This window comes from Crassostrea angulata, chromosome 6 (assembly GCF_025612915.1).
Source record: "Crassostrea angulata isolate pt1a10 chromosome 6, ASM2561291v2, whole genome shotgun sequence".
In the NCBI taxonomy this organism is placed as follows: Eukaryota; Metazoa; Mollusca; class Bivalvia; order Ostreida; family Ostreidae; genus Magallana; species Magallana angulata.
Window position 1 is genome coordinate 5,998,598 of NC_069116.1, and position 288,358 is coordinate 6,286,955.

Below are 288,358 nucleotides of genomic sequence, written 5' to 3' on the forward strand. Positions count from 1 at the left end.
ATCATTATTAATGATGTTTCATTCTCCCCATATTATTTTCAAAACCTTAGGTCTCGATCAATCAGTACATCTTATTAAATGGATGATATGTCGTATACTGTGGTGAATGTTAATAGGCGCCCAATGGTCTCACAACTCCTGTAGGTAATAAATATATGGGTTTTTTTCAAAATGTGTTGATGCTAATGGATAAAAAAGGCTGTAAAACAAGTAAACTAAAGTAAATAAACTACGCCTTCTGCATAAAGAAAGTGGGGGAATAAGCCGAGGTATAAAACCACTTCTGTCCATTTGAAAAACTGACCGATAATTCTTTTTCTTACAAATATCTCTTTTGTTACATTTATTAAACATATGTTATAATTATTTGTATTCAGTATTGCCAAAAACCTTCAGAAATTGACTTCAAATTTGTGTATCAAAATATGTATATGCTATATATATATATAATTGAGCAACAAAATGCTAATGAAATCGGATGTTCAGGATGTTTTTTTTAAGTGGGTTATTATACCTTTTTTTAAAGAACGTATACTTAAGATACAGGACTCACAGTTCTTTGTCGTTCAAACAAGGCGTGTGTCCTGTTTTTGTTTACAAAGGTTATATACCAGTTAAAAATCATTTTTTAAGATGATTTGTCTACCTTCTTATTCATTTTAACCATAAATAAACAGTTTTAAACGATTTAACTCATTCATTTTAGGTCGAAAACTGAAATTTTCACTTCAACATATAAACAAAAGCTTTGTTTACATAACAAAGAATTGTAACGGCTTTGCAACTCGTTATAACTAAACGAAAGTTCCTCAAATTTTGGTTCTTTTTTTAAAATGCCCTACTGAAGCATTGTAAAGATTAACATCGGAAAAATTAATTTTCGTGACCATGCCCCTTTGAGGGGATACAAGATATGGACTTTAAGACAAAATATTGGTATTCTTTATTCTATGTACATGCACTTATTAACTTCTCTCGAGATGTATAAGCACAGGAACAAAAATGTTTGAAGTTAAAAATACACATATTATACTACAATGTAAATGCGTGATTGTCATTTGAAACATAGCAATGATAGGGTTGTGGCCACTTAATTGTGGGCATATACCTTGGCTTACTCCCCCAGGTTCTTTTAACAATTCAGGCAGGAGATAAAGACAGTGTGAGTTTGTGTGTGTGAGTGTACCAGCACACACCGATTACGGCGATCCACCGATACCGCGCCGTTAATAATCAGCTGTTTACTTAATCTGGTTTTCGCTCTGCCATGTTGGTCCAGGTAATCGTATCGATAGTATCTGTGTATATCATATCTTGGCTGATTCAGTATGGACTACAGTACCGAAAATGGCTCCAACTGACCTCCAAGATCAACCCGATCGGAAAGATCCATCCAATATGGGGACACTTTGCACTGGTGAGTGTTGGCTGTCGCCTGTCAATTTATCGTGCAGGCCATTATTTTCCTGAATGTCAAAGCCAGCGCCGTACTTTTGTTTGTTGGTATTATGTATGTGTATACTAGTATGTAGTAGTATTAGGACTTTTAAAAATGTTGCGAAACCCGGGACCTCATGCTGTGTTCACACGTATATTCCAGAAATTAATGCATGCTGGTGAAAGAATTTGAATTAATGCAAAATGCAGAATATTTGCCAAAGGAGAGATAATCATTTACAAGTAAATGTAAAAGATAGCTACGAATACCCAAACGACAATTAAAATCCACTCGTTGGTTATTTCACGACGGATGCTATATTATTATAGTACGAATGTTTATATGTCCAGTCAGGCTGAAGGTTTCCGGCTTAAATCAGCAAGTACTGGGTCGCAACCTGGGACAAAAACTATATATATGCTCCGTCCTTGACCTTCCTTTAATATTGTCCTATCAATTTTGATATAGCGCATATAAACACTGCGTTTAACAATGGGTAAATATTGGATATGTAGGTGTCATTACAGTATTAAATTTTACTATATATTCTTACCAAAATTGCACAACTTTAGATACAGATTAAACAGTTCAAAACGAACTTCTGGGGAAAATCTTGACATATTTTTTACAATCTAGACTAAGTAGCAAACAAGAGGCCCATGGGCCACATCGCTCACCTGAGGAACAATAGGTATGATAAAATCAGCTTAATGGAGTCATAATACAAACTATCTGGACAATGTACAATAATACATGTTGATCCTGTATAAATAAAATCCATTTTCCCCTGGATATTCTTATGTTTATAATCATTAGTCCCTTTTCTAACAGGACGATTTTATAGTCATATCATATGTTGAGTATTTCAGTTCTCAAAAAGATCCTTAACAATTGTTTATATATGGGATATAAACGTACATAAACTCTGAACCTTCTTGTGAGGCAAAAGAATTGTCCTGGGGCCAAAGTCTTAACAATTATAAAGAATCATCTGGCTGATTAGTTTCTGAGAAGAAGATTTTTAAAGATTTACCATATATATTCCTTTGTTAAACTTTGACCCCCCATTGTGGCCCCACCCTACCCCTGGGGATCATGATTTTCACAACTATGAATTTATACTAACTGAGGATGCTTCCACACAAGTTTCAGCTTTCCTGGCTGATTAGTTTCTGAAAGGAAGATTTTTAAAGATTTACTTTATATATTCCTATGTTAAAATTCGACACCCCATTGTGGCCCCACCCTACCCCCGGGGGTCATGATTTTCACAACTTTGAATCTACACTACCTGAGGATGCTTCCACATAAGTTTCAGCTTTACTGGCTGATTAGTTTCTGAGAGGAAGATTTTTAAAGATTTACTCTATATATTCCTATGTAAAACTTCGACCCCCCATTGTGGCCCCACCCTGCCCCCGGGGGTCATGATTTTCACAACTTTGAATCTACACTACCTGAGGATGCTTCCACACAAGTTTCAGCTTTCCTGGCTGATTAGTTTCTGAGAAGAAGATTTTTAAAGATTTACTCTATATATTCCTATGTAAAACTTCGACCACCCATTGTGGCCCCACCCTACCCCCGGGGATCATGATTTTCAAAAATTAGAATCTACACTACCTGAGGATGCTTTCACACAAGTTTCAGCTTTCCTGGCTGATTAGTTTCTGAAAGGAAGATTTTTAAAGATTTACTCTATATATTCCTATGTAAAACTTCGATCCCCCATTGTGGCCCCACCCTACCCCCGGGGATCATGATTTTCACAACTTTGAATCTACACTTCCTGAGGATGTTTCCACACAAGTTTCAGCTTTCCTGGCTGATTAGTTTCTGAGAAGAAGATTTTTAAAGATTTACTCTATATATACCTATGTCAAACTTCAACCCCCCATTGTGGCCCCACCCTACCCCCGGGGGTCATGATTTTCACAACTTTGTATGTACACTACCTGAGGATGCTTTCACAAAAGTTTCAGCTTTCCTTGCTGATTAGTTTCTGAGAGGAAGATTTTTAAAGATTTACTCTATATATTCCTATGTTAAATTTCGACCCCCCATTGTGGCCCCACCCTACCCCTGGGGATCATGATTTTCACAACTTTGAATCTACACTTCCTGAGGATGTTTCCACACAAGTTTCAGCTTTCCTGGCTGATTAGTTTCTGAGAAGAAGATTTTTAAAGATTTACTCTATATATTCCTATGTTAAATTTCGACCCCCCATTGTGGCCCCACCCTACCCCTGGGGATCATGATTTTCACAACTATGAATTTATACTAACTGAGGATGCTTCCACACAAGTTTCAGCTTTCCTGGCTGATTAGTTTCTGAAAGGAAGATTTTTAAAGATTTACTTTATATATTCCTATGTTAAAATTCGACACCCCATTGTGGCCCCACCCTACCCCCGGGGGTCATGATTTTCACAAATTAGAATCTACACTACCTGATGATGCTTCCACACAAGTTTCAGCTTTCCTGGTCTTATGGTTCATGAGAAGAAGATTTTTAAAGATTTACTCTATATATTCCTATGTTAAATTTCGACCCCCCATTGTGGCCCCTCCCTACCCTCGGGGGTCATGATTTTCACAAATTAGAATCTACACTACCTGAGGATGCTTCCACACAAGGTTCAGCTTTCCTGGTCTTATGGTTCATGAGAAGAAGATTTTCAAAGATTTACTCTGTATATTCCTATATAAAACTTCGACCCCCCATTGTGGCCCCACCCTACCCCCGGGGGTCATGATTTTCACAAATTAGAATCTACACTACCTGATGATGCTTCCACACAAGTTTCAGCTTTCCTGGTCTTATGGTTCATGAGAAGAAGATTTTTGAAAATTTCTGGAAAATTTTCATAAATTCCTAATTATCTCCCTTTGCAAAAGGGCGTGATCCTTAATTTTCACAATTTAAATCCCCTTAGGCTAAGGATGCTTTGTGCCAAGTGTGGTTGAAATTGGCCCAGTGGTTCTTGAGAAGATGTTGAAAATGTGAAAAGTTTACAGACAGACGGACAGACGGACAGACAGACAGACTGACAGACGGACGACAGACAAAATGTGATCAGAATAGCTCACTTGAGCTTTCAGCTCGGTGAGCTAAAAACACACGTTCATTCAGCAAGGCATGACAATTTGTTAGGTCTAAGTTTCACATATGCCTGAAAATCAAGCTCGGCCTTTCCAACCCCCTCCGGAAACAACAGGCAAAAAAAAATTCAAATGACCTCGCATTGTTAAAAAATTGATAGTCAGACATCTCACACATTGGTTTTCATCTCATTAAAAATCAACTCCTGTCACGGGCGGAAACGTCCCAAATTCAGAGAGGAATTCGGGAATTATTTTGCCTCAGCCATCTTTTTAAAATGAACCTTCGGTGAAATACTGTCATGACAACTGCTAGAACGCAGTTCACTATTCAATTGCGAACTGCGTTCTAAAAACCGATTGCCTTTCACGGACTAACTTTAGACTTCAAAGGAGACTGTAGTTACCATTCCAACCTTCAAATATATGTAAAAATGACTGTTCCTTCTTTTTAACGTTTTAATCGACAAAAATGATAATTTACGTAAGTGTAGATTCCTTAATAAACAGGAGGAATCAATTTCCGCGTAAAATCGCGAGAAGCACCCTTTGCAGCTTTTAAAATCTCGCCATTTTTTTTTAGAGTTGAGAACTAAAAGAAATAATGAGAAAAGTTCCACGTTCGCGATTTTATATTCTAGCGATTTGATACTAACCAGCGGGATCGCGGAATTAAGTACTCGCTTAATATATGGAATTTACAGTACTCCATGTGACGTCGATAATGAACTTAGTGGATTTGACTAACACCACCTAGCGGCAAAAATTTGCAACATTCCTTAAGGATTCATAATTCAGTTTTATTATTCAAATAAATAACTTTTTCGCAATTACAAAATATACAAATAAATAGAGCTATACACGTGGCAATTAACAAACATAATTTCTCTCGATAATTTTGGTTCCCACGTCAAATTCACAAGTATGAATATGCACGAGTTTAATGAATATTGATAATGTCTGGGGTTAGCAACATTGGTTTGTAATATTTATACTTTTTATACAGCCTACTATCCGTGACGTCAAATAATTAGTCAAGAATCATCTAGTGGTGGACGAAATATTGTACAATTATGAGATTCAATGAATAGTCACGAATCTTGAATCTTGAATATTCCCACAAGGACTGTTAACCTTGATCGTAGTATGGAATGTTTTCGTTTAGATTTCCTTTACTTACTGTTACAATTACTTTTGTTTATGACTTCAATCAGTAAAGTTTTTTGGCATGCATACTAAACATATACTAATTAAGGATAAAGAAACAAATATATTGAAGTTACTTGAAAGGTGTATACATGTAGGTAGAGTACCCAGGCCGCATGCGGTAAGACGTGATGGAAAAAGAGTACCAATTAATTTCCCATAGAACTCAATGTTAACCTAAACACCCCTAGCTACTTTGCTATATTACTTACAGACATATCCTTGGTAAATTCTGAAAGTTCATTCCAAGCACTGACACAAAATCACAAGAAATATATATGGTCCCATGGCGTTTATAGGTCAAAATTGAACTTGTTTACAACTTACAGTGATCCGCAGCAAATTAACCCAAGTCTCTAAAATGACACCCACCTCCCACTTTAACCCCTCTAATTTCTTTACTCTCTGCAGTACTTCCTCATTTCATCATTTAATTTAAACACTGATAATTTTACCTTAAAATGATCATTATTTCAACAACTCATTCAGCCTATCACCTAAGCCCTACCTTTTTCTGCTCGGCTCAATCTTGTATTAACATTTCTCTGATGTCAACATCCGGTGCATTGGTACTCTCATTCCCATGTCTGGCAAGCGCTGTCAGTTTAAGTGATTTGGCAAGTCAGCGTATTTTTAAAAGCTGTTAGTTAGGAGTGTTGTGCGTGAAAAAGTGCAAAAACATGGTTTGACCTATTTTTTAAAAGTGATTTACGGGGGTATTAGAGGTGTTATAACACATATCATTCCACGATGATATTGATGAATAGTTATGTGCATTAAAAATCTATCCTTTGATATAATGCAAACAATAGCCACAATTTCATTAAAACTGATATTATATTAACTTAGAGTTTACTGCAAATTAAAAATAAATTGCAAAATTAAGTCCATTATTATTGTATAAGCAGTCCTAGTCGAGATTTTTTTTTCAAATAATAATTTTTTTTTAGGTAAAAATTTGCTCCTTGTTTTCTACCACGCAGTTCTAAAAATATATTTGTCTTCTGAGCTGTGGTCTTTTCACCCTCTTGTAGAATACTGAGCCAAGATAATAGTTTTCCCCTTGCTGAAAATTCATATAAATTATGAGAACATTGTCATTTCATGGTATTTGTTGAAAACTGAAGCGTCTCATTTATATCAGTATTTCATCTCCATAATTTTTGAAAATTATTAGAAAAACATATTTGATTACTCTTTTAAAATGCAAATAAAAAAACAAACGACAACCTTGCGAGATTGAGATCATATTACCTAACATAAGGGGTTTTAAAGCAGGGGCAAAGATGAAAATGGCGCGCTGTTCAAGCGTGTGTTTTGATTACTTTAGCATAAATTAGTATATACATGTATTGTGAATCATTACTTATCGTGATAACTATTGAAATATTTTTTTCTGTTTTTGTAATATATTTGTTTTGTGAATTCCATGGAGCATAAGAGCACGGGGATGTAAGCTTCTCAATGTACTATCAATTCTGCAGTATTTGGTATTGCATGCAGTCTTCATGTGAACTAAAAAAAAACTTTTATGCAAATGAAGTTTACAATACAAAGATTTGGTCGACATATAATGTTTATATAAAGGAATTGAACTTTTACCTTTTTCATAGTTCGACAACATGCAGGGGTTCTACAAAACTATTTTCGAGCTTCAGGAAAAAACTGGAGCTAGACTATACCATGGCTGGACGATGTTTTTCTACCCGAGCTTCGGCGTTTGTCACCCGGAAACGGCAAAGGTGCTCCTGAAATCCTCCGAACCGAAACCCAAACACACGATGGGAGGATCCTACAGATTCCTGTTACCTTGGTTAGGTGAGGAATCTCTCCAAGGAAATACACAGTTTGATACTGCAAATAGAACATGAGAAAGTAGATATATATTTATAGCAACACGCGTATTCAGTTCTCCATTATTTGTTCCAGGCGATGGTCTGCTAATATCAGGTGGCAAGAAGTGGGAGAGAAACCGTCGTCTGCTGACACCCGCCTTCCATTTTGACATTCTCAGACCCTACGTACAAATCTATAATGACGTCGCTGAAGTGTTTTTGGTATTGGTCAAATACAGTCAATACTGTTAAAATATTTAACCAAAAGGGATTTTAGAGACCAGCCTAGAACCAATTAAAAAGTGTCCTTATCTAAAGTCATCACACCTATTTATTCCTTGTTTCATTGATTTAAATGGTGAAAGCAACTAACAAATACATACTTGTGCTTCTCAGGGAAAACTACAGAAATTCTGCAAGTCACGACAAAGCGTGGAAATTGACAAACTGGTGTCCCTGGCAACGCTTGACACCATGTTGAGGTGTTCTCTGTCTTACCACGGTCAGGTGCAGGAGCTGGGGTAAGCCTTAGATCACGGCTAACGTACTCACTGCTTCTATAGTTTCTTTGTATAACTTTGACTTGTTTTCGATGTTTTGCGGTTTACAGAGACAGCAATCCTTACGTTGATGCCGTCCATAGGTTGGTGGATTTAGCCATCAAACGGATGATGTAAGAAAATAAAAAAAATCTTGAAATCAATTATCTTAACAGGGGTCTTCAAATTATACATGAACCATATTTTCATTATGGTAATATCATATGTAAATTCTATTTTCTCCACTGTATTATACTCGTAGTCTCATATCTTTAATGACAAAAAATGTATTTATTCTTATAAATATTTCCACTGTTTTATCATGCATCATATCCGTATCATTTCATCACTGTGATATGAAAAGTTGGTAAAACCAGACGTTAATGCTCTACAAACCCTTTGATTGTAGATCACCGTGGGTGCATCCTGACTTTATATATGGTTTAACGGCCAATGGCAGAGAGAATAAAAGACTGACAAAGTATGTTCACAATTTCGCTGATGAAATTATTCAGTCCAGGAGAACAGCACTTGTAAGAATTTGAGTTCAAACTTTTTATTACACAACTATTTATGACAAATTTCGTTAGACAAACGTTTGCTTTATATTTCGTTTGTTACATATAGAGAGATGATCCAGATATACTGAACAAACGCCGAAAAGATTTCTTGGACATTCTTATCACAGCTAGAGACGAAAACGGCAAAGGTCTGACAGCCGAGGAAATCCGGGCTGAGGTCGATACCTTTCTGTTTGAAGGTCGTTGTTTGATTTCAATTTTATTGAAAAAAAATAAAAATTATTTTATGACAAAATACTAGCATACTAACAACAATGCGATCATATTTTTATTGTACAAAAGCAAATATTCTAATAGCTCAAACTCTTTTAATTATTGTCAAAGGCATCAATTATCATTGGTTAAGAACTAATCTAATCGAATAGAAATTCGCATTGTTGTTTTAAGTGTTGCTTCATAGTTCCCGTTCACTCTCATATGTGCTGTGATGCAATAACTTGTTCTTAAAGTAGTCCGAGTATCGCACTACGTCATAATACGGATTTTACAATATTGGTTCGACTTTTACAAAGCGTTTTTGATACCCGGTATTGATTTTGCTCTACATCGCTGTTGTAAACAATGGCAATAATAAGCAATTAGAACGGTATTATATGTATTCTATGAGAGATAGAAATGATTAATGTTGAGAAACTCGATTCTGTTAAAGTAAAATGAAAAACGAAGTTTCTGATTAACCAGGATCTCAGGTATGCTTATATCTTCTTTGTTTTGACCCCCCCCCCCCCCCCCCGAATTTTTCTTTTTCTTTTACTAAAACCGGTTTAAATTTAGAGACAGAAGCTATTTCGAATTTAATCAATCGTCAATTAATTAATGTTTAAATGATATCTAACATTGTTGACAGATCTAGGCAGAAAACTGTAGCAAAATGTGATTTTTACGGATTTTTTCGTCAGGGTCTACTTGGTTTAGAGCTTATAGCGTGAAAAGTAATCCGTCAACATATAATTTATTTTACCAAATCTTTTTTCTAAGATGTCAATCTATAGAAAAAACACCACGAATTTAAGTTTGAGTCCATAAAATAGTAAAAAAAATTACCAAACGCGATACTAGCATTGCATTTTTTGTATTCTATTTTGATACATCAGGTCCATAAAGCGTACTTACTTACAAAAATGTGCGCAAAATTATTGATGAGATATGGCTTAAATAAATGATTATACTCTATTTTGTATGTTCAGTTCTAATTTTCCCAAAATTGGTAATTATTTTTAGGAAAAACGGACGTCTGGCAAATTTCATAATTGCCAATAATTTTCGCAAGGGGGTACACCCGTCTGAGAGGTGATAACAAACAAACTAGCATGTAAACATACATATTTTCTTTTGTATATGTATTGCTAGAATGTATATTTATCATTTAAAGCTAAGCTTTTAATGATTGAGCCCATTTAGTGCCGAGTATAGGACTACCTTAATAAGGATAAATATTAAATTTTTCATTCCGGAGCAACTCTAATTTAGCTTTAGGATGTGAATTTTAGGCCACGACACAACAGCTTCTGCCATTTGCTGGGCCATATACTCATTAGGGAAATATCAAGATCTGCAAGAAAAAGTTTATCAAGAGCTTATGCAAGTTCTGGGTGATCGTCAAAAGCTACAATGGTACGTAGATATAATAGAATGATATCGGATTCCTATTTACGTTTTTGAACAGTTTGGTTTATCAAGGTACCTGGTATCGTTGTTACAGGGAGGATATGAGTCGGCTGCGATACATGTCGATGTTTCTGCGAGAAGTGATGAGGATGCATGCCCCAGTACCCGCTATAGCTCGTCATCTCACAAAACCCCTCAACATCGAGGGCGTCGAGATTCCCGCCAACTTCACGGTGGACATCGTCGTCCATGCGGTCAATCATCACCCAGATGTCTGGCCTGACCACAAGGTTTGTATCTCATCATCCATATTCATATAATAGTCAAAGTATCTGAATGCTGAAAATATATTTAGGCATGTCAAAATCTTATCATTACGTTAATATTTTTTCAGACATTTTCTTTAAGTGTTAATAAAAATACGTGCGAGAGAAAACTGCACAATCGTTACAAAGGAAGGACTTAGTTTTCTAGAAGTTTAAAATGTTTTATTATTATTATTTTCTATTGAAGGAATTTAAGCCTGAGAGATTTGAAGATGAGGCTAAATTGTCACGTGATCCTTACAGTTATTTTCCTTTCTCTGCAGGATCTAGGTAATGTTTGTGATGAAGGCTATAATGAAAAATATATACAACTACATGTAGTAATAATGCAAGCCAATTCTTTGTGGGTAATTTATTTAATGTTATTTTTTAGAAACTGCATAGGTCAGAACTTTGCCCTTAATGAGCAGAAAGTCCTGATTGGTTCTTTGGTGAAAAGGTAAACGATTATATTTCAGTTACCTGTGTTACTGAAAGACATATTTTTTTAAATCCCACAAAATGGACAGCTGAAAACTTTTTAAGGTAGTTAAAAACGAAGTAGTCGAAAAATATAGTTTAACATCAACTCTGTCAATTTATTAACTACCCAAAATGATAAAAAAGTAATGCTTTGCCAATTACGTATTTTCAGATTTAAGGTGAGTTTAGTGGAAGGACACGTGTATGAGGAGTACCCGGATGTAGTTATGCGCTCACAGTTCGGCATCAAGATCAATTTAGAAGAGAGGGCGTAAGAACCATTGCCCTTATTCCAACTGAGCCTAGTGTTGCATGTTCTAGCGGGAAACTGTTTGTTATAAATGTATAAAACCCTTAATACAGAACTTCTATATTTTTCGCGTTTTACAGAAAAGAGTTCAACTTGCAAACAACAGATGTTCGGAAATGATTTAGTAAACACGATTCTATTCCACTAAACAACTGTGTATACTTCAATTTCATTGTTTAAAGAGACAGTGCGGCGCATCTTATTAAATTATTGAAAAAATTTTCGATCGGGTTTTTGTGCTTCTTTTAAATGTATAAATTTTCGGCAAATTACAATTACAAATGAAATCAATCTAATAAAATCATTAGAATTAATAATTATGAGTAACCCATTGATATATACATTGCAACATGTCACGGGGTTCCGCCTTCTATACCTATTAACGGTATTTTCTATAGACATATGCAGGGCTCGGCAAGATTCTCTTGGACAGGCTCGGCAAGATTCTCTTGGACAGGCTTGTTGATAGAAATGTGTCTTTTCTACTTCTTCTAGTTAATAATTGTTCAAGGTTTATAAAATAACCAGAATTACTATTTTGTAAGCATGTATTTGGCGTTTTTACCACAGGAGTTACTACAACCTAAATTCATTTTGTAAGTGAGGCCCCTTGAAGGTTATTTGACATATGTCAGTTTAATTTAAGAAATTAGTAAACATACGCAAATTATCGAGAAAGTGATGATGTGTTCCGTTTAGAGAGTCCCTTTTACCTCGTGTTCCATGATGACCGTAGCAGGCTCGGAAACACCTCGAATGTATTTTAACATCACCGGATGTTAGAATTTTATACAAAAAGGAGTCGCTACCAATTAAAATAAGTATCGGCTAGACAGCCTCGTGTGTCGCTTTTGTGGTATATTTTTAGGTTTATAATTGACTTAATGAAGTCTAGTTCACATCTCAACAGATCGTACAATGCGTTATATTTATATCAAATTTTAGAAAAAGGGGGAAGGGGGTGCCAAGGACGCCTAGGTAAAACATTCCAGGGTTGCGTTCAAGTTCGTACGGCTACCTTGCATAAAATTTCCGGAAGCTCATAATAACATTAATTAGGTATGTGAAAAGGACTTGTATGTACTTTAGCTGTCGCAATACGCATTTTGTCTTATTTCCTAACCATACAATGGATACATTTGAAGTTTTCAGCTGCACTGTCTCTTTGAATCAAAAGTTTGAGGAATTAGTCGCAAAAAAAAATAATCCACAATTCTAGGAGTTAGCTTGTTCATGGTTTGAGAATGATCAGGGATGGTAGTGGAATTCAAAGTCTTTTCCTACTAAAAATAAGTTTTTCATGTCCTTTCTCTCTGTTCCTCTGTGAATTGAGCATTGCAATGAATCCGTCAACAGATTACAGAGACAAACTTTGTTCTGATGAATGTCTGAACTAATTTCTGAATGAATACACATCACATAGGTTATATGTATCTGCAAAAATAAATAAAGTCAATTGCTGGAATGATGTGTCTATGATTGGTTCAAATCAATGATTTGCTAACATTAAAAAAAACTCGACATATCAATTTCTTAACTTTTTCGATAGAAGATGGTCTAGAGTTAAGACCTATTGATGTTTGGATGTTTACAAACTGAAAGTTTATCTTCTAATGTATGGGGTTAATCTGATGACAACCAATTGTTTCATTCTCCAACGTCCGTAAAGACAAACTTGTCACCCGTAGAAAAGCTAATGGAAAGGGATCTTGTTCTCTACAGGAACCATTGCATTGTTTAAAACGGGCTCAGTGCAACTTAAAGGTTTCTCTACAGAACTCCATAGACAGTTTGTGTATGCAGTTTGAAATTGATGCAAGATTTGTACGCAAATGACTATTAATTCCATTCACAGATTTGTAAATAAAATCTATCAATATTAGCTTCCGTTGAACACAATTTAGTTCTGAATGTTTACTTTGCGTTATAAACATAGCAGTGACCACGTGTTAATGTTAACTACGACCAGAAAGCAATATACAGGTTGTTCATAGCAGTATACGTGAAAGTTAATTCGTCCTGCCGGGTGTAAGATATAGTCCTCACTACTGTGGTTTCATCAATATACGTTGAATACCAATTTTCATGGATTTCGTTATTAGGTTGATCCATGAAATCAAATATTCATTGAAATGCAATTTCTATTAACATTTTGTATTGATAGGGTCATTGGCCACGAATTTACGTATCCTTGAAGCTGTGATTTTCACTTTATCCATGAAAATTGATACCCTTGAATATTAATGAAACCACAGTATTTAATATACAGTAAGATGTGAATGCACTGTTAGTATATGTGTATCAAACCCTACCTACTATATCCAGGCATAATGCAAGCAAAACACAGTGCTTTTCTTATTATTATGTTGACTGTGGTATGCCTTGATAAGTGGATATGACGTTTGAATACTGTCTAGACTAAACAACAAATTCAAGAGAAGCAAAATATTTACTATTTAACAACGTTCAGTTGATTGTCTACAATATTCTATCAAAAATTACAAAAACGTACAATATTGACATTTCCGAGGTAACTTGAGTTATTAAGAAGAAGTTATAAAAATCTTTCTTACGCGTTTTTATAACTCCGTGAAAACAGTTCCTTACAAAATGTGATTCAATGTGTTTAAAAGTTTATTATAAACGTTCTCTTTGAAATCCTCCTATATTTACTGACACTTTTTTAAGAGAAAAAAAAGTTCTAAAAATTGTTTTTTGCCAAGGTATATGGCAACATCTTATTATCATCCTTTTTTTTTCTAAATTGCCTTAAGGATGACGTTTACTAAAAATGAAAAAAAATTCCACTGATGATAATGAAAAGACATCTATTGTATGTTATAGATCTTTGATTGTAGTGTTCTTTTTCTCTTTCAAAAAAAGTAGATCAATGACCTACTTTTTGAGTAAATGGCCATTGACTGTATTTTGAAAAATCAAGAAAAATCCCATAAAATTGACACTACGATTAAGATTTTCTTAATTGTGTAAATATTACAAATATTTCATCACATTAAAAAATGAAATACAGTTTATAAATGGCATTGGCACAAAATAGATACAAAGCATTAAAATTTCAGCGACAATTTTTAAAAATATTCCAGTCCGAATTTCCTCTATCAGTTGTCAAATCCCTACCCATATTTGATCCAATTTTACACAAAATTGAATGATGATAATACAAAAAAATTAATTTATAGTATTAAACTACTTATATTGACCTTATTCTGTTGTCATAAAAATCTTATGAGGTCAATGATCAAAATTTTGAGATATGGTGTCGTTTTTAAGCATTTTTGAATATTTTTGTAATTCGTGCCATACGATTATTTTAATGAATAAGTGAAGTAAAACCAACAGAAAATATGCAAAATTATAAAGACTAAATATAAAATCTTAACTTATCATACTAGAGTACCGCCAAAAATGTTTTAGCAGTAAACAAAATCTGCAAAATTAGTCCGAATTTCCTCTGTGTGGCTAAAAGTCTATTTTTGTTTGAGCCTAATTCCAAAATATAGTAGAAATATCAAATGTTATGTCAATAATAATTCATTTCATTAATACTTTTTTGTGTTTGGAACAAACTTTACTCATGACATTGAACTTTATAAGAATCTGAATTTGAGAACTCAAACCCTGAGTAAACAACACCCTTAAATATTAAAATATGATTTAGCGCAAATAGGACTACCAACCTGCAGGGTCGTCATTACGAGTTCCACTTACAGCTATCGAACACAATGCTAGCACTATCTCGGCAAACTAGGCTTACCTTTTATACATCCTTTATATGCTGTGCAAAAATAGACAAGCATTAAAACATTCTGACAACTAACAGAAAGCATATTAGTACTAAATATTGGCTTATAATTTACATCATTTTATTTTTATTGCACGGACACCTGATGTTATCTATTTTTCTCATATTAAAAAAATATATACCTTATATTCCTAATAAGACACAAGGTACACATCGCCTCCATCTTGGATTTATTTAACTGTCACTTCAGCTGGACTCTTCGGTTGAATAACATTTGTATTTTGCGATCTTCTCAGTCTTTCGTGATCGGTCCTTCAACAACTAAGCTTCAATCAATTAGATAAAAACGGTGCTTTACTTTTGTCATTAAAAAAAACACCCCTCAATTTGCATCTACCACTTTTGATTTACGATAAATTGTCAATTGATTCACACCGAATTGTTACGATTTGAAAATATTTTTAAAACGTCCGGGAAGTACTAGAAGTGTTTTACGTGTCTTATCGAGGAATATTTTTCACATAGATCTCTAGCTTATACTTATGAATTAAGATATATTTTTTGGAGAGTTTGCATCAAAATATATGTTTGCAATGAAATAATATCAAACGATTACGCAAAGAGTGAATATATTTACTAGGGACTTATTTAAAGCACATGGCTCAGTGGTCATGGGCGTTAGGCTAGTAATCGAAAGGGCGCTGGTTCAAACCCCGCTGTGGTCACTTGATGTGTTGTGCACTTAGACAAGGCACTTTATTTACATTGTCTCAGTCCACCCAGCTGAAATTGGGTTCCGGCTTACGCTGAAGGTTAACCAGCGATGGACTGGTGCCCCATCCAGGGGGAGTCCAATGACTCTCATCCGCTTAGCACCACGGAAACCGGGGATAAACACCGGCCTAATGTGCCTTCATGGCACGGAGAAGGATTTAACTTAACTTATTTAGAGTACACATAGAAATTAAGATTTGACAAACGTTGACTAATAAAAATTAGGCAATTCGTTTCTTGAATTCGCTATTTTATTTTTGATGCATAGAACTGGCTGCGTTCAAGACCGTAGCTGCTACTTAGCACTGTGTAGTTGAACGGTAAGCTAACCTAGCCGCTACGTAGATACATGTATTCGTAGCCTTGATAGTTTATGCTAATCAACAAATTCAAGGTGGCCACTTTAGTTTCCACTTTGTAACAAACCTATATATTTATTTAGTGATAATTTATTCACCCTTTAAGTTATAACGAATTTTAAAATTTATATTTCCGCAAGAAATAACCAAATTATGTCGATATACTTAGTTTTTAGTTGAATATTTCCAACTTCAAATCTAAGACTAAGTGGCTAACCTAGCGGTCCGTTCAAAAGCCCCATATGTCCCCTACACTGCCCTGGTATTCGTTTGATGCACACGTCAAAGAAAAGGAAGTTTGGGTGAGTTAACTGGACCCTTGTAGGGGTCATAGGTGCCCTCTAACGCTTATTATGAATGCTTCTTGAGGTCTTCTACATCTCAAGTGAGATATAAACCTCTGAAATGAGCCCGAACCCCTGGGAGCCACTTGGTGGCGCCCTACAGCCCAAATCTGAGACCGGGAAATAATAGCCCTATATGTCCCCTACATTGCCTTGGTATTTCTTTGATGCACATTTCAAAGATAAAGAAGATAATTGACCACTTTTATCCCCTATATCATCGTGAAATGCTAAAATATGACAAAGTATTGCACTATTGTAATAATGTATTAAATCTTCAATCTTAGAAAATCTTCTTCCTACACTATTATTAAATGTTAATAATAAGCATTCATTTAACCGTTAAATATGTTATTCAGTTGATGGTTGGCAAAAGAAGATGTAACTTTTTTATTTTTAGTGGTTTATATTAAATACTGTTAACATCAAAATACCAGTATTTAAATGAAAACGTATAACATACAAAACGAGACCTTCCAGCCAAATAAACGGTAAAAATGTAAAAAAAAAAAAAAAAAAAAAAAAAAAAAAATGATTATCATATAAGCGTAAAGATTTGGAAACCCAAAGAACAATACTTTTCGAATAAACTCAAAGTAATGAAAGTACTGACGAGATTTTATTTAATTCAGGACGCAGTCATGTTTGGCTCGGGTTCAATTGACCTTTGAATTTCTTTTCACGCATGATTTGGTTCATATTTTATTTATGGCCGTTTATCTGACCACGTATCATTATCGAATACTCCTTTGAGAAGCTGATATATAACTCCTACTCGAGAAAATATTACTGATAAATCATTATCCAATAAGGCTGAAATTAGAGGCTACATAAAACATGTGTCAGACTAGGTATAGACTCGATTTTTTTTTTCAAAGAACTGCGCGATGTATATGGAAACAAGTGTATGTCATTAAGACAAGTTTACAGGTTGGTCAGCAAATTCAAAAGTGGCCAAACAGACCTTAAAGCTGACATGATTTCATAAAAGCATTTGGTCGCCATATTAGTTTGGAAGTAAGCATGGGAATTGTTGTCTTCCTATTCTAGTATACAATATACGCACATTGAATACAATTTAGGGAAAAAAATACATATTAAAATATAAAGTTTTAACAGAAAATAAGAGATATAAAATATATTGTAATCACATGTAATATGATCAACCCCTGCATTTGTGTCTATAGAAGGAAAAACAACAAAGCATGGTGTTTGAATGCACTCAGTTATGACCAGTAAGCAGGTAGGAAATCGGAAGTCCGTGCGGTCAGAAAAACGAAATTAAGTGATGATTGCGTTGAAAAAATATGCAAGTTGTACCGAGGAATTCGGAATAGTGAAAAGATGTAAACATTTACAATTATAAATTTTCGTGAGGAATTTGTTTTTTATCATGTTAATTAAAAAAATGAAGTATCAATGAAATATCAATGAAATAATCTAAAATTTTCTGTTATATTAATTTCAATTCTACTTCTTTGACAGGTATGTACATACTGTATTTCGTTAAATTTGTCAAAAGTGAAGGTAGCAGGAATCTGGGACAGACTATAACAATGGCGGTGCATTTACATATTTTGTCTCAAACCACAGCTTGAACACACACACGCACCTTGTCTTAAAATTTTGACATTTATGGTTTTTGTGGATTTGTGTATTGACTTTAACATTTTATTTTAGTTTGATAAGGCACGATATGAGTCGTCTTAAATACACCACCATGTTCCTGAAAGAATGCGTATGCACAGTCCTGTTCCATGATTAGTCGGTGGCTGACCAAACCTTTGTTTAACAGCCTCCGTATATTGTGATTGTCTTGCCCGTGACGTCAAATAATGAGGATTCTTATGCACCATCTAGCGGTGGACGAAATAATGAATAATTATGAGATTTGATGAATAAATATGGTGTGCTTCTTTGTCTCTGTCGTATATCGTTCGCATATTATCAATTAATTTCCCGCGGAGACGTATCTCTCTTTACAGCCCCCCCCCCCCCCCCATTAAAGTGGTTTGGGAAGTCAGTGTATTTTACAAGCTGGTCAGAGTGTCGAGCGTGAAAAAAAAAAATAGAATTGACAAAAAATCTTTTATATGATGCAAACAACAGCCATAATATATATCATTAAAACTGGTACCATATAACTGAACTTGAGTTCTCTGCAAATTCAAAATAAATAGCAAAATAAAGTACATGTGTTTATTGTGTCCATAGTCTTAACGAGAGAGAGAGAGAGAGAGAGAGAGAGAGAGAGAGAGAGAGAGAGAGAGAGAGAGAGAGAGAGAGTTCTGTTGAGAAAAAAGAAGTATACGAGCTAAACTTCACAAACACAGTATATCAATCTTTAAACCAAACATCACAAACAGTGTATAATACTTCATTGTTAAGTATGCTTCCTTTCTCTTTATTTGAAATCAAACATCACAAACAGTGCAGAATACATGTACTTCATTGTTATACATACTTTTTTTCTCTTTGCTAGAAATCAAAGATCACAAAAAGTGTAGAATACCTTTATACTTCATTGTTAGGCATGCCTCCTTTCTCTTTACTTGAAATCAAACATCCCAAACAGTGTAGAATACTTTATTGTTAGGAATACTTCTGTTCTCCTTACTTAAAATGAAAACTAAAAGGAGCATGTGGTTCACCTCGCGCGTTGATTTGATTAACAGTCGTAACACGTGGACTCGGACTGAAACTGCATGCTGGATTAAATCACATTGTACTATATTCTTTTGTGGATACTAATTTTATGAATATATAATATTAGTATATTTAAAATGAATGTACGTAAAATCTCTCTCTCTCTCTCTCTCTCTCTCTCTCTCTCTCTCTCTCTCTCTCTCTCTCTCTCTCTCATAACGATCATAATAAGAGAATATCTAGATCGACGACACTCATTATTCAAGAAATCCCTTCTGTGAGATAGAAAAGGAGAGGGGGGGGGGGGGGTGTTAAAGTAGTTTGCAATTTAGAGGTTATCTTTTGTCTTGAACAGGTGTGGAAACCTCTAGGATATGGCGTTTTCTACCTTGGGTTTGCAAATCACTATACACAGGAAATAATATCGACCTGGAAGTCAAAATATAACTTTTGAGTTAAATATACACAAGAAAAGAAATGTGTACATAAATAGTTTGCATTTTATTTTTCAAGTTCGAGTTGTATGCATTTAATAAATGTACAGTTTCCCATGTTGTTTTGTGATGCAAAATAATTTCCTCCTTCCTTTTTTGTAAAGAATAAACACTTTTAAGTAGTAATATAACAAGCTTATAAGGTTTAAATAAGAGAACAACACTAATTATTTTAATATTATCTACCTAACTCTGATGTCAACCTGAAAAATATCCTCGCGACCTTAAATTGCCATAATACTAAACCGCTTCGCGAATATTCCAACATGATAAGTGGTATGCGCGCTGTTTTTCCTTAAATAAAAAAAAATCATATAAATTTTCATGAGTTTAATTTCCTCCGAAATGATGCATCCGTCTATCAGTACTTTCAGTACTTTGATTTATATGTTTACATCCTTATCCACTGTATCAACCATCACCCAGATGTCTGGCCCGACCACATGGTAAGTAGGTTTTGCTATGAGTGTCTCGATTACGCGATATCTGACTCTATCACGTGATTTATTATATCATCACAAAGTCATTTTTCAGGCCTAAACGATGTAACTCGCAAAAAATCTTACCTCGTTCCACCTTTTACCTCTATAAATATTTAAAGAAACAGATTTTCTAGCTCTTTCTAGAACCTCAATTACTAGTAAAGAGTGAACAAATCGTGGCACCATGATTGTACAGAGCGTGATGTATGGAGCACTTGCATTTCTTCTGGTTGTCATTATTAGACACGTGTATCGACTCAAGCAATGGAGACGACTCACCGCGCAAATGAAAATGTTAGATTCATGGCATCCGATTTGGGGACATTTACACTTGGTTCGTATTTTGAGTCAATTTATCTGACAATCCAAACTATATCACACTGTAAGTACTCTTTGGAATTTTCTTAATGCAGTGTCCATTTTTTTTGCATTTTACCGCCCCAAAAACATATATATCGAATGGCAAGTTCTTCGCGCTTGTGTTGTAGGTTAATTGGATAATGTAATACCCGTAGTTTATTCTGATTGTAAATATTGACCGTCGTAATATATGTTTAATGTTGGAACAAATTGTTCCCCAAATGTTTGACATAAAAAATAATCCTCAAAACTCTCTAAACTCTACGATCTCGTCCCTTTTTAAATACCAATATCGACTCTTTAAAACAAATTTATTGTAAAATTATCAGTTAAGTAAAATTGTACACTTCAGTGCGAAATTCCGACTTTGCTGTTACGTATGGTGGCATATTTCTGCCACATACATACGGAAATGTATCGGGGCCTACACTTGTTGTGTTAAAACTTAAACCTTGTCATACTTTTTATCGTTTTATCAACATTTAAACTACCATGTCGTTTTATTTATGCAAATATTTTGCATTGTATTGAGGTGAAGAAACATAATTTTAATCACCCTATTGTAATTGATCAGTTTTCTTGCTATCTGCTTTATCGACTTAACAAAACACGGAGTTAAAAATAATAATCTAAAAATGGGTTTTAGTCATATCGAGAAAGAAATGTTAACATAGGACATTGAAAATGTATACATTATAGGTATATCGACATAGATATGTTTACATTTCTTGGGAACATATTGCAAAAATATTGTTATCGAATGAATTTCGCGGGGGTGGGCGTTCTGATAGTACGTCTCCTCACTCTGAATCTAGCTCTAGGGAACACATGTAGACTGACATTTGTGGAATCATTGGAATTCGCGTGTACTCAATTGTCATGGATTTTGTTGATCCTATCATCCATGAAATGAAATCTACAACGAATTACATGTTTGAGTAAAAATGTGCACTCCTACCCTAAAATTATGATAATAATTCAATAATCACGGTGTTACAACGGTCTCCCATCGACAAGGCTTGTTCAGCCTTATGTTTACAAATTGATAATACACGATTTAAGCAATATTAATAAATGACAACCCACGCTCCCAACTACCGTGTAATCTATCAAATTTTTATCAAATAATATAATACATAACTAATTGCATAAGGGTTGCATTTTCTCATAATCATGATTTAATTTGAGTCTTTTCTATTCGCGTGGTTAAAAGACTCGCGTCAAATTATGAAAATGAGAAAATGCGTAGCGCTCATACGGTCAGTTCATGCATGACATCATTTAAAAGCAAATACAATAATATTTTTTTAGACGCTTTGGTAAATAAAACATTTTTTGTGGGGGAGGAAGTCGGGGTAATATAATACGTTTAAGTAAAGGGGTTCACGTAGTTTAAATGTTATACCATCAGTCCAAAAAACTCACATCACATATTAAATGGAGAGTTAACCAAACACAGAAGGTCATAACGATCTGCTTTAATATAGATCATATAGCAGCCCTCTAACTACGATATCAAACACTGATATGAATTGCAATTAATAAAAATTAATTACTGTTCTTTATTTTTAATTTATATCAAACTATTAATTGCATTCTACATGTGCCATCTACAGCTAGAATCAGAGTGAGGTGGCGTAAACGTACCATCAGAATTCCCGCGCCCTCGAAGTTCTTTCGATAACAATATTTTCTCGCAGTATGTTCCTTAGAAATGAAAGCATACTGATACCTACCTGACTGTAATGCCTTTATTTTATTGTTCTTTGTCTAAATTTCTATCTCAGTATAATCAAATCACATTCTTAAATCAACATTTCAAACTTCATTTTTTGTTAAGTCGATAACGCAGATAGCAATAAAACTGGTAAAATTCATTATAGTGAATTTAATTATATGGTAATCAAAAGAGATAACTCAATACATTTGCATTAATAAGAGGTCACAATACTTTATATGTTGACAATTCAATAAAAAGTAAGGACAGTTTTTTAGTTGAAACACAACAAGTGTAGGCCCCGATACGCTTCCGTACATATATGCAAGATTAATAATGTCAACATGCAAGATAATTATGTCTACATGCAAGATGATTATGTTTACATGCAAGTAACGGATCTTTTAATAGAACCTGATTTTATATGGGTAAAATTACTTACTTTAGCCCGTATCTGACACATAGATGTAAGATGCATAATTATATTACAACATCGACTTATTTATATTGACATGCCACTTATTGATGTGAACAAGCAAGTTAAATATGTTAAGTAGTTTTACATAAACATCTTGCATGTTAACATAGTTAACTCGCATGTCGACATAGATAATTCGCATGTCGGCATAATTATATCACATGTTTTCATAGTTATGTTGCAGCTTGCATCTATGATGTCGGAGTCCGGCATTAGATAGTAATTTTACTCATATAAAAAATAAGATTCTCTAAAACGATTTGTAACTTGCAAGTCAACATAATTTTCTTGCATGTACACATATTAATTATCTTCCATGTTGACATGATTTTCTTGTATGTTAAAATAACTTATCTTGCATGTAGGGCATAGTTACGGCTATGTATAGGTATTTGTATTATTTGAAGAAGATGAAGGAGTGTCAATCAAGTGTGCGCTATTTAGGGGGTGTGACCTAAAACCTAGGAGAAATCGATGTAAACAACATGTTATTTTATCGTTTTAAGTAACGTTTAGATATTGGACGTTTAAAGGATTCACCCTTTTGCAAAATGCTCTAAATATTAAACGTATGTGCAATTTACCATGGAAGATAAAATAATTGCATTCATCTTGTACTAAGGATATGAAATGATTTCCAATAGATTGCACAAAAAGAATACAGACTTATTCTATTGGTTATTCTTTATCATGGACTTGGACAACATAAAAAAGCCAAAACAAAAAACAGATATTGTGCTATTTCAAAATGTTTTATATACTTAGAAGTATAAATCAATAGGGCTAAAAGTCATTTACCTTTATCAAAAATGAATACACATATACTTACCCCAATAAGTCTAAGATTTATAGAAAAAAGGTAAGAATAGACGCAGCTGGTTTGACGTCCAATTATGTTTGTTGCATGTATTTGTGCATTTATTTCTGATTAAGTCCTTTGAATCACAGAAAGCAGAAAGTTCAAATATAAACTAACTTATGTATGATAATAAAACAATTGTAATTTGGTTAAAATGGTTAATATTAGTAGATTGAATGAATAACAAAAGCATTGACACAAAAAAACATCGACTTCTGCTGAATTAGCAAATAGAACATCCCTAATACTTGATTAGTGCAAACCACAATATGTAGTACCAGATTGTTTCGGCAGAATTCTAGGGCCATACAGTCCTAAATGTCGTCATAGTAAGAGAGAATGCTAACACCATTCTAAGGCAGTTTCAAAGTTTTACTCACTTACGGAATTTGCATATATAGAGGAGTAATTTTGAATATGAGGGGACAATGAAACGCGAAAATGAACTTCTGCAAATCGCTTGTGGGTGGAGAAGGATACAACTACACCCACTACAACCAAAGGTTTGCTGTGTAATGACTGTTCCTAAACGTTTGTCGCTAACTCTGCATAATCGAGGGGCGGTATTTATTCTTGAAAATTCAAACAGGAATTATTTTTTTAGTTGCCTATCTGTCATACAGACACACAAGTTCGTTTTAGAAAGATGACAACATAATTTCTAAAAAATACAATACAGTTAAAAGATATACATTGTATAAGAAATATGCATAATTAAAACACGGGTTATATAGCTAACCTGAATTACCCCTGTTTTCCAGATGAATGATCTATCTGATTACAGTCGCCTGGTGATTGAAAAGGTTCAGACAACTAGAGCAAGGTTAACCAGCACCTGGATGATGTTTTTCTACCCAGTGTTCACTGCATGTCACCCAGACACGGCGAAAATCCTCTTGAAGTCCTCTGAACCAAAATCAAAATATTCGATGGGGGCACCATACAGAATGATTCTACCATGGTTAGGTAACAGAGGTTTTTAGTCCCCTACCGGTTTCACCGGAGGGGACTATAGCTTTCCTCTGCGTCCGTCAGTCCGTCCGTCCGTCCGTCCGTCTGTCTGTCCCACTTCAGTTTTCCACACTTTTTTTCTTTATGCATTTGAGGAATAATATGAAACTTGCTGAACAGCTTCAAAATGTCAAACTACAGATCAAGTTTACACTTTTGTAGCGTCTGATTGACATATTTTCGAGAAAATTAATTTTTTATATTCCAATTTTTTAATGTTCGGGTTCGTTATTGGGTTCGGTGTGTAACTGAATAAACGAGGTCAGTATGTAATGTAGTCAGTAATAATATCGTGCGTTACTTGTACCATTCCTTTTCCTGTACCATTTCTTTTATCATTTCTAACAAACAAATAAATTCTATAAAATAGTGTCAAGCATTGTGTTGTAAATTTAATCGGCAGGGTTTTTTTGTATTATTATTACAATCGGGTCCGTTGTCGGGTTGGGCTGTTTAACTGTTTGGTTTGATTCGGGGTACAGAAGACGGTAAGAAATGATATTGTGCATAACAGTGCATTGTTTTCACAAATTTTTACCAGCGAATTCAGAATAGACTTGGCGAAATTACAGGAGATGAAATAAAGAGTATTATTTTACCTTTTTCCTAATTAATTTCTATATCAACTATATAGTTTTAATTTCCTCTGTTCTTTTATCTCTGATTAAAGCATGACATCTCGTTTATAATAGCTCTGAAATAGTTGTGTGCTTGGAAGCTTTCATAGAATAATACAAACCGGTAGGGGACGTGTATTGCTTCTGCAATACTCTCAGAATGCTTGTTACAATCGGGTTCGTTGTCGGGTTGGGCTGTTTAACTGTTTGGTTTGATTCGGGGTACAGAAGACGGTAAGAAATGATATTGTGCATAACAGTGCATTGTTTTCACAAATTTTTACCATAGACTTGGCGAAATTACAGGAGATGAAATAAAGAGTATTGCTTCACCTATTTTGTATTAAATTTCTATATCAACTATATAGTTTTAATTTCCTCTGTTCTTTTTTCTCTGATTAAAGCATGATATCTCGTTTACAATAGGGCTGGGACGATAATGTACTTAGCCGATTCGGTACATATCACGATACATGAGATGCGATACGATACATATCACGATACATTGCTACTAAATGAAAACATGAATAAGGGTTAAAAATTTATTCAATCTGTCGATGTATTACCGCATGTCCAAAGTTATTTTGATATATTTAAACTGAGCGTTGCACAATTTACAAATGACTTTAGTCTCATATACACTACTTTTTCATAAAAAAGTAATCCAAAAGTTGTCCACACTCCAGATTTAGCTTCCTAACAGTTTTGACAGCTTTACGAAGTTTTCCGCCATCTTTGTACTTTCATATTAGGCGCGCAGACTAAAAAAAAGCCGATATATGAAGCTCGGATATTTTTGGAGAATAAAAAAAAGTTCGCATAGGTATTGGAAGCTTTCATAGAATAATACAAACCGGTAGGGGACGTGTATTGCTTATGCAATACTCTCAGAATGCTTGTTATACTTAATAAACCAGAATTTTTAGATACATAATTCCAATATTTATTAGAATGTTATTCATGGACATTTGTTTTTATAAGGTGATGGACTGCTTTTATCAGACGGCAAGAAGTGGGAGAGAAACCGTCGGCTGCTGACTCCCGCCTTCCATTTTGATATTCTCAAACCATATGTACAGATCTATAATGATGTCACAGAAATATTCCTTGTACGCAAATAACTTTTAACAACTGTTTCTAAAATGAAATGCATTGGTTTGGAAGAATCGCTTACAACCAACCATTTAATATGTTCTAATGTGTTGAATATAAGCATTGCAAAAGGAGACATGCAATTGGCTAAACTATTTGATAATATTTTTCTTGACAGGACAAGCTACAGAAAGCGTGCGATTCTAGAGAAAACATTGAAATATACAGCCATGTTTCCCTGGCAACACTAGACAACATGTTAAGATGTTCGTTGTCATACGAGGGCCATGTGCAAGAAATGGGGTAAATTCTAGTTATTAGTATTTGGTCTGAAGCACAACCTGTCGTATGACAATATACATGTATGATAGCTATTTATTTAATGAACAATTTGATACTCTTTTGATTTAATGCTTTTCAATTAAACGATTATACGGATTTGAAGGTAGCTAGCACTGCAGAAAAATACATAATGCAGATAGAGTTGTGCTATTTCCTTCAATTTTTTATCATTTTTTTCTTTTCTTGAGTTTTCATTTGTAAATATTTTTCTTGTGCTTTAGAGACAGTCATCCATACGTTCGTGCTGTGCGAAAACTTGGGTCTTTATCTCTGAGAAGAATTTTGTAAGTTATTTTTAAGTAACTTGTTGATTATATTAATGGTTCTAGTGGTTTGACTTAATTCGCTCATATCTATAGGAGTCCGTGGCTGTTCCCTGATTTTTTATTTTGGCTATCCCCCACTGGAAGGGAATACAAAAGAAATATGGATTATGTACACGATTTTGCTGATGGAATAATCGCCTCTCGTAGGGAAATTGTCGTAAGTTTGGAAGTTACAGTATAATTTTTTTGAATGTTGTATGATGAAAACAAGCTGGCATTTTTAACATTATATTGTAGGAAAAGAACCCCGGGCAGACGCAGAAGAACAAATTGGATTTTCTGGACATTTTGATCACAGCGAAAGACGAAAATGGTGAAGGTTTAAGTGACCTCGATATCAGAGCTGAGGTTGACACATTTCTGTTCGAAGGTAAGCTTCCGTGAGCATGAAGGTAAGCTTCCGTGAGCAGGAGGCAACGTTGGGCCAAGAACTGTTTAACCTACATTTTTGTCGTTTTCAATAAAAGTCCTCTTGTTTGAATATTACGCTTTGACCACTTATCCTCGAATTCTAAGATGATATGATTTTAGGCTTTTTTAGGACATGACACCACGGCATCCGCCATTAGCTGGGCAATCTTCTGCCTGGCCAAATATCCGGAAGAGCAAGAAAAGATCTACAAAGAAGTGACGTCAGTTCTTGATGGAAGATCACAACTTTCATGGTACAGATGTAGACTAAACCATCGGCAAAAAATAATTCTTATGATAGTGCTTTGGCAAATACTCCTGATTTATACAACATTTCCCTTTATATTCCATTGGCTTGTTTACAAATTGGTCTTTTTTCCTTGTTGTTAAGTTCATTGAGGTCATGTAATCAATTAAGAAAGTTGTTAACTATCTATTTTCTATATTGTAAGGTTAAAATATTATTGAATTGGACTATACATTAGCTAAATATTATTTTACATATTTTGATTTAGACTACAATTTGAAACTTTGGTGTTTTCTTCTTTTAAGCTCACTTGACATGAAGGTTGAAGTGAGCTTTACTGATCGAAATTTGTTCCTTGTCTGTCGTCGTTGTCGTTGCTGTCGTCATTGTAAACTTTTTATCTTCTCCATCACTAGGCCAATTTCAACCAAAATTATCACAAAGGTGAAGGGGATACAATTTTGTTCAAATGAAGGGCCGCGTCCTCTTTTAAGAGGAGACAATTTATAATTATTGAAAATTTGTTCGTGTTTTCAAAAAACTTCTTATCAGAAACCATTCGGTCAGAAACGCTGTTACTTTGATGGAAGCATTATCAGGTAGTGTAGATTCATATTTTTTCATACCATGATCCCTAAGGTTGGTATGGGGTACAATAGGGGTCGCATTTTTTAAAAAAAAATATATAGAGTAAAATCTTTTAAATCTCATTATCAAAACCATTTGGCCTGAAAACCTGAACAAGTGTTAATTTATGTTTGTTAAAATTATAATCCTTTTGGGTAGGGTTGGGTGTCGAAGAACTGTGAACGCTAACGCTTGTTTCCCGCCTACATTTTACATCCAAATATTTTGCGATCAAATCCTAATTGATTTATATCAAAATAAAATTTGTAGACAAATTATCAGTTTTTAAACACAAGTTTTGCTTACAAGGGGTCTAAAAAAAATTCATTGAAATCGGTCTCTATGAGTGGGGAAAATATTATTTAGCGGCCGATATGTGCATAAAAACTTAATAATCACACGTTTACGTTAGATATTAAGAAAATTTCATTTTAATTCATATCTGTTAATTATTTTTCGAAAATTTACAATGCAAAATTTGGGGAATGTATTTCGGTCTGTATACATATGTTTCCCTCCGTGAAACAACAAACTTTGGTATAAATAAGTTAAAAAACAATACATGTATACAATGTATACAATGTATACAAACCTCTCCAAAGGAGTTTTTGTTTCACGGGGGGGGGGGGATGTTTTAAAAACATTTCCGTTTTTCCGTTATTTTCTAACAGCAATTTTAACCCAAAATACAAAGTTATCTCTCTTTGTTTGACGAAATCATTTATATTTAATGAAAATATACATAAATGTTTACATTATTATAAAAAAAATAAATTAAACAATTTTTAAAAAATGACTTTTAGTTAGGCAGCTAGACAATGCTATCGTTCGCAGTCCTTTTTTACATAGGGGTAAATAATTCAAAATCAAGATGGAAGGAACTTTAGGTAGTGTAGATACAAGTTTGATCAAATCATGATCCCTGAGGGTAAAGTTGGACCCCAATGGGTGTGAATTTTTACAAGGAAAAGAGAAAATCTTTGACATTTTTTCAAAGTTATATTTCAAGAGAAGCTGCAGCATGTGTGGAGACATCCTCGGATAGTAGAGATTCAAGTTTATCCAAATTATGATCCCCTGGAGTAGGATAGGGTCTTAGTGGGAGGGAGGTTGGATTTTTACATTGGAATAAATAGAGGAAAACTTAAAAAATCTTATTCTCAAAAAACTGAAACAAGAGGCCCATGGGCCACATTGCTCACCTGAACAGCAGTTCCTTGTAACATTACATTTCTTGAGAAGAAAATTTTTAAACATTTTTCATATGTAGTTCTATGTTAAACTTTAAACCCCGCCTGGGGCCCCAGTTTTGGTCCGAGGGTCACTATTTTTACAATTTAGAATCTTCACTATATATAAAAGCTTTTGTGTAAATATTGGCATTTCTGGTGCAATGGTTCTTGAGAAAAAGATTTTTTAAACATTTTCCTATGTATTTCTATGTAAAACTTTGAACCCCGCCTGGGGCCCCAGTTTTGGTCCGAGGGTCACGATTTCTATAATTTAGAATCTTCATTATACATACAAGCTTTTGTGTTAATATTGGCATTTCTGATGCAGTGGTTCTTGAGAAGAAGATTTTTTAAACATTTTCCTAAGGTATTTCTATGTTAAACTTTGAACCCCGCATGGGGCCCCAGTTATGGTCCGAGGGTCACGATTTTTACAATTTAGAATCTTCACTATATATACAAGCTTTTGTGTAAATATTGGCATTTCCGGTGCAGTGGTTCTTGAGAAGAAGATTTTTTAAACATTTGCCTATGTATTTCTATGTTAAACTTTGAACCCCGCCTGGGGCCCCAGTTTTGGTCTGAGGGTCACGATTTTTACAATTTAGAATCTTCACTATATATAAAAGCTTTTGTGTAAATATTGGCATTTCTGGTGCAGTGGTTCTTGAGAAGAAGATTTTTTAAACATTTTCCTATGTATTTCTATGTTAAACTTTGAACCCCGCCTGGGGCCCCAGTTTTGGTCTGAGGGTCACGATTTTTACAATTTAGAATCTTCACTATATATAAAAGCTTTTGTGTAAATTTTGGCATTTCTGGTGCAGTGGTTCTTGAGAAGAAGATTTTTTAAACATTTTCCTATGTATTTCTATGTTAAACTTTGAACCCCGCCTGGGGCCCCAGTTTTGGTCTGAGAGTCACGATTTTTACAATTTAGAATCTTCACTATATATCAAAGCTTTTGTGTAAATATTGGCATTTCTGATGCAGTGGTTCTTGAGAAGAAGATTTTTAAAAACATGCACCCTATACTTACTGTTTCGCAATTATCTCCCTTTTGAAAAGGGCTGTGCCCTTTATTTTAACAATTTATAACTCCCTTTCCATAAGGATGCTTTGTACCAAATTTGGTTAAATTTGGCCCAGTGGTTTTTAAGAAGAAGTTGAAAATGTGAAAAGTTTACAGACGGACGGACAGACAGACAGACGGACAGACGGACGGACGGACGGACGGACGACGGACAACGGGTGATCAGAAAAGCTCACTTGAACCTTCGGTCCAGGTGAGCTAATAAAAAAGGGGTTCAATGTCTAATTTAAAAATTTGTTAAGAAAAAAATTGAACAAAATGATACTAGTATATATACTGTACTAAAATGTCTAGATATTTGGAATTTGATGCTCTAAAACGGTCTAAAGTTTATGTTGGTTATTGTTGCTCAAGTGAGCGATGTGTCCCGTTTCCTCTTGTTTTAACAATGCTTTGAATAAATCATTTGATATTAAATTGATTAGGGACGATATGAGTCGTCTTAAATACACCACCGTGTTTCTGAAAGAAGTGATGCGCATGCACAGTACTGTTCCTTTGATAAGTCGGTGGCTGACCAAACCTTTGGTCCTGGATGGCGTGGAAATCCCGAGGAATTTATATGTTGACATTCTTATCCAATGTATCAACCATCATCCAGACGTCTGGCCCGACCACATGGTATGTCAATCACGTGTACTCGGGTTCATCAAGTGATGTCTGTCTGAATAATGTGAAATTTAGCTTGGTCACATAGAACAGTAATGATACGTTACATTGACCAATCACAAAGTGGTTAATGTTTAATCACACGATTTATGAATTTAATTCTAATTCGTTCACCACACAATATATTACTACATTAATATCACATTGTGTTATTGTTTAATAAATGCTAATCGCTTTTGATATACTTTACAAATCTATAATATCTGTCCCAATTAGCAAATAATCACACTACACATACCCGATAACATCCGTTTGGTACGTCGGTGATATACGAGTAACATTTGTACATGTAACATGATACTTAGTCCGCGAATGAAAGCAACGACATGGTGGTCATTACACCCCTGTTTGTGACGAAATTCATCACATTTGTTAAGGTTGTTTGATGTTACATGTAAACACACCAGCAGTTGCAGTCACTCTTTCATATTTCAGGAATTCCGACCGTCAAGATTTGAGGACTACAAGAATCACGACAGGGACCCTTACACATATGTTCCTTTCTCAGCCGGTCCAAGGTCATTTTTAAAGATCTTCTGTTTCCAACGGAAGACCGTATTGTTTTGGCACTGTTTCTTCTTATATTTTCCACCAAATTTGCGCAAGCAATTTGTCGAAAACTATTCGACTGATGTTAACCATTTATTTCACAGATGATTGGAATTGATGTAAACTTAAAACGTATTTGAAATTTTTCCTGTCCTCACTTCTGGTTCCGATTTATCGGTTATAAATTTTATAAATTTTTACGACCTATTTTGTGCAGAGCTGATCTAAAAAAAAACTATCAGAGATATGATTGAAATTTTCACGATAGGTGAACTATAGTTTAAAGTTTGCACTGTAAAGTTGTTCTATGCCAGTGGAGCACTCTAAGGCACGAAATTCGCAAAAATTATTCATATTTTAATCGTATCGTTTAAAAAAAATTCGGACTGAAGACCTACTTGTTACTTGTAACGATATCATTTTTAGTTCTTCTTTTTATTCTTAAAATTTGTTTAAATCTACTGTTCAAACCTTTTCAAGTTTCTTATTCATAAGTTTAGTAATATGAATTTCAAAGAGTAGAATAACGCTATGCCATGAATATAGTTTTTCCACAGAGTTATTTTAAATTGTCTTAAATCTGTCTTTTATTTTTTTAGGAATTGTATCGGTCAAAATTTTGCTCTGAATGAAGAAAGGGTGATGATTGGTGCTTTAGTCAAACGGTGCGTTATGCAGTTAATGTCACATGATATGGGTGTTTCCGTCTGAGAAATGGCAAGGTCATCAAATTTTAATGGTTACTCGAAAAATTCTGAACAAAATGGACTGAACATGTTACTCTATGAATATCATAGATATTGTCTCATTACAACTCATGTAAATATCTCTTTTAAGCGTCATTTCATGAACATTTTGATGACCCCTCGTATATTAGAAAATATCTATATAAAGATATTTATTCTGTTTTATCATTTGTGGTATAACTATGCAACTATTCTTATACAATATAGATTCCTTTTTTCAAAATGCTTAAGAGTCCCCTTCCTCCTCTCTGAATATATCAAAAGAGTTTAATCCACGTTAAGGAAGGAGTCTTTTCTGGTTTTCGACTTGTCAAATGTAAATCTGATTAATTGTTCATTAAATAAAGATGAAAGGAAATTGAAATAGTATATTTTTCTTTCTTTTTATTTTCATACAACTTGGCATAGAAAAAGTAATCAATGTTTAGAATCTAACAAGGACTATATTTTTGGCGTAATATTGGCGTAGGACAATGTCACATTTCGCAATTCAGAATTGTTGCAGATTAATGAGTCTGTTTTAGCATTTTAAATACAATAACATTAATGTTTGATTATTTTTACTAATGTGAACTAATGATATGGTACTTGGGTTTCAGAATATGTTTTTGTCCCCCGCCGCAACGCGGAGCGGGGACACAGAAATACCGGGCGTCCGTCCGTGTGCCCGTGCGTCCGTGTGTCCGTCCGTCACACTTTTTTGTAAGCGCTCTCATGCCTACAAATTTTGACGGATTTTCATTAAATTCATACCAAATGTTTATACCACTAATACTTTGGTCAAGTTCGAAAATCAGCATTGGTCGATACTTTTTGTTGGAGTTATGGGACTTTGACCATAATAATGACTCCGTTTTATCCCAAAATTGACCTTGGAAGCGCTCTCATGCCTACAAATTTTGACGGATTTTCAATAAATGTATAACAAATGTTTATACCACTAATACTTTGGTCAAGTTTGACAATCAGCATGGTCGATACTTTTTGTTGGAGTTATGGGAATTTGACCGTTTTATCCCAAAATTCACCTTGTAAGCGCTCTCATGCCTACAAATTTTGACGGATTTACATGAAATTTATACCAAATGCACACAGGATGAATGACCATCTTTAAGTCCTCCTTAAAGATAGCTTAAAGGTGTTTAAAGGTAGCTTAAAGACGATCTTTAAGCCACCTTTAAGCTACCTTTAAGCTATATGTATTGCTTAAAGGTGGCTTAAAGAAAGCGTAAAGATGGCTTAAAGGCAGCTTAAAGACTATCTTTAAGCCACCTTTAAGCCACCTTTAAGGACAACTTATAGGTCCTTAATGTCCAAACTTCTTTAAGCCACCTTTAAGCCACCTTTAAGTTACCTTTAAGCCACCTTTAAGCCATTAAAAATTTTTTTATTCAATATTGTGCTTAATTTCCAACAAAATGTATTAACTTTATGAAAGAAAAGGTATTAAAACGGTTTTTGTTCTAGAAAGAAAAATAAAAAAAAAACACCAAAAAAAAACGGCCGCGTTGAGAATTGAACCCGGGACCCTTAGTTTACTAGCATAAGCACACATCCTCTGCGCCACGGCAACTTACATATTTATAAGCGTTTTTATATCCTATATATCAGTGGATATTGAATCCCTGTATTGAATGTGTTTACTTGAAAAGATTTTGACAAACCATTCAGTTTGTAACAATCAATTATATCTAATTTATAAATTACATGCATGCATGTATTTAGAATGAAATACGGAACTTGGTCTTCAGTGAACAAAAATATATTATACCTAAATGGAAACCGTTAGGTTCACTATAGTAGGCTTTCTTAGTTAATAAATTTAAACAGAGTAGATATACGTAATTCATCTAATTTATAGCTATAAAAATGTAAGAAAGAAAATGAAATCATTTCTTTTATTAAATGCATTGATACTATTAAGGTATTTGTTCAATTTCCCGCAATTTCCCGGTTTTCATGATCGCGGCGCCGTTCCAATATGTTTAAATATTTACATGTAATTGTATGTACATGATTTTTAAACTATCAATTTTATAACAAACAAAATTACCAATTACCGGTGACGTATTTACTGCATGTGGCAATTGCAAATGACTTGTACATACAATTGTATGATGTGCCAGGCCGGGTATATTTGACATATTTACCCTTATACATATATTTAAATAATCAACCCCTATTTATGATCACTGGTACATTAATTAATTAGCCTCAAGATTTTACTCTTACATACATGTATCGTTAATTTGTAGACGTAACATATTTGAAACCTAGAGCTAGGAAATAATACTTTGAAAATGAATTACAAATGTAAATTAACTTTTATTCACTAGACTTATCGTATACTCGTACATACTAAGATTTAACGCCTTTAGAAACCCTGAGGTGCACCTGGGCACACGACACACCTGTTGTGTATATCTTGTATATTCTGTGTAAGTTCCAGGGGTTTTCTTAAGTTGGACAAACAATAGACTTTAATTAGATATACACAAACATGCACCTGAGCACACGACACAACTGTTGTGTATATCTTGTATATTCTGTGTTAGTTCCAGGGGTTTTCTTAAGTTGGACAAACAATAGACTCTAATTAGATATACACAAACGAACAAAACTATGTCTAGACAAACAAAGCAGTAATATCCTGCCCGATATAACAAAGGCAGTTGAGAGTCTTTTCATCTTTAACATGTATCTAGCAGATCTAGAGTTAGAAATAATGAAAATTGAAAAAAAAAATACAAACCTTAAACCGATTAACAAATTAAATCATGCATTTTTGGTTCATTATCTTTATTTTGTTTAATAACCAGATGAACTGAGAGAGAGAGAGAGTGAGAGAGAGAGAGAGAGAGAGAGAGAGAGAGAGAGAGAGAGAGATTTTTTCACCGATTAATTTATAATAGGAAACAAACATACTTTAATTAGTTTTATGCACATATTAAGATACAGAGACTGCGCTCATCCCTACAATAATTTTGAAACCTCCCAAAAATTATAAAGAATTTTATAACGGCAATCTGTGTCCATCGGAGCGGTGCTGATGATAGTGATCTGTGTTTAATGGAGCGACGATTAAAACCGCCTGGAACCCCCCCCCCCCCTTCCTTGGAAATTATATTATCACTCGGATGACCCCCTCCCATCTCTATAAAAGAGCTTTTGCATTTAATATATGTTTTTATTGTTCAGCTTGATCAATATTGACTTAAAGGCCACTTAAAGACAGTGTAAAGGCAGTGTAAAGAGAGCGTAAATGCCACTTAAAGATGCTTAAAGGTGGCTTAAAGGTGGCTTAAAGGTAGCTAAAAGAAGTTTGGACATTAAGGACCTATAAGCACTTGCTTGAAGGTGACTTAAAGGCGGCTTAAAGGTTGTATAGCCTTTAAGCTCCTTTAAGTCACCTTTAAGCCACCTTTAAGGACTTGCTTAAAGATGGTTTTTCGCCCTGTGATGTTTATACCACTAATACCTTGGTCAAGTTCCTAAATCAGCCTTGGTCGATACTGGTATACTACAGGAATTCTATTCTTGTTAAAATAAAGCGCTTTTTAAAGCGCCCATTCCATACATTGATTTTTGTGAAAATATCACTAAAATCAGTTTTCCTCTCTTATTAAATGGTCAATATATAAGATTTTCTGTCAATTTATATCTTTATATAAAGTCTTCGTTATACATAAAAATTAGAACTATTTTATTATTGGAAGCATAAAAAAATAATCAAAATTTATTCAAAATTTAAGAAAATTAGAGGAAATGCGGGCTAAGCAATTATATCAATTTTAGTATTAATATTTATTCCAATATAGTAGTATAAGCTTTTGGACATTCTGATTTCTTTAAAGAATAAAATCTTCAAATCTTAAACAAATGTCTACAAAACTACAAAGAGCTACACTTATTTTTATCATTCTTTACGTTGAGGAAAAAGGTAGTGACTTTGACCTGACCTTTATGCGAAAACAAAGAAATCAAATTTGATTAAACTGATAGAATCATTTGGTAATATGATCCGTTTGACTGTGTCAAAATTCCATGAATTTCTTATTATAAGAAGTATGTTTGATAACGAGAAGACTCCTTCCTTAAAATAATTACTCAGATGAGCGATGTGGTATATCGGTCTCTTGTCAATTTCAGATTCAAAGTAGAACTGGTGGAAGGCCACGTATATGAGGAGTACCCGGAAGTTGTGATGAGGCCAAAATACGGAATTAAAATCAAGGTCAAGCAGCGGTGATCCTCAATCTGTCAAATGTATTTATACAAAGAAGATTTGCCCATATATGTGCTACAAGCTGCATTCTCTGAACCAAGAGTTTAAAGAGGAACTAATTAATTTGTACATTACTAGTAACTTTAAATGTGTAATAAACAATTTTTCTGTAAACAGTTTTTTTCTGGTATCATAACAGACGTATTTTTAAAACTAAAACAAATCCTGATCTGCATAGAAGCATTAAGATTTAATTTACAAGTAAATTACTTGAATTAAACCGAGAAGATGAAAATGTATCAGTTACTTTCTGATGGCCACTGACTTCATACAACTTCCCCAAAATTAACGTGTCGATACGTAATACCATTGAAAGAATATTGATATGAGGGGAGAAGATGTTGCATCATTTCAGTGTCGTCAGAATTCCAAAAATTGTTGAAAATGAACTGAAAACAGAAATATTTCCACCTTTACTGAGGGTAATAGAAAATATTATTAACTGCGTCTTAACCAATCAGATTTCAGTATTTAACATGAAAATATAACAATTTTTATTGTTATTCTTTCATGTCAAATACTGAAATCTGATTGGTTAAGACGCAGTTAATAATATTTGCTATTACCCTCAGCCATAGCAACGCACTTAGCAACGGGTAACATTAAAAAATGTTACATGCGCGAAAATTATGCGCGTACGGTTCGCTGTAGAATTCACGTTATTCCTATATAAAAGCAGTAAAATTTTCTTAAATTAAGACATTCAGTATAACAAAATAAATAGTGCCTGTTTGGGAGGGTAACAGTTGAAATTGACACCCCGAGAAAACCATTGTCAACCGACGCGAAGCGGAGGTTGACAATGGTTATCGAGGGGTGTCAATTTCAACTGTTATCCACCCAAACAGGCACTATTTATATAATGTTACCCGTTGCTAAGTGCGTTGCTAACGCTGAGGGTAATAGAAAGGATTATGAACTGCGTCTTAACCAATCAGATTTCAGTATTTAACATGAAAGTATAACAATATCTTATGCGACCATCTTTAGTTTTTATTAGTTCTCTGCATTGATTTTGAAATCTGTTAATAAAATTTCCAATGTTATCGGGGGTAATCAATGACCATTCCTCAACCAGAGCAAAACATAGCTGGCCAGAAATATTGATATTCAACAATCTAAAAAAGCTCTAAATTAAGTAACAAAAAAACCGATTGTAGTAATGCATACAGTAACATACATAGTAAAAGTTACTGCCCGGAATGTAACAAAATATGTTTTTTCATAATATACAATGTACCCCTGTATTGAGTTTATGAATCAAAACCAATGTATTATGACCCAAAACGAGTTCCATAAGACATGTTGATAACGGTCACTTGTATACATGTAAACGCATTTAAAAAGTTTTCCCCGATAAGCTAGATATGTAAACACTGGACGGTCGGCCGTGTAAAGTACAAGGTCACACGTTTCATCTAGGTGTTCTATCTGCGGAATTTACGGAGGCTTTGTGAATAAGGTCCCTGATGTACTTTTAAACCAGCCTCAGCAGCCGTTAGCGTTTCGTACCAGTCCTATGGTGTTGAAACTTATCACAATAAACTGAGGAGAAACATATCCCGGTGAAATGATTGTAACAACAGTGTTGTATGGAGCTCTACTATCTATTCTAGTTGTGTTTTTAAAACAAGTTTATCAATTTAAACAATGGAGACGACTCACGGCGCAAACGACAATGTTAGATTCATGGCATCCGATTTGGGGACATTTACACTTGGTGTGTACCTTTCTTTAAGCTGAATTATCTCTTTCTTATCTTTTGAGAGTTTAATTAAGAAAATTAATGTATTTTGTAATTTAAAAGTTCATCGGGATATGAACTTGGTTGGTCACGTGATAAAATCAAGCCCCAAGGGCTTCTTAGAAGAGTTGTACCAACCAAGTTCATATTCCGGTGAACATTTTATTATTGCTGTTTAGTACTTAATATATTAACGTTTGAGAATGGCAAATTAAATTGAACAGAATTGTTAAAATTATCGAGATTTTATGTTAAGGATTACGTTTACTCAGAATGAAAAAAAAAAATCCACTGATGATAATGAAAACCCATCTACATTGTATTGTGTGCTGTAGACCTATCATGGTAATTTTATTTTTCACCTTGGAAAAGGTAGGTCAATGATCTACTCTTTGAGTTAATGGCCATGGGATATTTTGGACAATTTCAGACATATCCCGAAAAACTTTTACACTATAATTAAGATTTTCTTAATTGTGAAATTATACAAATTGCTTAACTCTTTTTAAAAGACAGTTTATGAATGGCGGTGACACTAAATAGATACAAAGCATTAAGTTTTCATTCACATTTTTCATAAATATTCCAGTTTAAATTTTAAAATCCCTACCAATTTTTTATTCATTTTAACAAAAAACTTAATGATGATAATACCGAAACATATATTGTATTTAGCTAAGTATATATTGGCCTTACTCTGCTTGCATATAATTTATATGAGGTCAAAAATCAAAATTTTGAGAAATGGTGTCTTTTATCGTTTTTTTATTTTTTTGTTTTTTTAGCATTTTTCAGTACTTTTGTACTGTGACCCATACGATTATCAAAATTAAAAAGTGTAATAAAACCAACTGAAAATATGCAAAATTATGTTAACCAACAAATAAAGTCTTTACTTAAATACTACAGTACTACTATACAAAAATATTGCAGTGAAAAACAAAATCTGAAAATTTAGTCCGAATTTCCTCTATTTTGATAGAAGTCCAACTTTGTTTGAGCTTAATTCCATAATATAGTAAAAATATCAAATCAAATGTTATGTCAATAATAATTCATTTCATAAATACTTTTTGTGTTTAGAACTAATTTTACTCTTGACATTGAACTTTATAAATATCACGTGATCAAATCCTGTGACGCCCGAAGGGCTTCTCAGAAGATTTGATCACATACCAACCAACCATGTTGACAAGTATGGTATGTCGGTACTCTAACAGGCTTCCGGCGATTTTTGAATATTTGAATATTTCGAAGAAAATGAACGTTTCATAGACACATTTAAATGTATATCAATACCTAACCAGAATAACTGAAACGTGTGTTCCAGATCAATGACGTGTCTGATTATATTCGACTGGTGACAGACAAGATACAGACATCAGGGACAAAGATGACTAGTGCTTGGATGATGTTCTTCTTCCCTGTGTTTACTGTATGTCATCCAGACACGGCGAAGGTCCTCTTCAAGTCCTCTGAACCAAAACCCAAATACTCTCTAGGAGGATCATACAGAATGTTACTACCATGGTTAGGTAATGGATGCTCAGTAGTTTGTCATTTAATTTCATTTTTCATTAAATATCACATTTGTCTGAACCAAGTTCCATGTATAGTGTTTTAATGTTTAAAGGCGATGGTTTACTGATATCGGACGGCAAAAAGTGGGAGAGAAACCGTCGGCTGCTGACTCCCGCCTTCCATTTTGACATTCTCAAACCCTACGTGCAGATCTATAATGATGTCACAGAAATATTCCTTGTACGTAATTTTTTACAACTGCTTCTAATTGTCATTGGTTTGAGAGCAAGGGATCCAGTAAGAATTCCTGGAAACTTAATATGTTCTAATTTGTTGAATTCTTGAATTTGTTGAGTTCTTAGGCATCGAAGAAACAATCCACTTCAATCACTGTTTCTATCTAATGGGCTAAACAATCGATACCATTTTTTGACAGGAAAAGCTACAGAAAGCATGTAATTCTGGAAAAAGCATAGAAATATATAGCCAGGTTTCCCTGGCAACGTTAGACACCATGTTAAGATGTTCTTTGTCATATGAAGGCCATGTACAAGAAAAAGGGTAGGTTTTTGTAATACCCATATTATAATTACTAGTACTAGTTAATGCCAGTTTATTGGTCTCATTAATATGAAATAGTTAAATTATTATATATCGATCCATTTCGGTTAGCCAAAACTTGTAAACATAAACTACGCACTTCTGTTACAGAGACAGTCACCCGTATGTTCAGGCCGTGAGACGTCTAGGTTTTCTATCCATAAGGAGGCTAATGTTAGTATTTCCTCTGTGTTAAAAAATAGATAAAATCCATCTGTTAAACTGATAATTTGATTCCATTCAATGGAATTTCTAGGAATCCGTTGCTGCATCCAAATTTCTTGTTTTGGTTGTCACCCACTGGCAGAGAATACAAACAACATAACGACTATGTACATGAATTTGCTGATGAAATAATCACTTCTCGCAGGAAAAGTCTCGTAAGTTTCCTACAAATAAGTTCGAGTTAATTGTAATGAAGACAAACTGGTGCTTTAAACACGATATTGCAGGAGAAAGATCCAAACCAGTTGCAGAAGAGCAAATTGGATTTCCTTGACATTTTAATCACAGCCAAAGACGAAAATGGTGAAGGTTTGAGTGATTTAGACATCAGAGCCGAGGTAGACACATACCTGTTCGAAGGTATGACATAACAGTGAATTCTTCCGGAGACCATTTATCTAACAACTTTAGTATGTTTTGCGTTGGACCCTTTGTCTACAAAGTGTTCGTGTTAAAGCCGTTCGCTTTGACATTAAGTCAAATGCGAGGTTTTAGAGTTTTGAATTTCTACAGGGCACGACACAACGGCATCTGCCATTAGCTGGGCAATTTACTGTCTGGCCAAATATCCGGAAGAGCAAGAAAAGATCTACAAAGAAGTGACGTCAGTTCTTGACGGAAGATCACAACTTTCATGGTACAGATAAACCATTTTCAATTAAACATCGGCTAAAATCCATCGTATGTCGTCGGCGAATTATTTTGTCGCTATTGTGATCTATTGTCCTTATTTTGAAATGCACAGTAGCCATGCATGTTTTATCAAATGTTGTCGAACTTACAGCATTTATAAAAATGTATTTCTTTATATCCATGTTATATTACTATATTTAACCCGATGTTGTGCATTTGATAGACTCTGTAACTACAGTTTAACACCGGGGACAGTTTCCTTTTCTAATTTTTAAATCTATTTCTTATTGTGAATATTTGTACTTATTCGGACATTCGATTTTAATTTGATAAGGGAGGATATGAGTCGTCTTAAATACACCACCATGTTCCTGAAAGAAGTGATGCGCATGCACAGTCCTGTTCCTTTTATAAGTCGATGGCTGACCAAGCCTATGATCCTGGATGGCGTTGAAATCCCGGAGAATGTTACTGTGGACATTTTTATCCACTGTATCAACCATCATCCAGATGTCTGGCCCGACCACATGGTAAGTTGATCTTCATCCACACTGACCCATTTACATGGTATGTCAATCCTTGATCACGTGATATCTGACCCTATCACAGGTTATGTAAAACCATTAATCACGCGATATCTGATCTTATCATATAGTACGCCAATCTTCGATCACATGACATCTGACCCTATCATTTTCATTATCATAGTATGTCACTCTTTGGTTACATCATATCACATGGCACGTCAATTTGACAATACATGTATCACAATCATGGTACTTTAATCTTTAATTACTTGATATCTGACCTTATCACATGCTACGTCAATCTTTAATTACATGTATGATATCTAACCCTATCACATTGTAAGTCATTCTTCGATTACATGATATCTGACCTTATCACATGATGCTCACTCCTCCTAGACACATGATCCTACCTCTATCTTTTCAGCGGTCCGTGTTGTTCTGCTTTGATTTTGTATTTCGTTTTATGGATTTTTGAGATGGTAGACAGTTTGTTATTGTCATTTTTTATGGTACGTCAATCTTCGATCACATGATTTCTGGCCCTTATCACATGGTTTAAGATGACGTCTAATCATATCAAATGGCAAGTCAATCTTCGATCACATGATATCGCATGCTTAAATCACCTGTAGCCAGTTTCACCCGTCAACTATAACTTGATTAGACGAAAAACAGATTTTTTGAGTTGTATTCTCCTCATTAATTTTCTGCAATGAACAACAATGATTTTCCTTCAAATGTCAATATTTTCTGAGATTTAATTTTCAGTTAAAAAAATAGTCGGCAACAAATTCAAGTGGGTACTTTTGCTTTGTTTCAAGAGGGAAAAGTATCTAGAAAATCGCCCACAGTTTCTTTTAAGAACCTGGTGTTGGACTTCTCTTGAAATTGCCTCTTGACATTTTGCCCTATTAAATTTCAATTTAAGGAATTCCGTCCTTCCAGATTTGAAGACTACAAGAGCCAGGACAAGGACCCTTACACATACGTTCCTTTCTCTGCCGGGTCAAGGTCGTTAGCTTTTCGCTTTCTCTTTTCCATAATTGATTTGAACGATCGCTCTTTTTATAAATAAATTTCAAGTGTAAATTTGAGTCTTCAATATTGTTTAAGATTGCTTTGTATTCAAATTCGCAGGAATTGTATCGGGCAAAATTTTGCTTTGAATGAAGAAAGGGTGATGATTGGTGCTTTAGTCAAACGGTGAGTTTATCAGTTGTTATGACGAAGTTGTAGATAGACACTTTAGTTTATACAACAAAACGCTTCTTGTTTAATAGTCTGTCTCGAGATGTTTATGCAGCATATTTTTTTTTAACTTATTCGATATCGATAAATACCTCAGGGTTCAGATGATCTTCATTCAATAATATGAAAAAATCCCAAACTTTCTTCTTTGAAACGTCTCCTCTAGCTTGTCAGGTTTCAAAACACGGCTAAAAATAAAAAGTCTACGGGGGTTGCATTGCAATCGAGATGAAAGTACCTGGATGATAGCGCTGAAAACTGTCCGAGGTTTTCCGAGTGAAGAAAATATGTCAAATTTTCCCATTATAAACCTTCGTAGGAAATCTGTTTTCGTTCCTGTGAACTTTTACGAGTGAAAAATAATTATGTGCTCATTAAAATATCTTGGATATTTTCCCTTTTATCGATTTCAATTGCATTTCTTTCATATGTATGTGTATTTTTATTAATAATCATCCAAATCATCTGCATAGTTAACTTGGGACAGACTATTAATTAATTACCATCATCAAATATTTTCATTTTACCAGCTGATGAATTAAACCCATTTTTGATTAACATAGTAAACAAATGAAAAAAAGCATGGAGTATGTGGTTTGAACTTTTCGTTGTGCTTTCTACAGATTCAAGGTCGAACTGGTGGAAGGTCACGTGTATGAGGAATACCCGGAAGTAGTGATGAGGGCAAAATACGGAATTAAAATCAATGTCAAACAGCGTTAATACTCTTCATTAGACTAACTGACAGCTTTGATTGATTCAAACCTCATCTTAATTTTATATTGTTGTAAACTATGTTAGTGACACATGTTGATGGGCAGCTTTGTGTATGTGAGCCTTTACACTTCTATAAAGGAAGTTCTATTCTGATTAAAAAGTTATGAGACCCAATTTACATGTAATTATTTATTTTAAAAAGGAACAATTCATCTTATTTTCCAACATTATAGAAAGAAGATAGGGGAATAAGATGGTGCAACTGTCCATTTGGTTTAGTCGTAAAATACAATTTTAAATTGAACATTTTTTTTCAATTGAATATATTTGATATGTTATAATACAAGTTTACAAAAGGGTAATTTCTAATTACATTCAGTTTGAAATATTTCAAAAAACGGTAAGAAAAAAATAATAAATCCCAAAGTTTTGGTGGTATCGAACCCACAACCTAAAAACCTTTGTTCTATAAAGTTAATAGTACCTAACGTCTGGTGCCCTAACCACTGAGCCATTTCATTCGCAACTAAGTGCGTTAAATGCTTTATGAGACATTGGCCACAAATTTACGGACTTGTATTATTTTTCTAAAACGTTCAATTACTATGACAAAAGCATTGAAGTTATAAAAATTACACTATTTGGAGGTTTTGACACGCGCCTACGCCAGTTTGAATCAACCTATTACAAGTATTTAAAATATTTAAGGGTTACAAACCGTGTTACGTTAAATATACATTGTTTTTTATTATTTTTGAAAAATTTATCAGATTTAATGATATTTTAATTTTGCAGTATCTAATCATTCCTCATATGGGCATTTTACACTTATTCACATGATGGTTGGCGAGCAAAGTCTAGTTTTAAAAAAATACTTGCATGTAATCAGACTGATTACTGATGACCTGTTAAATCAACAGATTTATCGATACTGCTGATACATGTATCTTCGTTATGCATAAAATTTTAACGTAAAATATTATAATGAGATTGATATACATTATTTGCACGGCATAGCAAAAAACAGTGCTAAAGTGATAGAAAAAAATCGCTCTCGGTCTTTCTTCCCTATGAGCAAACCCCCAAAACCTTCCTTGCTTATTACTGAGGAGGTAGACAAAATAGTTCTAGCTTTCTAATTAACAAAGACTCAGTCTCAGCTATTAATGGAAATCCGTCGTGTCAATCTACATTAAAGGTTCGAAAACAAAATGGGGAACTACAGACCTTCAGTTGCCTGTAATAAAGCCCTAAACCATGGATCACCAAGATTTAAAAAAAAAAATAAAAATTATTATGACGCGCAACATAAATTCAGAAAGAACAGTCTTTCTTGGAGCCAGCTAATAGCAACGACTAACTAGCAAAATGGCAACATAGAATACCAGGGATAAACAACATTTTGCTAGAGTTTTCGAAGACCTTTGACCACAAATACCTAATGTGCATAAGTTGTTCATGTTCAAGCTGAGTGGTTAAGAGATCAGAGGCTGTTATCCGCTTTGGCCGCATGACCAAACAAGTCCTATTGGCGGGTACATTACATAAGGTACAGCTGCAGTACAATATTGGGTATCCCAAGAAGCGTTCTCAGACTACTCCTATTTCTTTTATTGATCAATGACCTTTAGGCATGGATAAATCAACTGTCTGCTTATATAGTAATCATATAAATGATAATGGATGAAATACATTAAAAACTCAAGAAAGACCTTGGGCTTCAAAGGTGGGAAAAGTGGAGAATTTTATCCTTGATAATAGCATTTATTTTAATAACAGTTACATGTAACTAACAAGAGGAGGTGTCATCCACGGACGTATCCTAGAAGTACTAGAAACAGTTATCAACGTTTCACATCTTATCCTGTTCCCAATCCCTACAACCAGGGGTAATGGAATAATACCCTTTATTTAAATGTCAATTTATACCAACAGCCTTTCTTTCCAGATGGTAAAGTGTGTGTAACCTTAAACCAGCAGCCCTGATCATTTTCTACATCATAGCAGCAGTAATATAATATATGCAAAAGAAGAGAAGGCGCTTGAAGTGTTTTGTACAGTACCAATTTTCAGCTTATGAATTCACTGTTGGAATTCTTCACAGTAAACAGTACATGTAAATAAAGTCATTTAAACAACTGAAAATACTTGTGCATACATATAATTGGGGAGAAAGAACAGATCCAATTTGATTTTTCTTCTTAATATGTTCTATATCTATTAAGTTCATGATTGATTGGATGTTTATTTTCAAATTATATTAATAACTGTTTCAAGGCTTTTGTTTTTCAAAAGTTAAATCTTAGACTGTTTATATGTGTGTCGATGATTTACCTTGGCAACAAGACATTTTTGAGCGGCGGTAGGTGATACACATGTACAGACTGCTAAATAACATATATTTTGTTAAAAGAACAAAAGGAAAGATCAAGCATTCAGTAAGATATTTTTCAAATTGGATAAAATAATTAAAGAAAAAAAAATTTCATCAAATTTGGTACCAATATTTGTTATAAAAAAACTAACTTTTAGAAAACGTGTAACAGTTGAATTGCTGGATTCAAAAATAATGAAGATTCAAATAAATCAATGAACATGATGGATACCAAATTATCCTTGACAAATTCAACAAAAAACTGTGATTCAAGTATTATTGAAATCCAAAGACTATGTTGAACTTCACGAAAGTTAAGTTTTTTGGCACTTTGTCTAACAAAGTCCTCTTTTTACCCTCTTATTTCAAGTATGTTCATTTTCTTTGGTGGAAATCAAACTCTACAAGTTTTTCAAATGCAAATTAATCCTACATTACAAGTGTTTTACTTTGTTTAATACATTATTGAATGTTTAAATTATCTTATTACAATATATGAAGTTCTATAATCTACTTTGCATCTTAATTTTCTTCATTGACAACATGTAAGTCAATGTTATGACATTGACAACACGTATTGTCTCCCCAGTCCCCACACAAATATCCCACCTAAATTGATGATTTGCCAAAAAACTTGCCAAAATACATTCGCTCAATCAGTCACTATCCATTATCTTATAGGAGTAAGCAAAAGTACTAACTACAATACGTGCTCAAACTTTGTTTTGGAAGTACTTCTTTAGGTAATATGTAAAAAACAATAATCTACTTTACAAAATAGCCATCACATTAAAGGTTTCACATACAATAGCATAAAACAGGAGACATTTTGATCATAATCATGCTCTTTAATTCATTTTTTCAATGGTCACTATGCATAAAATGATACAAACAGAGATACAACTCTCAACACAAGTTCACAATGTCAACAGTAAAATGATGTTTATGTTGCAGTCTATTCTAAATCTGAGTTCCAGATTGTACACACCCTCACTCAAGCTCAACAACACCTCCAACAGCTTCTATTGATGCTTTCAATTTTTCTGCCTCCTCTTTCATGATATCTGCTTTAACAATTTGCGGAACAGCTTCCACAAATTTTTTCGCCTGTACAAGATTAATGTCAGGAATGATGTTTTTGAGTTCCTTGATAAGAGTGATTTTCTTAGCGTCGTCGAATTTCACTAGTTTGACGGTGAATGCCGTCTTCTCTCTCTTTGGAGCAACCTCCTCATCGTCCTCTTCCTTGGGTGCTGCAACAGCGGGTCCCGCCATTGCCATAACGGGTCCATCTTTTATCTTTAGTCTCGTTTTCAGAAGTTCATTCAAGTCACACACTTCTAATAAAGTTAACTGACTAATTTCATCCACAATTTTTTCAATTTTCGGCGGGTATACCTTCTCTGAGCCCTGAACTTGAGGTTCCTGTAGCTGCTCGGCAGCAGAGCTGTATTCTCTTTTTAGCCGCATAAACGATACACATGATCTAACTGTATATCCTTCTCTGTTTAAATTGTTGATTTGACGTGAAATGTTGTAGAAAAGCCGTAATGACCTGTGTGTTCTCATCGTTTTGTAAGCGAGCATGGTGACCATTTGACCCGTTGGTATTCAGTGATTCTCGATCCCGATAATTAAAAAATCACTAATTGTTTTGTTCTATCGTGTCTAATAAAATGTTTCTTTAGATGACATATGTCATTTAGAAATCCCACGGAAAAACAAATTAATATTCAACTCTTCATCTAATGAGAAATAAAATTAAAATCGGGCTCGCTATACGATTTTCCCCATTATTATCTCCCTTTTGAGAAGAACATACACAAAAACACGTGTGACATAAAACATGGGGAGAGAAAGGAGAAAAAAGGTATGTTTTGAACATATTATATTGGTTAAATTATATGTCATATATATAATGGTAACCTTATTATATATTTACCATAGTGATTAGAATAATTCGGTTGAAACTCTGATTATAATATTTGTAATTTGAACTGCTTGTTGAATAGACTCAATACTAATTAGTATTTTCAATGCTTAGTTTTTCTTGACTCTTATTAATTCATTGGAAATAAAACGACTAACCGTATCATTTTTAATGTACGAAGATATTCCATTGCACCTCTTTGGGCTCTTTACATGCCATGCTTGATTTTTTTTTCTCCAAAAGAGATTTTGACATTGTTGAGTTGACTGTTTCAGTATGAGAAAGGTGAAGCTACAGCCTTTATGTCCAGAAATCAGGCCATCAACAAGCTTCAGCTGACTCTAGCAGACTTCAGGTAAAAGCTTTGAAGCCAAAAGATGCGAATATATGTTCTCATGTAGTAGTAAATTTAGCTTCATTTAGTCAATTAACAGGTAAAAGAGGTAATATTTGTTTTTTTAGACGTCTGTGTATTCTGAAAGGAATCTATCCACATGAGCCAAAGCACAAGAAAAGAGTTAACAAGGGAAGCACAGTTCACAAGACGTATTACCTAGTCAAAGACATCAACTTTTTGGCACATGAACCAATCATCAACAAGTTCAGAGAGTTCAAGGTTAGGAAATCCACTGTACAATATGAGCATATAAAATGTTCTACTGTAGAAATCTTAATTCCTTTGGTTGTTCTTGACACAGTAAACTAAGCTTCTTATAGCTTAGAAGTATCAATGGAATCAGTTTCATGGTCCTTTACTGATTTAATCGAGTCTAATTCATGAATTATCATTTAAAATAGCACTTTGTGAGACGCCTGAAAAAAGCTATCAATAAACGCAACAAAGATGCTGAGCAGAGAATCCGTAACAACAAACCCAAGTACAAGTTAGACCACATCGTCAGAGAGAGGTGGGTAGAGTTTCACCTGATGCCATTTATTGCTGTAAATCTTTTAGATCACTAAGCCTTACTGGTTTTGTCCTGTAGGTACCCCTCCTTCCAAGATGCCCTTGGGGATCTGGATGACTGTCTGTCCATGTGCTTCTTGTTTGGCACAATGCCACAGGGGGCTCGAGTTCATATGGAATACATCAATCATGCCAGGAAACTTACAGGTAGAGTTTAGTATCCTTAAATAACTGGTGAACATAACAGATCTTTATATATACATGTACCAGGTACATGATACAGGTCAATTTATATTTAAAAATATTATTTTTCTCTTTCAGTGGAGTTTATGCATTACATTATAGCGTCAAAGTCTTTAAGAAAGGTAAAAATGAAACCTTATTAACATAAAGCAAAATGTGCATAATTTGGATTTTGAAATAAAGATTGTCATTAATATTGATGTAATTCTTTCAATAGGTGTTCATTTCCATAAAAGGAATATACTTTCAAGCAGAAGTGATGGGGCAACAGTTGACATGGGTGGTTCCTCATGGTCTAGGTTACCAGGTAAGACAGCATTAAAATATTGACATAGACAATATCCTACATTATTTACTATAGTAATTTTATTACATACATATAGAAGGTTTCCTAAATCCATGCGAAAATTAAAATGTCTGCTTAAACTTGCCAGACCACTAGCCCAAGCATTGGATATAACCAAAAATGTCTCATTTTTCAATAAATCTGTTTTTATTCGATGGAGATGTATGCTTTTACTGCATTACATATCTGTATTGGCTTATATATTTTAGTATGAGCAAAAATTTGATAAATTGAAACCTAAAACTACAGGGGTACCATCCACATGGGGCTGCAATGCTACCTATATTTTTAACGTGTAACTTTTCCATTTGTAGCACCCAGACGATGTTGATTACAGGGTGATGCAAACGTTTGTGGAGTTTTACACAACATTGCTGGGCTTCATTAACTTTAAATTGTACCATAGTATCAATCTTCACTACCCACCCAAGGTAAGTAGCCAACCCCACCTCACAGGTAATTTCTAGATTTTCAGACCTGTTTTGACTGAAATCGATTAGAAGTTTTAGTCTGTAGAAGATAATTGCTGTTTTATATTAACAGCTAGAGCTCGATGCAGCCACTCCAGTAGATGAAAATGAAGAAAACATGACAGAAAAAGAAAGATATCAAGAGGTGAACATTTAGTTATATAAAGTGAACTTAGGAACTATGAGGAAGTACTTTCAGGAATATGAATAAAAAAAAAATGTATTTCTGATATATCATCTAGGGTGTTTTTTCAAAATCACATTATCATATATCTAACCTCCTGCTAAATTGTAAGGATATCATTGGTTAACAGCAGTCAAGTGGAGACCATGTATATTCCATACATAGTCAGTAGAAAATATTACATGTACCCCCTTTGAGCATTATGACGTCAGGTTACATACTCAATTTGAAACTTGTAATATTATTATAAAAGCTTGATTTTCATTGTTTTTTTTTTACTTTTTATAATTAAAAAAAGGCAGTTCACTGTTGGTAAGATATAAAAGTTACATGGTTTGTATTTGACCTAATATGGTTTATACATGGTCAGTAAATTCTATGTGGTGACTCGAGCATGGAATTTACTGACCATGTATAAACCATATTAGGTTAACTACAAACCATGTAACTTATAATATCAGCTGAATAACAACATGGTGGTAAACAAATTGACAATGTATAAATCTACTTGTTTCAGAGACTGTCGGCCCTGTCCCAAACCCTCAGGTCTCTTGACGAGGGCGGGGGAGAGGAGGAGGTGCAGTTAGATGAGTTTCCAGCTGTGGAGGTAAGTTATGGAGAAAAGAAGTATCAATCAGTGATTATTCTCACAAGTTCTTTTCCTTCACAGGATGGTTAACTATGAGATTACTGTACAAAGTAGTAATATTTTTACTTTGGAAGTCTCAAAAAACATTGACATCACAAAATGGTTCCATTAAATATTGAGTAGAGCGGTTTCTTGATAATTTTTAAATCAAACATATCATATTATAACTGCTTTTTCTTTGCAGACGGATGACCCAGACAGAGTAGAGAAGGCCAAGGTAGAAGCAGAGAAAATCAAAAAGTTACAAAACTTGTTCAAAGGCCTGAAATTTTTCCTGAACAGAGAGGTACCAAGGGAAACATTGGTATTCATCATCAGGTAAGGAGTGGGGAAAATAATTGAAACTCCAAACTTACGCTGTATAGAAAAACCAAACTTTTGAATGAATATGCATCTATTGTTGTTAGAAGAAGGGTCTCATTTCTCTGAAAGTAATAAAGATGCAGACAATAATTGAGGAATACAGTTAATATTTGTCTACATATGTATGGATCATTTGCAGGAGTTTTGGGGGAGAAGTTTCATGGCACAAATCCGTGGCTGTTGGTGCCACTTATCCCGAGTCAGACGAATCAATAACGCACCAGATAGTGGACAGGCCCCAGACCAAGAATCAGTATCTCTCCAGGTAGGTACTTTATATCAAAGTCAGCAGAAGATTATAACTACATGTAGTTGAATTCAGAAACCAGCATATCTCCAGGAATGTACAGTGAAACTAGGAGATAATAACTATAGAAGATTTCAGAATATGTATATATAGAGTTACTAAATATGATTGTTATATTCAGTAGTATATTCTCACTATATAACTCTATATAGACGAATAGTCAATAATTGTAATATTAGCTCGTCCGAAAAATATTGACCGGTCAATATTTTTTTGATATTGACCGGCTAGGAATAATATCTAGAGAACATTCCCTCTATTTCAAATAATCGCCTCTGATTAGTTGATTCGTAAACGATGACGTAAATAACTCTTCGCTGCTCTAAAACAAGGTGACGTCATAATAGACAGTCAAGTAAACAACGGGCGCGCAATGCGACAGTTTGCTATCATAACGGATATAAGGATTTGCGAATTACTGTGAAGTAAAATCAGGTAGAACATCTGTATATTCATTCTTTCGGTTGGTGGAATATCACCAGTGGCCGTTTGATGCTGAGGATATTTTGGAAATGAACTTTGCACAGAACTGAATTCGTGAATTCTTTGTTGAGCTGAGAAAATATGGCGATCTGTTTTCAATTAGGGCCTACTTTCTTAATTTTGGTTTGTTTCTTCATATAACAAAACAAATGTTGACTGTGTTTTCGGGCAACATTGATTATATTAGCCCCCTTGGGACGAAAATATTGCCCTCCGCTTCACGTCGGGCAATATTTCGTCCCTCGGGGGCTAATATAATCAATGTTGCCCTCAACCCCAGTCAATATTTGTATAATATCATGATGTGATTTTGGATTTTGAGTTGTATCTTTGATCCACACAGTATGAAATACTGTAGATATACATTTGTGAACACCATGTTCTATAATATATTAGTTGATATTGTTGTCTGGGTCTGTAGGTACTATGTGCAGCCTCAGTGGGTGTTTGACTGTGTGAACAATACTTCCCTCCTTCCCATGGAGAGCTACTTCCCGGGAGCCACCCTCCCCCCTCATCTGTCTCCATTTGTAGAAGAGGCGGAAGGAGATTATGTGCCTCCGGAGAGACAGGCATTGATCAACAGACAACTAGGACTGCAGGAGGACTCGGGTAGGTCACAGTCTTCTCAATCATAAACCATGCCATATTTCCTGGTCACAGTTTTCGCAGTCATAATTCATGTCATATTCTATTTACTCACTCACTTTTTGTGAAGGAAATCTCAGTGATTGTGTAATTGATTGTTCATGCATTTATAAACAACTGCATGTTTTTGGAGCCTGGTCTTTGATTCATATCTCAAATTTGTTTTTCTTTACTTCATGATTATTAGTTTGAGAATACAGGAAAACAAGTCATTATGTTTGCACATAATTAATGAATTACTAAAAATGTGCAATGTTGTCCATGAGTTTCTACCTGTATAGTTTGTATGTCCATATAACAGTAAAACAGTAAATCTACCAAAGGGCTCATGTATTGGTGCGTGTATATGGTTTATGACAGCAGTTTTTCAGTGCACGTTGTATTTTTTCCATACACTTACCGGTAAATGTTTATGTTTGCTACAAATAAAGAGATTTGTGGAAAGATGATTCAACCACATACAGATAGGTAAAACATGTTTGTAGTCCACACCAAACCTACTGTGAACCAATGGTTATTTTTCATGATTCACTGAATGAATTTTCCTAAATTGTAATGTAGGAGTAGAGGAAGATGAGGAAGGAAGTGAAGATGAGGAAGAGGAAGAGGATGAAGAAGAGGAGGAAGAAGAAAGTGAGGAAGAGGAAGAAGAACCAGGTTCGCACATCACTCACTTGTAATGTTAACATCCTAATGGTCAAGATAAAAAGATTGTACTATTCTGAAAATATTTGCTGCCTAATTAAATTTACCTTAGTTATAGAATATGATGTTACATTTGTTAATAGTATAATGCAATCATAAATACCTGTACATGTAAATATTCAAATGCAGAATTTTGTAATATAAATTAAGAGCTTTTTCTCCCTAATTAAAAACAAATCTGTTTCTTTGAGGAGAGAATTCATATTGAAAAGTTACAATTTAAAAAATAAAAAAAGAAGCAACAGCAGCTGAACTAAACAACTTTGTTTTATTTTTTCTAGAGAAAGGTCGAGGAAAAAGAAAAAGAAAACATGAGACTGAGGCAGCAACTGCAGATCAAGCTAAGGTTTGGTCTTTGATAAGTTGGAACTTAAATCACAGATATTGTGTTAAGCATAAACTCTTCAAGAGATAGATAATTTACAAGCTGTCATTGTTTTTATAGAAGTTGAACATGTCAGTAGAGGCTGGCGCTCCTGAGAATTTCAATGTGGAACAAAAACTCCAGCGACAGACGATGGAGGAAAGAAGACTGGCAGAAATGATGATTCCAAAGAAAAAGAAGCGCCTGTATGATAAGATCATGTTCGCCAAGAAGAAGAAAAACCAGGAGGTGAGAGCAGACAAGCTTGTTCTAATGAGTTTTTGTTGTGTTTGTTGTATTGCAGATCTGTATCATTATTTTCTTAATTTTACAGACAAGGAAACTAAAAGAAAAACGGGAGGCCATAGAGACGCAGAAGAAGTCTGAGAGTAAGAAAAAGAAGAAAAAGCAATAACAATCTATTTGTGATATGGGGAATGGGATGGTTGGTGTTTGTTGATAATAAAAAATGTCACACACAAATAGTTAATCCAGTCTTTTAGAGATACATACTAACAAGCCAGGTGATTGGTCAACTATACTTATGTATTGGGAGTAGATTCATCTAAACACCCTTGGATTGTGACTTTGGAAGTAAAAATACTTCAGCCTTTTAATCAGTGAATGACTGAAATTCAGACTTTCTAATTTGATCGTTTAAGATGTACACAATTAATACACTGATCACTTCATCCATCTCTTTATCAGAAAAAACAAACAAACATGGAAATGGAAATTTGATCAATTCCATTTAATTTGCAAATTAATGATAGTGAGAACAACATTTTTGGTGTCTGGTTTAGAGGTGTTATCATGATGTTGCATCTTATCCACTTTTTAATGCATAAAACATATTTGTAAGACAAAATACATCAACATTGACGTGCTCTACTTTGGCAGAATTACTCCACGGTGTGATCAAGGTGCTCATCGTTTTTTTTTTTGTCTTGTAAAATCGCAAATCTGTATTTTTTCAGTGGGATGATATCTGTCTTCAGTAAATTCTTTGAGTAAAGATGTTAAAAACTAATATTTGTGTGAAGAATCTATCCCCTGACCTCTGACGGTTGGCAAAATTTTACAAGAATTTAAATAAATGTAAATGTACAATTCATTCAACTGCGTTATATCGTATTGTTATTCATGTTTTGATTACTTTTCATCGGTGCAAATTATTTCGTCAATTTTAGCTGAGAATTTTTCCCTTGAATTTAAAAAAAAAAAAAATCCTGACGTCTCAAGTAAAAAAAAAATCTGCATAATTTTTGACGGTTGTTTCTCTGTTTGAAAGTGATTTCTTATTTAACCGCTTATTATTATTGAGGTCGTTTTTGTCTAGATGTTATGTTAAAGAAATGGCCAAGATAAGCTCTAGACTTTGTCGTGTCCGTACTCCAGTGTAATGTCCGAGTCCGCCATTTTCTGTTCATACACGGCTGTGAACATCTCGTTCTGTGCCACCGTGAACCAGTTTCTCCAATCCCCCACCTGTCCTACAACATAAAAAAGTTCAATCTGATAATTTGTGGCAGCAAATCGATAACAGGTTGGCAACGGAACGGGTCAGACTGATCGAGACGTGACAAGGTCAAGCCAAGGTCAAATGTAGCGGTTTTGATTTATCATGGAGCTATTTCTGTCTGCATCCAATAAAAAAACAGCAAGGCATGGCAAAGGTAGATATCAAGAGAAGAAATAGAAAACAACACAAAAAACCTACAGTGCCAGGATAAGAGTACCAACATACCACCAAGAGGTTTTTAATAGGTTATTAGCGTACACCGTGACATAGAAGATCTGTTTTACCAGACAACTAGTACCTGATGCCTCCAAAATTACTATTCACTATTCGTCAACGATTCTTTCATTAAATATATAAGAATCGTTGACGAAAAAACCCAAATTCCTGGCGATTTTTCTTACATGTACTCATTTGGAAAGGCCGTACCTATACATCGATCTACATGTACCTATTGTTACAAACTTATACACCTTTTCTCACCTTTTTATACACCCTGAAGAAGGTTCCTTCACTTTTTATATTCGCCCTGTCCCGGTTAACTATAAAAAAAATTACGTACTTCTTACCTTTCCTATTTATCGATCACTTTATCTCCTATCGCTATACCATGCATTACCTGTATATAAATAGTGCCTGTTTGGGAGGGTAACAGTTGAAATTGATACCCCGAGAAAACCATTGTCAACCGACGCGAAGCGGAGGTTGACAATGGTTTTCGAGGGGTGTCAATTTCAACTGTTATCCTACCAAACATGCACTATTTATTTTGTTATACTGAATGTCTTAATTTTAAAGAAAACTTAACTGCTTTTACATAGGAATAACGTGAATTCTACAGCAAACTGTATGCGCATAATTTTCGCGCATGTAACAATTTTTATTATTATACTTTCATGTTAAATACTGAAATCTGATTGGCTTAGACGCAGTTGATAAACCCTTCTATCACCCTCAGCGTTAGCAACGCACTTGGCAACGGGTAACACAAAAAAATGTTACATGCGTGTAAATTATGCGCGTACGGTTCGCCGGAGAATTCACGTCATTCCTAAAGGAGTCAGTTATGCGTTTGAAGTAATGCGAACAAATAAAGAGTTTATTAAAGCGTGCGCCCGAGTATGATTGATTTAAGAAAAACAAACGACGGAAAAACATGTTCGCAAATGTGGAAGAGTCCCAAATAGATAAATTGTTGGATGAGAAAGACTCTGTTAGTACTAAACGTACTACAGTAAAACTCGGTTATAGCGAAGTCTATGAGGCGCCGTTTTAATATTTTTGAGGTATTTTCTGATATCAAAAAATAAATATTTGATATCAATAATTCGAATTTTTGATATCAAAAATTAATTCTTGATATCAAAAATTAATTCTTGATATCAAAAAATCTATTTTGTGATATCAGAAAATCATTTTTTGATATCACAAATTCGAATTCTTGATATCAAAAAATGATTTTCTGATATCACAAAATAGATTTTTTGATATCAAGAATTAAAGTTGATTTTTTGATATCAAAAAATTGAATTCTTGATATCACAAAATCATTTTTTGATATCAAAAAATCGAATTCTTGATAACACAAAATTATTTTTTGATATCAAAAAATCATTTACATTTTCTGATATCAGAAAATCTATTTTTTGATATCAGAAAATAAGACTTGCATAAAATTACTATCAACTTAATGAATGCTCCCTGTAATGCAACTTTTGTAATTTGTAAGAAAATGTGTTTCAAGCCTGTAGATGTCTCTTAAGAATAATAATGAATGCCTTATTTTAAACCTGGTTTCATTCTGGCAAGTTTTGCCACATATACATTGATCAACACTGCTTTCTTTGCGATTTGCTGTGAATATTGAAAAAAGATGGTCTCGCATAATATGAAGAGTAATACAGGCGTACAGTTAGCGCTTTCAATACATAAGACCAGAATTATCAAGAACACTTATTAAATTTTACATTAAAATAAATAAAAGACAACAAATATTTAAATGCAAATCTGGCTCTGTAGTTCGGCAATTTAATTTTGGGTCAAGGGAGTATTCATTAAATAGGTGAAATTTATTCGCCATTTTCTTTGAATTTCTGATATCAGAAAATATAATTCTTGATATCAAAAAATCAATTTCAATTTCTGATATCAAAAAATCATTTTCTGATATAAAAAAAATCGAATTTCTGATATCAGAAAATGATTTTTTGATATCAGAAAATCGATTTTTTGATATCAGAAAATGGATCGTATTTTCTGATATCAAGAATTCGAATTTCTGATATCAAAAAATCATTTCCTGATATCAGAAATTCGAATTCTTGATATCAAAAAATCATTTTCTGATATCAGAAAATACCTCAAAAATATTAAAACGGCGCCCCATAGAAGTCATGGGGACCGATGGATTTACTTCGTTATATCCGTAATTCGTTATATCCGTATAACGAATTCTTAATAATAACTATAGCAAATTCACTATATACATGCATATACCAGACTATAATTTTTGCTATTTGAGGCTTAGAATAAAAATACATTACTTTGATACCTTTTATAATTGGATTGTCAGACGAAATTTTTTTATGAAAATAGATCTTTCAAACTATTATGTTAAAGGGTAGTGCAAACTTTTTTAAACTGTAAAGAAATTCGTTATAAAAGTTTCAAATTTCGTTATAATTCACCTCTACGGGACTCAAAATCAGTTCGCTATATCCGTAAATTCGTTATATCCGAATTCGTTATATCCGTAAACATTTGCAAAGATTTGTGAAGAATTTTACCGGGGACTCAAAAAGACTTCGCTATATCCGAGAATTCGCTATATCCGAGTTCGTACTAAACGAGTTTTACTGTATTAAGAAGTCTGTCAATCTATTCCGCACCTTTCTGATTGAAAAAAGAGGAAGCGAGGAATTCGAGGGTCTATCCAAGCAAGAACTCAACGAGAATATTATTAAATAAGACATTCAATATAATAAAATAAATAGTGCCTGTTTGGGAGGGTAACAGTTAAAATTGACACCCCTCGAAAACCATTGTCAACCTCCGCTTCGCGTCGGTTGACAATGGTTTTCTCGGGGTGTCAATTTCAACTGTTACCCTCCCAAACAGGCACTATTTATATAATGTTACCCGTTGCTAAGTGCGTTGCTAACGCTGAGGGTAATAGAACAGATTATGAACTGCGTCTAAACCAATCAGATTTCAGTATTTAACATGAAAGTATAACAATAACATTTATTACACCTCTTCCCCTCCTGTTAATTTACCTACGGACGCCTCCTTACCTTTCCTATATATCCCTGGTTCTCCATGTTTCCACTCCGAGGCGTCCTCTAGCGGATCTTTGTCTTGCTTCATGACCGAAAACGAACACATCTCACAAATTTCACGCGAAAGTTTGTTGTTACAACCGACCCCAAGAAACTCTGCCAAGCGTCTGATTTCTTCCTCAGTGGACTGCAAAGGAAAACATGATTCACAGAAGTTTTATGTAATATGTAGGGTATATAACAACGTAATGATTAATGCTAGATTGTAGTGATTTTTGTAGAGAACTAAAGAGGAAAGTCACAAAATGTATCTACCTCCAAAGAGGGAGGCAAACGGATGCCGACCTTAGTAATTATTAAAATCTTAATTCAAAGTTGAATCTGTTTTTCTTTTACCCCCACCACCCAATATAGCGCGATCGGTCTTTTCTTGTTCAGGTTACAACCAAATATAGTATTTTCGCGCAAATAAATAATCTATATAAACATGTGTATAACTAAATTTCGAAAAAATAGAGAATATTCCTTCTTTTTATATTAAAGGGATACAATAAAATATATATACTTCGAATAGTTAAACTCGGAATACGAGATGATGTTGGTGTTATAATATAAATGAAATGTTAATCAATATTTGAGGTGAATTCCACTAAAACAATTAAATTATTTATTGCTGCAACCCATCAAGAACATAATTCTGTACCGTGTGTAAGTTCTCGTGTGTCATGACGTGGATCGAGCCATTGGGAAGAGACTTTGTGGCTTCGTGCCAATGGAGTACGTTGTCAAACCAGGAGCCATAGTCAACTGTAAAAATATAGCCAATCAGGATCGATAGTAAACTTTAAAACATCCAATCAGGATCTACAGTCAACTGTAAAACATAGCCAATCAGGATATACAGTCAACTGTAAAACATAGCCAATCAGGATCAACAGTCAAATTTAAACGTAAAACATAGCCAGTCAGGATATACAGTCAACTGTAATACATGGCCAAACAGGATCAACAGTCGACTGTAACTGAAACATGAATAGTAGAGTAGTCAAAACGTAGTCAAACCCTGATCCATTGGACACGAAACATATGGGAAATACATGTAGAGCTGTTTAAGTAAAAGACTTGGTCAAATCGAGAGCTATTTTCAACAGATACCGTTAAGTATATTAGATCTAGTAAATTATCAAATAATACATTAAATATACATGTAGTAGAAATGAAATAAAAGTTGAGGCAATATTCATGAATATTTATTATAATAATTACTGTAAAGAAAAACAGGCAGATCCATACTGAGCTTGCAATTTGTACTCATATGAAGATCGTCCTCTAAAACACATTGCCTGTACGGGAAACAAAAACGATGTTATATTGTGATCATTAACAATGTGGATGGAAAGTAAAATGGTAGATAAACCAAGGGCAATGGTCGTGGAGTATTATAGGTTAATTCAAGGTCGAACCCAAAATGAAAAGTCAGATAGTAGCAGCACTACAGATCACTCCAAAACAAAATCATAGGTCAATTGAAGCAAAGCCAATATAAGCTTGTGTTCAAACCAAACTACAAGCTAACGAAGATAACCCCCTTATCATGTAAAATAAACGAAATATCTCAATATATTATCAGTTTTAACTATTTAAAAAAATTGCAAAAAATAACAGTAGGATTTATGAAGTGTACACGTAAAAGATATTCCTTGGTCTTGCATTCGCAAATGCCATCTGAAACTAGACAACATTGAGATGGTGACCATGTCAAAGGGCCCTGCTTAAGTAATGGACAAAAGGATGAAAAGAATTTTGCTCTGACCTTGACCGACAACTTAGAAACTTTCCAGCTGGCATAAAACCTCTGATTCAATATCATTACCCCTCACATACAGACATTTTTTTCAATTGGAGGAAGATTAAGGAAATGGGAAATAATCTTCGGTCTAAAACTGATTGTAAAGAAATCCGCTATGACCTTCACATTGACTTGATTCAAGGTAACTGCACGGCATTAACCAAAAACTCTGTTTATGTAAAATATTAGCAAAATAGGGCTAAGTGGAGAGTGTATATATGCTCTTTTGAAAAAAAGACTTTTGTGTGATACGATATGACCTTGTCACTTGACCTACAAACATCATTCAAGGTCACTGCGTACTCTGATCAAATCAAAGACACCATGTGGGTGAAGTATGAGCTAGATAGGAGCAAAGGGAGAGAAGATATGCTCCAGACAAGGACTTTTCATATAATTTTGCTATGACCTCCTTTTTTACCTTAAAATTGATTCAAGGTCACTACACACCCTTTACTCAAAAGCTCTTATTATGTGAAGTATGAGCCAAATAGTGCTAAGTTGAAAGTTATTAAGCTCTAAAAAAGGAATTTTGCGTGGTCCGATATACCCTGACCCTTGGCCTACAAACTTCATTCAAGGTCACTGCATACCTTTTGACTATTGACACTCTGTGAGTGAAGTACCGGTATGAGCCAGATTGGACAAAGGGGAGAGAAGATATGCCCCGGACAAGGATTTTTACCCCTATTTTTACTCTGCTATAACCCTAACCTTAGAACTAAAGACATGGTTTAAGGTCAATTGACACCCTTGCGGGTTAAGGAGAGAGAATATATGCTCCGGTCAAGCAATCTCGGACGGACAGACAGACGGACAGACTGATTACTATAGGGCGTCTCAGAGGGCCCTAATAATATCGACCACCTTTAGAATTCGCCCTAGACAGTGCGGCATGAACATAACAAGCTTCATGGGCTTAATTAAACCATTCACTCTGCAAGGGAGCAAGAGAAAAACCACGATAAATAGTTTGTATATTAGCACAAACATGTTGACATTCATGAAAAGATATTGCCACCAGCCATCAAGACAAAGGAGCTAATCAAATGGAGGAAAACACTGATATTCCAGGAATTCATACTTTCTTTTGACGTTATATGGTTTCACCTCAGGTTAACATCATGCTGTTTTAAATATTGATCAAGATATATTTATAAAGACCAAAACGAACGATGCAAGACTGTCCCAAATTAATGATGTGTTGAGAACTGGATATTTGTTTTTCAATTTCCCTTGCAATATGTCATAAATCCGAGTTACTCTTAGTATTACGGAAGCAAAACAAGTTCCCCGTGATGTAAGGAAAGAGGCGGTCAACCACTAACTGAGACCAAAATCAGGTGTGATCCTCACACATTCACTCACCTCTCCCCGACAGGAAGCGAGGCAGGTAAGACCGCCAAGTTCCGGAATACTCGTAGTCAAGAAGTCGTACGTGGTGATTGTAAAAGGAAACAGCGACATCTTTGGGATTGCGAAGAATGTATATAATCTTGCATTTTTTCTCTACAAAATCTCTGGGTATATCACAAAACAGCAGGTGCGTGTTCAGTATTCGGGGTGACGACATACTCTGCATGATATTTCTGGAACTGCCCTCTAACATGGCCGATTCTTTCATTGATGGTATTCGAGTAGCTTTCTGGTTTATTAACATGTTGACGATTTCCCAAACCCAGTGGGTTCCTATTAATGAAAATTTAGACTCTAATTTAGACAGTATAATAAGATGTTAATTTTGAGTGTTATATTAAACCCCTTAATTAAAATTTCCAGGTACAGTATTTTCTTAAGCACTTGATGATATACCGTATACAATCTGCATATCTCCGTTATATTTTCTTATATAATAGCACCATTGTGCAGAGAACCTAGGCGGCCAAAAAGTCAGGTCATAATAAATGTGGTTACTCAACTCGAGGGAATTGCGCGTTTTTATAGTTGTCTCTGTTTCCGTATTTCGCCATAATTTTTATGTGTGATACCGGACAGACGCATTTTTCATCTAGGTAAAAATACTCTCATAGTGACAGCACTCACAAAGCTGTAATAATACCATTTGTCTTTACGATAATCAGATAATGGAACTGAATTTCTATTGACGTATTGATTATGCAAACTCAAACGATTACCTAGACGAGATACCTTTTTGGTTCTTACTAAGTATGTACGACAAGTTATGTTAAGAATTTCCATACTTTCTATACTATAATTACGAAGTAATTAATAGTAAAGTATACATATCCCATAGAGTTGAGCCATAACTAAGCGGAATAAAGAATAGCCTGCTTATCGTCTCCTCCGATTTTAATGATTTATCTTACGTTTTAAAGTTGGTCGTACCTGATTTGGGGTAGGCACACACGAGGACATCGTTACACCTGGCCTCCCAGGACTCCATTCCCCGAATCTCTGTCTCCTGGTCGTATCCGGGGGTCCTCAGCACGGGGAAGAACCGCTCATTGATGTCCAGTAACGTCATAGTGTCCCCAGCATCATCACTTATCCTCACCACGGGCATTTTGTTAACCGGGCATCAACAATATATATACTTCCTACGACCGTACGAGTTCAAGACTAAAAACTTTTTACAGAGATTATTGTTTTCAGCCACAATAAGTGAAACAACCACGCGTTTTGACAAGCATTTTCCTTAACATATAGAGTAATCTGCAGCATTGCAGAGGTTCGACCAATTTATAATACTTAATTCACCATAGGGACTAACTGATGCTTGCTTTCGACAAAGGAGAAAAGCAGGCCGGTCTTTGATGAAGCTCTTGTAGCATTAGCGCCATCAATAATGCGGCCTCACGCTCTACAGGATAGCGACTGTTGGTCCCCTGGAAGCAATTGATTATTGGAAATACTTTACACCTTTATTTTACGTCACTGATTTCATCTGTCCGTCCCGCTCAATAAAGATTTGTTTGCTTTGATCAAACCCAGAGATCATATACTATCGCTGTTAATCTTTCTAGCTGTTGTTTAGCGGCTTACAAGGTTTTTTGTTGATTTTAATCAACTCTCCTGTGCAGTTACTCAGGCAAACCGGAACTGAAACAGTGTTTGGACCTATGCACAAATCATCACCGCTGACAACACTTAGTTATTGAAAATAACCGATAAATTCGATGTAATGTATGCTGAAGCATTGTTGTTTTTTTTTTTCAAGGAAACTTATTTAAGAAATGAACTCAATGTCTACCCAAGTTATACTCGTATAACCTGGGTTGGGGCAATTTACGCTTTATAATCCGCTTTGCAGATTATAAAAAAGCGTAAATTGCTCCAACCTAGGTTATACGAGTATAACTTGGGTAGACCCTATAATTTGATTTTCTGTAATTTGCTGTACAAATTTGGTCCTTTTTACTTTTAAAAATGATATTGATCTGGTCAAAATTCAAACGTAACGTCAAGCGGATTAGTACGTTTTTGAATAATTTTAAATAACTCGAACAGTTTCTTATTTTGTAGTCGAATGTATTCCTACGCCAGAGTTCAATGTAGTCACGTTCAACCAGACGTTCGGCTGTCTCCGTAAATCTTCGACAAACTCTCGCTTGCTTGTCGGAGATTAATAGAGACAGCCGAGCGTCTGGTTGAACGAGCCTGGAGTTCAATATTGCTTGGATCCTTACAATTTTTAAAGAAAATTTTTGGTTTTTGATACATAGTTTGTTTGATTAAATTCTATCTTTAAATATTACACAACATATGGTTCATATATGGTTCAAAATTCTTGTCGGGAAAATCCGAGAATTCATAAAATAAATATGTGCGTAATTCAAATACAGAATAAACACTACTTGTCGTGCAAATTAACATATTCGTTGATTTTGAAATATATAACATCGATAAAATCAACTCCCGCCAGTACTTCGGTACTTTGATTGTATGATAGAATCTCAAACTGATCTCTGTTTGAGAACAGGTGTCTCATTTTAATTCTAATAGACAATCAAAGGCAATGTTTCGCATAAAAGTAAAATCGATAATACCAAAATAATACTGTAAAAACCCATTATGTACTATTACATGTAGTTAACCTAATAATAAATAAGTACATCAGATACAGGTGAACTATGAAGGTCTTTCTATAACTAATTAACATAGTTAATTTGATATAAAACCGTTCATGCTTATAAAATATCATAGGTTTTCCTTTATCAAATTCTTTCTTGAAGGGTTTTTCGAATGTGAAATCAAATTCGGAATGCGAGGTTCGATTTATAATCACCCTAGTAAATACATGTACCCAAAATCATAATTTTGGAATCAAATCGTCTCTCTTTGTGTTTTTGATTTTTGTTGTGTGTTTTGGGGGGATTCTTTTGTTTTTATAATTTTTTTATGCATGGTACTTTTATGAGGTTTGGAGCACAGGTGCTTGAGGGCAGGATCGACCCCCCGCCTCAATATATTGACCCCCCGGGACTTTATTTTTCTTTTTTATTAATTTATCCTTTTATGACATATTTCTTATCTAATTTATTCATCCATTGCCCGAAATTACATAAAACAAACATTTTTGAAAAAAAAATCAGACATTCTGTACATATAATACTTGTATTATAAAATCGTCGATCCTGTCCTCAAGCACCTGTGGTTTGAAGTTCAATTTTAAATTCACGGAGAAATGAACCCTACTAAAAATACCGTGTTAAATTTTAATGACAATTGATTTGCCTATTGCAGGATGATATAAATGTTTTCCGAGCGTACGATAGCTACTTTAAATTTTCCGATTAATTTTTAATAAATAACAAAAACCGTTAAATTTTAACGTCAGAATTCCTCTTTTCATAAGCAACTTTAACCCAGTTTCCATCAAAGTTTTTATCATAGAAATAATTGTGATCCGTCGTATTTAAATCCAAAATAGTTTTAAAGAACTTTCCTTTATTTTTTTTTATTACATTTAATGTGTCGGAATTGGAAGACGGTTTGGTAGAAGACTGTGTGGCCTGGTTCAACTTTGTATATCGTGCTCCATTTGTTATGCTCTACACATCTCTGTATAGAATGAATTCTGTTTACTTCTGTTTTGTGTGTAAATACATTTTTTGTGGCGGCGAGTTTTTGTATGACATGTTGATTGGTCGTAAACTTCCTGACGCCCTCGTACAAAATATCAGCCGTCAGTTGGTGATTGAAATATGGCGCCCGGCAGATCGAAGAATGAGTTGTCACTGCACACTAGTGTAGATACTAGTGATTCTCTGACAGGTAATATCGTTTTATACATGCAGTCCTACACACATTCAAAGACAAACGTTTGAACATGCACATCACTTTGTACAGAATATAATCAAAAAGTATTAAAATCAGCAATATGGCTTCGAAATGTACAGTCGAGCCTAGTTATTTCGGAATCGATTGGTAGACCAAGAAAAAACGTTTCAAATATCGCAGAATTCGAAATATAGAGAATGAAATACTTTCAGAAATAATAGTTGGGACATCCATGTTGGCATACAGTCAAAATAAAATCAAATGACAGACAAAAGAAATTATAACATAAAGGCGACAGCATGCAAGGCAGTTTTATACAATACTTCATAGTCCCTGGAACTGTTTTCTCTGCATAAAACAATTATACAAGTAGATACGTAGACGTTTTGTAGTATTATAATCACATGGATTAACAATTTCATATTTTTATTTAATGCAGATAGATGGTTGTTGTTACCAAACTACTTTTTTTAAAATAATTGTTTGCATGTTTCCTCTATTGCATTTATTTCATGAACATATAAGGCGGTTACAATTTTTTAACTCAAGTTAAAATACAGGAGTGACGACTTGCCTGTTATACTACCGGTATATGTGCGTAATTTCTGTCCCCAAATACGGATTTTTCGACCACATTTCTTCCTTTAATTAATTGCCAGAACAATTGTTTGTTCAGTCAGGTTGCTTTTGCTGTATGTACTATTCTGTCGTAACCAAAATCAGACAATTAGTCTAATAAATTAATAAATATCCTTTCCTAATACATATATTTCTAGACGATTTACCAATAAACAGTTTAATAAATTAATTGTAATTTAATTTGTCGCGATTTATCATAAAGAAACACACAACAAGCGTTCGCTATTATGATGTGTACATTTTCCGTCGGACGGCGCACATAATTCTTCATTAGTATTGACACTGAGAATTGTTTTGGTGATGATGAGTTTACCTGTAAACGTCACAGGGGTCTGTAAACGACCGCTGCATGGAACGTGCCGGATTTAACGGCAGGTAAGACCCAGTCACAGGTATTGTATAAATCTACACGGAGTAGCACACCTCATATACACAGGTAAGTTTGTTTGTCTTGTTTACCCTATGTGTACGTGTTAGATTTTTATATTAAAAAAATCATTTAGATGAAATTGACTGAAATCTTATACAAATTGTAATTTTGTCTGGGTTTTTTTTCATAATCATATGCGCTTAAAATATAAATATAAGATATTTTATTTTTTTTAATAAATAAAAGAGCAAATCTAAAACTATTCAAAGAAGATTCAATTGTAGTGTCGCCTAAATTAGCTAATTCTAAAACAATTGTATTTACTTAAATTAGGGGGAAATAATTTTTTTTTAAATTGAAGGTTCTTATCATTGAAATTCAAAAGATGGCTGTGCATTTCTAGTTAAAGAATGGATTTTACATAATTGCATAATCTCCAGTACAATTATTGTGAATGTCAAGTACGTAGATGAACCTTTTACTGGTGAGATGCGCAATGATTAGCAAATTTTAAAAGCATTTATCCTTCAAAATGACCAATATAAAAACTTTTTTTTTTCAAAATGAGGAATCAATTTCCAGTGACAGCAGGGAACACAAACAACACAAACTTAACCGACCCTCAAAATTTAAGTTATGTGCATGAGCGCGTTTTATTTTAATTTGGATGCTTAATTAAAAAAAAAATCAAGAAACAGATTTTGCAATTTTGTTTCTCATAAAATTACATACATTTTAATTTCAGAAACTTCGTATCTGCCTTGTAGTTTTCTTTGAATTTCCAGCTGGCATACTGATCATCCCGGAAAGGACATAATTCACTTTCCCGGGGACCCAGTATGATCAGTATGGCCATGGTTCTGGTCATTATATTACCAATTAATAATCAGTATTCATATAAAACTGATCTTTCTTTAAGTATTGTGCAAATGGACGAAAGTCTTGTAAACTTTACATGCAGATTTTATGTACAAATTACGTATCTATCAGGCTATAGCTTCCTTTAATGGGGCGGTATATATATAATTGTGTATTGCTTTTCAAATCCAGTGTACCGACCGGACCAAAATGAAAATTAAAGGTACGTGATATGTTCACAGAAAAGAAACGTGGAATATAATTATGTATATTAATTTGTATTGCGACTGCCCAGCGTTCACGTATGATGACGGTATCATTTGACGTTCAGTTTATAAAATGGCGCTGCATTTTAAATTCTTATATCAAACTTTGACGCAAACTAGAAGTCGTGTTGAGTTCAAATAACTTTCAGAACCATCCACTTTCTAAATATACATATAATCCAGACTAATTTGCATCGTGATTCACGTCTGCAGTATTTAGGGTCCGATTCTTTTCTCACAGTATCGTCGGCGTTTCGTGATCGACTCCGGAATCAAATCACGACTTTGTCCTCCCACAACAGCTGGGCGACATCTTCGGAGTTTGGGAGACAGTTACCACAAAATCACTGCCATTTTATTACTCTAAAATAACGCTCAAATCGTCTTCGTACATTGTTTATTTACTGGAGAGAACCACGACACTTCACCGAGTATTGACTACATGTCTGGTGAGGGACATTGCAAGAACAAAAGTCCGTGAACTAAATCTTTTGGGGTTTTTTGCTTTTCAACTAATTTTCATTTTTTAAAATCTCGAGTGGTGTAAAAGTGTGGGAATATTACACGTATTTCGTCTGTTTTGGTATCCGAACTACAATCACTTGACAAGATCTAGTATATCGTTAAAACAATAATTTCGTTTAAGTTGCTCATAAAGCATGCAATATTATTTGCATGGTTATGCTTTTTGCTGTTGCATAAAGCATAATACAAATATAATCTGGGTCATTATATTGTCCTAGTTACATTTTTACTGTGCGTTTATGTGCAAATATGCTTGCAGATGCTTGATCATCGATAAATCAGCAGGCTACGCGCTGCATATATTCATATATATTTTCGGCGCAACAAGACGTGTGCTAGTTGCCGCCTCCTTGGCAGAGTGGACACCTTCATGACCTTTTTATGGCTTCACCAGGTCGTTGCCCAATGCTGTGTTCCTTCAGTCCCCTATATTTAGATTAATTACACATGTCCGCAATTATTTTAAATCATTCTTTTACAGAAGGTCAAATTGATTCATACAGCCAAAAGAAATGTCTTACATGCATTTGACATTTTTACTTTCAGGAGAGAGGATGGCGTTCTCCATTGTGCTGACTGTGGTTGTACTACCGATTCTGTATACACAAGGTTATTATATTACATGTATTTAAGGATATTCCTGTCGGCTCATTCTTTTTAAATTATAAATAGAAATCGATTTCTTAAGGTGTTTATATTTGTTATAATAATAAGTGAAAAATGTAACTTAATTATTTCAGTTCAAGGCGATTGCGCGGGAAAAGCTGACATTATTATTGCCGTTCCTGGTTCAGTGAATATACCCGGAGAGGAGTTTTTCCCCTTTGAGACCTTTCTTCACATGCTTGTGGACTATTTTGTGTTGGACGAGAATAACGTCAACGTGGGATTTGTGTTGTACGGGAACGAACCTACCATTCTGAGTCATCCACAGCCCTTCAAAGATCAGGCCGAGACCAACACAAGAGCGACTCTTCTTACTCAAAGAGAAAACTATATGAACATTCTAGGATCTCCGCCAAATGTTGCGAGAGCATTGAACCTCATGCGAGCTATGTTCCAGAATCCCAGTGGATACCCCATGGAGAGACCACGCCGAGGTGTTAAGAAAATAGGAGTTATCTTTACCTGGGGAGCACAGCCCATTGAGGCCTTTGATGACGTAGTCAGGGCCTCCGATGACCTCAGAATGGACGGTGTAACCATGTATGCAGTGGGAAGAAGCCCCATTGGTCCGGAGTTTGCCAGACTTGCCACAGATGAATGCAAACTGTTCAGTATGGGTAACTTCCAGGAGGGTTTGCCTAGCGTCCTCCCGTATCTCGGCAGCAGCATATGTACTCGTAAGTCTTTCCATGTATTGTGTTCTTCTCTAAGTAATGGCAGATTAGGTTTTTCAATGACTTCTTCTAAATCCTCGTGATTTTCATCTCTGTCGTCGTTTTTTGTGATTTAAATGATTTTCCCTTGTCTTTCTACAGATATGGATCCTGTGATTAATGCCTCTTCCATCAACTGTTTTCCAAGTAAGCTTCCATATGTTGTCTTTATAAAGTTTTCAATATCTTTAAAGAGTTTGGGGGTCATAGTCACTTTATAGTATTTTTCTATTTGAACAGAGGAGTATTTGTTGAATTTCACCTTTATAATGAAATGGATTTGTATTTATGATGTAACAATCTAATAGCATTTTACTGTGCCATGTTAATAGTGATTAGTTGAGTGGTTTAAGTAATGACGAATTATTGACCACCCAACATGTGTAAGGCCGAATTTTTTTTATTTATATAAGACTGCATAATGAGAAACCTGTATTATTCTATAAACCGTGTCTTTGTAGAGTTCTGGAGGCCAAGTCCCAACCCTCCCATCATCTGCCCCTCCATGAGCGAGATCTTCCAGGACCCCTACAACTGTGCCTACTACTACAAGTGCGACCTGAGCGTCGCCAGGAGAGAGAGGTGTCCCTCCAACATGTTGTTTGACAACTTCATTCGTACCTGTAACTATAAGGACGCTGTCACGTGCTACTCAAGGATGACGTGCCCGGAACCCAACGGACTTTTCCCACATCCGGAATCCTGCAACAGATTTATGAACTGCTTTAACGGAATTCCTTACGTTCAAGAATGCCCTCCTAATCTTTATTTCAATGAGAGAACCAAACTCTGCGACGACAGACAAAACGTGCAATGTCGTTTGCAGTAAACAAGAATGTCTCACATTTTCCACAATGACGTGGAAAGGTCTAATACAACTCAAACTCGTTCCCAGTGCCCATCTACTGCAGTGTCAAGATTTAGCTCTATGAACATACTTAATATGTAAATCACTGCCTTCAGAAGTTCCAAGTATATTTTCAACACATAACAGTTTATTTTCAAAAGATACTATTCAAGCATAATGGAATTTAAATTTTTTAATGTAAAGAAAAAGGACTAATCAGTGTCATTTCATGGAGTCTTCTCGATTCTTGTGTTTTATATATACATGTTTTATATTTCTACGTGATACGCCTATAGCTTGTTATTTTGTGCCGTTGTTATAAATTATATATGTTGTTGTCTTTTTGTAATAAAACTACATATAAACCCTCATTTTTAGTGTTCTTCAATGATTGAATGACTGCCGTGGTCAATCGATGACGTCACAGCTTCCTCTTCTTGAGACTTGGTCTTCCAGAGAGGACTGCTGTGTTTTCGGTAGAGCGCGATCTTAGTCTCTCCTCCAGTGTCTGAATAACCTGCTGTAGTTTCTTCATTTCGACATCGTACTCCTGTTTCAGATTTAAGAACTTCATTCGGAAGATTTCCTGGTTATTAGAACTACTCATTTTTGTCTGCTTTTGCTCTAGTTTTTGTTTGAGCTTAGATAATTTTTCCTCCCATTCCATTGACTGACTTGTCATTTCCGCTTTATGATCTATATCTTGTTTCTTCAACAAAGCGTCAAGTTCTTTCAGCTCTTGGTTTTTCTTTTGGATAATTTCCTCATAATATGCCGTTTTTTCTTCCATTTTCTCACAAAACTCCTTTTGTAACAACTCCGTTTGAATGTTTACGTCTTGACGAAGCATTTCTTCTTTCTGGACGTGACTTTCTTCCAGTCTCTTCATTTGTTCTTGAATTTGTAAATAATTCTTGTTTACTGTTTCAATCTGATCTCTTAGGTCCTCAACTTCTTTTTCACTGTCGCAGTAAATGTGCATCTTGCAGTAGAGGTTGTTCAATGCATCCTGAATTCGCTGGTTCTCTGTCGATAAACTGGTTAATTTATCATTCAAGTTTTTGTTAGCTGTTCTCTGAACGTCCAGTTCATCTGCAAGGTCTATGTTTGTTTTCATCAGCGACAAGGAAGAGTTGTACCACATTTCGAATCCTGAGGAAAACTTCTGTAAATCGGCGTGGTCTACAAAACCTTCGCATGCTGATAGTTCGAGGTTATCCGACGTGGTGGCAGTTTGTTCAATATTTGCTTCCATTTTCTAAAGAATTAAGAATCTTTCAAAGTAAAAAAAAATCGAAGTGCTTTGAAAAAGAAATAAAATCAACATCAACAGCCGTAATAGTAACAAAAAGGCGATTGAATATATGAGTACTTGAGTATCAATACCCGAAACATTGATATCGCAATACCAAAGAGACTTAAGCAAAAAAAATAGAAAGATCTTAACAATACCATACTGAAAAAACAATTAAGGATTTTTTCTCTGTCTCGTTATCCTATCTGATATTGAATCAAAATTGTATTGGAATTCTAATTCCAAATTCTATGCAGTAATATTCTAGTTTTAAATGTTTACGGCATTTTTATGGAACGCCAAATTAACATATATTCAAATATTTGTACCTATCTTCAAATAATTGTACTTATCTTCAATTCAATTGTACCTATCTTCAATTCAATTGTACCTATCTTCAATTCAATTGTACCTATCTTCAAATTGAATTAGAGATAGGTACAATTCAATTATACCTATCTTTAATTCATTTGAAGATAGGTACAATTGATTTGAAGATAGGTACAAATTCAATGAATTGAAGATAGGTACAATTGAATTAAAGATAGGTACAATTGAATTGAACCTATCTTCAATTACTAAAATATTGGCAATAATGAATACTCCCTGTATAGTACGTCATTTTCGTTACGTCACAATAAAATCGGGATCGGGATGATAAAATAGACAATATGATTTTATCAACTTTTCGAAAGATTGAGCCTTAAAACAAACAAAAACTCATAATAATTGTTACTGCGATAATAAATAGAGTGATTATCAACTGAATTATACATTCTTTGATAAAATTATGGAAAAAAATAAAGCCAGTTTTTTTATTTAGGTATATAACGTTAGTGACCCTAACTACGTCACTACCTTAACTCCGTCACTTTTGAGGTATTCGGGTATACATGTTTTTGGCTTACTTATTGATATACATGTATATTTTAATAAGTAAATGATGCCATTTGCAAATATAATGCACAAACACTCGTTTCCCTCCATGTTGAAATGTCTTCAAGGGAGCGTTCATTATTTTCAACAATACACAAAACGAATTGAACCTAGGTATAATTGAATTGTACCTATCTTCAAATCCTTTGCAGATATGTCTGAATTGAACCTATCTTCAAATCATTTGTACCTATCTTTAAATGAATTTTACCTATCTTCAAATGAATTAGAGATAGGTATAATTCAATTGAACCTATCTTTAATTGAATTGAAGATAGGTATAATTCATTTGTACCTAGGTATAATTCATTTGTACCTAGGTATAATTCATTTGTACCTAGGTATAATTCATTTGTACCTAGGTATAATTATTTAGAGATAGGTATAATTATTTACACCTATCTTCAATTCAATTGTACCTATCTTTAATTCAATTGTACCTATCTTCAAATGATTTGAAGATAGGTACAATTAATTGAAGATAGGTACAATTATTTGAAGATAGGTACAAATATTTGAATATATGTTAATTTGGCGTTGTACAGTTTAACAAGTAAATCAACAGATAACAAATTATATACATTGATTGCATGATGGTGAAGAAGATATGAAGATTTATCCTCCCCCCAGGAAAATCATTTTTCAGTAATTCGAATTATTAGTTTTCCGATATATAAGGATTAAAAAATGTAGAAATAATAGGATAAAAGTTTAGTTAATTTTTCGTTTGATTAAATCGTTTGCTCATCCTCGGGATTTTTCATACGAATGACATGAAAAGGCATGTGGCTTCCGAAGGGGTCGGATAAAACATGATAATGATATTACAATCATGATACCAGGGGACTAGTACGAAGTTGAATTGCCCTGAGTGACATATGATTGTCTAGAACCAATCAGATAATGCTTGTACAGAAATATTATAATAAGGTATAGGCCTAATAATCTTTAAATTTACCGGTCTTTTCTACCACACATGCTTTGATGTTTGTGTAAAAATTTACATTTCTTTATTGGTGGCTTGCGACTGATCGAAGCAAAATGCTTTTAATATCCGAACTCTTGGTGTGCCAAAATGGTCCTAGCCAATAACTGAACAAATACCAGTAGTCTGTCCCAAGTTACAAATTTTTATAAAGTTTTAAAAATAACTTTTTGTTCAGTTTTTTAATATTTTGTGTCCAATCTATTAAAACAAACAAAATCCCTTCTCTATTACGTTTGTTTGAAATTGAACACGGGCAAAATGTGAAAATGAAAATGAACTTTATTTATCTTACAAGGTTTGATAAACAAGTTCTACAAAAGAACTTATAATTTCTTTCTGGCACGGATGTTCGCGTTGGGGGGGGGGGGGGGGGGGGGTCATTGATGTAGGAGACCAAAAGTTTAAAATGTAAAAAGTCTACGGGGATTTTTGAGTTACAAACGACATGGAATTGCCAAGATGATAAATTTTGTTGAAAAATATATATGTTAAATAAAATGAGGGGAATTTTTGCAACATCATCACTCGGGTACAACTTGGGAAAACCATTTTTATTTAGACTATATAGAAAATCGTTAGAAAGTGACGGAAAGTAAGAACAGGCTTTTATCAAAGTTTAAATATACCGCATCTTTTACGGGTGGGTAATGGTGGTGAGGAAGGTAACGTTAGGGGGTAGGGAAGGGAGGAATGACCCCCCCCCCCCCCCGGAATCCCCACCTTAGGAAGATTGTCAATAACATTTTCGTGAGTTTAGTATCTATGAAAAAAAAACTATATAACATATATAATGTATGTAGGGCCTATATCATGACGTTTTCTATGAATGCTATCAAGAACAACATACAACCCTTACCTGAAGGAAAAAATGCAGACGAAAAAAAATCGAAGTTATTTAGACGCTTTGCAAAAAAAAAGAATTGCTCTATTTTTAAACATAGTTACATTATAAAATACCGTCAAAGTTAAAAAAAAGTTTTAAACGTTTTATTATTCCGGTTAGGTATGCACTATTCAATAGAATTTGTACACGTATATCTGTGAATCTCGAATATTTGCTGTACGACTTAACCTATTATAGTCTGTTTCAGTAAACAAACGTGGCAAAGAAACTGGAAGAGGGTAAACTTTTTAAAAAGCGAAGAATAAAGGTTATGTCAGCTTGTATGCAATGGTCTGCAAGGAAGTTTATGGTTCTACTAACGTCCTTAAGAAATATGTGAAGACAGAAAAAGACAAATTGAAGACAGTTGATCTTTCTCCGAAGTGGACCTCACTCTCTCAGTTCTTTACGGTAGTTTGAATTTCCTCGACTTATGAGTTGTAGTAAGATTGGGGGGGGGGGGGGGGGTTCTTGCGCATCAATGCAGTGAACAAATGCAAATGTCTTATTTGACTTAAACACAAGTTAATGAAGGTGAAAAATTACTGGAACTTGCATATAAATTCATTAGGCAGATTACAGATGTAAACAAGACAACAACATGAACTTAAAATGTACATTTTACACTATATCAATGTTTGAAAAATGAAATGATGTTTGAGGTTTTTTTTCACTATAGGTAGTCTTTTTACCACAAGGATACCCAGAGAGTGTTAGTTCTGATTATCTCCAGTATCAAATATGGGATACCATCCAGGTACACTGAATATTAAATAATAATGCCTACCAGCATTTTTATCGTAGCAATAGTCAGGAAAAATAATCAATGTGCTATTTTAAGATATTTCTTTACTAAGGCTTTTGCCAGCAGTATAACTGGCACACTGGCAGCCCAGGCCTTGCTGAAGGGAGTCGGTGTTGGAGATGAGAGTGCCACTGTCATGGCTGCAACATTGACATGGATCTTAAAAGGTTCTCTCTCTCTTTCTCTCTGTTAATGACTGTTAAATATCACTGGTTTTGTCATTGAATATATTATCCTGAAAGGTGGATTCATAATTCATTTTTGCAGATGGGACTGGGATGATAGGTAGAATATTGTTCGCTTGGATACAAGGGTAAGGGCTAACTCCTGTCTGATTTAACATCAGTTTATGCTTTTATCATATACCGGTATATAATATTTATATCTAAAGATTTAATAGTTTTTACTGACTAAACAATTAGTTTAGTACAATTTAAATGAAAGGTTTTCTCTTTCATAACTGAATGGATTTTAATCTTAAATAATGTGCCTGCTTAGTGTTTAATGGTTACACTGCTTTTCCTTAGAACCAATTTGGACTGTGATGCCAAAAGATGGAGGTATTATACATTTAATATTTTTTTTTTAAGCTTTTAAGATTGTAAAAATAAAATACTTGATACATAGTATTCATTACTCTATCTTTTAGAACAAATCTTAATATTGATTTATTTTTAGATTATTTGCAGATATTCTGAATGATATGGCCATTTTCATGGAGATTTTAGCACCATATTTCAAAGCCTATTTCACCCCTATTGTCTGCACGGCAGGAGTTTGTAAAGTACAGTATAATACAATTTTCATTTTAACTTTTTATGATCAAGTATTATAAGAGGTTCTGCACAAACCATTTCAAATTTTCTGGGATGATTTCTCTGCTTTGATTGATGTGTGGTTGACCATATTTACAGTCCATTGTGGGTGTTGCAGGGGGTGCAACAAGAGCAGCACTAACACAGCACCAGGCTCGCAGGAATAACATGGCCGACGTGTCAGCTAAAGATGGTAGCCAGGTACGTTATTTCATTGGTATAATCTGTAAATCACGATGCCTCTGTATTATAACTCACAGATTGTTATATGAACTAGTAAATGGTTCTTTAATCTAGGAAACCTTAGTGAATCTGGCTGCTCTGGTCTGTAGCTTAACATTGGTTCCTCTTGTAACAGGAAAAGATGTGTACGTGAGTCTTTGTTGCTTCAAATTGGGAACAAACAACATCTACTTTACATTGAACTTGATAGACAGTGACGTTTTCTGTAACTGTCAGATCTATATAGAGTTTATTCCCAAATTTGCAGGAATAATGAATGGATTTGATAAAAAGTGCCTAGTTTATTCAAGTATTGGTAAAATGATTGTTTCCTTTAGGCTGATCTGGAGTTTGTTTTTACTCTTCACACTGCTGCACCTGTTTGCCAACTACTCTGCCGTGACCAGTGTCGTCATGGAGACCCTTAATCAGGCCAGGCTCCACATCCTGGTCCACCATTACCTCCAGACAGGGGAAGTGCTCTCCCTTCAGGAAGTCAACTATAAGGAACCTGTTTTGTGGAGTAAGTGCAGTATGAATCGGGATGGGGTGGGGTTGTGGAGTAAGTGCAGTATGAATCGGGATGGGGTGGGGTTGTGGAGTAAGTGCAGTATGAATCGGGATGGGGTGGGGTTGTGGAGTAAGTGCAGTATGAATCGGGATGGGGTGGGGTTGTGGAGTAAGTGCAGTATGAATCGGGATGGGGTGGGGTTGTGGAGTAAGTGCGGTATGAATCGAGATGGGGTGGGGTTGTGGTGTAAGTGCAGTATGTATCGGGATGGGGTGGGGTTGTGGTGATGGGGTGGGGTTGTGGTGATGCTCAATGATGTATCTTTGACCTTTTTATAAATTTCTTTCAGAAACAAGGAGAAAACTTAATGTTCATTTAGGAACCTCTATAGGCAAAGTGTTCTCTAGGTAAGTTAATGTACATGTACATACATCAATTACTTGGAATCCCTGCACACTGCAACAGTTCTTTCAAGGAATTTTATATACAATTTAAACAAAATAAACAGGAATATATTGTTTATTTTGGGAACCTTGACAAAGAGGTACATGTACAGGTGTATTTTTCAGTTCATAAGTTCAGTCCTGTTCTTTTGGAATAGCTTTGAATATTATAGAGATATGTCACAGGAGTTAAAAGAACACCAAGAGCAGAATATGGTGTTTTATATGTATAAGTTATTTCCTGATCTCTTGAGACAACTAATTATGAAAGGGAAATACAACTCTAAGTCTATGCATCAATGATCATAGATGTCAGAAATTCATGGATAGAATGTTCAGTACCTGTATTTCTGTAAAAACTTAATTTTTAGTTGTTCTTTTACTTTTTGATCTTGGCAATATTTTCTGCATTTCAGAGCCAGTGTTTTAGAAGAATCAATTGCACTATATAAAGATAGTAACTATTTACTAGATATAAATCTACAAACAGGTTTGTTTCATTTTAAAATATTTCCAAAGTAGGTGAACGTAACTTCTATGATCTATATATATACAGCTGTTGTTTACCGGTATATATTGTCCAGTGCATGTCTTCTGCCAATTTAAATAATTTTACATTTAAAATAATCTTCTTCGTGTTCATTAGTATGTTCGTCTGTGTTGTCCACCAGTTTAACATGTATTTTACATTTTAGGCAGTGTCTCCATAATCCTATCCCCCCTCAGCACTACCATGGATCATTTAACGAGCTGTTTCCAAGCAGAGGTCATAGACTATGTCTATGATAATATGTACAAACCTACGGTATAACAACCAACAATTACTGTTGCTTCAAGACTTTCTTTTGTTTGATTTTACTTTTTTATCCCAATATAATCCATTGAAAAAAGAAGCAAATTAATCCAAATTGCAACAGATTTGAATCAGATTTGCAAGTACATGTATAAGATGCGCCACCTATGTAATTATTGAATATCGTTTATGGAACAGATTTTTTTTGTGGGTGCAGAATTGTTTACAATGAAACAAAATAGGTTTATTACACTTACATTGTCAAATTAACTTATTCGAATGCTTAAAAACCAGAAAAAAACAAACTGAGTAGGCTTATAAATTTCCAGCAGTCTGTACAATTTGGCAAAACATGTGCATGTATTAAAGCTGTCCGTTGCTATGTTCTATCACCCTGCAAGGTGTGATTTTATCTTTCCCACAAAATCTTTCCTTCAAATGGAGGAATGTGAAAAATATTTAGTTCACTGCTATTCTTTTCTAGACGAAATCAGAAGATCTTGGGAATATAAGGTCAGCTCTGAGTGAAGGTGATACCCTTAGTGCCACTGCTGCATCTTATAACTATGCAGCTGTACATTTGGAGAAATTCCAGCGGGGCCTAACTGAAAAGGGCTGGCTCTGTGAGCCCCTCCTTCTGGGCCCAGATGAGTGGAGGGCCGAGTGGGACAGTGCTGGGACACTCGACAAAAAAGACGTATGAGATGTCAGAAGTCATTATAGTGCTTAGTTGTGATCCATCAGTCTTAAACTCTGCAACATAAAAATCCTGTAAAATTGGAATACATGCATTACATTGTTGTGATTTAGTTAAGGCTGGCATGGTGCCTTTAGCTAAGGAGAAATGATCATGTCAATTCCTGTACATTTATGTACATGTAACAACAAATAAATGTCAAACAGATTTTTTTTTTTAATTTTCATCACTTTATATACACATGGCATATTGCACATAGAAATAAAGAGAATCAACAATGGTCAATATAGAAAAAAAAACACACCTTACAGTCATGTTCTCACAATAGCAAAATGTTTTGAGATAATATTTTCTATATGTCTGAGAATCCCCCCACTTTCATGGCTATATCTCTATGTTTCGAATAGATATTTCCCTGCATGGAGTCTTGTCTTTGTGTGAAGGATGCAATGTAATTATCATACAAAGAGAAGTACTGATACTAATGCAGATTAAATTAAGGATCTTTATAAATTCCAACACAATAGTGGCAATATACAGTTCTATCATATGTGTGTTAGGCCTAAATTTAGGTACCTGACTCGAGTTTTTCTTGTCGCAGTATTTTAAAAATGCTGAAGTCATATACAAGAACAGCATACATTGTATTTACTTTTCTAAAAGATTTTCATAATTTATCAACAAAGAATCACAAGTAATAAAAACATAATTTTTAAATATTTTTAAAATATTGATATTTGAGGGTGAATTTTAAACTAATGCTCTTCGTCTAAAACAAAATGAAATTTTAAACAATAACTGGGGTAAGTGGAACTCTTAGTTATTTTTAGAAATTATCTGAAATCTGTCCGGCAATTTAGTTTTTAATTGTTTATTAACAGAACCTTCAGTTTTAAGATGGAAAGAGTCTATGCATACCCAGATAAACATAATGCCAGGTCTGATAAAAATTGGCTCATAAGCATACTCATTAGAATTGTGGGATTATGCTGACCAACAGGGAATAAACATTCATTGAAATAACATAGTAGGATATTATATATTCTTGTTCTGTACTGTGGTAGGTATTATTCTGAAGCAATAAACTTGCAAAAAATCATTTTTTGTGAAAAATATTCTAGAGTCAGAGAGATACTTAGTCTAAAAGTTAAAAGATTTCTTTTGTTTTAAAGCTGTATATTTATTTTATCACCTCGGATTTCTCTCACAATATGACACACCACATAATCTCACACCAAACACGTAATTAATACTTGACACACTACATTTAGGGCTTAGAATCAAAGGTGTTCCAAACTACTACACTGACAAAATTTTTAGGATTTGGGTTAAAGTAATGCCCCGTGTTATCCAAAAACAATGACAAAAATCATCTAACTATGCCAAAGAATCAGTTTTAGAATCTGTAAATCCCATGAAATTTTTTGATTTAAATGGTTGCCATTTAAAGAGTTACCTTTTAAAATTTTTTGAAAAAGATGAGGTATGACTGACCATTTATTCCATATACAGTTATACTCATTCAGACTTCTAATATGATTTTATCACAGCTTTAGACTACACATCACTCTTATATTTTTTTTATCTGTCCAGAGAAAAAGCAGCTATAATTAAAATCTCTCTCTCACACACACACGCATACCACAACATGGAGGTAAATTTTCATTCATACTCTGACAAGTCTGGTATTGCATGATGGGAACAATGTTGATGAATCACGACACACATAAATAAGGTCTATCAGGAAAGAAGCATTGCATTGCTGTCTCACAAAAACCAGTCATTAAGTGACCCATGTATGTATTCTACAAACTATCTCATTTTCTGCATAATTTTAAACACACGGCACATAAGTAAAAATTTTGCGCCTAGGTCCACTTGTTCACAGGAATCAGTATTTAAGGTAAGTATGTGGCTTGCATTACACAAAAGCAAAGTTTAACTTGAATGTGTGTATTTTGTAAAGGACATATCAAATACACATGTAATTTCACCTGTGTATCAACAAAATTAAAAAAAAATACATTTCAGGAATAAATCAATGTAAAATTGAATAAAAGTTAATTACATTAGTGCTAACCTTAATAATAACGCAATGGCTGATGTTTACATAATTCAAGGAGGACAGATAAAATGAATTGCACTCATAGGTACATGAATAGTTTGGATGCTGGACATCTAAGCAGAATAAAACTTGAACTTTGATAGGCTATTGTATACATTGTAAAACATGCACCGTGTTTAACAAGCAAATTGATCTAAACTGCACCTGAATTCGCATTTTTTATGCACACTTTGCCTAATAAACTGGTTTGTTTGAAATTCTGTCATTAAACAAAAGTTTTCAAAATACTGGCTTATTGATTCTAGTTTGTACAATTGTACTTGTAAAAAAAATCACAAAAATAAAACAGAGGACAACATACATGATGAGATGATTAAAATGATATGTACAAATAATAAACTGTCTAAGAATAAATAGTAACACAGTCATTATGCTCTGTCCATCTGGACAATTGTGTTAATTTTTTATATTCATCTCTAAATACTACTGACCTCAGCGAAAATAAAAAGAATGCAATGTTAAATTACATTAAAATGACAAAAACACACCAGCTACTAAATAAAATGTACTCTACAGCTCCAAACATTCTAAAAAATGCTATTAAATGGTCATGGCGTGAAATATATATAAACATGTATATATATCACATTTTGCATAAGGTTTTGAATGTTTTGTAGACACTTTCTTTGGAAGGCCGTGTCATATGAAACTCAGGAATGTCTTATAAAGCACTTACATTCGCTCCTTTAAACATTTTCAACATACTGCCCTTGATGTAACTGAATGATTAAATCTAAGGGAAGGGGGGAGGAGGTTTGTCAGATATTTAACATACAGAATTCAATAAAATACTGACATTAAAACCAAAAAACCCTTTATAGTCATAAACAAAAGAAAAATTTTTTTTTCTATTTAATTATTACGAGAAGGGAAGTACTAAAATAGTTTCAAACACTTTGAGCATCAAACACCCAGCAATCCACATTTTCCACACACTCTTTTAAACACACAGATTTGGAATGGAGAAGGATGAGGGTGAAAAGCTTGATTTGAATATTAAATAAATAACAATCATTGAACGTACACAAAATAAAAGCACTTCGGAGTCTCACTCTGTGACAATAATTGTGCCTATTCCACATGTTCCTCGGCTTCCTCAGACGGAATACATGCATCTCAGGATAACAAACCTGTTCTGTGACAGTCTCGTGTGAACCTGTGTATGCAGATGGTTTCAAAATCTAGGAATTCCTTTTCAGTATGTGAATTTTTCTCCCTTTAATGTCCAAGTCACTATCTTGGTTCCACTTTTGTTCTTTCTGGACATGATTTTTATTTAACCACTACAACACTGTATTTAGTAATCAATTCTCACAGCCATTCTAACAAGAAAGACATGGTTCCACATGAGCAGTGACATGATTCCGGATGAGTGATCAGGCCGTGAACACGGAATCCACGCTGCGAGATAAGTGGACAGGATGGGAGGGGCTTCTGACCAATCGTTTCTTCGGTAGCTTCTCCACCAACTTTAGAAGTGCTCTGAATTGTGGTCGATCATCGGGCTGGTAGGACCAGCAGTCCATTAAAACATCCTGTTAAAAGAAGAAACACTGGCTGAAAACGTGGAAGATAACTCTTAAAATAAAGCTTTATAATCAGTAAATATACCAAATTAACTCATCAATCTATCAAAACGTGTCCACACAATTGACTTTTTTTAATATACAAGCAATTGCAATATTGCCAAAGAGTATAAAAAAAGACAAATTTTAAATCTCAAAGCTATACACCACTCACCTTTAACAAGTTATCAGTAATGATAAAAATAAGAAACACTTTTACATCAATGATGTCCGTGGGATACACGAGATAATATAGTCAAACGCAGAAGTAAGAGGGACAGAATTTTCTAGGTATAGTTTAATATTGATCTAATCATGTCAGAGAGATCGACTTTATAGCCTACATTTACGTCAGTTTTGCCCTTTGGTTTGTGTTACAATAAGAAAGAGTATAATACTGTACAGATGGGTACATTTTATGCAGACTCAAAAATTCACTTTTATTAGCCATGTCTTCTCTTTTTTTGTGTAGGGCCACCTTAAACTAAAAAATCAAAACAAATAAACATGGCTATATATTAGTCCTTCTGTTCTTTAACTTGGACCCACAACCCAAACTACTGCTAGTGATCAGTTAGGACTTGAGCAATAAAGTTTAAAGCATCACAAGTAGGTTTATTTTAGAACCATCTTTTTTTTTAGCACACTGTTAGATTAATGACAATTCTCTTGCTAATTCTCTTGCAGGTTTTTTGCCTAAATAAGATTTATCATTACAAAGTGATTCAACATGAAGTTTAATAAACATGATAAAGTAAATAGTTCAAACCATTCATGATGAATGATCTACATCTTACTCATGTATTTAACCTGTACTACTGGTACATTAAATTGTCATGAAATAAACCCCAACAATAGAAAATAGAAAAGTATGACAGAATTAAAAAATAAATCTAATGGACAACACAACAGTGCTAAACGTATGCAAAAAGTCATGCATAATTAAATCAGCATCAATCAATCAGTGAACACACCACAAACAACAACAGCAGCACAGAACTGAAGCTGTGGCCATGAGGATATAAGGCTGATGGTATGTGCAGCAAATCAAGTGATATATAATCTAGGAAACTCTCCTAGGTTCCCATATTGTCTACAGAATGTGTAATACAATTCACTCAGTTTTATTGGAGATTCTGAGAAGGGGCATGCAGCATGCGTTCGGAGGGATGGTTACAAGACAAGTTATTAGTCCCTACCCTAGTGATCTGGCCCCGAGAACCACTGGATCAGAAGAGCGCCTAAAATTAATTGACTTGGGCGGTATCCTAGTGGAAAGTTTGCGAATGTGTTCAATCAACTGATTAAACTCGGGTCTATCCGAGTGATTGAACGACCAGCAAATGCCGAATAAATCCTGTAAAGGAGAAAGCTGTCAGTTGGAGATGGCTTGGTCCCCATGCTATTTTTAATCAACCATGTCACCTGTCCCCCTGTAGTTCAACAAATCAGTGACTGCTTATCCTCATACACAAAATTACCTTGTTTACATTTCACAGCTAAACAAATAAAGAAATCCAGTTGCTGCTCCTAACTCCTATGTATTTATTGCATGGCAAATTAGATTGAATGATAAAAAAAATAAAAAGTTAAAACCATTTTAACAAGAGCTTGGACTTTGGATATTTGTGTCAAACGGAAATGTGAGTATGCCTGCATGTATATTTCATTGCTGGCCACTCAGCCATGACTCTTTGAAATCAACAAGATTTGTTTGGCTTTTGAGCTAAAACTATGCATGCATCGGTGTATATTTTGCTTGTCTAACTTGTTTTGACACAAGAAATAGACAGTTATGTTCTACTGAAAGTCCAAGGCCTTTTTAAAACGGTTCCATAGTGAATAAACATTGACCACTTATTTTGTTGAAACACACAGGTGACACAATTTTTTGTTTATGTCTTTGTTATATTAAATGGCTTTTAAATAGAATGTAAAAATACATCTTTAACGTGTAATGTACCAATCTTTGTTATATTACAACCCTTCCAATACACATGTATCTCCAATACACATGTATCGGAAATGAAGAAAAATGTTTATTAAGAATTTGCATATACATGAATAATGAAGATTGCACACTGTAAATTGCATGTACTGGTAATATTATTTCCTTCCTATGCCATGTACTTGTTTTCAGATTTAAAAAAAGTGTACCAGTATTAAATTGATTCTATACTGAAATACACGATTAAATTGATTCTATACTGAAATACATGTACATATGTAAGTGTGTGTGTATGGTATATACCTTAAGACAGATTTTTCACACTGCATATGTGAAATCACACAAGTAAAGTCAAGTCATGCACCAAAATGTTTATGGCCAGTTAGTCAAATAACTTCATTGACTAATATCAGGATTTTTAAATCTAAAGTGTCTTTAACTCAAATATTGGTAAGAATTTAGAGATTTTCTATTGTTGCCTATGAAGACTAATTGTTGACTCACTACAGCAATTGTAGCTATTTTTTAAAATGTGTATCCATTTTACAAACAGTTTAGTTTTCATCATCTTCACTAGCCAAGGGTTTATGATCCACACAGCTGCTCACAAAGCCTTTGCATATCGTGCTATCAAAAGTCCTGATTTTTTTTTGTCACGGGATCACTCAGCCTATTTATAAATCAGCCAAATGGTGAAAGATGCCGTACTTTAACATCACTGGTGCAACAATGGCAGCTTCCTTAGACATTGATGGTGACAAGTTGAGAGAACGTTAATGCCCAGTGTACTCAGTAAATAAGAATTATGTGAAACGTTACATATAGATAGATCAAATTCATTTGAAAGGTGTGAGACTGGGAGCAGTAAATCTTTAATATATGAGTGCAAGCCTCTGCTGATGCACAATCAGGTGTACTTGTTATTGCATCATTGCATGGTATCATGAAGATTTGATTGGTTGAACAGTTTAGTAAATCCCAATCAAAATTCAAGGAAAAAATCCTGACTTTTAATAGCACAATATGCCAAGGGATTGTGAGTAGCTGTGCAGATCAGAAACCCTTAGCTTCCAAAGATGGTTTTACTTGGGAATTCAAATTGAGCTAGAAAAGACAATATCAATAGCATATGGCTTGTTCAGAGGGCAATTACATTTTTGACACAATAAACATATTTCAAATGAGATGACACTTGAAATCCTGATATTAATCTTAAAAAATTCAATTTCTTGGAAGTTTGATTTTACATCCATGTATTTAACATCATTAATTATCTGCAAGAATGTTGATATTCATTAAGTTTTTAAGAATCTTATTTTTTGTGAATTTTTGAAAGGGTCACATTTAATGCCATCTTATGCAAAAATAATTGTACATGTACTAGCAAGCACTAAAACAAATATTGCGAACATTTGTGAAGTACATAATGATTTTTCAAAATTGCGTGATTACATAGCTTTTAAACTGTGTAGCAAAAATATAAAGTGTAATCAAATACAAGTAATGTTATACATGGATGAATGCATTATATATCAACATTTGACAAAGCTAAACAAGACAATTTGTACAAACTAAAGTACAAAATGAGCAGCAAATATACAGGACAAGCTGACCAACATATAAACTCACCTTGACCTCCTTTGAAGCCATGACGCTCCCCAGAGATTGCTTGATCCCCCTCCCAACCTGCCAAATGATGCACTCTGGTGGTTGGTTTCTGAAGGGCCAGTCACCAACTAGCAACTCATACCAAATTGTTCTGTACAAAATAAAACCAATTACAGTAGATTAGACTCTATCAGTCACATACAAATCACAAATTCATGTTGAAATTCTGCTGATGATTAAATTCAACACAAACATCTGAAAGACTTCAACATTTTGTACATAATTACCCAAATGCGTAAACATCAGACTTTTCAGAAAACGGCAGGTCTACTTTTGATCTCCCAGAGTGTAGACACCTAATGACCTCAGGGGACAGGTAACACAGCCAGCCCGGAGAGATGTGCAACCAGTCACCCTTCCTGTGAAAAATAAGGTAATAGAATAGAGAATTTCCTAAATGAACCAGGCCCAAGACAATGCAAGGCAAAGATAGTGTTTTAGTCTCTGAAAATATGTACATTTATTTGAATAATTTGCTATGTCATCACTCATGTGAATACCTATTTCCATGGCAGATTTTGGTCACACTAAATAGTCCGAAGTCTGTGATTACAACTTTGCCATTTTCTAGAAAAATGTTCTTTGTTTTCAAGTCTTTATGGATGATTCCTCTTGCATGTAAATAACCCATACCCTGTAAATGACGAAGACGGCAAGTCAACTAAGTGGTCGAATACAAAAATCAGTAAAGACATATGTATTAGAGCATTCAACAGAACAGGCCATTTGATAGAAACCATAGTCTATTATGTCATTCAAGTAGTTAAATAAATAATCATATATGCTTTTTTTAAACATGCAAAATACTTTTTCTTGTACCCATTAATTACTGAATCTGACAAGACACTTACCTGTGCAATCTGCTGAGCTATCATAATAGTTTTGTTCATATTGAATTTTTCGCGGGCATTGGTACGGACATATGTATATAATGTCTGTCCACTGCAGTAACTAGAAAAGAAGTAGAACAGCAAGGTCACACCAGTCTCTCTATACAACAAAACAGCAGTGTGATAAGTAGGGAGCAATGTTTACCTGGTGACTATGGCCAGGTGTGGAGGTTTCATACAAGCACCCATAAATAATAACAGGTTTTCATGCCGTGTGTTCTTCAACATGGCAACCTGGAATCAGAGAATCAAAACAGCCATTTTGACAATATAAAATGAATTGTAAACATATTCTTTTGGCATCTATTATAACAAGCTAAACAAACTTTTTAGAGTGATCTTTAACATCTATTGCGAGAAATTCATTTAATTCTTGAATGGAGACTGATGCAAGTAATGTAACTACATGTAACTTATTTTGGTAAAGGTTTACCCTGTGGACTGACCACTTACCTCAAGTTTGAATGCTGACAGTTGAGCTTGGTTGTTGTCGGAATCTGGATCCATGTGTAACATTTTAATGGCTACCTGTCCATGCCAAGTGCCCCTAAACAATAACTTGAGCCTTATAGTCACCTTATGAATCATGTTTTGAATATTTTGATTTCGATTCAACATTCACATAGATGACAATTTTTTAAAAAAAATCTACTCATGTTTTGGCTAAAAATACTGATACACATGTTGTAATAATACTTTGAAATTATTTAAATGTCTCCTTACTTATACACTGTTCCAAATCGACCGGTTCCAATTTTATCCATTAACTTTAACTGCTCAAATGGAATATCCCACTCTTTTAATGTCACAGATAGCTGCAAACAAAAGTTAAACCATAAAATTGCAGTAGAGTAAGAACAAATGTTTATGAAAAGTTTTATGAATTAAAACCATGAATGAACCTATGTGGAATTAAATCAAGAATAAGAAAGAGTACAAAATATTTTAATGTGCCAAGATATCACGATTAGTGAAGTACATCCAGTAAAGTTTGAACACGATTGCACAAATCAATATTGACCATCCAGCCTCCTTACAACTTTCAGCAGTAGAGGAGTAGACAGTATATATAGTATCTCAGTGATACTTACACTGTTGCCCCTGTCCCAGTGGTGAATAATTCCCAGTGATACTTACACTGTTGCCCCTGTCCCAGAAGAGTAGACAGTATATATAGTATCTCAGTGATACTTACACTGTTGCCCCTGTCCCAGTGGTGAATAATTCCCAGTGATACTTACACTGTTGCCCCTGTCCCAGTGGTGAGTAATTCCCAGTGATACTTACACTGTTGCCCCTGTCCCAGTAGACAGTATATATAGTATCTCAGTGATACTTACACTGTTGCCCCTGTCCCAGTGGTGAATAATTCCCAGTGATACTTACACTGTTGCCCCTGTCCCAGTGGTGAGTAATTCCCAGTGATACTTACACTGTTGCCCCTGTCCCAGTAGACAGTATATATAGTATCTCAGTGATACTTACTCTGTTGCCCCTGTCCCAGTGGTGAATAATTCCCAGTGATACTTACACTGTTGCCCCTGTCCCAGTGGTGAGTAATTCCCAGTGATACTTACACTGTTGCCCCTGTCCCAGTAGAGTAGACAGTACATATATAGTATCTCAGTGATACTTACTCTGTTGCCCCTGTCCCAGTAGAGTAGACAGTATATATATAGTATCTCAGTGATACTTATACTGTTGTCCCTGTCACGGTGGTGAATAATTCCCAGTGATACTTACACTGTTGCCCCTGTCCCAGTGGTGAATAATTCCCAGTGATACTTACACTGTTGCCCCTGTCCCAGTAGAGTAGACAGTATATATAGTATCTCAGTGATACTTACACTGTTGCCCCTGTCCCAGTAGAGTAGACAGTATATATATAGAATCTCAGTGATACTTATACTGTTGTCCCTGTCACGGTGGTGAATAATTCCCAGTGATACTTACACTGTTGCCCCTGTCCCAGTGGTGAATAATGCCATCCTGACTGTCTATGGAGTCTTCCCTCTCTAGTGTTTTCTCTGAAGCATTACTCTGCAAAATGTTAACAAAAACAGATACTAAAGACCTAACAAATGTAACTAATGAAACAACAAGGCCTTATGCACACTCTGAGATTTCTACAACTGGTTAAACATTGACTGGATTGAAGTAACAAGCTACACTTACATCTACTAGTGTTTTGTTGCTGTCATCTGAGGTGTTCGTACCCACCACATCTCTGTAAGAAATCAGGGAAAGATTAAATGTTATATAAATGAATCACCAAATAAAAGTTCATTGTAGATCCATAATTTACAAATTTAACTGCGCCACAAGACAACATTGTAGAGTTGTCTGTTGTATGAGCTTTTCGCAAATTGGCTTTATATAATCTTCCCCACAGACTAACCTACTACTGGACACTGAGGAGTCTTTTCCTAAAACATCACCATTGGCACTGGGCTCTACAATTTCTGAAAACAAAACAACTCAAATTCAATCTATAAAGTTCCCTAAAAAAGTACCTGTATTTACAATACATGAGCTACACAATTTTGATTCCCCAAGTTTATCCACCATATTTTTAACAGATACAAAACATATACGGTAAATGAAACCTTCTTTCCACCCCCGTATTGATCTGCTTACCTGGGAAGGTGAACGTGGTCAGGTTTTGTGTGTTGGCCGGGGAGGGTGTGTAGCGCATGGTGGTGGGGGAGGATGGAGTTGAAGAATTACATGAAGATGGATTGGAACCAGAGTCTGTGGTATGAAAAGCTGGAACCGAACTGTTTTTGCTTGGTTTCAGGTGAATGCCATTTCTTTCTGCACTTGGACTAGGGGAACCTTTATTTAAGGCATTTAATGTAATTGAAACATTATAAACCAATCCATCATTAAAAAAAGCTTGTGTACAATCTTTTTATTTACATTTAATCTTTTATAGAGAACAGAAAGTTTCTAAGTTTAATTCAGAAGTAAAATACATATCATCCGCCTAGATTTTCAAAATACATATGCTCCTGTTCTATATTTTTTCCTTTTTTACAGGATTGTCAGAATTCTTACCATCTCTGTGTTTTAGATCTATCAGGTAGAAATCTGGGAGACACTGTGTTGGAGCCCGACTTGTACAGTCTCTGTGACACTTAAACCTAAAAGTACCAGGTCAAATCACATTACTCCACTATCAGTCAGCAAAGTACTACAGATCAAAAGGTCAGAGATTTATAATTATTTTAAAGAACAATTAACATATAATTTTGTCTTATAAATAACTAAACAACAACGACCCATCACTTACATATACATGAAATCATGAATACTGGAAACGTAAATTAATACATAAATAGTTTCTGCATATTGAGTATGGTTTGGATCAAGGACAAAATATAAAGACTTACAGGATGATATACATATAGGATCTATGCATGTATGATTTTCATACACAACATATAACAACACTGATCAATTAAATTTAACAAAACTTTTCAACAAACTAGTATAAGCATTAAAACTGAATACATTAGGCAAAAAAAATAAAATAAATGTACTGGTTCTAAGGCACAGCTGCATGATGCCCCCGTGCTGATAAATTTTATTGCTATTAGTAACACTAGATTACTCAATTTTTAATTTTAAGTTGAAATAAAAAAATCAAATTATTCCCCGTTAGCAAACCATGAAATAAATACAAAATTAATCTGCCTGTTGCATTATGTTTTGAGAAATTTTTGGCCCAAGAACAAATACATCAATTTCTTTTGACCTTATAAAAATGTTTGAATGACTTATTGATTACATTTAGAGATTAAATTCTGGGACACAAAATATTAGGTTAATCTAGGGTGAGTATAATCAAGGTAGGATTCATATTGTCACTTTGCTTAAAGAGGACACAATATGTTAATATCAGTTAGGACTCATATTCATCCATTTGTAGCAATATGAAGAATGGCTAGTGGGACTTACTTGCAAATTTTGCATGTCTTCCCCCTGAAGTAAATCTGCTTGTTACAGACTTCACACGTCCCACTCATAATGTAGCCTTTCTTAAATCTAGAACACAACATGGAAGATCTAATGCACAACACAGAAAGTAGGTACACAGAACAGGAAACAAAAGACACAACACGGAGAGTTGTCCGGGGGTCTACAACCCCAGAGAGAGGCCAGGAAACACCCTAAATTAAAGGAAACAACACCACAACATCTGAGAGGGCCTTCAGGACACACCCTGCTGGTCAGACTTCACATAATGACACGTATCCATAGTATTTTATCAAAATGTAAATACTAAAATTCAATAGTTTCATGATTTTTTGTCCTCCTTTAATTAGCTAATCATTGAGAAACACTGAGATAAAAAATTATCTTTTACTTCTTTAAAAAAAACCCGAAATTCTGGCAAAACGTATGGAACTAAATTTTTAAGATAATTTTCTCCAAAACTGACTTCATAAAATATTTTGAATACATGAAACAAAACTGCAGAAATTTACAGTTCATGTACTTTGTTTGATTAAATTTATTTGTGTCATTATATCAGAGTGTTAAGACATTCTGACAAACAGTGGAATGCCTGAGGTCCCCGGGAATCAGTTCACTACAGACAACTTGTACTGGTCTCCTTACTTGCAGACTTTACACTTGTAGCCCAAAAACATTTGTTTGTGACAGAAGTCACAAGTTGTGATCTTAAATGTGTTTGATATCCTGGGGAAGGCCGAATAGAGAGAAAAAAAATTAATTCACATCAGTTTATAAATATCTCTTCTTTCAAACAATAATTATGAAAAAAATTATCATATGATTTATGCAAAAAAAAAAAAATTCAAAGTATTTTTGATAAAGTTTCAAACCTGTGGACACACTTTGGAGACCGCCCGGGAGGAATACTGAGATTACCTGAAACACATAAAAAGATGATCAGTAGAGGTCGTCATTGAATGGCTTGGTCAGACATACCTACTGTCAGGATGTGAGGGCAAATTATGTGATGGGTAGGAGACCTCATTAAATAACTTGGAATTCCCCACTTACTGTCCAGACAAGAGGGAGAAGTCTGTGAGGGTGAGGGGTAGGGGTCCTCATTGGATGGCCTTCGAACCACGTGTGTATTTTCCAGTGTCAAATCTGGTCGTTTTCTTCGCCTGTTCGGGAATGCATAAAATTTATCATATATTTGTTGTAGTAAATGATAAAACTATGTAAAAAAAATAATGATATTTTTGATTTATTTTACTATCAAGATATTCTACTAAAACTTTATTTTTTATGTGGATATTCTCTGAACTTGAAAATATAAACAACATGCAAATCCAATATGCATATTTGTCATATCGTACTGACAATTTGGTATAGCTTGTACTGACAATTTATTGTAGCTTGTACTGACAATTTGGTGATGATGACTTAATACATGTATCCTTAAACTACAGTAATTTTGTTCTGAGTATGTGTGACTATGAATGATACAAATGTACTGTAAAGCATGGGGTTTTTTTTGCTGGTCATAAATTTGGCAACTTTCAGGTTTACCAATCATTTCGATGTATATTAACTTGAAGATTTAAAATTTTTCCTATTACAAGCATATTTATGGTGTAATTTTCAAATTTGATTATTTGGCATTAACCATCCAAATAGATGAAATGTAGCTCCACAGAAAAACAAAATGCTATACAGTATATGTTGTTGTGCAATGTAAAAATGAGAAATAGAAGTAATACAAACACTTCTGTTTTCTACAATCAGTGTCAAAGAAACAGTTAAGTAAGGTTTCTACTCATAAAGCAATGTTAATACACATCATCATTATGTTAAAAACAAAAAGACTCATGAGCTTCAATTCTTTCTCATTAAGTTCTTAATGATTATGATGATATTTTATGGCCATTAAAAAATCAGAAACTTTGTTTGATCTTCTTATTAATATTAGTATACATAGAATACTGGTGCAATTTTTGAATAAAATTGAATCATTTCAAACCTCTGAACTTAAGACAATTAATATATTAATGATACAGGGTGAATGCCATGAACTTATAATGGCAATAATTGAGACAGACACTGGGCTCTCTCAGTGATGTGATACAGAATACAAGGTGCTGTGTTTACTGTGATCAGCCCTCCTCTATTGTATTACACTGCAAGATGCCTCACTAGTGAATACACAGGTCTACTTATGCTAATTCTGACTTCTTATAGAGATATTAGTACCAGAGACGTTTTCTGATAGCTCACGTCTTCAGCAATGATAGAAATAAAAACTCTCATTCAGTCATTCCACTTGCAACAGGCAGTAGACAGAACGACTAGAACTTGTTATCTCAAGCAAAACCAATATTATGGAGAGAAATTCTTAATTAAGTGAAACTTTTCAAGCAAAGTGTATTCAGGCAGCTTAAGTGCAGTTAACGTCCAAACAATAACCATTACAATCAATTTTGTAGAATCTAAAATCTGATCAAATTAAGCAGAAATGCTGACAATACATTTCTTCAGAGGTTAATTTGATTGAATCTAAATTTTAATTATCACAAAAAATGCAATAGTTCTATAGATCTAAAAAGCCAAACAGTTTAACAGAACAATCTGCGAGTTTTATGATTAATCAAGTAATATATATAAGAGAGTAGCAGAGGCAGCCATTCTTTGTTAGACACGCCTGTACTGGCAAAACACAGCACAGAAAACACTCACTCTTCCGAATAGGATTTAATCAGGGGTGGATGGGACGGTCTAGTAATTAAGTGTTTGTTAAATCTAAAAGACAAGAAAACACACCCAAATCAGCTCCGACGTGCAGCGCATTGTCGCAAAAATCATTTCTCCAGAAAACAAAAGTTTGATGTGCAATGATGAACAGTGGTCAAAATAAAATCATAAATAAACTATAGCGTCTTTGATAAAGAAACAAAAGCAAAAATATTTCTTTAATGTAGGCAACAATTTTGACACCCTTTCACCATTAATATGTAAAAAAGAAATAAAAAAGCATGCAGGGATATAACTTTTACCAATCCAGACATAAGTATTATCATTGAAATTTTTTTCCCATTGCTTTGCTTTGACTACTACCTAAACTCCCCCAAAAATCTGTCAGCCTTAATTACAGTCTGACAAAAAACAAAACCCTGAATGTTGAGCAGAATTAGTGAGCAGTAGGCAGAGTAGAGGGTCGTACTTGTTGATTCCGTCCACGTCGACCACTTTGATGTGGAGATTGGTGTGGAGGTTGGTGTAGGACTTGCTTGAGGTGATGGGGACCGCCGTAGAAGGGCTCTTGACCTTGATCCTACTGGGCGGGGGTGGGGTGCTTGGGATTCTGCTAGTCGTGTTGTGTTGTAAGGGTCGCGTTGTGGGAGGGGTGGCTGGAGGGGTGATTCTGAAAAAGAAAACAACAGTAGCTATTGAATTCATCACAACATGACTTCATTTTATGGTCTTGTACATGGCAAGCTGTATCATTCACATTTTGATATAGACTAGACGGTCTGAAGAAACTACCACTCCTTGTGCCATTCAGTATGCATAATTCTTCACTTTTTGATATAGTATAAGGTGTTCCACATTATAGCAATTAATCATGAAAAGAAAAACTTGTATCTGACATGACTTATTTCATTTTCAGTTAATTTCCTTTTTTCAATTTGAAAAAAAACAACATCTCATTCTTATATTTTTGTTTTGTTTAATGTGAATGCAAAATATATGGTTCTTTTGACATAATCCTAGATTGGATGTCATTAGAAATACTGGTACATGATTCAGAAGTGAATATAAACCATGTCAATTTATTTTGTTAATCTTCTCATGGGAATTATTCTAGTTACATCATGAATAATTATACAATTCAATTCAATTCAATTCTTTATTTCTTTAAGCTTTACAGCTTATCAGTATAACATATGTATAACATGAGGTGGTAGTGTATTTACAGGAGAACTTGTGCACATACAGATAATAACATTTATACATATATATTTTACATTTGCAAATATGCTTCCTAATATGAACCTATAGTATAGCAAGACGTTGAATTCTGAGTGAACTTTTTCATGACGTCACAATGATTACCCCACACCCTTATCGCTTGTCAGTTGCATTATTGTAAACATTCAAAATACCATTATTTAAATAATTCTGAATCGTTTTCCTTTTTCAAACGTAAATATAAGTAATAAACAGTAATGTTAAAAGCTCGCTGGGATATGAACTTAGTTGGTACATGATCAAATCTTCTGAGAAGCCCTTCAAGCTTCACAGGATTTGATCATGTGACCAACAGAGTTCACATCCCTGTGAACTTTTTAACTTGCTGTTTATTTCTTATCATAATAAATACTGTAGAAGCAGAAATATTCGTTGAGGATTTAATTTCGTTATTTTCGTTGGCAATATAAATCAACGAAATTAAATCCATGACGAATTTTTAACCCTGGTATTAATGAATACAAAAAGATTACGATATGACGAAATTAAATGCCAACGAAATCTTGTTTGGTTTAAAAACAACGAAATTTTGACCCAACGAAAATATATGTTTCTACAGTATATATTTTCTTAAATGAGGATTTTTTTTCATGATCTACAAGTGTGATGTCAAAAGATCATACCAGTGATCAATAGAGACAATTTCAAACATGCCTGTACAACTTTAATGCATGAGGTCAGAGGAAACCAAGGACTCACCTGTTTTGTCTTTCCTGGTGGACCGGTGATGGAGATGAGGGGGTGCTGTGTGGAGGGGTGGGGAGGAGCTGAGAGGTCTCCGATGACGTGGAGGGACGGCCTGATGAAGGGTTGTTGGGGGAGCTGTTGTAGGGACTACTGGAAGGTGACCGGTAGCGCGTCCAGTGAAGCTCAATGTCACTCTCCCCCAGACCACCATGCAGCTCTCTCCCTGAAGGTCAAAGCACAGAGAACCAAATCATTTCATCATATTACATGGATTCAGTACAGTAAAACACAGCTATAGTGAACGCTTATAATGAATTTACACTTACAATAAAGTCAGTTTCATTCCAAAAATTTTAAAAGGCATTTTAATATTTCGATATCATAAAGAATGAAGTAAAATTGATTGTTGCTGGCTTCTTGCTAAAAGCATTTTTCAAAGTTTGATTCAAACTCAAATCATAAAGCCATTAAAATTATTTTGGCATTGGTGATTCTTTTCCCTGCATGCTTAATTAATCTGTACCATTTGGTTGTGTACAGTGGATTCTTTCATCGTCCAATGAAAATTATATCCTTGAAAACTAATCATTCACCTGCTTTAAAAAGCATTTGTGTGCCTCTGATTCAAATCATACACTAATTTCAAACCCGAAAAGATTTTTTGACCACAATGGCCTCCAAATTGGCTATGTAACAAACCAAGAATTTTTTTTTAGAAAAAGAGGTTGGCGGGAGACAGAGTCAAAAAGCGGTAGACTTTCACGCAAATCAGTAGTGTTAACATGTATGAATTCTGCTTATAGTCATAAATCACTTACATTTTCCCCGAATTTTTCATAATACATGTACCATATTAAAATTTTTTGGACAGTCCATATTTTAGTTTTTAAAAGATCTTATTAGCGACTGGACAAAAGAAGTTACCGGTCCATATTTTGAGGTTCCGTAGGGCGGTGTTTAGTTTGGTGATGTCATCTTCTGCAGTGTTTAATCGCTGGAGAAGACTCTGCACCTCTTCCTCTGTCATCTCCAGCAGTGTCCCTAACTTGATATCTCGCTTCAGGATCTCCTAAACAGGTCAATGACACAGTTATTCTTATGCTTCCCAAATCACAGAAATAAAACATGTGGAAACAAGGAAATACAGGCCTACCTATCACAATGATATTAGATCCTATAGCATTTTATATTTAGTCTAAACATGTACGCTGAATACCCATCACCTATCATTAACATTACAAATCATATTATAACTGACAAGGATTTGGGGGATTTCAATAATCTTCATATCATGCATTGTCAGAAATATATGGCCATTCTCCAACCATCTTTGATTACATGTGCCCTATATTGGATCTTTTCTAATTTCTGCTATGACCACTAGTTGTATTACTGTAGTTACTTGAATTATAGAAATATAGAGGACATCCATCAAATTAACAACAGGCAGACATAGACTTAGGAAGGAGTCAAGATATGGAAGTTCCTTATAGAAAAAAATCAAACAACAAAAAACTGAGGGGAAATCCCTGGACCTCTACAATAAATGTCCTGATGATGTAATTTTTTGTTATTCCTTTGAAGTTTTGATAAAAAAAATCCCCAGCAACAGGAGACACTTGAGAGTAGCTCTACATACTCCCACTTTACTCAGCAATGTGAGGATACGGCAGTCTCAGAAACCTAATCTCACTCTCAGGTCCAAATTCTCTTCCTGATTTTGCTAAGAGGAAACTACTTTTATCAGTCTCTATATGTAGTAAAATGGGTATCGGGACTAATAGATTAGGTACACCCCCTCCCATGTACAAACATGTTCAGAGGGATAAACCTGTCCGCAGTGAATTACTAATCAATAAAAAAATAAAGACTTTTGTGATATTTTTGACATTTAGTGGAATATGGTACAAAAGTAAAATTGGGGCAAGAATCTAAAATATAAATTAGAAAATCACAAAGATATTCCCTGTTACTAATTTAATTGTATGTATTGCATAAAAATACAGAGGTTTTATTACATCCAGAGAGATCCAGACTTATTTTATAGTGCAAGGGATCCCTAACATGTGAAAATAGTGTTTATTTATAGTCCCATGTTGTGTTCATAAATTATGACATCAAAGTAAGAAATATTAATCACCCAATCATTAACTACAGACGTGTTGGTGAGTCATTGGGGGATTCCCCTGCCGTCAAGGTAAGCATGTCTTCTCCATAAATGATGCAATCTATTGCATAACCATTGTGTCAAAGACAATCAAGGATCACTCACACAGGTGGAGTCTATGTCACAAAACAAAAAAACGCAGGGGCCAGAAAAAGAATCATGTGTGTAAACACAAGAATCATTTCTTGGGTCTTTTTTGTGTAAATATTAATGTGTTTGATTGTAAGGGGGTGGAGGAGTGGGTGGAGAGGTTAATTGTGCTATGTCTACTAGCTTCTTTGATAATAAAGATACATTTACAGTGTTTTACAGTTTATCTACTTATATATAAATTATCATTATTAACAGCCTCCCACATACTGATTATTGTCATATCAGTTAAATCAGTAAACACTCCTAAGAAAAGTAAGCACCATTTCTTCAATGGTAGAAAAGTTTTTATTACGTGTTTATGATATCAAATGCTATGTCAACAATTTTATTTGAAATGATTTGATGCACAAAATGTTTTTAGTTTCTAAAAATCTCTGAAACAACTCATTTTTTCATATCATTTCATAAAGTTTTAACCCCCTCCCCCCCCCCCCCCCCCCCTTAAAGAGAGATGACTTAATCGGGTTTCACATAAAGATATCAGTGTATAGGAATATTCCACACATAGGTATCAGCTTCTCTTAAGCATCCTAACATAGATATCTGTTTACAGAATGATTCCTGACATAGATATAAGTTTATAGGAAGATTCCTAACATAGATATAAGTTTACAGGAAGATTCCTAAAATAGATATGTTTAGGCTAACATAGACATCAGTTTATAGGAAGATTCCTAACATAGATATAAGTTTATAGGAAGATTCCTAAAATAGATTTAAGTTTATAGTTTAAATAGTTTATAGTAAGATTCCTAACATATGGTACATAAATACCAGTAAGTTTATAGGAAGATTCCTAACATAGATATAAGTTTATACTAGAAAGCTTCCTAATATAAATGACAGTTTATAGGAAGATTCCTAACATAGATATAAGTTTATACTAGGAAGATTCCTAACATAGATATAAGTTTATACTAGAAAGCTTCCTAATATAAATATCAGTTTATAGGAAGATTCCTAACATAGATATAAGTTTATACTAGGAAGATTCCTAACATAGATATAAGTTTATACTAGGAAGATTCCTAACATAGATATAAGTTTATACTAGGAAGATTCCTAACATAGATATAAGTTTATACTAGGAAGATTCCTAACATAGATATAAGTTTATACTAGGAAGATTCCTAACATAGATATAAGTTTATACTAGAAAGCTTCCTAATATAAATATCAGTTTATAGGAAGATTCCTAACATAGATATAAGTTTATACTAGGAAGATTCCTTACATAGATATAAGTTTATACTAGGAAGATTCCTAACATAGATATAAGTTTATACTAGGAAGATTCCTAACATAGATATAAGTTTATACTAGGAAGATTCCTAACATATATATCACTTTGGACTAAATCTGTTAATGTGATGTGCTAGAGACCACAAACCTGTACAGCATTCTCTGGTAGCCCGACCACGGTCAGCCATTGGTCAGTCTTGGGATAACCAGATAGCTTCTCCTGAGTGTGCTGGGGGTCAGCTTTGGTGGTTTGAACCAACTGTTTACTGAACAATTTCAGCAGCTTACTCTGAAATTAAAGAACACAGACAATTTTTAATGTCAAATACAGGGGGTTTATCATTTAAAATACAACGTATAGGGTTGATGATTGTACATAGGACTGGTACTAAATGAGGTTTTCTTTAAATCTTGCCCACAAGCTTTTCTCTAAGTCAGCATACCAGAAATACATACAGAAATTCAAGCAGTATTATAGTAAACTCTCATGATTTTATTATTTGCATGAATTTTTGCAAAATTTTATATTAAAAAAAACCACTTAAATAGGTTGGAGTGATGAATAGGGCGAGGCCAGGAAAAAAAGTATCAACCTAATTTCCAAAAAATATGGTACTAATTAACACATCAACAAACACATATTGATAGTTAGTGATGCTTTTTTATTTCTGAACAAATTGCTCTGGTTTTTTTATAGATGGCCTAAGAAGGAATAAAGGGTGTGTTATGTTGAACGACTGCCCTGACTAAGTGTAAGAAATCCTGTTTTGTTTATTGTTCTTTCACAAAGAGAACTTTCTCCCTTTTGAAGTTCATCAGACCCCCGATCTTTTCCCCTCCTACGTTGTTCTAATTTTTTCTCTCCAACAAGTCGACTGATTTCTTCTATAATCACACTCAATAATCCCTCCTGTTGTACAATGTTATCACATATTCTGTGATGCTGTTATTTACACGAAAAACCAGAATACATGGAAACTCTCACACTGCAGAGTGTGAACAGCGTAAATTAATTGACCACAAACAAAGAATCTGTGTTCTGATTTCTAAAACACTTCACACATTCTTCTGCTGACAAACTTGGCTTATTTGTTGTATGTTATAGAAACCATTATAGGTTTTGTTGATTTTTACAAATCTGATTTTTTTTTCACCTAAGAAGTGTCATAGTGAATTATGCTGTTGTCACTATAAATAAAAAAAATATTGTTTTGCTTTTATTCCCCTGTATGAGTATGGTACATGTATAAATATTAAAATAATCATATCCAAAGTCTTATCACATGACAGGTAACAGAGAAATGTTAAATGGTTACTCATGTGTGCCATCTTTTGTTTATTTGGAATTCCTGTCTATGGAATGCGAAGAATGTGTCATTTAAATATCAGCTACAAAGTGAGCTGCCCTCAAAAGCCCACACAACTCAGGTGTTGTAATACCTGGGTCAAAATAACAATGCATGCAATTGGAGATCTCTTCTTCTTATATTTCTATAAGTTTAATTTGAAAAGATCTAAGAAAGCATGTGAAATATTTCTAATTTCAAAATTATTAGCAAGATCCCTATTGAATGGTCATTTGGTGCATCAAGGGAATTTTACATTCAAATTTAACATTAATGAATTAAGCATTGATCTAATGGAATGCAATAAACAGGCTTTCAGAAAATAGATACATGTATTCTGATTTGAAAAAGTGGACATTAGAAGGTGGTATATCCCTTGGAACAGTTCAGTCTGCACACAACCACCTGCAGCCTGCACCTGCTATTGTGTGCTGGAATAGGCAGCATCAGCCGTATCACAGATTTGTTTTGGCAACTCTAGTGTGTTACCACTGTGCTACTATTGTTCCAAAAACAAAACTATTCAAAACATTAAAAAATTCTGAAATAAATCATCTGTGTCATATATACTGCCATTTCTTTCTATTAACCATTCATTGATAATGTAAAAAATGCGCGTATCAAATGTTCTCATCGCTGTTAAAATATTTCATTTTTAATTAATAATTTGATTTATAGTTCTATTAATTTATATTTATCAATTAGCTGTGCTGCTCAAATTAAAGTTGTGAGACAAGCTAAACTTAATTAAACATATGGTTGCTAGTATCAATTTTCCAGGTAGATAACACTTCAATGCAATTAACACACATTAAAAACTTCTTAAATGATGAGAGACATTTAATACTATCATGTCAATTACACTGTTTTAATTTTTACAAAATAAAAATAAAAATTTTTGATTGTGTGAATCTTTTTAATACATGATTCAAACTTACCGAGATGGTTACAGGATTAAATGAAAACAACTTATGTGGAAATGTTGTGACTAGGTCTTGTACTCATGCAGTCGACATAATGACATCATTACAGAAGGACTACATATATATAAGACTTACAAGTCCCTTAACCTTATGTCAATTAAGATAAGATTCTGTCAATATATCTAGCCTTGCATTTAATTTTGTGTTTGATATGACATATGATAATAATTAATACAACGTACTAGCTATAAAAGAAATTTACTAAGCCCCAAAACTGCATCTGCTTCTACATGCATATGTAATATTAATATTACATGCATGTGTAGTAAGCTTTTACATAAGGCCCCTCAATTGGCCATCCTCTGTAGAAGTTTAATACTCAAAGTTAATTTTATATCATTCATCATTACATTATTAAGAGTTATCTTAATACTATGCAATGGAATAAATGAAAATCATGAGTGTAAATGAAATGATCAATAAATGAAAATGTTAACACAATTAATAATTGACTTTTGAGAAAACAATAGTATGTTACCTGAATGTTTACAAAGTGGGTGTGCCAAAATTTTATTTTCTTTTTCATAAGGTTAAAATTTGGCACATTTTCTTTATCAATTCTTAAAACATCAATAAGTCAATATGTAAATATGATTATTTAGGCAAATAGTAAGTAAGTAAATCATTTATGATAGTGACATGGGTTTCAATTGAGCATATACACATTGAAATATAACATATATTGTCACACCCGGCCCATCAAACCTATATGTCACTGTTTTTAATTTTAATACAAATATTAAAGTCAGCATGAAAGTTTGGTTTGTCTTATCCTGAAAGCTTTAAATATGAATTGAGCAAATAATAATAAGATCCTTTTCTTTAAACAATCCTCGTTCAGGCAACAATTTTATTGTTATGCAATATTTTAAACAAGAAAAAGTAAGAATATATATTAGTTATTCCATGAGAATTGAAAGAATTACATTTTCTTAAGTTTGTAAAATTGCAATATATATATATATATATATATATATATATATATATATATATATATATATATATATATATATATATATATAAATGAAAATGTTAACACAATTAATAATTGACTTTTGAGAAAACAACAGTATGTTACCTGAATGTTTACAAAGTGGGTGTGCCAAAATTTTATTTTCTTTTTCATAAGGTTAAAATTTGGCACATTTTCTTTATCAATTCTTAAAACATCAATAAGTCAATATGTAAATATGATTATTTAGGCAAATAGTAAGTAAGTAAATCATTTATGATAGTGACATGGGTTTCAATTGAGCATATACACATTGAAATATAACATATATTGTCACACCCGGCCCATCAAACCTATATGTCACTGTTTTTAATTTTAATACAAATATTAAAGTCAGCATGAAAGTTTGGTTTGTCTTATCCTGAAAGCTTTAAATATGAATTGAGCTTTTGCTTTTGTTATATATATATATTAGTTATTGCATCAAAATAAACCACCTGTCATGATACAGCAAAATACAGCAGTTTTAGAAATCTACATAAGAGATATTAATCTCGTTTGACTAGTTGTATCAACAATGTTATTAATGATAAAAGAATTAATAATTATGTCATACAACTACTTGTGCATTCACACTCCAAAACAGCACAATTTCTTATAATTTACACATAGTGCTACATCTATGCCTTGTTAGCTTACTGTAACTTTTATTGCTCACCTCCTGTTCTCTAATTTCATTCTGTGTCAAATCATTTGTTGCTGCACATTCATTTCGTAAACCTAGCAGTAGTTTCGCTGTGCTATCTATCATAGTTTGTATGAATTCCACATTTTTCAGAGTTTTCTCGATGACTTCGTTCTCTGCGTCTGAAGAGTCGGACATTTTGTCACCTGATTATCTATATATACTGTTTATGTACATGCTGTCCGACAGATTGATGCAATTACATTTCAAGTCATGTTTCAGGTAAACATCAAACACCGTAGTCGGATGACAAACGACGGAAAATATCCAATGACTTTCGCCATCTTGAATCTTGTTTAAGTCTCGCCAATCACGTGATTTAAACGAGACTTTAAAAATTGCCGGGAAAAAAATGTCAACAAAAGAGTATCCAACAACTGATAGAAATAACCCAAATTTGCCATGGTAAACACTTTGAGTTTCGTGTTTTTGAGTTTTTGTTGTTGTTCATGTCAATAAGTAGAATGCAAATCACCTATCAATATTCACGAGTAAGATTTCACACATGAATTTGAACATCAATATTATAGGGTTGAAAAGTACAGACCTAAGCAGTTGGATGAACTTATTTCTCACAAAGATATTATCTCAACAAGTAAGTATTTATTCTCCATTAAAATTTACTCAATGCATAAAGTTAACAGTTAGCTCTCTCCCTACTGGTTTCAGAACTAGCAGAGACGTAAATATATATTATTAAATAATAATGTTTTCGTCCCTGACACTATACTCTGTCCCGAGTTTTTGCTTCCACCACTTTTTGCCTGATATTTCAATAATAGTAAATACCTTAGTGCTCAAACTACGTTCATTCACTATAGTCTGTCCCAAGATATTTATGCAGCACATTTGGACGATTTTAAAAAAAAATACACATACCTGTGAAAGAAGTGCACTTGTAATAGTTGAAAGGGTTAATTTCCAAGATAATTTCATTGACACATTATCAACTGTCACTTAGAAAAAATCACAGGAACGAAAACAGATTCCTTACTGAGATTTATAACGGGGAATGTTTACATCTTTACTCCATTCGGAATACATCGCGCAATTTTTCAACGTTATCATCCGGGCTTGCTGCAATACAAAATCTCTGTAGACATCACATTTTTGGGAGTTGATTTTAATCAACTCTCCTATGCACTTACTCGGACAAAGCGAAAGTGAAACAGTGTTTGGACCTAAGCACAAATCAATACCGCTGACAGCACTTAGTTCTGGAAAATATTCGATAAATTTGATGCTCTGTATTCTGAAGCATTGTTTTTCAAGAAAACTTATTTATCAATACCATGAAAATAATAAGATTTTAAATTGTACAAACAGTTTAGTTATTTTGTAAAGTCGTATGTATTCCTACGCTAGAGTTCAATGTAGTCTCGTTCAACCAGACGCTAGGCTGTCTCTGTCGATATCCGACAAAATATATCTTGCTTGTCGGAGATAAACGGAGACAGCCGAGTGTTTGGTTGAACAAGACAAGAGTTCAATCTTGCCTGGATCCATACAATTTCTCAGAAATATTTCGATTACTGATACTACTTGCCATGCAAAATCACATATTTATCATTTTGAATAAATGATAATCGATAAAATCAACTCCCGTCAGTACTTCAGTACTTTGATTTAGCATTGTATTGAAACCTGATACGCTAACAGGGGCGTTTCGACTGAGAAATCTTGGAAATTTTTAATACTTTTGAATGAACATTGTTTGAACCCTGAGGTATTACAAATACCATTAAAAAAATTGTTTTTGTTCCTGTGAAATTTTATGAGTGAAAAGGGATAATTGTTCAATGAAGATATCTTGGATATATTCCCTTTCATCGATTTCAATTGTATTTTTTTCACAGGTATGTGTATTTTTATTAAAAATCATCAAAAATTGATGGAAGCAATAACTTGGGACAGACTGTAGGATTTATTAGGTACAGCACAATCTCTTGATTATATAATTGGATGGGAGAAATAGTGAACTGCGTTTTCCGAATCTCTAGTCAGGTGCTCTACCAGCTGAGCTTTCTGGTGCCATTATTCGAAATGGTTTGACCGGCACAATTATATTATATCCCAAATGGGCTATTACTGTATTTTCCCGACGACTCGTCGATGCGGACGACTCGTCGAATTGCCCATTTTTAGCCAAAATTTTAACAAAATCCTACGATGCATAGATCTCAGACCATACGTCGATCTTATCACTTCAAAATGGCCTATAAAACTGCAGTAACATTATCAGTGTATGATGCCACGATGTCACCGATATTGCTACCAATTGCAATTATTATTAATGATTAACATTTAAACAATTACGCTTTATACTTATGCATCAAATTTTCAAATACCGGCAACTTCTACAAAGTCGCTTGCATTTTAAACAATTCCCGATATCGCGTGTTATGCAAAACTAAACTTACTTTGTCAGAAATATTTTATTCCCAAGCATTAAAATAAGTATCCACTCTGACTATCGCCAGTGTATTCGCCATTACGTAACCAGCCACCTGTTGACTCGGCGCGTGGTCAATGTTTGTTTAACAATTTCCGGTGTCATAGGCATGCACCTGTCTCGTGTCGGACTTCAAAGGGGGATCTCAAGTGCAGAAAGCTTAGCAATTACTATGATTTGATGAAACTTGTTTACTTTGTATCAAGTAATGCAGTTACACGCTATTGTTTTACATAGACACTGTTAGAAATAGATCGATCATTTGTACGACTTGATAATGACGATATACGACATACATACGTTTCCTAAGAAAATTGTCTAACAATAATCAAAGAATTGGACAATAATTAATCAATGAACTATAATCACTCTTATAACGGTACTCTTTTTATACACAGGGAGTGAAATTGCCGTAAAGATCTCACCCTTAGGGCATGATTATTAACACAACCGGTGTCAGCCTATTGTATAAACAATAGTATTGATAATTGCCGATTACGTATTTTAAGATTGAATTTGACCATTAAATATTTCTGATTTATACTTTCCACTAACAACTCTTTACAAATAAAATAATTAAATTTAAAAAACATCCCCCAGACCTACTGCAATATTTTCTTCCATTCAAACTTGGTTTCAATTTTACTGCGCAATGTTATCTTCCTATAAGTGATACATAGAACCATGTGACGATGTCACGGATGTGTTTATAAAAACGGAACGGTAAAACTTTTAATTGATTAAAGACAATGTAACATTTTTTAATAACTGTTGTTATTATTATGTATTTAAGTGTTGACAGATGAGTGAAAATGATAATTATTAAAGATGAACAGTGAATTCAACAACGTAATTTTTAATCACACAGCCAACTCAAGATGATTAAAACCAAGATTTTTAATGCTATTTTTAATAAAAATTTTCTGACATCGAGCCTACGACAAGTCGATCAAGACGATAAGTCGGGTGCTCTGCTTCAGAGAAAAAAAATACCGACTAATCGTCGGAAAAATACGGTAGATTCCATTTGGGCAATTGGTCCCAACCTGATGAAAATCAAGTTTTGATCCATACATTTCTGAATGGCCCAGGCTGTATGTAATGCAAACCATTTGATGCATTAGTTATTGTGAACAATGAGTACATAGAACATTAGTTTTGCAATTTAAAGCATTAAAAAAGTAGTACTTTTGTTTTCTATATCTCTCTTTTTTTAGTTGATAAATTTGTTAAAGAAGACAGACTGCCCCATCTTTTGTTTTATGGACCTCCAGGAACAGGAAAAACCAGCACTATTCTTGCAGTAGCAAAGCAGATCTACTCTCCCAAGGAATTTAACTCTATGGTGTTGGAGGTGACTTGTTGCTTCATTTTACCTGGTCATACATAAAAGTTTTATATGCAAGCCTTTTTTTTGAATGTTTATCATGTTTTTAGTCCCAAAACCAACATTAACGAATAATCAGGCAACATAGTTGTAATTTTATGTCCCATACGAGAAATAGAGTCTGCACAAGCTTTTACACAATATGTATTATCAGTATTACTTGTTATAATGTCACAGAAAATCAACCAGAGGAATGACAATATTAACCATGTTAACAGAGAAATACTTAAATAATGTATGTTTGTTATAAGAAATAATGTTTTGATATTTTATCATTTTGTTCATAGACTTTGAATTTACATGTATATGCAAAGTGTGCTTCATAAGATGTATTTGACTAAATTCATGAAGCAAACAATTTTCTGAATTTGGCATTTTTGTATGACAAAAAACGGGTTAAAACTCAAACAACAGAATACATAGTTATCTAGGGTTGATAATAAAATAAAACTACAAATGCAACTGTTTGTATATTGATAAAACATTGCAAGAAAACGAACAGATTTCATACGACTTTCTTGTTTCTCTATCAGCAATGTTAACCTCATGACGTCACAGTTCATTTTGCACCAAATTTGGCTTCATTAAAAAACTGTTCAAGTGTGAAATCGGGTTTCCCGAAACATCTTGAAAAGTAATTGCGCAATCGCAGTAAAAATTTTAGGATGCTGGTTTTTATTTCACATAGATTTCCATTATATCAAAATTGACTGACATTGCAGGTACCCTTTAAATTTTATCAGTGTGTATCAGCATTTATTACTGATAATTTTTCTGGGTAATGCCTGCAGTAAAAATTTTTATCCTATCTGGAAGGAATTATAACATCATGATAAAAGAAAACAATGTCCTTATTAATATTGAACTCTACTTTTATTTACAGTTGAATGCATCAGATGATCGAGGAATAGGTATAGTGCGGGGACAGATTCTCAGCTTTGCAAGTACAAGAACTATATTTAAGTATGCATCTGAATTTTCATTTCATTTTATTTTTCATCAATAATTTGAAAAACTGACACCTCTAAAAAATTTAATTTGCTATACATGTTATTGAATAAAATTAAATGTTGTAAAGTAATACATGTATATTTAATATCCTCTTACTCTTTTTAATAATCATTTTACAAAATCCTAAATTCTAGAAATATCTAGGGATCTCTAATAGCAGAAAATTTATTTTTCAGCTTCAATGTTCATTACTGTTTTGTTACTTACTTAGATCTGGTTATAAGATTGTGATACTAGACGAGGCTGATGCTATGACAAGAGATGCACAAAATGCTTTACGTAGAGGTGAGCGTCCTCTGTAACAAATAAATACAACATCTGATTCATACTGTTCAACCGTTATGTATCTGACATAATTATTGTAAAGAATGAGATTCAAAATTTCATCACAGGAATCATAAAATTTGATGGAAAAGTGATAAATTGAATGATATTGCTTAAAAATGTAGTGGTCTATTGTATGTAGTTTTTGAATTTTTTAGTCATTGAGAAGTTTACAGAGAACACACGTTTTTGCATCATCTGCAATTACCTTTCAAAGATCATCCCCGCTCTCCAGTCTCGGTGTACTCGCTTCAGGTTCGGACCTCTGGGTACTGACCAAATGGTGCCACGCCTTCAGCATGTCATACAACAAGAACAGTAAATATTTACATTTTATATGATTTAAGGCTAATGATTTTTGACATGGCAGCTACTGAAGTACCTTCTGTGAATCCTCAGTGCTAAGAAAAATCATTTTGTACATGCATTATATACTGACAAAAAGCATTAGTTATTTAGCGCTTCCTGAATGATTTCTGCCAAAAAAAACTTGAATTTCAGATAATTGAGCATTTTGTTATTTTTTTCAGATGTAATGTCACAGAGGATGGCATGAAAGCCTTAGTTACTCTAGCCAATGGTGACATGAGGAAAGCTCTAAATATTCTCCAGGTAACATTCCTAGGAAAATAGAGTGAAAGATTAATTTACATTAAAGTATAAACAGCATACTGTTCACACTTGCATATGATGTGAAGCATATTTCGTATGTACAGAAATTTAATACAGTAAAACTCATTTAGTACGAACATGGATATAGCGAAATCTCGGATATATCTAAGTTTTTTTAGTCCTCAGTAAAATTATTAACAAATCTTTGCAAAATTTTACAGTATAACAAATTTGGATATAAAGAATTTACAGATATAGCGAACTGATTTTGAGTTCCGTAGAGGTGAATAATGATGAAATTTAACACTTTTATTACAAATTTCTTTACAGTTTAAAATGTTTGCACTACCATTTCACATAATAGTTCAAATGAATTTATTTTCACATAAATTTTTCAATTTACAATCCGATTATTAAAGGTATCAAAGAATGAATTTTAATTCTAAGCCTCAATTAGCAAAAAATGTAGTCTGGTAAAAGAAAACATGTATAAAGTGAATTCGCCATAGTTAATATAAGGAATTCGTTATACGGATATAATGAATTACGGATATAACGAAGTTAATCTATTGGCCCCTAGGACTTCGCTTTAACCGAGTTTTACTGTACAGCAAAATGAAATCTTTATGCACTCTTCATTTTGTAATTTATATGTTTGATGTACTCCGACCCATGGGTAGGTAGTAGCTCTTTTTTAAATTTTCTTGCACATCGATAAACTATTTTTTCTTGTACTGAGAATGCTAAACAAATTCAAAATTCATTGACACAGAAACATAGTTTAAATGTGTTTTTAATATGACATGGGCAATCAATTTTTTTAAAAATCAAATTTAAAATGGAGAATTTCAACGGGTTGGTTGAAGTACATCAAACAAATCATTTTTTTTAAATTTATTATAGAAAACATAATTTTTCAGAGAGAGCATGTTATTGATTTTGATTATAAATCTCTCTTAGTAAATGATAAAATGTAAGTGGGAAAGATTGGCACTGGCTTACAAAACACAGATAAATTTATGAATATTGAGTATGTTCAATGACTGGCAAATATTAACATGGTTTTCTAACTAAAATCTGCACTGGATGTGCATAACTTTTAATATAAATCAAATCACCGTTTGCAGAGCACACATATGGCTCATGATGTGGTGAATGAAGACAATGTTTATACATGTGTGGGCCATCCACTTAGAAGAGACATAGAAAACATCATCAACTGGGTCCTGAATGAGAATTTCACCTCTGCGTACAACAGTATCCTTTAATGCTTTTGTTTTTTATTTGTTTAGCCCAATCTAGAATTTCACATAAACTATCCAAGCCAGGGTTTTTGATGTTATATGAGAGCAACTTATAATATCTCTTTTGCATTTTATTGATTCTTAAAGGCTGCTAAGATATTTTAGAAATGAAGACAGAAAAAGGTCTGGCTCTTCAAGATATCCTGACAGAAGTTCATACATATGTACATAGACGTGAGTTGAGAATGCTATTATTTTAGATTTGGCTTGATATATAACTTTACATTTAACTGGGTTATATATATATATTTTATCTGCTGACAAATCATGAAAATTAATAATAGAAAATTTTGATATGATGTACATGTAGCTCTGTATTTGAAGTGTCCTAAACCATGATAAATGAAACTATATTTCGGTCATTAGTCAAGCTTAACTTTTGTTATTTTTTCAATTTCAGTTGACTTACCAATTAATGTAAAAATTCATCTTCTGGACAAAATGGCAGAAGTAGAGTAAGTAACTTACAATGTCTTTTACAATATATCTGTATACTAAATAAATGTGTATGCTTACTTAACATCATTAAATTGTTTTTTTAATGTACAATATAAAAATACTCATTATTCATGTAAATTAAAGTAAGTATAAAGCTAGTTTCCTAAGAAAATCTATATTATAAGTTGTATTAAAATGTATTGTTTGCTGTATAATTTTACATGTGTTTAAGATCTATATATTAATTGCACCTTTTAAGTTTAAACCTCCTAATAGTTGTAGAGAAAAAATTGTCATACCCAGACTCTTATTATAAACTCTTAAGCAAGTATTTGAACAGTAATATATGTAGCATTTGTCAGTAAAGAAAGATAAGTTTTGAAAATTCAAGGTCTCCAATCCCCAGATATTTTAAGTCAATTTGTAATAAAGTTTTTTTTTTAGCAAAATCCCTTTATATCTGGATATAAAGTAAAATATATTTATGCATGGTCATATGTATGATGAGCATAAAGGCTACTTTCAAAATTGATCCTTTGGTTTCAGAATGCTTAGATCTTGTAGCAAATGTGAATAACTAATTACAAATGCATACAAAGTTGACAATTCTAATCAATATAATCCTCTTTCAATCTTTCCTAAATGTGAATTAACACACTGTCTTACTAACGCACCAACATATATCGAGATACCCATATCCCCTCAAAAATAAAATGCATGAGGGGATAACAATATATACAAATCCCTCCTGGACAATCAAAAACACACATCACCCTAACACAAACCTCCCACTTATTTTTCACAAATTTTACAGTCTTCTGGTTACGTTTTAGAGAACATCAGCCTATCCATGTATTTTTCTATTCATCATTAAATGTTTTTACATGAAAAAAAATATACATAAGGGCCTAAAATGCCCCCCTAAATTAAACATCATATATGTATTTTACTGTACTAATATATGTTTTTGTTATGAATATGTCGTCTATCCTTTCCAGCCATTTTTCAATTTTTTTCAATGGCTTATATTAACGCAGTTTTTCTTTCAGAAAACATTGAGCACAGGCTTAAACAAAGAAAATATTTTCATCAAACTTTAATATTACAAGACTAATGAAAGACTAAGATTTTGCTTGTTCAAAACTTTATCCTATATTTCCCATCTGAAAAAGATAACGAAAATGCACATATTGGACTGATTTTTTTGAATTCTAAATATAGCTTCACTTATGACATCTGATACTGCCAGTTTATAAAATTTATTGAGATGTATATATGAAAAATTACATCATATAACAATTCTCCTACAAAACAATAAAACAATTCATATGCCTAAAAAGTATTGAAAAAGTTGAAGTATGGGGGCCAAATTTGACTCTTTTCATATATAGTTCTCAAATCTATTTTTGATGTTAATGACACATTCATGATTTATAGAAAAATATATGAAGAGAAACAAGAGGACCATGAGCCACAACAGTTTGTAACAATCCATTTCGTAGCATATGCTATTTTTATTTTAAATTTTTAACCTTTTCTGGGGCCCAAGTATTGGTCTGGGGTTTATGGTTGGCTTTAACAATTTAAATTATACACTATTTGAGGATCCTTGCATATTAATCTCACAAACTTTAGCATTGTAGTTCTTGAGAAGAAAGTTTTTAAACATTTTTATTTCTATGTTAAACTTTGAACCCCTCTTGAGGCCCCAGTAGTAGTTGGGTGGTCACAGCCTTATTAATTTAGAATCTACATTATTTAAGGATGCTTTCAACTTCACAAATTGAAGCATTGTAGTTCTTCAGATGAAGATTTTTAAACATATACCTCTATATTTTTATGTTAAACTTTTAAGCCCATCTGGGGCCCCAGTATTAGATGGAGGCTTTTACAATTTAGAATCTACGCTATTTTAGGATGCTTACAAGTAATTTGACAAATTGAAGCATTGTAGTTCTCAAGAATCTTATTGTCCAAGGTTGCATTCATAGCAATCTCACAAATTATAGCATTTTAATTCTCGAGAAGAAGATTATGAAAATTTTTAACTTTGAACCCATTTTAGGGCCCCAATATTAGTTCGGGGGGTCATGCTTTTACCAATTTAGAATCTACAATAGCCATGGATGTTTAGATAGTAATCCACAAACTGATGCACTGATGTTCTTGAGATGTTCCCTATACATGTATATTTCTTATTAACTTTGAACCCTTCCTGGGGCCGAAATATTAGTCTAAAGGTAACGTCTTTAAAAATTTAGAATCTTCACAATATGAGGAATCTTTCATAGTAATCTCACAAACTGTAGCATTGTAGTTCTAAAGAAGATTTTTAAAACACTTTTCCTCTATACTTCTATGCTAAACTTTGAACCCCTTCTGGGGCCCCAGTGTTGGTCTGGGGGTCACAGCTTTTACTATTTAGTCTAGGGGTAACCTCTACCAAAATTTAGAATCATCACAAGTTGAGGATGCTTGTATAGTAATCTCACAAACTTTAACATTATAGATCTCGCAAAGAAGATGTTTAAATATTTATTTCTGTGTTAAACTTTGAACACCCTTGGTGCCCCAGTATTACCGGTAGTCCGGAGGTCACGAATTTACTAATTTAGAATCTACAATAGCCAAGGATGTAGTAATATCCCAACTGTTGCCTTGTAGTTCTTGAGAAGAAGATTTTTAAACATTTTCTTAAATACCGGTATGTTAAACTTTGAAACCCGTCTGGGGCCCAGTTATTGTCCGAGGTCACGATTTTTTGGAGTTGATTTTAATCAACTCTCCTATGCAGTTACCCGGACAAACCGAAAGTGAAACAGTGTTTGGACCTCAGCACAAATCATCGCTGCTGACAAGACTTAGTTCTTGAAAATAATTGATAAATTCGATGTAATGTATGCTAAAGCATTGTTTTTCAAGGAAACTTATTTGAAAATAGTCAGATTTTAAAAGATACGAACAATTTAGATATTTTTTGTAGTCGTATGTATTCCTACGCCAGAGTTCAATATAGTCTCGTTCAACTCGACGCTCGGTTGTCTCCGTAAATCTCCGACAAACAGAGAGTCTCTCTTGCTTGTTGCAGTTTACGGTGTCAGCCGAGCGTTTGGTTGAACGAGACTAGAGTTCAATATTGCTTGGATCCATACAATTTTCGAAAATATTTTTATTACTGATACATAGTTTGATTGAATTAAATTTATCTTTAAATATTATTTAACATGATTCATATGGGGGTTTCTCGACATTCTTGTCGAAAAAGTCCAAAAATTCATATTATAAAAATGTGCGTAATTCAAATACAAATTAGAAACTGCATGTACTTGTCATGCAAAATAACATATCATTGACTTTAAAATAAAATCAACTCCCGTCAGTTCTTCAGTACTTTGATTACAATTAAGAATCTTCAGTTTATATACAAGCTTCTGTATAAATATTGGCATTTCTGGTGAAGTGTTTCCGCATCTTGAGGAGAAGTATTTTTAAACTTTTCCCCTATGTGATTCAATGTTAAAATTTGAACCCCACCTGGGGCCCCAGTTTTGGCCCAGGGGTCACAATTTTTACAATAATGTTTACTATATATAAGCTTTTGTGTAATCATTTGCATTTCTAGTGCAGTGGCTCTTGAGAAAAAGATTTTAAATTTTTTTCTTTCATATTTCTATGTTAAACTTTGACCCCCGCCTGGGGCCCTAGCTTTAACCCAGAGGTCACAATTTTACAATTTAGAATTTTTAATATTTTTTCAGGCTTTTTTGTAAATATTTGGGTGGAGGTCACGGTTTTTACAATTTAGAATCGTCACTATATACAAGCTTTTGTGTAAATTTTGGCATTTTTGGTAAAGTTGTTCTTGAGAAGAAGATTTTCCCACAGATTTCTATGTTAAAATTTGAACCCCTCCTTAGGCCTCAGTTATGGCTCGAGGGTCACGATTATTACAATTAAGAATCTTCACTATATAGTAGTATTCAAGCTTGTATGTAAATATGGGCATTTATGGTGCCGTGGTTCTTGAAAAGAAGATTTTAAGACTTTTTTCTAGGTATTTCTATGTCAATATTTGACCCCGCCTGGGGCCCCCGATTTAACCTAGGGTCACGAATCTTCACTGCATATACACATGTATATATTCAAGCTTTTGTGTAAATATTGGCATTTTTTGTGCAGTTGTTCTTGAGAAGAAGCAATTGCCTCCTTTAAAAAGGGATTAGCACTTTGTTTTAACATTTAGACTCCCCTTCCCCTAAGGATACTTTGTACCAAGTTTGGTTAAATTTGGCCCAGTGATTTTAGAAAAGTTAAAAATGTGAAAAGTTTTTGGACGGACAGACGGGCGACGGACAAAAGGTGATCATAAAAACTCACTTGAATCTTCGGTAAAAGTGAGCTAAAGAGGGCGTTATTTTCTACACTGGGGCTCAGATTCCTTGTCAAGCCTTGGCAAAGTCTTCTCCAAGATCATGAATCCTTTTCCCTTGATGGAATTTTACTCTCAGATGAATTGTAAATGGAAGTTTATGATCACTCCTGGAGAATAGAACAAAGTAAAATACTGTAATCTGATTATTTTTTGTTTTACTTTCAGACATAGGCTGGCCTCTGGCACCAATGAAAAGATCCAGCTTTCATCTCTGATAGCTGCATTCCAAGTAGCTCGAGATCTCATTGTTCAAGAAACATAATGATTTCTTATGAAACAAATCAAACTGTCTACCGCTATTATGAATAAATTTTCTTGAATAAGTGTTCCATCTTCTTTTTGGAGTTTTTTATGCTTTGTGCAAATCAAAAGGAACTGAAAAGTAGGCTTGTGGAATTGGACAAATCTGCCTTTAAGATTGCATCTATACAAACATCATTTGTTTCTAAAGATTTTTTCATGAATAACTTGATATCTTCAATACTTACTTTTATTGTTTTCACAAATACGAAGAAGGAAATACTCGAGTTAGTGCAGGACACTGTCATATTTTTCTTTTCTTGCTACTTTTCTCAACAATTTCTAAATAAGCTGCAGACTTTTTTAGCAGTTCAAAGTATTTAGATGTACAGGCCCCACTTTCGTTGAAATATCTAACACCGCTATTGATAATTGGTGGCTGTACTATAAATAGATTTTATACACTTATTCCAAGCGAGAAGAAAAGACCTTCAAATATACACGGCACTGCATTATAAACAAATAGAAAATGCACCAAAAAAAAAGAGAAAAGCGCAGAATCTAATGCAATAGTAATGCTACAAGTTGGTCATGATTCCAAGGTGTGCACTCAGATTAACAAATGCGAAGGGTTGATTTGCACGTGTTCTGGTGTCGGTGATGGAAAAACAAGAATGTCGTCTCTATTTAAATGAGCCACGCTTAACTTTATAAGCGTCTTTTCACAATTTAAAAATCATAAGAAAACTACGCAGGTTTAAGATTGTAGGCATTAGAACCATTTTACTAAAACCTTTGATTTTCAGTAGGGCGTAATTATCTATTCCTCGCGTCAAAACAAGTTAAAAATGACGCGGTTTCAAGCGAAAAATGCACCGATTGCGTAGACTTAGCGTAAAAGCCAGACAAATCTTGTTAATTTCAAAGAGCCGTGGCTGAGTGGCTTGCAATGAAATAGACAGGCCTACGTCACGTTGTTGTTTGACAAAAACTACCCAAAATCCAAGCTCCTCTTAAAATGGTTCTAGTTGGACTCGAACTCATAACTTATTGCAATCACAAAATAGAGGTGTCTCGATTTAAGGAAATGATATTGTAATGTTGCGAATCAAATGTGTCCAAAATAAATAAACAGAATAAGCAAGTGATAAGACCATTTGTGAATCACTTGGTGCAGAGAAGAGACAATTGGCCACTTAAGGCGTTTATGACTGGCATCATTATTGACACTCCCGAAAAATTCACCTCCGGTGTCAATTTCAACCGCTTATTTTATCATACTGAATGTCTTAATTTTAAAGAAAACTTTACTGCTGATGCTAACTCTAAGGCGAACCGTACGCGCATGTAACAATTCGTCGTGTTATCCGTTGCCTTGTGTGTTGATAACGCTGAGGGTAATAGAATGGATTATAAACTGTGTCTTAACTAATCAGACTTCACTATTTAATTTCAAAAATAATTATAAAAAAATACCCTAGTAAAGTTAAAATCTGATAGAAAAAAATCCAGAATATTACATTTTGCACATCCAACCTTCACGAAAACTGAACTGGGCACTGTTATCGGGTTTCTTTGTACGTATGTCGTGAAACTAGCCATCCAACTACGATGAATAGTACTTCCTAAGTGTCGAGGGTGTAAAAAAAATAAAAGTGACCTTATGTCTTGTCATCAAGCATAAACTTTTCTTCCTTTTAGGAAGCGGTGCACACGAACATCCGAAACATAATCCAAAACAGCATTCTTTACAGATCCTTATCTAATGTGGCAAAATCTGGAGGGTCGATCTTGCATGTTTTAAATCGACCAAGCATATGTTTGCAAAAGGTTTATTGTCTGACGTCCATCTCATTGTCGAATAGGTTGTTGGATGATTCACAAATTGCTTCAGCTATTTTTTATCGTTTCCCCGAGAAATGACGAATAACGTTGTGTGATTCATTGCATAAAGTATAACTTCTAAACTTGGGGACAAATATTATTTAAGATTTTTGGCTTGACATTCTTAACTTATAATATACATAAACTTATAATATACATGTATATCTGAATTTGTTCATAACAGTTTATAATTAGTCCAATTCTCAATTTACGATCTCGCAACTTTAATGTGAAGATGGTTGACCTCCGGTAAGACACTTATTGTTTAACAATTGACCACTGCAGTGAGAGCGCTTCCAAGTGTTACTTAACAATTGATGGTCTGCAGCCATAAATAACCTGGGGCTGATCTAAATATGTTTGCGTCGTGTGCACTAAAGCGACGCAAGATTTCCGGTTGCACGTGGTGATTGAATGAACACAGAGTGACCGAATAAACAAACGGGTGGGAAGAAGAAACACAATAACGAGAAAAAATTTACACTTTAGGGGTAATCAGAAATTGAGTTTTCGCAACATTTGGATATCATCTCGCCAATTTTAAAAAAAAATCGCCATTGCCAAGATTGGCGAAGCCCAGCTCGAGCACTGGTGTAGACCCTCTGGAACCGATTGATGGCGTTCATTTTGTCTGTGTAAGCTAACCCTACAAAGTCGATGACAAATCCTGACATCTTGGTTTTCACCCCAAACAGATATCGTGTTTCATGATTACTGTGTATTTGTCACAGATCTCACAAATTGAAAAAAAAAACCCACTAAAATGACAGCTATTATAACCAATCGAGTTTGCGTCACATTTTTAAAGAAATGTCAAAGCAGCTTGATCTGATTTTTTGGCAATGCAAGTCTGAAAATATTTCTCATCCAAAGAAATTTCTGGTAAAAAAAACCCACAAAACAAATCATACTCCGCAATCTGTCTTTTGAGAAATATACAGCATGTACTTAAAAAAAAAGTAGAATCAACTTTACTGCGTCGAGTGTCGTACAGTTACATGCATTGGTTAGAAAACGTCTTATCGCAAACATCATATATAAAATCAGTTGCATCGAAGCGTTAAAAAATATTTCATTATATTCCAGGGAAAACTACTTTTTTAAACGGACCCATGGAACTGAATTTGTATGAAACTCTTCTACATAGGTTTTGTTCAACTTAAAACATGTTTCACACCTCAAACAATGGATTTTTACTGATATCAAATGATTTGTTACAGACCAGGTCCAAGCTCCATGGCTTGTTGACGTGTCGTTACATGACTTTTGACCTTCGAAGTTGGTCGTCAGCACTTCGGGTTGTATTGAATTTCCGTACAAACCTTTGAATGGTTTGGTGGTCTCTTTAAAAATCTAGCAATCTGTATTAAATATTATGAATTAAGATTAGCACTTTTATTGTTTTGGACAGCATTTTTATAGATAAATATAAGAAACAAACGTATCGTGAACCACACCCTGCTTGGACCATGCCAACTGCTTTTCCACATTCCCGGCAAGACATGCATGCGCCGCATTTTACTCAATTTGTTTCTTGTTTTTTGTTATAAGCAACTAGAGGCAGAGAACTGTTTTTAAATCACACCCAAAAATATTTAGATCCACGCTTTTCAACAAATACGTTCAGGGTCGACTCACTCAATTACAATATTTTGACATGGACAGTTGAGCATTTTAAAAAACAGACAATAGTCGCAACGTCTTTTAAACTGATGTTATGGTTTCTTTAATTATAAAATATTAAAAGTGGGGCGTCAGAATTTTTGGCTCGTATATAGAAAGCAAACAGATACCAGATGAGCCTGGAAATGATGCTTCTAAATGAATAAGATGTGCAACGTATTCCTGTGTATAGATTAATGGGGAAAACTATGACCATAATCTGAATAAAAAAACCCAGAAATTGTTCTTAAAACGACACTGAATAGTTTTATATAAACATATAAAGAGAATGTCAATGATATTCACTTCAAAGACCAAATAACCCGGGTCTTTGAATCTTTACCAAAGACAAATGTACAATATTTAAAAAAACAAACTTGGATCGCCTCTGAATTCCTTATAATTATGAAGTGCATTAGCTGGTTCCCATCCCTTTCTCAAACATCATTGAAAAATATGAACGATTTTACTATTCAATGTCCCAAAAGACACGTCAACTTGAAAATTACCAAAATCTTCTTTAAACTTGAATACAACTCTCTTTTGTCAACTGCTTGATTCAGGCAAACATGCCAGAGGGAATAATTGTACAATTCCCATTACCAAAGTAAGCTGCGAAGAAAAGTGTCCCTCTTTTGACGAAAAAAGGTGTAACCTACCGAGGATCTAGAGCTTTAGGGATGCTGAAAGGTTCGTCAACAGGTGAACGATTGGGGTCGCTCAAAGAATAGGGTGAAAGTTTTTGCGAGTTTCTGACCAATTTTGTAAGTAACAATCACGACGTCTAAAGAAAGCAACTTAACTGCAAAACCAATTCATCCGAACACTTCGTTTTCCAGGAATCTAGACTGAATTAAGAAATACTACTAGAGTAACTGTCTCATATCAATCAATAATGAAATATTTGCACACCAGTAAGCAACATTCAGGTGTTCACCAGTAAGGGTACATCTAACCAAACGTCACAGACGTCTCCAAATGATGCAGTGTAAATATGGCCGCTCTGGATAACTTTTTCTGATTCTTCTATGAAGGATCATGGTCAAAACGACTATGATGTTTGCCGACATTTCTTACAACAGAAGGACTCAGCCTGGTGCTTCCGACAAAAATTAATTTTGACACATCAATGATGAAACTTGGAGGCAAGAGTTCTTCTGCTATTACCAAAGGCATGAAGTTAACGCCAAAATTACATATATCCCGGTATTTCAATATGAAATTGTCAGGAATTGGTATGAGGATTAGCAAAAAATGGTTCCTTAAATTCCAGATAATCTAGTCTAGATTCATTTTCTTAATATTAAGAATATTAATCACATGAGCGAAAAAGGAAGAGATTCTACTCCCCTGCAAAACTCAAACTCATTATATCCACACATAAATAATAGACCTTGGGACATTCAACCCGGGCAAACAAAATTATCTCTTTGGCCCCACCCTAAAAAAAGCTGGAGCCGTGCATGTTCGTGTGTTAACAAACAGAATGCGTCACACAAGTTCTATATTTTCCCAAATTAAAATAAGGCTTCAAGACGAAATATGTTGGTAATACCGTTCAGACCTGTAAGTAGTAATTGAGTCTGTGCAATGAAACACAAATTAAAACCGACGATATGGAAAAAAAATACGAGAAAACTTACATGTTATAAAATTTGTGTCATTCTGATTAATGTTTGAAACACAGCATTAATGAAGCATTCGTTAGTGTTCAGTTCACTACTCTTAAAAATGCATACGCCATATATTATTTTCTCCTTTTCCCACAAGGATCTGGTCAAAGCTTTGTTACGCATAGTTGATCTTTGACCTGTGATATTGAAATGTCAAAGCATACAAAATAAAATATGTGTCACAAAACTAGAAGACTGTAAACCATTCAAAACAAATGATCGCAAATAATATTTTCCTGTAACATTCATGAACAATCATATATCTCACAAAATTCTCGGAAACCTCGGGTACTGTTTCAAAATAATTTAAATAAAAAAAGGTGCTGTTTTTTATCCACGGCTCTCTTTTGACATTCAGAACCTTTAAGAAAAGTATGCATGTGTGAAGTGATTATCCCTTTTACATAAAGAAAATAGACATCCAAGTCGATTAAGTAAGCATAAACAACGTCCACCTTGTCAATGCCAGAAAACTTTTGACAGATCCATATTGCTGAATTTTAAGTGAATCGATTTGCGTTTCCATCATTTCTAATAAGGTTGTATTTGTAGAGCGAAGGAGCAGTGTTCCATGACCTCCAACGAAGAACGTAAAGAAAGGGATTTCCATGATCTGCTCCTGTGGAAGCTTACAGTGTTTATACCAAAGATGGTAATTTGGAAATACTATTAACCGAAGCTTCAACACAGTTTTATGTTCCCCAAAATGCAAAGGAATATCATTTCTTTACGGATAAAAAGAAACTTTTTTCTGTTTTACTTCCATAAATGGCACAAACAGTGTATACCGATACCAAATATTTTTTAGGATGGGTGGTCATGTTTGGCACATTTGAGAGGATTTAATATAGAAACAGGTTTTTCTCTTCTTGTAACAATCTTAGCTAAAGTTGCAATGATGAAATATCTAAAATTATACTTTTCAACTTTCGGAGTTGATTTTAATCAACTCTCCTATGCAGTTACTCTGGCAAACCGAAAGTGAAACAGTGTTTGGACCTAAGCACAAATCATCACCGCTGACAAGACTTAGTTCTCGGAAATTATCGACAAATTTGCTGTAATGAATTCTGAAGCATTGTTTTTCAAGGAAACTTGTTTATTGATACCTTGAAAATAGTCAGATTTTAAATGGTAGGAAACAATTTAGACATTTTTTGTAGTGGTACATGTATGTATTCTTACGCTAGAGTTTACTATAGTATCGTTCAACCAGACAATCAATGGTTTCCGTAAATCTTCGTCAGGCAGAGAATTTCAGAGAGTTTGTCGGAGATTAACGGAGACAGCAGAGCGTTTGGTTGAACGAAGCTAGAGTTCAATATTGCTTGGATCCATACAATTTTTCAGAAATATTTCGATTACTGATACGTACGTTGATGGAATTAATAGTATCTTTAAATATTACACGACATGATTCATATGGGGTTTTCTACAAATTCCGAGAATTCATATTATAAAAAACGTGCGTAAATCAAATACATAACGGAAACCACTTGCCAAGCAAAATAACATTATCGTTGATTCTAAAATAAATAATAATCGATAAAATCAACTCCTGTCAGTACTTCAGTACTTTGATTAATGCTAAGTTGCTTTATGATGCTTCTATTTTCCAGAGAGTCCCTTTATAAATAATGGGAAACACATAAAACGAGTTTGTAGGATTGATACATCGTAGGAAGCATGACGTTAAGCATGGTTTGTTTGCTGGATGAGTCCTTCATTTTCCAGACTATTCAAGTGTTTTAGTCTTTGAAGTAGTTTAACTCCTATGTAGCTTTAAGTTTGCCTTCGTTTCAAAATTGCAGAGAAGATACTACTACTTCTGATGTTACATTCACACTTCAGAAACTTTATCTTTATAGTTTTCGTAAAGAGCAAAGGCTATACAATTCCGAGCTGAATCAATAAGAAATGACTTCGTGTCCTACTTAGACCATTTAGTGTTGAATATCACCTACCAGTTTTACCAAAAAGTAACTACAGTAGTATGTTGCATATACTTATATCTTTTACAACTTTAAAACGATAATTTTTTGCCCTTTTGTGAAACGGGCTCTTAAAAGGTTTTCTTTTATAAAGAAATACAAACTTCATCGCCTCCAAAGTAACTTTGGGTTTTTGCCTCCTATCTGGAGACATTACCTTTTACCACTGTTTTCGCGATCCACTTTAACAAACCTTTTTCTGATGTCTTTAGACTATCTGAACGTGCAATTTTGCTGCAACAATCAAGTATTTTTATGATGGATGGCCACGGCGGGCGTGTAGAAGCAGGTTAAATTCATATGCACGTGTCTTTTTATTTATAAACCTTTTTCAAAGATGCACTATCCAATGTAAGTAATGCTTAGATACATGGACCTGTGGATGTATTAGACATTAACATTTAAATCATTTGTGTCCTACCTTGACAAACATTCTGAACGATGCATTTGATTGTGCAAGTCACCAACCATATTTTTTAATGAAGGGTGATCTTCCCTAAACTCTGTAACTTGATGGATTGAGCAATGTCTGCTTCTGTATGAAATTGAAATGTTGTGAGAACTGACATGAATTTGTAATATTAAAATGAAAGTATATTTTCTGAATCACACATAGGTATATAAATTTCACTCCGATAAATGTCGACCTTTACTGATTTTAAAAAACCCACCTTTATGACTACCTTTTCATTTTAAGGGTACGTTATCCTGCTCCAATGGATTCGGCGCCACAAGTTGTAGTTTTTTCAAGGGATATTTTTGAATAATCCTTAATTAGTTTGCGTTCTGTTCTCACAAAAGGTAAATAATGTTTGGATTTCTTCAGTAGATTGTCGTTAGGGACTGTTGTCATTTCCACCTTACAATTGTATTCCAAACATAATGATTAATCTATGGAGTAAAAGTCTTCGATACCATTCACAATTAGATGCTTTTGTTGCCTATATTTTCAGGAAAAATAAATGGGTTGGTGAAACAGGGTCACTTCTAAGTATTTATGGACAAACAATGCGCCAAACCTGTGGTCGATGCATTTTTGGATAATTTTTGGATGCTGAAGGAACCTCAAATTTACCAGATATTGAAGTCTTTGAGGTACGCTCATTTCTAAGTAGCTCTGCTTCCTACTTTTCAAAAAATTAAGAGCTGATATACATGATGTACCAATTGTGCCCCATTGTTGGAAGACCTATTTTTGTATTCTTATGAAGTAGAATTTATTCAAAAACTTGTGCGAGAAAAAAATAAATCACTCGCTGTGGCCTTCATCTCAACATTCAGGTATATCGACGACACATTATCAATTAACAATTGTTATTTCCATACTTACGTCGACTCGATATATCCCAGTGAAATTGAAATAAAAGATACCACAGAGTCTGCGTCATCTGTTTCATATTTGGATATTTTACTGGACATGGGCATTGATGGTAACCTAACAACAAAACTTTATGATAAACGCGATGACTTCAATTTTTCCATAGTCAACTTTCCTTACTTATGTAGCAATATACCTTCATCACCTGCATATGGTGTTTTTGTCTCTCAGTTGATTCAATACGCAGGGGCATGCTCTTCGTACGAACAATTTTTAAGACGAAGCAAGCTACTGACAAACAAGTTGATAAAACAGGACTATCAACAGTCTCGCTTGAAGTCATCATTTCGTTAGTTCTATGGTCGATACAAGGACCTTGTCAGCAAATACAATATTCCACTGGTTCGCATACCGAATGACTTTTTTCATACTAATTGTTAGACCATCATTAATCACCTAATTGTCTACAGACTTTTACGATTTTTTTCCCGATTTCGACAAAGAGCACACGGCGGTTGTGACCGGTCAGCAGAGGATGCTCACTCCTCCTATGCACCTGATCCTACCTATATTTATTTGGAGGTCCATGTTGCTCTGCTTTGAATTTGTATTTTGTTTTATGAATTTTTGAGATGGTTCACGGATTGTTTTTGTCATTTTTTCATACATGTAGTTTAAGATGAATACTTACATTCGCCTTTAGAGGCTATAAATATTTTTTTCAGAAATGTGTACTGGTAAAAGATCTCGAAGCAGATTCAATTCTGAAAGAACGTTCAACCAAACCAAACATGAAGGAATGAAACATCTTCGAATAAATAAAACCATTTGTGTTCTGGAATTTTTTGGAACTGTGACCCATTATGCTTTGGATCAAATCCACTCTTTCGCATATTTACCTTGCCCAAATTAGTACGGTTCATTCATAAATTACAAAAACCATACTTCAAAAGTTGAATGTGTACAAAAAGTGTTGGTGGGTAAAAATATTTTTATAACGAAATCTTACATAAAAATTTCGAAAAATTTGACAATTAAGAAGGAACAGCTATCTTCTTAACGATATTAAGTCTATCGCGGCCTAGTTTGGACGAAGCCCAAAATACAAAATACTAATCCTTTCTCTTTTCTCTCTCTCCTGGCATTTACCAAACCTGCCCCCTGCACATGGTGAAACATTTAACCATTATGCTGGTGCAATATTTCCAAAAAAAAGAAACAATTTGTTTTAAACACTAATGTCGATCATCTACGAATTGCCTTACCCATGTAAATTAACTAAGATGCGGAAGTGCTGAGCGTCCAAGATAGTTTCTTTTCTTTTAATCAAATTGTTAATTACTTTTATTTCTTTATCTTTGATTTACATTTTCATACCTTAATTGGATTGTGAAAAAATGTGTTTCATAACGTTCTTCCATAATGAAACGCTTTTGAAAAAGGGATCGAGAGTCTTGTTCCAAACTTTTTTCCTATCCCCGTATATAACTATTCATACTGTATTGAATACTTATTTTCTTATATAAATGAATCCTACTTTGGGTATGCCACACATCATGACAAGACAGTGTAATATCATAATATAACCAGTTTTTGATATGATTGATCGTGATTGCAATGACAATGCAAGATACACCTACTAGCACAGTTTCCATTAATTATGGAATAGTTATCTAGCGAACATGCAAATCATTGTAAAGTAGGTGATAAGAGGTAGAACGTCGGTGAAATCGAGTGATGTCCTTTAACAAATATATTTCCCCGAAAAGGCTTAGAAGAAACTGGTACAGCTCAAATCTTCTAGTATTCACATCGTTCTAATGTAACACCCATTTCATCAGTGCGTCTTTACATATTCTGTTCTAAGCATATTCTTATCTTTATTGATCAATATGCTCATTCATACGTGGCAATGTCTGTGTAACAGAAATGGAGGATGTCAACAACTAGGCTCGAATCCAGGACCCTAGCTTCAGTTTAAAAACCAACGCTCTACCGACTGAGCCAAATGGTCAATCCACTAGTTGGTGCTAAAAGCAGAATGGTAGTACTGAGCCTATTATACACATTAGCACACGCTTCGCCTATTCTTTTGAGATTTCCATCCCTTAGAAATCTCATTACGAGACTCTTCAATCAACTCCACGTGGGTTATATTGTTTGGGCACCGATGTACCAGAAAGTGGAGATGTCCACAGCTAGGCCAAAACCCAAGACCCTTCAGTTTAAAAACCAACGCTTTACCGACTGAGTTTAAGTGTTATTCCTCTAGCTCGTGCTAGAAGAAGTGTGACAATACCTATTATTCAAAAAATCATGTCTGTTTATCCGTTCACTTAGGTAATTACATGCAAACTTTGGAAGGCATTGATATGGGGTTAGATATTTATAATGAATATTGTTTTTTCTTTCATATTATAGATCGATTTTTCCCTGTTTTGTATGTTTGATTACATAAGAAGTCCACATCGTAAGAAATTGCTTGGTGAATATTAGAAACATCTAGAGGGGTTCATATCCAAGAGATTATATATAATACTTTGTTTAATTTATCAGAGTCTCGACTATTTTTCTACTTAGAAGCCAAACATAAATATATCTGGAATTTCGAGAAACATTTGGTTTCAATGTGGAAATTTCCGTTTAATTACCCATGACTATGACTTTAAGCAATGCTATAAAAGTTAATTTCGCCAAAATCGTTTCAAATGATTAGGTATATCCGGATTTATATCCCATTATTTGCAAACCAAAATTACAGAAACAGTGCTGTTATTTCGAAAAAATAATATTAACTTAACAACCACAGATTCTTTTTCTTTATACTCACTAATCTCTCTTCCAACACAACTGATTACTAGTATATTCCACTGGTACTGTACATACGTGACGAAACGAAATGAAACCAAAAAGGACGCCAAACAGCAATCAATAAATCATTTTTGTGTGTATGTAATTTTCGTTTTCATGTAAATAGTTCAAATGTAGTACCGAAAAAAAAAATGTTGTTAAAATTTACTCATTCTATAAAGTAATGAACATTTGATTTGAACCAAAAAAAACCCGAAACTTAATGTTAAAAGTATGTTTTAATTTTTAACTAAAATGAAAAAAAATCGTGACCATTTAGATAATTAGTCGAATCAAAGGAACTATATTAAAGACAACTCAAAATTTATGTAAAAATGTAACGACCAGCTCGATCGTAACAATTACATTCCGTTACGACTATTAAAGTAGATACAGGATTTGGAGTATGTCGATTCGCATTGTGAAGAACATCAAGATCCTCGAGGCGTTAGATGTGTGTACCAATTGAGATTAACTTTGGCCGTCCTACATTAACAAAATCGACGGAGCGTATGATCGCCAACTCTAAAAATAGGCTTCATCGGTAAACATTTGTTTACAACAGCTTCAAGGTGTAGAGTGTGGGTCAGCCGGAGATAGCATTGCCGACTCGAGAATTGTCGTCTGCATCGATCAATGAAAGGGCGGCCTTTTACTCCACACACAGTCACTCCATACACTATCGCTACAAGCGAGCCTTCTGATTGATCTACTCAGGGTTTTTTTTATATATTTCATTCCAATATTAACCCACGTACATGTAGAAGGCACTGAAATTTAGACTGCAAAATATTCCTACATATGTAAGTACAAATTATATATAATGCCACTATATACGCCGTTTATTACAATTCATGTAAATAAATGTTATTCATTTCACTTCCTTCTACCCCAGCGCACTGGATAAGAGATTGTGACGTAAGTATCACGTGACTAACTATTATCGGGAAATTAAAACGAGGCTGTGTTCATCTGATTCCGCAATGGCGTCGAAAAGTAGTTGGAGTTGTGGACAGGGTTTTATTGATTAGCTTTTAGAGGGTAAGTTGTTTTTATTTGAATATCGTCACATAATATTTTTCGAGATGGGAAGGGCTGATTCATAATTGATATATTTAAAGTGTATGAGGATGACTGACGAGTTATTCTTGTTTCGAAAACATCATTGTCAACACGAGGTAAAATGGCGGTCCGGATTCATCGAAGATAAATTAACCAGACATTGTACCATCGGGAGAATAGTTCATTTTGAGATTAAACTCGATTATGGCTTTAAGATTCCTTGAATGGTACATATACAGTAGTTGGCCATAAGTATGTTCCCAAAATGGTCGACGTTAACGTAGATCTCGTCATCGCCTGAAGTTTTTTGACTAACTACTTTTAACAACAAAGTAAAATGACTAAGCAAACATATACATTACTTTGTATTATATCCTAGGATATGAAATATTCTTGCAATTTTCCTCGTTTAACGATGTAAAGGCTCGCAATCAATATAAAGTGAGACTACTCGAAATGTCAACTACAACATTTTCTAGGTCACGGAAAATTCGGATTTCGTTTTTTGACCTTTGTAACCGTATTAGCATTTTTCACATAATTTCAATGATAATAATGTCTTAACAGAACGTAAGCCAAAGTATGTGTTGATGCTGTCAGTCTGCTCTGTTTAATTGGGCCTAGAAGTCTGGTTATCTTTTTTAAATAAACTTTTGGCGATTTGTGAAGTGACGAACAATTACATATGAGAAGAAGTCTACTTACAATTTTATTCATCCCATTATACTTTGGTCTTGCTGTAAATCAAGCAGTTTGATTTTTGAAAGCATGTTTTTGGTTGGTTCTGGGGACTTTGAAATGGAATTCAGTCATCTCGTGAGTACCTAATCTTACAACTTTCAGATCGAGTTACGATTTTACCATTATTCCGGTCTTCCGTATTTTTAAACTTTACATAACAGTTTCGGCTGTTTATTCCGTTGATCCTTCCAGTTTTATTTATGTATCAATCCCATATCTGACATCTGTATTACGACTTGTTTCTGTCTTCCCATACGTTTTTAGTCATTCGTCGCCATGTTGTTGTGCAGACGATAAATGTTTACCAAAGGGGAATAACTCCAAAATTAAACTCAGCAAAAGAAGAAAAAAAGTCGGAGAATCATAGGGCACATTTTTAAAATCTGGCCATCAAAGAAAAATATGCTTTATTTCCTTTTAAAATCTGCCCTACAGAAAAAAAAAATGTTATGGCTGCCATTTTGGGAACATACTTATGGCCAACTACTGTACTTCAGTTACTTATTCGTCGGCCTCGTTTTCGACGTGACTAATCACGTGACTAGATCTATTACTATATATGTATATATATAATGTGACATGCGCATTTGATAAAATCGGTTGTTTATAATTCTAACAATTAAGTCTACATCCTGATGAAGTGTTTGTTTACAGTGTGTCTAATTTTTAATGCAGAAATGTAAATTAAGGTGGAATAACACACTTCGAAATAGTTTGTAAACTATTTGATTATGAAAGATATAATGTTAAATAAACAGTTCATATGTCAAATAAGTGAAAAATATGCAATTTGGGAAGAAAAAAAAATGAATATCTAAAAATTTCAATTTTTATCAACTTCGCAAAAAAGTAAGTCACATGTTGCCGTTGGTAAAATCCTTTTAACAAAAATGAATTGTCGTTTCGATCAGAGGTCAGCCATTTTGTGATGATGTGTTATTCCACATTAAAGGCTGTCTTGCTCAGTATGTCAGGGCTCTACATTAACTTTTTTTCCTACCTGTCCATTCGGACAATTGACCAAGATATTTACTTGTCCGAACTTCAACTTCACTTGTCCAAAAAAATTTCAGTATTAAAGATCAAATATTGTCAACTTGAAAACTACAGTTCTGTATTACTAAAATAAAGTCATTTATTGATTATTCTTGCCATAATTAATAACCTGACTTCTTAAATGGAAACTAAAAGTGTCTTTCCTAAATGTATTGGTTCCATATAACATTAAACATGATTTGTCAGCTGTAGCTTTGTCATGGCAAATTACAAGACATTTTAAATTTAGCATCGGGTTTTAAAATACATGTAACTCTTAAAATTGATTTCTCATCTGTTTTTTAAACTAAACATGGAAAGTCATCATAGTCTATCAATGATGAATGAAACCTAATATAAATTACATTTCTTTCCATAATCCTTTAAGGTTATCTTTGCTACCTGTTCTTCCTTTCTTTTTGATAACGTGTGTTTGGTACTGTGTAAGAACTAAGATCCACACCTTTACAGTTCAATATTGAAAGTTGTTTGTAATTAGTGAACTTCAATCCCGATCAAGAGTAACTCAATTGCATTTCAATTTGAAGTCGGGATCGAAATTCAAAATAACTAATCGATAAACTTATAACGGGACTACGGATAAACTTATCACAAAACTTTCTTTACTTTTTAAAATGTTGGAGATTTCTTTACATAAAAATGCACTTGTCCAGTTGGACAAGTGGCAAGCAATATTCACTTGTCCGTACATTTTTAGTCCCCTACCGGTTTCACCGGAGGGGACTATAGCTTACCTCTGCGTCAGTCAATCCGTCCGTCCGTCCGTCTGTCTGTCTGTCCCACTTCAGTTTTCCACTGTTTTTTTCTTTATGCGTTGGACGAATGATATGAAACTTGCTGAGCAGCTTCAAAATATCAAACTACAGATCAAGTTTACACTTTTGTAGCGTCTGGTTGACATATTTTCAAGAAAATTAATTTTTTATTTTCCAATTTTTTAATGTTCGGGTTCGTTATCGGGCTCGGTGTGTATCAAATAAACAAGGAAAGTATGTTGTCAGTAATAATATCGTGCATTACTTGGACCATTCCTTTTATTGTTTCTAACAAACAAATAAGTTCTGTAAAATAGTATCAAGCATTGTGTTGTAAATTTAATCGACAGGTTTTTTGTATTATTACAATCGGGTTCGTTATCGGGTTGGTCTGTTGAGACGGTAAGAATAACAGTGCATTGTTTTCACAAATTTCTACAAACCGGTAGGGGACGTGTATTGCTTATGCAATACTCTTAGAATGCTTGTTTTAACTGGTACCGGACAAGCGTTAATGTCGAGCCCTATATGTTGTTCAATTTTATTTCAATACTTTGTCCCAAGTTTCTGATTCCATCATGTTTTGCTTAAAGACCAAGAAAATAAGCACCCCCTTTAAATTAACCTGGCCAGTGTAACCCTGTCAATCAACTGAATTTAGGCCCGAGATTGGATGTTAGAAAATGATTAACATTTGTTTACTCGCCCTTTGTCTAGCGCTTGCGACGATCGTGCAATTAACTTTTGTCTTCTGATGCATACCATGATGAAAATGCTATGTCTTTTAGCACTATGAAAAAAAGAAAAAGACAGAGATTAAATTTTCTGCTTTTGAAAATTGAAAGATAGGAATTAAAAATTGACTCGAACTTGGTTTATGCACCACACCAAATGCCCTGATTTATACCTGCAGTTTATCAAATTTATGTGGCGCCAATCATCCAAAAAAACTTCTTTTATTAATAAAGATGTTTGTGAAAAATTGAGTATTTAGAAATAAATTAAATCAAATATTGCGTCCACAATATATAACGTTAGTTATCATATTTCTTTGAGAAATTTCATCACGAGCTGAAACTGGAAAGGGAACAAGTACAAACAACTGTTGCACATCTGGTGCTCTTTAGCAGCTGATCTGAGAAGTAATACAAATGTAATATGTTGTATAAATGCATTAGTATTTGAGTACGGTACAATGGTCACATATTGTTGAGAGCATTTTATAACCTCGTGTATATAGACATATATACACAAGCGAGCGTGTTTCCCTCGGAGCTCCACACCTCTTTCAATAGAGGCTCCACCCCCACCTGAACTTACCTGAGGTAAACTGACCTGTTAAAAACCTCGGCCTTTAATATTTTGATACTCATAAATACCTTTGCGTCCTAACAACTTTCATCTACTAGAATGAAAAAAGTCTGCATTTCTGTGTTGAAATGCCTTCTCTACCACTTTTTATTTCAATACCCAACCAAAAATAGAAAGTGTTCAAGAATGCGTTGTAAATGACAATAATAGTACCTGGATAATAATGTTGAAAAATTGTGTTAGGTTCACGAGTATTTCATAATGGAGAGAAAATGTGAACCTTTCCAATTATATATCTTCATAAGAGATTTGTTAATTAATTGTTAAAGGTATAAATAGATAAAATGTCAATGAAAAAATCTTGGGCTTTTCCCTTTGTATCGATTTCAGAGTTTTTGAAGAAAAAAAAATTCACTGATCAAGTGGACTGATGATTAAAAAATATTTACTGGTCTAAACAAATATTCACAGGTTCATATTTGGCTTATATAATAGTAAAAAAACAAAAATACTTTAAAAAATGACAAATTTACAGCAGGGTTGGCAAAAAATCGGGAAATACTCATATTTCCCAGGACGGTTGGAAATACTGGTAATTCCCGGGAATTACTGGTATTTCCAGGGAAATACTGGGAAATAAAGTACAACTACATATTATAGTACTTCATACTTAAGACATAAGTCTTAATTAAATCTGTAGGGATGTAGACAATAGTACACCTTGTCAGCAATGACATTCTATAATGTTCTTTGATTTTAACAAGTTTTGACTGGTCAGTAATGCATTGGTTATATCTTATGAATACTCAAAACATGGTTCATTCATATACCATTGTAATTTGTTTTTAAGGCTTTAATCAGGTATAGATGCATCTACACAGTTATCATAAACATGATATCAAAGGTTCCATTTTCTGGTTATTTGGTGAATATTAAAATGGGGCAAGAAAATTGTGAAAAATAAAGTGTGACTGTGTCACTACCTCAGTATGCAACACACCTAAGAAGAAGCCAATTAGCCCCACTCATAGTATATATCTCCCCAAAACAGGAGCACAAAACTGTCAAGTGTAATTATTTATTAAACAACATGTGTGATTATTGAATTTTTACTTGCAACACCTACACTAATTATAACAGTTTATTTTGTGCTTTGAATTATAAATCTGTAAAACACAAAACTTGAAGTTAAAAAACTGGACTAAAATTTGTACATTAGCAGCTATAGAAATCTTTTGGAATATGTAATCTGGTGAATTTAAGATTTATAAACTGACAGTGAAATGGGGAAGTATAATAAATTGGTTTTTGATGCTTACTGTTAATATCTTTTATCATAAACATAAGTTTTACATTGAACAAACTAAAGAAATAAAGATTATAAATTTGTATTTCCCAGTATTTCCCAGTTAAGTGGAAAACAGTAGTATTAACCGGGACGGGAAATACCGGTATTTACCAACGGTAATTCCCAGCACTGGTATTTCCCGGCCAAACCTGATTTACAGTAAACCAACTTTAATTTGTAACAACATTATTCTGTGATTTACTGACACACACTGGTTTGCCACGACTAATTTTCCAAGTAAGCCTAATAAAGACTTGTGTTGTTATAACAGCCATACGACAAGGGCTGGTTTGGGGCAAGAAATATTCGCGACGACGATGCTCTCGCGAACCTCGCAAAAAATTCTCACTTGTGAATAAAAGTTGGTTTGCAATATATCGATATTTTATGCATACTAGAGAAAATTTTCCTGAATGTCTGCCCATTACTTTTAATTTCTTTAATTTGTAAATGTAAGGCTATAGCCAAGTTGTATTTTATTTAGTATTTTGTTCCGCAGAATGTTTGATCAAGTTAATTGCTGTATAAAAAGTTTTTATAAATCAAATTAAAAAAAAGTTCTTCATTGAAGAATAAATTGGAAATCATAGCTGTCGTTGAATATCTAGAGCCATTTTAACAAGACTTTAGACTTTCAGTAGGGCGTACCTATCTATTGGTTGCGCCAAAACAAGTAAAAAATGACATGGTTTCAAGCAAAATATACACAGATTGCGTAGTCTTAGCTCAAAAGCCAGAGAAATCTTGTTGATTTCAAAGAGCCTGACTGAGTGGCCAGCAATGAAATAGACAGGCCTACGTCACATTGCTGTTTGACACAACTACACAAAGTTTAAGCTCTTGTTAAAATGGTTCTATCTGAGACCTTACCGCAAGTATCTTTGATTTTTTTGTTTATTATCCTACCCTTACAATATGTTAACTAAGATCTTGTCGAGTGTGAATTGCTTTGTTAAATTAAATTAACGTAGCTCGAGGGTTTGCTGATGTCACAATAGGAATCGACGTATAGAGTTGACCGTCCTAGTTAACTCATACATATTTTTTAAAATGACAAATGAGATATTCAGAAGCATGAAAGAAAATTTTTCAAAAAGCTTAAATTACTGTTTATACAAACATTTATAATTATCAGGTGCTGAAAACTTAAAGATGTCACATACATTCAATGTCACATTTTGTTCTATAAAGTATGAGTGTGCGTTGGAACTCTTCCATTTAAAATCATGTTTTAAAATAGACAAGTAAATTAACTGAACCGTATATGCATTAACTTTTCTTTTTTTTACAATTATAACTTCCTTAATTTTAACTACCAATAAAATTTTTAAAATTCTTTTGGCTTGAGCTAATTTTTTTTTATGATTACAAACTTATTATGTCAGAAGTTGTCTGGCAATTATTTTTTTTTTGCATTGATTCAGAGAGTCATAAAAACAAATATAGCAATTTTCTATATCTTTGCAGCCTCACATTATTCATTTTGCATTTGTGCATTTGATAACATTCACAATATTGTCTAACTAGTATTTACATGCTCTAAAATGTGTTTGTCACCTAGTCATGTCAATAGATGCATTTCAAATTTTGGGTTCTCTGACGTGAAGAAAAGATGACGTCAGGCTAACGTCTAGTGAAAATATAAGGGTTTGAGTTTGAGAAATCTTTAAAGTTGTTTTGCCAAAAATTGGCCGATGACACATACTGATTACATTTTATGAATTGATTCATAATTATCTCCTCTGTTATTGTGTTAAGTATTATTAATTTCGTCTGAATCGTTTAAAAGTTTGGAGCAGGCAGAATTTATAATTTTTCTACTCCAGAATGAAACCTAATTAAATGCATATATGAGACTCCTCGACAAGTTTGTGTATGGGTTATATGCCACTCAGGTGACCGTTAAGGCCAATTGACCTCTTGTTTGGAGAAATTGACACAAATAAAAAAAGAAAAAATATCTTATGGCGATTTATCTAAAGCAGTAGATGCAGATTGGGGGAGGATTTTTATTAATGCACCTTTTTTGGTTGTAAGATTATGTATGTTGAATCTCTGTTGGGGGGACGAAGTAATTAAATGATATAAATAAAATAATTTTACAGATGAGTTTTAATTAAAGATTTCACCTGTGACAGATTGAAATAAATCCAAGATGCACACATTTTGGTCACTTTCACAAAACTCTCGGTACTTATTAAGTGATCAAAAGTTACAGGAGATGGGTTATTGATACTCCATAATAAAACTCAATTAAACACATTTATGCGACTCCTCGACAATTTTGTGTATGGGCTATGGTTTTCAGGTGACCCTTAAGGCCTATTGGCCTCTTGTTTGAGCATGAAAGCTGACACAAATCATTATTTTTAAAAGCCTAAACCAATATATCTGCTGCATTGTAAATAAACATGTATTGCAGTTTGATTACTTGAAGCACAGATGGGCTTGGACAAAAGTTCACAGTTTGCAGAGAATGATCCATAACATTCACACAAGTCCTGCACAATGATGCATTCCCAATGTCCATATTTTGACACTCTCAAGTCTAGTGCACGCTCTGATTTCACACATAAACATTTATACAGTTGCCTATTGGAAAATATATCACAACAATATCTGCATTGGCACGACCAGACTTGGCACTGCCAGTCTTGTTTTTTAATATTCCTGTCCATATTCTTATACAAATAATGTATTCATTCTTCTTTTTGATGTATCATTCATTATGTTAGTTAATTTACAGCTTTTTTAGTGGATTTCTTCTGATCTATGTAACCCAGGGCAGACTACCATATTTTTCGAAAATTAAGTCGATACGGTTTAATGGGTGAAGGAGGCCGTTTTTTGGCAAAAAAATATAAAAAAGTATAAATAGGTCGACTTCGAAGAATTGGACGAAAAATTACCGCTAGTTTAAATGAATAAATGGTTTAAACTAATAACATTATCATATAGTAGCCTTTAAATCTTATTTCAGTTTTAAACAAAAGGGAAATAAAATGCATTTCTTAAAAACATCATAAGAACATTTCTGAAATTGCATGAACATTTTCAAACCAATTAATTCAGTAAGGCCGGGATAATTTAAGATCGTTTTTATGACTTCCTTGCTGGTGTTAACCGGGAGATAGTAACCTAGCCTGGAGGCATGACTACGGTAGCACATGCAACCCTGTGTCTCGGTGTGACTTTTTACTGTGTATATACACACGAGTCAACCCCTGATCTAATCGAACCCTTTGGGCATGAATAGCACGTGCCGAGAGTTCAACTGTGTATAAACAAAGAAAGCGCTACCCAGACTGATTTCAGAGACACCTGGCTAAGATTTCATCTAGAGTTTTATTTTGAATATACAGAAAAAACTTGAACATGTATTCTATTATAAAAACAAATCATTTTTTTTTTATTTCTACCCGACGATATTTCCCCCCGTAATTAACCTTTGTACGGTTCTCATTTTACTTTTACCACACGAAATCAATTTCCCGTTTATCTTAAGCACACGATCAAAATGCATGACAGCATGGAATAATGTTTGAAAGATGATTCAGTCAGCGATCTAAGTAAGAAATGTAAGAAGAAATAAATTTTTTCACATTTAATTTGTTTAAATGACAAATTACTACATTATATTGATTAAAATCCAGACGATTTTACACAGAATTCAAGCAGTATTATAGTAAACACTCAAGATTTTATTGGAGGGTTGTATAAATCTTTGCAAAATTTCATATCAAATTTTCCAAAAAAAAACAACGAAGGTCCAAAAAGTATCGACCTAATTTCCGAAAAATACGGTAATTGGGAGGATAAATGGATTTTATATAAGCACAACTGTATCATATTTTAAGCGGTTTATAAAAAAAATAAGTTTTTTTATTTTTTGTCTGGTGTCCATCCATCTGTCTGTCTGTCTGTGTAAACTTTTTACATTTTCAACTTCTTCTCCAAAACCACTGGGCCAATTAATAAAGGCCCATGCTCTCTTTTAAAGGGAATTACTGAATACAGGGAATATTCGCCCCTGGTTTATTGTCGCCTCTTTCGCCCTCGTTGTCAGAGGGCGAATTGAAGACTGGGCAAATTCAATGTTGCAAAGAAAATCTCTGTTAACACAACTGCATCTGGGTAAATCAAGACGGGGTGAAAAAGCTTGCAAGTGTAAATGAATACAGTAAGGTGTAAAAATTCACTGAATGTTATTTAAGTTTATTGTTTACAGAAAATTTCAGCTTGACGCCTTTGTGGTTGTACAGGCCTTTGAATTTTTGAATCAAGAATTTTTGGATGAGGTTGGCCCTCCCCACTTGGAAAACAATGCTACATACCTGAGAGCTAATTTTTTGAACAAGAAACAATTTGATATTTTCTGTGTAAAGATAGTACCATTTTTGTCATTTGAAAATTGTTGTAGTGTGGGCGACAAGACAAATTTACGGTAATCATTAAACAACCAAGTATATTAATCTGTGTATTCACATTATCTGTGTAGGGTTGGCATAACAGATGTTATTAATGGATGTGTGCATGATCGGGGCCTTAGATCACACCTGCTTATCAAAATCAAAGTGTTTTTAATGTCAGTTAAAAATGAAAAGTATGAATATTATGTATGATTTAATACTATTCATTATATATTAGGATTTGTTTCATCTTTTAATATATACAATTGCAAATATGCTACCATATATGAACCTTTAGAATAGCAAAAACTTTCAATTCTGTATGAACATTTTCGTGATGTCACAATGATAACCGCATGCACTTATTGCTTGTCGCTTCAATTATTGTAAACATAAAATTTTTGAACGATTTGTCTTTTTCAAACGTAAATATAAGTAATAAACAATAATGTTAAAAAGTTTACCAGGATATCAAGTTGGATCAAATCTATTGAGAAGCTTTTTGGCTTCACAGGATTTGATCATGTGACCAACCAACTTCATATCCCGGTGACCTTTTAAATTGCTGTTTATTTCTTTAATACTAGTACCCCTCTGCGACCCTACCAAAGCTACTAAACATGTAAACACATGCATTAATTTTTAATCGGTGCATAAAGTGGTAAGAGTTTTAAAACTTAGTAAAAGGTACTAACACAGATACTATAGCAAGACACATAGAATTAAAGACATTTACAGTATTTACAACAGAAGGTTTTTAATGAAGATTATTCACATTATAACTATTAGAAGAAAAAATGCTAGTGAAAGTTTAATTTTGCGAGTAAAAAAAATCCGCTTGCTAAAATTTGCGAGCGAAAAAAAAGAAGTTAATTTCAATCCGTGTTACTGTTATAATAATATATATATTTATTGTTTGTCCTTACATTAATTAAGATGGTGTCATTTTTCAGATTGATGATGGAAGCCTCTCAAGATGAAGTGGATGGACAAAATTTTGTCCAAATTAATGAAACAAATGCTAACTCAAATTCAGTAGAGAATTCTACTCATAATTATATGGATGATGACAACAATGTTCCAAGCATGCATCCTCCCTCACCAAAAGAAAATAGCTTTGGAAAATTGGAGAGAATAAATTCAAGAAACATATTTGAAGACTTGCTAGTAGAAAGTTCAACCAGTGGTGAAGAGGTTCAACATCAGACTTGTCCAATCAATGAAGATTCCAAAAAAGTGAATGATAAATCAATTTCACAACAAAGTGTGTTAAGTCTGAAAAAAGTCTGTACTTTAGGGGCCAGACAGTGTTCAAAAGAAAGCAACCAGAAGTTTAAGAATACCAAAGACAACACCAATTTATCTGATGAAGACCTACCTTCTGATGTAGTCAACAAACATGATGATTTGATTCATGTTACAAATGAGACAGACAACCCAGTACTAGTAACAAATGAGGAAGGAACCACAGAAGCAATAGACAAAGAAGTTGAAAAGGAGGATAGAACAAATGAAGAGATTGGCAGCAAAGAAAAGGAAAAGGAAGGAGTAATTAAAGTAACTGATAGCCAAGAAAAAATGGAGGATGGGACTACAATGGAAACAGACAACCAAGAAAGAAAAGAGGGAGAAACTTTAGACAGTACAAATAACTTACAGGAGAGGGAGGAAGGAACATCAGAAAATTCAAATGATCTAGAAGAAGAGAAGGAAGGTAGTAAAGAAGAAACAGAGATCCAAGTTAGGATGTTGGATGAAGCTTCTTCAGAGACAATGAACCAAGTTGGGAAGGAAAATGGATCTACCAAAGAGAGAGACAAGCAAGAAGTGAAGGAAGAAGAAACTGTAGAGACTAGCAAGATACTTTCTGCTTCTGAGGAAACATCAAATGAGACACCTAAAAAGTCTTCCTCTAAACAAGTCAATAATGACAATACTGAAGTAGATTTAGAAAAACAGGATAAATTACCAGAAGATACTGACAATGAGGATAAAAGTAAGTAATTAAATCCATATGAAATTTATCATATAAAAAATATATTTGGAAATATCAGTTTTATGTCAAATAAAAGTTGGCAATCTCAACCACTGCTTCTATATGATTAAGCCTTTCTATATTAAATCCTTGCATCTCTCAATGTTATTTTATTCATTTGCATTTTAATAAAAATATTTGGTTGTAAGTGCCATTTATAAACATTCATGTTTTCATAAATGAATTACAATCAACTATAAATAAACCCTGACAGTTTAAGTAAGTGTGCAAGGTTAAAAATATTTGTTTATGGTAGATTTTCAACAGTATATGCAGACAAGTGTTATGTTTGACCTGAATGGTACCGTATAATTTCCTTATCTATTTTAATAGAAAATTAATCTGACACTGGAATTGATCTCTTTTGATGTTGATATATGTTGTTTGTGAAAAACTTAAATATTTCTTGTTAATGTTGATGGTTTTATACATCTATGTGGTCCCCCACACATGTAGCCTTCCATCAAGGACTCTCTTATCATGAAGATGTCACCAATATTTTTTGAATAGTAAATCTTCAGGAAATTGAATGTTATGTTTATCTTTAAGGGACGTTATAGTAACCTTATCTACTTAATAGGAAACCAATCTGACACCATTGAAAATGAAACAACACATTCAGTTGGGGACAAAATAAAATTACTTGAGCAGGTATGTCACTTTAAACTATTGTTTAGTATACAACTAAATCTTTTTTCATATCTTAAATGCATAGGTTTTTTTCAAAACCTATTTTCTTTACTAGAGTAAGTATGTCAGAATAAGCCAAAACCTGGAGTGAAATAGTGAGAATTTGAAATATTTAAAGAATCTTTCCTTGCAGGTAACTGTCCAATTTTTCGTAAACACATTGTGTCTATTTTAAACAATTGTTTCAAGGTTATCAATAGTTTGAAGAAGACTGAAATCTTATTAGAATGAATTTGATTGTTGAATATGCTGCATATTATAACAATCTCCAATCCTCAGAATGTTTAATAACTCCAAATTATCCAGAATTTTTTTATCCTTACCATAAATTGGCCTTTAATGTAGACAAATTTAATTAATCTTAAGTGATTATATTATGTTAAGCCCTGCAACAAAGTTGTTGGCTTAGTTGCTCCACGGAGACCTATTACCTAGAGGTAAATGGGTTCGAGCCAACATTGCAACAGTTCAACCTTTTTTTCTAATTCGATCTCATATTATTTATTCCATTATATTCAGCATGGCCAAAATTGCTATAATTTTGTAAAATGAATAGATACCCTCAAAAAATTTCTTTTTAATCTGGTTCATTCTTAAATTTGAAAGAATAAGTAACATTTTTAGAATAAAAAAATACTTTGAGGCTGATGATCGGATAGAACCTTAAGCAGATTTAAATAAGTTTGAGATTCTAGCTTGTTATGGCAGTGTACTTGACAAAACTTGTGAAATCTTTACACAAATTCTATTATGTCATGTGTGAATCTTTTGCATTTTAATCTTTAGATTATATATAAATTATCAAAGATAGATCTTATAGGAAAGATTTGTACAGTTTCATATTATAACTGATGTGTTGGATAACTTACCAAGTATAGTGAAGGTTTGTGTGATGAATATTACATGTTTTTTGTTTGTTTATGCTTTAGATTGAAGATAAAACTACAAAACCAGAAAGTCAAAATGATACTGTAGATCTAGATTGTGAGGAATCAGAAAACCTAGTGATTGATATCCAAGAGAATAGTTATGAATCAAATGTAGAAAATAGTGTAGGAAAAAAGAATGTCGATCTAAGTTCTGCAGAGGCAAAGGAAGAAAAATATAATCAATTAGGGAAATTGATAGAGGAATCTAAGGAACAAAAATTGCCTGAAGCTGTAGATATACAGGAGAATACTGATTCTATACATGGAGAAAATCTTGTTCGGAATTCTAATGATGTCAATACTGATGCTGTTAAGCAGAAAGAACCTGAGCGAAGGGATAACCAAAGTGTTTTTGAGGATGGTGTTGAAGAAATACAAACTCTATTACAAGAATTTGTGAATTCATCAAGTAAACCTGTAGTCATATCAGACAATAGCAAGGCATCATTGGCTGGAACTGAATCACAGATAGATTCATCACAAAAAGGATCAACAACGGAAGCAGCCTGGTCTACAGTTGGATTAGATAGATGTTCTTATTGTCTGTTCACAACTGATCAGAAGGAATTGCTTGAAACCCATATGTCATCTTGCTCAAGAAAAAATACCAAAAAAGAAGAAATTTTCCTGGTGTATTCAAGTAACAACAAATATGGATGCAAAAATTGTCTTTTCATGTCAGCTCAAAAAAAGAAATTCGAAGAGCATGTTGCCTTTCATATTCTTTCAGACCCTTACATTTGTCTCACTTGTATGGTCACATATGATTCAAAGAAGGAAATAGAAAAACATGTTAAACAAGTACATTCCAACAAAGTGGTGAAGTGTGGCTTAAGAGGATCAAAGAAAATTAACAAAATTATTGAAGAGCTGCATAGTAAAAAGGAAGTAACCTTTATTGGAAGAAAGGTTGAAAAGAAAGCATTGTTGCCCATGATTGATCAGAAGGAAAAACCTGCTCAAAACTTTTCCATTACAACAGTAGGATCTGAAGGGTCATTACCAGTTACTGTTGAAGCATATAATTCCAAAATTGCAAAGAACAGACAGTTTAAATTTGGACAGGATAATGGATCTCAGATAACCACTAAGCCCAACACAACTACCATTTTATCAGTTCCAAGTATTCCTAAATTTACACAGAGTGTAAGTTCAATTCAACCAAAAACATTTTCAGCACGTGCAAATGCTCCTATATTTTCACTTGCAGGATCAGTTTCCAGTTCAAGCATGCCAGTAATAGCGTCTTCAGTCCACCAAGCAGTTCTTGCTCAGCCACTAACATTTCCTGGACAAGCAGCTGTCCAAGGTCCAGTCCTATGTACTGTTAGTAGTCAGTCACAGCCAATGATTCTTGTTCCAGTTCAGCAAATTCAAACAAGGGGCGTCCTTGCTGGACCATTTCAGATAAAAGCAGGACAAGCAGGGTCCCAAATTTTGCCAGTCTCAAAGTCGCAGTTTGTTAATATCAGCCCAGCACCCCCAAAACCAATTTCTGCAACTGCAGGCACCCAAGCTCAAAGAGTAATTGTTGTTAATACTGGAAGTTCATTAACAACAAGTACTGCCCAAATCAATAGCAATAACCAATTAAGCCAAACCAGGAATACCATTCCAACAACCGTTAACATGATTGGCATGCAACCTGTCAGTTTAAAATTGAAGCAGCAAGTGGATTCTTCAGCTGGGGATGCTAATGGAAAATCTGCTATTATAAAACTTACAGTTAACCATGGTGAGAGTGCAACAAAACCTGAAAATCAGCTGATCTTCAAAAAAACTGGATCTGTATATTTTTGTCATACATGCAGTTACAAATCAGATTTTGAGGAAAACTTTGTAAAGCACATATGGGAGCATATGCACATAAAAAATATGTGTGCAGTTCAAGAACATCAAATATACAAGCAAAACGTGCAATGCAATATTGTTACAAAAATAATGGATAATTTAAAATGTGCAGCTGCTGAGGCCGAGAAAAAACAGAAAACACCATTAGAATCCAAAAATACCATACCAGAGCAGATTGTCCTCAGTTCTGATGAAGAGGAAGATGTTTCAAAGCAACAGCCAGCTTCAGCAAGTAATGAAGAATTGGATTTGAATGCCAGTGCAAATGATCTTCAAATTAGAATAACAAGTACATTCAGTTTGAGAGAATCTGATAATTTTTCAGACTTTACAGCTACAGAAACAAAGGATACAAATGAGAGTGCAAAATACATTGATGATATGAATCCTGTAATTGAAGGAAAAGAAAATGAAATGATTCCAGAGAAAGAAATGTTTAGGGAGCTATCGCCTGATAGAGAGAGCAATGTAGGAGAAGTAGAAGAAATTAATGATTTGGTAGCAGAAAATAAAAAAGGCACTGAATCTGAAATTGCAGGCAATATTGCATCTAGTGAGGATAGCAACAGTAGATTTGAAAAATATCCACAATCTGTTTCTGAAAATACTGAATTGGACCTTAATTTCTCTGAGGGATCCACTTCTTCAAATTTGAGAGAAAACAGTGATTCATCAAATAAAATAGATGAACAGAGTGATTCATCTAATGGAAAAGATAAAGAATCACCAAAGACTGAAGAAAACAAAGGAATTTCTTTGAAATTTTACCAGTGTGGATTTGAGAGCTGTGGATTTGCAGTGTCCACTTCAACTGAATTTAGGGAGCATATTTCTCATATACATTCAGGAGCAAAAGAATTCAAATGTGCACATTGTGGTCATAAAAGCTTCACGGAAGAATGCCATTTTCGACACATATCTTGCCATGCAAAAAACCAATCAGGATTGTTGTTTAAATGTGCAGACGGTTGCAAATTTGCGTCAAATATCTTGAAACATTTTAATGAACACTTGGAAACGGTACATCCAGCGTTGAATTCATATAAGTGTTCCTCATGTCAAGAGGTGTTTGAAAAAATAAATGGACTTATTAACCACTGTGAAACTAACAAATTGCAATTTGTATTGTGTCCTTATTGTACCATGCGTGATCCAAATAGAAGGGTTATTTTGAAACATATTTCAACATCTCATCCAGGGAAACCAAGACAGATAACTGTCACAGCACAACTTGTATGCCAAGAAAGAGAAATGAATTCATTCTTGGCCCCAAAAGCCAAAGCTGTCTCTCCTGGGCCATTATCAGAAGAGAGAAAGGGATTACTGAATAGAGTGGATGACTTACCAGTTGAATTGGACAATATTAAAGTTGAAAAGAACGACAGTATTGAAGAGGAAAATGTAACAAATCAACAAAACGAATCAGAATATCATTGCTCAGAAAGAGATAGTCCATATTTAGATGTCGTTTCCATTGCTGGAGACGGACAGACTAATGAAAAAACGGGTTACAAACTTGGAATTGGAGCATTAATACGATGTAACAGGTGTTCTTATCTTGCTGGAAGTAATTTACTTTTAAAGAAACATAGAGTCCAACATGCCAGGGGGAATGACAGAAGTAGGCCTTTCTGTTGTCCTGTCTGTCCTACTTCAAGTGATTCAATTATGAAATTTGAAAAACATATCAATCTTCATGAAGGTGACCATGAAATTAAAATGTTTATGTGTGAGCTGTGTAATTACCAAACTAATGTCTCTGACAAGATCAAATTTCATCTTCAAAAAAGTCACAAAGGATTTGACCCGAGACAAGGTTACAGAACTAGAATGTTGAGAGTTTCGGTAACAGTGTACGCCTGTGAAATTTGCCAGAACTTGTACAAGTCTAGAAAGGAATATGTAGCACACATGTCAAAGCATGGGGTGAAAGTGAAACCTCTTTCAATTGACAAACATCATTGTGATTGCTGTTCCTTTAGTTGTGACAATTTGGCTAGCTTGATTGAACACACAAGAATACATTTACTAGTTACAAATTCATCACCAGCTGATGAAGTGAAACAACAGAAAGTCAAACAATACTCTGGTCCAAAAAAACCATTTTACATTCCTCCAGGAAATGTTTTCAAAGACTTCATATCATGTAGCGAGTGTCCGTTTAAAACCAAAACAAGGCTTGACCTGTTGCGTCATATTAAAAGTCACCAACATTTGGAGCCAAAAATGAAAAAAATGCAGAAAAAAGATGCAAATCCTCAAGAAAGAACAACAAGAGAACTTGTAAAATTTCAGTTTGGAAAAAGAAAACATTCCTCTGACAACGAAAGTAGTAAACGCAAAAGGGAGATTAATTCTGAAAGTGAAGAAGAAACTTATGATGACCATGATTTCCCAGTTCCAAAAAGAAAACAGGTGGCCATGAAGTCTACAAGTGGAGCTAAAAGTATTAAACAGTCACATTCATACTTTCTGGGTGGTGACATTCTTCACAAAAAATTACAACCTTGCTTTACAAAGGAGGAAGATGAGCCGATGTTCCAATGTGTGATGTGTAAAGATGTGTTTGAGGACAAATATAGTCTTCACAAGCACATTTTGGACCACATGGATGTTTCTTTTTACAAGTGCAGCTATTGTGAAAATGGAGAACTTGAAATATCTTCAATGGTTTCACACATACAGAAAATGCATCGCAAACCAATAAAGCACACACGTGTTACAATGGAAATCATAGAAGATGATATCAATAGAGCGATTCATGCATTGAAAGCGAAGCAACATTGGGGAGAACCTGACTCTTCTCTTCCGGATATAAAACCTAATGTACTTGACCAGAAAGCTTTTTCTCCTTACGTTGAGCAGAACATCAACTCTCCTACTGTCTTGACAAATATACAAAGTTCAATCATTCTGAATCAACCAAAATTGACATCAACTCCAGAGAAAAACAAACTACCAGAGTGTGTCATTCCTTTTGGTTCTAGCTACAAGTGCATTGTTTGCAATCAACAAGCTATCCAGTCCTACATTTTGGTCAGGCATGCCATGACACATTGTTCCTTAAAAAGGTTTGTGTGTCCATACTGTGACAAGCGGTCTCACTACAAATCTGACGTATGCAAGCACATTCATATGAAACACAAAGGTAACAAAGTTTTTGTGGCATACGACAAAACCAATCTGGAAGTAGATGCTCAGTATATTGCCCCTCCTATTAAGGAACAAATTTTGAATGCCCCTGATAATGACTTGCAGAATAAGTCTACAATAAGAGATGACGTTGAAGAAAATGTTGATGATGTTATAGTGAAAAGGGAACCTGAGACAGACACTCAAGTAATTGAAGGTAGTGACAAAAAAGGGAAGAAGGTAGTTGTTGGATTTAGATCAGTATACAAATGTCTTCTTTGCAAAACAACGTTTAAAGGAAAAGGTAAAATTTATAAACACATACGGGAAACAAAATGTAAACGTCCTTTATGGCGTTGTTCTGCTTGCAAAACAAGGAAGTTTAGAAGCGACAAAGAAAAAGTAATCAAAGACCATGTTAAGGAAGTACATCAACTTGCCAAAGATGCCAAACCTGTGCTTTGTGCTATAAATGGAAAAGTTCGAAAACATACCTATCCAATAACAGTTCTTAAGAATGCAGGAACAAATGACACAAGGAACACTACTGAATTCGGTAGTGAAGAGACAATCAAAGAAAGAGAATTGAGTGGGGCCATTGCAACGGTTTTAAAAAAGGGTGATTTATGGAAATGTTCAAACTGTCCATACTTAACGAATTCCCGAGCAAACTGCGTTCGCCATACATTCACCCATTCTATTTTTAAAAAATTCGGTTGTCCAGTTTGTTCATTTAGGGCAAAATGTAGTCGAAGTATCAAAAACCACTTGAGAAACTGTCATCCACGGGAGAGAATAAGATTTAAGATATACACAGAAGTAAATAACTCTCCCAAGAAACCTCTTGAAAGTCAGAAAGTCAAGGAGGAAAAAGTTGCCATGACGCCTGAACAGTCTGTGTCTTTCCAGTGCTTTGATTGTGGATTGGTTTCTGAAAGGAAATCAAGCATGTCTAAGCATATAAATGCTAAGTGCTGTACACCTCTGAAAGGTTGTTCTGAATGTGAATATATGACCATTAAAAAGGATGAAATAGCAGATCATTTAAAACAATGTCACAAATCAGCAACATCAACTGATTTGCCTTTAAGTGAAAAAATAATAACAGTTAATCCAAATGATGAACCAAAGTCACCGGTGAAGGCTGAGAAAAAGTCAAAACTATTTTCGTTGAAAGTTAAGCCACTAATCAAATCCCCGATATCAAAACCCCTATCAAATGAAATGAAAATGTGGAGCGAGGAAAATGAAGAACAAAGTATAGACTGCCCTGAGTGCAATGAAACTTTCTTTGAGTTAAGAACATTTAGAGACCATTTTGTAAACAAACACCATGGCAAGAAGATGTTATGTGGGGAGTGCGAAGAATATGCTGCACATCTTCCTTCTCTGATATTTAGGCATGCAAGACTCTTTCACAACCAAACAAAATTGGAAGATATCAAGATCAAAGCTGTTTCACAGAAAACAATTGAAGAAAAAGGACTTGATCAGCGTTTAGTTATTTTGTATAGATGTCCAAAATGTGGGAAAATCTCAAGAAGATGTTCGCTTAAAAAACACATTTACACCCATTACAATTACAAGCCGTATCAGTGCAACCACTGTGTTTTCAAATGCAGGATACCAAAGAATATCAAAAGCCACATTTCAAAAATTCACCCAGGTAAACCTATGACTGATTTTACGTTTCGCAAGAACCTAAAACTGGAAAAAGAAATATCAGACATTTTGGAGTCGAGCAGATATCAAACACTGTCAAGGAAATCACAGCTGAATGCATCTTTGGGAAAGAATCAAACATCTACATCTGAGAGAATCGTACCAAGCAGGAAAATGAAAAAAGAAGGACATGAATCGGATGAAGATGAGGAAGAAGAAAAGGATGATGAAGAGGAAGAGCCAGAAGAAGAAGAAGAATCTGAGGAGGAAGATGGAGAACCTCGGGGTGATTTGAAGAATATGTTTAGTCCATGTCACAATTACAAGGTGGAATTCGACGACCGTCGACAGAAAACTATCTACAAATGCAGCATCTGTCCTTACCAAAGCACTGTGAACAAAACTATGGTTACTCACTTTTATCATCATGTACCACATGTTTTCAAGTGTCCTTATTGTGATTTCCAAGGCTATCCTAGGTAAGTTTACAATATATATTGTATATTTAGAGGAAATCAATTTCATATTTCCCGAAAACATGTAGATTTTCAAATATTTTTACTTGACAGATCAAAAATTGCAAACCATATAGTGAAGCTTCATCCAGGCAAAGCTGTTCATGTTGTTGATTTAAGGCAACGTATGGGAAATTTGAAGTTTCGAAATTATGAAATTAGGACACATTCATCTAAATCCAAGCAGAAACCTAAGAAAAATATGCCTAACATGGCAAGGGAAACACGTTGCTTAAATGAAAGTCGGGCAACAGTTTTTCGCAAAAGAAAAAGAGATCAAGAAGGAACAGGTATGTATAAAATGTAAATTCATAAAAACGAGATCTTGTGATATTTACCATCAAAAGTTCTATTTGATTATCATTGATACTCTTTTTTTCCAGAAGCATCAAAAGAATCAGGTAAACTTGTGTACAGCTGTAACTACTGTAATCACAAGGCTAATGGGCTGTATCACTATCGACAACATTTGGCAAGCCATAATGGCTTCAAACATCTTGTTCCAGGAACACAGATAGAGTCGAGATTGAAATGCGGCTATTGCTCTTATCTTGCTGTCGATGATGATGACTTCAAATCTCACATGGAATATCATTTTGCAACACGCCCATTTTCCTGTCCGTACTGCAACTTTTCACAGTATAGGGCAAGTGGGATAACAAATCACATCAAACGCTCTCATCCAGGAAAAGCAGTTGACGTGGTTAAAGAAAGTGACAGTAGTTGTCATATCGGTCATGAATTTGATGCTAAAGCAATGATTGTGGATTTCGAACCAAACGTGAAACTTATGGACATTTTTGCAATGGATCCGGAGGACTTTGAAAAATTGTTGAATAAATGCGAGGTGTGTGTAATTGATTTAAATTACATACCAGACGAAAAGTTCGATGCAGTATCAAAAACACTTGGGTTGGAAAACGAAGAAAGAAATGTTGATGATGAACTTGAACCAAGTGCTAAAAAAGTGAAGAGAGAAAATGTATGTGAAGATAAACAACAATTAGACGAGTCTGAAGATTTGGAAACCATGATAGCTAATGGCGAACTGAAAATAGAAGAAAACCAAAAATATGATGATGTGAGTGACGATGACCTTGATTGATCTAGAACTATAATGAACTTTCATAGTTGTAGTAAATTTGAGGTATCAGTTACATGGTGAGAACAGGTTGACGTAATAAACTGCTTAAGTAAAAGGTGCCTCTAAAGCTCCAATTCATATAAATTGTGCTACGAAAATGAGCTACAGTAGGTGATTCTTTTTTATACCAGTAGATGTGTTATTGTTGACCATGGTGTCCACAAACAACTGTTCATATTCAATATCAATTTGGTGCTGTAAACCTCAATGTAGTATTAGTAATGTTGTTTTGTTTTTTAAATAATTAGTTGTAATTGAATGTAACATTTAAATGTATGTCCATTTTTATCTTCTTCAATATATTTGATTAAACGAACTTATCTGCTGTTAAACATATTTCACAGAAAGCAATCGAAGTAATTTAGCCTAGAATGCATATAGGGTTGAAACTCATTTTAGTAAATAAAACTGCCGTTTCAATCTTCAAAAATCTCGGAATTCAAGTCAAAGTATCGATTATATGTACAATATTTTACAAACTTTATTACATGCATATGTATCGTGCAACTGATCTTTTAATTGACAGCGATGTTGAATGTCATAAAATTGCTTGGTTCTATATTGCGTTGTGGTTTTTCCTTCGTTTATTCTAGTCTAGGTTTGTGTGCTAAATATTTTTTTTCTCCTTGCTATCCATGGTATCCAAAGTATAATTGGGGGAAAAAGAAGTCTAACATGCAATCGAATTTTGAAAATTTCGAGGGTATTCAGGTGCGAAGTCCTAGATCAGTATTCGATATAATCGTGTCAGAAGCTAATATGTTTGAAATTTTACTGTTTTAAAAAATGTGAAGGAGTCCTCTGAATCTCCAATGAACGTCAATCCTTTCAAATCATTTCAACTCGATGTGCAATATTTTCGAGTTAAATAGAATTAAGAATACTATTGCACATCTATTTCCTTATTTAATCTTATTCCTAATAGAGGTATTTAAAAGAAGGTACGTAATGCCCAATGTTCGTCGGTGCTTGGAATTTCTAATAACCATTTGGACAATTTTTGTCGGGCACTGAATTTTCGGATTAAGGTCTATAAGGTAAACCAATGAGTCTCTGTGAAAACATATCCCTTCGTCAAAGTCAAGTGAACAGTTAATTTTAACAGCAGAAACGTTATCAGATACCAGAAGTCGCCATTACGAAGCGGTAAAATTTGATGTTTCATTTGACTACACAGTTCAGGTTTTTCATTATAAAAATGGAAATGTATATTTAAAATATTATATCCATTACCTTATTATCAAGCATTAGTTATACCCCCGCAAACGTTTTTGTTTGGTGGTTTTTTTTTTGGAGGGGGAGGGGGGCCTATATATGAATCACCTTGTTCGTTCGTCTTTTCGTCTGTCTGCTATTTCGTGTCAGGTCCATATCTTTTTTATCATATGTAGAAACATTAGAAGTTCTTCACACAAAGATAGCTTATGACCTGAGGATGTTCCATGATTTGCCCCAAGGTAAATTGGGCAGAGTGAAGGTCACTATTTGGAAAAGGAGGTTATTATTTCACACAGAGATTGCTTATGACCTGAGTGTGCCGTGACCTTGGCGTTTTAAAATCTTTTTTAATTAAACTTAAACATTTCGACCCAGAAAATGTGGAAATAGGGAACCGGATAATCTTGCACATGCTTAAAAATTTGGTTGACCCTTTTCTCTAAATAATACAAACTATTATGCTCTGCATTTTCTGATTTAGAATAAAAGGTCAAAATTGGGATTTTTAAGTTAATATTTCAATAGCAACTAAACAGATCTTCTTAATTTTTAAAAATATAATACATAAACAAAATTGAAGAATCATTGTTATTTACAAGCCAATGCCAACTGGAGGTACACGGAAATTTGCGTCCCCCCCCCCCCCCCCACCATCCCTTATAATGAAAATCTGCTTTTAATGTCTTTCATATTTTCATTTTCTCCAAAATTGCTTTTTTAAAGAACGGGTTTAATAAATGACGTCGTATTGATGACGTCAAATGCGGAAATTTTATGTACATAGGGGTTGTAGGGATAGCGGCGATGAAAGAAAAAAATGGCGAACAATGCCTTTAACGAATTGTGTTCAGCTTAAATCAACGTTTTGTATAAATGGACCATGGACTCAAAACTGTACAGGAGGATGAGATATGTTAAAAGTGTAAATCTCCAATATGATGAAGGTTTAAGTTAACATATTTATTCTATTCCTGAAACGGTTTGGGTATACTAAGTAAGTTAAAGTTTTAGAAGATATTCAAGTATCTGCTACAAGGATTATAACAGGTCTAAGAATTCACTCACCCAGTTCTGCGTTACTAGTATATGATAAATAGGGAATTGATCAGATAGAAGAAAGGTTTACAAACTCGCTCTATCTAAAAATGGTCTAATGGTATATCTTGCCCCAGATATCTACCGGATTTAATTATACCTCAAAACAATTACTAAGACAGTATGATTTTAAATTTGTTTTATCTCAGATAAAAAAAAACTGCCTACATGAACAGTTTTTACCTTCAACCATAAAATTATGGAAATAATTATCTCTTAAAATTGAATTTCAAAAACTGTGTTTTCATTTAAAAAAAACAAACCAAGCATATCTTTATAAAGCCAAACTTTTGAAACAGAAAAGATACTATACATTGTCAGTTTATAAATAATGCAAGCAATGCTGACCTATTCAACCATTATTTGCGTGAAAATTCCATTTGTTATATGTGTGGTTGTGTATCTAAAATGTTTATCATTATTTCTTTGTTTGTCTGCATTATGATTTTTATACAGCCAATAAGCAACTTACAATTGAATATCCCCATTCCTTTGACTTGACATATAGAGACTGAAGTTCCTCTTATAACAAAAATGTAGCTAAATTCAAGATTGTACATGATTGCATATGAGCTACTTTTTTTTAGTTTAAATATATTTTTCATAGTGCCATTCAAACAGCTGAACTGTTTAACTGCAACAGTTTATCGTTTTTGTACATAAATAATATCCGGTACCAAATTTTGATTCCATTTATTCCATTATTCCATTTATTTTTCGTTTGTTCTCACTTATATTTTGTTGTTTGCTGTTTGTCAAATTGACTGTTTAAAGCTGACATGAATTCATAAATACGCATCATTTCCCTTTTATCTCCGGCTACCGCCATATTAGTTGTCGATTTCTATTGTTCTGATCAATGTACTATTCATGCTTCACCGCATTCAGGTATTTCATACACCCGAACACGTCACCTTGGACCAAAAGACGTGTAGAAACGCGTTTTGAACAAAAAATATGACAACCACTGCACTGGCAAGGAATATCCAATAAATGACGAAACAAGACAGACTGAAATCCAGGCACAGATAATTAAAAAATTCTTCGATAATTGTAGACAGTTTTCCTGTGTATGTTATAACATCGCACATGCGCAAACCACACACTGTGACAGATCGAGCAATGTCAATGATCGCATGGATTTTAGAAACTGAGCGTTTTTGTTGAAACGGATGGAAACAATATTACGTTGTTACTTTCTTGGATTTATTATCATTTTGCTACTGTGTATGATGTAGTGCCGCCGGGGTTTTCAAAAAGATGGGGACGTTATGCACTCTGTATGAACGACACACGTGTTCGATGTGCATGCGAAGTAAGGCAGCTCTGTCTGTGCAAAATAATACGGATACCTTAGAAATTTTTTCAAAGAATAAATACTTTGTATTTCATTAATTGTTGTTTACTTTATTCTTTATTACAAACATTTTACCACAATGTGTTGTTCATGCATTTAGGAGTACGTGCAACCTGAATGCCTCGATCGGAAAGCAACCGACCGTAACTTTCTCAACCGGTATATACACCCCTGCGAATGTTATTGTCATTTAAATTTTAGACCACGTGTTTTTATTTGACCCTTTCAGTTTCGCAATAAAAATATTGCCTCGTGTTAATAGTCTATTTCAGAGAATCTAGGTACTTGTAGTGAAATATAAAATCTACAGGTTTATTGATTTTAAACTTTATCTTCATTATTAGTGGAGAAAATGCATTCTAGAAGTAAATGTGAAAATACAAAAAAAATATGTTTTTCCTGCTGTTGCAACAATTAACATGCTTAGTAGAGATCCCCCCCCTAGGAGTTTATTTTCGATCCGCGCCTGATCTAGTAATAGCATCAATAGTGAAATAGACTATACTATTTTATGCAGAATGTTGAAAATGGCTCGATAAACTAAGTTTTTATGCAAAACAGACACCCATTAATTTTTTTAAAAACATGCTAAAACACCACAACAAGTATCAAACATGGCTATGGTTTTATTTAGCAACCCAATGTTTATATTTTCAACCACTCTACACGTGGCTGAACACGAACGATAACTCTGTTCTGAATATCATCGTTTAATTTAAATAACTGCTAGATGGTGAAATAAATCATACATCTTAAAAGATTTCCATGTTTTAATATAAATCAAAGTAGGATATGATATGAAAAAGACCAGTGCTTACGTATTTTGAGAATATTATCCGAACACATATACTTCCGCTCAAAATTTCACAGGAACTAAACAAATCTCGGTGAAGTCTCGTGAACTTTCATTCGAGCACCTCTGGATTTATTATATACTTATCAACGAAAAAGAAAACATTCCGAACACATTCGCAGGGGTGATATATACCCAGTGGCAGTTAAGGAGCGACCCAAACTAATATAGCGACCAGATGCTTTTATGAGTTCATGTCAGCTTTAAGGAGAGGGCTCAAATAGACACACGGACGTATACTCGCTTACTTGGTACGTCGTCAACGGTAGCTAAGATGTTCATAGTATGATAAAGTTGAAAATCTCTGGTTGATAGGAGGGAGAAAGATACAATGTAGGTATTCCCACGGCAGTAGTTAGGATATTTAAGACCTTGTTGGCGGCTGTTTTGTGACTTTTCTATTTCAGTCATAACCTCTCACTCCATATATCTTGGAGGATACTCTGTAATATGTTAGGTGTTTACTTTTCTTCTGTTTTCAACATTTCAACCAGATTCTGTGATCATTCTTCCAACCTCCTCTTTTCTGTATTTATTTGTATAGAAATTTCTTGATTCAAAGAAAGAATACTTTATCCATTAAAAACTTAAGACCACGGTCATCTTCAATTTTCGCCATCTTTATTTATAAGATCATTTTGAGTTTATTAGTCACAATGTCAATGCTGGCATTTTATGATAAACACAAAAATTTGTTACCAGCATTTCAGCCTGGTTGGATGATGTTTCTTTAAGCTTGATCTGTTGATGTTTCTTTGTCCTTTATTAAAACCATCAATTACCATGGTCATCAAAGATACTAGTGTGGCTAAAGCGAGCCGAAAATCGGTCTCATTTTGTTCAATCGATCTCCCCTTCTATATTTATCTATAGAGAGAGACAAAAACTATGAAGTTTTTGTGGTTTCATTAAATGTAAAGATTCTAATAGAATTTTTCTAACAACCCTCGTTCATGTACATTGTATAAATTATGAAAATGCTTGACTCTGTTTTGCATTGTTTTCTTCCGTTTTATTTTATGAATTTGGGGGTAGGTGCTCTACACTCTATGTTTTTCTTTTCCATTCGTTGTATCCACCCTATAAAATAAGTAAAATATGAAGGTTTTTTTCTCTCAAAAAATGGCTTATCCTGATTATCCAAAAGTTGTCTAAAATCAAAGAAATATAGGTGTTACTTACACTATAGAGCCTTGCTTGGCCTCCACAGTAAATGATTGCCGTGACAACACTACACGAGGACATGCCACTGTTGCAGTAACAGACGGTAGGTTGGTTGAGATTTACACCTTTTTCAGTCAGAACTAAAATCAAGGATATTGTAATTGTCATAAATAGAGATTTCAGTGGGAAAGCGTAATTGGTTGTTTGAAGCAATTCGCTTACACTCTCTTAGTTCATCTTTCGGCATAATCAGGTGACCCTTAACTATGACGCTCATCGGAATATTTATTGCATTTCCAATGTATGTTGATGGATCTGCAAAGTAAAAAGTTGCTATGAAATAGACACTATGTTAAATAGTTGTATAGAAATAAAATAAGTTGAACCCGATCAGATCTTTTGATAAAAATATCAAAAATGTTCGTATTGCATATTGAACATTAGTATTGACATTTATATGTTTTATTTACGTATGAGAACGACGAATCCTTCCAATTTATTATCATAACCCCATTATGCGGCATGTGGTGGGAGCATGTACGACCACTTTTCCTGTTTACTGTAAAATTTACATTTTATCTCCTTCGTAGGTTTACAAAAATATTATATATTTACAATTGTTATCTTTAAAAAATAGCACAAAGTCGACAAGAGTAAACAATCTTGTTTTAGCAGCTATAGAAACAAAAATGTACAATTAGCAATCTTGTCCGATAATCATTTCATATATTTGCATCGATGCGACTCTGTTACCTTATTATTTCATATTACGAGATGTAAGAGCGACAGTATCAACGCCCATTCGGCCCTTATGAATAAAGATTACAATCGACGTGTATACTAGTGCACAGTAGCTGAAAGTGATTTGACTGGAGGGAGATATCACGACTAGACGACTACTTATAGTTTTTGTCAATTTTATCGATTACTTAGGTCTATGCCGAAGGGCATTTTCAAACTTCAAAGCAGACATTTTAATGTGAATTACATGTGCGTAGTTAGCCCTCATGCTAGTCTACAGAAACAAACCTTTCAAATTAAGTTTATCGCTAGCTCTGGAGTCGATTATCTGTCCGTGTGTCTTCACAATCTGGACCATTTCATCGAATTCAACTCTTAGATTTCCTCGAACGTTGGTGCTAAATTCCCCAATCTCAAAAGAAATCAACTGCATTATTATTACAAAATATTTTATTTGATAATTGAATTTAAAAATAAGCATAAATTACATACTTTGCAATTTGAACATCTTTCCTTGGAAACGTCCCCGTTTTCTTCTAACCATTGACTGAAGCCGCCATCAAGAACACTGATTGACTGATGTCCAAAGTACTGTAGATATGAAACAAGTACCTCAGGTATGAAACAAATCTCACAGGGATGAAACAATTACCACATGTATGAAACAAGTTCCACATGTATGAAACAAGTTCCACATGTATGAAACCAGTTTCACAGCTATGAAACAAGTACCACAGGTATGAACCAAGTGTCACAGGTATGAAATAAGTATACCACAGGTATGAAACAAGTGTCACGGGTTTGAAACAAATGTCACAGGTATGAAACAAGTACCACATGTATGAAACAACAACTGTGCATTGCATGAGTAGATATAATTAATAGGACATTTCAAAGAGACTTAAGGGTAAATTATTGTTTGAATTCATCACATTCAAAAATCTAATTAATCAACTAATTTTTTGTCAAGTGGAAAAAAATACTTCTACCAAAGACTTATCATAATAAAAAAACTTTATAAATAGATTTTTAATCATTTTACTGCTACATTCATAATTTACCAAAAATTACATATTCATAAATCTGGTCAAGTCTAATGCAACTTTTCTAAGAAAATCTTTCCGGGTGTTTTGAGCGACCTTATTTTGTTTAACTAAAAGACTATTTATAGCAATCAAAGTAAACAGCTGTTTGTTAAAGGCTGTGGTTTTAAAAAGTGTGTAATTTATATGCAAGATTCGAAAAATTGGACAGCAAGGTAGAGTTGACATATGATTACATAAAAATTCAAGGCCAAACTACATACGGAGAATGTCCACCAGGCTCTTCCACTGACAAACAGACCGCCATGCTGGGATTTGCTGTACAACACAAGGTGCGAGTCGTTGTTTATTCCTATCGCCCGAGCCCGACTTTGGAAGTTCTCCACTGATGGAAGATTCCGCGGGTACATGTCTGTGTGGTTGTCGTCCATTATGTTAAAAAACTGGGCTCCCGGAATATGCTCTCTACAAAGTATGAAAATTACTTAATTGATCTAAAACACTATGTCCCATGTTCTCAATACATTCTTGAAATATATGTTTATCTCAGTGTGTACTGCCTTCAAAAGATTCGATAAAAAATTGCCCCTCTACAATCCAGCTATAGAAATGTTACTTTATTTTATTTGATGTGCAGTTAAGTTAAAACTTTTCAATTTAAAATTTAATTTAGTTGTTTCCTTTTTTTTTGGGGGGGGGGGGGGGGTAAGGAAAGTGAACTTGAATGGAAAAACTGACTTATATAAAACAGAGGACTAGTCCATATAAATGAACATGAAAAAGAACCATTTTAACAAGAGCTTGGACTTTGGGAAGTTATGTTCAACAGTTATATGTGACGTAGGCCTTACTATTTCATTGTAGGTCATTCAGCCATGGCTCTTCAAAATCAACAATATTTGTCTGGCTTTTGTGCTAAGACTACTCAGTCTGTGTTTATTTCACGTTAAATTAGCGTCTTTTTTAAATTTGTTATGATGCAAGAAATAGACATTTAAAGCTTACCAAAAGTCCAAGGTCTTGTTAAAATGGTTCTAATATTGCATATTTTAAATGATAAGTCTTTACCTTAAGAACTCATCCTCCATGTTTTTGTCGCTTGCCCATGACACGTCCAAAATGACCAGATTTTGGAACAAATGTCTGTTGGCAATCCTGTGCTTAAGCCACTGACAACTGACAAACATATCGTTGGACATGCTTCCAGACATCGCACCTCAATATTTACCATCAATTTTTTTTTCAAAACTACAAGGTCTGAAGACTTGAGATTGTTTCCTGGTGCAAATCAAATCCCATGACCTGAACAGTACAAACTGCAATTAAAATATTAATCATTCAATGAATAATATGTTGAATAGTTTAGAGAAAACTTCTCAGTGATTTCTCTTGTAACTACTCCATACAATAGAGTTAATGTTATTTTAAGCATCTTCTTACTGGGCAATGAAAGTATTATTAGTATTAGCTATAACATTTCCGAATGCCCATTAGCTGCTACTTAAACCATTTATTTATCCAAATTGCATGGACCTCGGAACACATATACTATTCTTTAAACAAACGAAATAAAGAAAATAAATTTAATAAAAAGATGAAATGGGGTTTTGCCAAAAAAAAAAAAAAAAAACCCGCAAAATTTCGAAAATTTTCCACGGAAAGGGCTGCCTTGTGTACATTGAGCACAAAGGCTGTTCGTGCGTTCTAAACGATTGCACGTTGTACATCGAGTTTGACACTATATTCAATATCATACCAGAGGTAAATCAGCGATAATGAATTGAAATAATGTACCATAAGAGTTTTTGCATACCCCTACCCCCCCCCCCCCCCCCCAAAAAAAAAATGTTTTACCTTCCGATTGAAAATAAGTCTATCAACATAGTTATAGATTCCAACAATCATGCTTTTGACCATGATTGGATGAAAAGTTGAATGCAACCTCGAGTAAAGCAGAGTCGGAGATTGACAACTAAATATCCAATTAAATTTTTCATAACATATTGTGACCATGGCTTAAAATGGTGGTTTGGAAAACGAGGGCATTTCCCCCTTTTTGCAAGCGTCATTAATGCTGACTACTTTGATATACATTGTAGTATTTTTCCCATGCATCTTTTTACAAAATCGTATTTTCTTGAAGTGAACAAAGGTTTTATCTGTATTAATAGAGATACTAATGAGAGTGGTCAACACTGGATACAATTATGCATGTAAAGTCCGGAAATGTGCCAAAAGTTCGTCTATCAAAGTAACACAATAATTAGTGCATATGGCATATTTTACGTACTACTTTATAGGAATATTTCAAACAAGTAAACAAGCTATAACGCAGCTGCAGAACTGTAGCTCTACTGAAAATTTGGTTTCGCCAACCCGAAGGATCACTTTTTATAACAAAAGAACTGGCCTATAGTAGAGATCGATTTCGTGGGGGGGGGGGGGGGGGAATCACTTTTAAAAATCAAAGTTCATTTGATATGTTCTACTGTACACATTTCGATTTTTTCAAATTTTCATTTAGAACCTAGCATTTTGCGCTTGTAATTCTAAAATTAACCTTCAAAGTTGGCTAAAACATCATTTTTGCAGTAAAACGGTCTAGTTCTGCATGCATTTTGGCCTAGAAATCCATCAGGGCAGGCCTGTTCCTAAAACTCAAAGAAGTTTTGATCTAAAAAACTTTTTAATAAAACCCAGCTACGTTTGTTTCAAAACTGGGACTTAATACCGCACATCTAATGGTTTTTGTACCCTGGTTTGGTTCCACCTGTTGCTATGATTTTTCTTTCCTTTTTTAAATTATTGATTTACATAAAAATCTATTTATTTATTATTTACTTATTTTTTGATTGTGCATTTTGCACTTTACTCCGATTTTCTTCCTTTTATGCACGTTTGCTCTTCAAATTGAAGACATTTATGAAAACGTATGTACTGAAAGCAATCAACTGTAACTATATACCTTGATGTCCCACATGAAGGACCACATCGCGTAAAATATCCGTACCAACGAGTGACATAAATGCAAGAACTTCCTTGTCAATCGTTGTGAAATAAATAAATTCAAATAAAAATAAATAAACGCATATAAAGTACATGTATCGTATTATAGAAAGTAAGTAAACTGAAAATAGAATTTAAAGATAATAAAGTAAAGAATAAAAGGCGTCCATAACTAACTGCTCGGACAACGACTGTGAAACTTATTTTCAATCTCTATACATTTAGAGAACTAGAACCTATGAGTTTACTGTGTATGGCCTAAAATCATGAAGTGGAATCAAATAAGCATATCCCTATAGATCAATTCTTTTGCTGTCCACAAGGGATCCTTTCCCGTAAAATTACCTATAACATCGCGCAGCGTTGTTGTAGAGATGACGGTTTAATAAAGCAATCGTTGCGGAAAAATACACAAAAACACTCATCATGCACTGTAGTTTCACACATAAGCGGTTTCCCCAAGTCTTTGTTAATTAATAATCTAAGACTGTCTCGTTTGTGATAAAAGGTGTTATTTTTTGGCTTCCGTACTTAAGAAGTATTGTGCATCCTATACAGAAGATGTACTAGAAGTGTATTACATGTCCTGTTGATTAAGCAGGTCATATACATTGATATCTATACATATGAAATGTTTACTAACCTCAGAGAGTTAAACATGCAAATGATTATCGTAATATGCACAAGATTCCAATTTCCACAAAGAAAAGATTTTTACAATGCGATATATGACCTACCTGGAAATTGTATATGGTCATCTATCAGCCCGTCACTGTATAAATCTATGGTATACGGGTAGTGACATTTTACGACATTCAGCGATGTTATATGTAGTTTCTGTAACTTTCTGAATTCCGATGGTCGCCTTAGTGGAAGTTCGGGGTATGGTCTCTTTGTTTAAGTAGACTTCGATTTGTACTGTAGAAGTATTCAGCCCCGCTTATATCATCGATCTGTCTGACCCTTTGATTCGCTTGTAATAGATTGTTTACAAAAATATGATTTTGGATATTATATACCGCATTGTTTACACCATGCTTAGTTTTGATGTGACCGTGAAATCTCATTCCGGTATGAATTCCAGAAAGAATACATAACCCGCAATGCTATCTTACTTAGCCTGCAATGGGCGCATGAATCACCACAGAAAGTAACTTACTGTTTATATCGATCTTTCTCTTAACATATTGAGGAGTTAGTCGTAAAGAGTAATTAAAAGTAACTTAATTATTGTTAATTGTATACATGTACTTTAGTACGTTAATAAAAGAATTTGCCAAGGCGTCTTATATGGGAATTTGAGTCTAACATGATTAAGATTTTATTTCGTGAAGTCTGTGATTTTTCTAAGGTTGTTGTAGGTTTCAATTAATTGGTTAGGACTGAATGGCTCGTGAAGATTTCAGCCCTGTCAGTTTCCACAGAGCTATGAATTACAATCAATTTCCGTAAGAAAAAAAAGGGAATCATACTTGGTGGGTGTAAATATATAGCTATGAATCACAATCGGCTTTCATATGAAATAGATGAGAAATTACTTGGTAGATGTAAATATATTTTGTTTGTAATTTCTTTTTAAGGAGATCAAGACCTTCGTCGGAATCCACGGATTTCTAATCGTTACAATTGAAGGCAGTTTAAATGCAGTACTAGTATAACGGATAAAGTACCCTACGTGTGTATCGACATGAAGGCTTGGTTCAGAAATACATAATAGTACATCTACGACGTACATTTACACTTTTCAACTTCTTTAGACTTTTATGGGTAAAAAGCATCCATAATAACAATAATGTATTCGTCAGTATGTAATAACATATTAATATTGTGAAATGCTTCCTCAAAAGAAGTAAAATTCGGTAAACAAAACGATATTTTTTGCAGCAGAGGGAAGTTACGTTGAGCTAGGTTTAGGATTTTAAATCCCGCAATATATGTTCCTTACTTTGCTGACTGTAGAAGTCGGGTGAAATTTCGCCAAAAAAAACGTTCCTATGTCATGAATACATTATCTTATAAAGTGGTATAATTAAACACTTTACAACAATAAATCTGTAGATTTGTACATACTAGTAATAATCAAAGTACTGAAGTACGGGAGTTGATTTTATCGATTATTATTTATCTTAAAATCAACGATAGGTTATTTTGCTTAGCAAGTAGTATATAATCTGTATTTGAATTACGCACATTTTTATAATATGAATTCTCAGACTTTTCCGACAAATATTCAAAATATTTCAAATATTGTATGGATTCAACCAATAATGAACTCTAGTCTCGTTCAATCAGATGCTTGGCTGTCTCCGTTAATCTCCGACAAGTAAGAGATACCAGGTCACGTGATAGCTTGACGATGCGACCTCTAAATATAGACTGACTCTCTGCTTGTCGGAGATGTACGGAGACAGCCAATGGTTGAACGAGACTATATTGAACTCTGGCGTAGGAATACATACGACTGCAAAAAACTTCTAAATTGTTCGTTCTATTTAAAATCTGACTATTTCCAAGGTATTTATAAATAAGTTTCCTTTGAAAAAAATGCTTCAGCGTATATTACATCGAATTTATCGATTATGTTCAAGAACTAAGTCTTATCAGCGGTGATGATCTGTGCTTAGGTCAAAACTCTGTTTCAGTTTCGGTTTGCCAGAGTAACTGCATAGGAGAGTTGATTAAAATCAACTCCCAAAAATCAAGACTTATTTTTTAAACTCTTTTACACAATGGCATCGGGGGAAACAAGTCTGTTTAGAATTAAAACCAGAATAGTTATAAACATTATGCATTTAGTATTCAAATTTTCCATTCCTTTTAGAACCAAAAACTACTTTTACAATAGTTTTAATAACCAGTTAATATCTTGCTTACTGTATATATTAAAATAAAAATAGATAAAAGATAACTCTTTTTTAGAACAAACAATGCACTTTATGAATAATTTTGTTCATTTTATTATCGTTGGTAGAAAAAAGAACATGTACCAATAAATGGAAAAAAAGTGAAATGTTACACGAGATGAGAGAACAATAACACTATCTTTGTTGCAATGCAGTAACTTGTTCAAAATTCACTCTTTTATAGTCCCCAGACTTCCTTGCATTAGGACGATAGTGGTTCAAAGTCAATAAACTTTGCGTACATATTGAGTGCCTTACATTAGCACACGTGTGATTTGAGTACGATCCTCATCAGATTCGTCTGAAACTCAGTCACGTAAATCAGGTCACAGAAAAGTTTGATTATACAGATTTGTAGAAAATAATCCATAATTCATGGTCTGTCAGTTTCACAAACATCAAAAAAAAAAAAAATTAAAAGGCTCAACCCTCAATGCATGAATAGCACTATACTAGTATATCTATCATAAAGAAAAAAAAAGCCACGATTACAGCACAATACTTGGGAAGCAATACAAAACACGCCATGCAATAAAAAAGGAAAAAAAATCCACCTGTTATTACTTGAAATGATAATAAAAACCATGCAGTAAACTAAAATCTCTGTAATAAATATAATGCAAAGACCTTTATTGAGACTTTTTTCAAGGTGCATCACAACAACTACTGTAACCATAAAAAAGTATTGCAAAAATAAACATTTTGCCTATTTAAAAAATTGCCACCACATGTAGATAAAAAAAAAATAGCCCCAAAACCCTATCCTGGTATTTGAGCATGCCTATCTTAACCTACCAAATTTTACCAATTAACGTCCTTAAGAAGACATTCTTATAACCCAAAATTTGATGAAAGTAACTTTTGATATGAAAACAAAATGACAATTTAAAATTGTGTTGAACTAATGCAGTATGAAGGGTCTAAGGGTGCCACTACCTCCCTTTATACAGGATAAGAGGGAATAACCTTTCCATAATCAATCCCATCAAAATTGTACCAAACAAAGCAATAACAGCATGCTTAAATCAACCTTACAATGTGAAAGCTGTTTGGGGTATTCAGAGAGAGAGAGAGAGAGAGAGAGAGAGAGAGAGAGAGAGAGAGAGAGAGAGAGAGAGAGAGCTATCTGCAAAACGTTATATTAGATTTATATAAACAAAAAATGTTATATTACCTAGATTACATATAACTGGTCAGTATAACAATACTTCAAAATACAGAGGTGTAGAAAAGTAAACGCCTGTGAAAATTACGTAAACAGCTAACTACAAAAACACCCACAGCATGCACAGTATTGCACTGACTTCCTGTCATCCACTACAGCCAATGAACAGTTACCCAGTAGCATCTTTTCACATTTCTAGAAAAAATTGCTGGTAACTTGAGTAATCACTAGATGTAAGATCATTAGAATGAAAACCCCATGCAAAGACCCATTGTAAATATGGGGTAGAAATTTGCTCCATACAAAATACACTACAATACAAACAAAAAATATATAGCATGCATTATTCTGGTATTTACAACAGAAATTACGGAGAGAAGTAAAGTCACAAAAAAGATGTTTACATAACAAAAATAGACATGTTCAAAAGTAGCAAGTTGGACACATACTTCAATCATCTTTGTCACTTCCTTAGCACATCTGCATAACTGGTTCCATGTTATGATCATGAACATGAAAAAATATACAAACATGCATTGATGTACCGTACATGAATGACTGATTTTTATGACACATCACATTACACTGGCTGTAGGCAACTTCCGAACCTCTCAATGAAGTCAGAGAATTGTTGCTGAGTCAGCATATCCATGTTTAGGGTACGAACTCCGAATTTATTGAGAAAAGAGTCCACCTCATCTAAGCTACCATGGAACGTATCCTCCAGGTTAATCTGGCTGGAATTCAGTTTGTGAACCAGGGTTTTCAGTGGATTATTGAATCTGTTCTTCCTCTTCTGTCCTCTACGGAACCTTTTTCCACCACTGTCGATGATTTCTGAAGCGTGGAGTTCATCAGTATCTGTATCTCTGCTTGTTATACTTTCACTTCTTTTCATCTGAAGGTCTATCTTGTCATCCTCCTTCAAGGAATCTGAATCACAGCAGCTTGTTGTAGATTTCTTCCCTGTTTCACTGGGACTAACTTTTAATACAGCTTCATTCTGAATTTTCTTTGCTTCACCATCACTGTTATCTGAACTGTCAGATAAGACATCATCTGTACCATCATCACGATAAAAATTTTCTTCCCCGTTGACCTGGAACTCCATAACACAAGCCGGGTGGTTTGTGTGCTTGTCGTAACAGTGCAGGCGTACTTGATGCCGCAGGGGTGCAGCATAATTGCAGTACACGCAACTGAAGCCCTGATTTAATTGGTTCATGTCCTTGGGACGTACCACAAAAGATGAAGGTGTGTAGCCTGAAACAAACAAATAACGATAACCAGGAAGTAGACTCATGTAATGGAGAGCAGGAAATCAGTCGCTATAATCCTACTCATCATCTTTACATCCGCATTATGAGGAATGTTTTCACTAAACAGTTGTTCCAGAAAATATGGTTTGCTATAACTCTCATTTTACAGAGAAAAGAGAATCAAAGTTCAAATTCCCAATTTCGTTTTTGACTACAAGGAGGGTGGGGGGAGTATTTGACCTGAAGGTAACTTTTACACAATAATCTAAAGGTTTCTTTCTGATTGGCCCTTGTACTTGTACTAAATATCTCTATAACTGGTAGATACACCAGAATATTTTTTCTATAGAATGATGTGTAATATGGCCCCAAAGAAATATACCAAAAAAAAAAAAATAATTTCTCAACTTATTTTGCATGTACTTAATCTTTGTTATAATTACTCTTATACATCCCTTTATAAGCAAGAAAAAACAATCACATGGGGGATATAAACCATTATTTATGGTAGGGGGCATTGTTTACATTCTGACTTCACAATGTACACAAGGTTTCTGCCATCTTTAGCAAGTGAGATCTGGAGGAGAGATGGACTTTTATCTCCTCACCAAATTTGAAAGCCATTAAAATATACAAGCACATTTAAGTACATTCTATTCCTTCAGCTAGTCAATGTATTTTGTCAAAATCTATTTAAATGAGAAAGAAGGAAAATATATCTCACTGCGCTCTAAAAGTTTTATAAACAAAACTAGTGAATATTGTTTATTTTTACACTGCATTAATTTTGACCTACATTTGTCATAATCTATTACATCAGATTTTTTTATTGTGAAAATGTAGGTCAAGTACTGTGCAAGTACTTGACCTACATTTTCACAATAAAATTTTTTATAAAGGTTATTAAGTTTGATTAAAGTTATGGGAATAATTAGATTCAAATATCATGGAGAAACAATTAATTCTTACACTGCATGTATAGAGGCCCATAACTGGTCGGCCCACCTTTACTCATTTTTAGAGATTGAAATACTGCAGATTACCTGAATGTTCTCTTGATCAATGTTACCTAGGGTTGTCTAATTCCAATAGTCAGAGTACTGACATCAAATCAATGCACAGAACAGGTAAATGAAACACCTGTACACATAGGTGTAACAAGTGATCAGGACTCACTAATACAGCCTGGGGAAAACCCCTCTTATACAGACAAATGATTGAATCTATAGATAAGATCCTGTCCTCAATTTAGCTTGCTAGACATTTGAGTAGATAAAATTTAAGGTTAAGCATTATTCATCCCTGTTCAATGAAAAACAATATGAGTAGAATGGCATGAACATAAACTTTCACATTATGTTTATATTTTATAGCTTGCCATGGGTTAAACATTGTTTTGTTTTTTTTGTTTTTTTTAGACTGATGTTTTTTCACCTTGACTTGGCAAATAAATTTTTCAGTTTTAATGTAGTTAAATCAAGCACATACATAATATATTGTCTAACAATATGAAAATAAACTTTTAAACGAGAAGACTCACCAAGACTAGGTGATGATCTAGCTATCTGGGAGATCTTCTTGCTCCTCTTCTTTTTCACCACAAAGCCATCCTCTGTTGAGTCCGAGTCCACTGAATCTCCTCCAGGTGTTCGGGGAAACTCCCTCACACTCTTCTTTAGTGGAACCTTCTCAGACGCTGCTGACGCCACACTCCCAATATCTGAGCCTTTTGGACTACAGGATCTCCGTTTGAAAGCCTTCCTCAAACTGCTGGTCTCAGGGTCAACATTCAAATCATGTGACATTTCCTCTTGGTCCTTCTGATTGTACATGTCTTCAACAGTTTCATCCTCATCAAAATCTGGTTTATATGGATCTGTTTTGGCATCAAGTTGTTTTGTAGGTGCTGAACTGTAGTCAAGATCCATATTTTTCTCAGCAAGGTATTTATCCAAATTAACTAATGTTCTGGAGATCATTGGGTCTTCATCTTTATGTAGGTCTACAGAGTGTTGCAAAGTCACATACTTATCTGTGGACTGGAATCCACATCTTCCACATAACCAGTTACAAATTTTGTGCAAATGCATCATGTGCAGCTCTACCCCTCTTAGTGTTCGCTTCTCTGAAAAGCAAATTGGACAGGACACATTTCCAGTTTCTTTCTCTAGGGGTGTAGCAGCTTTAGGAACTTTTGCATCATTCTTTGCATCCAGATTTTTGTTTGCTTCCTCATCTTCAGTGTCAGAACTCTGGTCTTCTTTTTGTTTAAACATCACTACACCACATTTTTTCAAATCCTCCTTAGACATAGCTGCCACAGATTCAATGTCTGCAAAAGTGCGCAACACATAAGGAGTTTCTTCCTTGTGAACATTCCTTGAATGCCTCAAAGCATCGGATTTATTGTAGGTCACATGACCACAACGCCCGCACTGTAACTTTTTCAGTTTGTGTCTCATTGATAGATGTCGCTGCACACCAATATAATTGGAAGCAAATCCACACAGTGGACAGTTGGCTTTCATACTCAGAGGCCTCCGTTTTAACTTAAAATTCTTCTTAAAAGTCAGCATTCTTGAGTATTTGGATTTCTTTGTTTCTTTTAATTTCTTCTTCGGTAGAAATTCTATGAGATCATGTCCTCTCTGAAGGTCATATGCCACACGCACAGCTTTACATATTTTAAAGCCATGTTCTGATGTGCAATGATCTGTTACTTCCCCTAGGTTTCTGTGGACATATTTGCAGTATGAACATTTATACATAAAAACTTTGTGCATGCGTAACAGATGCATTTGCATCCCTTTATGCGTAAGCTTCATGTCACACTGGATACACCGGACATTTTGCTGTCCTTTGATTGGATTGACTTTCGGCCTACTTTCCTCTGAAGATTCCTTTTCCTCGTCACCAGATTCACTGTCCTCATGCTCATCGCTTTCTTTATCCATCTCTTTCTCCTCTTCACCATTCTTCTCTACATCATCTCTTTTGTCAGTTACCTCCTCCACTTCCATAGTTTTACAGAAGGATCTTTTGATGCATGGAGAGGTGCCTGGGTGATCTGCATAGCAATGTCTTAGACACTCCTGCTTTGACATAGACATGTACATACACAGGTTACATGTGTATTCACACATGTTGTGGACCCAGAAGGCATGACGCTTGATCCCAACGGCAGAGTCTCCAGACTGGCCACAATACGGACATTTGTAGTACAGCGGAGATTCTTTTGCTTCTGGTTTTGATGGGACAGGTGGTTTAGGTGGCTTCTGAAATTCTTCCTCCTCTAATACTTCTCTTCTCCTTCGTTTATATAGATCTGGACTAGGATCAAATGTAGTCTTGAACTTGCGAACACGGGGAAGATCCAGAATGTTACTTTCATCAACAATTTCATAATTCTGACCTTTGTTAACCTTTTTGCGACGTCTTTTAAGCTTTTTCTTATTCTGCAATATTTTCTTTGCTTTCTGGAAGTTCTTTTTCAGATAGTTGGATGTTTTCATTGTTCCATTCTGCTTTTTTCTACCTCTTCTTCCTGGTTTCCTGTACTCTGGACTCTTACTGCCACTTGTGTCTGGAATGATCTTCATGGAGGGTAGTGGATCTATAACATCACTCATATCATCGGAATCAGTTTTTTCTTCCTGACTTGTACCTTTCGCTGGTACTGCTCCCACTAATGAACCACTATTTTGCATTGAGACATGGTCATTACTTTTGGCCACTAGAACTCCTTCACCACTATTTGAGGCCTTTTCATTCTTGGATACAACTTTTGTTGAATCTTCTACATTATTCAGCTGAGATAAATGTTCAGTTTGCTTCCGTGAATTGCTCTCCATCTCTCCAAGAATGTCACGAATCTTTTTCTTTCCTGAATAAGTTTTCTTCACAATACCCAACTGCACGTCTGAAGGTGATTCATCAATGCTTTCACCGGAAGTTCTGGATTCCAATGCCGAGTTACCTATGTCCGACTTCTTAGATGTGAATCTGAATCTCCTTTGGTCACCGAAGAGTTCCTTTGAAGATTTATCATTTTCTTCATCAGAGACCCATCTATAATGTTTACATGCATTCACATTTCTTTCCAATTGTCTTTCAGCTTCAATATCTTTTTTGTAAACAAACTTTTGACCCACACAAGCTTGATGATTTTTTAAATGACTTGAAAATCCATATTTGTTGCAGGAAGAAAAGCCACAACTTGTACAAGCATATGGTTTGTAGCTTAAATGAAGCATGTAATGCCTTCGGAAATTTTGAGCAGATTTTGTAACAAATGTACACTTGTCACATTGGAAATAAAACATCTTCACTTTGTTCACTAGAGAAATGTCAATACTGTCATTATCAACGTATGTAGAGGCGTCTGCTTTCTGTTGGACAGGTGCAGCATCTGGTTTTGACTGCTGGAGTGGTGGAATGCTTGTCTTAGATGGTTGGTTTGATGTAACGGTAGGTGAACCAGCTTGTCTGACTTGTGCTTGAGTGGCAAGTATGACGTGTGGTGCTATAGTGGACGTTGATACTAGCCTTGGTGCGGCTATTGGGCTGTTAACTAGCTGTTGCATAGTGATGGTGCCAGTTTGCATCAATGATGACGTAGATATAACTGGAACTAGAGAGATGCTTGAAGTGTGGTTTGGTGAGACTTGGTGAGTGACAGCTGTTGAACAAGGTGATGATGGGAATGTTCTCTGCATAGTTTGTATAGTGGTGGGGGTCGGAGTAGATGAGGGAAGAACTGGTATGTTTGGTGCCACTACTCTTGGTGGTAGACCTCCTGACACCTGTGGATGGATCATCGTTCTGACGTTGGAACTTGGCACAAAAGGAACAATGCCCACTGGTAACCCTGTGATCAGATGATGACCACTCGATGGAACCTGACTTCTATGAATAACATTAATAGGGTGGTTTGGAGTAGGGAATCTGTTCTGAGCTACACCAGGAGGATACGCAGTGGCCACAGCAGGAGATATCAACACTTGAGTGAGAGGGGCACTGGAGCTTGACACAGTAGGCTGAAGGTTGAATTGCTGAAATTGCTGAATAGCCACAGTATTGAGGTCAACAGAACCTCTAGGAAACTGTCCCACTGCTGGAATACTAGCAGGATTAACTGCAACACCCAGCGCAGGAATCATCAGAGGAGGCGGAGGACTACACACAACAGTAGTGGTCTTGGTCAGGTTGAACTGAGAAAAGTCCTTTTCTTCCAGGGAATTGTCAGCTTCTTCTTCTGGTACAGTGTCGGTGCTTGCTTTCTCTGTCAGCTCCTTTCCACATTCCTTTGGCATGATCTCTGTAAAACATACATTATCTGAACTCTTTCCTTTTTCTTCATTTGAGTTTTGAACTTTGTTCGGCTTATCAATTTTTTCAGCACGATCATTTTTTACATTATCTTCCTCTTCAACTGCAGTCTTCTTTGCATTTGTACTTTGATTCAGGATATTTTTTTCTAAACACTCTTGTTCTGACGTGGTTCCTTTTTCTATTTCACTTTCCACTTCACTTGTTGTCTTCTCCTCTGAATCATGTGTTTTTTCTTTAGCAGTAATTCCCAACATTTCCTCTACAGCTGGTTTTCTGGAGTCTTTTACCATTAAATCACTCGGCTCTGCTCTCTTTCCTTCACCTGCATCACTATCTTTTTCTACAACTGGTTCTCCACATTTAACTGAAAACACTGAATTTTCTTCCTCACTTTTATCTTTTGATGTATGAATATTCTCTCCACCCACAGTCCTTTGTTTAATCACTGTAGTGGTCTTTAATCCCTCACCCTTTTCAACTGTGTTTATATTTTTGCTCACTTCTGTCGCTGCCATGTTATCTGCCTGTTCTTTTTCACAGTCCACTGCTTTGTTAACTGTTTCCCCTCCCTCATCTTTGAGCACTGTTTCTGGGGCAGCCTCCACTTTACAGTCCTCCCTGACAAGACCAACACTTTCTTCTTCCTTCTTCTCACCATCTGTTACCATAGAAACCTGTAGATTTTCACCCTCTTTGACTGCTGTGACACTTTCTCCTTTGTCCTTTGCAAGTTCTGTAACCATACCAGTCTGTATTTCTTTACTAGTTTGGACTGCATTGGCATTTTTGCCTACCTTTTTTCCTGGCTCACTGGGTCCTTCCCTTTCTGTATCACTGGAATCTGACAACCCTTCTTCACTACCGGACTCTGAGTTTTCAGACATTGTGTCTTGGAGCTTGTCTTTGTGCTCTTTTACAGGGCTGTTGGCTCTCTGAATGAGTTTGGATTTTAAATTTCTTCGAATTGCCTGCGAGAAGTCAATGCTGGGTTCGTCCATTTGTTCAATGATGTCATTGTTTTCATTTCTCACCACCACTGCAGGAATATTGAGTTTTGTTTGCTTATCAGACACAGAGTTTGATGTGGAATGAGGATCTGTTCCACCATTCTTCTGATTTTCAGCTTTATTTTCCCCTGTGGTTTCCATTCTTGTCTTCAGCTAGATGCCCTCTCAGCTGGTGTAGTTCACATGGTATTTATCTCCTCCTCTGTAAAATATATCAGATATTCAATTACAACAAATATCTAAAGGCAGTTGACTGTTATAAGTCCAAATTGTGGTTTTTTGGGTGTTTTTTTTGTTCAGAGAAGTGCAAGCAAGTATACTAATATTCCAAAATAAATTAAGCACTAAGCTTGAGATCTCTTTCTGAGTGGATGAAATTAAATATACATGTAAATGTTAATCAATTATAAAATGTATATCAATAAATTTGAGTTTTTGCTATACTATTAAATATATCAATTTACAGCAAGAAAAAGAGGGGTGTTGAAAAATGTCTTTTCATATGAGACCATTTTGACAATTAGACATGATTTTAGGAATTTTAAAGTTTATCACTTACAATACTTCATAGTTTCTGTGAACAAAATAAGTTTGCTCTGTTTCAATGAGTGAATATTCACCTAGATTTTATCTACCTCTAAATAGTTATGATAAAAAGTACCAGTACCTAAAAATTATTAGCCCTTTTTTTAGACGGTTATGGCTATAAATAGCCACGGTCTATTGCTACGGTCCTGACCGCAAGAGTATTTCTCACGGGGACCCTAGCGGATAAGGAACGATAACTCTTGTTAGGTATGCAGTGTTACACGCAATGTTAATTTTATCTAGTATGTGTCGATTTCAGTATGAGAACTAATTAAATCTTATCGGATATTTCAAGCATTATAGCTATTTATTTTGTTACTACATATATCTAAATAACTTATGAAATTGTGTTTTATTTTAAATGAGCCGTTACCCTGTCTACTTACACGGTATCGATAATTTATGCACCAACTGCCACTTGTGACGTTAAACTCTGTATCAGGACTGCATAAACTATATCACTGCGATAATTGGCTAAGAGATCTCACAATAATCGTTCTCTTTTTTATGATGTAAACAATTGTCAGAAACACACTATTTAAACAGGTTTGCCATTTCATATTTCAGCAATTATGCTTCGATTATCAATAAATTAAGTCATTTTCAATGAATTAATTTTAGTTGAGAAAGAATATTTATTTTGATGTAGCTTATTCCAAAGAATTCACAATAGATACTGACAATATCAATGAATATTACATAAATTACATTTTATTGAACTTTAACCGACCAATGGCACGCTTTCTTCTACAAGTGTGCATGTTTTTTATAACTTACAAAAAAAAATTGAAATTTACGATACAAATGTGTTTAATTTTGGACTGACCTGTGATTTACCTAATTTTGTAACCCACTCAGTCTGTAGGAACATTAATTTAATTACAGGCACCTCAATATTCATCAGACAATATTTACTACTGATGTTAACGCTTTACTTGCTGCTGACTTTCTCTCAAACACGCTAATCGATCGACCTCGGATTGTAAAATTCATGTGCAAATCGAATCGCCATTCTACAATTTTACATGTATACATGTATAAACAAACCACATTTTATGATGTTTCAAAGAAATAAGGGATTAAAGACATATGCTGTAAAACGTCTTATGGATTTCACGGCGTGTCAGCTCCTGTATCTCTAGTTTGCAGCAAACGCTAGCTTTTTTGTGAGAAAAAACAATCGGTTCAACTCGTGCAATATTCCATATACATTTATGGTACATTGTGAACGGTAATGTAAGATATAATAAATTTGTTCACTAAACAGTTTCTGACGAATTTTTTCACAATAAACTGAATAACGCAATTTGATGAGCGAAGTACAATCTGTGACTTTAATCCATATGCGCCCATCCTCAGGGGTTGAAATATTCCAGGAAAACGCACTAGCCCAGGGGCTACTAGTCAGTAAAAAATTATTAGCCCAAAGCTCATATCAGCTAGCCCAACCATTTTAAGATGCAAAATAAAAATACATGCATGTATAACACAATTACAGCTATTTAATTCATTTTGAAATAAATTCTCAAAGATAACACATTTTATGTTTAAACTTTATTCATATCATAATACAGTTCTGAATCCCCTGATTTGCTAGCTCGATGGACTATCAGTTGGTAAAAATGAGCATGCCCGAGTTTTAAACTGACTAGCCCTGGGCGTCGGGCTACCATATATTTCAACCCCTGATCCTGCTATTAGAGAACCTTTTCTTTGGTTTCAGGGGGGATTTTTTCACTATCAGATAACATTATTTACACATGTACGTAAATATCCCCCCTTTTTGTTCTCAAATAATTTTTAACTCGCGAGTACAACTCTATTATGAGCTTTCTTCGACATTTGTTTCCATTTACAAATAGGCGGGCCTATATAAATGCGTCAGTTTGTTGCGACTCGCAATCGAAATACACACCAGTTAGAAAGTGTCATCACTCAACGAAATGCTACATCGGCCGTAGCGTATACATCCATGCTATATTTGCGATAAATAATGAAACATGACGGCAAAAATGTGCTTCATAGATGACTGTAGTATTCTATTGAGCTACAGAACTATAGCTTTCCGGAAATATTACCGGGATTTTCGGACTCTAGCTTTAGATCTATCGTATAGTACATGCAAAGAATAAAATGAAATTTATATACACAGATGTACGGTCAAAAAAACATCTGCTCAACTTGGATTTTGTTTGTTTGGTGTTTTTAAAAACTAATTTTGAATCACTAGAAAAGTTTAATGTAGCAAGTAAATTATGCGTGTTAAAGTGTACTGAGAAGCGATAAAATATACATGTGACTTTACCAAATTCATTCAAATGATTTGAATAAATCTATAGCTAAATACAATAGGACAAATGTACTTTAAAACGTTGATTAATGAAACTGTCGCGACTGAATATTGTATGATTTTTTTTCAAATTTTTATTCACTTTCGTTGTAAGCAAATGGAAATAATCCACCACTAAAGTCGAAGATAAAATATTGATTGACTCTTCTGTTTCATGATGACGTGCATTCCAAAAGCAATACCAGTTTTATCAAACAGGTTCTTGTAAACCATTCCGTACCAAACCATACCTAAATGTATTAACTGAGTATGAGGACAAAAGCAAGTGTGATGGTCCACGAGACTGCAACTTTTTCCCCATGAAGAAATTGAGGGAAAATGCTGTCGAGGTGGAAAATAAACATACTACTGTCCATGATAATATTTTATCATACCAAAGCTTTATTTGTTCTCGTTACTTTGAGAAATCTACAATATCTTTAAAGCACAATAGTCCAATCCACACTTTTCAAAAGTTGTTCCCCTTTGCGGTGTCAACACAAAGGTCAAAAGGGAAAAAAACAAAATTCCCCTTCTTTATACAATTTGGCGGTACTGTGATGAAATTGCTTTGGATTTGATTTATTCATTCAATATGTAGTGTCAACCCACATATTTAATGAGATTCTGGGGTAATAAAAATACATAATATGTAGTACATGTATTACCGAAAACAGAGTTCTAATGTCAACTGATATAGATACAAACATAATTATAGAAACAAACATATAGATACAAACATATAGATACAAACTTCTATACTACAAAGGCTACTGTGATGAATCTATAGGTTTTCCCCAAAAGATGGCGATAAAGAGACACAACATTTGTAAAGTGTGAATTGTGATCACAACTACGATTTCCACAGAATTATCTATGTAGGAAACTCACGACCAGTTGTGCGAGTATGCGTTAAGTATTAGTACATGTATGAGATACTGGCTGTGGATATTTTCACAACAGTAATTACCGTACATGTAATATGCCACTTTCAAACGGCGCCACCATCTAACAGTACTTTCAATACTTTGATTAAAAATTAAAATCAACCTTGTATTTAACCTCATCATATAAACTATACATTTATATTAGATAAATTCAGATCAGCATATACGCCTATACCATTACCAGGTTAAAACTACATAACTATTACCAGAAAAATCTTGCTATTTTGCCAATTTTTAACCCCCCCCCCCCCCCCACCCCCAAAAAAAAAAATTAAAAAGACCCCCATGTTATAAATTCTGCTTCCATTTACTTTACTGCATCCGAGTGCATCAGTTTCACAAACCCAAGAAGTGGTAGATTCAAAACAATGCCATTGCCTGTAAAGGCCATGCTAATGTTTAGTGTTGTCTTATCTTTTAGTCTTTAAAATATATACATGTAACAATTACAGGAATAGCAGGTTAATTTGTGATAATTTTACATAGAAACAATTTGTAGAGGTATAATAAATATAATTATTATATAATTGATTAATTCCTGTTTCTCTAATTGGCTCAATTCCAACTATCTAGAAAAACCCCCCCAGAACATTATATTCACCTGCACGTGACCTTGGAGGTCAATATAACATTTGATTTTCTCTACATTGGACTAAAAATAGATCGTCCAATGAAATATCGCATTTCTCAGTTTGTTCGGCTATGGTTTTAAACTAAAATCTTCGCTTGATAACACTTAATTTGTTATATCTGTATCATTTCGTCGCAGAATCATATAATAAAATAATTATTGCTGTTTTTTCGCTCAATACGATGATGTAGCTACCCTCGAAGTACAATATTCACCTCGCCTCCGGCTCGGTGAGTATTGTACTTCTTGGATAGCTAAATCATCGTATTGACCTCAAAAACTGCAATAACCTTGTATAATATTGCATTCTGGCTCACACATCCCAGTAATTTTTCCTGATTTTTTAAAAAAGGGGCCTTTGGTTTTTTGAAAAGAGAAAATCTGGAAAATCTAGAAATTGCTGTATACAAATAAACTCCACAGTAACTTACACCAAAATTGATTTGTTGTATTTCCATATTTTGCATATTGTATTTTTTTGATTTTTTAGTTCTCTTCTATTTTACTTTATAAAATCATAAAAAAAATTCCATTTTGTTTTAGAAGGGGGTTGAACAAAAAATTTGCAAGCAAAATTTCCATCTAGATATTGGCTGTAGAAAAAACTCTCTATGTTATACAATGTACAATTATGGCTGATTTTGGGGTCAACAACCTGATATATACAATATTCACAGATCCCAGAGGACAATGTGAATATTGTACACAGAGGGTAACAGCAATAAGTGTTTCATAATAATTACGATTCAAGACAAATTGAGTTTTATCAAGCAATGATACCTCTTAACTTAGTCTGAAGTCATAGTCAAACACATTGAAAAATGCAAGATTTCAGAGGCATCAGGTTATCAAGCAAGGATATCCTCTTTATTTAGTCTGAAGTCATAGTCAAACAAATTGAAATGCAATACATGTATTTCATAGGCAACAAGAATGATAATAGCAAATCAAAGCATCTAAAAACTTCCAATCTATTTTAAGATCAATGTAGAAAATTCCAATGATAAATATTCACCATATAGGTCACATCGGTAAAAATCATGTTTCATTTTTTCTATAACATGTTGGACATGTTGGATATTAGTTACAACCATTTTAACAAGAGCTTGGACTTTGGGTAGTTGTGTAAACATCATTTTGACGATGCCTGTCTATTTCATTGCTGGCCACTCAGCCATGGCTGTTTGAAATCAACAAAAAATTTCTGGGTTTTAAGCTAAAACTACGCAATAGGTGCATGTTTCGCTTGAAACCGCATCATTTTTAACTTGTTTTGACACAAGGAATAGATAGCTATGCCCTACTGAAAGTCCAAGGTTTTGTTAAAATTGTTCTAATTAGGAAATTTTTGTTGACTGACAGTGGTGAAATGGTGGACATACATGGTTTCTAAAAGGGTGAAAATATACATTTATAGCACAAATCCTTTGGAAATATAAAGGTTTACCCCCCCCCCCCCCCCAAAAATTAAACTATTCTATAATTAGGTTCTCTAACTTTCTGAAGGTTCTGAATTTAGCTAGCATGTAATATTCATTATACATGTATTATAATACTGAAAGTTATGAATTGCATGTATCATTAAGGTAAGAGTAAGCCTATTTATTCTAGGTTATTTACATTTGCACTTTTTGTGGGCATATATTAAAGTCCAATTAATAATAATAAGCTAGATTAATTAGTAAGTATGTAAATACTTTATTACATAATAGTGATTTGAGTATAGACAGTCAAACTTTGTTATCTCGAACTATATGAGACTGTTTAAAAACTTTCAAAATATTTGAGAGAATGAGGGTAAAATACTTTAGTAAAAAATTAGTAGTTAGGACTATAAAAATCACTTCCACATATCCACTGTATTCGAGATATCAGTGTTCGAGATATAAAAGTTCAACAGTAATTAATTACAAAATTCATTTTACAGAATGAGATATAATGCGAATACAGCCGGCCCAACGGACATTAAAACTGTTAGAAAGTGAATAAAATTTGTATGTTTTAGGAGTAAGATGGTTTCATAGGCGTCGGAACCGGGGGAAGGCTTAGTCTCCCACTTTTTTTTGCAAAGTTATACATAACTATAGACCTTCTTTTATTTTGATTGTCAAGATTTTTGGATAAGTCTAGCCCCCCCCTTTCAATTTGCTTACGACGCCACTGAGTTCTGTCAAATGTTTAATACAATTGAAAGATTTTTGTACATAATTTAATTACTATGGCAGTAGGTATTTACTGGAGTCCACACTTGAGCAGTGAAAAGTTTAATGTATATATACCTGACATACATTTGCACAGAGCTCAAATTCATATAGAAAAATTGCTATACTTACTTCCTCACTAACTGAAAATGGGACTTCCCCAGGCCTCTCACACTCATTTTTGGTACTGGGGCCGGGGCCAATTGATTGGGAAAAATGCGACGTTTTGATAGAAATTTGGAATTTTTTTCCTTGCTTAATGTACAGTCCCCAGAACAAAAACTAGGGTATATTGATAGGATTTTTTAAAGGTTTATTTTTTAAAATTATTTTTAACACTGGGAACATGTGTGTATAATAATGAGAAAGAAAAAAAAAGTTAATTCACAGTGTGTGATACAAATTTGTGACGAAAATGTAAAATTTCCCAAAAGGTTTTTGTGTAATTACTAGCTATATGTTAAATGGCAAAGAAAATAATGAAACAGTTTTTTTTTTAGAATTTTTAAAAAAGTTATCTTATTTGTATTAATGTAAAATTTAATCTATATTTATATTTATACCTTTTATAGATAAATTTTTCTTGATTGTGTTAGCCTAATGACAATATTTATAAAATCAGTCTCTGTACTTCTGTGTGTTTTGGATATTAGTCCAACCCCTCGACCCACTTGCTACTGTTTTGTAGAGGATCTGTTCAGACAAACATTTTTATAATAATTTTAACATTTATTGCAGAATTATAAACTACTAACAGCTTATCAACAAACTGTAATATCAGGATTAAAAGTAATAAACATCGTTTTTAAAATTACACCGTCTCTGAGGAAATTCTGGCTAAGTTACTGATCACAAGAAACAGTTTACAATGCGGTAGTGTTGCACATCTTCACAGTGCTTTTATGACTTCTGAATATACAAGATATATATTTGGAATAAGTATGGTTTTCTTTTAAGTTACATTATTAATATTAGGCAATCTCAAATTGGGAAAAACACACTCAATTTTGGGAAAAAAGATGCCTTTTTCACGTTGGGAATGGGGCCAAATATCGGCCCCAATGATAGAGGATCGAGAGGCCTGTTCCCCCATCATAAATAATAAAATTTAGCAGCATGAACACAGGTGCTTGTTTCTGTCATAAAAGTTACCCTTTAGTATGATAATAACACAAGGTATCAACTCCAATTTAAGTGTAGCATTCCCTATGTGACTTGCAATCAATTTCGATTTTGGATGAAACGTAATAGAAGAGTGCTCATAATCATGCTCTTCTACGATAATTTATCTGGTGTAAAACATCCTTTCCTGGCATCAAGCAATGTTTTGAAGCTGTTCATGCAAACAGGTAAATAGAGGCATGTCTGCCATAAATGATTTTGCAGATAAATAATCCTAGAAAACAATCATTATAAACACTTGTCCACTGCTTTTTCGTTGAATATAGTTGCAATTCAAAAAGATTACACCAGGTAATGAGTCAGATACCTTGTTTATAATATAATATACAATAGGGAAAACTTTATCTAAAAAAAACAAGTGTCTGACAGTGTGTTTAAACCACACATTTGAATATTTTTCATCAGTTTAAAATTATTGTTATACTTTCACAGCATTAAATAATGATACAGTTTTTGTTGAAAAAAATGACCATAGTGACAATGATTAAAATTACCCAAAACGGACTGTTTAACAATTCCAAATTGCCTGTATGAGAAAATTCGGGTTAATTCCAGTAGCTGAATTTTTTGTTCCATTTCTAGGGCGTAGTAATAAATAAATCTCAAAATATCGTCGTTGATTATACAAAGCTTTTTGTTTGGTTAAATTATTGTTCATCTTTGATGACGTGAACTTCCTCAGGTAAACAAACCGATTTTGATAGTCTGTGCAGCCAAATGCTATGTTTTCTTATCTTTGTCATATTATAAACCCGTAATAATCTTGAAGTAAAACAAACTGTACCTTTCCTACATGTTGGATGGAATCTGTTTATTTTGGGCTGTTGCAGTAATTCGAGTTTTTTGTTCAGCCCGTCAAAGCATGTAAAAAAATCAATGCAAGCGTCTTATCAACGCAGACAGTTCAGCTTCCCGGATAGTAGTTTAAACGCTTAAATGGTTTATGTATAGTCTATTTCAATATGTTGGTGATTTATATCTTATCATTAAAGTAAAGAATTCCATATACGACAGCCAACTGTCAGCTGCCAACTGCTTGCTGCCTACTGCCAACTTTCTTACTCTTAACTAATTACTGCTCACTGCCAACTGCTAGCCTAAGTCCCATTTGCTTGCAGATGGTCTTGTCTCGCATAAGTGAAAGACGGTTTATTTAAAATATGTTTAGAAATAATGTAACTTTAAGTTAATCTTTAAAATAGTTATAAGGTTTCCAAAAGGTTCCATGGCATCGTGTAACGTGCTTGGGAGCAATAGATTTAGATGCAACATCGTTTCTAAGGCAATTTTAGAAAACTTGCTAGATGAGCCTATTACAAAATCATTTTTAGTTGCCTGGATATTTTCAAACATATCAAGAATGTTTATGTCTACATCCTTTTTTATATAGTAATAGCCAAATACTTCTGGGTTGCTATATAAAAAGGATTGACGACTCGATGAACAAAGTGTGTTTTCTAATTGTATGATTATTCAATGTGACCATCACTCTTTCAAGATCATTATGAAAGACAGGAATGAAACAAAGTCTCAGACATTCTACATGTATATGGATAGCTTTAGACAAATCAAGAACTCCACTATTTCTCATGTCTCTCAAAAGTAGTAAACACGAGTTAATGTACGTTTCTTTGATATATCCACCACCTTTCTATTCTGTTATTTTTGGGAGGACTCCCTGTAAAAACAGTTTTCCGCAAATTCATTGTTATTTTCTTAATTTTTAGTGTTTTTTGTATATGGTTCAAATACAATTACTACCTTGAAAATAATTATTTGTTGTTTTAAGATTATCAATTCCTTTTTTTACAGGTCAGTCTCTCCCCCCCCCCCCCCCAGTTAACTGAAGAAATTAAATAAAAAAAAACGAATAAAACGCGAAATATACTTGAAGTAGGCCATCTAGCTATTTGATATGCATGGCACACCAAATTCTCAAAAATGCACGAGTGAGCTAAACATTGTTTCACAGTGATTAGCTAGGTTTATTGGCTGTAAAGTATAGCTTCCGCACCTTGTCATCGGACATATTTCACATCTGTAAACCATAGTTCAAGGGACTTGGACACGATTTTAGATCAAAATTTTCCTTTTCTTTTTTTTAAGAAAAAATGGTTTATTTGCTCATTTTGAATGATTGACCCAAATTTAAATGTTGAAAGTCAAGTTTTAAGAAAGATACAGAGGTAAGCAATCATTGTTATGTAAACAAAGCTCGAGTAAAGTATGGAATTGCCATTTTTTTTGTTACCAAATGACTCATGAAAAACAAGGCAAACTGATTCAATGTGTTCATAGATAATATGATAAACAGAAAAGGGCAACATTCAGTTGAGACTTAATAAAACACAATAAAACACATATGTAAACCATAACAAAGTTCGAGCTTTGTTTACAAAACAAAGATTTTCAAACTTCGTATATATCTTGCTTATAACTCAATATTGGACTTTCAAATTTTGATTAAAGAATTAAAAGTACCCATATTAACCATTCTAAACATTAGAATTGAAAAAATAAAATTTTAAATTTTGAGCTCAAATCGTGTCAAGTCCTTTTAAGGCGATAATCAATGTCTCAGAAGTTTTACGGTGCTACCGTGTGAGAGAGAGTGAGAGAGAGAGAGAGAGAGAGAGAGAGAGTTCTTAACTTAATTTGGAGAGAATCGATCAGTTTGTAAAATGTAAGTTCTTTTCAATTTAATCAAATTTTTTCTTGTGTACCTTAAATTGTTATAATCTGATTTTTCCCCTGGTTCATAAATTATGGGGTTTTGTTATTTGTTCATGTTTGCATCAGTGCGAAATACATTGTCACACGTGGTGTCCATGTCCCCGGACCCACTTTGTAGGTCTGTAATTTACCATTTTCTAATCTAATGATTTGACAATATGCAATATCTACATAGATTATAACTGTTTTCCCCCTCTTTATTCTTTTTTTCTTATTTTGTTCACTAGAACGGGGCTGTATATTTGATAGCAATTTTGCCAATATATTCTTTAAAATCTTCGTTATTTATACTTACTGTGTGCACATTTAGCTTAAAACTGGATCGATATGCTAGTAAATTATTGATCTTGCTCGGCTTGTACATGTGTATATATATAATCTCAATCTGAGTATAAAAAATAAATATATATATATATATATATATATATATATATATATATATATATATATATATATATATATATATATATATATATATATATATATATATATATACTGTTATAAATCTCAATCGGAGTCAAAAAATTCAAAAAAATAATTATCTGAGGCAGGTATCACAGATGTTTATTTCTCAAATAGATTCCTACTAAACCCTCCGCCCCACTGCGCTACGCTGTTACATATGACAATTTCGTAAAAGAAACTTCTTCTGTAATCAGACTTCATTTTATTGTTTTTAAAATTGTTTAAACAATACGTCACAACATCGAGGTGGCCTATACCACCTTAAAATGTGTAGTTAATATGGTTTCAAGATCAAAGTTGGATATTCCATGATACCTTTTGAAAAAAGACAACAAATGTAATAATAATTGTTGGAGTAGGGGTTGTTGTTGACTATGTATACAAAGTACATGTATATTATAATATGCCCGTTCTGTATCAAATTGCACGGGAAAAGCGCGTAATCGTTCAGAAAAATATTTTCCAGCAAACCTTTTTAAAAGATTTATAATTAGGAAGAATAAGATAGTATTCTTCTGTTGTTGTTGTTGTTGTTGTTGTTGTTTTTTTTTTTTTTTTTTTTTCTGGTTTGTAAACTAGATTCTGGTTTCGAGTTCTAATAAGAAGGTTATTGGTGCCGAGTTTGCCAGGGGCTGAGTTAACCAGATACCGTGTTGACTTTGCCTGGACACGCCCCTTCGAGTTTCCTGGTTGTTGTGAAATACCCGTTTTTTCTGTACAGGTAAGCACGCTTTTGTTTTTTTCTGGCATTACAATTTACAACTAATTGTTTCTGACAATGAATATACTCTGCTTTTTAACTGAAATTGTCGAAAGAGTACATGTCATATTATAATATTATAATTGTTAGTTGTTTTTACATTGCTATGGGGATTTTCAAAATAATGTTCAGGTATAGATTTATAAATTTTGCAATCACTAAGATATTTCTCCTCAATGGTGAAATCGCGACAATTTGTTAATGTTTAAATATAGCTGTCTTTATTCATGGAGATTAACCATAAGTAAAATAAATTGGCCGAAGTCAGCAGTTTCATATGCTCTTATATATATCCCCTGCCTTTAGTTTGGTCTTTATAGCGGGCACTGCGCAGCTAGTGTAGGAATTTCCTGATTCTAATAACAGCTATGACAGCGTTAAGCTGATATTTCACAACATTTCAATTTTGAGACTGCAAGTGTTTGAAGTCATCACTGTAAGTATATATATGAATTGAAAATGTACATTGATAACTTTCTGGAAATGAAATGATCAAATAAAAATATTTAGCACTTATAGCTGTAAATGTGTAAATGTATATATATGGATTCTTCATGTGTTTGCAAAACCATGATGTAAAATTAAAAAGCTATTATTTGATCGTGTTGAATGTTTGATTACAGGGAGAAAGGATAAAATTTTTGTTGTGCGAACTTATAAACTTGTATATCAAAGAGGAAATCACAGACTAATTAATGTATAAGGATGAAACAATAGAAATTGTTTTTAGCCATTTGCTTGATGTGGGAATTTAATTTATATTAATTAGGCTCACATCCAAATTAAGCTTTCTTTACCTGTACATAGATATATTTACCGAGCATGGTCAGCTAACACAGTTTTCATTACAATTGATAAAAATAATTATGCACACACACAGTAATTACATGTATATAACTTTTAAGGACATTACACTAGCATGTATATAGTTGCATGAGGGTCAGACTGATTTACCTTTAGATCTTGGATACAGGCCAAGTTGTTGTTATTAATGTGAAGGAAATGTTATGCAACTTTAGACTTAATTGATTTGTGTTGACTGTTAACATACATGACGTAGATCATTTCCTTTCAATAATCTATATTTTTGTTGTTTCCTATGAACTTTTAATGAAAGTCTGACATAAAACATGCACGCACATGTACAAGTTGTCAAAAGATTATACCCAGTATTTAAGTGTAGTGTCAACATGTCTCGAGGTTTGGCTCTACACAAGACAGCTCTAGAATTAAATCAACCATTTTTAAATGTCTGCATGAAGGAAACTATGGAAAATATGGGTTTTTTTTTTCAAATTTAATGTATATAGTTATTAAAATAACTGAAAATTTTCTATATCTCCACAATTAGTGGTCTGCAAGATTGCATCTACAAAAAGAAGTTTTGTGTTTCAAATATATTTAAAGAATATACAAAATTGATATGTTAAGCCATTGCTAAATATCCTTATATATAGTAAATCTCCTATTGCTACAGATCGAGTGCTTAATAAAAAGGTCTCAATATGAATGGTGCTTAGACTAAAAAATTTCCATTCTTTGTAACCTTAGAAAAGCTGTTGTAGTGATCAATTAATTTACATATGCTCGAATTACATACATTTTTACATTTTAAATGATTTAAAGCTCTCAATGTGAAAATGACATTTACACCGGGCCCACTATAGTGGATATTTCATTCATCTTACATTGGTTTGAATGTCATATTTAAAAAACAAATCCATCAAACTATAAATTACACAGAAATGTTAATCTCTTGGATGAGAGCAATTTATTTTTAGAATTTTTACATGTAATTTGGTATTTCAGATGGATTACACACACACACACACACACACACACACACACACACACACACACTCTCTCTCTCTCTCTCTCGTTGATAGTGTAGTGTGCATCCTATTTATTCTAAGTGTTGATAATCATGCAATTGCCTGTTTCCTTACATTTCAGAGTGAAGAAGAATCAAAATGTCTAAGAATTCCAATGACAGTATTTATCGCATCCCCCCTTATTATTATCTCCATGTCCTTGACCAGAATCTCAATGTCACCCGACTGGAGATTGGGCCCCAGACCTTCATCAGACAGGACAATGAAAGGTATGCACATCAACCAATGTTTAAAAATTGCTTTCCTTACTTCTATAGAACTATTGCAAGAAGTTTTGGTACTAGAGTACAAAATTTATTCTCTTGTTTAATACTATCATCATCTGGACTGGACTGTTGTGAAATTATGTTTCAGGGTGGTATATGGCCCAGAAAAGATGATCACAGTGCCCCCAAGGCACTACTGCATCATTGAAAATCCAGTCGTGAAAGACAAAGAAGGAAAAGTGTTATTTGATGAAAGTGGTCAGTCCAAGCTTAGTCATGCTGACCTGGAGATCCGTCTTTCCCAGGAGCCATTCCCTCTATACCCTGGAGAAGTCCTAAAACAGGTTGTGACCCCACTGAAGGTCATTCCAGCCAACTCTGCTCTGAGGTTGAGGGCGGTGCTGGATTTTGAGGATGACTCTGGGGAGAAGCGGGTGGCTGGAGATGAATGGCTGTTTGAGGGACCAGGGACCTACATCCCACAAAAGGAAGTGGTTATTGAGGAGACGATTCGAGCTACAGTAATTCGCCCAAATCAGGCCATCCGTCTCCGTGCAAGGAAGGAGACCATTGACAGAGAGGGAAAGGCTCGAGTTACTGGGGAGGAGTGGATTCATAAGAAAACAGGAGCGTACCTTCCCGGTGCATATGAAGAAGTGGTGGACATTGTCAATGCCTACGTTCTTACAGAGAAGGTGACGTCTTTGTTTCTCAATCTATCACAAATCAGTGAACATTAAATTGTGAACATCTAATACATCTTGATATCATGCCGTTATTTGATTTCTAATATGGTTTTGAAATTTTACTTTTCAAAATTTTTAGAAAGCTTTACACATGAAATCCTTGAGGACATTCAAAGATGGGTTTGGAATTGTAAGGAAGAATGGAGAGGAATGGTTGATCACAATGAAGGACAATGAGACCCATATCCCTGGAGTTTACGAGGAGGTAAGATAAGTTACGAGTTACATATGTACATACATGTAATGGTACTGGTAAATAGACAATGTTACAGGGAAATTTAAAATATATACAGGAAATTGAAAGATGATTTTCCCACATGGTAATCGTTAGATATATAGCATCATGTAATCTCTCAAAATTCTATTTTGAAATTAAATTGCCAGTATCAAGTAATTAAATATCCGCTCTGTGAAATGGTCCAGGGCAAAAGCATGTACAAGTTGAAAATAAACTAAGGAAAACTGCATGGTGCTTTACAATGACTGTTATGAGTGGTAATTGAAACAAGTTGTATTAAAACACAACTTTATTTTAGGTTGTTGGAGTGGTAAACATCACAACCTTGACCTCCAGACAATACTGTGTCATCCTTGACCCCTGTGATGAGTCAGGTCATCCCCAGCTGGGTCGCAAAAAGCTTGTCAAGGTAGGAATCCAGAAATCATTTTTAAAAATACTTTAAAAATGTGTGTACCTCCAAAGGGTATGTTTAGAGAGTTATGAAATTGAGCAAAAACCCTCTAGCTTACAGTATTAATCTTTTTCTGTATGTTGTAGCTGTGAAACACAATAAAGAGAATGTCTATCTGGGTTTTTTTGTTGACAGGGAGAGCGATCTTTCTTTTTGCTGCCTGGAGAACGGCTGATGAAGGGAATACAGAATGTCTACGTTCTTGGAGAAGACGAGGGCCTTATCCTCAGAGCCACAGAGTCGTTCAAAGATGAAGACACGGTATGTGTATGCTAAATAAGGTTTAGATCTTGGATACATTGAAATTAACTTAATCCATTTCATGCACATATTTCAAAATTCATAAAGTTTACAACAGGAAGAGCAATGTTAGTATCACAGTTGACTGTTTATGACATTAGTAATTAATATATTTGTCTTTGATGATCAGAGCGAAGAACTTCGTCCAGGAGATAGGTGGATGATTCGTGGCCCCAAGGAGTATGTCCCTCCAGTAGAAGTGGAAGTTCTGATTAAGAGGGTAGCCATTCCTCTGGATGAAAATGAGGGTATCTATGTGCGAGACGTCAAGACAGGAAAGGTGTGTATTTAAATTTCCAGATGTTTGAGTGGTAGTTGGATACAGTGACACAAATAGGCTCTCTATTGTCAGGAAAAATCTGGTACAGTGTAATTGTAATGTATATCAAAGTACTGATGGGAGTTGATTTCATCGATTATTATTTATCTTAAAATCAACAATATGTTATTTTGCTTGGCAAGTAGTTCATAATCTCTATTTGAATTACGCACATTTTTAAAAAATGGATTACCGGACATTTCCGACAAGAATTTCGAGAAAACCTGTTATGAATCATGTTGTGTTATATTAAAAACTAGAATTGATTTCATCAAACTATGTATCTGTATTCGAAATATTTTAAAAAGTGTATGGATCCAACCAATAATGAACTCTAGTCTCATACAACCAGATGCTCGGCTGTCTCCGTTAATCTCCGACAAGTAAGAGATACCAGGTCACGTGATACGCTTGATGATGCGACCTCTTAATATAGACTGACTCCCTGCTTGTTGGAGATGTATGGAGACAGCCGATGGTTAAACAAGACTATATTGAACTCTGGCGTAGGAATACATACGACTGCAAAAAACTTCTAAAATGTTCGTAATATTTAAAATCTGACTATTTCTTAGGTATTTATAAATAAGTTTCCTTTTAAAAAATGCTTCAGCGTACATTACATCAAATTAATTGATTATTTTCAAGAACTAACTCTTGTCAGCAGTGATGATTTGTGCTTAGGTCCAAACACTGTTTCAGTTTCGGTTTGCTAGAGTAACTGCATAGGAGAGTTGATTAAAATCAACCCCCAATAATGACTGCAACAATCTCATTGTGATTGAAACGTCACTGATTTAATGTTTGTTGATTTGTTGATGTCAGGTGCGTGCTGTCAGAGGAGAAACCTACATGCTGAGTCATGATGAGGAACTCTGGGAAAAAGAGCTCCCTCCTGCGGTGGAGACTTTGCTTCTGGCTGGCAAAGACCCATTGGCTGACCGTTCGGACCGTTCCAAAGGTGCAGAGAAGTCCGAGAAACGGGACAAGACCAGGGTTGTCACTTTCAGAGTCCCACACAATGCAGCTGTCCAAATCTATGATTACAAAGAGAAAAAAGCCAGGTGCAGAAACTATCTGAGATTATGTAAATTTGACACAAAATTGGCATGTATATGTTTGGAAGTGTAAAAATAGCTCTAATGCTCTTTGACTGACTCACTGAATAAACCATGTTTGTTTACATTTGCAGAGTGATCTTTGGACCTGAGCTGGTTATGCTTGGTCCAGATGAACAGTTCACACAGCTCTCCCTGTCTGGTGGTAAACCAAAGAAACAAAATGTCATCAAATCTCTGTGTCTCCTTCTGGGCCCCGACTTCTGCACAGACATCATCACCGTGGAAACTGCTGATCACGCCAGGCTCTCACTCCAACTGTCCTACAACTGGCACTTCGATATCAAGGACAAAAAGGATGTGGTAGAGGCTGCCAAGATCTTCAGTGTCCCAGACTTTGTGGGAGATGCTTGCAAAGCCATTGCCTCCAGGGTCAGAGGGGCTGTTGCTCAAGTACAGTTTGACGATTTCCACAAGGTGAGATTTTGTTAAAAAGTGAAGTTGACGACTCTTTGAATTTCCTGTGACCATTTTATGTTGTTGGAAAGTAAATTGTCCCATGTGTCTACATTTTATTTTAGAACTCAGCAAGAATTATCAGATCCTCTGTTTTTGGATTTGATGACAAGGATAGGGTTCGGGAACAATTTAAATTCCCCCAGAATAATCTGTGTATCACCAGCATTGACATTCAGTCCGTGGAACCTGTGGACCAGAGGACCAGGGATTCATTGATGAAATCTGTCCAGTTGGCCATTGAAATCACAACCAACTCTCAGGAGGCTGCTGCCCGCCATGAGGCCGAACGTCTGGAACAAGAGGCCAAAGGTCGTCTGGAGCGTCAAAAGATCTCAGATGAAGCAGAGGCTGAGAAGGCAAGAAAAGAATTGTTGGAGCTGCAGGCTAACAGTGCTGCAGTGGAGAGCACTGGTCAGGCTAAAGCTGAGGCCCAGAGTCGAGCTGAAGCTGCCAAGATTGAGGGTGAAGCTGCTGTTGAACAAGCCAAACTCAAAGCCCAGGCCTCGAAAATTGAAGCCGTAAGTACCCAAACTATAGTCTGAATGATAGTTCAATATCCTTTAGGATGAATGATACGATGCATTTTAATATACATGTAACATACATATTGTGAATTGTTAAACAATTGTAATTTGCTTATAGTAGGACAAGTTGTGTATGTGAATATATGTCCAGGTCTTTACACAAATATAATGCTTTCAGGAATCTGAACTTGAGAGACTTACAAGTGCCAGGGAGGCTGAGCTCAAATTTCTCCGCGAACAGAACGAAATGGAGCTCAGCAAAAGCCGAGAAATTGCTGAAATTGAGACCTCCAAATTCAAGAGTCAAGTGGATGCCATTGGAGCTTCCACACTCCAAGCCATTGCTACTGCTGGGCCAGAGATGCAGGTACGTCTCCTGTCTGCTCTGGGCCTCAAGTCCACACTTATTACCGATGGGAACAGTCCAATCAATCTCTTCAATACCGCCAATGGTATCATAGGGGGAATGGTTCCTGCCAAAAGATCCCGAAGATCCGCTCCAGAGTCTGATGACGACGATTAGAAGTTGACATTGTGTTGACAGCTTAAGAGTGCAATTTTTTATTTGTGTGTATGACATGTGCTTATTGTGTTTAGACATGAAAATTTAACATATATAATTATCCCTGATGAGAATGAAAAGGTAACATATCAAGGCAGCAGGGTTGGAGATATGCCTGTGTTTGACAAAGTATATGCATGGTATCCATGAAAGCAATTTGTTTATGTTTCTATATCTATTTAAACCAGTACATGTATATCCCTTTGAACTGTGATATCAATTGTTCATGTAGATACCAGGACTTGGACAACAAATATTTTGTAAAATAAACACTGACCTTGTACATTTAGAAAGTGCAACGTGTTTGGTACTCTCTGCACATCTTGGAGTCATGGTTTAAACATAGTTTAATTAATGCACTTTTTGGACATGTTGTTACTAGTTTTGTATCCACTTTTTTCTGTTGAATATAGTTTACACTTGTTCTATTTTCCGTTGTAGTTTCTAATATTTAATTTTGTATTTGATTTAAGTTCATTTCTAATATAATAAAAGATAATGCAAAAATAATGTTCTTGTTTGTTCTTAGCTTTGGGTGCAGAGAATTAATCAAAACCTCTTTTTTACAATAGGTCAACATTTTTGTGCTGGTCAGGGCTACTGTTAGGACTTTGGCTTAGTTTGTTAATTTTGTGACTCTGTGGGTGAATGGAATCAAGATTTACATGTATTAACATTATTTTAAAAATATATTCGCTGTACCTTGCCTGAAGCATTTAACTTAATCGTAATTTCACATAACATGTAGATTCAAACCGCAATATGTCTCGTATAAAGTAACATTTTTTCATGAGTGATGTGGCTTATCCGTTTTTAACTGATGCCCATTTCTTACATATAACATGTATATTTCTTGTTATGACTTTCAAACCTGACTGAATCATATCATAATTTGCGGATATGGGACACATTTCTTTTGGCCCTTCTATTTTATTTGATTTGTCAGATGCCCCATTTACTGTAGTGTATGTAAGAACAATGTAAGAAAATCAACTATAATCAAAAAAAAAAATAGCGTTTGTGTATCATTTACAATAAGCTTATTCATATTTTGATATGTAAATAATTGGTATTAATCACTGAAATCCATTTGTGAAAATTACTGTAAACCAACTTTATTCGCGTGGTAGATATTTTCGCGAGGTTTTACGAGATACTCGCAATCACGGTATTTCTCGCCAGGAACCAGTTATATATGTCTCCGATATTTTATTGTTATTATCCATATTCGATTTAAACTTCATTGATGTTGCTTGTAGTTCCAGTAGGTAATGTTTTTATTGACCTAACGGTCATGGCGTTATTCCTTATTTACACTTGGTGATCTTGGCTCTTTTCTTCGGAGCTCAGTGGCTGTAATGGCCAAACTTACGTAAAATGTCTCCATGACATGTTCATTAGCAACCTTGTTAAGTTGTAAATTTCGTATTTACAGCCACCCAGTAAAAATTTACAACTTGACAACTTGTACGAGCTGTTGCAAAATCGCGAAATAAAGTCGTCGCGAACAAAAGTGTGTTTACGGTATTTACAAAATTTACAGTTGGTCTTGGATAATTACGAAAAGGAGTTTAAAATGTTGTATTGAGTTAAAACGTTTGTTTTACCTTCACTTTCCTAAAACTATGATGTAGAGCACATGGTGGTCGATCTCTGCATGTAAAGTGCGCGCTGTCTCCGAAATCGTCCAGTCTCCATCCTCAGTATTGTCTCACACTGTAACTGAGCCATTGCTGAAGAACATTATAAGGCATGGTTAGAACCCCTAGTGTAGATCCTTTCCATAGATACGTCATTCTGGGGTTTTTCCTTAATTCTATTTTTTTTTTGCAGATAATGAGATATCATAATTCAGTTCCGATGACTTATATCAATTTAGAGAAGATGGGTGAATAAGGCGTGTAATATGCCCATATGAGGAATGAATAGATACTGCAAAATTAAAATATCATTAAATCTGATACCAAAAAAAAAAATAATAATAATTAAAAACAATGTATATTAAACGTAACATCGGTTTGTAACCCTTAAGCTTATTTTAAATACTTGCAATAGGTTTATTTAAACTGGGCTATGCGTGTCAAAACCTCCAAATAGTGTCATTTTTATAACTTCAATCCCTTTTCTTTTATAGAGTGGGTCTGAGCTCCATATTTTTGTCATAGTCTAAATGCGGTTTGATGGAATTAAAACCGATTTCAATCAACAAAAATGTGGAGAGATGACCCACTATACTTTAAAAATATCATTTTTATCCCAACAATTGAACGTTTTAGAAAAATAACACAAGTCCGTAAATTCGTGGCAAACGTCTCATATAGCATTTAACCAACGCAATTTGTTGTGAATGAAATGGCTCAGTGATTAGAGCACCAGACACTATGTAACTTTATAGAACTTGGGTTTTTAGGTTGTGGGTTCGATACCACCAAACCTTCAGGATTTATTTTTTTCTTATCGTTTTTTTTAAATTTTCAAACTGAATAAAGTTATAAATAACCCTTTTGTAAACTTATATTATAACATATCAAATATATTTAATTGAAAAATGTTAAATTTGAAATTGTATTTTACGACTAAACTAAATGGGCAGTTGCGCCATCTTACTCCCCCATCTTCTTTTATACGTACTGATTGATTAAAATATTTTCTCATGAATCTAGATTTTTTATTTTTTTAATTATGTACGTGCTAACATTTTTTGTTCAAACCTTGAATTTGTATTATGTCTTAGAAAATCTTTTCTCTCCCTTTTATATTCGAGAAAAACTAAGTGGATGATTAGAATTCTCATGAAGCACTCTACCAAAATCATAAAATTCATGGCTTCTGGATCAATTGTGGTGTCAATATGACTATAATACAGTGACCGTTGACTAATGTGTTTTATAAATAACATGGTGGGTTAAGATGACTGGCTGCTGACAGGCAGTGTCCATGCGCGAACAGATTAAGGGGGCGGGGGTCTGGGCTCCTGGAAAATTCAAATTTAAATTTATATCGTAAAACTACCCCAAAAATGCCTCGGACACTCGGCAAACTTAATTAGATATCCCTCGTTCCCCCTCCCTTAAAATTTTTTTATGGATCTGCGCATGGTACCTATAATTTTTACGACTAAAAAAATTGTTGCGGGCAGCTCCTTGAAAATACAATTTCCTATGATCGAGCAAACTAATTGAGTAAATCCGTCTTTTAAAAAAATCGCCCCCCCCCCCCGCTCCTCATAGAATTTAGTCTGCAAATAACGATAGATTTTGCTGATAGATTCACATATGCAAACTATAATTTGCATTCGTTATCTATGGTTAAGAGTTGTTAATCATAGTTTCACGCTTTTCAGATAAACTATAATGTTTTGCAATCGCAAATGGTTCTTAATTTCAGTGTTGATTTTTATCCTATAGATATGTTCAATATTTGGAATATGTTGACTTAAACAGGCGTATACGTATCAAAACCTGTTATTTTTGGGAGTTGATTTTAATCAACTATCCTATGCAGTTACTCAGACAAACCGAAAGTGAAACAGTGTTTGGACCTCAGCACAAATCATCGCTGCTGACAAGACTTAGTTCTTGAAAATAATTGATAAATTCGAAGTATTGTATGCTAAAGCATTGTTTTTCAAGGAAACTTATTTATAAATACCTTGAAAATGGTCAGATTTCAAATGGTACGAACAATTTAGATATTTTTTGTAGTCGTATGTATTCCTACTCCAGAGTTCAATATAGTCTCGTTCAACTCGACGCTCGGCTGTCTCCTTTAATCTCCGACAAGCAGAGAGTCTCTCTTGCTTGTTGGAGATTTACAGTGTCAGCCGAGCGTTTGGTTGAACGAGACTAGAGTTCAATATTGCTTGGATCCATACAATTTTCGAGAAATATTTCTATTACTGATATATAGTTTGATTGAAATAATTTTATCTTTAAATATTATTTAACATGATTCATATGGGGGTTTCTCGACATTCTTGTCGAAAAAGTCCAAAAATTCATATTATAAAAATGTGCGTAATTCAAATACAAATTAGAAACTACATGTACTTGTCATGCAAAATAACATATAATTGATTTTAAAATTAATAAACATCGACAAAATCAACTCCCGTCAGTTCTTCAGTACTTTGATTTATAACTTGAAGGCATTTTCTTTGATAGAGTGGGTCTGTGCTCCATATTTTTCTCATAGTCTGAATAAGGTCTATTGGAAAACAACCGATTTCAATCAACAAAAACGTGGAGAGATGACCCACTATACATTAAAATATAATTTTGTATCCAAACAATTGAACGTTTTGAAAATAATACAAGTCCATATATTTGTGGTCAAAGTCACATGTAATATTTAACAGCCTACTTTGATGTGTCTGAAATGGCTCAGTGGTTAGAGTACCTGACAAATGCTAACATTATATATCTAGGGTTTTTTGGTGAAAAAATAAATTCAAAATTGTATTTCACTACTAAACCGAATGGGCATTTGCGCCATCTTATTCCCCCATCTTCTTTGAAAGCTATTCAGTAGGCCTATATGAGTGGGAGCAAGTTGACTGAGGGGTTGAATTGGCTGGGGACGAGTTGCCTTATACCCATCTGAATCAACATTTTGGTGGTCATAGTTTCGCAATATTTCAGTTAAATGTGCTAAAAGTTCCATTAATAATGTGCTTTAGATGAAAATTAATTTCGATTTAATGTAAGTATTTAAACACGAGGTTCTTCACAACAATATTTGAGAGGCTGTTCGAAACTATTTTCAACAATTAATATTACGTGAAGCGGAGAAATTCCTGATTTCTGTATGTGTTTTTATTTTTATATTTTTGATCGATTTCTAGATGTACAACTCCTCCATAACAAGTATTGCTTATATATGCTCTCTTTTTTATTACATTACCCCGAGTACATTTGCATGTTAATGCGTTTAGGCCTACAGTATACAACAGTCTTTTGCGCAAGTTACCAACTGGGCTTTAATCCGAGGTTCCTCTGACTCTAACCCCCGCTTTTATATTGTGACGTCCGGAGTCTTAGTCACAATATAAAAGCGGAGGTTAGAGTAAAAGGAATCTAGGATAACCTGGGCCTGAAAGTACCAAATCACGGCACCTGTCTGCTTATTTTGTTGCAAGTTGACATGTATCTGTCAAGTCGACTTAGGCCTAAATAGTCTGACAAGTCAAAACTTAATGTCGCGTGTTAACTCAAAAAAAAATTTATCATGCGTATATGAAAAGCAACTTAATCTTTTCTCTTTAAAATGGGTTCAACTACTTGTCATCGTAATATTTGACAAGTTGACATAAAAATATATCCATTATATACGACATTATACATTTATTGCATGATGGTGAGGGAACTATGAAGATTAATTCCCCCAAGAAAAATCATATTTTCGAGGGCTCTATGATTTTTCTGAGGGGAATAAATCTTCATATTTCCCAAATACTCATACAATAAAAGATTTATTATACCAAACAACAAATGATGATACAACATACGTCGATTTTTAATAATTTGTCGACTTGTTTTTGTTTTTGTTTTTGTTTTAAATTGTCTATCTTTGTTTTCATACATTCGAATCAAATATGACAATGACAATGAGTAAAATTGATTTTTGTAGCGTAAAGAGAATTTAGATGATTAAATATTTTTGATTTCATCATATTTGTCAACATCGTATGCTCATTTTGGCTTTTTCATACCTTTTGGATGAAAAAACCCAAGATTTCCGAAGAGGTGAGACATGATATTTATTCCCCGGGACACACAATGTTTTGTCACCCGGTCATGTGATTGTCTAGAACCAATCAGATGTCGCGTTATGTAGAATTATTATATTGAGTTATAATAATAATTTTTGTTATTTTTCGTTCTTTTACAATATCGACACGTAAACGCGGAAAATGATATCGTATATGACTAGGCGTATCAACAAAATAAATATAATTGTAATGACAATTTACCTTTGGGAATCATTTTAAAATACAGAATATTTAAAAGTAATAATGTGCGAAAATAATCCGTTTATCTATGCTGCAGTAATCTCTGATTTTCTTTGTCTAAAATCTGTCATTGAAAGCGTATTTAATACCCACATGTATTGTTTGACTCCAAAAAACACTTCACCTCCAGCGTAAATAACCACTTTTATGGTATTTGAATAGAAGGCGATATAGATTTGCAAAATCCTTTTGATGCTTGATGATAAGCCACAAGTTGACAAAGTTCCATGCGGTGATTTCTAAAGGTGTGGGTGGTTTCAGGAACCCCCTTACACCCCTTTATTTCAAAATTACTAAATCCATGATACAATTAGGTCTCTACTTAACTATATATGTCTATATTTTAAAATTTTGAAAAGAAATTAAATTGAAATGTAAGTTTCTTCATTTGTAGGAAGTGGAGTTTGTCAGAGATGAAGAAATTGAACAGGTATCTCATCACACTGGGTGTTCTGACCATTATCCTAATGGTGTCTCTCTTTACTTACAATACTAAGATCTTAAAACATTCTCAGAGAGAGGACTTTGTATTCCAGCCTGCAAAGTTTTCAGACCTGCTTAGAGATGGACGAAATGATACCAATCATGTACTTACTGCTGCTATGAGAATCTCCAAAGGGGGCCAGAAAGCACTGCTGGTAACCTTAGTCAATGATGCCTTTCTGCCATTCACCTTCAGCTGGCTATGTAACACCCAGGGTATGGGTATTCACAATCAGGTCTTGTTTATAACAGGTGACAGTGAAAGTGCCATGAAAATCAACCAGAAATGGCCAGAGGTAACAGCCATACAGATAGATGGAGTCCACTCAGGGAACCAGGAATATAGTCATGTTGGATATGTGGAATTGATGGTGAGGAGGTCAGAGATCCTTCTGGAGATATTAGAGAAGAACATACCAATTTTCCTGTTTGAAGTGGACTGTATTTGGATCACAAACCCACTTAATAACATTCAAAGCTACTCAAATGTTGATGTTGTAGTAAATGCCGTGTCAAGCCGAAGCAATGTAATTGCTGGAGGATTTCTTTACCTACACCCCACTGATGCCTCAAAGAAAATGTGGAGAGCTTTAACAAAGCAGCTGGTACAACTTGGTATGAAGATTAAAAATTCAGCTGACGAAAAGTTAGTCAGTGAGGGTGACAATGATCAGCAATACCTATCAAAACTTGTGTTTTCTAAGTATGGAGGACTGAGGTACAAAATCTTATCAACTGAAGACTATGCAGATGGAAAATGGTATTCATTCTCTAAAGAAGAAAGAAATAGATGGAAAATACCCTTAATTTTAAACAACAATTGGATAAGCGGAAATCTGGCAAAGATCAAGCGAGCAAAGGCATGGGGCCATTGGTTCCTGACAGAGAGTGGACACTGTGACCCCAAGAACATTGAAAGGATTGTAGATCAGCACCTTTTGTGAGGTTCTCTTAGAGTCAACATGACAATAAAGTGTTGTTTTTAGTTTTCAACATCAATTATACAGCTAAATACATGTATAACAAGAGGCACATGGGCCACATCACTCACCTGAACAGTTCCTTGTACCATTCTATTTTGTAGCATATGCTATTTTACGCTCACCTGAGCTGAAAGCTCAAGTGAGCTATTCTGATCACATTTTGTCTGTCGTCCGTCTGTCTGTAAACTTTTCACATTTTCAACATCTTCTCAAGAACCACTGGGCCAATTTCAACCAAACTTGGCACAAAGCATCCTTAGCCTAAGGGGATTTAAAGTTGTGAAAATTAAGGACCACGCCCTTTTGCAAAGGGAGATAATTAGGAATTTATGAAAATTTTTGAGAAATTTTCAAAAATCTTCTTCTCATGAACCATAAGACCAGGAAAGCTGAAACTTGTGTGGAAGCATCCTCATGTAGTGTAAATACAAAATTGTGAAAATCATGACCCCGGGGGTAGGTTGGGGCCACAATAGGGGGTCGAAGTTTAACATATGAATATATAGAGTAAATCTTTAAATATCTTCTCAGAAACTAATCGGCCAAGAAAGCTGACACTTGTGTAGAAGCATCCTCAGGTAGTGTAGATTCAAAGTTGTGCAAATCATGACCCCCGGGGGTAGGTTGGGGCCACAATAGGGGGTCGAAGTTTAAAATATGATTATATAGAGTAAATATTTAAAAATCTTCTTCTCAGAAACTAATCAGCCAGGAAAGCTGAAACTTGTGTGAATGCATCCTCAGATAGTGTAGATTCAAAGTTGTGAAAATCATGATCCCTGGGGGTAGGGTAGGGCCACAATGGGGGGTCGAAATTTTACATAGGAATATATAGAGTAAATCTTTAAAAATCTTCTTCTCAGTAGCTAATCAGCCTGGGAAGCTGAAATTTGTGTTGAAGCATCCTCATGTAGTGTAAATACAAAATTGTGAAAATAATGACCCCCGGGGTAGGGTAGGGCCACAATGGGGGGTCAAGTTTTACATAGGAATATACAGAGTAAATCTTTAAAAATCTTCTTCTCAGAAACTAATCAGGCAGGGAAGCTGAAACTTGTGTGGAAGCATCCTCAGTTAGTGTAGATTCAAAGTTGTGAAAATCATGACCCCCGGGTGTAGGGTGGGGCCACAATGGGGGATCGAAGTTTTACATAGGAATATTTAGAGTAAATCTTTAAAAATCTTCTCATGAACCATAAGACCAGGAAAACTGAAACTTGTGTGGAAGCATCCTCAGTTAGTGTAGATTCAAAGTTGTGAAAATCATGACACCTGGGGGTAGGGTGGGGCCACAATGGGGGGTCGAAGTTTAACATATGAATATAAAGAGTAAATCTTTAAAAATCTTCTTCTCAGAAACTAATCGGCCAGAAAAGCTGACATTTGTGTGGAAGCATCCTCAGGTAGTGTAGATTCATAGTTGTGAAAATCATGACCCCCGGGGGTAGAGTAGGGCCACAATGGGGGGTCAAAGTTTAACATATGAATATAAAGAGTAAATCTTTAAAAATCTTCTTCTCAGTAACTAATCAGCCAGGAAAGCTGAAACTTGAGTGAAATCATCCTCAGGTAGTGTAGATACAAAGTATGTATTATGTATTATTATACCCCCGCAAACGAAGTTTAGGGGGGTATATTGGTTTCACCCTGTCCGTCTGTCCGTCTGTCTGTCTGTCCGTCTGTCTGTAGACGCAACTTTGTCCCCCCTATAGAATTTTTTATTACTGCATGGAACAGTTTGAAAATTTGTACATATGTTGAACACCATCTGAAGATGTGCACCTGCAATTTTTTTTAAGATCAGACAAGATTTAATGATTTTATGACAGTTTTCATTTTCCTTATTCTATATATTGTACACTAATGTTGAAAAGTAAGGGAGGTAATCCTTACAGATTTTATTAATTAATTAATAGAAAACACTCTAAAATATAATTATATAAATACATCCAGATGGAGTTTTTTGTCTTTATGTCTTAATTAATAAAAAAAAAATTATTTTTTATAAGTATTCTATCAACTGACAATGCAAAGTTTTTGTTTGTCAATGATAAATTCTTAGGAGCTAATGAGAACATCAAAGACAAGTGTGGCTGAATTCATTTGTCCCAAGGGAGCCATTATCTGAGCCATGGTTCAGATGGAGCATGTGTTTAGGGGAAATTGATAATCTGTAAAATGGGTGATGGTTTTGGGGCTATTTTAAAACTGTTTCATAAATAATATAATTATTAATAAAGAAGTTAAACTATTTTTAGAGGTTGTTTAAATTTATTTGTCAAGTAATTTGATGAAGTGACCCTATTGGGCATTAATTTAAATGAAATTCAAAATTACTGATATGATTGAAGTGTTTTGGCAATTTTAAAATTGTTTGTAATATTAAATTTTTTTTTACATATTTTTACATAGTATGGTAATTATGGTAATGTTTTGGGAGTTTATTAAATTTAACAAGCCCATCAAAGAAAATCATAGTCCTATGGGATCAATTTTCTGATTTGGAGTTCAATTGTGCCATAGGAGAAAGTGAGGAAAATTTGAAACAACTAATTGCATCTCTCAAGACTCTTATTAGAAAGATATTGAAAGTTTTATCAACAGAAGAGCATTGCTTGGCTACCGGTATTTCTATTCACTGCAAAGGGAGGGGTTATTGTCATTTTGTTGGTTTTTCTTTAAATCAATTAAATTAAAAAAATATATCATCAAATACATACATTTGTAAATGTATTACTGTTATAGATATGTATTTACAGTGAAATTCTGACAATTTTGATTTTAATTTTTCTTTGTTAATTTTTTTTTTTTTTTTTTACATTTCTATAATTTTTTTTTTGTATGTGTTCCAAACCTTAATTATTATTCAATTCAATTATTTGTCCCATTTGAAATTAGCCTAGCGGGGGTATTAGTCCCATTAGGACAGTTCTAGTTGTCCATTGTCCAGATAGTTTGCATTATGACTCCATTAAGCTGATTTTATCATACCTATTGTTTCTCAGGTGAGCGATGTGGCCCATGGGCCTCTTGTTATTTTAAACTTTGAACCCTTTCTGGGGCCCCAGTATTGGTCCTAGGTTTATGGTTGACTTTAACAATTTAGAATTTACACTATTTGAGGATCCTTGCACAGTAATCTCACAAACTGTAGCATTATAGTTCTTGGGAAAAACTGGTTAAAAACATTTTCCATATATATTTCTATGTTAAAATTTGAACTCCTTTTGGGGCCCCAGTATTAGTCCAGTGGTCACAGCTTTATTAATTTAGAATCTACATTATCCAAGGTTGTATGCATAATAATCTCACGAATTGTAGCGTTGTATTGTCGAGAAAAGATTTTTAAAAATGTTACCTATATATTTCTAAATTAAACTTTGACCCCTCTTGGGACCCCAGTATTAGTCTGGGGATCACGATTAAACCAATTAAGGGGCCCCAGTTTGGGTCCGAGAGTCACAATTTTTACAATTTAGAGTCTTCACTATATATACAAGCTTTTGTTTAAATATTGGCATTTCTGGTGCAGTGGTTCTTAAGAAGAAGATTTTAAAACATTTTTCCTATGAACTTCAGTGTTAAACTTTGAACCACACCTGGGGCCCCCGTTTTGGTCTGAGGGTGACGATTTTTTTACAATTTAGAATCTTCCCTATACATATCAATGGCTGGAACGGCCACAAAGGTGTCGAGCTTACATTTTCTTTGATATAAATTTTTACAATTTAACATCACCATGTGATTGTATACTCAGTATATTTCCTACATAGTGATGCATTTGTAATACAATGAATCATAACACATCATGGTTACAAAAATTGAAGTCAAAGTTCAAAAATAAATTATCTTCTTTCTGCTTTAAACAGTCTTTGAAAAAAATTTCACGGTTCATCATTTGTATACAAGGGTAACACATTAATAGTGTTTCCCTAATTATAATAAAATATACATGTAAATTTTCAATTAAGAATCTACATAAGCCAGGTATGCATGCATAGTAATTCAGCAAACTGTAACACTGTAGTTCTCAAGAAGAACATTTTAAAAAATTTATATTTTTTTAAAATCTGAAATTTTGAACCCCTCTTGGTGCCCCAGTATTAATATAGTCCGGGAGTCACGATTTTTACCAATTAGAATCTACATTATTTAGGGATGTAATATCCCAAACTGTTGCATTAAAGTTATTGAGAAGACTTTCCTATATATGCTAAATTTCAATTCCCGTGTGAAACATGATTACACTTTGGTATGGCTGTTTACAAATAAAACGTGCGTTGATCTGCCGTATCTATAATGCTCAACCTACCAACTAGCTGCAATATTGCAACAAAATCACAAGATACATTTATCGCTTACATTCATTTTGGAGACCGTGCCTGACAACAAATAAATTTACATATTTATTTTTATCGGGCTACTGTCTCGATAAACTTTAATAATATTTAGTGAATTTTTAAAACCTTATCGTATTCATCCGTCATTTCATGATTAAACAAACTTATATACTTTAGCAATGAGTTGTCAATAATCAGGGAGACACAGTTGGGTTTCTTGGTGCACAATTTAGTTGAATAAATGGAACAAAAATCTTGTAAACAATTTTCTATGTATTTCTATGTTAAACTTTGAACCTCGTCTGGGGCCCCAGTTTTGGTCCGAGGGTGGCAATTTTTACATTTTAGAATCTTCACTTTATACACAAGCTTTTTTGTAAATATTGGCATTTCTGGTGCAGTGGTTCTTGAGAAGAAGATTTTTAAAGTCACAAACCCTATACTCACTGTTTTGCAATTATCTCCCTTTTAAAAAGGGCTGTGCCCTTTATTTTAACAATTTATAATCCCCTTTTCATAAGGATGCTTTGTACCAATTTTGGTTAGATTTGGCCCTGTGGTTTTAGAGAAGTCGAAAATGTGAAAAGTTTATAGACGGACGACGGATGATCAGAAAAGCCCACTTGAACCTTTGGTTCAGGTGACTTAAAAAGTCTGTAAAATATTTTTTTTCTTCTGTATGCTGTACAATGTAAAAAATTATCATCTGATATTAAAACTTATTTACATTATGAGACTGTTCACGAGTGTTTAATCAAGTACGAGTGTTTTAGTAAACAGTTTGATCTACTCAGAAGATGGAAACAAGCAAAGTTCAATATTTTCTGTTACCACGTCTTTAAAAGGGATAGTGTTTAGAGTATACTTGTAAACATTTACCCCAAATTTTAATATTTGTTTACATTGTCCCTATAGTAAATAACAGATTTTTCCAAAGATTCCACTTCAGGTATACCTCACTACATCAGTACTTATACTTTTCAAGCCACTACATCACAAGATGACGGTTTAAATGTTTTGTTAAATTGTATCAATTCATTTGGTTGAATATTTTCCTATCTCAGTGGTTATAGTATCAGGCTTGTGAACTGTCTTGGCTATTGATCATATTTACTAAATAAAATTTGATGCAGCATCCCTACAGATGGGAACCAAAAAACCAAGAAGGGAGTGATGAGTTTGCAGTGATTTATTTTGTACAAATAACAATAACAATGACATGTTACGTACAATTTGTGTCAAGCGAGGGGAGAGATGTTAGTTGAATGCTAATGAACACTAACATCTTGCAAACATCGTTTTAACAAGTTGAACAATAGGGAGGGTAACCCTTCTCTCACCCAGGAGTAATCTCCTATTCTGATGTTTCACAACAAAAGTTTTAACAGAAAAGTAAGGTCAACATGATAAAGCTATTAATAAGCAAACAAGTTTTGGTGGGAGGTAATACTAGTAAGGTAGAGAGGGATGATAACAAATATCTTGTGTGCCACAAATTCATTTACAGCTAGCATACCAAGAAAAGTTGAGGCATTGTTTCACAAAGGAGTTCCAGTAAAACTTAACAACTTTACAGATGAAACACTTGGTGTCTCTTTTCAAAATTCATTGCAAAATTTCTTGACTACTTTTTTACGTACACAATTCACAGACATTGTACACATTACAACATTTTATAAAAGAGAAGTTTTTACAAATTGTTTTTCTTATATTTGAATAAAAAGTGTTAATTCATAAAACAGATGAGGAAAATAAAATTTAAAAAATACAGGAATAAAACTTCCGAACAAGTTTTCTCTGTTACAAATACCATTAACCCTCTTGATATGGCACTATCATGATGTGATTATCTTGGACCTTCCTTTAAAATATTGACTGCCCGGAGGCAAACATGATGTACAGGCCTGTCAGATCTGAATATCAGATTTGTTTGAAACCATTACATAAATTTCTATTTCTACCATTGATTGATCTTTGATCAGGTGCTGATAAGAAATAAATAAAATAAGTTATTAGTATACATTTTGTCACACATGCACTTCTTGCATTCTATGTATTCTTATGGTATTCCTGTGTTTCATAAGGCTCGCTGGTCGGTGATTCAGGCCTGGCTAGGAACTACAGTACAAGGTTCTTCAACTGCTTCTGTTTCCGTTATTTTTTCTTTCTTTCCTCTGTACACCGTGGGCAAAACCATTTTCCTTTGGGTTTCATTGTCAAGCCCACACAAGCAAAATGGAACCATTCAATGGGGCACTAAAAAAAAATTAATTCAATGCAATCAACAGGAACCTTGCCCTAAGTATTCAACATTCTACACAAAAGTTGCATTTAAAAAGTACAGTCAAGCACGATTAGTAGGTATAATATAGCAGTAACATAACCAATAAAATGTATTTCGAAACATAGGTAATCACAGATTACAAAGCTCACCGAGATGAGGCATCACCTTCACGAGGCATCACCTGTACGAGACCACTTTAATCATTTCATATGAAAATCACACTTAATGATCTTAGATATTCATGGATACTTTTTTGACACAATATCGTATATCATCTGTTAAAAAATTGTATGATAATCATATGTTCATTTCATATGGTATTACAAGATACAATGTTTATCATTACAATTATATAAAATACAATATTGCATCCTATCGTACTTACAATATACATCATATAATACAATAAAATACTGTAATAAACAATAATATGATCTATATGATACTGTACCAAATTATGACATTGTATTGTGTTATAAATGATAGTATTTTATCACATAAAACAATATATCACATAATACATCATAATATTGTAACTTGATACATAACATTATATTGTATCATATGATTCAATATAAATTGATTCAATATTGAATGATACAATATTATGTGGTGTAGTAAAATACTATATAATACAATATTATATTATACATTGTATCATATGACATAATAATATATATTACAATATCATATAATACAATTTCATGTGATGTAATCATATATAATATCATATGTAACAGTATCGTGTGATCATATAATAAATAGATAATATGATATAACACAATATTGTATAATATACAATACTTTACATAACAATATCATGATACAATATCATATCATAAAATATCAAAAAAATTGATACAATATCACATCGTATAATATAACTTTTTACAGTATAACGTGATATTATATTGTATCATTTAAAACAATAGTGTATCATATTATACAATACTTTATCATAGGAATCATGTTACATCATTTAACAACAAACACATCAATCTACCAAGCAGGTTTGAGTGAGGTAGGAGATTTATTTAGCATCCTTGATAATGGAGATCAGGCTCTGCATCTGAAGATACCTCTGTGTTTCATTTATAATATAGTTAAATCAACTATGCAAGCTATTATCTATAAAACATGTGACCTGTTCCAAAAAACTAAACCTCATCCAGCATCTGAAATCTATGGCTCAGATTCAGCATTCAAGCCTGTCAGGTGCATCAGTATCATATAAAAGATGCATCATCCATGCAAGTTTGGTGAAGTTAGGACCAGTTATAACTAAGATATCATCAGAGGGTACCTTATCAAAAACTTTAACCAGCTATTAAAACCTTAACCTCCTCCAGCATCCAAAACCTATAGCTCAGATTCAGCATCCATCCCTGCCAGGTGCATCAGTACAATAAGACACACCATCCATTCAAGTTTGGTGAAGTTAGGACCAGTAATAACTAAGATATATTTTTTAACATCCCTGATAATGGAGATCAAGCTCTGCATCTGAAGTTACCTCTGCGATTCATTCATATTATAGTTTAATCAACTATGCAATTTTGAAATAGTACTTTTATCTATTAGGCCAAAAAAAAATTAATCATTAGTTTCTCGGGCCAAAATTTTGAAATTTAGATGAGCAGGCAGGCAGGTTTTTTTTTTTTTTTTTTTTTGCAAAATTTACAATGACGTTAAGCCATATTTTATGAATTATTTGGCAAAGTTTAAATATTTGTTTTAATTTGTTCTTTTTAGCTGTTTCTGTTTCCTTTTCAAAGGTTGAGATTTTGCAATTGAACAAACATGACAAATGGTTTGTGCCCCTGTTTCATTTTGCGGCCCATCTTTCCCCTCCACAGTAACACAATAAGTCTGAACTGAAATTGGGGAATTTCTATGACATTTCACTAGTTGAATTTGCCATATAAAAATTTATCAAATAAAGCATTCATTTGGGGGTGTTTTCTTATCAATCTCCAGTGCCTTGAGGACAGAAATCAAGAAAAAGTAAATTAGTCATCATAAAATTCTCAAACAATACAATTGTCCTTTATTCCTGCTACTAGGCAATAAAGAGGCTTCGATTTCTTAAGATAACAGAGAAATTTCAGTGGTAGTGTTAACAGGGACCAACCTAGAGCAAACTTAGTTTAGGAAGACTTCATTTCTGAAATTCTCCCTCACAGAAAAATAGGGAGAAATTTGAGAAATCAGGTAGACTTCCATTCTTTGAAAATGGCATAATGCTAATGATAATACATGTATAGAATATACAGATACAACCTTAATTTGAATTGGATTAAAAGCAAGTCAATTGAAAATAAAACAACTCCTAAAAATTCAAAATCTTATCCATTTTTTAAAATTTAATTTATTTGGTGTATTCATACATTTTGTAGATGAAATGTTTCATAATTGTGTTGGCTAAATGACAAATGAAACCAGTCTATGTGTATCAGTGTATTTTGGAGGTATTGGTCCAACCCTTTGACCCAATTACAACCGTCATATAGTTGGATCTGTTTTATTTTAAAGATAACTGTAGACAAACGGTTTTAAGATTATTTTGGCATGAACTTGGCAGAGTTATTAACTAATTACAAGTTACCAACTAATTGTAATATCAGCACCTAAAGTTATAAACATCGGTTGTAATTTACAGTACACAGTATGAGAATGCATCAACCGCATTTATAACCTCTAAAAATAAGACAGTCGCTAGTTATTAATCACAACAGGATTTAACTTAGGCTATGAAAATGTCTTTTGAATTAAATGATTATCATTTTATTGCGTTTGGGGTTAACTCACGATCGTAAACTCAGAATACAAGGCAACTTCAACCTCTCTTTCTGAGGAAATTCTGGCGCAGTTACCGACCACAAAGTGAGTACTTATATTTACATAAACTTGTAATTAGCCCAAGTAACCCCCTAGGTTGGTCACTGGGTAGATGTGTCAGATAAAATAGCATTTTTACTGACAGAGACAAGACTTTATTCTGTATATATTCTGAGCGTTTGTTTACATTGATTTTATAATAGAGAAAAACGATATTGACGAGATATGAAAAAATCCAGAAAAATAACGATAAAAAAGTTTGATGCGGCGATGATTTTACTGATGTGACGGTGCCTGAGAAACAAATCATTAATTTTTTTTGGCCTTAAACATGTAACCTGTTTCAAAAAACTTAACCTTATTCAACATCCAAAACCTATGGATCAGATTCAGATTCAAGCCTGTATGGTGCATCAGTATCATAAGACATACCATCCATGCAAGTTTGATGAAGTTAGGGCCTGGCCCTGGGGCCATAAAACTTATACAAGCTTACTTTTGATCTAAGTCTTACTTTTACAAAAGGAACATATAGTGAAAAAGTGAGACTTAGATCAAAAGTGAGCTGGTTTAAGTTTTATGGCCCCGGGGCCAGTAGTAACTAAGATATAATCATCAGAGGGCACCTCCTCCAAATCTTTAACCAGCTCTAAAAACCTTAACCTCCTCCAGCATCTGAAACCTATGGCTCAAATTCAGCATTCAAGCCTGTCTGGAGCATCAGTATCATAAGACGCACCATCCATGCAAGTTTGGTGAAGTTAAGACCAGTAGTAACTAAGATATAATCATCAGAGGGCACCTGCAACAAAAACTTTAACCAGCTCTAAAAACCTTAACCTCCTCCAGCATCTGAAATTTAGGACCCATATTCAGCATCCAAGTCTTTCAAGTCCATAAGTAGGTCCAGGTGCATCATCCATGCAAGTTTAGTGAAGATAGGACAAGTAATAACTTAGATACAGGACCTTCAACAAAAACTTTAACCAGGTCCGGAAGCCGACGCCGGGGGTATAGCATAAGCTCTCCTTGACTTTGTCTCGGTGAGCTAAAAATTCATAATAACCTACATACAGTTGAATATTGATGAGCTATATTGTAAATAGGATTAAGGAAAGCCTGTATAAAGCGGTCACCTAAAGAAACCAATACATATGTATTTTTTAACCTACACACTGTAAAAACAGTTAGACCTTCATGAGCTAGATTGTAATAAAAAAAATTAAGGTAAAGGTGTTCACTTACATCAGGGTTATCACAGCCAATCATTTCTCCATAGGATACTTGGTGACAGAGACAGTAAGTTGGTTCATTGGGATCCACCGGCATGTCCAGGACATCAGAAGCATGAGTGATGGACAGAGAGGACAGAATTGGTATAGAGGCCACTTCTTCTGGGGCACTGGAATAGTAAAGCCAAATTCAATTACTTAAGCAGTGTCATAGTTCCCTAAAATAACTAAAAACCACAGTCCAAGTTGTTAGATTCAACAATACGTTTTTATTTTCCTTGATTTTGAATCAAGTCCAGTTGCTCAAAAGTATTGATGTTAAAAAAAATTCAGAGGTAAGGATGTAAATAAAATGGTATCCATGTGTAAACTATGTCGGTCATTACTAAAATATTCAACTACTTTATCCATGATAAAAACAAATATTGCAAGCACAGAGGTTTATTGTTGAGATGACAAGAGCAGCAATAATGTGCCTTTTGTATCTACAATGATGTCATTTTTTGATCGAGGTCTAATCATAGTCATATGTAATGTGTTCAAGTTATTAATACATGTAGAAGATTACAATTAAACAAGTAAAGTTCAAGTTAATGAAGTTTAAACCTAAAATTAATGTAAAGCTCCTAGCTGAAAATTACGGAACCGAGTCAACCCTTAAATTTTTGGACCAGTATCAAAGCCATACAATTGAAGTTCAGCACTGATAACTGACTATAACTTTTAAAAAAGTGCATTTTCAATCCAATGTATTTAGTTATTTACAAGTGCTTTCAAAAATTTGACCATTTCTGAAAATCTATTTGTTGTTACAAACCTCTGTTGTCCTTTTTTCTTTTTTTTCTTTGGAACTTCATCATCAAATTCATCCTTTTTCCTTTTCTTTTTATCTTTATCTCTGTCTGAAGATCGAAAGAAATGCTCAAATAAATATTAACAGTTTCATATTTCTTCTTTTTTAAAATCATAATTTTTAATCCACAAGATGTAAACCAATTCTCTTCATGCAGAAATCTGTCTTGAGAGTTCCACTCACTCTTTTTGCCCGAGTCTGAATCTGATTTTAGCTTTGCCGCTGAACTCTTGTCTTTAAGATCTGCCTCAAATCTCGCCAGATCTGCATCTAACTTTCGTATATGCTTGTCAACCTGTATGTAAAACAACAATATTCTTACAAAGTAGAACAGAAATCAGCACAAGTAATTTTGTATCATGCTGATACACATTCAAATAAATTTAAACTTTATACAAGTGTAAAATCACTATTCACTTGTGCATAGAAAGCATACAACCATGAACATTTCATTGATTTTAAAAATATCACAGCAATCCAAAACAAATTTTTTTCAAAAATTTTAAAAAGATTTTTTATTTGAAAATGTGAGGTATAGATAGCAAACAAGAGGCCAAGGGGCCACATCGCTCACCTGAGCAACAATTGCCTTAATTCTGATCAAATTAGCATTACAGTACATGTATCAAAATATCTTGACAACTAAGTACAGTAGATCTTGCAAAAAAAAAAATTGAAAATCTGCCAATTTTTATCCACCTCTTTCTTTTGGTAAATACCAAGCCCCTTTTGTTGTTGTACCTGTAAGATGACTTTTCTCTTTTCCTATATACCCCCCCCCCCATTTTGTTGCCCCACTTTTCTCTAGGGTATCATGGTTTCATCAAACTTATATCTGCATAACCTGTGCTTTCACACTAAGTACTGAGTTTTGGACCGAAAAACTTTCCCAGAATATTTTTAAAGATTTTCTCTATATATGTAAAAATTCAAACCGCCATCACAGCCCCGCCCTACCACTAGGGACTGTGATTTTGAAATTACACTACCCGAGGATGCCTCTACACAAGTTAAAGCTTTTCTGGCCAAATGGTCTTTAAAAAGAAGATTTTTAAAGATTTTCTCTATATATTCCTATGTAAAAATTCATCCCCCTATTGTGGCCCCACCCTACCCCCGGGGACCATGATTTTAACGAACTTGAATCTACACTATCTGAGGATGCTTCCACTCAAATTTGAGCTTTCCTGGCCTAATAGTTTTTGAGAAGAAGATTTTTAAATATTTTCTCTATATATTCCTATGTAAAACTTGACCCCCCAATTGTGGCCCCACCCTACCCCTGGGGACCATGATTTGAACGAACTTGAATCTACACTACCTGTGGATGCTCCCATTTTAATTTGAGCTTTTGTGGCCCAATAGTTTTTGAGAAGAAGATTTTTTAAGATTTTCTCTATATATTCCTATGTAAAACTTGACCCCCAAATTGTGGCCCCACCCTACCCCTGGGGACCATGATTTGAACGAACTTGAATCTCCACTTCCTGAGGATGCTTCCACTCAAAGTTGAGCTTTTCTGGCCTAATAATTTTTGAGAAGAAGATTTGTTAAAAATTTTCTCTATATATTCCTATGTAAAACTTGATCCCCCAATTGTGGCCCCACCCTACCCCCCGGACCCATGATTTGAAAAAACTTGAATCTACACTACCTGTGGATGCTTCCATTTTAATTTGAGCTTTTGTGGCCCAATACTTTTTGAGAAGAAGATTTTTAAAGATTTTCTCTATATATTCCTATGTAAAACTTGATCCCCTTCTTGTGGCCCCTCCCTACCCCCGGGGACCATGATTTGAACAAACTTGAATCTACACTACCTGAGGATGCCTCCACACAAGTTTTAGCTTTTCAGGCCAAATAGTTTTTGAGAAGAAGATTTTTGAAAAATACCAACAAATTTTCAATAATTCTCAATTATCTCCCCTTTAAAGAGGGCGTGGCCCTTCATTTGAACAAACTTAAATCCCCTTCACCTAGTGGTGCTTTGTGCCAAATTTGGTTGAAATCTGCCCAGTGGTTTTTGAGAAGAAGATGAAAATGTGAAAGTTAACGACGACAACGACGACGACAACGACTACGACAGACAACGGACAAATTGTGATCAGAAAAGCTCACTTGAGCCTTTGGCTCAGGTGAGCTAAAAATGTCACAAAGTTTGAAACATTTAATGGTAAAATCAATTTTGTACAAGAATTTACCTTAGAGATTTTAATAATTTCTTATTTAGCTTTATAATGAGATGGAACAAATAATTATTGGCAAGACACAAATCTTTTCCCCCCCTGAATCTCTGATCAGATTCTCGTACATCTGAGTACCTGGCACAATAAGTGATAAAACTACTTTAAATGTTACATTCCTTCCATAAAGATGAACAGTTCTTTCCCCTAGCAGGAGTTAACCTGTCAGTTTCAAGGGTTGGTAATAGCACTAAATGTAGCAGAAAGGTATATTAATGATGCACACGATCTGGGTAAGATTCTAACCCATGCCCTCCTGAATCTCTAGATAGGTGCTTTACTAACTTAGCTTTCATATGCCAGTGATTCAAGTTCATTCAACCTGTTTATCCGTCAAAGATGTATAAAAAATAAAGATGTTTTACCATTTCATATGTCTGCATGGCTAACTGTACTTTGTCATCTCCATATTCTCTGCTTTTTGAGAATTTGTTTTCTATTGAAGAGAGTTTCTGCGTTCGTTTTTCTGGCGACATCCCTCTAACGTTTTTCAAATACTCCTCTGCTAGTCCATCAATGTCTTTTAATAGGTCTAAAACAAAGACAACCATTTCTTTTATCGTGCATCACCATTCTTTTTCAATATCTGTATCCCAAATCCTCACTAATCTAAACTTTGATTACAGCTAAACACTAATAAAACTGTTTATATCCAATATTTAGAGAGTTAAATCATCTTACCATTAAGATCATAATAATTATTGAATAATTTGAAATTATAACACAGTAAATATTATGATTGAAATGTACATAATGATTAAAGTAGTGATAACATATTTAATTGGCAGCATCCTACCTTGAGTTCGCTGATCTAAATCTCTCATAAGGTTAAAATTCCTTTGTAACTCTGTTGGCAGAGTCTCAAGACCTATGATATAAAAACAGATAAATAAAAATATTAACTTACGAATCATTTAAACATTTTCATACATTTCCTATAGAAGATGGACATTGATTTTGACAGCTGCTAAAAATTTAAAACCCCAAATTAGTAGTGTGATCTGTCAAAGAATTTCAGTATTAATAAAAATTTGTTAATGATAAAATACTCACATCTCTAAGCATTTGAAAATAAATTACAAATGGGTTAGCGTAAAAACTAGTTTTTAATAGGGAACGTTATTTCTGGCGCAATTTCATCTGGTCGGTGAATGAAGAAATTGAGTGATATGGTATGTGAACAACTATACATATTCAAATCTTACAAGTTTCTTAAAGCAAATGGATCATTAAAATTTGATGTTAAAGAACTTTTCATTGCAGAAACACAAAATCTTACTGTCCAGATAATGTTCTAAATACATTGCAGTCGCCATGTTTTCTCTTCTCTTCATTTGAAAGGTCATGTGACTTTTTTATTTGGGTTTCAAATGGCCTAAAAAACTATGACCGGATATTTACTGAACATAACATCTTTTATAATAATATTTATTATATTCATATTGATATACGTATCAAATCATAAAGGACACAATAAATTATGTACACAAAGTAATCATATTTTATATAATTATCTCATTATACCAACAAATCTCCGCGCTTTCAAATAACAATTTCAGATAAGTTCATGAAAAGATACAGGCAGCTGATATTGATACTTATTAACTTATTCCAATTAAAGTTTTATATAACATACCAACACAAAATTTTCCCCACAAAAACATTGAATTAGTATAGGTCTGATAAATTTCTTTCCACGACATAAATATAAAAAGGTTACAATATTAACTAATTAATATATCAAAATTGACGTGCACACGATTGATAATGTGCAAAAACAATATTGTGGGAACCTCAGTGTATTTTGATTATTGGAAACGGGCAATATAATAAAAAAATGTTTGGTACCGATGATTTAAAAAAAATAGGATTTGTAATTATTTTATTTTTCTTATACGATCAATAAAATTAAGTGGATTGTTTCAAATTCATAAAACATGATTTATGTACGGAAAATAAACTTTTCCATTGTATTTCCAGGTTTGAAATATCTATTCAATATTTAATTGTAAAATGATTGTAGTAAATAATTTTCGCGCCATATCATGCAATGAAAGATGATACATTAATTTATACTTGTAAATTTGTCTAATTATCCCGGCATATATAACCCCCCCCCCCCCCCACAAAAAAAAAAAACTGGCCAGTAAGATATATTTTATTTATTTATCATACTTCTACTCTACGGATTGCCACAGACTTTAAATAAAGTCGCAATCAGTCAATGGAAACAATTTGCAAATCATTTTCGTATTAAAAATATTTGATTAAAAAATCGGTCAAGGAAATCGTCATGTTAATGTGAGTTATATACAGTGGTTTATTTAGAAAAGGTTCAATTGCGTGGTGCCCGAATTGCCCGAATTGTCACTGGGTTGCCAATTTTTGTATCAAGGGCCAGGCGACACGTTTCTCGAGAATCTTTTTTGTATCTCCTCGTAATAAAGAGTTCCAATAAAAATATTAATTTTATAATTACTTTAAAAATGACCAAAATTTACTATGGTTATATGTGTACATGGTCGAGTGGTTAGAACCGTGGCCGCTCACTGCCAGAAGCGTACGTATAGGTTCTAGAGGTCGTGAGTTCAAAGCTAAAGATATAGTTCTAATTTAGTAATTTTGGCTATGCTGTAGATGTATTTATTTTTATATCAGCAATTCAAGTGTATTTTCAAGAAGATTATATTGGAAATTGCATACTCTAGTATTTTGCAGGAATGCCTGGTAAGGTACCCTAATTTTTTGCAAGTAAACTTGTCAAAGTAGTAGTAAACCATTAACAACTTCCTGAAAAAAAGTTATCTAAAATTGAGGAACGTGTCGTCTGACCTTAATTAACACATATATCGAGTAAATAACATTACATAACATTTTCTGTATTCCATTCCGTTCCGTTTTCCGTTCCGCGTTTTAGCTTTTTTTTTTTGCTTGTCAAAATTTCTGAAGAATAGTCCCCCCCCCCCCCCCCCCACACACACTTTGAATTTGCTTCCGACGCCACTTATTAATAATACTACCACCAGGTAAGATGTATATTTTACATGTTGCAAATATTTTCTATAGTTTAGCTTGTTGGTAAATCAACGTTATTTACTCTCTTTAATTATCGCGAAATTCCTCCTTACTGTGATGCCAACAAGCTAAACTATAGATGTAAAATGTACATTTTACCTGGTGATAATACTGTTATTTATGTCTCTGCTTTAAATTTAATACTGATTGACTGCCTCATTTCCTTTATTGAAAAGGGAGCCATGACATTCATCCATGAAAGAGGACTTAAAAAGTTCTGATTTCTTTCATAGCTATAAAAAATTCTTATTCGTGGACAATGTCCAAAATTCCAAGACCACGAAATAAATTTTCCCGTTTTTATCCGGACACCAATTTTGTTAGAATCGAAGGAAAACATCACCCCCATGGCCGATTGCGATGGCTCTGAAGTTCCACAACCGTGTTGGAACGCTTGTCACTCTTAGTAACAACAATTGCACGGCCCAGAGAAACCATCCCACGCAGGAATTCAACAATGGGGTAGTAATGAGTGCGGAACCACTCCAGGACAATGTTCCTTTCGAAGTTCGAATAGACCGAAAGGCAGGCATTATCATTTTAATTTTTAGCATAATTTGGCCCATAACGTCTTCAGTGTTTTAAATTTTACTCATTGTGTCATAAAGAAAATAAAAAGAACTCTAGTTAATGACATACAGGCTGGTAGATTAACATATTATCGAAGTTATCGAATATGTAATTAGGTAGTTCGAATTTCCTCTTTAGAAATACACTAAAATTTACTTGAAATCTAAAACTTGTATTGTAAGTCTGTGTTCTGATCTGCAGGTAAACTCCTGGAGTGGTTCTATTGAGATAGGTGTCACAACATGTGACCCTAGCACTATGAAATTCCCTATCAGTGCCACAGGATTCAGAGAGGGAACATGGGTGATGTCTGGTAGCTCCATATTGAGGGATGGACACTCTGTCATTGAGGAATATGGGGCAGATCTTGATCAACTTAATGAAGGTATTGTTTCATGCACAGTTGCCTGCATAATTTGATAGTAGATTGAGCTGTATGGACCTTGGATATCACAGCTGGGTTACTCAGCGGTATAGAATTGCAGGGATCCTGGGTTTGATTCTTTGTCCAGTTTGTATTTTCATTGCATACATTATTGTTCCAAAGCAAATGAGAAAGGGGTAATCATAAATGTAAGAGATTTAATGACAGGGGCATTTTATGTTGTAAATAGTCAGTTTTTTTTATAAGGTGAAAAGGTTGGTGTGATGCGTACAACAGATGGGACTCTCCATTTTCTGGTGAATGGGGTAGACCAAGGCCCAGCAGCTAATGGCATTGCAGCAAAAGTATACGCAGTCATAGATATGTACGGAAAATGTGCCCAAGTTACCATTGTTGACAATGCACCTGGAACCAACCAGGAAAATGGTATGTATATTGTTCACTCATTTTCAAATAACTTATTTTTTTTAATCTTAGTGAATCAGTAAATTTTTGTGTTTAAGACCATCCTAAAGCTTAGCAGAATTACATATTTTGATATGAAATATATTTCAGGATATATTTATTCTAAACTAATTTCTGACCTTGTCCATGGGTTCTCTCAGCAAAAATTTAATACACTTCGTTTTGTTCTTAAAGAATTGAGTTTTCTTTTCATAAAAACTACATTTGTAATTTTTGAATCTGTCTTCTGTGTTTTTATTGCAGATGGAATTTCCAATGATGTTGCTAGTCAGCTTGCAAATGAGTTCCTTACTCAACTGTCCAATCAAATAGTAAATGATTTGACAAGAAATGTAGAGGCCCTGGGAATAGACACTGTAGCTCCCAGTTCCAATGAGCGTCTGACATTCCATGAGCGCTGTGGAAGTCTCGTCAAACTCAGTAACAGCCGTCGAACGGCTGAGAGACGCCATCCACTGGATGAATTCAATAATGGAGTAGTAATGACCAATCGACCTTTGAAAAATGATGAGTTATTTGAGGTATCCATTGAGTTGGATATTAGTACTGAATCATATACCTGTAAAACCTTAAATCTAATAAAAATTAAATGCTGCAAATAATTGGGTGTATAATGTATCTGTGTTAATAACTATAGTCATGAAGTAAAATTATACATGTCCTTCATAATTTGCAACAAGGGAATAAAGGGACACTTTTTTGTTGATTTTTTTTCAGATTCGCTTGGATGTATTGGTTGACAAATGGTCAGGATCCATAGAGGTAGGAATTACTACCCACAATCCCTCTGTGTTAGACTTTCCTGCCACCATGACTAACATGAGATCAGGTAAATCTTTAAGAGGTTAATATGTTTAAAAATTATGAACATGGAAAAAAAAATCTCATATACTCATAATTAGAAAAAGAAGGAAAAACTAGTGATTAGATGCTATTCATGTTGTTCTTTTAAACCATTCTAGAGGTTTTTGTATGTAAATGTACAAACTATATGTATGCATTTGCTACAGACCTTATAAAGTGGACTCTTCACAAGATATTAGACATTTGATCTACTGTTGAATGCATCATTGTGATGAGCTGAGCTCATCATTACTTAGTCTGTAGACCTGGATGTTGTAGGTACCATAATGATGAGTGGGTGCGGAATTCTGACCAATGGCAAGGGAACCAGGCGGGAGTATGGTGTCTACAACCTGGACGAGCTAACAGTGCGACAAAATATCAGCAACCACCATAAGATTTCATACATCAGACAACATATCATCAACCTTCATAAGATTACATACATTGACAATATATCAGCATCCACCATAAGATTATATACATCAGACAATATATCAGCAACCACCATAAGATTACATACATTGACAATATATCAGCAACCACCATAAGATTACATACATCAGACAATATATCAGCAACCACCATAAGATTACATACATTGACAATATATCAGCATCCACCATAAGATTATATACATCAGACAATATATCAGCAACCACCATAAGATTACATACATTGACAATATATCAGCAACCACCATAAGATTACATACATCAGACAATATATCAGCAACCACCATAAGATTACATACATTGACAATATATCAGCAACCACCATAAGATTACATACATCAGTACTATGTTAATGTCTTAAAAGGCCAAAGATGAGAGTCTGTGTTCCTGTATTCCCATAAGATAAATTAAGTTGAAAAGTAATTCTCTTTATTGTCAAAGAACAAATGCCCAATGTTTTTAGGTGATTGACATTTTGCACAATGTGAGGTGATTGTTTTAATCCTCAATAAGAATTCAAAAAGTTTAGAGCTACAGGACCTTTTTTTTTTGCAACAGGAAGGTGATCGTATAGGACTGATCAGGAAATCCAATGGACATCTCCACTACTATATCAATGGGGAGGACCAGGGTGTGGCCTCCAATGAGACCCCTCCCACTATCTGGGGGGTGGTGGACCTGTACGGTATGGCAGTCAAAGTGAGCATACTGGACCGCAATGACCCCAACTACCCTAACAACATATCATCCCCAGCCCAGAGGGCGCGCAACATATTCAGACAGTACCCAGACATGTACGATGAGATCTCTTCTGAAGGTACATATCACTTACTTACATAAGATGTTTAAAACAACTGCTTTATGTAGTCTGAGTAATTACTTTGTTACTATTTGTAAGAGAACACTAAGTGCATGTGTTGATTCTGATAGAAGCTGAGCCAGTGGAGAGGCTGCTGTTTCATACTAGATGTGGGTCACACGCAGCGGTCATCAACAACCAAAGGACAGCGCACAGACCAAAGTCTGTAACTCCCTCCTCTCTGTTCACACCTTGCAATTATTACTGCCCACTGATCTCAATTAACATTAGGCAAAAAAAGATAATGAATAGATTCATTGACACTGCTGCATTAGGTCAAATTTTTCCACGTCGATAATGTTTATTGCCATATTGGAAAGAGAAATAATTTATGAAAATTTAGTAATTCCCCTTGGCATATCTTGAAATGAAAATAAAATACCTGCCTGCCATGTTATTTTTCTAAAGCTTTGGCCAGAGAAGAAAACATTGCTTATTTTGGCCTAAATCATCATGGTTTTACACCACATACATGTACACAATAATAATTCATGTAATGATTTTCTTACTGCAGATCTGATGTTCTGTCATATTTTCTTTCAATATGTAGTTTGATTTTGCAGTGCCCTTGATGATTTCAACTATGGGGTAGTCCTTACTAATCGCACACTCAGGCCGGAGGAATTGTTTGAAGTTCATATTGATAAGATGGTGGACAAGTGGGCAGGGTCCATTGAGATCGGGGTGACTCTCCATTCACCAAATGACCTTGACTTCCCTTCCACAATGACTAACATGAGGTCGGGGACGTGGATGATGACTGGGACGGGGGTTATGCATAACGGGACGACTGTGATTGACATGTATGGCCAAAATCTGGACAGGTTAAAGGTATGGGGGTATCCCATTGTTTGAATTGATGACTGTTTTTGATTGAGTAATGCAATTCTATGATCACCAGGTTTTATGAATTGTTTCAAAAGCAAAAAACTAAAGTTGATTGATGCTGATTGATTGATGCTTGTTCTTGTTGTCATTGATTGCATTCTTGTCATTTGATATTGAAAAAAAGTAACCAGATTTTTCACTAAACAAATAAGTAACATGTACATTGAAAAATTTGCCTTGTAATATGTATTGCTATTTATTCTGTATTTAACAGGCAGGAGACAGAGTTGGAGTGAAGAGACGAGGGGATGGCACGCTCCACTTTTATGTGAATGGGATTGATCAAGGGCAGGGGGCAACAGGTGTCCCTCCCAATGTGTATGGGGTCATTGACCTTTATGGTCAGGCAGCACAGACCACCATTGTTGACCATACAGGTAAATATATTGAGGACCCTTTGTTGAAATGTATACACCCTAATCTAATCAGCTTGTCAGTTTTGAAAATCTGATGATTTTGTTTTATTATAAAACAGGTGTTTTTATTTATACATGTACATGTATATACATGTAATTATAAATGTTAGCTTGTTATTAAGTTAAATTGTACCTCACTCTTGTGTAATGCCTTGAATGGAAAGAGTGCAGCATTTGAAATATTATGAATATTCAGACAATTTAAGCCTGTATTGCCCTGTAAGAAACAAGTGAAGTTAGAGGACTTCTTAATAAGAAGTGACATGAGCAGAATGAGGTTGTGTCCTGTTTTAGATCCCCTATCTCCGGATGCTGACTCCAGTAATATAAGCGACACAGAGGAACTCCGTTTCCATCACATTCATGGTCAGAATTCCACCATCGCTAACAATGGTCGCACCTGTCTAAGGCCCAATGCCACAGGCGAGTTTAACGATGCAATAATAATGAGCAGTCGTCCCCTGAAAGATAACGAGCTGTTTGAAGTTATCATTGAGAAGATGGTGGATCGCTGGTCTGGGTCACTGGAGGCAGGGGTGACCCTAATCAAACCAGAGGAGCTGGAGTTTCCCAACACGATGACAGACATAGCATACGATACTTGGATGCTTAGGTAGGCAGCTTGAACAGGACATATATAGGAAATAACAATCTTATCATCCATGGCTTATCCATTATGTTACTTTTGAAGATTTCTAGAGTCTATGATTCTTAAAAAGAAAACTATGAATCAGATGTATAAAATTTTAAACAATATGCATATAAAAATGTTTAAATATTTTGAAAGAAGAATGAAGCGTGAGATACTTTGGATGATTGATTTTGAAGACAATATTTTTGGGGTGTTGATTTTGCCAGTGGGGCAGCCATCATGCAGGATGGGTCTACTATCAGAAATGGGTACCCCCTCGACCTTGATGCTGTTACTGTGGGTTGTAGGATCGGGATCATGCGGTGCTCTGATGGCACTCTACATTATTTCTTGAACGGGGCTGACCAGGGAGCGGCCTGCTCAGATGTTCCACATGGTGTGTTATATCTCATAAACAGTATATGCCCATTCTAGATCATAATGCATTGTTTACATAGTTATTTTTTCTGTTAAAGTTTGTCAAATCAAGCTTGAAAAAGATTTTTCCTCTTTAAAATTTGCCCTAACAAGGAAATGTTTATACAATAAATGAACTTATAAATGATGTTCAGACTTCTGAAGCACATCTAACTCAGTGTCCTCAATTTTATGTACATTACAATGATGTTAAAGAGCATTAAGTAAAAGGAATTAGATGCTGATTCCTGTGCACGTGGAACATACACTGTACCATGGAAGAGTTAAATTTGTTTTACCTACTTTGATATCATTTTTAACATTTTTTTTAGCTCACCTGAGCTGAAAGCTCAAGTGAGCTTTTCTGATCACATTTTGTCGTCTTGTCTGTCCGTCCGTAAACTTTTCACATTTTCAACATCTTCTCAAGAACTACTGGGCCAATTTCAACCAAACTTGGCAGAAATCATCCTTAGGCAAAGGGGATTCAAAGTTGTGAAAATTAAAGCCACACCCTTTTTCAGGGGGAGATAATTAGAAATTATTGAAAAATTTTGAGAAATTTTCAAAATTCTTCTTCTCAAGAACCATAAAGCCAGGAAAGCTGAAACTTGTATGGAAGTATCCTCAGGTAGTGTAGATTCAAAGTTGTGAAAATCATGACCCCAGGGGGTAGGGTGGGGCACAATGGAGGGTCGAAGTTTTATCCTTGCTAGGATATCATGAATTTTGTACAAAATTTGAATTAAAAACACCATTTACATTATTTCTTGGAGTAATTGATTGTATTAGAAAAGTACATTTGAATTATGACTATGGTAATATTCAAAGAAGTCAACCTTATTTCCCAAAATTCTTACAATTGATTACAAAAAGCAAACAAGGTGGTAGAGATTTCTATGATGTTTTTATTAATCAGAAGTACAGAAAGCCAAAAAGTGAAATCAAATGGGAAAATATTTTAAACTTAAATGTTGACAATTCTTGGTGGAAAAAACAAAATATTTTGTTTTTTAAAATAACAAATGATATACAATTAAGGTGGTTCAATTATAGAATTATACATAGAATCTTAGCAACGAATACATTCTTATGTAAAATTGGCATTACCAGTACAAATTTATGTAGTTTTTGTAAGATACATCCAGAAACACTGTGTCATCTTTTCTGGGAATGTGAATTTGTTGAAAATATTTGGGAAAATGCATTGATTTGGTTCAAAGAACAGTTTGGAATAGATATATCTCTAAACAAAGTTGATGTTATGTTAGGAAAATACTACAAGTATTACAATATATTTAATTTAATAATATGCATAATTAAAAAACATATTTATAGAAGTAGGAGCAAGAGTTGTAAACCCTCATTTGAAAGGGTCAAAGAGGAAATTGTTTACTACTTTCACTGTGAGAAACATATTTATAAAAAAAAATGGTGACATGGAAAGTTTTAATAAGCGATGGAACCTGATAATGTTTTAAGAAAAAGGATAACTATTTTTTATGCAGTTACAGATGATGTAATACAATTATCTATTGCAAAAGCAAGATTAACATAAAATTATAGTTGTCTACATATTTTCATACGCATGTGTTTGGATGAATATGTATAAATGTTAAAGAGAAAAACCTCTCACAAAAGTGTACAAGTTTATATATTTATATGTAACTGTATGTAACTTAGTACTTGGTGATCCCAGGGCCCCAACCCTGGCACCAAATATATTGCTTTATATTAAGTGATGGGACAATATAAGGTTAAAAGAAAAAAAGAAAAAAAAAAAGTTTTACGTAGGAATCTATTGAGTAAATGTTTAAAAATCTTCTTCTCAGAAACTAATCAGCCAGGAAAGCTAAAACTTGTGTGGAAGTATCCTCAGGTAGTGTAGATTCAAAGTTGTGAAAATCATGACCCCTGGGGGTAGGGTGGGGCACAATTGAGGGTCGAAGTTTTACATAGGAATATATAGAGTAAATCTTTAAAAATCTTCTTCTCAGAAACTAATCAGCCAGGAAAGCTAAAACTTGTGTGGAAGTATCCTCAGGTAGTGTAGATTCTTAAGACTTTGGTTCCAGGACAATTCTTCGGCCTCACAAGAAGGTTCAGAGTTTGATGTAGCTTTATATTCCATATATAAACAATCGGTAAGGATCTTTTTGAGAACTGCAATACTCAACATGTGATATGACTATGAAATCATCCTGTTGGAAAAGGGACTTATGATTATAAACATAAGAATATCCAAGGGGAAAATGGATTTGATATATACAGGATCTACATGTATTATTGTACATTGTCCAGATAGTTTGTATTATGACTCCATTAAGCTGATTTTATCATACCTATTATTCTTCAGGTGAGCGATGTGGCCCATGAGCCTCTTGTTTAATTTCAGGTATATTTGCTGTGATTGACCTATATGGACAGTGTGCTCAGGTGTCTATTACCAGTGGATCAGGTGTTTACCAAGACAACAACCTCCCACAGTCTGATCAGGCCATTATGTCACCCTCCTCATCAGGTAAATAAACAAGTCATAATGTCACCTTACTCATCAGGTAAATAAACAAGCTATAATATCATCATTCCCATCAGGTAAATAAACAAGTCATTATGTAACCTTCCTCATCAGGTAAATAAACAAATCACAATGTAACCCCCCTCATCAGGTAAATAAACTAGTCATAATGTCACCCTCCTCATCAGGTAAATAAAAAAGTCATAATGTCAATGTCCTCATCAGGTAAATAAACAAGTCATAATGTCACCCTCCTCATCAGGTAAATAAACAAGTCATAATGTCACCCTCCTCATCAGGTAAATAAACAAGTCATAATGTCACCCTCCTCATCAGGTAAATAAACATCTTTAAAAAGAGTAATTATCCCTGCAAATGCAAGTAATTTACTCAAACATTCCTCTTGTTACAGATGTTTCTCACCGCTTTAGTTTGTGTTGTGGTAAATGTATAACAATAAAAAACAACAGCTGTACCACGGTACGTTCCACTGGGTACAACAACGCCATCGTGTTCAGCTCCGATCCACTCAAGAGGGACGAGATATTTGAGGTGAGGAATTGAATGTGAAAGCATCTTCATCCAATTTAATAAGATATGGAAACAGTGTTTTTTCCCCCCATTTTATACTTGTTAATGAATAAGTAATGCTATAAATTTTAAAATCACTTTTTGAAGTATTTTTAAGAATGAATGAGTTAAGAAGAGTAACTGGTGATTTTGCCCCTATAGAGACTAGCCCTCGTGTCTTTGTTGCATATACTCATTATAGAATGATGTTCTCTAATAGTATAAATGTTACATATCCTACACTCTAAATAAATAGGTTTACAGTACCTTACAGTGGTGTAAAACTGTAAACATGTCTTCTTCCTTTTTTAACAGATAAGAATTGATCAGGTGTGCCGAGTATGGTCTGGGTCACTACACATTGGTCTGACCACTCTAGCGATCTCTGATACAACCTCTTCCTCAATCATCCCAGCGTCTGCCCTTGAACTGACCTCCAAACTGACGTGGTTAATCACAGGGTCAGAGGTCAGGAAGAATGGTTTTGTCATCAAGGAGAACTATGCACCAGCTCTTGAGAGATTAGAGGTGAGGTCAAGAGATCATGCATTTCTATGCAATGATTGTTGGTAAATACATGAACATAAGAATGTACATGTACCAGTAAATATTTTTGAATTTCTTCATGCATTTACATGTACAAAGATGGTACCTGTAGTTTGAGAACTGAGAGAAAACTTCTAGAAAATAAAACAGTGATCGGATGATCAGAAAATGAATTTGATAGGTTTTGCAGAATAAAGTAATCTGGTTTGTAATTGCTATATTTTTGGTGGGATTCTTTAAACAGGTTGGTAATTTTGTGGGCATCCGCCGCGTCTCAGATGGAACTCTTCATCTGTACATTAATGGTGAGGACATGGGCGTGGCAGCCTCTAACATCCCTAAGAACGTGTTTGTGGTGATCGACCTTTATGGTCCAGTGGAGATGATCACCATCACCAGCAGTTGCTCTTGGGACGCCTCTTTAATGGCCAGCCAGCAGTCTCAGTCCATTACCTCAGAACTCGCCGAGGCAGCGGAGTTTGATGCGGATGAGGAATACCCCAATACTATTGGGTTCCACACGAACCATGGCAAGAATATAATGATCAGTAATGGAGGCCTGACAGCTGACAGAACAGAGAGTTACAACCAGGGAATTATTGTTACTAGCCAGCCACTGCGCAAGAAACACATGTTTCAGGTAGTCATCTTCAGTGCTCTCTCTTGATTGGTGCAATGTACTTTATCTTTCAAGACATAATTCTTGAATTTGTGAAATGTACTGGTACATAAAATTGAGAGTTCTGTTATAGTAATGTTAAGAAAATTTGGTTCGCAAAATGTCTCCTATGGAAGCTTTAGGGCAGTATTTGGTGTGAGAGAAAATTGTTATTATTTAATATGAACATGATACACTTGGTATATAACAGGTATCATACAATTTGAAAGTTTTTTACCTGTATCAGGTGCGGATTGAACACCTGAACACCCGCTGGAGTTTCTCACTGATGATCGGTGTATTGGGATTCCCCCCTGATAAATACACCTTTCCTGTGTCTTCCATGTCCATCAAAAAGTCCTGTATCATGATTCAGGGGAATGCAGTGTACAGCTCAGGGTGTAAGGTAGGGGCTCTCTAGATATACATTATTACGTGCAGTGCATATCTACACACAGACTCTTTGATTATCATTTGATGATTTGATGATTTTTTAGGCATATTCATGTAAAGTGATTTGCATGTGTACCAGGCTACATCTATTTTTTTCCCTTAACAAGGACAGATCCACAGCGAATACCACAAGTTTTTGTCTTATAGTCTCTATGTAATGTTTAATATTAAGATGAAAAAGAACTTTTTGAGTTTTGTAATATAAAACATGTTTAATGTGCTGATATAGTTGTGTAGATACATGCTACAAACATGTATTAACAGATGATTGAAGACTGACTTAAATCGCATTGAAATTCATTTTACACAGATTAAAGAAAATTATGGTCCAAATCTGGATGAGCTACAGATTGGTCATGTGATAGGGATAATGGTGGATGAGGAGAGTAACCTGCGACTGTTTTTTAACGGGGTGGATCAAGGCGTGGCGGCGCGGGATGTCCCAGGCTCCTGTTACGGTCTGGTGGATCTCTATGGGATTTGTGACAAGGTAGGCAGACAGGAGAATTGGGTGGGGGATCAGATGGGAATATTTATTGTTGCTTGTTGTGTGTATCATTTTATTTTTTTTTCAAAATTATCAAACTAAGATCTGCAAATTAAATAATTGTAAACAGCCTTCTGCATAATGAAAGAGCTAAAGTAAGTGTTGTGTTTAGAAGAATATTTCTACCTGCAAACCAGTCTAAAGGACTATTGTCATTTGTAACTAGATTTTCTGTTCGTTTGATTGTGTCTCTGTTGATCTGTCAGGTGACAGTGGTCCCTAACGAAGGAAGTGGGGAATCCCCTGAGCCTCATCACAAAGACAAAGAGAAGGCAGAGAAAGAAAATATGGAAGAAGGTGGGTAATTGCTCCCTGACATACAAGCAGACCACACAACCTGATACATGTAGTTGATATTGGCATTACAGTACATGTAAACTTTATTGAAGCAGCCCAATCTTCTTTTTAATTGTTGAAATAATTTCCTAGGATACTTTTTCTGTTAACAGTGCTTAAGGAAAAGCAGAGTCTGAGTGAGTCCATTTTAGGGAGTGTTGTGATTCGGCCATGCGAGTACGCCAAAACTTGCTCCAAAGTTCGCAGTCTGATGGGTATCCCGGGTAAGTCAACAGAGCATAAAAGTTACATTGTATAACCATAATTATCATATTAGAAATTTTTTTTGTAAACTGGAAATTTTCTCCTTGAATATAATACCGGTAATAATTAAAATAATTACAATTTATAAACTTTTTGATATTTTTGTTGAGTAAAATAACTACTTTTTAGGGTTTTATGGTGCAGAGAATTGAAATTATTGTTGACTACCTGACCTCTTCAAATTACATGCTTCATTCTTAACTGCAGATGGATTCTTCCTGGAACAACAAATGACATGTTATTGTGAATCTTGCCATAAACTTAGATCGGAGGATTTGTATCTCAGGAGAGGGGAACCCCCTAGGGAGTACTCGGTACCCCTGGGATGGTGCCGATACATTCTCAAGTAAGTTATTCCTTTCATACAACTTAGAAGGGCCCAGTTCCCACTAAACAAAATAAATTAATCCTTAGTTTCGAAAGCCAATATTAAAAATATAACGTGGGAAACAGGTATTTTATTTTTAATTACATATGTACATGTACATTGTGAGATTTGCAGAGGGGAATAACTCATTTTTAGGCGATGCCTGTTGAGAAACTAAAATATTTTTTTTGCCCAGCCTTAGTGACACCCTAATAATGAATTTTGATACCAAGTTTCAAGTGCAGGTCAAAATCATTATTTTTTTATTGGGCTTGTAAACATCTAGGAACCATTTACCAGTTCTTAAAACTGTCTGATATTTCACTTCTCCCCCTGGGATTTTTCTTTCCTTGCAGACAGCGTCAGAAAGCATCATCATTTGTAGCATCGGACAAATGGCATGTGGCATATTATGGAACGCAGCTGGAGGTCCTTAGAAAAATTCTAGACACTGGAGATATACATGCATGTAGTAAGTGTTTGGAAGAGGTGATTACATAAATAGGCAACAAATGTTACACCATCAGATCACATTTATATATTTTGACAAAATCATGAACATGCATAAAAAACATAACTTGTGCTTAAAACTCAGATATTTAAAGATACTGCCAAGTTTGACTAATTTCAGAAAATGTTTGGGAGTGCAAACTAGCTTAGAACAAAGACAAGTGGCGAACGTGTAAAACCATATATGCTTTTGTTGTCAAGGTGACCAGATGGGAGGAGGAAGCATTCTGCTGCCACAGTCCATAGCATTCACCGAGAAATCCCGCCCAGACAGCTCTAGTCTCAAACAAATCATCATGTCTCCCACTATACGATACATAGGATGTAACGAGTTCTCGCCCAAATTCAAGTAAGTCACAAAATTATTATTTCTCCAATGATACAAAACATTAGATGTAATACACCCTCACAGCAATCAAGTTTAAGTTAGATGTACATATGTATATATACTTTAATCCCCCCTAATAAGGCAATGTAAAGTCACAGGATCATTATGGTCTTCAGCAACATTCCACCTTTACAACATTCCTTTATATCGTATATGTCTGATAATTGCTTCTCTTTATTACAGACTTCTAGATCCAAGAACAAAAAAGACATTCCATGTTCGAGTGGCATTTCAGGTCTGGCTAAAACCAGGCTCGTATAAAACAGGTCCCCAGAGTCTGGGTCTCACCGATCAGATTGATCCACAGTTCCCCAACAGTGAACTGGAGTGGTCCACCAAGGAGCATGGGTCCGTTCTCTTACATGGACTGCTTATAAAGATAGAAAACTTGTAGCAGAAAACAGTTCTAAGACAGTTTATTTAATTAGGATTGCGGTCTAAGTGTTACAGGAAACAAAATTGGAGGGTGAAAGTTACAAGAACTTCTTAGCACTATTTAAAGAGCCTACAGTCCATCAGGAGGACACTGATTGAATAGATATATATTACTAGTCTTCTCAAAAAATGAGAAAAAGACAAAAATGTTATCTGAGGAGAATGTAGCAATGGACTACAAAAAAATCCAGTTGAATGATGTTTGTGTGTGATTGTAATTTTGAATTTGCTAAATCAAAGTATTTTGCCATTAAGCACACTATGTAGTTGGATCTATTGTTTGATCAAGAGTTTTACGTAATCATGCATCAAAGTAATTAACTTTCATCCATACGGACACATATCTGTACCTGAATCAACCTACAGCTCATATGACTTGCTCACCATATGTATTGATGTGTGTTCACTGACCACCTATTACAAAGGTTACAAAAAACAGCAACTGAAACCACGGCTACATTCAAGTGAATCAGGAATTCCTGAACTTTTTAAAATATTGTTAGTGGTTTTGTTTCTGTTTTATTTTTTAATGAAGATTTTGATACATGTAGAACAGATTTTACATTCAGAAAGATAGCTTTACTTGCATGAATTGTAAGTAGAAAACAGAATGATGAAAAAATTTACAAATCAGAATATTCAATAATCTTTGTTGTTTTATAAGATTTTGTATTGGTGTCAGTGTGTTAACATAAAAACCTTTTTGTTGTACTGAAGTTGTAAACAAAGTCCGAGTGACACGGTAGACTGTCAGAAGTATGTGATGGTGAGTCATTATTTATTACAGCATACTTGATGGTTTGTAACTTTACCAGTCATTCTTGGTGGTTGATTGCTTTATGGTAAGTAAGCAGCATTGCGATTTATCAGTTAGAGGTCATGTATGTATAAGACTGGCATTTTGAGAATGGCTAATAAGTTGATCTGTAAAGTATTATTGTCAGGTATTTAAAACCAATGAAATCAGTCTAAAACATATTTTAGATGTGTTTGTATGAATTTTAATATACTGTACATGTATATTTATGTGTCTTACTGTGTATGTATTTGTTTAATATATAAATAATAACTCCATAGGAGTGTTTTGACAATTTGAGGCTAACTGCCTTTGACACAATTTTAGCCATTACAATAATGTTTTTTGTTTTCAAAAAAGAATTTTCAATAGTAGATTTGTTTACAATATTAATATTAATAGAATGCAGATGTTTTTCAATTTTTTAATTTATTATGTTTGTTACTGATCTCACCTTCTCCATATCTGTTTTGTGTATAATACCGCAAAATAAAAGAGGGCGATAAATTTTAGGGAGTTATTTGCTCTTTTATTGAGAGAGAGAGAGAGAGAGAGACCCCCTCGGTCATTCTTCCTATTGAATTGACTAGTAACCCTAGGGTTATGTTGATGCGTACGCAGAGGCTAGACTCTATTATGAATGCAAATAATACGACAAATGTTGCTCTAGTGTTTTAAATGGCTAATAACTTTCTATTGTTTTTTTAAGCCAGCTGATCCAAGTCTTAATTATGTTTGGATGTAAAATTTACATAGTTGTATTTTTTTTTTTTTAGATAATATTACCATTCATAAAGTATATCTCTTTTGCAAGAAAAAAATTCTCCTGCAATTCCGTTGTAAAATTTCCCTGCCATTCATAACTAATAAGATTCCCTTCCTCTTGCTAAGGAATTCCATTTACCACAGCCAACTGTCAGCTGCCAACTGCTCATGCGTACTGCCAACTGCTTACTGCATACTTCCAACTGCTTACTAACAATTGCTTTCCTTTCCTCTTGATTGGGATAAGGGCATGTGCAGACATTTATTTGAGGATGAAGGGATTGATAGATAGCTATTTCAAAAAAAGTGTATACAAAGAACGGGAGACTATGGAATTCCTTATACGGCTGCCAACTGCTTACTCGCTGCCAACTGCTTACTGCCAAATTCCTTCTTTCCTCTATATTGGGTTAAGCGCATATGCAGACATTTATTTAAGGATGGCGGGATTGATAGATTGATAGCGTTAATTTTATTTTGCACATATTAACAACCATCTGTCAGCCCTAATCACTGCATTCCATATCATCTTATTTTATCTTAAATCAAAACTAGCGAGCGAGCTTAGAGTGCAACGCCACTGCATGATCCTACTATTTATATTACCTGATCACGTGACCCGAAACCTATTCGAGTACGTATGAAACCCCACCACGCACATGATTTTAAAGGGGCATTGTCACGATTTTGGTCGAATTTTATTTTTCTGTTTTTATTAGTTGCAATGCTTTAGGAATGCATTTCTAATGTCAATGATCAGATGAAATTTGGGTGCCAGTCCTTGAGTTTTAAGCAAGATACAGGGCTTACAGTTCTTTGTCATGTAAACAATTAAGACTCGTGTCCTGTTTTTGTTTACATAGGTTAAATATGAAGTAGCGTTACTACTGGGCGTTGTACCAAGAATAACAATACTGATGGTTCGGATTTTCATATATATATATTCTGTGTTAAAATGAACAACCCTGAAATATACAATGAGAGTGTGCCTTATAATATGCACAACATGGTAATGATATAAACAATTTATACGATGTACATAATCATATGAGTTATCGCTCTCACATAAACAATTACTTCATCCATGTAATTTCTACACGTACATATGCAATATTACTAAATCATATATTTATACATTTAGAGATATATCATATATATGCATCTCTATAATAACAACAATTAATAGATTTATTTAGGTAACAAAATATTGTAATACCTGATTGTGGATCAGGGTCCACTTCAAATAATTATGACAAATGCTGTTAATCAAGTCAGGATCCTGTTAAACAATAATGTGTGCGTATAGAACACTATTTTTGATAAATACCAACAAATAATAATTTCATTATCTGCTTTCACACTTAGCATTCTCACTGAATAGTGTTTATGTAAAAACTATAGACAATCAAAAATATTACGCTATATAATTAGAGTTTAACTGTGAATTAAAAAGTAAAAGAACTTACAGTATGAGGTCATGTCAGAAGTCGTATTTATTTGACGTATAGTCTCAGACATATGAAGTCCACCTCTCCTGAGCTCGACAAAAAACTAGCCCTCACTCGAAAACTACCTGCCGCGCACCGCGCGAAAATTCTCTCAGCCAATCAACAACCAGAATTAAATATAGAATTGACCATTTGCTATTTTTAACTTTAAGGGATAACACGTATAACACAACTTTTTAATATGAATGATTTTATTATTGTAATGATAAACGTTAATTTGTAAAGCTGAAATAAAAAATGCATAAAATAATATTTACGAAATTCAACACTATCACAAATACACCAGTAAACTAGAGCTGAGCTCGTGGCAAAGCCCCGAGTAGGTCTTCCGTTGTTGCTGCGAGTTGAAAATATATGTTACATGTATATGGTGTCAAACGATTATAATGACTATATTTTCTGTTCTGCTTTTGTTATAAAAACGTGTTGTGATTGAAAGCCTGTATATAAAACGTGTTTTGAAAAAAGAAAGGACGAAAATATTTTAGGAAAACTATTTGTCGAGCAGAGTTTATGTAATCGTTTCAAACATTCTTTAAAAAATGAGATGTTTAATGGCTAGTTAAATTTTCAAAGGGTAGCAAGCATTGTTATAAACAGTATGTACTCGTGATTCATGTCAGGAATTGTATTTCTTTTTTAAACTAAACGTGCCTACAAAACACGTAAACTTTTCACAAAGATAACTTCTATATTAAAATATTTCTAAATTTTTGAAGACTATGTGCAAGTTTAGAATTGCGTGCTGACAAAATTTACAGACCCTAAAACGTACTACTACACCAAAAAAGCGTGCGGCCTACGTGCGAGAAACGTTTCGTGTAAACCTTTCAGAGTTTCGTGTAAACCGTTTAGCGTTTCGGGCAAAGCGTGCGAAAACCGTGTGAAACGTTCATCAGATTTCATTCGGAACTCCCTAACAAGTTAATTGTTTCAAAATGGCGCCCGTGTTTAACATTACTTTAACAAAATTGAACGAATTTTTAACAAACAAAAGAAAGGTATATGTATTAAAAGACGACTAGTTACAGAGTACATGTATATTTAACGTTTTCATGCGATGTTTCAGTACTGAAACAATATTAAAATTCGCTATACATAAAAAATATTAAATACAGTTAGTGAAACATGATTTCTATTGGAACAAACCTAAATCAACTTTAACTTGCACGATCATGTTTTGATAGGCATGTATTTTTATTATTTATTTACATCGATAACTCTTACTGATAACTCTTACTGAGACCATTCGGCTGTGTACAAGCAGCACACATAACCTCGGACATCGGGTGAGACCTGCACCTGGCTGAACCTGTCAATCAAACTCTGTGTATTTGTTTTCATTGGATGGTCAGGCGTCTCTCTTTTGTCAAAAGCCAATGGAAAATTAATGACTTCAAGGTAATCGGAATCAGTATTTGATGAAGCAATGAGTTCGTTTCCACAATGAAACTACAGAAGTGATTAATATGTGACCGATAGAACCTAATCTAAAGTTGTTTAAACTCATGTGAATATTTTTTAAAATAATCATCGAATGCCTCAATTCAGGGCATTCCTTTATCGTGCTAGCACCTACCGCAAACATGGAACTTTGATTATAATTTGATTTCATTTTTAAACTATCTTGTACGCTATCGTATAAATCAATGCTTAATCAACTGTACAAGTAAAATAAATTTATCTTTTCATCTTAAACCAATATAATAGTTGAAAACATAATAAAATATAGTTGTGTCCGTGCAAAATATGAAACATAAACGCGTCATAAGGAACATGTACAAAAACACGAACCGACCGCGGATCACTTATCTACTCGCGCCGGATCTCCTCAGCCATGTGCGAGGGATGATCATCATTTAAAGGTTTAATATTTGAGGGGGGTTGTTGATTTAAAACATTAATTGTACAGTTTTTAAAGTACTTTACCTAAACAAACCAACCATTAGTTGTCTAACGATTTTTCCGATTTGGAGTAATATCGTTCGTTAATATTCATTTACACTCAAATATTTAATTAAATATATATACAAGTAGGACAAACTTTTATAACATAAAATTAAAACAGTTCTTGTATATACGGCTATATTAACTCAAACACGTTCATATGCATGTAAATGTAAGTCGCGGTGTGCGAATCTTGTGTATTAAATAACCGCTTACCGCTAAGTAATGCAGCCGTGGCTGATCTCCTCGGCCGTGGGCGAAGAATAGATTACGTAAAGGTACAACGCACAGAAACGCACAGCTCAGAACCAAGGAAGATTTGAAAAGTTTGCAGTATAATGACCTTACTCTATCAAATAGAAGTTATATATTTTAAACTTAAACCCCACAATTGATCTATGTCTATTATTGCTTTAGGGAATGACATTGCTTTTATTAATTAAATGAACTATTTCTTACTTGACATCCAATCGTTTAATCCACAAAAGATTTTGTGTAATCAAAACTAAAACAATTCTTGAGTTCGCGGCTAAATAAAGTCATATATGAGAGACGCAATTCTCGTGTATTAAATAACCGCTGACCGCTAGGTAGTCCAGCCGCGAGCATGGTAACCGATTTTCTCGGCCGAGGGCAAGGGAGAGCTTACATAATGGTACACACACATGCAGCTCTGATTCAAAGTAGATTTTAAATGCATGGAGTTAATAACTAAAATATAATGCATAGAGTTTTTTAATTCCATATTTTGTGGTTTACTAGAAAAGAAAAAGAATGTTTTGTTTTCCAATTGCCGTTTTTAATGATTGTGCACTATAAGAACTTAACAACAATGACTTTAACTCCTAAAGGAAAAGCTTATACTCAAACAACAAAAAAATTCTTATGAATTAATGCTTCTTGTATAAACCAGCATACTTTCTGCGGCAACTTTATGCCAGTTGTACGCACAAAGACTTTCGTTAACTTGTCAAATGACAACAGGTACATGTCAACATGTAAAGCTTTTTACACTCATACTACACAAATCACTTATAAAATAACATTGTTACGACCTTTATGAGATCCCAACAAACAACTTTTCCAGCGACAGCCATATCAAAATCCTAACCGTTTTTGAGTTATTAAGCAAAAACTTTTAGGGGCTATTGGCCCTTAATTTAAGGGGCCAACCCTTTTTTATTGGTGTTAAATGAAAGCCCTTGATATTCTGTACAACTTTTATTCAACATGTCTTAACAAAATATTTTTCGTTAAAAAGATATAAAGGAAAATATGTCTAAATTTTTGCACTTTTTGGAATCCTGTTTTTTGACCCCCTACCTTTTCCTAAATAAAAAACGTAATCTAAAAACAAAAACTAATGTGCACCACTACAATGTCTCTGCTATTCAAATTCGTTGGATTCCCATTCCCTGCTATCATAGTCTCGGAGCCTTTGTCTGGAAACCAAAGGCCCTAAAAAATTTTAAAAGGGGAATAACTCGTTACCGGAAAGGGAATTCTAACTTTTATGAATTGAGGAAGATAGTGTTTTGTAAAGTCCATTAGCCCTGAAAATTTGAGCAAAAACCGTTCACAAATGAGCACGATATGAAGCCTCAAAGTTCGCGTCTAGGAAGAAAAAAAAAAAAAAAAGAAAAATAAGAATAATCTTAACCAGCACAATAATAGAAAGGTCTTCCGTTGGAAACGGAAGACCTTAAAAATCTTTTTAAAGCGGGTTTGTCTACCTTATTAGACTTATCTATGACTCTAGACTTGTCTATCTTATCAGGTACCCTTTAAGCATAAATAAACAGTTCCTAACGAATAACACATTCATTTTAGGTCTTAAACTGGAATTTTCACTTCAACATTCAAAATGTAAACAAACGCTTTGTTTACATAGCGAAGAATTGTAAGCTCTGTAACTCGCTTATAACTCAACAAATGATACTCAAATTTTCGTTGCCTATTGAAAATGCCTTACTAAAGCATTGTAAACATCAAAATCGAAAAAATAATTTTTGACCAAAATCGTGACCTTGCCCCTTTTGAATACATTAACTCGTGTTTACCACTTTTAAAAGACACGAGATAGTGGAGTTCTTGATTTGTCTGATGCTATCCATATAGAATGTTTGAAATTTTGGTTCAATCCGGAATAATCAGAGAATCAGAAAACAAAACACACTTTGTCCATCTGGTCGTCCATCTTTTTTCGGCATAGCAACCCAGATGTATTTGGTTGTTGCGATATAAAAAATGATGCCATTTTGTATGGAGGGTAATCGCGTTCAAAAATCCAGACATGTAAACTTGTAAATCCGAATATGCAATCGTGTTGATGTGTGAGCATGAATATGTGTAATTCTGATCGTGTAACCTATAAAACTCGGGCATAAACACGTGTAAGATTTGACTCAGTTCCTTCGCATGATGCACATTTTGCAACTTTACTGGCGTGCCAGTATTGTTTACATTAGTTAATTAAACCTTCAACTTCAAACGCGCTCTGAAGCGTTCAATGGACATTGATCACGAAGTGAAACAGAAAGTAGAAATGGTTACGCATGTGTTGTGAAACATGCCTCAATATTATTTATTAATATTTATTATGTAAGTAGCAGTTGCTACAGTATATTTATATATATTGTATATTGAATATAGTTTTGTTAAAATGTCTTTGAAAGCCAACGATCTATTTGGGGGTGCGCTTAGTGTTCTACTTCCAAGCAACGCCAAGGATATTAGGTACTGTACAATAACGTATATCTACTTTAGTCGGTGAATAAGGTAGTATATTTAAACAAGTTAATGTTATTTCATGTCAATTAAACTAGATAATTACAGAATGATATTTGTCATATGAAGATTTTTAACCGCGACGAGCCCCTGTGATTTACTTTGCCTGAATATTGGGGCTTGAAGACCCTTCTTGTCATCACACTATGATCACAGGCACCTGAATTTTTATCAATCAGTCGCTTAGTCAAATAGAAAAAAATTTACTCCTACTTTATATCAATCAGTCGCTTAATAAGTCAAAAATAAAACTTCTACCCCTACTATATATAAATTTAGATATAGTAGGGGTAGAACATTTTATATTTGATTTATTAAGCGACTGATTGATAAAAATTCAAGTGCCTGTGTTGTTATCATGCGGTACATTGTGCTGTTTAACAGTGATCTACGACAGATTCCTGATAACCAAGAAGTGTTTGCACACCCAGTTACTGACCAAAGCATCATCATTGAAATCCTGGAATATGTGGATAAAGATGACGACGAGGCCATTAGGTTAGTACAAGGAGAGGAACTTGTAAGTTGTGTTACATATTTATATAAAGCTTATTTGATATAACTATTTTTGTATGTGAATCTAACTATACATTAACCACATTTATAATATTATGATTAATGATTTAAAACTTGCATACTAAAATTTGTATTGCATAGATAATATTTGTAATGATAATTTTAAAATGATGAACTGTAAAAGAAATTATTTAAAGGTAAAGCAATTCTACCAACGTTGGTAAAAATTTAGAGGTGAGAGGATTGACTCTGTTGTAGAACACACTTCAGTGACCTGGCTTCGGACAATGATGTCCAGAGTGGAGATGCCATCATTGCACAGACTGAAAAGATCCCAGACACTGATCTGAAAATGACCCAGTAGGTCTTTACAAAGTTTTTAGAAGAAAGTCCATTATATGACGTTTTTAAAGTTTTAAACAATGTCTATGGTCAGGTATAAAGAGTCCCTTTATATATCCAGGTGTGACAATGCATACTATATTCTTGGACAGCAAAATGTCTCCAAGTTTAACGAGGCAGCCAAGAACACAGTGGACATGCATATTGGTCTGTTTCGTATTTCCAAATTTACCACGGACATTTTGGTGACCTTCAATAATCCTTCAAACATCAAGTAAGTCATGTATTAGGTGATAACCATTTATCATTTTAAAGGTAGACACAATTGTACAGTGGGGCTTCAATTTCTGCTCGATTTTTTTTTTAATTTGGAAAAGAATTCTTGAATGGTGTTTCATTGATCTAAATAAACAAGATCATATTACACTTATTTTTTGACTGATACATTTCGAAGATTTAAAATGATGTTTAATATGTGACAATTTAATAAATACAGTACTTCATAAATTTAATAATTTATACACGTTAATACTGCTCCAATGATAACAAAGCAGGAAATAAAAAAGTGATATAATACGTGTGTATCTTCTTGTTCTACCGTTGAACAAAATGATAATTCATCATTATTTAAGAGTTTATGTAAACAGTCCTAAATAAGAGTTCCAAGTTGTCATGTGACTTGTCTATCCTTTAGCCCAGAGAGCAGTAGCCACAAGCCGGTCCCTGTCAGTGCCGACCCTTGGACCCTCCAGGATTTCAGACAGATTCTGACCTCTCTTGCTATCGTAGATGAGGGAATATTCGGCCAGTGAAAGTCTCCATACTTGAACTCCATGAGACATTTGATACTTACTGTTGTGTTGTCAGGTATATGAGGTGGATGATCAGTTGTGAGTGAGAGCTCACTTGTACAGAGAAACAACAAATTGATTGTGTAACACCTTGAATGACAAAACCCATTCAATCGATATGGGTCACTTGAAGGGTTTTTCTAATGTCTTAATCATTAATTATGCAAACAAGATACTTTTTTGAATTTTGGATGCATGGAAATTTACTTTCAAAGGGTCCAGTATTTCAGATGTTTTGTTCATCGTGTGTACATACAAAACATGATTCTGGGAGGTGTTATGAGAACTCAGTTTTGTCCACCCAAACATGTAGCATGTTAAGGAAAAGTATAGCAGGTTTATAAACATCTATAAGAATGGAAGGTGCTTTCTATTATTTGGTGTCATTTACACTAGGGGTACTGAGGGGTACTGGGACTATGCTTGACCTCTAGTGAACTCATCCAGCTTGATGTTGATTGGTCATTAATGAGGATATTGTACGTGAAGTATATATTGTAAAGTTAATTGTACTAAAGTCTTTGCCTTGTAATGACATTCGGTTATTGTTATAAAGACAATACATTAAATAAAAAAATATCAAACCATTACTGAAAGATATTTTATAGGCTATAGTTATGTATGAAATAGACAACTTTTTATCTGATTAATTTTACTGTTGGTTATGTGTTTCATGTTATAAGTTCTGTCCAGAATGTGAATGTGAATGGATATGTACACCTTAATAATAAATATTTGACATGAGATATATTGCTTTAAACAAGTGGAATTGACCATTAGCTCAAAGTAAACAGTTCGATTCCCATGGTTTTTTTAAAATATGGTTTTTGACGATGGTGTAAAATGAAACATCTTTGTCACTACCCCCCCCCCCCTAAAAAAAAATTCTAATTTTTTATGAATTATATTACTTAGAAAACGGAACTACCTAATGTTAAAAAATTGAAGAAAGTACAATGAACAAAATAATAACAATACTGCAAACATTTTTTAAACTAGTAGTCTGCAGTGGTTTGGCAGGCAAGTGGCTGAACAATTCAGCCATAATGGCAGTGTTTACTGTCAATTGTGAGCGATATACTGTACATGCAATTAATGTTCTGAAATGTGAGGTACTATTTAATATGATCGTGAGTGCTATTGCACTTGGATATTAATTAACATTTTTAATAAAATATGTTAAAAAACATTTCCTTTTGTGTAAATACTGTGCTTGTAAATTTAAAAAAAACATTGCTAGTATTATTATTGGATTATTCAGAAAAACACGTACAGAGTCAAATCATTATCCAAAACACATACAAAATTTGAAGAATTCTATAGTTCTTCACCAGAATTTCACCACACTAAACAAATTGTACTTGTCAAAAGTTATTCACATTGCAGTAGCCCCGGGTTTATTTTTGTGGTATTTTGAAAACATGATATCGAAAAAATCTAGGTTTGTAGGTTTTCAGGGATTAAAAAATAACTTCTTGGTAAATGAACTTGTATACTCCACTATCTCTGGCTCGCTGACCGCATTAAGGTGATTTATCTGTAAAACAGAAGAGTAGTATGTTTGTTTTTGTGCAGTGCTCTGGAAAAATCATGGTACTGTGTATTTTATTTTTTGGCATTCCCTAATATTTGATACTAATTGTACCTTTTTAACGATTTCTCCGAAATCTTCTTCGCATACCAAGTTTCTCATGAGATACACCAAAGATTGAATAAATCTTGAACCAAAAACTCCATTATAACTAACTTCGACTGAAAATAAACAGAGAATATTATGTAAGTGTATGGGGGAAAGAATGATAAAACACTGAAATTTACCTTTTGAAATATAATGAGTTACCGTCTTTTGTTGCCTTGACAACAAACATGTCTGCCCTCAAGTCGCCAGAATCCTCTAAAGTAAGCGAAGACGAAGATGTTGGTGTTTTGGATTTCTTTTGGAACTCGGCGGTGCCTGATTTAGGCGCTTTCAAAAAAAAAATATAAAGATCTAGCTATGGTTCGTAGAAATGAAGCAGAAACCTTGCATGCGATCTACTGAGCACCACAAGAGCAGCATGGAAAATGAAATTGCAAATCGTAAAACCTGACAACCTACCATCGCTGCATGTTTGAAAAATAAAAACCTTCGGTTTCCCTCGAAGATAGCTACAATGCTCACTATCAAACATGGAAATGATTGTGTCAGTGTCTATTTTATAACCATCAACGCCAAACAGACGTTCTCCGTCACCACGTGACATGATCACCATGACAAAGCATTCCAGAGAGGCATGGTCACGTGTTCTCTCTCCCTCAAGCACACTGGAGAGGTTCTAATAAGAAAAATAAGAAAACTACTGCACTCTCTTATTGCATTAAACTATTTACTGTTACAAAAAGTAACTCATGCAAATTTTCTAAACCGCTGAAGAATTGAAGCACTGATGATCATGCCAACGGATGTTTATGAACTGTTCAACGTTAATATCCAATTAAACAAGATGCACATGCAATTTAAAATGTAGCGTCTTGTGATCCAATTTTTATTAGCGAGAGAGAAATTTTCATCGTCGTCGCAAACATACTCGCCGCAAACCAGTCCATACATGTATCTGATAGTTAAAAAAACCCAATTCCATCTTAATCCCAAAAAGTAACGTCAGTCAGTTTTTCTTTGTTTAAATTGCGAAATAAAGTTGTCACAAATAAAAGTTGGTTTATTGTACCTTTAGCGTTAGGTTGCTGTGTTGTTTTGTCTGGAAGTGTAACTGTTTGAAGAGAACGTCCAAACTTGTGGCGTCTTGCTGGGACCGTGCCATTCTTTCTTTGTCCACCTCATCACCAAACAGGAAGTTATTGATAATAACTAGTCTACCTCGGGTTGCTTCTTTCATTCGGTAGACAGCAAGCTTTTTTTTTTGAAAAGGGGAATTTGAAAATTGACATATATGTAGCTATTAATATTACAAACTAGAAAATGAAATATACAGCGTATATATACAGTGTGCGCGTACCTCGTCCTCTTTAGAATCACCCTGTGGACGTTGAGAAAGGCGGATTTGGAAATCCATAGACTGTGCATGGTCCTGCTCAGACGGCCAATCTATCATAATGAACACCAGAATTAAAAGAAATACCATTTATATTGAAGAAAACTACTGGAAAACTGCGGCACACAAAAAAAGAAGCATGCGAACCATATGGAAAGACAAAATCCTCTTCCGTAGTTCTTAACTTCCGAAAATCTTTCTCTTTTAAGGATTTGTGGTGTTCCGGATGAAGTTCCATACTTGGCACCACGAGGTCATCATCAAAGGACTCTACAGGTTTCCTGTGCGCCTGGAATTCTCCGATAGACTCCATCGGTTCTCGCTTTGCCCCTGTCATCCAGTTGTGCAGAGGCGTCTTAGGTAACCCAACATACTGCCGAGGTTCTATTGCTGCTTTTGGAGGATATGGAGTTGTGTTTAGTCGACCCCCAGGGCTGAAAAATTATTTTTTTTCTTCAAAATATATAAAAATAACTGCAAAGACACCGACTTAATAAATAACCTTTTGACAATGAAAATTCAGAAACCTGTTTGAAGGGATATGCTTGCAAGCATCGATGCAAATAAACACAATTATATGCTCTTAGCAGTATTTCAGAATTGTTTAGAATGGTCAATATTATTATCCTGTACATGTATAATGGTTTGAGCGGAAAGTGACTAATTTTAGTTAGAGCAATTAGAAGTAGAATTGAAACAACTGTTAAGCATTTTTTAAAAGTATTTTTGTAATTGCAGATCTTATTTAGTATTCTCCTTATTTAGTAGTTACTAGAGAATACTGGCGAGGTTGTACTGGTAAGTTTCTTCCAAAACGTCATAAAACGCCCCATAAGCTTTCTGGCCTCGCTTTGGAATCATATCCATCAGTGTACGAATTTGATTTTCTCTTGTGGTCTCGGACTACAAATATACATTTTTGTAAAGCTTGTTAAGAAACGGTAATACATCTTTTAAGTTTGTAGATTTAATTGAATATTAGCCAAGGAACAAGATATGTATAAAGCAACAAGTATTTGAGAGCAGCTAGGTTGGGAAATAAGATCTGATATACATACATGTAGTACTAAAATGACTTTGAATTTGTAATGAACGTTGTAAACAACAAAGATAATAAGATATTTTCTTCCCGTAATGGTAAAAACAAATTAAATTTTTAATAATAGAGGAGCAATTTTTGCACGAAAAACCACAACCGAATCGGTAGTGTTTTGAGACAAAATATATAGATACTTCATTTGCTGATATCTAATAGAGTGTAGGTATAGGTGTATCAATTTAATCAAAGTCGAGATTAAAAAATGTCAGACATTATCTAATTCGAAGGCCACTCTTTTTCAGTTAACGTTTTGTTTTGCACACATGTTTAAAAATTTTATCTAACATATTATGAATTGGGGCAGGTGTTGAGCAATTCTTTGTCATCAAATAGTTCTACAAAATACTGTTAGTAAAAAAGAGCAAGTACTTCTGAGCCCTTTTAAATACTCGTACATTTCTCGTACATCAATAGATTTATTAAGTTTATTTCCTTTACAATTTTTATCACGTATTTTTATTATAATACACTTTTGTTTGCTATAAAATTTAAAAATCTAAGTGTCAATTTGCAGTTTTTTTTTCAAACAATAACTCCCTTAAGATGTAGTGAAACAATTCAATCAGACGACATTTAAAATCTTGCTCTAATTCTATATACATGTAATAATCCTCATATAAGATTGAATCATCCAGATAGATACCAATATTTCGTTCTTCATCCCCTCGCTGAGCACCTCCCTCTGGTACAAGCGATCACACACCGTGACAACATCCACGAGGTCCCGGATGAACAGACTTCTACTCCGCCTCAGTATGGAGCGCTCTCTGTCGTCCATCCTAACCACGCCACCTAGCGACCAAACCTGTCAGTCCTCTCCAGGGAGTCTCTGCAAATATGTTTTTTAACCAAATGAAATTTAACTTCTTCATTCATACTTTTCCAGCTTCGTATTATTTGGATGATTTTTGAATAATTTACTATGACTTGTATCTTTTTGGTTAATTTGTTTTGGAAATGTAATATTTAGTAAGAGTTACAATTGAATAAGATGCAAGAGTGCAAGAGAAAAGATGTTGAGGTTTCTAAAATTTCGTATATAATTCCATGCAAAAAGGAGTGTAACTAAGTGGATATTATGTACCATACTCAAAAGAAACAGTAGGACAGTTAAACTTATGATAAATCAAGGTTTACAAGAATACAAATTTTCATTACACAAATGTGTTATAGAATATATTTTGTGTTGAAATGTCCAGAATATTTATAATTAACAAATATTATATGTTATTTTTAATTAAAACCTTCTTCATTCTAAAAAAACCCCTAGTAGTCCAGGAAAGCAATTACTATGTGGACGTACACTGTATAATAAAATCAGACACCAACAAATCATATATGCAGCTGATATATGGAATATGCATTGCATTGATAAGGTGATGGGTATTTTATGTTTAGTAAACTATAGAAAAGTTTATGCAACAATATTTCTGTGATTAAATCTGAGCAACTGTACAAGAGGGGAAGATTTTGTAAGTTATTGAAATTTTAGTTGCAGACACCTATATTACTACATCAAATAATACTTACCAAACGTACATACTACCTTCGTGACGAATTAGTATACAAGATAGGGTTTCTGCATGAAAAGCACAATTTAAAATATCGCGCGGAAATATTCGGTAAATCCCCTGCATTTTCCATGTAAACACGGACTCGATTGTTTATATTTTTGTCATACATTAATGGCATTTCGATAGATTAAAACAACAGAAAACGTTTGTTTGTTCATTCTATAGATATGAAATATGAATTTAAGCAGAAAGAAGAATATAAGTTTGAATCTGTGCTTTTTTGTCAACGTGCTGGACGAGTGACGCAACTTGTCAGAAATTTTAGGGGAATCACCGAATATTTCCGCTATTTATATATGATTCTATACAGTGTGTTTCTGTGGAAATCGTTGCACCAACTCGATATCCATGCTTATTTTGATTTTTGTTTGGTAAATTTGTTGCTGCTTTTAACTTGGATTTTAATCAAGAAATTATACTGCATTTCTCAGAAAATGTCAAAAACCATTTTCAAATACTGAGTACTTCGAATAATTCTTTTTCATTATGTCTCAATCGCATATTGATAAATGAATCGTTTATTTTATTGTACGTATAAGATTAGCCATTTTTTCAGCGATAATCACCTGCAACGAAGTTAATTAGTAGAAAAAAAACCCATGAGGCGTCCGTAAGTCCAAAGATCGACTGTAGACGGCGGCTAGTATCTAGACAGCGCCGTCTTGATAAGTATATTAACCTTATTGTTTACTAGTGTTTCTACTGTATCACAATCAATGCCCTCCCTTTTGTTTTAATAACTGATATATGTTAGAAGTAGAATTTGTTGAAAAATTCAAGAAGACCTAGTTTTTTAGTAAATGGTGTATCCGTTCTTTTCAACGAATTGATTAAAATTGCATTTTTGGCATTTTGAATGGAAATATATTTATTTTGATTTTTAATTTTTTATCTTTTTTTTTAATAAGAATAAGATATGTATCAATTTACCTATAATTTGAATTATAAATCATTTCTAATACGTTATATAAGGTTTGTTGTATTTGTAAATCCCAGAGATAAAAGTTGTATTATATCATGATATATTACAACTTTTATACAACTTTAATACTTCTTGCGGTTTTTCATTTTTGTTTTCAATTCTACAATACATTTTGTACTTATATACTATTAAATGCAGTCAAAGAAATGACACTGTTGAGAAATAGTTTCCTCATTCTTTTCAAAGTAAAAGCCTATTGTAGCCGTTTTCCACGATACATCAAAATATAAACATTTTTGAAAAGTGTCCCATATTAGACTTATATATTTACATCGTATATTGAGATACTCATTGTCTTACTTTCATCTTCACTAAAAAGCCCCCAAAACACGCATATCATTTTTAAAAATTCTCCATCCTCTCTTCATTTTCTCTGTTATATGATAGAGTGCTTAACAGTTTATGATGAAAGTCAGATATTTTTAAAACACAGTTCATAATACCAGTTTTCAACCATTTTTTAAACATAATAATTTTATTACACTATAGCGGTTCCTTTGATAATGTGTTTAGACTCATGTCTGTTTTAATTTTCTTGCACTCGTAAAAAAAGACAAATGTTTATGTATTGATAATCATTTTTTGCAACATTAATTTTATAGAAATGCTCAAAATCTAAATGTTTTTCTTTACATAGACTGTCTACAAAGATAGCCAAGGAACTGCTTTTTTTCTGGAAATGTGATTTATCCAGGGCTCTTTCATTGATTTTAGTTTCATAATTATACCCACGTCTACATCTTGGATTCTGCCTATCTGAGTAGTTCTTTGAATTAATTCTATCTCTTTTATTCCCAATAAAATTATACAAAAGACTGTATTTTTTCAATATATCTTTACCAGGGACGTTTAAAATTGACCCGGTGTATAAGAATTTTGGTATTGCCAAGCTATTTATTATATAAACTTTACCAAATACTGTTAATTTTATTGTAACACATTCGTTTATTTTGACCTATACAGATTCCAAGAGTTTTTATACACGTCTTGTTTACTCTTACATTTTCTATTTCACGTATAACATTTTTCCAGGGACCTCTAAAGATACATTCTGTTTTAGACATGTTTTATTTCATACCTGATACTTCACTTAAACTTTGTACATGTGTTATCTTTAAGGAGGTTTTCAACGAAGCTTCGTCTTTTAAAGGGAGAATACAGTTATCTACATGTTGTATTATTTAAATACTCTGAGGCATTCTAGGTTTTTGAAAGCCTTTTATCTTTGGATTAGATCTTATGAGGAATGCTTGGATTTCGACAAATAATATTGCGAATAATGGACACCCCTTCTTATATCTCTTTATGCTTTAGATATCTACACATTTTTTTATATTCTGAATATAGGTTTGTTATATAAAATGTTAATCCGTTTTAAAAAAATTCTCCGAAATTGAATTTTTGAGAACTTTCAACATAAAAATCCACTCCACTGAATCAAAAGCTTTTTAAAAGTCAAGGATCAACAAAATTTATTCTAAATCATTTTCATCAAATATGTCAACAAATAATCTTGCGTTCAAAGCTATATTTCGTCCTTTAAAATAATGTGATTGATTGATATGTATTTCTTTATCAAGAATATTTTGTAGTCTGATAGCAAAACTAAAGCAAGAGTTTTGTAATCAGTGTTTGTAAGGCTAGTACATTGTAGGTCTATAATTGTTTAAATTTTTGGAGATCTCCTTTTAGATTAAAGAGTTATTAGAGAAAGTCTCTGCAAATATGCCATAATTTTCTTTTCATTAATTTCTTGAATAGTACAATAATAATTTTCTTTTAAGCTATTCCAAAACGTTTGTTAAAATTCTGACGGTAATCCATCAAGTCCCGGATATTTTTTTCCGTACTTAGTATTGCTTCTGTACATTCCGAAATCGTTGAAAATTTGTCTTATTCTTTATTGTCATATTGTTTTGTCAATGTCGTTGAGTTTACACTCTAAATTTAGATCATCGAGATATTTGTTTACTGTGCTGTTATATGTGTTGCATGATTTATATAATTTTTCACTAATCTCTCAAACAGATTGTAAAATTTGGTCTTCATAAGATATGTAATCCTCTGTTTTTTAAAAATGTAATCACGTTTGTTAATTGTCTTTTCTTTTCTAATCTTAGAAAGTATGCGGTATTTATCTCCATATTCTATCCAGTTTGCTCTCGAACTTATTTTGAATTTTTGTTTATTAACTCTGATAATCCAGTTTCTAATTCTCCTTTCCTGTTCATATTTTCATTAGGCAAGTTTTTTTTTGTTATATTCATTTCTATTTATGCAAACAGTTTTTATCCTTCCTTTCAAAATATGCCATGAATCAATAAATTTTTCTTTATTGAAAGCAAAGTGTTAAAGGAATATGTTCATTTCACTATTGATTTTTTTTCAAGCAATGCAGCATTAAATTTCAAATATCCGATTTTTAGAATTAACACCTCTCAAAATGACACAATACTTATATCATGCTTAGTTTACGTCAAAAATGTTTTCAAACTATTATCTGTTACATTAATAGTCCAAAGGCGGTCATTGTCTAATAAATATAATATTTGACAAGCTTAATAGTCTATACTTATAAATTAAGACATTTCGTCAATAAACTACGAAACGCCTGCACCAGAGCAACTGCTTATACCTTTGGTATTTTAACATTGCAATATGTTGTCCGTCTGCTATAATTAAATTTTACCTGATAAATAATTTTTGAGAAATAATTAAAGAAAACTACTTTCATTTTCGATAAACCAGCCTAAAATAGCAAAAATGAGGGTAAGGTGGTGGACACGCTTTGGCGGATCCAAGTCAGTAGGAGTTTGCATCAAAATATATGCTTGCAATGAAATGATATTGCACGATTACGTAAAAAGTGAATATATTTACTGAGAACTTATCTAGGACATACCCTGACTAAGAGCGCAAATAATGGCTTTATAGCAGCGATATATAATAGTTCCTACAAATAGACATTAGTATGAACATATAAATATTAGCATTGAATGCTTATTTTAGGATGTCGTCGGTCCTTTGATACACCAAGCGGTGCAAACGAATTATCATATATTATTAGCTAACGCGCGGTATTCAATTTTTCTTCACCGCTTGGTGTGTCATAGGACCGATGACATCCAAAATTAAGCATTCAATGCTTAAATAAAGTACTTATAAATATGGGAAGTTGAGTGGGGGAGGGGATTTTTTTTTTTCAAAACAGTATTTTATCTGAAATTCTTATTTAGAACAGTGACAAAAATTTTATTAAAATTTGACCTTAAGAGCAAAATTTAGATATACAACGCACTAAATACCGACTCACTGGTTTGATATTAAACAAAAAAGTTTAAGGCCACGTACATGTATGTAACCGAGCAGAAAGGAGGCAGATGGTGGTGTCAGTCAATTTATTAAATATATAAATAGAGGCATTGACCTATAAACAAAGAAATAATACATTAGACTTAAAATAGAGTATTACATGTACATTTCATATGTTTTGTTTCTGAAATCTTTGACAATAAGCAACCGTTACTCCAATATTCATTTATAATATAAAAACATGTTTTGTAACAATTTTACATTTGAACTTACAAACAAGTTTTAGAAATTACTATGACAAATTTAACTGCAAAAATACGATAAAGTATAATCTTTGCAATTAAAATAAAATGCCCTAATCACTAACATGGTAGTAAAGAAATATATAAGTAAATATAATATTAACATACCAAAAGATGCAGCAGATACACGCTGGATTGACCGACGATGTTAAAAATGAAAAACTGCCTAATTTAACTTAGTTTAAACGGTTACTTATATCAAATAGAAAAATGAAATTTAAATAAACGCCAGTAACACTGCGCAACTGCAGGATTGAGTTGGCTGTGTAAAGTCTTTCGTTTTTCATTATCCAATAAATTTCATTTTCATAGCAAATTAGACAAAAGCAGGTCGATATTTGACAGCTTGTTTTGATGAGCAAACTATAGATAGTAGTGACATCCCACCGAAAGTCCAAGATCTTGTTACAACGCCCATATCTACGCAGTTCATAACCCGCGTTAAATAGAAACAGCCAAATCGTCTCCTATGTCTGAGTCTGAGTATGTTGAGTCTGACATTATCATCATGATTATTTCGTGCAGTTCGTGATTTTTCTAAGGTCGCTGTTGGTTTTACGAAAGACGAATAGGGCCACATAAAAATATTTTTATCTCGTAAATACGAAAAAAGATCTCGTTATTACGAGTTAATTATCTCGTTATAACAAGAAAAGATCTCGTTATTATGAGTTAATTATCTCGTAATTACGAGAAAAGATCTCGTTATTACGAGATAATTATCTCGTTATTACGAGAAAAGATCTATTTAAAATGGTGCATTTCATTGTTCTATTCCCTTTATGTAAAGAGTATGAACTAATGCAATGTTTATTATTATACACATCCTTAGCATCGTTTTAAAGCGTGCACATAATTTGATATAAAATCGGACAAAGCAGTTTTAAAGAAACTACGAGAAAAGATCAAAATTAAATCAACGTTTCTAGAAAGAAAAAGATAGACTGAAAGGATAATCCCGTCGACAAGGAGGTCTTTTCAGAAACGCTTCATTTCATATAATTTTTTTCTCGTAATAACAAGATCTTTTCTCGTTATTACGAGATAATTAACTCGTAATAACGAGATCTTTCTCGCAATAACGAGATAAATAACTCGTTATAACGAAATCTTTTCTCGTTATTATGAGTTTTAAAGAAATAGGGCCACATAAAAAAATATTTGTGAAGTTCTTATAATATTAACATGTAGTAGTGATTTTTTTTTATAGAAGTGCAATTATCTGTTACACATATCACTATAAGAACTTGTTTTAGTTAGTGTATCAACAAAACTAAATTAATTTTGTTACTAAATAGACGTCTGTCAGGTGAGGGGAATTTAATCGTTTTTGGCTTTATGGCATAAGAAGATACCAACCTCTTTCTGATTATTTTACTGTACAACTTTATTGGTAGTAATTGTTGTTTTGCAATATTGGTTGGGGAACCAACCGATTCACTTAAATGTATTTTTGATATTCAGATAATTTTACAATCTTTTCGTACATGTATATGAGTTTATTCTTGACTTTACGTCATTAAAGCTAAAAAAATATATAATGGCTGTTGGGGTTAAACCGTTTCTTGAATTCATTTAGAAAAAATTGAGACCATAGGAATTTTTAATTTTTTAAATGTGTCAAAGTCACAGAACATACAAACACTAAACCTGTATCAAGTTACAGAATTTGTAAAGACTTGTGTTCAATAATAGTTTATCACCATCCTATGAACACATACCGGATGTGGGTGGGATGTATCGGATTCGAGAATACAACATGTGGTACAGCTGATCGAAGTCATTTATTCATATAATTGACTGTAGATGGTTTTTTTTTTTTACTGAATAACGAAATGTTATCGCCTAATATCAATATTATACACTTTATGTCATAATACATTTTAAAAGGCATCAATATTTAGGCATTGTTTAGTGAATTACAAACTAACTTGTCTTTCAAAGAGAAAGATAAAAACCTGAATTACGTGTATGAAATAAATGAACTTTGCAAGCCACCTGTTTTCGATTATATTAAGTAACAGAGGGAAACATTTTACACATTTAGTATGTAAGAAAGGCTTGTCTAGCTTCCTCAACATTTTAACCATAACTTTAAATCCTTAAAGTTTTTTAATAGTGATGAATAACTTCAAGAAAATTATAGCAGGTCATATTAAGAGTTTTATTCAACTAAAATAGCAATTAAAAATGATTAATAATTAAAAATAATATGTAAGATTAATAACTCTTTGAAAATAAATGCGAACTGTGCAATATTGAGGATTAATAAAACTTGTCGTTTGGTATTTTTTTTCGTTCTTAATTCTACAACATATTAAATTGTCTTTAAAAAAAGAGTACAATTGCAAGATTTACCCTTTTAAGATGGTAGCAATATCTGCGAAACATTTTGGCATGTAAGAGTGTATTTTATACATTATCTAAAATAAAGCGATCTCTTTAAGGTTATTTCCAACCTGTCAAAATGCAAATAATTTTTAACGGTCAAAATTATATTGAATTACCATTGTTTCTCTTAGGAGATTTTAATTTTGATATGCTAGCTGATGGCAATAATGCATTTAAACAAATGCTGCAAAACTTTTCTTTGTCAAATGTTGTGAAACAACCAACAAGTTTTTCAACATCAAGAGGTACATTTATTGATCTTTTTATGACAAATGTTGTTGAACATATTGAATCTGTAAATGTCTTAACACCATTTTGTAGTACACATTGTCCAGTGGGTGCAGATTTACATTTAAGCAACATTCATACAAAAGATACGTAAGAAATTATGCAAATGCAAACTACATACAATTGCGCAAAGACTTATTAGATGTTGATTGGGATATGGAGGTATTTAATACTCATAATATCAATGATATTTATGACAATTTTACTAAAGTATATGACCATTATGTTGACAAAAATATTCCCAAAAAAGTAGTTACTATTCATAGGATACACTATAAGGCAAAATTAAAAAACAATGATTACCAGTGGGATAAATATCGGCAGCTAAGAAATGAAGTCATAAGCATGGTGCGCAAATTAAAACAAGCTTACAAAGAAAAAATTACCTCTCAAGTGTTAGATAAAACAATCCCTCCTGGAAAATGGTGGCGAATAGTTATTTTGCATCACTGACCAGGATGTAGAAGATCAACTAAGAAATATAAATCCATCTAAACCTCCAGGACCCGATGATATTTCTCCACATATACTTAAAAAAAATTATCCCTTCCATTATTAGACCCCTTACAAAGTTGTTCAATTTATCATTAAGTAATAAACAACTCCCTCATGTGTGGAATGTTTCCAATATCACACCAGTTTACAAAAATAAAGGTAACACTGAAGAGCCAGGAAACTATAGACCAATCGCGTTAACTAGTATTTTATGTAAAATTATGGAAAAAATCATTTTTAAATATCTCTACAACTACATGTTAGAGCATAATCTTTTATCTAAAAACCAATCAGGTTTTCAACCTAGAGATTCTACTGTGAATCAACTTTTGGAAATATATAATACTATTATTAGCAATCTAGACCAAGGAAAAGATGTTAGGTTTATATTTTGTGATATTTCAAAAGCATTTGACAAGGTCTGGCACAAGGGACTATTATATAAGCTAAAACAAAATGGTATCTATGGGAACATATTAGATTGGATTGAAAATTATCTTACTGACCGCGAACAAAAAGTATTGTTAGACGGATATTTCTCTACTGAACAAAGTATAAATGCTTTTGTTCCCCAGGGCTCTGTACTTGGTCCATTTCTTTTTTTTTTTGTATATATTAATGATATCACTCTTACTCTTGAAAATCAAATTCGGTTATTTGCAGATGATACTTCTCTTTTTGCAATTGTAGACTCTGATACAATAGGACCTGCAATATCTTTAACAAATGATCTAGAAAAAATTAAAAAATGGTCTACACAATGGCTGGTGGAGTTTAATCCTAACAAAACTGTAAATGTTAACTTCACTCGGTCAGATAAATCACATCCGGATATCTCCTTTGGTCATACAATAAACTATATAGACTGTAAGCAAAATCACTGTCACCTCGGACTAATTCTCCAATCAAATGCATGTTGGTCTGAACAAATTACAAACATTTTTGATAAAGCAAGTCAACGTTTAAATGTTCTTCGTACTCTTAAATACAAATAAAACAGGGAGTCTTTAACTAAAATTTACATTTCCTTTATTCGTCCTATTTTAGAATATGGTGATGCAGTATGGGATAATTGTACGCAAGAACAGAGCAATCTTTTAGAAAGTGTACAAATAGAGGCTGGGCGCATTATACAGGACTGAGGCGCACTTCCTCAAGACAAAACTTATAGAATGAATTAGGGTGGGAAACGTTAAGCGATAGAAGGAAAAAACACAAAGTTACACTCATGTATAAAAAACTGAATAATTATACACCCAAATATTTGTTTGATATGGTTGAACAGTGTCTCCCAGTCTCACACAATTATTCATTACGTAATAATAACTTGTTTCACATTCTAAATACCAGAACTGTTGCATATTATAATAGTTTTTTACCCTCAACAGTTAAATTATGGAACACTTTGCCGAACAGTTTAAAATCTGCATGTAAATCTTCGGAAAGTACGATACGTATATACTATTAGTATTATAAATATTTATACCTTGATCTCAGATGGAGAGAACTAATATAGGCTATTATTGCCTGCTGTTCAATCCAGATTCATTTATATACTTATATGTATATTTTTGAATAAAATATTTCTTAAACTAACGGTCAAAATTAAAAACTTTAAAATAACACAGACAACCGTGAAAACTTTTAAACATAAAACTAATTTATGTTTTCAAAAAATCTATCCAACATAAGAATTGCATTTTATGGGCAAAAACAAAACAAAGACATCTATAGAATCTTCAGTTAGATAGTAAATCTTTCCCACAAACACTGCTTTCAAATGAATATAAAAATGGGCCCTAATAGTGCTAATCTTGTATTTCGATAATTATTTTGCATTACGTGTAAATCAAGATATTTAATGAACTCCATTCAACTAGGTGTACATGTATAACTTTTAAAAAAGTTACAAAATCAACTACACGTTATCACCTGATTGTTATTAACGGAGACATTATCTGGATATCATTTCAGATTCCTTTGGACTCAATGCAACATAACCTTTGCTCATTTAACCTGTTTTTCTAGTTTACTGTTGTGGTGCTACCAGCCATATTTTCTGCATTTTTTCTTTTCTCTGACATGAGCTTTTTTTTCCATAGAAAGCTGCTATGTGACTAACTAATGCAATAAGACAATATTTAGTACTGGACAAATCTGTTGTAGCACCAAAATTGAAAATTTTTAATTACGTGAAGTATTTAAAAAACAAACCCTGATCTTTTTAATGGTTTTTTTGAAGAGTTTGTTTAAACGTTATGTAAGAATGTAAGTCAGTCAACAGTTTTTTCATATTGTCATAAACAGTTTAGAGCTCTTATAATTGATACAATCAAGAGGGAAAATATAAATAAATAAACCATAAAAAAATGCTAGTAAAGGCGGGGTCAGAATGTGTCAGTTACACGTGTTATCTGAGTAGACACAAAATAAAAAAAAAATAGATTTCATTGACATACCCGGCTTATAAAAAGGTGTAAACTGAAACAGTTCTCATTAAACAAAGACACCAAGAACCATGCAGAGCGCTGTTCTTCTCCTACTCCTTCCGGTTTGTTGTGGGATGGTGATTCCACACGGTCCAACCCCTGGCCCTCCCCCCGGATGTTTTTACAACGGGAAGCATTACAGGCCCGGGGAAATCATGCACTCCAGTACGGAGGGGGACTGTGAGAGAACAATGTTATGTACAGAATACGGTCCAGTTGCCGGAGATTCCAGGGGCTGCTTTACGCGTATGTTTTTTTTATATTCCTACAAAATTATTTTAAATCTAATATCTCTATGAAGCAACCCTTGTCTATGCAAGTTTATGAAACTGAATCTGTATCAACAATGTGATTCAACATAAAATGCCATTTTTAACTAAGTCGAAATGAAAAGAACCTCTGCATCATTCCTAAACTGAGAAACAAAGATGAAAAATAAATTTGTGAATTTTTCAAAATTAATGCTTAATTAATGTTTAGTCAAAAACAACACAGTCAAAAATGGTGTTGTGTGGTACTTTTTGGCCTTGAGTGGCTAATTGTTTTTGTATGTATATATCTTAGCATTATTAATACAGTTGATAGATCTGTTGATAAAATTATTTTCAACAATTTTGAGACAAAGAAAAAAAAAAGGGAAAGAAGAAAACGGAGAGATTGAGAGAGAATAAGAGAATTATGAATACATGTATCATGTCAGAAATGTTTTACAAATAGGCATGATAAAAATATTTACGAATTATCGTCATCAGACAAGGTATATATAATTCGTGCAATTAAGTTGCTATGCCAATGGTCAGGACCTGATATATACACCAGACAAAATTGCTAACGCACCATTTAAAATAAAATTATATTTACATTCTAAAAAAATTTCAAGATGTATTTAATGTTTAAATAGGTGACCTTAATTATAAGTAAGACATTTAAATGCCCAAACGGATAAATGAATGCAATGTTAACCAAAGCGTAACTGTTCTTTAGAAATGCTCAAATCGTGCTCACACTTTTTTTGGAAAAATAAATCTTTATTTTCTTTTTTGTGTGCTCATTATTGATGCATGCATTACTAAAACCTCACAAAAAAAACCCGACGGGGTATGGCGCGTTTGACCACAGAAATGCGTGGCAGGACAGTTGGTATAGTGTCTGCAGGTGCTCCTATAGTGAGGTTAGAAAAAATGTTAATTTAACGATTACCGGTGATATTGGTCAAAACATGATGCAGCATGCTTATCTACTAAAACAATGTCATGTTTAGGTAGCCACATTGTTTAATAGGCACCACATGTCAATTGCAAGTTTGTACCGGAAATTTGTACAAACCGGAAGTGTGAGGGACCGAGCAAGAATTCCAAAGCGCCGCATAAATACTAGGCGACAAGACAGACACATCACATTTATCCAAGCAAATGGAGGCTACACCCAATATTGATATGTGAATCACATATTGGGGGGTACCAATGTTTCATAAACTGTACTCAAAGCAACTGGTCAATAATTTTGCAACAAATTCATTAATAAATCATTTTAATAGTTTATCATAATACAGATTATTTTTCATTATCTGTATTATGATAAACTATTAAAATGATTTATTAATCAATCTTTGTTGTGTTCAGATCTAAAACAAAGAAATAGTAGGTGGTGTGTTAGCATTTTTGCCTAATGTATTCTTATGCTTATACTTCTGAAGGCCATTTCTGGGGAAAATTTATGCGAGTTCTCCTCCAAAGATTCACTTGAAAATTTTAGAGTCAAAACTGTATGTGTTTATTAAGCACTTTATATATAAGTAGCATATAAATCATACATTGATATGTCATTATAACATTATTTATTTCATGAAATTTTTTAACCATTCTAAACTGGAATTCTTCGAATTAGAATAAACACAATAAATTCTAAGATTGAGGTTGAAATCTCAATTTCTATCCCTTTTCACAAAGCTCAAAAAAAGGAAACATAAAAAAAACGCATTAAAAAACATGCTCATATGTAGTCTAATTCAATGCAAATTTATTAATCAGATCATAAAAGAGCCGAGGTATCAGATGAGCCCGTTCCTTCTAGTCCTGATGAAGATGAAGAAAATCCTAAACCAGCAGTAAATTCAACAGGTCAAGGTCAAACGGGAGCCGATGAATTATATGAGCCCGTTACTTCTAATCCAGTTGAAATTGAAGAAAACCCTGAACCAGCAGCAAATTCAACAGGTCAAGTTGAAGAAAAAAGAGCCGAGGAATTAAATGATCCCGAGCTAGACACGGTGGACATAGATCAGGCAATCCCTAACAAACCAGAGGAACGGTCTATGCTAAACAATTATGACGAGACCGTCCGGGCGCTGAACTATGACGTAGAGGACCGTCCATAGACGTCATGGGGACTGCATTAATTCATTTGATTTTATTGATCGACGTAAAATAAATATTTATATAATGTATTGATTTGTTTTATAACTTGGTTTATCCTTTAAAAGGAAGATAAAAGCTTCCTAAAATTTGAAGGGCACGACCCTTAAAAATCACTGATATATAGTTTTTGAGCTTTGGTAAAACAAGTTTTTATATTTATATCCTTTAGTTCTGGTTTATGGGTAAAACAAGTTTGAATTATATCATATAATGAAAATTACACATATATAATATATTATGCTTATAATTATTATTACATGGCTTTGAGGGCGAGATACCAGAATTTTTGCACTGAGGTTGCAGTTGCATGAAAGCCCTGGAGTGTTTTGACATAAAACCCCAGGGCCTTTTGATTTACGTTTGCTTAGTTAAATTTCGAACCCGACGTATTTACTTCATATTCAGAATTATTGTAAGCAAGGATGATTTAACAATTTCGGGAGGGCAATATAATTATTTCCGGTGTGATTCAGCAATTTTCAGGGTATAAGAATAAGATTATTTTACTTGTGACATAATGAGAAAACTAATTAAAAATGTTAAATTACTAAATATAACAACACAAAATATGACATTGTATTTCAAAAAAAGGACAGCTGTACAACAATATATATATATATATATATATATATATATATATATATATATATATATATATATATATATATATATATATATATATATATTTATCAACATCTTTCGTGATATCAGACGTATTTTTGAGGTCGCAATTCATACCCAAATTATTATATGTCCCTCAGTAGTCTCTAGTATATCAGTGTATTATATTGCATTTATTTCAGCGGCTAGCTTACAGGCAACAGGTCTCATGTTGGCAAGGCAAGCTATCTGAGTAACGGGTATTTTAAAATATCTTAAATTTTGAGGTTCATTGGTTCTCCAAGACCTTACAATGAGTAAAAAGTAATATATTGCACTGCGATCATTTCCGTCATTAATGTTAAGTGCCGACGGGTGTTTTTTCCCCTTCATAACCCTTGTTCTGATGGAAAACGAAGGCCACTTAATATTAGTGTGGATTTCGTCTAGTCTCGAGTATCATATTCTTTTAATAAATGTATTAAAAGAACTGGGATCACTTCACCCATAGGTAAAAACTTTGCTTTATATATATTTTATGAATTACGAAAATTCTTGCCTTTGTAGCTTTACAAGATAGAGGTCAGGTAAGTTAGGTCCATTAACTATAAGGTTTAGTTGGTCAGTTACTTTCATTAGACCAGATCAATATGAAAAAGATTGTGAAAGTTATTTATCCAGTCCCTTTCAATTTGTTCTAAATTGTATTTTATAGAGAGTCAACAATTTTAGGCCGACCTGTTAAACGGACTAGGGATTTTGTAAACATGATTTTAATGAGCGCCAATTCATATGTCTTAAACCGTATTTGTTATTTAACAGGAGTGAAGATTAATGGGATTGTGGATGTTCTCCGGCTATTGATTATACGCTCTCCCAAAACATTGGACAAACTAGCATTACAAGAGGACATGTCAACCGAATTCCTTTTCAGGCTCAAATACTCCGATTAGATTCTTTGACTAAAGATGAAAATGGGGTATTATGGATGCTACCCTTGTATTCTCATATTTGTTTTCGTAATACAACTGAAGAAATAAGAACGGCAAACATTTGGTCAGACATATATTACGATTATGAATTGTAAAATGTGTTCATTATAACTTTGATTAATATTCTAGTGAGAACTGTTTTAATTCTCATATAAGGAACCTATTCTACCCGCTTCATATCAAAGTTTCGGTGGTCCGTCCCTTATTCCTATGGTTACCGTGCAAAAATGAACGGCGAAATATTAAATTATGGTGTTATAACGTCATTTGATGTTTCATTTATGCGCATTTTCTGTGTAGTTTTATAATGGCTACGCGGGTTACGGGTCTTGAGGCACAAAGTCCATTTTAGGGTCAACCGATCCCCCCAAAACTATTGCCTTTACAAAAAATAATGGTAATAGGGGATTGTGGGTGTTTTCCAATCAATTGTTATACCGCATGCTAACATAATAACTGTGTTATTTGCAAGTCTTCCATTTTCGCAATCGGTCTTTTCACCGTGATCTGTTTCAGTTGATTTGTCCCTTTGCCTGTTTTTAACAAACACTCTCGTCAAAATATAGGATTGTTGATGCTTTCCAGTCCTCAACACCGTTCTCCAGGTATAGCTACGCCAGTATTGTCTTTGCACTCATCCCATTTTCCAAAGGCTAGAAACATAAGTTGGATGTCTAGAAACCATAACATCTTTTGACGTTTTTTAAATAGTATTTGGTTGGGCCTATCTCCCACATTTGGAAATCCATGACCAGTCGTTGAAGATTTAAAGATCCATCAATGAGAGAGTCTCTCCTAAAGTTCACAGTCTATCATATATGCCAGGTGTATTACTGTATTGTATTGCACAATTGATGCCATCCAGTCAAAGCAAGCTGAAGGGTTTAAGTGCGGTGCGTCTCTTTTTTAGGTGCTGAGTAACTCGGGTGCCCTATTGCTATCTGTTTTTGTCCGTCGTCTTGCGTTGTGCATTAATGATGAATAAACATTTTTAACTTATTCTTAAAACTGCAAGACAAATGGTTAATATCTTTGATGTGAACATTTCAATGTAAGGTGGGACGTAATTTGTGAAGTTGATGGCTCTGTCACCCCCGGGGCGCCACAGACGGGGCCAAATATGAAAAAAAACAACTAAAATTAACATGTCCCTTTTACCCGAAAGATGCATCATACTAAATTCGAAAAGAATTGGTCATGTAGTTATTAAGAAACAGTTTTAAATTGTTCAATTATTAACACACGACACACTACGCACGGCAACAGACGAAAAATAATTGCAATAGGTCACCTGTGTGGCTCAGGTTTTAGTTTTTGAATCTTTTTTTTATCTTATCTTGCTATTTTGTATCAATGATAATATAAAATTCATATTCTGATCAATAAATTCGAACAAAAAATGGTATTTTTACAAAGAGGGAAAATATATAAAAAGGTAATGAGAAAAGAAGAAGAGAATATACATGTAACTGTAATTTGTTTTACGACCTGCAATTATTTATTGCATGAAACACTATGAAAAATTGTTTAAAGTAAGCGTAACAACAAGAAAAATTAATTTTATAAATAGACGTCCCTTAGGTGACGTAAATCGTTTTTTGGCTTTAACTGTTTAATAGCATAAAAAGAAACCACCTTTTAAATATCTTTCCTATACAACTTCTTTCAGTATTAGAATAAATGAAGTTGCTTTGCAATATTGGTTAGGGAATCAACAGGTTAGATTCACTTATAATGAATTTTAATAAACAGTTTATTTTTTAAGGTTTTTTTCTACATATGAGTTTATACTTGACCTTACGTCATTTAAGCTTCAATTAAGTTTAACTTAATTAGAGCTGTTTTTACAAGAGCTTGGACTTCGGGAAGTACGTGACGATCTCTTAAAACATTTTAGCGGTGTCACAATGAACAAAAAACACAAAACCAAACTTGTAACATGTTTCGCATTTTGTAAGGACTCGTGATCAATAACAGTTTATCATCTGTCTATAAAAGCAGACCGGTGGTACATATAAATGAAGTAATTGGCAACATAATGTGAATGCATGTGAATGTTACTGACTGTATAAAGAGATGTTATTGTGCAGTATCGGTGTTATATACTTTATATCGTATTACAATTTGAAAGACATCAACATTTGGGAATTGTTTGACGAAATACGAGCAAACTTGTCTTACAATGAGATATTGCAATATTTGGTGCCACCTGTTTTCGATCAAAAAGTAACAGAAGGAAAACTACAAATTGGTATGTTAGAATGACTAACATAACTTCCTACCTATTCTTTACCTTAGCCCCTAAATCATAAACGTTTCGTAGTAGCTTTGGCATAAACACTTTAAAGGAAATTATACCATGCCCAGTTGAGAGTTTTACAAAACTAAAATAGCAAATAAAGAAAGATAAAATTACTTTTTTATTCACCATCATAGTTTAAAATGAATATAAATTAATGAGAATATATTTTTTATTCCAGTACCACTGGCATATTGAAAAGAACAGTAAAAGAACTACAATTTTTTTTTAATCAAACAGTACTTTGTTGCGTTTTGATTTCACTCTTTATTTACACTAAAGAGAATTACAACACAGTAAATTTATTAAAGTACACTGTTTATAATAGAATTTCTGCAAATGTTTTCCACATAAACTAACACATTGACTGATTTAAAGGAGAGGGTGAATTAAGTTTTTATAACTTGTGCCCAATCTTATTGTAATATAAAATGCAAAAAAATATGTTCAAATCAGACTGATTCATACTTATAACAAGGTACCTGACAGCATACTTATTTTCATTTGTTGACTTAGTAGTACAAACGTCTGAAAGTTTTGAACAACTAAAATACATATGTCTCACCATGTATAAACCTATTTATTCCAAAATTAGACTGCAATTTTTTTTATCGTGTAAAGCTGATTGAATGAATCAATTATTCTGTTTGAAAGTAGTGTACATAATAATTCACCTTTTTTGGTTGAGAATATAGTTTCTGTTACACTTAATCTGTTTGAAGATTGAGTATTTTCAAGATAACAGCTGAGACGACATGCTGAATTAATTATAACATGTGACAGCAACCATTGATTCCTAGTTTTCCTTTATCAAGGCGGAGTTACAAGGATTTTTCTTATTCTTAACGATCTTTCACAAAGCAATATAAAAAGATGATTAATTCAACTACGGTGACACCAGGGATCCGTAAGACAATGGCAAAGATTCAACTGACCACTCTGTTTTCCACAGTTCTTATCATATGTTACTGCAATGCAGCAGTCCTTCCTCCAAAGATCGATGAAAGCTCAGTATCTCAACCTGTACCCATCCCGCCCCCATCAGGGAAGTGTGAATACAATGGGAAATATTATGACCCTGGAGTTATCGAAAAGGAGAAGAATGGTGACTGTGTGTCTGACGTCACCTGTATGGAAGGCGGTGTGATTTCGATCGGGGACTGTTTGGAAAGAATGGATAAAGGTAGGGCGATCATCATCGGCATATTTGCATAAATAATACAAAACGTTGCATTAAAAAGTTGATGTTCTGTTTTATGAGATAAACGTAAAATAAGTATCTTAAAAAAATATAATTATGATTGTCTCACAGTATTTTGCTCATTTCAGAAGTTTCTGAGTATTTAAAACGAATAGCTGAAATGTATAAACGTCACGAAACAACACCGAAAATTACCACACCACCTCCTCCCATGTACTGGTAATAAACACAGACACGGCAATAAACTGTCTGAACGATCTGTTTTCTTACTATTTTCGGCGATGTAAACCGTTGCACCAATACAAATAAGCGAAGTCATCTATTTAAGAACATTACAAATTTTTCAACATTTTATTGGTTAACATATTATTGAGTTCATACATATACATGTCGAATATTGTTTGAAACTGATCATATCTGCATGCAGATATACTTACACCTAGAATATTACCCTCTCAAATAAGCATGTCACCTAGATGTTGTTATCAACAGTAAATCTACTTAGATGCTTTTGACTAGTTCAAGAAGCAAGCTGTTTCATCCACATCGTGCTTAACTGTTGTCGTTGTCAGTAATTGACCCACATACAGTCTGGCTGCATGGTTGCAATTATTTTGAGTGGATTGTTGCACCAATGGTCACTCAGCAACAAGGTAAGGTTTGCGGCTTGCATTTTCTGATGAAATTCAAATAATTTTGCCAGTGCCGTTTTATAACTACAAAAGGTCAAAGTTCATGATTTCAATTTTCATGTTGATGAAATGTAAACAATTTCGTGAAAATATATACATTTTATATATGACTTTTATGGGGGTAACTAGTATTCATGCTTAAAAATTTTGAAAACGATGTCGCTTTTTATATCAAGATTCATTTTTATTAATTTCCGATGAACTATCTAGAGATAGCAAATAATGCAACAAAAGTCTTAATTTTACCTACTATTTTGTAAACGAAAACATCTTATTTAAAAAACTTACAAGCCCACAGACTTCAGGAAAAACGTATCTTAAAATATGTTTAATCTGAACTTTTTAAAACACAATTCAAAACAATATGATGCGGACTTCGTTTTTGTGGAAATTGATAAAATTCTTACCTCTTGAGATTCTTTCATTTAACCTACAAAACTCCACGAAATAAATAAAAAAACAAACTTAAATCAATTATGACCTCATATAAATTTAGACGTCAAAGATGAAAAAGGGTAGTTGGTGTTACGTCACAATGAAAATGTGAGATATCTCCCTGTAAGTGCAAACCTTACCTTAAGTCTGCTAAGAAGGTAACTTAAGTTTTTTTTTTCTCAAATTGAGCAAAAAACACGACTAAGATTTTTTTTGTGAAACGCAGAGATTTTAGTTTACTCAAATTTGAGAAAAAAAACCTCAAATATTTGAGAAAAAATTCAGGTTCAAGTCGAAGATTTGACCTTAGTTTTTTTTAGATCAACTAAACATGACATTTTTAACGTGAGCAAGAAACAAAGTAATCGGTACGTATTATTCTTTTCCTGTTAACTTTCTAAAGTAAAACTCAAGGTGTACATATTTTCCGGCAAGCAATTAAAGCAATATGAGCTGCAATTTTCATGCTGAAATTTTTTTTTTTTTTTTTTTACGAAAATGTTATTTTCAAGTAAAATGACAAAAATGTCATGGTTTTTAAATTTCTGTTAGCCTAATTTTTGTGGTAAAAGACATTAAGAAGCCTTAAAGCAAAAATGAATAACTGTCGTCAATACAAAAAATAATCTGCTATATACTCCTTAGAAGAGAAATCTTTCTACTGACAAAAATTAATGATTTTTTCAAATATTATTTAGCATAAAAGTTTAAGTTACATGCAGACCTAGCATACTAGCAGGTTTTTTGAAGCAAAATAAAATTCTAAAAGATACAGCTCATATTGCTTAAAATATTGTGTATTAAACAGGCAAAAATCACGTGCGTTTTATGAATCGTTAACACATTGTAGACCGTCATGCTTTGCGACTCATCCATGGATTGGAGAATCTTTTTGAAGTAAATACTGTCATATGTTGAATAATCCTATCCATATAAGGAAGTGTACCCGACCTGTTTAAGGAATAAGGAGCCATTCCTACAGAATGATGTGACATGTTCGTTGGAATGGTGATCAAGATCAATGAAGCCCGAAAGATATATGGTAGATTTGATCACTTCCAAGAGTATTTAATCATCTCATATTATTCACAGAATGATTTCTTATTACTTGAACTAAATAGTTTTTACCAAGTGCTCAAAAAGATATTAAATCATAAACATTTTTACATTATTTTTTTCATTTCGTATAGTGAAGCAAACCCGCCTTGCAATTTGGTCCTACAATTCGCGGAGAATTGCATTTTAGGACCAAAAACAGAACAAGGATAACTAAGAGACCTGCATTTTTGTAAATCATTCTCCCACAAAACATTTTGATTTTTGGCCGTTGAAAAGATAAATAAATGTGTAAATAAAATGGCACTTGTTGTGGTAATCTTGCAATAAAATTAATTATTTGCAATATATATAACAAATGGGTGTTTTTGTCATAGATTAGCGCTTAAGCAATCTTGTTATCGTTGCCCAGCTCGGCTTGTTGTTATAGACTGTCTGTTCTTTGCCCTCTCCTCTGTTTTTCAACATGGTGAAAAAAAAATATTCAATCGGAATACATCTAATAAGCCTTTAGTTTGGTTTTATCCTTTTAAACAACGGATTTATGTTTTCCTGTCTTTTATTTTTGACTTTTGGTTTGATAGAGGGAATGAAAGAATAACTTAATAACAATTTACAATTTCTAGACATTACCAAAGGTATAAATAAATAATATTATTAAGTAAACTATTAATATCATGCATGGAATCATAATCAAACAACACACAGAATGCTTCAATTTCGACTTGGTTAACATGGCCCTTTTATGTTGACTCAATACTTTATTGTCATAGAGAGTTGAGCTCTTGTAATTGACAAAGCCAAAGGGACAATTATGAACAAATGAACCAATTGAATACCAGTTAAGATGAAGTCGGAATTTTGAAGGGATACAAGACGTAATCTTGACACAAATCAAAAGGAACGAATATGTATTTTATTGACATACCTGACTTATAAATAACGAGAACTATAGCAATTATTAAAAAAAAAATAAGTAAATAAAAAACCAAGCCGTCCGGAACCATGCCAATTCCTGATATAATTTTCTCCTTCCAATTTGCGGTGGGGTAGTGACTCGACACCCTCTCCGATAGACTAAGTGTACATAGGACAGGAAACATTAGAACAAAGGGGATGTCATGCACAATAGCACGAATGGAGTGTCAATGTGAGAAACAAGTAAATCTGTGTAAATTATTACTATTTCACACCTTAAATACCAATTGTTACTCCTGAGGAACTTTAAAAATACAACTTATTGGCAGGAGAACCATTAATGCATCACTCAAAGGAAGTGGAGGCAATGCTAGCATCTTACGATCCAGACACGACGAGATTTAAACTGCCACATCCCACCAACCAGAAGGATGGGGTCGGTAATAGCGCCAACTGAGACCGGGTGTTGGACTTAAATGAGAGAAGAGTTCATTGATGTGATTAACTTTCACTATTCTAATGATGTGACAAAACATAGAATCAGAATTTATATCTGCTTTATACTAATAATGGTTTCAATTAAGAGCACACTGATGGTGGATAAAATTGTTTAATTTGTCATAAAAAAGAAACCAAAATACGAAAAAAAGGAACAATCACTTGAAATCAGAGAAAACTATGTTTGAAAGTATCAAATAGTAAAAAAACAACCGAAAAACAAAGAAAGACAACCAACATTATATAGCAGCAATATTTTAACGAAGTATCAATGAATGAATGAATGAATGAATGAATGAATGAATGAATGAATAATGGTATATTTACTATCAAATTGTATATCAACATTAATCACCATAGTTTAATTTTATCTAGGTAAACTGTTTTTACTAATATTTCGGCATAAAAGAACTCAGACCGATTCATTTTTATCACAAAGTACTTTACAGTATACTTATTTTCATTGGTTGAAAATATTCTCACCACGTATGAACCTATTTATTCCAACGTAATACTATTACTTTTTTCTAACCGTTTAAAGCTAATTATATGGAATAATTATTTCGTTTGAAGAAAGTATGTACACAGATGTTTATCTTTGTTCAGAATACAATTTTTTCTGTTACACATAATCTGCTTGATGATGGAGTACTTTTAAGATATCAGCTTAGTTGGCATGCTGAATTAATTATTACATGTGACACAAATCACTGATGCCTCATTTATCTTTTTTAAGGCGGGGTTACAAGTATTTTTCTTTTTTACAACGATTCTTCACAAAGCAATAAAAGGAGATGATTAATTCAACTACGATGATACCAGGGAACCGGAGGACAATGGCAAAGATTCTGACAACTCTCTTTACCACATTCCTCATCATCTGTCACTGCAATGCAGGAGTCCTTCCTCCAAAGATCATTCTAGGCTCAATATCTCCATCGGTACCCACCCCGCTCCCATCAGGAAAGTGTGAATACAATGGAAAATATTATGATCCTGGAGTTATCAAAAAGGAGAAGAATGGTGACTGTGTGTCTGACATCACCTGTATGGAAGGCGGTGTGATTTCGATCGGGGACTCGTCCGGCTGCTGGGGAAGTATGGATAAAGGTAGGGGAGATCATTATCGGCTTCATGCATCACCCTGTGCAGACTTGGCAATGTTTCTGGTCAAAAGTTTTACATTTCAAATTATTTATTGAAAGATATTGCAAATCTATAACTGTAACATTGTGTTTTGCATAAAATAAACAAAACATATACAGAACGTCGCATTAAAAATAAAGTTATATGTCAATTATAAATAAGGCGAAAATGCATATTCTTGTTTGCTTACAAAAGTTACTAATATGCCGTAAATAACAATGCTGAATTCATTAGCGTTACAAGGGTATAGAAATTTAATAAATAAGAATTATGCATTTTCCTGCCAGGCCTTTTGAATATAAATCTATTACGTAATTTATCGATATCTCATTTAGACTAGTATACAAACTGCAATATTGACGTGTCAAGAGGGACGATTACAATTTCTCCTATATAACATAAATTGATGATAACAGAAACAAAGTGTGTAACAATCAGGGACGTATATGCTATCCTGGAACACTGACGCATATATATGTCTTTTCCCATTAGAGCTTTTTTATTCGTATGAGTTTTAGCCTCTTTAAAATGGGCAAGAATAAGGGTATCGTCATTGACAAACGTAAAACACAAAAATACATGATGTCATTTTTCAACAACTGTATTAAACATAGAAGTATAAAAGTCTTATCTACTGCATAAATTGTTTTGGGCATATACACAACCGTGTTATCTATTTCATTTATCCAACAATAACAACATCTAATTTACCGCGGATTTTCACGATAAGTTTGATTAAGTTCTTACTTCATCAATATTCATTAGTAACAGTAGAATTGTTAATTTTTTGTTATTAAAATAAACCATTGCAAGCATTTTAAGCGTTTTATTTCATACCTTTCGACAGTTTTATTTTAGGCAAACAAATTTTGTTTTAATTTAGTGTATAGCATTTGAGAAAAACGTAAAAGAATTTTTCCAGCAGAAAAAACAGAATTGCTTAATTACAGTCCTAAAAAGTAATAAATCATGAAAAGATACTTGTATATGTCATTGTTTTCACTTGGGTATATATTACTTATTTCAGAAGTTGCTGAGCTTTTGAAACGCATAGCTGATATGAGTAAAAATCACGAAACTACGCCCAAAATTACCACACCCCTTCTTTTCATGTACTGGTAACAAACATCGAAACGGCAATAAAATCTCTGATCATTCTGTTTTATTATTATTTTGGGCAATGCAAACTGTTGCACTAATACGAATAAACAAAGTGATCACTACTAGAACAAACCAATTTTTTTTATTTCAACATTTCGATGGTTAACAAATTATTGACTTAATACATGCACAATCAAATATTGTTTGAAAGTTATCCTATCGGCATGCACATTGTACACCTAGCATAATACCATCTCAAATTAGCATGTCACCTAGATGGCCTTGTTATTAACAGTACATCCTTTTAAGATGCTTTTGACTAGATTAAGAAGCAAGCTGTTGTCATTTCATCCACATCGTGCTTAACTGATGTCAGTTATTGACGCATGCACAATCTGGCTGCATGGTTGAAATATTTTTGAGTTGATTGTTGCACCAATGGTAACTCGGCAACAAGGTAAAGTTTATACATGTACCAATGAAGATAAAAATATTAGAATCAGCGTGTCTTCGATGTACCATCTGTATGTTTATTTGTCTTCAGTTAACAGTGAAAAAGGAGTGATAAAAAAAATCATCAATAGGTAAACAATGGTCTATAGGATGTATCATTGCACTCCATAGCAATTCATTACAAAGGTTTACAAAGGTATAATATGATAAACATACATAACCAGCACTCCCTACCTCCTTCTGAAGACTCCTGGCCACGGTCCCAGTCATAAACAGCGGCAGATGTTGACATGTTGATGGATGATGACAGAGGCGCTCTCTGTCTAGCTGTCAGCCTCAGACTCAAAATGGAAGTTATCAGCAACATGTTTTGCATAGTATGAAATGAGTATGAATATTGATATTTATGTCAGTCTATAATTTATTAATTTACAAAGTTAATTGCCTTTGGTATATCACCATTGCATACTAAGTAACTTCTGTCGTGTCCCTTAAAGCTTAATGAATTAAAATTTTTAACTTGATGATGTAAGATAGCTCAAATAATCAAGGCACTATTTAACCTTTAGAAAAAAAATTAAACATTTTTAAATTAAAAAGCTTATGGACACACTGCTACTCACACAAACAAACAAAATAGATGCATATTAATTCACACATAATAACATTCGTTTTCTCCAAATAAAGATATATTAAGTCAAAAGAAAAATCGAATTATGAGCAAAAGAATATAAAAAAAGAATTCTATTTAATTAAACAATTGAATAATGGATACAGGGAGTACATGTGTTTAATGTTCATAATAAAACCTTTTCTTGCTTTTTGACAAAATTTTATTTCAGCTGAAGAGCGAGCTGGAAAAACATTTAATACAAATCTATAAAATGTAATCATTGAAGTTGAATGCTATAATACTCTCGATACAAGTATATTCAGGTTACTGTAAATAACGTGAACTGATTACTTTTCTTAAAAGAATAATCAAATTCTTAAAAAATAAACAAATTCTTAACGAATACTAGTAATCAAATTCTCTGCCATACTAGCATACAAATAATTGTAACGAACAATAACATTAATATTACTCTGAAAGACACTCTCTAAACATGCCCCAAAAAACACCGAAATTATTATCAGATTAGCACTAAATTGTAAAGCGACGGTCGCAATGTCCCATGTAAACGCGAACAATTCTGGCAAATGGTCAAATGTTACACATGTGTTTTAAAAAGTATAATTTAGCAAGTTTTGCAATTAAAACATATGCTAAAACAACTTTACAAAACTAAATAGTTTTTTAAACATCTACAACATCCAAAGCTTTTGTTGATAAGCTTAATAAGGAAAACAGGATCAACAAAAAATTCTAATCCTGGCACATTTTCCTTGAATTCATTAAAATGGTACAGAATTTGATTATAATTGTTTGCAATTTTAAAACATATATAACCCTAAAAAAACAGCTTGTTAAATTTCTATTTGTTCAAAAGATATAACGAGAATCTGTTTGTGCCGATTGTTTAAAATACTTTTTGTATTATTTATGATTATGTCACATTATGTTAAAGCTTGACACGTTACCCACTATTTTTATGTCGATAAGATGTATACACGTATTTTGCGCATTAATGCAGCAACAATATTTTGATTAGACTTTAGTGACGAAAATGTCTTCGATTTTTAATATTTTAATCAAAGTATGTTCACCTCGGTAAGATTTATTGGACCAACAGCTGCTGTTCTCTTCATGATAACAGAGGACGTATTCTAAAAGCTTTCAAAACTGTCAGTCATGTGGACGGCACATGTTATAAATAACACCAACAAGGAAAGTTAGCTTAAGACTTGCATAATATACTGGAGAAATGAAAACCTACGTTATTTTTGTGATTCTTGTGATTCACTGCTACTCAGTATCCGCAGTACCTTTACCGTTCCCTCTTGGCCCCCAGGGCTGTGAATACCAGGGGGAACTGTTCGCTCCAGGAGATTCGATTCCAGGTCTTTTTAGCCGGGATGGAGACCGCTGTTCCGGAGCAACCTGCACTGAGACGGGGAGGGGACAGTATATGATGATAAACTGGGAAAGTCCGGATTGTCCAACAGAAAGACCGAAAGCCAACAAACCTTAAATTCTTATAAACTATTCGAAAGGTAAATATTCGCATTTAGTTTCAGTCAGTCTCAAACACATAGTAAAATTGATTTATTTTAAATGATGAATAAAAAAAAGATAAGGCCAGATCGTCATTTCATTTCAGAACTTACTCGCCAAATAAAGTCAGCATGGCATATTTAACAGAGGCTAGAACAAATTAAGTGTCAATATTATCATTCATTATAAATTATGGTTATTTATAGTTATGTTTGCTTCAACAACCTTTTATTAAAACATTTTAAAAGCAAATAAACACTGAATTGTTGATTAATATTTGTCTCAGTTTTCATTGTGTTCAAGGTTACATAAAGTCGTAACATAACATATTCTTTATTCATGAGCGGAACGTAAGAAAAATTAATGAGCGAGTTAAAATAGTTTGAGAAGGTTTTTTCAGCTTTTTCATGTCAAAGCATACATAAACAGTTTATTTCCAGGTTTTGTTATGTAATTACACTAAATAAAAAATAAGCAACAGCGACGTTCTTTCTTCTCATTTTCACACATAGAAAATGAATTTTAAAAACAAACCTCCTCTCGACTTTTTTGCTGGCAGTGAAAAAAATGGTAGTTAATTGTTTTTCTTCTCATTTTTAAAGCATCTTATCGCTACCAACCCATCCACCCACCACGCAATGAAAAATTTGTTAACTGGACGACTTTCTTTTACCCTTTTCGAAATTTACTTCTTATTGTTCTGAGAATATGTATTATTAGCAACAAGAGTAACTTACCATCAACTAAACAGCATGAATAAGAAGAGCGAAGGAAAATAAGCGTTACCATAAATACCGAGCGCTACAATTTTTTAATGATCGTTAAGTTAGAAAAATTTCTGCATGAAAAGTATACAGAAATTCTGTTAAAGAGAAATTTTATACTTCTCTTAATCAAAAAAAACTTTAAACTGTATAGATCCATTACATTGTGATGATATAGTGGTTAAAGCTTGTAAATATATTGTACACAATGCAAAACTATTGATGTTGACTTCAAACTCCCTTGTTTTTCAGATGCATATACTTGTATATTGGAGGGAAATCACCGACCAGATATATTGATTGTAGAAGTTACGATATGATGTACAAATTAATCGTATATTTGGAGAAAATAAACACTTATTTTTATTAAAATACGGATCTTTGATCTGATTTTAAAGTCGCTTTGGTTTAAAAAAATGTATATTAATACAAATAGTTTCTAAAGGAAAGGATCGAAAACGAGTTTATATTAAATTATATGTCTTTCATTGATGGAACATGTAATAATTGTCAAGAAATTATAACCGATACAAAATAATAAAGTCGAATAAATGCATAAAAAATATCCCTTTAATATAGATAGATTTATGACTGCAAAAACATGAAAAAGACAAAAATCTTCTATCTCATATTATGAGTTTGCTCGAATCTAAAGAGTAATAGAATATATGATGCGTTTAAGAAAACATGTATGAAATTAGCAAACGTTAATTCTACCATGTGAGTAAAGAAAAAGCGAAAATATTTAATCTTTTATTTGATAAGAAACACATGACAAGTTTCTTGTCTGCTGTTTTGATCATTGTAATGGTCACTGTTACGTGCATTATCTTAATCAATAAATATCAATATAATTATACCCGCACTTTCCAAAGAAAGTTCGGGTATATTGTTGTTACCCTGTTCCGTCCGTCCGTCCGTCTGTCACGTTTTACTTTCTCAAACTGCTCTTACATCTTATAAACCAGCAAACTTAACTCTTGGAGTTTGATTTGGGGTATCATGTTGTTTTGTAAAAAGGTTTCAAAAATTCTCTGTTAGTCCTGGGGGTCAAATAATTGGTAAAAATGACGTTTTTTTTCACAAAAAACCTTCTTCCTCGAACTCCTCCTACATTTTCAACAGTAAACAAATCATCTTTTGGAATATCTTTTAGGGTATCCTATAGATTCGCAATAAGGTTTCGAAATTTTCAATTTTGTCCTGGGAACAGAACTCCTCTTACAACTTTTGGAGTAGCTACGTCATCTCTTGGGATATAATTGGGGCTGTCCTATAGATGTGCAATAAGGTTTTAAAAATTTAAATTTCATCCAGGGAGTCAAATAGTAGCAGAAAATTGACGTTTATCACTAAAAACAAAAACATTGATCCAAGAGCTCCTCTTATGATTTAATGGATAGACACATCATATCTTGGGATATGATAGGGACTGTTCTATAGATGTGTAGTAAGGTTTTAAAAATTTAAATTTCATCCAGGGAGTCAAATAGTAGCAGAAAATTGACGTTTATCACTTCAAAAAAACATAGATCCTAGAACTCCTTTTATGATTTAATGGATCGACACATCATATCTTGGGATATGATAGAAACCGTTCCATAGATGTGCATTACGGTTTTGAAAAATTAAATTTAACCCTGAGGCCCATTACCTACATACCTTTTGATGCCCTTTAAGGATCAAGAATATATATGGTTATGGGGTGGGGATCTCAACCGTTTTCGAGATATTCGTGTACTTCCTGTTCGAGGGGGGTCAAGACCACCCCCGGGGCCCATGACCTACACACTGTTTGATGCCCCTTGACACAAGGAACAAGAATATATATGGTTTAAGGGTGGGGATCTCAACTGTTTTGAAGATATTAAAGGACTTTCTGTTTGAGGGGGTCAGGACCACCCACAGAGCCCATGACCTACATAACATTTGATGCCCCTTGACATCAGAAGCATGAATATATATGGTTTAGGGGTCATGATTATAACAGTTTCTGAGTTATATGGTAATTTCAAATTCCTGGGGGGGGGGGGGGATGACCCCAGGGGTCAGATCTAATAAACCCTATATATTGCCAGCAACAGTCAGTATATGAATATTAAAACCCTATATTATTATCTTTGTCCGTTTTCAAGTTACCATTTACAATAGAGTCTACGATTCTTCCTACAAGGTTCAATGTTAGACCCCACCCCCTTTTGATCCCCCTCCCCCTGAAAAGTGGTTGTCTAACCCAAAATGAGATAAATCAAACCAGGGTGTACAACTAAATATGCAGGCCTATCATGTCCTAGAGTTTTGTACAATTCTGTTCAGCCATCTCTGAGAAACAAGTTCAGAGCGGGAAAGAAGAAAAAGAAGAAGACGAAGAATAATAATACATGTATTAAGAACCATACAAAAACAATAAGTCTCAAAATTTCATTCGGGAGACTTAATAATAAAGATTAAATAGAGATAGGATCATCAAACATCAATAATTTAAAGATAATTGACAATTTGTGATTCTAAGGGGGTCAGGATGACCCCTTAGGGTCATGACTTACATGCCATAATGATCTGATTTGCCCCTGACCTAAGGAGGAATAATATCTTTGGATTAAGGGGATCTCAGTGTTTTTAATGATATTTGATAATTTCAGGAAGAGCACTATAAATATATATATATATATATATATATATATATATATATATATATATATATATATATATATATATATATATATATATATATATATATATATATATATGAAATGCCCTGAACAAAGAAACAATAATATAATATGTACATGATATATGATTCAATTTAATAACCCAGATATAGATCAGTCATCTATGTTTTGTAATACTTCCTATGTATATATACATGTATTAGTTTGTGTTTTGTTCTATACTATTCATGTTCATGACTGTATTATGGCTTAGTCTTATTTGAAATTACATTAAAAAATTGTCAAATATATGACTTGGAACCCCCACCCCCAAACAAACTCAAATATAAACTTCTCCCCCCCCCCTTAATTGTCGAATGATCTATTAAAATCAAAATATAATTTGGGTGTCTAAAAACTTTGATAAACTGGTAAAAAATGTTATTCTTAAAAAAAATTACATTAAACCTTGCAATAATTGACAAATGATCTATTGAGATATGATCAGAGGTCATATTTCTACCTTGGGATCAATAACTAGTATTCATTGACAAGTTAAAATTAATAACAATAAATGATTCAAATTATAAATGTTTATACTCCACATTCACTCCCCCTTTCTAACCTGGTTCTAAAGATTCAGTCTTTTTAATACATTCTTATATGTGTGCAGTAGCAAATTTTAAATCATTTCTTGATTGTTTTTTCTCTTCTGATGCACATTAACATTTTGGAAATTGCTTAATTCAATTTTTTAGATTTATAAACAAATTGTTATATGCATGTGTTTTCGCCTATTCGGGGCAATTGTAAAGTCTCCTAAACAAAGCATGCAGTGACATCATTAGGCTAGGAATTACCCACATGGATCAAACACTACTGTAACATATGAATAAGATAAAATACTTTATTATTTCTAGTTCTAGAATGTCAGGGTGTCTCACTTAGGGGGCATAATCTATATACAATTTCACGCGCAATGACACAAAGAGCAAGAATAAATTATATGGTTTAGGGATGAGGATCTCAGATCTCAGAAGTTAACAAAATATACAGTGTATCATCATTTCCTATTTCTTAAAGGGGGGTTAAAGACAACACCTGGGGGTCATTAATGTACTTTACACCATTTGATGTATCATAATGACGTTAGAAGATATTTTGTAATTCCTGTTTCGTGCGGTCAGAACAGTCCCATAAGGTCATGACCTACATTGTATTTGATGCATTATAATACATTAAGAAAGAAATACTCCTTCCTTCCTTCCTATTATAACTCATATAAAAATGATAAGTGTCCACACTTACTTACATGTAATACACAAATTTAATAAGATATTGTTGGTCAAGATGGGGTCAACTCAATAGTGCAAGTCTGACAATTAAATGAAAAAAATAACTTTTGCAACTAAAATGACAGAAACTTTACAAATGCAATAGGATAGGTAACAATGATAAGCTTATTTAAATATTAAAAGATGATGATACAGTATGCTGTCAAAGGGAGATCACATTTAGAAAGTGAAAGTAGAACTTATGTATGTTAGCTGGAATCTCATTATATTGTGCTACTGCTACTACATATGTATTATGCTTACCTATATTGGTCAACATCATAATGATAATCCAATAAAAACACAATAATGAATTCCTTTAGCTGATCTTAACTAATCCTTTTCTGCATATCGAAAACACAGACATGTATGTATACACGTGAACCCATCTTATCGAAGAGCTGGGTAAAACTAGTACCCGCTAATGAGACCTGCAGGTCTGTTTTGTGTACGTAACCTCAGACAAATATCAGTTATTTGTACATGCATGTACTTTTATGACCTATTCTTCAAATCCACTTGCACTATTTTATTAGGTAAATAACAGCTTTAAGGTGGTGCATGACACCTGCATATTGTGATCGATGTATACTTCCTATTGAGATAAACAATAAAGTATATTAAATATTAATTAAATATTTACCCCCCCCCCCCCCAATAATGTTATCTAACATTGAAGCGCAATGGGTTAGAGCGTTTACATGTCTGTAAGAGCATTGGGGTCCAAGGTGTATTTTTGGTAATTTTACAAATGATATAAATGAATTTTCATGGGGGGGGGGGGGGGGGGTCTGGACCCCTCACTCCCACCCCTTCTTTAAATCTGTGCACACGATGATGTAGGTACATCGAAGCAAATCTAAAACCGGCAACCGCCACGGGGAGGGGGCATAATTTATTTTCAATTTTGTTTGTAATAAATATGTAGACCGTTATACTTTCTATGACATGAAATGTTAAGATTATTGATTAACTGAAAATTCACTGCAAACAGTTCAACCCCAAATTGCACATAAAGTGCTGCCCATGTGTATTATCATATGGGAAGGGATCTCATCCTTCAGTTATAATTATAAAATTATAACTTTTAAATGTATTACCGGAGTTTGCATGTGGCCTTCATTTTTAATTAAACTGGTACAAAACAGTGTTATTTAGGGGCAAACACTTGGTGTGGATATTACTGTCTAATGACAGCATCTACTTTTTATTTTCCTTGTCGATGTCAAAATATTGCGTTTTATTACATACTTAGTAATAAATACAGGTTTCTTGCACATGTGATACAGATGACATCACAAAATCCGTATCGGCCTCCGGGGCTGATACAGGTTATCAGCCCTCCAGGGCTGATACGGATCCGTATCACACCCCTTGCGGAACCTCTGCCTTTTTTCGCTTCGGCATTTTTGCATGTTTACAGACGAAAAATAAAACATTTCCAAATACAGTCGACATTTTTAAGTGCAGTTGAAACTTCAAATGCTAGCAAATGTTTTAAAGCAGTCAACTTTTAAAACCTGATAAAATTCCGTCCTGTAGCTTCATGTTTGTTAAAACAAGAACTCATATTTTTATTAAATACGTGTACATGTCCATACTTTTTTCAAATGATATGAATAATCAATTTGTTCAAGTTGATGGGTTTTCTTTTTAAATTTATTACTAAGTATGTCATGTAGCTTCATGATTGTTAAAACAAGAAGAACTCATATTTTTATTAAATACATGTACATGTCCATACTTTTTTCAAATGATATGAATAATCAATTTGTTCAAGTTGATGGGTCTTCTTTTTAAATATATTACTAAGTATGTAATAAATATAATAATAGATACCCTTTTCCCTCGACCAATATCAACCCTCGGGCTGATATTGGAGTCTCGGGCTAATACAAGCTGTGATATGGAAAAGGGTATGTATTATTTTCTATATATCCTCTATCCAAATCACAAATCAAACACAAAGTCCATGCTAAACTGTGATGAATGCTTCTCGGTTTATAAAGCGTAAACTGCACAAACCATTTTATATCGTATAAAACAAATAAATATTGAATTCATTGCTTAATGCATAAATGCAGTATGAAATGTAAATGCATAGAAAAATATTTTTAGAAAACACATTATCTCAAGTACTGTGTGGGCTACCTAACAAGGCGGAGTTTGAATTTTAAAGACGTATGCGAGTAACATAAGCAAGGTAAATGGTTTTATAGACATATCCGGCTTATAAAACAAACGAACTGCTGTGCTACTTCACCCAACAAACAAATTAAACTAGAACCATGTAGGGCACTTTCCTTTCAACATCATTTACGGTTTGCTGTTGGAAGACAGTTTCCTCGGTTAAAGGCAAGTGCTAATATTGTTAAAAACATAAAACTTGGATGCAATTTACACATATACAAATAGTCAACATTTAATCAATGTGTATTGTGGATCAAATTGTCTTCTGTCCAAATTTAATCCCAAAGCTGTTTAAGCTGTATGGAGATTTTTTCTTGCATGATGCTCCCGAATATAAATCTTATTAAATAAATTTGTTCTTCTGTATAACATACAAACTTGAGTGTAAATTATTTTTGCAACTAAATATACATTTGGTATGCATGGGAAAAAAATCGTCGGATACTGACAACCAGTCTCCTATTCCCTTACCAACAACAGGCTTGTCCACTGATATGTCTCTTTCTCATGTGGTACATTGTGTGTATGATTTTTAAAATATCGTTATTATTTTGATGTAATAACTATGTTGAACAAAATTTGTTTCCTATTATTTTGTGGTCAAATGCTGTCGGCAAAAATCTCTTTTTTATTTTTGTCAAAAAGCTACAGTAACAGTGTATGCTGAAAACCATTCACTTACACAATATCGCCAAATTCTAAATAAAATTTCCTTTGTATTATTTCATAATGGACAAATTGTATGATATTATAATAGATGTTTTTAGTTTTATCCCTTCGTGCAACTTGTTGCGGAGGAGATACATTGTTTCTTGCTGGGTGTGTTTGTGGGCGTGTTTGTGTTAAATGCAACAGTTTGAAACTGTAGATTCCCAACTTCAAGTTGATTTATGTCTTAATAGTGAAGAGTTGATGCATTTCAAATTTTATGTACGAGTTAATAATAGAACACATTCAAAGGATTCACTGTAATGTTGTGACATATTTTAAGGAAAACATTTAGATACACGTCTTGTTCATGTTTTTTACCCTTTTTTTCCTTAAACGGGAGCCTAAATTTTCTGAATTAATAAACTGTCGGACGAGACACATTTTAAAACAAAAGTGGTCATATACTCTCTAAACCATGGTCTATCATTTGGTTTATATGGATTTTGTTTTACGAAATTGCATTTTAAGCGGATGCAACAATGCCACCACGGCACTGGCATAATTACTTGTATCCGACTGTTTTATTTTCATTAAAAAATGATTCATTTAAATTGATTTCCTCGTATATCTTTTAAATTTTGATCTTAGAAAGCATATGTAACAACTAAAACGATATAGCACAGAAATAAACCCGTTTTGTTGTTTATACCAGACAACTGTCTAAAGAACGACCTCAAATGATTTATTTATCAAAAATATGTTGAAATTAAATGGATTTGGAATAAACAAAAAAGAAAGGCATACTGTGTCTGATAAACTATTTTTGTCCTGTTGCATTATATAGAAATCCTTTCACAGCCATAAAACAAGCTTGTGTTTGTCAAAACGCTATATAAACAAGCATTCTGAGAGTATTGCATAAGCAATACACGTCCCCTACCGGTTTGTAGAAATTTATGAAAACAATGCATTGTTATGCAGAATATCATTTCTTACCGTCTTTTGTACCCCGAATCAACAGACCAACCCGATAACGAACCCGATTGTAATTATACAACAACAAAAAAACGTCGATTAAATTTAAAACACAATGCTTGACACTATTTTACAGAACTTATTTGTTTGTTAGAAACAATTAAAGGAATGGTCAAAGTAATGCACGATATTATTACTTACTACATACTTTCCTCGTTTATTCAATACACACCGAGCCCGATAACGAACCCGAACATTAAGAAATTGGAATATAAAAAATAAATTTTCTCGAAAATATGTCAACCAGACACTAAAAAAGTGTAAACTTGATCTGTAGTTTGACATTTTGAAGCTGTTCAGCAAATTTCATATTATTCCTCAAACGCATAAAGAAAAAAAGTGTGGAAAACTGAAGTGGGACAGACAGACGGACGGACAGACAGACGGACTGACGGACGCAGAGGAAAGCTATAGTCCCCTCCCGTGAAAACCGGTAGGGGACTAATAAATGCAATGTTGACAACCATGCCTTCCCAAAATAAGTGTAAAATTTCGTAACAAATAGTTTAACTGATTACATTCATATGCCTGATCTTATTTGTTTTTAATTTTCTGATTGCGTGATCATCGTCATAATTTCGAGTGGCAGTAGAAAAAAAAACAACAAAATTGCGTGTGGTTTTGTTAAGATGAATACACAGACCTGCTCTGAGTGGGATGTATCTTGTGTTGCACTACAACAGGTGGTACAGGTGACTGAGGTTATATACAGGTAACTGTAACTATTCATTATTGTTATAGACACATAAACATGATTACGTTTGTTTTGTTTTAAATCAATCAAAAGTTGGAATAAAACAAAAATACAGTTTGATAGTGCATAATTATTATACATTTCGAATTACATATTCATTTTTTACTATATTCTGTCTCAAGATATTTATGCTACACATTTGGCCAATTTTTAATACAAATACACATACATGTGAAAGAAGTGCAATCGAAATCGATGAAAGGGAAAATTTCAAAGAAAACTTCTTTAACATAATATCATTTTCCCCTCGTAAAAAATTACAGGAACGGAAAAAGATTTCCAACCGAAATTTAGAATGGGGAATGTTGACATCTTTTGTACATTCGGATGTCACTCGGAATACCTCGCACAATTTGTCGAAGTTATTATCTGGGTACCTTCATCTCTTTAGCAATGGAAGAACTCCGTAGAGTTTTTATTTTTAGCCGTGATTTGAAACGTGACAAGCTAGAGTGGCGTTTCAAAGGGACTATTGAATGAAAATCGTCTTAATCAAGAGATATTTCTGAATATCGAATGAATTAGGAAAATATGCGGCAATAATATCCTAGTACAGACTAAAGTGAATTAATTCCACGAGCATAGATCTACATGGAATACCAAAGTAAATAAGATAGGTAAAAAGTTAGATGCTAGTAACTGGCTACTAGAAATAAGAATAGCTAGCTCATAATAACAGGCTACTTCTAGCCCTCTACTATTTTTTAACAATTACATTAATTCATATAATATAGTATGAAGATATAATATATATATTATACTATTGTTGTTAATATAACTGTTTTTGCAAGTCTAATGTTATTCAATACAATTACTCGTAGTAATTTCATTAGCTACCAATGCCTTTCTTAATATATATATATATATATATATATATATATATATATATATATATATATATATATATATATATATATATATATATATATATATATATATATATATATATAGAAACACAATAAAATCCAACGGTACTAAGTGTAGAAACCCACGATGCAGGACCTGTGACCATATTACAGAGGGATCTAAGTAAGACTTCAGCGGAAAAGAATTCATCGTAAAGATGGACATGTCGTGTGACACCAAGAATGTTTATATGTAATAACATGTCCAGGCTGCAACGAGTACTATATTGGGGAAACAAGCAATCCACTTCGGGCCCGTGTGCGTGTGCATAAACAACACATAAACACCCCGGGATATCGACAGATACCGTTAAGTGAGCATTTAGATACTTGCGGCAATAAACAGTTTAAAATATTTCCATTTTACAAACTGTTGAGTGACAGTAATGTTCAAAGAAGAGAAAAAGAAAAACCATTTCATCCGTATTTTTAAACCCAAATTGAACTGTCTGTAATTATAATGTATTGAATTGTACATTATCTACTATGTTACATATTACATTTTTTCCGCTAAATCTAGCTATGACGTCATAATAGACATTGCCGTTCAAAGTTTTTTGACGTCACGTTACTATGTTACCATTATATAGCTTCTGAAGATTTTAAAATGAAAGCGCTTAAGGATGACGTTTACTCAAAATGAAAAAAAAATCCAATGATGATAATGAAAAACCAACTATTGTGTGTTAAAGACCTTTTATTGTTGTGTTATTTTTCATTTTCAAAAAAGTAGGTCAATGACCTACTTTTTGAGTTAATGGCCATTGTATATTTTTGGAAAATTAAAGGAAAATCACTTAAAATTTTACTCTAGGAATAAGATTTTCTTAATTGTGAAAATAATAATAATTGCTCAACACTTTTGAAAATGAAATACAATTTATGAATGGCAGTGACACTAAATACATACAAAGCATTAAGTTTTCCTTCACAATTTTTATAAATATTCCAGTCCGAATTTCCTCTATCACTTTTCAAATTCCTACCCATTTTTGATCCAATTTTACAAAAAATTGAATGATGATAATACATGAACATTTATGGTATTATACTACTTATATTGATCTTATTCTGTTGGCATATAATTTATATGAGGTCAATGACCTAAATTTTGAGATATGGTGTCTTTTCTCGTTTTTAAGCATATTTCAATATTTCTTAAATTCATGCCATACGGTTATTATAATGAATAAATGAGGTAAAACTACCAGAAAATATGCAAAATGATATAGACTAAAATATAAAACTTAACTTTTAATATTAGAGTACTTCCAAAAATATTTTAGCAGAAAACAAAATCTGCAAAATTTAGACCGAATTTCCTCTGTTTGGCTAAAACTCTTTTTTTGTTTTGGCATAATCCCATAACATAGTAGAAATATCGAATGTTATATCAATAATAATTCATTTCACAGATACTTTTTGTGTTTAGAACAAATTTTACTCATGACATTGAACTTTATAACAATCCGAATTTGAGAACTCAAACCCTGAGTAAACAACACCCTTAAGCTATATTGAACGTTTTTCGTGTTTTCTTATTTTACTTAAGGAATGAATTTAATTTGGGGCAGTATACGCTTTATAAACCGCGAAGCGGTTTATAAAAAAGCGTTAACTGTTCCAAGTTATGTTATACTCGTATAACATAGGCAGAAATTAAATTTATTCCTTATAATTTAATTTTCTACTATCTAAATTAGATAATTAGGCCTATTAATTAGTTAAAATATGTTAATTTGCACAAATTTTAAACGTAACGTCAAGCGGATTAATACGTTTCGCACGCGCGTCATATTGTGACGTAGGCAAGTTATGTAATACGATATATATCAATTTGCTCAGCCAATCAAATGAGGCGTTATAATAAGAATTTAATTATTTAAATATATATTTTGCTTATATATATATATATATATATATATATATATATATATATATATATATATATATATATATATATATATATATATATATATATATAGACTCCAAAGTCAAACGGTCGGACGCCAAAGTCCGATGGTGACGGAATAACACTGTCTGTGATGTCACGTCATGACGACGTCATGGAAAACGTCGAACTAGCAATTCAAAACCACAAGATGGGAGCGACAGGCTATCCGGACGATCGATTCATGAGACATTTTGACAAAGTGAAGGAAAAAAGGAGAGACAAACGATGCCAGTCCGGATATTTTTTCCGTTTAACGCGAGATGCAAAAAAGTAAATAAAAGGCGTAGCATTAGTCATAATATTGTGAATAGGAATTAACGGTAGAGGACTGCAAAAACGAAATAAAATGCATATCGTGTACTAATAACTCTCACAATTTTAAAACGTGCTTTGAATTAGTCGATGACGATCAAATCTAGAAGAAATGTGTTGAGAACTTGGGAGAGAAGCTGAAATAGTTGAAATAGTTGAAATAGTTATTACCATAATCTGAATTTATCCTATTTATTTTCACTTCAATTTGAATGCATTTTATTCTAAAGTACATGTAACAAGCCCACTGTAATTTATCGTGAAGCATACAGACAGATTATATATATATTACGGAAACAATATTTGTGTTTTTATGGGAACAATTAGAACCATCAGACTTTGGCGACTGCACGCGGACCATTTGACTTTCGCATGCTTAACCATCGGGGTTTAGCGCAGACCATCGGACTTTGGTGTGACCATCGGGCTTTAGAGTGCCATCACACTCTGGAGTCCTACATTTATATATACAGGGTGAAGAACAATGAGAAATCTATAAAACAGTAGTATTTTCAGTTTATGCATTCAAAACATTTAAAACATTTTGTATTTATTTTCGTTGCCTCTAAACCAAAGGTGCGGTGCATGTCCGAGATGAAATAATCACACATTGCAAAAACATTTTTATTGTTAAATATCAGACTTTTTCTTTTTACATTGCGCTTAAAATGTACCTAAGGATATCAGTTTTAAGAAAATTCCTTGGTTGAAAAATATGAAAATTGATTGAAGAACGTATGGTTAGGTCTTAAAAATAATTTTTCTTTTCAAACTTATATAATTCCTGTTTTGTATGTCTGACTAAGGCAGGGTGACTCAGGATATCTGATACCATTGAAAACTCGTAAAAAATAAACAATTATTGGCCAATATTTGTAAATTGTGGTTCAAATGAAATAAAAAAATCTTTTAAAATTGTTTCCAACCTACAAGGATTAAGGAAAAAACGTTATTTTTTGTAAATATAATGTACGGAACTGCATCATATTTCTTTGATTGAAATGAATTTTCTTCAAAATAAATCTTAAAAGAGAACAGGTATCTTCGGTTTTAAAACTGTTTTTAAACAGAGACATAGTCTCTCCAGTTATGATTCTAAAAATTGTGCAACAAAAAATACTCGGGGGAAAAGGACACAGCAAACAACATATTCTTCGAATAGTGAGAAGGTCCTGAAACACAGAATCCATTGTGTGGCTGTCGCTAGGAGTTTAACTCATCAACTTGACGTTGTCATTGATCAAACAGGACGTCATTTTGAGAACTCTCTTTAAATTTGTTGTTTTTATAAGCAGCGCTCAATTTGTCAAAAGTTTATGTTTGTGAAATTTGCTGATTAAAAATTTACAGAATTTTCTTTTATAAAAATGCATTTATCTTTTTGTCAAAAAAAAATCTATCTTAAATTAATTTTTAGAGAAAGTGGAATTTTACATCATTAGACATTATCTGTCTTTAATATTTCCTAATATCTTTCATTTCAGCCTGGCTTTTGTAACTTTTGTTACAATGCTGCGTAAGCTCTGGCTGCTTTAAAATACAATCAATTTAAGACACTCTTAGATACATTGTTCAAACTAAGGTTAATAGAAAAAGACATTATTTAACTCACTTATGAAAGAGAGAGAGAGAGAGAGAGAGAGAGAGAGAGAGAGACTGGATATTTGTCATAAACAGGTACGTGTACAATTGAGTGTTGGACATCAAATTCACAAAATAGTTGACCAATGTCCTATTTGTTTCCAGGCCTCTTGTCACAATAAGTATTTACTCCACAGCCAGGTGTAATGTAATAGATAGTCTGACCGTGGGCTGGAGTTGAATAGGTTTCTTTTATAACACATGGGTAATTGGCATTTATTAGGAGTTATTTCGCAGACTTGAAGCCGTTATACGTTCTATACAAATACTTCTACACTAATATCTCTTCGGTAAATATAACATGATTGTATGAGCTTGTTTTACACTGTAAAAAGGGGAACTGAAATACCAAGATAAAGGGGTTATAATAAGGAGAGGTGCTGACGTTGAATTGGTTCCTTTCATAACTTATGGGGAAAGTGAATATTTAATTATTAAGAGTTTTTCTTAGAGGTTAAGCGGCTGTACGTTTTACACAAATTCCTTTACATCAATATTTTTATGGTAAATAATTCATGATGGGTGCATCATGTGTCACACGATATAAATATATTTCGTTAATTAAAAAGCATATGTGCAGCCTTTTTTCGGAAGGGGGGGGGGTGAATTGGGGGTGAACCTATATTAAACCTTAGACCTGAATCTGTTATCATTGGGAAACTGTATTATTTAGTTTGTTAACCCAGATAATACAATATTTTTAATTACAGGACGTTTATTTACATGTAGTATATACATTTCTATTCTTCATGGAGAACGTTTAGTAATCTTTCTGGCTATTATATTATCATATTTTAAACAGCAAATCAATTCATAATAATGTAACTTTTTAAGTAAATACTTTGATGATTTTTTGCACATCTTTTCTACACATAGGACACGCCCTTAGCTGCACAGAGCAGTCGACACAACCACAGAGATGACCGCACGGGTCAAATACAACACGTGCCTCTTCCTCCAGACAGATTTTACACAGGACATGGTCCTTGAGCCGCTCAATTTCCTCACGCTGGCTTTTTATACAGAACTCTGAAAAATAATGTTTTCAAAAGACTTATTTTTATACAGAGGTATTTCATTGTATACGCATACAACTGTTAATACTTTAACTTGAAAACACTTGCAATCTCAGTGTAAATGCAGGTACATGTATGTATGATACCGTATTGTTGCTCTTGTTCTAGTCGTTGCCGCTCCTCCAATCTAAAATATATGTTGTACGAAACACCCGTGAAATCAATTATTTGAAAATCATTTTCAAAAACACAAAATAATGGCTTAATATCATGTAAAGGTTAATTACAGTCCATTATCTGAAGAAAATAATGCAAATCATACCCATCAATCATTCATAGCAAAAAAAATTGAGGTACAGAGTATTTTGATAATTTTGAAACCTACATTTGAATGAAATTCGTGTAAGTTTTGTGCAATTTAGACTTCTATCATTAGGAAATTCTTTCCCAGAAAAGACATAGAATTTGGTCACAACTATCCCTAGTGCTTAGACTTTATACCCAATGACTTTCAAGGTCAAATCAAAAGGTCCAATATGATGACGTCATCTAGTATTTTTATTATTTTTTTTACTCCGTCAAATATACTTAAACCTCAATTAATCTAAAGCCAATGGTCAAATTTTAATTATTTTGATATATTTAAATTACAGGGTCAAGGCAATCAAACTCCTTTATTTTATTTAAATTTGAATAATACAATTATTTTAGAGACTGATAACTGATGCAAACCTGTCATGTCTTAAAAGAGAATTTTACAATATATTACAATGGAAATTACCTTAAGTTTCGAGTAATAATTTGTTTCAGTGTATTTAAAGCTATACACGCTATAATTTGCGTCAATTTTGAATGACAGTGAAAACGCATGTGTTTGTCTACTTATAAAAGTTATCCTTAATCTGTAAATTACAAGGGTGAATTCCATCTCGTTACAAAGATATAGATTTTTAATTGTTTATTTTCCTGCCAGGAAAATATACCTTTTCATGAATATTGATGAAGGAAGAGCACACCGACCTCATTGCGCATGTCCGCGGAGAACTAGGTGGTCGTTATTGTTTGCCTAATTAAATATCCAACTTGATTTTTAATATGCTTAACAGTTGTTAATTTGTAATACATACATGTATAATGAGTAAAATACGCTTGCCATTCACGATACCCTTACTTCAGCATTAACACGTATAGGATCTATAAATAGTACATTGGGGAAAAACACAGGTCTACGTCATTTTTTTAAAGGAAGTATTCATATCTACTCACAGGCTTGTATTTTTTTTCTTTTGTTTGTACTCGTATATCGGACAAATCTATGCTTTACTGAAAATATCCTTTCCTTTGTGAAACTATCACAATTATGAAGATGTTGACCCTTCACCAGTTTTGGTATGATAGGCTAAATTTAGCTGTCGATATCACGTGATAGATTGATATTCACGAGGAGGCATTACTTTCCTGGCAGGAAAATAAATATTTTTTATTGTTAAATATTTGATATATTTGTTATGTGATCGAATTGAGCATTATAATTAACAGAATAAAGGTAACTTTTATTAGTAATCAAACACATACATTTTCCACTTTATTCAAAATTGACGCAAATTATAGCGTGTATAGCTTTAAGTTACAAAAAGGTATCTTGTATAAAAGGCAGCACAGACATCTGTAATATCTTGAAAAGTAACTTACAGGCATAGCAAATCATAACGATCACTATTTCATTTTACTCTCCACCCAAAGGAGATTCAAATGGTAGGTTTAGGGTGATGTAGACAAAACTTGCCAGGTCAGATTTTTTTATTGACGAAAACAATTACTGTTAGTTTTGAAGTATTTATAGATTTTATTTCAAAGAATAAATTATTAAATTTTCAGAAAAAATGAACGATAGGAACAAATTAGCTTTACTGTTCTCTACTACCTTAAGTAAGTTCAAACTGACGATAATAAGACGATGTTAAGTTTAATATTATTTTTTGAGAACCTTTTAGCAGTACATATCGTTTTTCCTCCATTAAAAGTATGAAGAGCAGCAAACAATTATGATATGGCAATTTATTGAACATTTTCAACATTTGTATTTTCTTACTATTTATTGATATGTTTTATGTTCCTGAAAGATAACGTACAAACAAAAACTGTAAACAAGCGCATACTCATTAAATACAGAACACAAATGGCATTTGTGCAGATATAAATTGAAGAAATATGTTTTTATAATCAACTAGGGTAATACATACTCATGGGCAAAATTGTAAATTAATGATTGACTTCTGTATAATTCTAACGGCCTTTTTTTTTTATAGCAACGTAACATTGCAAATCAATAAAGGCCATGTCCATCTTGACATCTAAACGTTACACCCATTGCATCCATCAAAAAGACACCCCGTTGATTTAGAAATTGTGTTAAATTTCTAACTATTGCATATATTGTTCCTAGATTACAAAAACTGGATATTTTGTGTCATTATAGACAAGATAACCTTGATGATAACTCAATATTCAGTTATGCCTAGTCATACGTACTAACTTTATGTTAGGACATTGTTTCTTGTGGTTTCTTCTGTAATCTTTACTTTTACATCTTGAAGAGCAGTATGGAGCAGAACAACGGTTGCAATTGTTAAATCCTAAATTGTATGATAAAAGAAAATTGGTAAAAAAAAAGTGTGTACCATACCAATATAATAATATCCCATTTTCGCATTAATTTGCTAAAGACATCCCTCAACACAACGACAAAGATATGTTTTACTGAAGATACACATTTTAAGTTGAAAGTGAACTATAACAAAACACTACAAGCTATTGAATGCAAAGTAAATTAAGAAGTTGTGATAATAAAAAAATGATTTTTTATCAAAGTATAATACTTGGTATTTATCTTGCTAAAAAACACAAGCCACTTAGACAGTATAAGTGGATATTGACTTGACAAATGCTACAAAAACAACAATTATTTATAATAAAATGTTGTTGTTCTTATTCTAATTATTTACTATTTCCTCTGCAATGTTAAGCTTACCAGAACCCGAGCATCCTAAACGAGAACATGGCTCTGGATCAAGATTCAAAAAGGTAAACTCATCCA

The 288,358-nt window shown here is 33.8% G+C and overlaps 23 protein-coding genes and 1 long non-coding RNA gene across 42 annotated transcripts in view; 15 read left to right on the forward strand and 9 right to left on the reverse strand.

Annotated features, from left to right (window-relative positions):
* The first annotated feature begins 1,168 nt into the window (after nucleotides 1–1,168).
* LOC128188043 (cytochrome P450 4A2-like) lies at nucleotides 1,169–11,617 on the forward strand. Its single transcript, XM_052858823.1, has 12 exons — nucleotides 1,169–1,417; nucleotides 7,363–7,567; nucleotides 7,679–7,806; nucleotides 7,981–8,105; nucleotides 8,195–8,257; nucleotides 8,533–8,656; nucleotides 8,751–8,883; nucleotides 10,195–10,318; nucleotides 10,407–10,602; nucleotides 10,826–10,908; nucleotides 11,012–11,077; nucleotides 11,273–11,617. Exons 1-12 carry the CDS (start codon nucleotides 1,268–1,270, stop codon nucleotides 11,373–11,375), a joined length of 1,500 nt encoding a protein of 499 aa, XP_052714783.1. The 5' UTR covers nucleotides 1,169–1,267; the 3' UTR covers nucleotides 11,376–11,617.
* An 8,586-nt stretch (nucleotides 11,618–20,203) lies between these two features.
* Nucleotides 20,204–37,364, forward strand: LOC128188044 (ultra-long-chain fatty acid omega-hydroxylase-like). 3 transcript variants are annotated; one of them, XM_052858825.1, is made up of 13 exons: nucleotides 20,204–20,236; nucleotides 20,407–20,606; nucleotides 24,448–24,652; nucleotides 26,296–26,423; nucleotides 26,585–26,709; nucleotides 26,970–27,032; nucleotides 27,108–27,231; nucleotides 27,312–27,444; nucleotides 27,616–27,739; nucleotides 31,110–31,305; nucleotides 31,789–31,871; nucleotides 32,502–32,567; nucleotides 36,798–37,364. In XM_052858825.1, exons 2-13 carry the CDS (start codon nucleotides 20,457–20,459, stop codon nucleotides 36,895–36,897), a joined length of 1,497 nt encoding a protein of 498 aa, XP_052714785.1. In that variant the 5' UTR covers nucleotides 20,204–20,236; nucleotides 20,407–20,456; the 3' UTR covers nucleotides 36,898–37,364. The 3 variants fall into 3 exon arrangements, with proteins under 3 accessions (XP_052714785.1, XP_052714784.1, XP_052714786.1); XM_052858824.1 differs by lacking the exon at nucleotides 20,204–20,236 and having other exon boundaries at nucleotides 20,309–20,606; XM_052858826.1 differs by lacking the exon at nucleotides 20,204–20,236 and having other exon boundaries at nucleotides 20,469–20,654; nucleotides 36,798–37,363.
* A 934-nt stretch (nucleotides 37,365–38,298) lies between these two features.
* LOC128188358 (cytochrome P450 4F2-like) lies at nucleotides 38,299–44,325 on the forward strand. Its single transcript, XM_052859358.1, has 12 exons — nucleotides 38,299–38,653; nucleotides 40,008–40,212; nucleotides 40,311–40,438; nucleotides 40,635–40,759; nucleotides 40,910–40,972; nucleotides 41,055–41,178; nucleotides 41,251–41,383; nucleotides 41,537–41,660; nucleotides 41,991–42,186; nucleotides 43,115–43,197; nucleotides 43,324–43,389; nucleotides 44,058–44,325. Exons 1-12 carry the CDS (start codon nucleotides 38,504–38,506, stop codon nucleotides 44,155–44,157), a joined length of 1,497 nt encoding a protein of 498 aa, XP_052715318.1. The 5' UTR covers nucleotides 38,299–38,503; the 3' UTR covers nucleotides 44,158–44,325.
* Nucleotides 44,326–47,350: 3,025 nt separating this feature from the next.
* On the reverse strand, nucleotides 47,351–48,149 carry LOC128188360 (39S ribosomal protein L12, mitochondrial-like). Its single transcript, XM_052859361.1, has one exon. It carries the CDS (start codon nucleotides 48,119–48,121, stop codon nucleotides 47,516–47,518), a length of 606 nt encoding a protein of 201 aa, XP_052715321.1. The 5' UTR covers nucleotides 48,122–48,149; the 3' UTR covers nucleotides 47,351–47,515.
* A 148-nt stretch (nucleotides 48,150–48,297) lies between these two features.
* On the forward strand, nucleotides 48,298–54,607 carry LOC128188357 (pescadillo-like). Its single transcript, XM_052859356.1, has 17 exons — nucleotides 48,298–48,395; nucleotides 48,731–48,810; nucleotides 48,918–49,071; nucleotides 49,254–49,363; nucleotides 49,442–49,569; nucleotides 49,684–49,727; nucleotides 49,823–49,912; nucleotides 50,266–50,382; nucleotides 50,495–50,566; nucleotides 51,123–51,212; nucleotides 51,439–51,572; nucleotides 51,757–51,882; nucleotides 52,829–53,019; nucleotides 53,617–53,712; nucleotides 54,042–54,106; nucleotides 54,206–54,373; nucleotides 54,459–54,607. The coding sequence occupies exons 1-17, from the start codon at nucleotides 48,372–48,374 to the stop codon at nucleotides 54,537–54,539; spliced, it is 1,770 nt and encodes a 589-aa protein (XP_052715316.1). The 5' UTR covers nucleotides 48,298–48,371; the 3' UTR covers nucleotides 54,540–54,607.
* A 114-nt stretch (nucleotides 54,608–54,721) lies between these two features.
* LOC128188359 (sulfotransferase 1C4-like) lies at nucleotides 54,722–63,605 on the reverse strand. Of its 2 annotated transcripts, XM_052859359.1 has the most exons (6): nucleotides 63,117–63,605; nucleotides 62,139–62,459; nucleotides 59,625–59,728; nucleotides 58,937–59,108; nucleotides 56,127–56,185; nucleotides 54,722–55,617 (listed from the first exon to the last, which is right to left on the reverse strand). In XM_052859359.1, the coding sequence occupies exons 1-6, from the start codon at nucleotides 63,292–63,294 to the stop codon at nucleotides 55,441–55,443; spliced, it is 1,011 nt and encodes a 336-aa protein (XP_052715319.1). In that variant the 5' UTR covers nucleotides 63,295–63,605; the 3' UTR covers nucleotides 54,722–55,440. The 2 variants fall into 2 exon arrangements, with proteins under 2 accessions (XP_052715319.1, XP_052715320.1); XM_052859360.1 differs by lacking the exon at nucleotides 56,127–56,185 and having other exon boundaries at nucleotides 63,117–63,601.
* Nucleotides 63,606–66,993: 3,388 nt separating this feature from the next.
* LOC128190570 (uncharacterized) lies at nucleotides 66,994–71,266 on the forward strand. Of its 3 annotated transcripts, none has more exons than XM_052862664.1 (5): nucleotides 66,994–67,086; nucleotides 69,216–69,278; nucleotides 69,410–70,012; nucleotides 70,151–70,195; nucleotides 70,510–71,266. In XM_052862664.1, the coding sequence occupies exons 2-5, from the start codon at nucleotides 69,224–69,226 to the stop codon at nucleotides 70,875–70,877; spliced, it is 1,071 nt and encodes a 356-aa protein (XP_052718624.1). In that variant the 5' UTR covers nucleotides 66,994–67,086; nucleotides 69,216–69,223; the 3' UTR covers nucleotides 70,878–71,266. The 3 variants fall into 3 exon arrangements, with proteins under 3 accessions (XP_052718624.1, XP_052718622.1, XP_052718623.1); XM_052862662.1 differs by lacking the exon at nucleotides 66,994–67,086 and adding an exon at nucleotides 68,074–68,101; XM_052862663.1 differs by lacking the exon at nucleotides 66,994–67,086 and adding an exon at nucleotides 69,036–69,063.
* Nucleotides 71,074–75,004, reverse strand: LOC128190571 (cilia- and flagella-associated protein 57-like). Its single transcript, XM_052862665.1, has 2 exons — nucleotides 74,970–75,004; nucleotides 71,074–72,153 (listed from the first exon to the last, which is right to left on the reverse strand). Exon 2 carries the CDS (start codon nucleotides 72,148–72,150, stop codon nucleotides 71,317–71,319), a length of 834 nt encoding a protein of 277 aa, XP_052718625.1. The 5' UTR covers nucleotides 72,151–72,153; nucleotides 74,970–75,004; the 3' UTR covers nucleotides 71,074–71,316.
* A 189-nt stretch (nucleotides 75,005–75,193) lies between these two features.
* On the forward strand, nucleotides 75,194–79,490 carry LOC128186804 (RUS family member 1-like). Its single transcript, XM_052856709.1, has 13 exons — nucleotides 75,194–75,407; nucleotides 75,676–75,753; nucleotides 75,854–75,968; nucleotides 76,069–76,114; nucleotides 76,329–76,361; nucleotides 76,480–76,585; nucleotides 76,716–76,817; nucleotides 76,914–76,984; nucleotides 77,177–77,361; nucleotides 77,699–77,756; nucleotides 78,209–78,282; nucleotides 78,488–78,597; nucleotides 79,070–79,490. The coding sequence occupies exons 1-13, from the start codon at nucleotides 75,285–75,287 to the stop codon at nucleotides 79,286–79,288; spliced, it is 1,320 nt and encodes a 439-aa protein (XP_052712669.1). The 5' UTR covers nucleotides 75,194–75,284; the 3' UTR covers nucleotides 79,289–79,490.
* On the reverse strand, nucleotides 79,486–103,887 carry LOC128186803 (kinase suppressor of Ras 1-like). Of its 6 annotated transcripts, none has more exons than XM_052856703.1 (23): nucleotides 103,713–103,887; nucleotides 99,862–100,002; nucleotides 97,076–97,220; nucleotides 96,164–96,374; nucleotides 94,656–94,856; nucleotides 94,172–94,234; nucleotides 92,510–92,619; nucleotides 92,329–92,374; nucleotides 91,439–91,525; nucleotides 90,536–90,621; nucleotides 90,116–90,313; nucleotides 89,877–89,940; nucleotides 89,654–89,705; nucleotides 89,432–89,518; nucleotides 88,202–88,293; nucleotides 87,932–88,025; nucleotides 87,624–87,712; nucleotides 87,440–87,539; nucleotides 87,089–87,222; nucleotides 86,816–86,947; nucleotides 86,550–86,679; nucleotides 84,172–84,329; nucleotides 82,802–82,942 (listed from the first exon to the last, which is right to left on the reverse strand). In XM_052856703.1, exons 1-23 carry the CDS (start codon nucleotides 103,875–103,877, stop codon nucleotides 82,933–82,935), a joined length of 2,595 nt encoding a protein of 864 aa, XP_052712663.1. In that variant the 5' UTR covers nucleotides 103,878–103,887; the 3' UTR covers nucleotides 82,802–82,932. The 6 variants fall into 6 exon arrangements, with proteins under 6 accessions (XP_052712665.1, XP_052712668.1, XP_052712667.1 ...); XM_052856704.1 differs by lacking the exon at nucleotides 91,439–91,525 and adding an exon at nucleotides 92,102–92,182; XM_052856705.1 differs by lacking the exon at nucleotides 84,172–84,329 and having other exon boundaries at nucleotides 79,486–82,942.
* Nucleotides 103,888–103,998: 111 nt separating this feature from the next.
* On the forward strand, nucleotides 103,999–116,024 carry LOC128186805 (replication factor C subunit 5-like). The gene is made up of 11 exons (XM_052856710.1): nucleotides 103,999–104,144; nucleotides 104,270–104,334; nucleotides 107,409–107,545; nucleotides 108,462–108,541; nucleotides 108,801–108,874; nucleotides 109,072–109,231; nucleotides 109,444–109,525; nucleotides 110,653–110,782; nucleotides 110,926–111,003; nucleotides 111,230–111,284; nucleotides 115,865–116,024. The coding sequence occupies exons 1-11, from the start codon at nucleotides 104,092–104,094 to the stop codon at nucleotides 115,959–115,961; spliced, it is 1,011 nt and encodes a 336-aa protein (XP_052712670.1). The 5' UTR covers nucleotides 103,999–104,091; the 3' UTR covers nucleotides 115,962–116,024.
* A 12,233-nt stretch (nucleotides 116,025–128,257) lies between these two features.
* On the forward strand, nucleotides 128,258–150,518 carry LOC128187219 (uncharacterized). Its single transcript, XM_052857495.1, has 6 exons — nucleotides 128,258–128,358; nucleotides 138,953–139,995; nucleotides 140,615–140,685; nucleotides 141,654–148,777; nucleotides 148,868–149,103; nucleotides 149,197–150,518. Exons 2-6 carry the CDS (start codon nucleotides 138,957–138,959, stop codon nucleotides 149,916–149,918), a joined length of 9,192 nt encoding a protein of 3,063 aa, XP_052713455.1. The 5' UTR covers nucleotides 128,258–128,358; nucleotides 138,953–138,956; the 3' UTR covers nucleotides 149,919–150,518.
* A 4,676-nt stretch (nucleotides 150,519–155,194) lies between these two features.
* LOC128189112 (3-mercaptopyruvate sulfurtransferase-like) lies at nucleotides 155,195–161,349 on the reverse strand. 2 transcript variants are annotated; one of them, XM_052860578.1, is made up of 8 exons: nucleotides 161,172–161,349; nucleotides 158,497–158,744; nucleotides 157,692–157,893; nucleotides 156,878–156,976; nucleotides 156,674–156,812; nucleotides 155,867–155,959; nucleotides 155,663–155,784; nucleotides 155,195–155,560 (listed from the first exon to the last, which is right to left on the reverse strand). In XM_052860578.1, the coding sequence occupies exons 2-8, from the start codon at nucleotides 158,637–158,639 to the stop codon at nucleotides 155,528–155,530; spliced, it is 831 nt and encodes a 276-aa protein (XP_052716538.1). In that variant the 5' UTR covers nucleotides 158,640–158,744; nucleotides 161,172–161,349; the 3' UTR covers nucleotides 155,195–155,527. The 2 variants fall into 2 exon arrangements, with proteins under 2 accessions (XP_052716538.1, XP_052716539.1); XM_052860579.1 differs by having other exon boundaries at nucleotides 155,196–155,560; nucleotides 156,674–156,797; nucleotides 161,172–161,342.
* A 3,049-nt stretch (nucleotides 161,350–164,398) lies between these two features.
* LOC128186812 (uncharacterized) lies at nucleotides 164,399–180,902 on the reverse strand. Its single transcript, XM_052856717.1, has 3 exons — nucleotides 180,762–180,902; nucleotides 167,302–172,301; nucleotides 164,399–165,765 (listed from the first exon to the last, which is right to left on the reverse strand). Exons 2-3 carry the CDS (start codon nucleotides 172,238–172,240, stop codon nucleotides 165,083–165,085), a joined length of 5,622 nt encoding a protein of 1,873 aa, XP_052712677.1. The 5' UTR covers nucleotides 172,241–172,301; nucleotides 180,762–180,902; the 3' UTR covers nucleotides 164,399–165,082.
* A 2,887-nt stretch (nucleotides 180,903–183,789) lies between these two features.
* On the forward strand, nucleotides 183,790–191,263 carry LOC128186813 (major vault protein-like). Of its 2 annotated transcripts, none has more exons than XM_052856719.1 (11): nucleotides 183,790–183,896; nucleotides 185,889–186,036; nucleotides 186,182–186,728; nucleotides 186,859–186,984; nucleotides 187,316–187,426; nucleotides 187,607–187,732; nucleotides 187,902–188,051; nucleotides 188,916–189,154; nucleotides 189,283–189,625; nucleotides 189,730–190,185; nucleotides 190,370–191,263. In XM_052856719.1, the coding sequence occupies exons 2-11, from the start codon at nucleotides 185,906–185,908 to the stop codon at nucleotides 190,712–190,714; spliced, it is 2,574 nt and encodes an 857-aa protein (XP_052712679.1). In that variant the 5' UTR covers nucleotides 183,790–183,896; nucleotides 185,889–185,905; the 3' UTR covers nucleotides 190,715–191,263. The 2 variants fall into 2 exon arrangements, with proteins under 2 accessions (XP_052712679.1, XP_052712678.1); XM_052856718.1 differs by lacking the exon at nucleotides 183,790–183,896 and adding an exon at nucleotides 184,236–184,371.
* A 4,063-nt stretch (nucleotides 191,264–195,326) lies between these two features.
* LOC128187312 (uncharacterized) lies at nucleotides 195,327–203,300 on the forward strand. Of its 2 annotated transcripts, none has more exons than XM_052857708.1 (2): nucleotides 195,327–195,454; nucleotides 197,158–203,300. In XM_052857708.1, the coding sequence occupies exons 1-2, from the start codon at nucleotides 195,432–195,434 to the stop codon at nucleotides 198,188–198,190; spliced, it is 1,056 nt and encodes a 351-aa protein (XP_052713668.1). In that variant the 5' UTR covers nucleotides 195,327–195,431; the 3' UTR covers nucleotides 198,191–203,300. The 2 variants fall into 2 exon arrangements, with proteins under 2 accessions (XP_052713668.1, XP_052713669.1); XM_052857709.1 differs by having other exon boundaries at nucleotides 195,430–195,557.
* A 443-nt stretch (nucleotides 203,301–203,743) lies between these two features.
* Nucleotides 203,744–213,428, reverse strand: LOC128187313 (inhibitor of growth protein 5-like). Its single transcript, XM_052857710.1, has 7 exons — nucleotides 213,299–213,428; nucleotides 212,816–212,887; nucleotides 212,385–212,551; nucleotides 209,960–210,071; nucleotides 209,741–209,825; nucleotides 208,937–209,093; nucleotides 203,744–204,825 (listed from the first exon to the last, which is right to left on the reverse strand). The coding sequence occupies exons 1-7, from the start codon at nucleotides 213,363–213,365 to the stop codon at nucleotides 204,724–204,726; spliced, it is 762 nt and encodes a 253-aa protein (XP_052713670.1). The 5' UTR covers nucleotides 213,366–213,428; the 3' UTR covers nucleotides 203,744–204,723.
* Nucleotides 213,429–215,414: 1,986 nt separating this feature from the next.
* LOC128188381 (neuralized-like protein 4) lies at nucleotides 215,415–229,923 on the forward strand. 3 transcript variants are annotated; one of them, XM_052859393.1, is made up of 24 exons: nucleotides 215,415–215,619; nucleotides 215,866–216,049; nucleotides 216,296–216,475; nucleotides 216,758–217,035; nucleotides 217,232–217,343; nucleotides 217,622–217,725; nucleotides 218,371–218,629; nucleotides 218,743–218,833; nucleotides 219,235–219,502; nucleotides 219,774–219,936; nucleotides 220,270–220,588; nucleotides 220,834–221,003; nucleotides 223,419–223,544; nucleotides 223,954–224,093; nucleotides 224,427–224,639; nucleotides 224,902–225,297; nucleotides 225,563–225,721; nucleotides 226,079–226,258; nucleotides 226,522–226,612; nucleotides 226,765–226,875; nucleotides 227,123–227,261; nucleotides 227,639–227,754; nucleotides 227,994–228,141; nucleotides 228,364–229,923. In XM_052859393.1, the coding sequence occupies exons 1-24, from the start codon at nucleotides 215,455–215,457 to the stop codon at nucleotides 228,572–228,574; spliced, it is 4,323 nt and encodes a 1,440-aa protein (XP_052715353.1). In that variant the 5' UTR covers nucleotides 215,415–215,454; the 3' UTR covers nucleotides 228,575–229,923. The 3 variants fall into 3 exon arrangements, with proteins under 3 accessions (XP_052715353.1, XP_052715354.1, XP_052715355.1); XM_052859394.1 differs by having other exon boundaries at nucleotides 218,746–218,833; XM_052859395.1 differs by having other exon boundaries at nucleotides 217,637–217,725.
* Nucleotides 229,924–236,103: 6,180 nt separating this feature from the next.
* On the forward strand, nucleotides 236,104–238,717 carry LOC128189633 (ran guanine nucleotide release factor-like). Of its 2 annotated transcripts, none has more exons than XM_052861309.1 (5): nucleotides 236,104–236,232; nucleotides 236,803–236,916; nucleotides 237,193–237,294; nucleotides 237,398–237,550; nucleotides 237,971–238,717. In XM_052861309.1, the coding sequence occupies exons 1-5, from the start codon at nucleotides 236,201–236,203 to the stop codon at nucleotides 238,086–238,088; spliced, it is 519 nt and encodes a 172-aa protein (XP_052717269.1). In that variant the 5' UTR covers nucleotides 236,104–236,200; the 3' UTR covers nucleotides 238,089–238,717. The 2 variants fall into 2 exon arrangements, with proteins under 2 accessions (XP_052717269.1, XP_052717268.1); XM_052861308.1 differs by having other exon boundaries at nucleotides 236,130–236,367.
* LOC128189632 (caspase-9-like) lies at nucleotides 238,714–243,926 on the reverse strand. 2 transcript variants are annotated; one of them, XM_052861306.1, is made up of 10 exons: nucleotides 243,789–243,926; nucleotides 242,902–243,087; nucleotides 241,932–242,062; nucleotides 241,307–241,593; nucleotides 241,124–241,212; nucleotides 240,836–241,018; nucleotides 240,226–240,442; nucleotides 239,968–240,093; nucleotides 239,773–239,879; nucleotides 238,714–239,664 (listed from the first exon to the last, which is right to left on the reverse strand). In XM_052861306.1, the coding sequence occupies exons 2-10, from the start codon at nucleotides 243,034–243,036 to the stop codon at nucleotides 239,581–239,583; spliced, it is 1,359 nt and encodes a 452-aa protein (XP_052717266.1). In that variant the 5' UTR covers nucleotides 243,037–243,087; nucleotides 243,789–243,926; the 3' UTR covers nucleotides 238,714–239,580. The 2 variants fall into 2 exon arrangements, with proteins under 2 accessions (XP_052717266.1, XP_052717267.1); XM_052861307.1 differs by lacking the exon at nucleotides 239,773–239,879 and having other exon boundaries at nucleotides 239,946–240,093.
* A 10,165-nt stretch (nucleotides 243,927–254,091) lies between these two features.
* LOC128189357 (uncharacterized) lies at nucleotides 254,092–256,537 on the forward strand. Its single transcript, XM_052860929.1, has 2 exons — nucleotides 254,092–254,337; nucleotides 256,122–256,537. Exons 1-2 carry the CDS (start codon nucleotides 254,121–254,123, stop codon nucleotides 256,466–256,468), a joined length of 564 nt encoding a protein of 187 aa, XP_052716889.1. The 5' UTR covers nucleotides 254,092–254,120; the 3' UTR covers nucleotides 256,469–256,537.
* An 8,943-nt stretch (nucleotides 256,538–265,480) lies between these two features.
* LOC128190426 (uncharacterized) lies at nucleotides 265,481–267,503 on the forward strand. Its single transcript, XM_052862470.1, has 2 exons — nucleotides 265,481–266,309; nucleotides 267,373–267,503. Exons 1-2 carry the CDS (start codon nucleotides 265,994–265,996, stop codon nucleotides 267,465–267,467), a joined length of 411 nt encoding a protein of 136 aa, XP_052718430.1. The 5' UTR covers nucleotides 265,481–265,993; the 3' UTR covers nucleotides 267,468–267,503.
* A 1,884-nt stretch (nucleotides 267,504–269,387) lies between these two features.
* On the forward strand, nucleotides 269,388–271,194 carry LOC128190427 (uncharacterized). The gene is made up of 2 exons (XR_008244355.1): nucleotides 269,388–270,053; nucleotides 271,071–271,194. It is a non-coding gene; the product is annotated as an uncharacterized LOC128190427 (long non-coding RNA).
* A 13,642-nt stretch (nucleotides 271,195–284,836) lies between these two features.
* LOC128189266 (uncharacterized) overlaps nucleotides 284,837–288,358 on the reverse strand; it is a 17,888-nt gene continuing 14,366 nt past the window's right edge. The window contains exons 8-11 of one of the 2 annotated variants that reach the window (XM_052860817.1): nucleotides 288,293–288,358; nucleotides 287,798–287,897; nucleotides 285,408–285,448; nucleotides 284,837–285,274 (exon numbers count right to left, since the gene is read on the reverse strand). The exon at nucleotides 288,293–288,358 is cut by the window's right edge and continues 6 nt beyond it. In XM_052860817.1, the coding sequence (XP_052716777.1) occupies nucleotides 285,075–285,274; nucleotides 285,408–285,448; nucleotides 287,798–287,897; nucleotides 288,293–288,358 (407 nt within the window). In that variant the 3' untranslated portion in view covers nucleotides 284,837–285,074. Of the gene's footprint in view, nucleotides 285,275–285,407; nucleotides 285,449–287,793; nucleotides 287,898–288,292 lie in introns of both variants that reach the window. The other variant, XM_052860818.1, reaches the window with a different exon arrangement.

Excerpts from the sequence above, each read along its gene's own strand:
- LOC128190426 (XM_052862470.1), top strand. The coding sequence starts at position 265,994 with ATGATTAATTCAACTACGATGATACCAGGGAACCGGAGGACAATGGCA. Across the intron at positions 266,310-267,372 it reads CTGGGGAAGTATGGATAAAG|AAGTTGCTGAGCTTTTGAAA; the intron begins GTAGGGGAGATC and ends TACTTATTTCAG.
- LOC128187313 (XM_052857710.1), bottom strand. The coding sequence starts at position 213,365 with ATGACCTTTCAAATGAAGAGAAGAGAAAACATGGCGACTGCAATGTAT. Across the intron at positions 209,826-209,959 it reads TTCAGACTCGGGCAAAAAGA|ACAGAGATAAAGATAAAAAG; the intron begins GTGAGTGGAACT and ends TTCGATCTTCAG. Across the intron at positions 204,826-208,936 it reads TTGGCTGTGATAACCCTGAT|TGCCCCATTGAATGGTTCCA; the intron begins GTAAGTGAACAC and ends ATTTTTTTTTAG.
- LOC128186805 (XM_052856710.1), top strand. The coding sequence starts at position 104,092 with ATGTCAACAAAAGAGTATCCAACAACTGATAGAAATAACCCAAATTTG. Across the intron at positions 104,145-104,269 it reads AATAACCCAAATTTGCCATG|GGTTGAAAAGTACAGACCTA; the intron begins GTAAACACTTTG and ends TCAATATTATAG. Across the intron at positions 108,875-109,071 it reads ACAAAATGCTTTACGTAGAG|TCATTGAGAAGTTTACAGAG; the intron begins GTGAGCGTCCTC and ends TGAATTTTTTAG.
- LOC128188043 (XM_052858823.1), top strand. The coding sequence starts at position 1,268 with ATGTTGGTCCAGGTAATCGTATCGATAGTATCTGTGTATATCATATCT. Across the intron at positions 8,884-10,194 it reads CGATACCTTTCTGTTTGAAG|GCCACGACACAACAGCTTCT; the intron begins GTCGTTGTTTGA and ends TGTGAATTTTAG. Across the intron at positions 10,319-10,406 it reads GATCGTCAAAAGCTACAATG|GGAGGATATGAGTCGGCTGC; the intron begins GTACGTAGATAT and ends TCGTTGTTACAG.
- LOC128189633 (XM_052861308.1), top strand. The coding sequence starts at position 236,294 with ATGTCTTTGAAAGCCAACGATCTATTTGGGGGTGCGCTTAGTGTTCTA. Across the intron at positions 236,368-236,802 it reads AGCAACGCCAAGGATATTAG|TGATCTACGACAGATTCCTG; the intron begins GTACTGTACAAT and ends GCTGTTTAACAG. Across the intron at positions 237,551-237,970 it reads AATAATCCTTCAAACATCAA|CCCAGAGAGCAGTAGCCACA; the intron begins GTAAGTCATGTA and ends TCTATCCTTTAG.
- LOC128187219 (XM_052857495.1), top strand. The coding sequence starts at position 138,957 with ATGATGGAAGCCTCTCAAGATGAAGTGGATGGACAAAATTTTGTCCAA. Across the intron at positions 139,996-140,614 it reads TACTGACAATGAGGATAAAA|GAAACCAATCTGACACCATT; the intron begins GTAAGTAATTAA and ends TCTACTTAATAG. Across the intron at positions 140,686-141,653 it reads AAATAAAATTACTTGAGCAG|ATTGAAGATAAAACTACAAA; the intron begins GTATGTCACTTT and ends TTTATGCTTTAG.
- LOC128188358 (XM_052859358.1), top strand. The coding sequence starts at position 38,504 with ATGATTGTAACAACAGTGTTGTATGGAGCTCTACTATCTATTCTAGTT. Across the intron at positions 40,439-40,634 it reads ATGTCACAGAAATATTCCTT|GAAAAGCTACAGAAAGCATG; the intron begins GTACGTAATTTT and ends ATTTTTTGACAG. Across the intron at positions 41,661-41,990 it reads GGAAGATCACAACTTTCATG|GGAGGATATGAGTCGTCTTA; the intron begins GTACAGATAAAC and ends TAATTTGATAAG.
- LOC128186803 (XM_052856703.1), bottom strand. The coding sequence starts at position 103,877 with ATGTCCGACTCTTCAGACGCAGAGAACGAAGTCATCGAGAAAACTCTG. Across the intron at positions 92,620-94,171 it reads ATTAAATCCTATTCGGAAGA|GCGAAGAAAACGACCAGATT; the intron begins GTGAGTGTTTTC and ends ATTCCCGAACAG. Across the intron at positions 88,294-89,431 it reads ACTGGGACAGGGGCAACAGT|CTATCTGTGACATTAAAAGA; the intron begins GTAAGTATCACT and ends TTTTGTTTGCAG.
- LOC128189357 (XM_052860929.1), top strand. The coding sequence starts at position 254,121 with ATGCAGAGCGCTGTTCTTCTCCTACTCCTTCCGGTTTGTTGTGGGATG. Across the intron at positions 254,338-256,121 it reads TTCCAGGGGCTGCTTTACGC|ATCATAAAAGAGCCGAGGTA; the intron begins GTATGTTTTTTT and ends TTTATTAATCAG.
- LOC128190570 (XM_052862662.1), top strand. Across the intron at positions 69,279-69,409 it reads ACCGATTCTGTATACACAAG|TTCAAGGCGATTGCGCGGGA; the intron begins GTTATTATATTA and ends TAATTATTTCAG. Across the intron at positions 70,013-70,150 it reads CGGCAGCAGCATATGTACTC|ATATGGATCCTGTGATTAAT; the intron begins GTAAGTCTTTCC and ends GTCTTTCTACAG.
- LOC128188359 (XM_052859359.1), bottom strand. The coding sequence starts at position 63,294 with ATGCCCGTGGTGAGGATAAGTGATGATGCTGGGGACACTATGACGTTA. Across the intron at positions 62,460-63,116 it reads GTGTGCCTACCCCAAATCAG|GAACCCACTGGGTTTGGGAA; the intron begins GTACGACCAACT and ends TTTCATTAATAG. Across the intron at positions 56,186-58,936 it reads ACCAGGGATATATAGGAAAG|TTAACCGGGACAGGGCGAAT; the intron begins GTAAGGAGGCGT and ends TTTTTTTTATAG.
- LOC128189112 (XM_052860578.1), bottom strand. The coding sequence starts at position 158,639 with ATGTCTGGAAGCATGTCCAACGATATGTTTGTCAGTTGTCAGTGGCTT. Across the intron at positions 157,894-158,496 it reads ATGGAGGATGAGTTCTTAAG|AGAGCATATTCCGGGAGCCC; the intron begins GTAAAGACTTAT and ends CATACTTTGTAG. Across the intron at positions 155,960-156,673 it reads CGATAAACTTAATTTGAAAG|ATCCATCAACATACATTGGA; the intron begins GTTTGTTTCTGT and ends TTTACTTTGCAG.
- LOC128186813 (XM_052856719.1), top strand. The coding sequence starts at position 185,906 with ATGTCTAAGAATTCCAATGACAGTATTTATCGCATCCCCCCTTATTAT. Across the intron at positions 188,052-188,915 it reads GAGACGTCAAGACAGGAAAG|GTGCGTGCTGTCAGAGGAGA; the intron begins GTGTGTATTTAA and ends TGTTGATGTCAG. Across the intron at positions 190,186-190,369 it reads AGGCCTCGAAAATTGAAGCC|GAATCTGAACTTGAGAGACT; the intron begins GTAAGTACCCAA and ends TAATGCTTTCAG.
- LOC128188044 (XM_052858825.1), top strand. The coding sequence starts at position 20,457 with ATGATTGTACAGAGCGTGATGTATGGAGCACTTGCATTTCTTCTGGTT. Across the intron at positions 20,607-24,447 it reads TTTGGGGACATTTACACTTG|ATGAATGATCTATCTGATTA; the intron begins GTTCGTATTTTG and ends CCTGTTTTCCAG. Across the intron at positions 27,033-27,107 it reads TTATCTCTGAGAAGAATTTT|GAGTCCGTGGCTGTTCCCTG; the intron begins GTAAGTTATTTT and ends TCATATCTATAG.
- LOC128188357 (XM_052859356.1), top strand. The coding sequence starts at position 48,372 with ATGGGGAGAGAAAGGAGAAAAAAG. Across the intron at positions 49,072-49,253 it reads ACAAGTTCAGAGAGTTCAAG|CACTTTGTGAGACGCCTGAA; the intron begins GTTAGGAAATCC and ends CATTTAAAATAG. Across the intron at positions 53,020-53,616 it reads AGGACTGCAGGAGGACTCGG|GAGTAGAGGAAGATGAGGAA; the intron begins GTAGGTCACAGT and ends ATTGTAATGTAG.
- LOC128190571 (XM_052862665.1), bottom strand. The coding sequence starts at position 72,150 with ATGGAAGCAAATATTGAACAAACTGCCACCACGTCGGATAACCTCGAA.
- LOC128189632 (XM_052861306.1), bottom strand. The coding sequence starts at position 243,036 with ATGGACGACAGAGAGCGCTCCATACTGAGGCGGAGTAGAAGTCTGTTC. Across the intron at positions 239,880-239,967 it reads TGTCAAGGCAACAAAAGACG|TCGAAGTTAGTTATAATGGA; the intron begins GTAACTCATTAT and ends GTTTATTTTCAG. Across the intron at positions 239,665-239,772 it reads TCGGAGAAATCGTTAAAAAG|ATAAATCACCTTAATGCGGT; the intron begins GTACAATTAGTA and ends TCTGTTTTACAG.
- LOC128186812 (XM_052856717.1), bottom strand. The coding sequence starts at position 172,240 with ATGGAAACCACAGGGGAAAATAAAGCTGAAAATCAGAAGAATGGTGGA. Across the intron at positions 165,766-167,301 it reads TAGATCATCACCTAGTCTTG|GCTACACACCTTCATCTTTT; the intron begins GTGAGTCTTCTC and ends TGTTTGTTTCAG.
- LOC128188381 (XM_052859393.1), top strand. The coding sequence starts at position 215,455 with ATGGCTCTGAAGTTCCACAACCGTGTTGGAACGCTTGTCACTCTTAGT. Across the intron at positions 224,094-224,426 it reads AGAGGGACGAGATATTTGAG|ATAAGAATTGATCAGGTGTG; the intron begins GTGAGGAATTGA and ends CTTTTTTAACAG. Across the intron at positions 228,142-228,363 it reads GAGTTCTCGCCCAAATTCAA|ACTTCTAGATCCAAGAACAA; the intron begins GTAAGTCACAAA and ends TCTTTATTACAG.
- LOC128188360 (XM_052859361.1), bottom strand. The coding sequence starts at position 48,121 with ATGGTCACCATGCTCGCTTACAAAACGATGAGAACACACAGGTCATTA.
- LOC128186804 (XM_052856709.1), top strand. The coding sequence starts at position 75,285 with ATGGTCTGCAAGGAAGTTTATGGTTCTACTAACGTCCTTAAGAAATAT. Across the intron at positions 76,818-76,913 it reads CAGCTAAAGATGGTAGCCAG|GAAACCTTAGTGAATCTGGC; the intron begins GTACGTTATTTC and ends TCTTTAATCTAG. Across the intron at positions 78,598-79,069 it reads ATAATATGTACAAACCTACG|ACGAAATCAGAAGATCTTGG; the intron begins GTATAACAACCA and ends ATTCTTTTCTAG.
- LOC128187312 (XM_052857708.1), top strand. The coding sequence starts at position 195,432 with ATGAAAATTAATTTCGATTTAAT. Across the intron at positions 195,455-197,157 it reads AAAATTAATTTCGATTTAAT|GAAGTGGAGTTTGTCAGAGA; the intron begins GTAAGTATTTAA and ends CTTCATTTGTAG.